The following is a 283,112-nucleotide window of genomic DNA, read 5'->3' on the forward strand; positions in this document are numbered from 1 at the left end:
ACCCCAAGCCTTGTCTCCCCAGGCCCTGCACCCTGAAAGGCAGGATCCCGTGGAGACGATTGATCCAGAGGACTTTACCGGGCCCCACCCACCTCCTCCGGTGCAGGAGACCTTATGTTGGTGTCAGCCGGTCACCCAGGAGGACGGCAAAGAGAGCCGCATCTCCGTGCAGGAGCGAGAATGAGGCTGCGGGCGCCCAGGGGCGTGGCAGCCTGGGCACATGGACACCAACCTGGGGCTGCTGCTGCAGGGGAGGGCGACAGCTGCCCTCTGCCTGCAGCCCAGAAAGACTTCACCTTGGGGCGCCTTTCACCCCGGCCCTGGAGCCCGTTCAATCTCCCAACCTGCTTTTAACGATGGTAACAAAACTTTGGGGAGGACACACAATAATATCCACCAGACCTTCCACCCAGCAAGCGGTTCAGCGCTGGCAGATGTCATTCGGTGGCTGCTCTGAGCCCAGGAGGCATGTACATGGATATGCATCACAGTATTGTTTGTGACAGTGAGCAACTGGAAACTGCTTAACTGTCCATCACCAGGGGACTGGCTAAATAAAATTGTAATATATTTATGCAACAGATCTTAAAAACACTGTTATGGTGGGGGGGGTGTAGGTTGCAGAATGGTGGGCACAGAAACTTTTTTTAAAAGCATGTAACCCAAACTAGGTGGCTCAGTGCTAAAGCATCCGCCTTCCAATGCAGGAGATGCAAGAGATGCGGGTTCAATCCCTGGGAAGAGCCCCTGAAGGAGGAAATGGCAACCCACTCACTCCAGTGTTCCTGCCTGGAGAACGCCAGGGACTGAGGAGCTTGGTGGGCTACAGTCTGGGGTTGCAAAGAATGGGACATGACTGAGCATGCACACACAACCCAAAACAATATGATCACCTGCTGCTGCTGCTGCTGCTGCTGCTGCTGCTGCTAAGTTGCTTCAGTCATATCTGACTCTGTGCGACCCCATAGACGGCAGCCCACCAGGCTCCCCCGTCCCTGGGATTCTCCAGGCAAGAACACTGGAGTGGGTTGCCCTTTCCTTCTCCAGTGCATGAAAGTGAAAAGTGAAAGTCAAGTTGCTCAGTCGTGCCTGACTCTTCGCGACCCCATGGACTGCAGCCTACCAGGCTCCTCCGTCCATGGGATTTTCCAGGCAAGAGTACTGGAGTGGGGTGCCATTGCCTTCTCCAGATATATCACCTACAGATACGTATATAAACATAGTGTGTTATATATGTGGGTATAAACGGGGGTCCCGGAAGGACACACAGAACTTGCACAGCTCAAAAAATTGTACTGTCTCAGTTAGGTAAGAAGGGTCCGGGGGAGGAAAGATTTGACTTTCCCATAATGCTTCATCCCCCCCCCCAAAGAAGAGTGAATTCACACACTGCTTATGTAATTAAAAAGTCATCAAACATGTAAAAAGAAAAGCGGGGGTGGACATGCTGGGTGACATGAGCTGCTTCACATGCTGTCAGGCTCTCAGAATTAGGGCGCTTTCTGAGCGTAAATGAGAAAAGTCCCCAGGCCGCGGCCTCTCCAGGGTGGGTTTCACGTGCCCTCACATTTGGCACCCTGTTTGCAAAGGGGTTTTCCCGTGTGGTTCACATTCTCGACAATAGCCTTTGGGGCAGGCAGGGCCAGCATCCCCCTACGTCTTTATCGGAGGGGAAATGGAGGCCCGGAGAGGTAATTTCTAGTCACACAGCAGTTCAGAGCGGTGCCCATCAGAGCGCCCCTTCCCGGTCCTGAGCTGCTTTTTCCAGCCCTGCCTGCTCTTTGGAGCCTACATCTGTGGCTCCTTCCCAGGGAGCTCCTGGGCTCCCCACCTTCTTTGACCTCCCAAGTGCCATAGGAGCCTCTGACGGCTTCTCGGTCAGATGGTGCCCCCTTCCCCCTAAGCAGTTATGGGGATAAAAATAAACCGTCCTGTTCTCTTTTCCTGCTGTGCCAACTGAGGGGGAGCCTAGCCAGGAGGAGCAGCAGATGGAGTGGGAGCAGAGGGGAGGGGAGGGGGGAGGTTGTAGGGCAAGAAGGAGAAGGAAGGGGATTGCAAAGCCCCAGCCCAAAGACTCCTGCTGAAGATAGGGCTGGGCTGGTTTAACCCAGGGACCTCACCCCTCCACCCCCACCATGAGAAGCTGCTTTGGATTTCCCAACCTGTCCTGCTGCCTGGAGGGTGGGGGTGGAGAGGGCTTGTTCCCATTGGAGGCTGTGAGGGCAGCTGGGAGCCGGGAGTAGGCACCTGGCTTGGCAACCTTCCCAGGAGAGAACCATTTGGAGGCACCAGGGGGAGCCGTCTGGTTCAGAAAGTAGGGCAAAGTGGTGGAGGTGGGGGGCGGGCAGAGGGGAGCCCTGGGCCCTCACCTCTATCCCCTGCTGAGAGTCCAGGGAAGCCTGGTGACTCAGTGGTAAAGAATCTGCCTGCCAAGCAGGAGACTAAACTTTGATCCCTGGGTCAGGAAGATACTGGAGAAGGAAATGTATTCTTGCCCTGGAAATCTTGTGGATGGAGGAGCCTGGAGGGTTACGCTCCATGGGGCTGAAAAGAGTTGGATACGGCTTAGTGACTAAACAACAACAGAGTCTAAAAGCTACTGCTACTTCTCTACAGGACAGTATGGCAGAAAGAGACTAAAGACCCAGGTCGGCCACTTATTGTCTGTGTGACCTCGGGTAGGTCATGCTCACTTTTTAGGGTCTCAGTTTGCCCATCTGGCAAATGGAGGCAATACAATGGGCAGATGCTATGGATGCCTCCTTTGATCTCTCCTAGTCATGGTTCTCAGTCTTGAGCATGTATCAGAACCACCTATAAGACCTGTCATTAATAAAAGACAGATTGCTGGGCTCCGCCACATGCGTTTCTGATTTAGTATCTTTGGGATGTGGCCCAAGACTGTGCGTTTCTACAGGTGTCCCAGGTGATGCTGCTGGTCCAGGGGTCACACTTTGAGAATGACCACCCTCGGCATTCACATTTCTTGCTGAGCAGTCAGTTTCCTATTGCAAGCACTTGGGGCTTTCCCTGGTTTTCAAAACAGGCTTGGTGCAGGTGTAGGGCAGGTAAGATGCAGCTGGGTGAGCAAATGTCCTGAATGTGTGCATACGTGCTCAGCCGCACCTGTTGTGTTTGACTCTTTGCGACCCCATGGACTGTAGCCCACCAGGCTCCTCTGTCCATGGGATTCTCCAGGCAAGAATACTACAGTGGGTTGCCGTGGCCCTCCTCCAGAAGATCTTCCTGACCCAGAGATCAAACCCACATCTCTTATATAATGCCCTGAATACTCTCAAATAGAAGTGAAAGTTGGAGGATAAATGCCCCAGCTTCCTTGCCCTTGGGAGCGACAAATCTGAGGTGTGTTCTGTACTGTCTCCTAGGTTCCCTAGAGGGCTCGATCCACACATGCCCTCTGCATGGGCTTCCTTTTCTTTTCTGTTTCATGTCCCACAGCCCCACTGGTGCCTCTTGGGCTCAACTCTCCAAAAAACTACCTGCATGCCTCCCTCGTTGCAGAGTCTGCTTTTGGAGAGGTCCCCTCATTGGCCAAGCAAGAGAAGGTACAGTTTTGTATATCATGCATCCCCAACAAAGAGAAGGGGTTGTTATTCTTGGCAGCTGTAGCAAGTTATGGGTTCTAAATGGATCTAAGCCAGGAAGTTTCTATGTGACCTTGAGAAAGTTGCTGTCTGGTTTTGAGGCTTCCCCTGCTCAGACGTGATGAAGGACTGGAGTTAGGTGAGTTGTAGTTCTCAGTCGCTTCAGCCGTGTTCAACTCTGCAGCCCGCCAGGCTCCTCTGTCCTTGGGGATTCTCCAGGCAAGAATACTGGAGTGGGTTGCCATGCCCTCCTCCAGGGGATCTACCCAATCCAGTAATCGAACCCATATCTCTGGCATCTCCTGCATTGTAGGCAGTTTCTTTACCCACTGAGCCACCTGGGAAGCCTATTATGAGTTCTAGGGAGCTTGCCAATTCTAAAAATAGAGACGATCAGCCCACACTGGAGGGTCCACTCTGACCTGTGGATCAATGGGTGGGTGTGAAGCTCCTATCAGCCAGAAGGTGGCGCCAAAGGAATGTCCGAAGACCCTGGCGGCTGGCTTTGGCCGGCTCTCCTCCTCCTGTCGTCCATCCGCCCGAGCCTCCTGCGACTTCCACTCTCCAACTTCATCGGTTCTTCGGGTCTCTCTCCACTGCTTCCTCTATTTAACAAGCATTCCTGCATTCCTCCTGTGGCCTCTCCCACAGCTAGGGTTGTGCGCGCGTGCTCAGACACTTCCGTCCTGTAGGGTTGTGCAGGACAGCGGTAAGAATGCGCAGGGCCGGAGTGCTCCGTCCGAGGCACAGGGCTGAGAACGTCACATGCTTGTCTAAAGTCCCTAGGACAACCCCGAATAAGGCACAGTCTCTTCGAACGCCCATTTTACAGATGGAGGCTCAGAGGCTAAATGGCTTGCTAAGGTCTGAAGAATTAGAGCTGGGATTTAAGCCTAACTGGTTGATCCAAAACCTCTAGCCAGTGAAAAACCAGGTGCATGTCATTAGGCTGTTAAAAGGCCATGTGACTGCCCAGGGCAAAAGAAAAGGCCCTGCAGGAGCAGGTTCCCTTTAGGGCTGGGATTGGAAGGAAGCTGGAGAGAGACAGGCAGGTTGGGGGAGTCAGGATGGAAGAGCCTCTGGGCAAACCAGCAGCAAGGCTCTGTCCATCTTGTGGGGTGGGGGGAGAGGTGGCATCAATGGATTCCATCCAGTGGTTGCCCTCTAAGAATGAGAGTTATATATTGCTGGGCACCCAGATTTCTATATTAAATCTCCCAGTGTTTAAATGCTACCAATCCCCCAAATTAAAACAAAACTGTGAGAGCTCAAGACAGCATATCACAGAGGGTTGAAATTAAAAGCAACTGGGAATTTCATTGTGTCCAGCACTTTTCTTTTTTAATTAAAAAAATTTTTGGCCACATTGTGTGGCACAGTTCTCTGCGCAGGGATTGAACCCACGCCGTGGAAGTGTGGAGTCTTAATCACTGGACCTCTAGGGAAGTCCTACTTTTGTTTTCTATGAGGGGAGACTGAGGCCCTGGGAGGGTCAAGTCAGGCCACATGTCCCAGGCAGATTGTCTCTTTTCTCTGCACCCCAGCTGGGAGGTTGGAGAGAGTTTCTGGGGCCTTAGGCTCCACCCCGCAACCCTGGTTAACTGGATCTAAAACATTGAAATTCTAGGACTGGGGGGCCAGGGCTGAGCTGGCTGTAACGCCCTCTTAATTTTATGACACCCCCCAACCCCCATCTAGACCACCAGGCCTGTGCTCACACACTCTCCCCTTAAGCCTTCAGGGCCTGGCAGTCGATTCCTTGGGCAGCAGAAGTTATTAAAGAGTCTGCCCCGAAGGATTTCTCTCCCCAAGAGTGATTCTAGCTCAGAAAATTACCAACCCACCTGCAGGGGTGGGGAGATACAGTTTTAATTTGTTTAAAACAAAAACCACCATGCTGTGGTCCTGGAGTCTGGGGGCTGGCGGGAAGCTCATTGGAGGGGGGGCCTCTGGGCTGTGCAACATTGCTACAGTGGGGGGGCGGTCAGTGATCAGTAAAATCAGTGCGCTGCTTTCGCTCAGACAGAAAGTGGGTGGCGGTGGAGGGACTGGGGGTGGAGGGGGCCCCCTGCTTCTCTGTTCCAGTTCCCTCTTCCAGTCCCTGGGGGCTCTCTGCCGACTGGCACATCCCGCTGGGCCCTGGCGCCCAGCTAGTTCGCCGCCTGCCCCTCCCTCCAGGATCTCTTCCCGCCCTCTGTAGTCTCTGCATCTCCCCCTCCCCACCTTTTGCCTGTCTCCCTGACCGATCACCTCCTTCCCTTCCTCCCAGCCCTCCCATCTCACCCCTGTTCTCTTTTGCACAAGAATTCTTGTTTTGGCAAATCACCAAACTCTGACCTGTGCGTCTCACCACCCCCCACCTCCGTCCAAGCAATGCACAGGAAAACCAGCCTGCCGCTGAGAGCTTTCCCCGCCCCCGCCGCCAACCCCCCCTCCCCCCAACAACCGCAAGTTACAGGTCCTTCCAGACTTGTTTTCTGTACCAAAAATATTTTTTCAACTCTGGCTATTATTGCATGCACTAAGAAGCAGCCTTCTTTGCTTAGCTGTGTACAGCAGACATCTCTTCATGCCAATAAATATAGATCTACAACAAGCTTTTTAATTGCCGCATAGGATTCCATTGTCTGGCTGGAGCCCGATTCAGGTAAGGGCTCCATATTAATGGACATTTAGATGGCTTCTCTCTTTCCCTCTTGAGTCCCTTCCTGCTTCTATGGCATCCCCCTCTCCACTTCCTCTTTTATTTCCCCCCTCCTCTCCAGCCTTCATCCTCAGCCTCCCACCCTCCCCATTCCCTCCAAGCCTTGGGGGGCCCCCTGTGGAGGAGTGGGGGGTCGCTGGTGTCTAACACTCGCTTCCCCGTGTCAGACATGTGCCATCTCATTAGTGAGCCTGTCCCCCCAAGTGAGGCAGGCAGGAGCCACAGTGGCAGCGAGAGGCCTAATTGAATGTAACTAATTATTCACTCCCTTAAATGGGCCTGGGAGGGACAGAATTACTCACTCTGAACTGGGGAGACAGGGAACTGGCCGGCTGGCAAACAAATCCTGGGGCCTGCGGAGCCAGCCCTCCTTGGAATACTAATTAGGCAGGAGGGCAGGATGAGATCAGGAACCGAGCCGAGCCGCCTGGCCTGTCCCCCTCCCAGCCGGGAAACCGGGGGTCTAGAGGAGAAATGAATCGCTGTGTGAAGCTGATTGCAGGCCTACCCCATCCTGGACCTGGGAAGGGTCTCTAAGGGAACAGGGGTTGGGGGACATGAAATGTTGAGCCTTCCTTTGGCTCCAGGAAGACAGGGGATTAGTGTTTCAGGTGGAGAGAGGCGAGAGGCAGGAGCACCTGGGGGGATGTGATAGGTGGGGGTGGATGGCAAGAAACCTCAGGCCCACCTGGAGCTGCCAGGACCCAGCTGGCTCCAAGGAGGGTCCCCTTTGCTCCTGAGCTGTCAGGGGCAGAGAGAAAGACTGATGACGTTCACGATCCTTATGGCAGCCCTCTGGAGTGGCAGGCTCCTTAGCTAAGCCAAGGAACACTGAGGTTGGGAGAAGGGATGTGGGTGATTCATCCCAGATCAGAGCCAGCATGGGCCAGAGCTGAGGCTCAGCCCTCTTTAGCTGCCAAGCTTGAGTTCCTAACCACCAAGAAGGACCCAAACCTCACTCCTGACAAATCAAAATGTCCTCAGTGTGGGGGTGGGATGGGAGTAGTCCAGGCATCAGTTTTTTTTTTTAAGAGCTTTCTGGTGATTCTAACATTCTGTTGTTGTTTGTTGTTTAGTCTTTAAGTCCTGTCCCACTCTGCAATCCCATAGACTGTAACCTGCCAGGTCCCTCCGTCCATGGGATCTCCCAGGCAAGAATACTGGAGTGGGTTGCCATTTCCTTCTCCAGGGGATCTTCCTGACCCAGGGATCGATCCCATGTCTCTTGCATTCGCAGGTGGGTTTACCCTGAGCTACCAGGGACTCCCTCTAACATTCTACCAGGTCTGAAAACCACTTGTTTAGATCTTAGTTCCCTATGAGTCTCTGCTCTGGGGCAGGGGCGGGGTGGCCTGGGCAGGGAGGTGAAGAAAGAAGACCTGAATGTGGCCCCAGGGGGCTCTATGCTGGGCAACTCCTGCAGGTCAGAGGTGAGGATATGGGGAGATGCAGAAAGGAGAGTGAAGGGGTGTGTGTGTGTGTGCACATGCGTGTGTAAGATAATCATAATCCCGCCATTTTATACAGGCACTCCTCACACAGGATCTCATTTGATTCTGACAACAGATGACAGCTCTTTGAGAGGGTATAGTTATCCTTGCAGCTGAAAAAGGTGAAGATCAGAGAGGTTGAATAAGTGGCCCAAGGAAACACAGCACAGCCAACATCCTGGCTCTCCTGGGTTCCAAACCCCACGCTCCTTTCTCCGCGGCGGTCCGATGCTGCTGTTGTGTTTGTGATGTCTTCTCCAGCAGGTGTTAGTGTGGGCGTGCAGCTATTCTGTGTGTGTGTGCGTACTTGTTAGATGGGTCTGTGTGAGCATGCCTTTCCCTCCTGAAAGGGGCTGGCTGTTCACCAGCCTCCCACTCCCGCCCAGCACAAAGCCTCCTGTTGACCAATGAGAGGAAGGGGGAGAGGGCAAAAGCCCCACTTCTTTCCCCCTTTTCCCAAAGCCAGCTCCAGTACCCACTCAAGAGGCAGCCTCCCCTCGATGCTGGGGGCTGGCGAGGGGCAGGGGAAGGCAGGTTACCCTGCCAGCCAAGTGCCGGTCAGCCTTGCTTGTAATGAATGTGGAGCAAGACCTCTCTGTAGTCCTAGGACAGGGAAGTTTTCCCTGCCCCCTGAATGCTCTGCCCCTGCTTCAGCCCCCAGCAAGGGTGGCAGGGAGAGGAGGATCACCCCCCTCTATCCACCCTTCCCAAGTGCAAAGGACTTCGTGGGGGCTTCACAGAGGGGCAGTAAATTTATGAGCCCAACACAGATCCCCTAATCACCTTGTTGGCCGATCCATCTTCCTGGAGTCAGGGATGACGTGAAATTATCATGAGATACATCTCCAGATGATGGAGGCGCTGGTGGGTTGGGGACCAGCAAGGGTGCCAGGGGCAGAGGAAGCTGGGGCTCAGGTGGGAGGGCTGTTGCCACCCCCTTCTCGACTGAGACCCAGAGAGGGGGACCCTGCTCACTTTCCAGAGTCTTTGGCTGGACTGGGGCAGCTGTGTTCCATCTCAGCCTCCAGCTTCCCTGCTCAATGAGACTCTTAACCCACCAGGCTGCATGTAGGACCTCAGCTCTGGTGGGGTCATGCTGCAGCTCTGCTAAGTCGCTTCAGTCGTGTCCGACTCTCTGCGACCCCCTAGATGGCAGCCCACCAGGCTCCCCGTGTTTCCAGGCTCCCAGAGTCAGAGAGACGGGCAGGGCGAGCTACGCAGGGCAGCTGGATTGGAGGAAGGGCTGGGTTCTGCATGAGTGGGTAGGGGCCGCAGAAACAGGGTCAGGATCATGGTCCTGGGTGATGCTCCACACCTTTGGTTGCCCACCTGTAATCATGGGCAGGGACCAACCAGAAGGCCTCTCAGAGGGATGGGGTCCTTGGAGGCTGCCTTGCTGTGCCTGGTATTAACTCTTCAATCTCTGGGAATTAGGAGAGAGTCACGGAAGGGACCAGTGTTCAGGGGGTGCTACTTGGAGAGCTTGGGGTAACACCTAGTTACTACTATGTTTGGAAGTGCAGCTGACCCTTGAACAACATGGGGGTTGGGAGCGCCCACCTTCTATGCAGTGGAAAATCGACGTGTAGCTACAGTTGGCCCTCCGTATTCACAATTCCACATTCAAAGATTCAACCACTTGTAGATCGTGTAGCACCATAGTATGCATTTATTGAAAAAGGTCTGCCTATAGATATTTTATATAAAATATCTGCATAGATATCTGTGCCGTTCAAACCTGTGTTTTTCAAGGGTCAAGTGTAGTTAGTATTTTCCCATGCCCTATAGCAGGATGGGGGGCTTCCCTGGTGCCTGCAGTGCAAGAGACCTGGGTTCAGTCCCTGGGTTGGGAAGACCCCCCTGGAGAAGGGCATGGCAACCCACTCCAGTATTCTGGTCTGGAGAATCCCATGGACAGAGGAGCCTGGTGGGCTAAAGTCCATGGGGTTGAAAAGAGTGGGAGACGACTAAGTGACTTACACTCACTCACTCATAGCAGGATGATGTGTTCCAGCTGAATGCCAGTCTTGGAGCCGGTCCCCAAAGTCCAGTGGTTCCTCCTTCTCCCTTCTTGCTGGCAGTGTCTGGGGACCCTCCCCAAAGACCCTGGTCTTGAGGCCACTGAGTCAGAGGATGAGCCCAGGGATGAAGGGCATACAGGGATCCCCAAATGCAGGGTGCCAGAGCCTTCCTGCCTCTCCTCACCCCCACTTCAGCCAGCTCTCAGGGGACCCCCGTCCCCCAACCCTGCACCCTGAGCACTGAGCTGGAAGCAGATGCAGCCAGCCAGCTGGGATGCGGTCTCTGGCCTCCTGAGCAAGGCCAGCTCTTGCTGTGGGAAACTGTGAGTTGAGGCTCTGTGGGGCTCCCTGGGCAGGATTGGCCGCCCCCGCCTGCCCTGATCTAGCCCTGGGACCCCTCCCCTGGGAAGGGGCACGGCGACTCTGGGGGATGGTAAAAGTCCAGACAGTCAGACCAGCCACACCTACTGGTGTTTCAGGCTGGGCGGGGGCCCTGGAGTGTGAGTGCAGCCCTGAGGCAGTGGGGTGGGGGGAGCCAGACGCAGCCGACTCTGGAAATGAGATTTGCGTTGTTATCTCTGCTTGCTCAGGCCGAGGGCCTTGGGCATTAGCTAACCTGTCTGAGGAGTTAAGAAGTGGGGAGGTGCCCGGAAGCAGAGGGGTGGTGGGAGATGAAACACAGGAGGGAGCACCTGCTGGAGTGTGTGTGTATGGGTCCCTTGAAGGGGTTTGTATTTGTGCCTTTTGGTTTTCCCAAAGTGTGTGTGTCTTTCCCTGGTTTATGTGGATGTCCTTTAAAGGGATACTGGGTGAGTACTTGGCTTCTTGCTCATGTATTGAGATTTTTCTTGTGTGTGTGTGTGAGTGTGTGTGTGTCTGTGTGTGTGTGTATGTACACAACCACACATTCCCGGCAGTTTGGTGTGCACATGCTCTATCATACCCCATCCCCTCAGCAGCCTGCAGGTCCAAACACAGTCTAAGGAATAGCGCAGGGGTTGGGGGGGCAGGGCACCCAGAGGGTGGTCCCGGGAGAGCTGGGCCCTGGAGGTGGCCCTGGCCTGGCAGGGAACAAAGGGCCAATCAGTGGAGAGGCCAGGAGAGCACTGGCTGATTGAGGAAGAGGAATTAGCCAGGAGCCTCTTGGGGCCCCACAGGGGGTGGCGGGGGGGCCTGGCATCCTGATTAGGGAGCGGGCGCAGCTGGGTTCACCTGAGCTGCAGGCAGGCAGGCGGCCTGGGGCAGGGGGAGTTTGGGCGTGGGCCAGGGATGAACCACAGCAGGGCCTGGACTGATGACCAGGGATGGCAGGAATGGACTACAAACAACAGATGTCACCATGACCCTAGCAGCTCCCAGCTACCCAGGGTTCTCAGCGTGCATGGTGATGGAAGTGGCATCTGCCACTCAATCCTCACAACGCAGGCTCAGCCATCCTTCAGGCTCCTGAATGAGGATGTGAGGCTGTCGTTGTTGTTCAGTCCCTTAGTCGTGTCTGGCTCTCTGCGACCCCATGGACTCAGGCTTCCCTGTCCATCATCATCTCCCGGAGCCTGCTCAAACTCATGTCCATTGAATCGATGATGCCATCCAACCATCTCATCCTTTGTCGTCCCCTTCTCCTCCTGCCCTCGATCTTTCCCAGCATCAGGGTCTTTTCTAACGAGTCGGCTCTTCGCCTCAATGAGGGGGTGCATAGCTCCTAATCTAGGTTGACTTGACTTCTGAGTCCTCTTTTTATCTTTATGCCACCATCCACAACAGGCCCCAGCCCTCCACTACATCACCAATGGGAAGAAGTTATAGGGGTACAGATTGCAGGGACAGGAAAAGAGGGATTTACCAATCAACCTGACCAGCAAGCGCTTCCCTTGTGGCTCAGCTGGGAAAGAATCTGCCTGCAATGTGGGAGACCTGGGCTCAATCCCTGGGTTGGGAAGATGCCTTGGAGAAGGGAAAGGCTACCCACTCCAGTATTCTGGCCTGGAGAATTCCAGGGACTAAGCCCATGGGGTCGCAGAGAGTCGGACACAACTGAGCGACTTTCACTTTCACTTTCTCGGCCAACAAAGCAGACTGACTTGGTAGGTGATGAGACACTCATCACTGGAGGTATGCAAGGAGTGGCCCACTGATGGAGGGCTTCCCTGAAGGATAGGAGGTTGGGTTCCATTTTCCTCCATCACTGTGATATGGTCTTGAGTCAGAGCCCCTGGGTTGGAATCCTCACTGTGTGACTTTGAGCAACTGGCTAGGCCTCTCTGTTTCAGTTGTCTCATCTGTGAAACAGAGGAGTTTAAGGATTGAATTCAGAGGACGGAATTTTTCCAGGAGTCATGTATGGATATGAGAGTTGGACTATAAAGAAAGCTGAGCGCCAAAGAATTGATGCTTTTGAACTGTGGTGTTGGAGAAGACTCTTGAGAGTTCCTTAGACTGCAAGGAGATCCAACCAGTCCATCCTAAAGGAAATCAGTCCTGAATATTCATTGGAAGGACTGATGCTGAAGCTCCAATACTTTGGCCACGTGATGCGAAGAACTGACTCATTGGGAAAGATCCTGATTCTGGGAAAGACTGAAGGCAGGAGCAGAAGGGGATGACAGGATGAGATGATTGGGTGGCATCACCAACTCAATGGACATGAGTTTGAGCAAGCTCCTGGAGTTGGTGGTGGACACAGAAGCCTAGCATGCTGCAGTCCATGGGGTCGCAAAGAGTTGGACACGACTAAACGACTGAACTGAATTGAACTGAAAGTACTCAGTATTCTAACACTGTGTTTTAGGTGGGGTCAGAGAGAGCTGGGGGAAGAGGGACTTGGGATAAACAGAAAGTAAAGTGGAAGGAAATGCAGGTGTAGGTTCTGAGGCTTGAGGGGTTATGCGGGTACTCAGGTAAGACCAGAAAAGTCCCCAGGCTGCTCTGCTCCAGCCTAGACCTCACCTCCGCTTTCAGGCTGTTACTCCTCTCTCCCTCCCTGCATTTCCTGCCCAGTTTCTCCTCTTCTATTTCACTCTTCATCCTCATTAATTTGACCACGTCACCGCCTCATCCATAGCCTTGGTTGACCCCCTTTGGCCCACAGAAGTGATTCTCCAAGTGCGCCAGGAGAACCCAGGGAGTTGGGGGACCACCTTAGGTTATCTGGAGTCTCTTACACAACCCTTACACGATCTGGAGTCCCTTAGGGAATTTTCAGCTCTCTACTAATGCCAAGGAGGACATCTCCATTTGATGGTATTTTGTCCTCCACACCTTTATCAAAATGAGGTGAGGCTCAGACTCAGAGCTATCAGCAAGAACTCAGTATCACTGATGTGTTCCAACCATTTCCTTCTCAAAGCACCTCTCCTCTTGGCTCCCCAACTGCACGCTTTCTTCTTTATATCCTCTTCCCTTCCTTTATACCCTCCTCCCTAGTCTCCAGGATTGTCCTCTGAGGCTGGCCCTCTAAGCTGGTGTGCCATTGGGCCCCCTCTTGTCTGGACTCTGTCCAGCCCCAAGGACTTCAGCACCACCAGTGAGTCCCCAGCACATCTCTCCAGACTCAGAGGAATGTCCAGCTGCCTTCGTGACATCACCACTGGATGTCCATCTTGACCTGAAAGTCCAAAATGGAGCTTGAGTTACCCCACACTTCTGCTTCTTCTCTTGCTCGCCCTGTTGCAGGAGATGCTTAAATACCTAGGGGTTTCCTTGGTTCCTTTCTCTTTCTCACCTGCCCCATCCAATCCATCAGCTATACACAATTACTTTACCTGCGAAACATATCCTGCTGCTACAGTCACTTCCCTCCATCACTTCTTGCTCTGGCCCAAGCCATCCTCGTCCCTCACCTACATGTTCAGTCACCTCTGCCCTGGTCCTGTAGCTCCCACCCTGCACCCCTACAGTCCACCATGCAGCAGCTGGAAAGGCTTTTAAAAACAATGCTCAGACGATCTCCCTCCACTGCTTAAAAGTTTCAAAGGGAATTCCCTTGTGCTTACAAAAAGTCAAGCCCTTTGCGCTGGTTTCTAAGGACCTGTGTGGCCGGGGTCCTCTTCGGTTGGTTTCTCCCGCTTCATCCCCTCGTGACTGACCCCCTTGTCCACTCTGTTCTGGCCCCACGAAGCTCAGTTCCACCTTATTCTGTCCGGGATTCGCTCGCCCTTGATCTTTGCATGTTCAGGATCTTTTCTTCCTTTTGCTGTCTGCAGGAGGGTCACCTCCACAGAGAGGACTTCCCTGACCATCCAATAACCAAGTCACTCCCAGGCATGACCAAATCGGCCTCTTCAGGCACAGCAGAGCATGGCACATCTACTTGTTCCCTTTGTTTGCTTTTTCCTTTTCCCCATGGAGCTATAAACGTCTTCCCTGGTGGTGCAGTGGTAAAGAATCCACCTGGCCATGCAGGAGACGCAAGAGTCATGGGTTTGATCCCTGGGTCGGGAAGATCCCCTGGAGAAGGAAATGGCAACCCACTCCAGTATTCCTGCCTGGGGAGTCTCACGGGCAGAGAAGCCTGGTGGGCTACAGTCCATGGGGTTGGAAAGAGTCGGACATGACTGAGCATGCATTCATGCACGCACGCACGTGTATAATTATGAACCAAGAACTTGAGTTAGTAAAATGTCCAGGAGGATCATTAGTGGGAACCTGTCTAGTTCACTGCTGTATCCCCAAAGCCAAGAATGGTGCCTGTGTCATTGGAGACAATTATTAAGTATTTGTTTCTTGAATTAATAAATTATATATATATTACAATCACCTTTGATTTATGATGGCTATCATGTGTTTTCCCACTGTAGACAGAGATTTAAACTTTCCCTTTAAGAATAAAGCAAAAAAAAAAAAAAGAAGTGAAAGGAGATCTTATAAGAGAATTGTATCCAGACTATTAAAGAACTCTTACAACTCAACAATAAAAAGACAACACGGTTAAAAATGGGCAAAGCGTTTGAATCGACATTTCTCCAAAGGTGACATGCAACTAGCCCATGAGCACATGGAAAGATGCTCAGTATCTTTAGTTACTGTGTGTGTGTGTTAGTGGCTCAGTTGTGTGTGACTTGTAACGATCCCATGGACTGTAGCTCACCAGGCTCCTCTGATAATGGAATCCTCCAGGCAAGAATACTGCAGCGGGTTACTATTCCCTTTGCCAGGGGATCTTCCTAACCCAGAGATCGAACCCATTACAGGCAGATTCTTTACTGTCTGAGTCTCCAGGGACGCCCCATTAGTCACTATGGAAATGCAAATCAAAACCGCAATCAGATGCCATTTTAAACCCATTGGAATTTAGCTACTAGGATGACTAAAAATGAAAAAAGACAGACAATAGTAAGTGTTAGCAAAGATGCGGAGAAGTTGGAATGCTCACATATTGCTGGGGGGATTGTGAAATGGCATAGCCACTTTGGCAACAGTCTGGCAGTTCTTCTTCCTCAAAAGGTAAACATGGAGTCATCATATAATTCAGCAATCCCACTCCTAGGTGTATACCCAGGAGAATTGGAAACATGCGTCCACACAAAAACTTCTGTGTGAGTTGATAGTGACATTATTCAAAATAGCCAAAAAACAGAAACAACTCAGATGTCCATCAACTGATGAATATGGTATATCTATCCAATGGAATACTATTCAGCAATAAAAAGGAATGAAGTGCTGCTATATGCTTCAACACATCTGAGTGGACCCTAACTCCAGGTTTCTAACTGAAAAAAGCCAGTCACAAAAGGCCACATCACATATTGTTTGATTCTATTCATCTGAAGTGTCCAGAATAGGCAAATTTGTAGAAACAGAAAATAGATTAGTGGTTACCAGGAGTTCTGGGGTGGTGGCGGGGGCAGCGGGGTGGGAAAATTGAAAATGACTGATAATAGTTGATGAAAATGTTCTGAAATTAGATAGTAATGCTGATTGTGCAATTATGAATATGCTAAAAAAAGCATGAATTGTTCACATTAAAATGGTAGATTTTATGGGAGTTATTTCTCAGTAAAGCCATTATTGAAAAATAAAGTTTAAAAATGATCATTGAAAGAAAAAAGCCAAGAAATGCATGAGTCTCCAGCACAGTCATGGAAGAGGAATGTGAACGATTTGAAGCTGGCTTCTGGTGACTTCCCTGGTGGTACAGCAGTTAAGACTTTGCACTTCTACTGCTAGGGCACAGGTTTGATTCCTGGTCGTGGAACTAAGATTCCACATGATGCATAGTGTATCCAGAAAAAAAAAATAGATGTTGGCTTATAGGCTTACAGGGATAAAGTCCAGACATCACAGTTTAACATTCAAAGCTTAACTCTGGTTTTGTATGCTGCTCTTCTCTTTAATCTGGTCACATTGGGCTGCTCCCTGTCTCTGAAACAGGAATCTTTGGTGCTGCCTTGTCCTTGCAAATCCTTGCCCCTGACTGGGGTGCTCACTCTCATTTTCTCTATCTGGTTTAATTTGGTCTGGTCAATATCTGCAGGACGGCTAGGTGCTGAGGCTTCTCAGGTGGTGCTAGTGGTAAAGAACCCACCTACCGATGCAGGAGACTGGAGTTCGATCCCTGGGTTGGGAAGATTCCCCCAGATGTGGGCACGGCAACCCGCTCCAGTATTCTTGCCCGGAGAATCCCATGGACAAAGGAGCCTGGCCGGCTGCGGTCCATAGAGTCACAAAGTGTCGGATGCGACTGAAGCGATTCAGCACGCATGCACACACGTGGTATACGCCGGGCTCTGTGCCAGGTGCTGGCGACACCCTGCGGCTTCTCTAGTGAGACGGACACGGTCTCGGCCCTGGGCTGGCTCCCAGGCAGGACGAGGGAGATGAAAGAGTACCTGGCAGCAAACTGGAAGGAGCATCTGGGATGCTGGGAGCACTGAGGCTGCAGAGGTGCAGAGGAAGGAGCGGACAGAGCCTGAGGGACCCAGAGGCGACAGAAGGGGGGATGTTCCAGCTGCGGAGTTTAGCCAGGCAAGGAACAGAGGGAAGCGTGTGACAGGCTGAGGGAACGGACTAGGCTAAAACCTCCGACAGAGCACAGCAGGGTGGAGGAGGCTTCAGAAGGTGGACTGACCGGAATGTAGCCTGGGAGGTGGGGAGTGGCAAGAAATGGTCCTAGAGGGAGAGTGATCAGACGATCGGTGCTCGGGGTCCTTGTTGGTCATGCCAAACATGCTGGATTTTTAATTCCAGAGCTCAGTTCAATTCCACAGAATATTAGCTTATTTTTCTTCAAATCACTGATCACCCCTGGCATTATACATCCATCTGTTTATTGCCTGCCCCCCTCCTAGAAAGGACGTGAACTTTGTGTTGTTGACTGCTGTGTACTCAACAGCCAGAACGGCTCATGTAGACGCTCCATAAATACTTATCAAATGCATGGATTTACACGCCTGTCTCCTCTGCTTCACAGTTATTTAAAGTCAAGGAATGGCGGGATTCATCATTATGTCCCCAGGGCCCAGCACAGAGCTTGGCACACACATGGTGCTTAATAAATATCCAGAGAATAGGTGGATGAATAATTGTCTCCTTCAATAGGCTACAAATTCCTAAAGGGCAGGGACTGCTTGATATATGTCCTCAGTGGCCCACACATTGTCTGGCAGACAGCAGACACTCAGCAAAGATTTGTTGTAGTCCCCTCTGGATGGGGCCACTGGCAGGCTTGCGTTGGGAGCTAAACCTTTCACACCTTCCAGGGTATTAGCTCCCAGGTAGGCAGGAAGGGGAGATCCCCAGTTGTCAAAGGGTCTCCGGAGCCGGGTCCACAGGTCTTGCCAACAGGATTAGCCTAGATGTGCCAGGTAGCCAGGGAGACTGGGAGCATCAAGGAGGGCTTCCTGGGGGTCAGAGACCACACCACTGCCCATCAGGCCCAGCCCCGCCCCTCTTTGGTGATTGGCAGGCGGCTCCACCAATGAGACGTGAGTGCAGCTGGGGGTGGAGGTGGTGGGATGGGACAGATGGTGGGTGACAAGGAAACCCCCATGTTCTCCTCCATCTGTTACATTTAATTGACTTCCCTCAGAAAGAAAAAAAAAAAAAAGATAAACCAGTTGCAAGGATGAAATTGCTAATTAAAAGGCCCTGTGATGAGATAGACAAATATTTACCAATTATGCCTGACCCTGCCTCTCTCCCTCATGTCTGCAAACTCCTCATCAGCATCATGGCTGCATGACACCCAGCTAGTGGGTCTTCCACCAATCCCTTTCCTGGGGCTCAGACTGGCTCCGCGTGAAGCCGGGTAAGAGAGAGGCAAATACAACAAATAGTCATTCAACAAACACCACGCCCAGGTCCAGGCTCAATGCTGGTCCCCAGAGAGCCGCATCAGGATTGCCAAGCTCAGTGCTATGGGTTGTGTGCTGTGCGAAGGTTCGGCCCAGGGAGAATGGGGCTCCACTTGTCAGCCTGAGACTCCTGGTGGCAGAAGAAGATTTTTTCTTTTCTTTTTTTTTTTTGCACAATGGGCCATTAGCTTGCCAACCCATGTTCAGAGGATCATGCCTGTATTTTTTTTTAATCCACACAGAATGGGCTAGTGACAGCTGAATAGAGATGACTGTGATTCAGTTCCTGAGCCATGGGCTCTTGGGAGAGTGGGGGAGAAAAATCTACCTATGATGAACAAACTGTCATTTAACATTTATTGAGCTCCTGACGTTTGCCAAGCACTGTGCTAAGTGCTGGGCTTCCCAGGTTGCACTAGTGGTAAAGGGCCGGCTGCCAATCCAGGAGACATAAGAGACGGGGGGTCGATCCCTGGGTCGGGAAGATCCCGTGGAGAAGGGAATGGCACCCCACTCCAGTATTGATTGGAGAATCCCATAGAGAGAGGAGCCAGGCTGGCTACTCTATGGGGTTGCACAGTTGGACTGGCTACAGTCCATGGGGTTGCACACAGTCAGACACGACTGAAGCGACTTAGCACACATGTGCTAAATGCTGGGGGAGAGAGAGGTGAGTAACACATATTTCCTGCCCTCCATGAGTCCCGTTCACTTGGAAGAGATGGGTACCCATACCTGGGTCTGCCCTTCCTATTTTCTTTTCCTTCCTTCATTCCAAATAATCTTTAGGAATAGCTGGGAGATAAGAATCATCGCTCTGGACTCACGGGGCCTGAATTTGAATTTTGGCTGTCCCCTGTTCTGGCTGTGTGACCTTGGGCAACTTAGCTCGCCTCTCTGTGCCGCAGGTTTCCTCTCTAAGTTGTAAATAACAGTGGTAGCAGCATCGTGGAGTTATTACAGATTAAATGAGTTAATGCATGTAACTCAAGCCTGACACATGGTAAGCGCTCAATAAAGGGTAGCTATTACTATTTTTTGAGTCTGTTCTGTGTCCCTCAGGAACACAGAGCTGCTCTAGAGTGATTTCCTCTCCCTTTGGAACTCACAGTGTGGCACACGCACAGAGGAGCCCAGTACCACACACAAGCTCACATACACTCAGGCTGGGCTGAAGGAAGTTGTGATGACTGGGTGCGGTTTTATTTATTTGTTTTCTAATTTTGACTGCACTGGATCTTCACTCTGATGCGCAGGCTTATTTGTCCCATGGCGTGTGGGATCTAGCTCCCTGACCAGGGATCAAATCCACGTCCCTTGCCTTGGCAGGCGAATTCTTAACCACAATGGACCACCAGGGAAGTCCCAGGGTGTGGCTTTAGGGTAAATGAGTTTTAGCTTAGAAGTCAGATGAGTTGAGGTTGTCTTACACCCAGGCTGGGGAAAATGGAACGATTGCCTAGTGAGATCATGAGCTCTCCATCACTAGAGGTATGCCGAAGAGTGAGGTTGCCACAGAAAGGATCCCAGCTGTGTGGGAGAAAAGAAGGTCAATTCCATCAGGCAGACTCTGGTTTGGGGTGTGACAGCCCCCCCCCCCCCCCCCAGGACAGTGGGATAAGTTTTCCAGGACCAGAGAATTCCCTTGCGACCTGGTGGTTAGAACTCTGTGCTTTCACTGCCAGGACTGAGTTTGATTTCTGCTGGGGAAACTAAGGTCCTGCAAGCTGTGCGGTACAGCCAAATTAAAAAAGAAAAAAAGAAGAAGAAACAAATACTAAAGTTCTCCAGGAACAGCTGGGTAGGCATGAAAGCCTGACATTGGGCAATGCACTGGGAGCCCATTCCACTAGCCAAGAGACAGCCAAGCTTCCTGCCGTGTATATTCATTTCCTGGCATGAGGCCCTGGTAGGTAGGAGTGCTACAGACAGAAGCAGGAAGATGTGGGACTTCAGTCCCTAAGGTGGCCCCATTGGGGGTGGGAGAGAGCTGGGATGATTCAGCCCTGCAGGGGTGACTTCGGAACCCCTCTGCCATGTGGCCACTGTCTACTTACTCCCCATCTCAGTTTCCCCACCTGTAAAATGGGAAGAGAGTGGACCAGATAAACGTCAGCGTCCAGCCCTTTTTTCCCCTCTCCCATTTCCAAATCACTGACAACACATAGTAAGTACTCACCACATGCCCAAATCAATCAGTCCTAAAGGAAATCAATCCCGAATATTCATTGGAAGGACTGATGCTGAAGCTCCAATAGTTTGGCCACATGATGCAAAGAGCCGATTCATTAGAAAAGACCCTAATGCTGGGAAAGTTTGAAGGCAAGAGGAGAAGGGGACGACAGAGGATGAGATGGTTGGATGGTATCACCTACTCAATGGACATGAGCTCGAGCAAACTCCAGGAGATGGTGAAGGACGGGGAAGCCGGGTGTGCTGCAGTCCATGGGGTCACAAAGAGTTGGACACAACGAAGCGGCTGAACAATAAGAACATGCCATGCACTGGATAAGAACAACAAAGCCTGTTGCATATAGCATCTCATTTATTTATTAAAGTTTTATTTTCTTTATTTTTTGGCTGTGCTGGGCCTTCATTGTGCCGCGTGGGCTCTTTGTTGCAGTGCACGGGCTTCCTCTGGTTGCACGCAGGCTCAGTAGTTGCAGCGTGGGAGCTTCTCTAGTTGCCCTGCAGGATGTGGGATCTTAGTTCCCCAACTGGGGATCAAACCCACATCCCCTCCCCTGAAAGGCGAATTCTTAACCCCTGGACCACCCACCCCTAGCATCTCATTTAAATTTCACCTCAACCCAGAAGGTAGGCACTCTTCTCGCCATGCCCGCTTTACAGATGAAGAAGCTGAGAAGTAAAGGAAGCTGTCCAAGTTCACCTAGCACGGAAATGACAGAGCCAGTTCACAAATTCAGGCCTGGCTGACACAGACGTGGGATGCCAGTACCTCTGTCCTCCTGCCTGCCAATCCTGCTAGGCTCCCCAGCAGGCCCCGCCCTGCGCCCCGTCCTAGGAGCACGCCTCCCCTCACCGTTCCCCTCCTGGGCTCATACCATGAAAGCCCCATGCAGAGCCTTCGACTCTAGAGGGATATATATTATCTAAATTTGATAAGACAACTTAATTTCACTCCGTGTCTGTTACCGGCGATAAAACCAGGAGACTTTTATGACCCAGCGTCCTCGGCAAGATTGTCAGGAACTTATTATACAAGGTCTAACTGGATTTCTCCCTGCAGATGGCTGGGAGCCACGGGCTGGAACGCAGTTCGGCATCACATTTGGGGGAATAAATGCAAAATGCCTGTTCCAGAGGCTTAGATAAGGCAGCAGGCCTCTGAGCTCCCCAAGAATCGGATCTGCCTTTCCCAGGCCCTGAAGGGTGATTCAGGAAGGATTTACTTAAACGCTGTTGGCGGAGGACGAGATGATGGGTTTTCTCTCCCCCTCACCCCTTGATCCTTCTCACCCAGGGAAGGAATGTGGAGGTGCCTGAGACTTGGGGTTCAGAAAAGAGGCTCCTGGAGAGTGAGAAGTTCAGGGCACAGATGGGGAGGGGGGAATGAGTGGGTGATGGAGGGTGAGACCAGAGATGTGAGGATAGTGGGCGGTGATAGAGGATAAGGGAAGAGCCAACAGAGGGGAGCTAGGTGCGTCTTCACTTGCTGCCCATGGATGCCCCCGAGACTCCTTCCTTACTGCCCTGAGATGCCTGTCTCCTTCCCCAGGCAACCCCCAGGGCTGGTGTGGACCCTCATACACAGGTCTCCTAAAATAGACAGCATCCCTCAGATGCGGGGTTCACATATTTGGGTTCACAGATGCCCCAATATATTCTTTTATTCCTGGCATCGTCTGAGCCATTTGCATGATCGGCACGGCCCAGAGTGTCATCCACAGACCATCGATACCCCAATATTTTAAGGTTCACTGTCAGCAAACCCCACATTCAGAGCTCACCTCAAAATCTGATAGCTACTAGGCTTGGGCCCACAGACAGACCTAGGATTCAGTTCAGTCTTAACACCCAGTGCAGAGCTCTAGCCTCCTAAACCAAGACCAGCCCCAAGCTGAGAGTTAACTCCCCAGACTGACATCCCCCAGGGGTGGGCTTCTACATGTATTTGGCACAACCCCAGATTCAGACATCTTCTCAAACTAGACTCTAACCCTTAGCTTGAGCATCCCCAGCCTTGGGCTGCCCCCAGAATCCGAGGGGTCACCCTCAGATTCAGGCATCCTCCCCCAAAGAAGCTCGGACCAAGCCTGAGGTCACTGCAGGCTAGGGCTCTCCCAGGGCCCACCCAGGGACAGAGAACCTGTTCACTGGTGGTGACTGAGGAAGCAATGACCTGGGAAGTTTCAGGTCTGCCCTTGCCCTTTCTACCGGGCCAGGAAGGCAGCGGAGACATTTTCATCTGTCACCCAGCTCCTGATGCATCATTTATCTCCCTTTCAGTGGACTTGGGACTCACTTAAGGGACGGCTTTTCTCATCTTCTCACCCTTCTGTTGCCTCCTCTTCCATCTAGAATCCCCCATCCTAGCTGGGCCTTTCACCCCTCCAGGTTTTAGAGGGGAGAGAGGAACATTTATTGAGCATCTTCTGTGTACCACGAGTGTGGGCTCATGGAACACTCGCCATAACTGTTCTTTTTTAAACAATTATTTTTATTTCTGGCTGTCCTGGGTCCTCGTTGCTGCGTGGGTTTTTCTCCAGTTGCAGCGCTCAGGCTTCTCACTGCAGGGATTTCTCTTGTGGCAGAGCACGGGCTCTAGGGTGCTCAGGCTTCAGTAGTTGCAGCCCAACTGTTGCACTACAACAGTAGATGCAGTGGGCCCGACAGTTGTGGCTCCCGGGCTCTGGAGCAGACTCAGTTTGGGGTGTGTGGGCTTAGTTGTGCTGAGGCTTGTGGGGTTTTCCCGGATCGGGGATCAAACATGTGTCTCCTGCCTTGGCAGGCAGATTCGTGACCACTGAGCCCCCTGGGAAGGCCCTCACCATAACCTTTTGAACTAGATTTTTATTATATCCACTCTTTTGATAAAGAAACAGAGGCACAGAGAGGTTAAGTCACTTGTCCAAAGCCACACAGCCCTGAAGTGTGGGAACTTTGCCTCTGCCCAGGTCCTGGCCCAGACCTTGTAAGGGCTTGGGCATGCCCAGGGTGGTGGGGCTCCAGGAGTGCTGTGGCCTTTGGAGAAGGCACAGTGGCAAGGCTGCTGTTGCTGCTGAGCCTAAGTTTGTATTGCTTCCACATCGGCAAATGCATTATTTCCAGTAGACAGGAGCATGGGGGGAACACGGGAGTGGAGGACACCGCGGTGAGATCAAGGATACCGGTTGCCAGGGCCAGTCACCGTGGTGGTGGCGGGGGCAGTAGCTGGCCTTTGCCAGAGACAGTGATGAATGGGTCGGGTCCCAGCGGCAAGGTGCTGAAGGGCAGAGACCCAGTTCCTGCGCGTGTGTGTGTGTGTGTGTGTGTTGGGGGTCAGAAAACACTGCCACCCTGGGACTACCCCATCTGAGTGAAGACCAAAGAGTCCATGGGACCTCTGGAAGACTCAGAACCCCTGGCAGGCCCGACAGGATGCAGAAGGCAGGCTGGAGCCCTGCCTGTGTCCCCCAGGCTCTGCAGTTTCCTGGGGGACCCAGGGGGGTTCGGGGCTTGAACCAGGATCTGGGGCTGAACCAGAGAAAGCCTGGCTGCACTGGGGAGCATGTGACTGTTGGAACCAGGCGGTATCCCTTCCCAGCTGGGTGACCTGGAGCAAATCATTTCACCCCTCTGAGCCTCAGTTACAAGTAAACAGGTGCAGTGAGGCTGATCTGCGGGGTGGTGAGGGTTGGAAGGTACATGCTAAGTGCTCGTTCAGGAAATGGTGCTTTATATTATAAAGGGGTTACCATGCCAGCACTCTAAATGGCTGGCCCTGAAAATTGCCTCTAAGGGGGATAGGGATGGAACCCAAATCCCTCAGCTGAGAGTGGCTTTTTTTTTTTTTAAAGAGAAACAAAAATCCTCAAAGAATTTTCCCTCTTGGCTCTAAAAAAATAAATAAAACAACTAATATCTTCATTTCCATCCTCCCTTTTAAGCTAATTTGTGGAAAATTAAAATGGGGAGCTCACGGTGGCTGGCATTATAATTGGATCTTGACTGGCATCCTCACTAGGATTCCCTCATTAGTGTCTGCAGTTAAGTCCTCTATGCTCCTTTTAGCTGAGTTTCTACCCTGGGCAGGGCCTGGGATAGGCAGGGTTGCCCAGGGCCCAGGTGACTTCCCATGCCAAGAAGAGGGCTTCAAGCTGGTACCCCAGATGCCCCAGGGGCTTCGGGGACAGAGTGACCCAGGTTGAAATTTTGGCTCTGTTACTTGATTCAGGGCCGGGGGGCGGGGGTGGGGGGTGGAGGTGCGGAAGTCTGTGCAAAGGGAATCTGTGTCCTCATCTGGGACTGGGACTCACCTGAATAAGTTTACCTGGCTCACAGAGATGAGCAACACATGGTGTCTCCTTCAGTCCACCTCCAAGATAGTTTGGGAGGGGGGCTTTCATAGGGCGGGAAGAATCACCACCCTTACCCTGCCCGTATGGCCCAAGGGCGGAGCTCTCTCCTGCATCCATCAGTCTCGCAGCTTCTTGTTTAAAAGGACAGTTTAGGGACTTCCCTGGCGGTCCAGTGGTTAAGAATCTGCCTGTCAATGCAGGGGACACAGGTTTGATCCCTGATCCAGGAAGATCTCACATGCTTTGGAGCCTCTAAGCCACCACTACGGATCCCACACGCAACTACTGAAGCCGGCACGTGAAGCATCGAAGATCCAGGGCAGCTGGGAAAAAAAAGTTCACTGCTTTTCCCACTTTCAGGATTTGGAAAATGATAATAATAGTATGTTTCTTGAGTGCTTGCTTCCTTTCAGACCTTATTTTGTCCTCATGAAACTCCTGGAGGAAGAGACAGTTGTCTTCCCATTTTATGGATGAAAAAACTCAGGCTCAGAGAGCTTGGCTTGCCCCACAGCTAGTGTAAGTGGCAGAGCCAGAAATAGAATTCACGTGTTTGCCCCTCCTCTCCCCATAGCTTCCTCAACCAGCCTCAGTTCCCCAGTGGTGGATTAAAGTGTGTTTCCCCAGCCCCAGGTTCCCAGGGGTGTTCCTCCAAGGCTTGGATTGTAGACCCCTGGGCTGGTGGGTGAGTGATGGGGTGAATGAGAGGAACCCCCAGCACCGCTGTGCCCCGACTCCCCCAGCCCACACGCCGGGCTGGGCTGTAGGCGGGGCTCCCTCCTCTGCCCCATGGGGGGCCCTGCAATCAGTGCTAATCAGCCCCGGATAATTACTCAGCCCTGGGGAGGTGAGCGCAGTGGTGCTGGGGGGCTCCAGCCCCGGCTCGCTCAGTGGGATGCTGGCACAACGCTCTCCTTCCTGGCTCTGGGTTTCCCTGGCTACACTTGGGCATCATTGAAGCCAGTAGGTCTTTAACTCTGAAATGCAAGACCTGCCCACTTCCAAGAAAACTAGGGGGGTCACAGAGCTCCTGACCAGAGGTGTGGGCTCAGCCCGGTTGTCAGGTTTATAACCTGGTCCTGTCCTGAGCGGCTGGGATAGCTCATTGAACCTGGGCAGCTTTCACTTTCCCCATCCATTAAATGGGGATAAAATTAAAGCACTGACCTCTGATTTAAGTGACTGTCAGGCGCATGCGTGCCCAGTCGCTAAGTCACATCCGAATATGCGACCCTATGGACTTTAGCCCGCCAGGCTCCTCTGTCCATGGGATTCTCCAGGCAAGAATACTGGAGTGGGTTGCCATGCCTTCCTCCAGGGGATCTTCCTGACCCAGGGATCAAACCTGTGTCTCCTGCACTGACAGGCAAATTCTTTACCACTGGTCCACCAGGGAAGCCCGACTATCATGAGAGGGCCAAATCCAAACCACTAGACCACCAGGATAAAAATGATTAAGAGGATTCAGTGTGGTACCTGGGACAGATCCTGAGACATGATGAGTGCTCAATTAATGGCAGCTAGGGTTAGGGAGCATTTTGTTTGCATCATCTTATTGAATTCTCTGAACAGCTTGGTGAGGGAGGCATTATTACAGATGAGGCTCAGAGATAAGAAACCCCTGTACTTGGGGGAGCTGACGTTCACTTGCACTGAGCATCCCCTGGGCACTTATCAGGCTTCACACTGACTGCAGAAACAGACTGCTCCCACCCTCTTGGGGCTCATATTTGAGGAATTTGAACCCCCCGCCCCCCTATCCTCGGCTTCCCTGGGAGGGACACCACCCCACCCTCTTGCAGTAGCTGGGGAGGAATTAAGCCGGAGGGTCCCAACCAATGGATGTCCTTGGGGTTTGGGTGCTTAATGATCCCCCTCCTCCTCATAACCATCTCATGTAAATTTCTTTTATAATTACACTGAAAGCTATCAAACTATCTAATTTAATTTCTTTGCGAAAATAAATAGCTAAAGTGGCCCTAGGTACTGGCATAAATACTTCAAGCAGAACCGTCCGGGATAGCTACTTATGCAGGCCTGACTGGCTGCAATACACACTTCATAAGTACATATTTATTGGGCCTGCCCCCCCCACCCCCACCAAGCCCTCTCCCCCCTGAGAAGAGGCAAAGATTCTGCTGACTCAGCTGGAAGGAGAGGAAAGTGATTGGGTCCATGGTAGTAGTGTGGAGGAGGGGCGAGGGAATGGAGGGGAAATATGCTGGGTAATTAATTATCCGTCTTTCTACATCCATAACTTTTTATTAAACAAATATGCAAATACTGCCTCTCCGCTGCCTTCGCCCGGGTCTGCCGTGGGGATGACTGTTAATTGGCGGCGGGGTCCGTGGGGAAGAGGGCTGTTTGAGAAGTGGGCCAGGGCTGGGCCAGCCTCCTCTCTCCCTCACTTGCCGTGGCTCCCCTGGCCCACTGGGCCAGCATCGTTACTCAGATGCGCTTACACAAGGCCAGCGAATTGTGCCTCCTCCATATCACCTCTTGGCATTTCTACCTTTCTTCCCGGCTGCCAGGGCTTAGGGTCAGGCAGAGAGCAAGAGTCCTCTCTTGTTCTGGCTTCTGTCTACTTCCTCAGCCTCATTTCCTGTCCTTCTCACTTTTGGATGGTGTATCTCAGCCGTCCTGGCCTCCGACCTAACCCGCTCTACCTCAGGACCTTTGCACTGGCTATTTCTCCGCCTGGAATGCTGGGTTCTCATGGCCAGCTGTTTCTTTTTGGGGTGAGGATTATGCCCCAAGGCATGTGCAATCTCAGTTCCCTGATTGGTGACTGAACCCACGCCGCCTACAGCGGGAGCCCAGAGCGGCCACTGAGCTACTGGCCAGCCAGGGAAGTTCCTGGCCAGCTCTTTCTTGAATTTCAGGTCTAAGGTCATTGTGACTTATGTGGCCACTTTTGTTTTTAAGCTACTTTGCTTTATGATTATTATTTTTCATCACACCTATCACCTTGGTAATTTTCGCTTTTATTTATTAGTTTTGTAAGTTTATTATTTCCTCCTGCTAGAATGTGACTTCCAATAGAAAAGAGCCTTGTGTTGTCGATGGCCAAATCTCCAGTGCCTGGAATAGTATATGTAGTTAGTTGGGCCTTGCTCAGTATTCATGACCTAAATGGAAGGAAAAACCTCCTCACTCCTCTCCTTGCCCCCAGGCACCCTCTTCCTTCTCCACACCTTTCAGGAGAGCCTTTTTAAAACACAAATCTTACCGTGGACAACCTTCCATGGATCCCTAGTTCTTCAGAATGATATCCAAGTTCCATTACCTGCCCCATTTCAATGGAGTCTCTGTTTACATCTCCAATTCCTTCTTTATCCTCCGATACACTCACTGGCCTTCACGCAATGCCTCGTTCTTCCATGTGAGCCTTGGCACAAATGTTTCCAGCTGCCAAATTCTCTTCCATACCGCTCAAGCTTGGCCAACCCCATCTTCTCTTCTGCTTCTCAGATCTGGTAGCGCCTCCTCCAGGAAGGCTTTCTGCTTAATCTGCTACCCTCCCTACCAATGCACCTTTCACCTCACTCTGGCTTTTCTGCTTTTCTCTCTATATATGGAGGTCTTTAGGAGGGTGGGGATGCTGTCTCCTTTCCCATCTTTCAGGCCACAATCGTGAAGCTGGGCGGGGTATTAATCAGGTTCTGGTTTGAGAACATAGATTCTGGTCCAGCCTCCCTGGATTCATACACCAGCACCTCGATTTACTGGCTGTGCTGGATACCCACCAAGATGGTGCCCAGTAGGGTGGGGGCATCTGTGTGGAGCCCCTTCCTCTTGAGTGTGGGCTGGGACCTAGTGACTTACTTCTAATAGATATGATACAGTAGAAGTGATGGAAAGTCACCTCTGAGAGTAGCTTATAAAAGGGTGAAAGCTCCCATCTTGACACTCTGCCCATTCTCTATGAGGGACAACAGACAGCTGCCCTGTTATGGACGGCCCTGTGGTCTATGGAAAGGCACACATGGCAAGAAGCTAATATCTCTAGTCAATAGTAGTGAGGGCCTGGGACACCAGGTAAACTGTGTTGGAGTCCTGACCTACAGAAAATGTGAGATGATCAATGTTTATTGTTTACAGCTGTTAAGTTTGGGGCTAATTTGCTACACAGTGATAGGGAACTAAATATTGACTAGGTGGTTGTGGGCAAGACCTTTCTGTGTCTCAGTTTCTAAATCTGTAGAGTGGGGACAATAATTACCCCCATCTTGTGGGTTGTTGTGGGGATTAAATGAGTTCCTTAGAACAGTGACTGGCATATAGTGAGTGCTGTGTGACTTTAGCCAGTCTCACATTCTTAGCACTTTGGAGGTGCTTAATAAGCCCTGAGCAGGAACAAACATGGTAAGAACAATAGTTCTTGTCTGTTCTAGCTTCTTGAGATGGCACTCAAGGCCTTTTATGATCCCTTAGACCCTTACCAGATTCATCGTTGTGGGGCTGGCCACTGTGTTCAACTTGCCACGTCTCAGCTCATCCTTACAATATCCTTGTAAAGTAGGGACTGTCTTACAAATGTGGAGCTTGGGTCCAGAGAGGTTAAGTAACTTGCCCAAGGTCACACAGCCAGAACAAGATTAAACTAAGTTTTGAACTCAGGAATGTCTGGCTTTGGGTTTGGTTTATTTGTGTGGCCTCAGTGCCTCCCATGGGCCTGGCATAAAGTAAGAAGCAGGTCCATGGTCACTGAACTGCCTGCCTGCTTGCCTGGATGAAGATTGCCCCTTCCTCCACCTCCCATTTGTCAGGTGAAAAAGCAACAAGAAGCTCACGCGGCCAAGAGACTTTAGAGAGCAATACTTAACCCAGAGGGTAGACTCACCAATGGGCCCCTGGGGCATCAGCCCAGTGACCCTGCTCAGTGGCTGGCTTTAATAGAGGAGGAGGAGGCAGTGGGAGCCAGCAGGGAGAGCTGCCCATTAGCCCTAATTAGCAGCCCGTCTGGAAAAGAGCTTGGGCTGAAATTAAGATGCTGTCAGTGGGTCCCAGCTGGGTCGTAGCAGAGTGGCAGCTGCAACATTTCCAGAGCCTGAGCTTGAAACACTCAACTGGGAAGGCCTCTCTGCCTGACTCCACCTGGACCCAGGGGCCCCCGGGAGGCAGCCAGACCTCTCCCCCAGCAAGACTGTGATTCACTGAGAACCCCTTGAGTGTCAGAGCTTCAGCCAAGCCCCCACCGGTCTGTTATCTCCATGGGTCCTCCCACAGCACCTCTACACCCATTTTGCAGGAAGAAACAGAGGCTTAGAGAGCTTTCATGGTGTGCCCAAGGCCGCACAGCTAGAAGTGGCAGAGTTTTGGGGGGGGCTCCCGAGCCAGTGCCCCGAATCCAAGGCTGCACAGGTAGGAGGCAGGGGGAGATCCTGAGCAGGGCTTGAGCGGCAGGAATCACCAAGAGGACAGGGGACAGCCTCTGGGCTCCAAGCCACCTTCTTTCACTCCATCCCTTCCTCCCATCCCCAGGGCAGGACAGAGGTCCCTGTGGGGAGGAAGTTATGTAGAAGAGGCGGGCTGGGTTTGGGGTGAAGTAGGGTGAAAGAGCAGGAAGACCAAGGGGCAGGAAGGATCCAGCCTGCCTCCGACTCTCCACTTCCTCTTTTAAGTTGCCAAGAATAAACCAGGATTTAAAATCAAACTTAAAAAAAAAAATCACAAAATCCCTAAAGCTGCTTTCCAAGAAATCAGTGGCAGTGATTTGCGCAGCAGATGAGCTTTGGCCAAGCCCTGCTGGACAGTGGGCGGGGCTGCAAGGCGGGAGGTGGGCCAGGAGGTGCCTGGGACCTAGGCTGCCCCCACCTTGGTTGTCGATGTTATTATTCATAATAATAATCAGCAGCCCGTTGAGGGCTAGGGATGAATGCGTGTGGAATAAATGGCAGGTGGACTGAGCGTTTCCCATCCCAGCATGGCCCTCTGGGATGTACTGGGAGGTCTGCCTTACCGGAGGTCGTGGCTGAGTCTACACAAAGCTGGTGTCCTCAGAGAGCCTGAGCTGCACACTCCCACCTCGGCCTTCCTGCCCATCCCGCCGCCAGGCTGAGTAGATGGTCATTTGCTCCCCAGCTGGCAGGCAGCTACTGATGTTTTTATGGGCAGATTGCAGGTAATGAGCTTTCCCTCCAGGACCTGGAGACAGTCTAGAAAATTGTGTTCAGGTTGGAGAGCGGAAAGGGGGAGAAGAGGGGCAGGAGGTGAGAGATTCTTCCTGCCTCTGCCATCTGCGTCCCCACAGCCAAGGAGGGAATCAGGTAAAGCCAACAGGGAGGGCCCAGACCCACCAGGGGTGGAGCAGAAGGCAGTGATTCCTTCTCTCTCGGGATAAATTTACGCTGAGTTCTGGTCATGGGGGCTGTATGTCTGGAATTACAAATGGCACTGACTGTGCTCCCAGGGTCACCCTTTCTTTATTCCATGCATGCACCCATCATCCATCCACCCATCTACTATCTACCCACTCACCCATCCATCCATCTATCCATTTATTAGCCCCCTGAGTCATCCATCCAATAGGTAGTTATGGAGCTCTCTCTTTGGCTAGGCAGTGGGTAAGCTCCTAAGAATAGGGAGTAAGGAGGTGAAGAGGGAAAAGACGTCTCTCTCCTTCCTAAGAACAGTCACTTACTTATTCATCTATTCAAATGATGTTATCGAGTTCCTATGATGTGCCAGTTTCTGTGGTTAGTGGAGATATGTGTGTGCATGCCTGCTAAGTCGCTTCAGTCGTGTCTAACTCTTTGCGACCCTATAGACTGCAGCCTGCCAGGCTCCTCTGTCCGTGGGATTCTCCAGGCAAGAATACTGGAGTGGGTTGCCATGCCCTCCTCCAGGGGATCTTCTCCACCCAGGGATTGAACCCTTATGCCTCCTGCACTGGCAGGCGGATTCTTTACCACGAACGAGCGCCACCTGGGAAGCCCAGTGGAGATACAGTGATGAACAAAAAGGACACAGTTCTGATGCTTGAGGGCATCAGTGAGGATACCAAGCAAGGACTTCAGGAACAGATACTGATGGGTACTCCTGAGAATACAGGTGATGGACCTGCAAGGGTACTGCTGGCAAACATCGATAATGCCACAAAGTCATCACTGGCGATCCTTGCTGGTGTCTGCGGGGGTGTTGGGGCTAAGCATTGAGTTCGTACTCCTGAGGATATTGGTAACGGACACTGATGGTGCTCCTTTGGCATCCAGGGTGGGCACTGGCCCTGAGCAGTAGTCATGCTCTCAAAGACATCAGTGATGGGCTCTGGGAGGAGCCAATCTGTCCTTCTCCTGCAGATCTCACTCACCCTCCGCGTTCAGTCTCCTTTTCCCCAACCAATTAAAGCTCCTGCAGGCAGACAGACCTCGGGATGACCCTGTGGCTCCCAGTGTGATGTGATGGTGGCCCTCTCTTGGCCTTCACCGAGCTGCAGAACCCGCCTCCCAACTGGTGGCCTATTGATCCCCTTGCCGGGAATTCTCTCTGTGGTTAGAATGTCATTTTCCACCCCAAACACCTCTTTCTTGCAATTACTGAGAATTACTTATGAGGAGAAAGAGAGAGAGAGGAGTGTGTGTGTGTATATTGATTACCACCTCTGAGAAGCTCAGGGATCATTTAGAGTAGATTAACCTAACTTTCTTTTGCCTTTTGGGAAGTTGGACTGCAAGTTATTTAAGGAGATTAATCAGCTCATCAGAGAACCAGACAGTCTTCCTACTTCTATCTCTTTTTAGGCTAGTTGGGACCGTGCCATTGTTACCCGTCCTTCAAAATACCCCTCCTTCAAAATATCTTTTGCCCACCAGTCTGCCTGTACATTCACCATGACTGCCCAGGTCACTTCAGCAGGGGCTCCTGCCAGCTCCTCTTTAGGGGAGAAGTGGGCACATCTCTGGCTGCTGTTCGTTTACTCAGATGGCCTTGTTGCCCAGATCCCAGTCTGGGCACAACCTCAGAAAGGGCTGGACCACCCCAGGCCAGTCTCCCCCATCCAAGTCCTGGCTCAACACAGCTGTCGCATAGGAAAGACCCAAATATTCCAGCCACTAAAAGGCAGTGACTTCCAGAGGCTTTTGCGCAAGCGAGGCTTGCTCATCGGTTCTGCAGATGTCAGTCCTGCCCATCCACTCCTCTGAATCTCCAGGTGCAGCTCCGACCTCCTCCGCCCTGCCAGGAAGCTGTCCCAGACCGTGCCATCCTTCCGGGGACACTCGTTCTGCTTAGAGAGGTGGAGAGAGGGGATGCGAGAGAAGAGGAAGGAAAGAGAGAGAGAGGAAGAGGAGGAGAAGGGAAAGAAGAGACAAGGAGAGGCAGTGCGAGGGCCTGGGGAGGATCCGCCGGCTTCCTGACTCAGCGGCACATCTTGCAAGTTCATCATGTGCAGCTGGGGAAAAGGCAGACAGATTGGGGTTCGAATCTCCATGCCAGTCTTCCCCAAAGGCTGTGTGACCTTGGGCAAGTCATGTCACCTCTCTGAGCTTCAGGTCCTCATCATTCAAATGGGAAGATGACAGTTCCTACCTCGCAAGGTTGTTAAGGTTGCAAATGAGGTCATGTATGTAATGTGCTTAGAACATGGCCTGGGGCTTTAGTACATGCTCCTTTGATGGCAGGTAGGTATAGCCAGGTCACTGTTGACGGCAGGACTCCTGGAAGAGCCTCTGTGAAGACGTGCTGGGTGATCCGGAACCTCGTCTCTGCTGTGGGGACCTCCGTCCCTCCTCCCCGTACCCCCGTCCACAGGCAGATGCAGAAGGGACAGCCAGTGGCCTGGGTCTCTGGGAGGAGGGGCCGGGGGTAAGCCCCTGGCATCTGGGCTAGGAAGCAGCCCCTTTCCGAGCATAGCAGGCCCTCGCTGCCCCCCTCTCTGCCATTTCTCTCCTCTTCCAGGAAAAAAGTTTGAAGTTGAATGGGTCCCGAGGTGGAATATTTTCCAAATGTCAGTGCAATCTGTGGTACATTACAGCTAAATGCGATCATCGCCGTGCTGGGCTCTGAATGTCAGCGCACTGGCCGCAATGGAGTGACAAACAGCAGGTTGACAGGTGGGGTCTTGGCCCCTCCACCTCCTGGGAAGTCAGCCTGGCAGGGGAGGGAAACAGGCCATCTCTGGGTTCAGCAGACGTGGACCATGGGCCTCTGAGGGACACACTGTGAGCTCGTGAGGTCCCGTGGGTTTTATGTGCGTGTGCATGAGAGGGTACATCTGTTCCTGTGTTTCTGTGCTACATACCTCTCTCTTTTTCTGGCTGCACTGTGTAGCATGTGGGATCTTAGTTCCCTAACCAGGGATTGAACCCGTGCCTCCTGCAGTGGAAGACCCCAGGAAGGTGTTCCCCGAGCCCCGTGGAGGTGTATGAACAGTGCTGTGTACGAGTCTTCCATCTCAAGGTATCCCCGTAGGTCAGTGTGTTCACACACATTAGTTCAGAGCTCCTGGAACGATGCACACACATTCACACTGCCCACCAGGAGACTGTGCATCTGTCGATACAGACATCATCCTTCTCGCGGTGACTTAATACCCGTTGCATCATCTATCTTCCTACGGCTCTTCTGATCTCCCTCAAATGTGCATAGTGTGTGCCTGCAGTTGTGTATTTCTGTGTATTCATGACTGTGTGTGTGGTGTATACAGGCTCAAGACTTTACCAGGTGTGTGTGCGCGTGCGCACGCACATGTCTAGGTTAGTAAATTGCATCTCAACCACAAAGGAGGGTGGAGAAACAGAAGTCAGGAGTGGCTCTCTGCCTCGCTGCCCCTGTGGCGGGGCATTCTGATGGCCGCGTGCTCTGTGGAGCCTGTGATTGGCTGAGCAGGAGGGAGCTTCAGTAGCCTCCAATTACCGGGGAGTGGATGGTGAGCCGTGAGGCCAGAGGGATGGAGTGTGCATGCCAGGATTAAAGTGTCCTGTGGATGCAGACGGGCCCTGTGTGCGTGCGTGCTGTCCTTGTGTTTTGTGATTTTTATGTGTGGCCACAAGGGCCCGTGAGAACGCATAGGCAGACCCGCGTCGTGTGGGACTGGAGGCCATCAATGTGTCTCTGGGCGTCCATAAGTGTTGCTATCACCATCCCTCTGTGAGTCTGCTAGTGCACACCTGGGGTGTATGTATGAGATGTGGTCTGTGTGCATCTGAGCATGTGTATATTCTTGTGTGACTCTGTGTGTGTGCGGGTTCTGCCCGACTGTCTTTGTATGTGCCTTCAGGTATATGAGAGGGTCTCTGGGGTTATCTCTGGGTAGAGTGTGTGAGCATGTGTTTTTGTTTTAGTCACTAAGTCGTGTCTGACTCTTTGTGACCCCCTGGACCACAAAGAGGTAACTTGTCAGGCTCCTCTGTCTACGGCTATCTACGAGCCAAGGAGAACAGCCTGGCTCTCACAGAAAACTGGAGAAGGTTGCCGTTTCCTCCTCCAGGGGATCTTCCAGATCCAGGGGTCGAACTTGTGTCTCCTGCATTGGTGGGCAGATTCTTTACCACTGAGACACCTGGGAAGCCCAAGTGTGCACATTCGTGTGTGCGTCTGTGTATGTTTATGGTTAAATGTGACGTTCCAAGTGAACTGATCCGTAAGAAGGAAGAGGAAGAGAGAAAACCGTGCCCCATCCTCACCCCGTCCCAGCTGACGGTCAGGATCCCAAGGTCTCCTCCCTCGGACTGTACAAGCGTCCACCCAAGGGCGGAGGTCCCACACACCCTCAGTTAAAGAGCTCGGTGAGTCTGGTGTCTCTGGTGACAGCTGGTGCTGAGCCTGGCCTGGGGGATGAATTGTGTCCCTACGGAATCCACATGTTGAACTCCTAACCTGCAGAACTTCAGCACGTCACCTCATTTGAAAAAAGAATCATTGCAGATGTGATTTGCGAAGAGGAGGTCATCCTGGAGTCAGGCGGACCCCCAATCCACATGACGTGTCCTTAGAGAAAGGAGGGGTTTGGACAGGGACAGACATGCAGTGGGGGGAGAGGACAGCCATCTACGAGCCAAGGAGAGCAGCCTGGCTGTCACAGACCCTCCTCTCCCAGAGCCTCACACATAAGCCTTACCTAGGCCCACATACCACACACTAGGGACCAACTCTGTGGACACCTGGATGTCTGACATCCGGCCTCTGGCACTGTGAGATAATAAATTTCTGTTGCTTAAACTGCTCAGCTTCTGGTACTTTGTTACGGCAGCCCTAGCAACCTGATCTGGGGATGTGAAGGCTTAAAAGTGCTTCTCTGAGCTCCTCTGCTTCCTGCAGACCCATCTCGCAGCCTCCCGTGCTGTGATCAGCAGGCAGCCCGCAACTTCGTGCTGCCCTAGGCTCTCCCAGCGCTAAGCACAGTGCCCTCAAGGTCTCAGGCCATCAGCCCCTCCCCTGGGCTAGACAACCCCACCTCTGCCCCTTTCCCCACGCCTCCCCTGTCCCCAGATCTCAGCTTCCTCCAGACTCACCGGATAAGCCTGGGCTTAATCACCTTTCTGAGCCCAAGTATATCTTTCTCCACCCACTTCCCGCTCCTCCCATCTGGCTCTGTGGTCTGCATACAGCAGGTGCCCACTGAAGGACTCAGCGAGGGGCCCCAGGCTTTCAGCCTCTTTCTGGGATGGGACTGGGAAAGAGACCTCTTCTGCACGCTCCTTCTCCCAGACCAATTGCCTGCGTCCGGGTCCTGCTCTTGAAAGTGAAGTCGCTCAGTCGTGTCTGACTGTTTGTGACCCCATCGACTGTAGCCCATATGTGAACTGTGAACTTCCAGATGTTCAAGCTGGTTTTAGAAAAGGCAGAGGAACCAGAGATCAAATTGACAACATCCGCTGGATCGTCGAAAAAGCAAGAGAGTTCCAGAAAAACATCTATTTCTGCTTTATTGACTATGCCAAAACCTTTGACTGTGTGTATCACAATAAACTGTGGGAAATTCTGAAAGAGATGGGACTACCAGACCACCTGACCTGCCTCTTGAGAAACCTATGTGCAGGTCAGGAAGCAACAGAACTGGACATGGAACAACAGACTGGATCCAAATAGGAAAAGGAGTATGTCAAGGCTGTATATTGTCACCCTGCTTATTTAATTTATATGCAGAGGACATCATGAGAAGCGCTGGGCTGGAAGAAGCACAAGCTGGAATCAAGATTGCCGGGAGAAATATCAATAATCTCAGATATGCAGATGACACCACCCTTATGGCAGAAAGTGAACAGGAACTAAAAAGCCTCTTGATGAAAGTGAAAGAGGAGAGTGAAAAAGTTGGCTGAAAGCTCAACATTCAGAAAACTAAGATCATGGCATCCAGTCCCATCACTTCATGGCAAATAGATGGGGAAACAGTGGAAACAGTGTCAGACTTTATTTTATGGGGGCTCCAAAGTTACTGCAGATGGTGATTGCAGCCATGAAATTAAAAGATGCTTACTCCTGGGAAGGAAAGTTATAACCAACCTAGATAGCATATTAAAAAGCAGGGACATTACTTTGCCAACAAAGGTCCGTCTATCAAGGCTATGGTTTTTCCAGTGGTCATATATGGATGTGAGAGTTGGACGGTGAAGAAAGCTGAGCACCGAAGAACTGATGCTTTTGAACTGTGGTGTTGGAGAAGACTCTTGAGCGTCCCTTGGACTTCAAGAAGATTCAACCAGTCCATTCTAAAGGAGATCAGTCCTGGGTGTTCATTGGAAGAACAGATGCTGAAGCTGAAACTCCAATACTTTGGCCACCTCATGTGAAGAGTTGACTCATTGGAAAAGACCCTGATGCTGGGAGGGATTGCAGGCGGGAGGAGAAGGGGACGACAGAGGGTGAGATGGCTGGATGGCATCACTGACTCGATGGACATGAGCTTGAGTAAACTCTGGGAGTTGGTGATGGACGGGGAGGCCTGGCGTGCTGTGGTCCATGGGGTCGCAAAGAGTCGGACACGACTGAGAGACTGAACTGACTGGACTGTAGCCCACCAGGCTCCTCCGTCCATGGAATTTTCCAGACAAGAGTACTGGAGTGGGTTGCCATTTCCTTCTCTGAGGATCTTCCCAACTCAGGGATCGAACCCTGGTCTCTCACATTGTAGGCAGACACTTTACCATCGTGCCACCAGGGAAGCTCTTGCTCTTACTCGGGCTGAACTAGGTGCAGGTCTGGGTCACCAGACCCTCCAAACAACCCCACAAGACAGGGACTATTTTAGCCCAGTTTTCCAGAGGGAAAACCAAACCCAGAGAGGAGAAATAAGTGGTCTAAGACGACGTGTTACTTCTTGAACATTAGATTAGGAAGAAACTTTGGTACCAGCTAGATCATCCCCCTCCCCTGCTCCCATTTTAGAGCTGGAGAAGCTGAGGTCCAAGTGGCTCCTCTCCCTCTCCCGACCTCTAATGCTTCCTCACTGCTCACCCTTGACCCTCTGAGCGCTCCCGTCTCTCTAGCTCTTGTGACTTAAGCGATTCTGCAGACGAGGGTGACCGCAGAGCTCTTGTCAGCCCCTCCTCTTTCCCAAGCTCCAGTCCGAAATTTCCCTGTCTTGCGCACGTGGCCCGCAGGGCTTTCAAACTCAACATGCCCGGAGCCAAACCGACTTTCTGTGATCCTTGATCCGGGGCGTCTCCTGGGTTCCCTGGCTCATTACCAGCTTCTCTGTCCTTGCCGCTCAAGCCTGAAGCCTTTGACCTGCTCTCTCCGCCGTGCCCACATCCAGTCAACTGCTGACTCCCACTGGGTCTTCCGCTTAAATATTTCTTGAATCCACTGTTGCTGACCCAGTTTAAGCTTCAACTTCTCTCTCTCTGAGATTCCTGTATTAGTTTTTATTTTAAAAATGTATTTATTTGTGTGGCTGTGTTGAGTCTTAGTTGCGGCATGTGGAATCTTTGGACACTAGCCGTGGTGCACGGACCCAGTAGTTGCAGTGTGTGGGCTTAATTGCTCCTTGGCATACGGCATGTGGGATCTTAGTTCCCTGACCAGGGATTGAACCCACGTCCTCTGCATTGCAAGGCGGATTCTTAACCACTGGACCACCAGAGAAGTCCCTGTATTAACTTCTTGTATCAGCTTAGAATTGAGCTTGGCTGCTTGGAACAGAAAACCAAAATAATAGTAACTTCAGCAAGTTGGACGTCTATTTCTCTCTCATGGAATCAAAGTGTGGATTGGGCAGTTCAGGGCTGGTATGGTGGCTCCATGAGGCTAAAAGGAACCTAAAAGTTTCTGTCCAGTCCACTGTCTGGCAACCATAGGGTCAGCATTTGTCTTCATGGTCCAAGATGACTGCTTGAGTGCCGGCCATCTCAGCTGTGTTCATCCAACAGAAAGGAGAAAGGAGCAGGAAAAAGGGGCTAAAGGTGTGGGTCAACAGTCTTTTAAGGAATTGCTCCCAGAAGCTTCCACTTAGCAGTTCTGCTTAGATCGTTGACTAGGACTCAGTCCATGTAATACATAGTTGTAATGGAGATTGGGAAATGTGGCCCCTGTATTAGGGGGCCAAATGCCTAAGCCCAAAATTGGGGTTTTCTGACTAAAGAAGAAGGTGAGAATGGGAGTTCCTCACCTCTTCACGGGTTTCCCTCTCTCTTCTCTCACCCTCTAATCTACCCTGGACACAGCAAGGTAGGGTAATCCTTATAAAATACAAATCCAGACATAGAGTTGCCAGATTTGGCAAAGAAAAATATAGGATTCCCAGTTAAAGATGTGAATTTCAGATAAATAATGACACATGTTTTAATATAAGTGTGGCCTAGGTGGTATTTAGGAGATACTAATGCTAAAACAACAATTTATTATTTATCTGAAATTCAAATACAACTGGACACCCTGCAGTTTATCTGTCAACTCTTTGCTTACACCTTTCACGGCTCTCCATTGTTTTTGAGAAAAGGCTCAAGCTCTTTGGAGGGATTTACTGGTACCTTTATAATCTGTCCTCCAACTGACCTGTCCGAGCCCAGTGTTTCCTGGACAAGCCAGGCACTGCCACTGTGTCTCCTAAGCTTCAAGCCTTTGTTTGAGTTGTTTTGTCAGCCTGGAATGCCCTTGTCTATCTGAGAAGCCCCATGCATCCGGGAGGGACCGTGGCCTCTGTCCATCTCTATATTCCTGGGACCTGTTTGGGGTGTGAGATTATTCGATGAATGAAATGACAAGTTCAAGGCCACCCAGCAAGTGAAGGGCAAGGTTACAGCGACTGCCTGGACCCATAAGTCACTCCCCAGTGCTCTCTGCACCCAGCTGGCTCATGCGGACCCGGCACTGGGTTCTCTGTCTCCTGGGTTGTCATACTTGAGGAGCCCACATCGGAATGCAATGCTCCCAGCACACAGTGGGTTAAGCCAGCCTTGGAGACGGGAGCTGGAGCCCACGGAGTCCTTTCTGACAATAAAGCTAATGAATCCCTCCTTGCCGTTTTCTCTTGCACAATAACATTTAATCATCATTTGCACAGCAGATGAGAAGTTTGAGGCAGATGCAATTCTGCGTGAGTGGCGATTTCTGTGTGTGGGCACCGCTCCTGCTGTCCCCAGCACACCTGACAATCTGGGGTTGGGATGGGCTCCTTCCCAGAGGGGCTGTGTGTGCACCCATGTGCCAGGGCTCTGACCCCACACCCATGTGGGAGGTGGGCTTTGGAGGCACACGTCTATCTGTGTGCATGCTTGGGTGTGGAGTCAGACACATGTGGCGTGGCTGTGGGTGAACTGTGGCGGGTCAGCCTGACGGCACACGTGGACAGAGGTGGTGAGGTGCCTGAGGACACGTGGTGTGGAAGTGGCGGTGCACACGTGTAGGCAGGCAGGCATATGGGGGTATATATCATTGCACATGTATGTGTCCTTGGTGTTGATCTGAGGCTTACTGGAGGATGCCTCTAAGTGTTTAGATGCTTGTAAGTGATCATGTATATTATGTACACGCAGGCCTATGTGCTCGTATGTGCATACACATCTCTGGGCATCATGGAGTTGAATTAGCTCCATGCGTGCACCCATGTGCCAGGGCTGACAGTTCCTGAGGCTATACATGCTTTCCTGTGCATGCACAAGCATTATGAATGTGTGCATGGACCTATGAGTTCATATGCCCGGGTGCATCTGAGGGGACATACATTCCTATACCACATACCTGCCTGGGAGTGTCTGGGGGACACACATATGTTCATGAACATGTATGCATGCATGCCTGAATGGGGAAATGTGTTGGTTCCTGAAAGGGTATCAGTGAACACACACACACACGCAAGCAAGAGAACACAGCTATGGAAGGCACACGTGTCTTGTGTGCAAATGTGAGTGCACACATGAGAGTGTGTCTCTAGTACATGCATGGTGTGTGGGCACACGGCCACATCTGCAGACCTGCAGGAGTTATGCTTTGTGTGTGTGGCTGGGAGCATCTGTATGTCTGCACTGTGCACCCAGCCAGGAACGTGTCTGAAGGTACACACGTGCCTGCACTGTACGCTGGCATGGGTATGTGGGCATGCTTGTGCCCCCCTGTGCACTCACTGAAGCGTGAACCCTCTCTTGCTTCCAAGTGAGGGCTGACAGGGTTACATTTTCCAAAGGCTCAGCGGCCAGTGACAGAGCTGGTCTGAGCGCACTGGCTGGCAGGAGGTAAGTGGAGCTGCTGATTCGTGACCCAGGGGTGGGCGGTCATGACGGCCGGCTGACGGATGCAGCTCTCAGCCGCCCCCTATGACAGCAGCCGGCTCTCTGAGCTGCCTGAAGCAGGAGGTGGGAGGTTAGTTCTTGACCTGTGCACTTGGTGTCGGCTTCCCACTTCTCTGGTGCATGCCCACATCCATGTGCAGACGCACACGCGTTGGGACATCCAGAGACGCAGACCCGGGCTTGGACCGTGGCCGCGGCCCCACCTCCACCTTGCTGCCCACCTCTGCCATCTGTCTGAAATGCCTCCCCTTCTCACCAACTGCTTCCCTCTCCTCCCCACACCTCCAGAAACTCCACTCGGAATCCGAGCTGTCCTTGTTCTGCACAGAATCAATGCTGGGGTGTGTGTGAAATGGTCCAGGCCCTTGTAAGTTCTACAGCCCGATCTAGCCTCCCCCTGCCCAACTGTGAGCACTGGGTTCCTTGTCTGTAAAATGGAGCTAATGAGGTACCTGCTTAAAGTAAACAAGGCCACTTAAATAAAGCACTAAACACAGTACACGTTGAGTCCACCCTCCATGGGTTTCACCTGAGCTAGTAATTATGTACAGAGCTTAGAACAGGGTCTGGCATGCGGCAAGAGCCATGTAGGGCGCTGTCATCATCTTTTACCATCATTGTCATTGTCATTAATATCCCTGGTTCTAAAATTCTTAGCCAATTATACATCAATTCTTGCTCATGACCCTGAATGCTCCTTTATCCCATGCTGCTGATGGTGACAGAGATGATGACAATAAAAGGGATTTTTTTTTTTCTTTTCGTTTTCCCTGTGCCTTGAAAGGGGGGCAGACATGGGAGAGGGAAGGCTCTTTGTTTTCTGAGCTCCCTGATAGAGTTGGGTGTGCCCAGTTAGAGCCTGGAGCTGGGGTGGCTGTGCTGTCTGCGTAATACAGGCAGGGGAAATGGAGCTTGTGGGGGAAGTTGGTGAGAATCAGTGAGGCCGATGGGCAAACACTGTGTCTGCCACGAGACCCTTGTCTGTGACCCCAGGCCCTCAGAGAAGGGTACAAATCTCACAAAATACATGACGTGACAGGCACCTTGTGGAACCCAGAGGAGGGACTGGGCTCACGTGTTTCACTCCTGGGCTGGCTCAGAGCTCAGTGGAGTAGGCGGGTGAGGGTGCGGGAGCTGGAAGCAGAGGGGATCGAGGGGGCATTCCCTAGCCCTCCAGCCCCACTCCTAGGATTATCAGAAGTCACAGGGAAACTTGAGGACTCCCACAGCCTGTAGAACATGGTGGTAAGTGGAGGAAAATCTCTCCCAGGGCAAGAAGGTGACATCAGATACACCCAGGTCACGTGTCCAGGACTTCCTGTGGGTCAGGCACCATACGTGCTACAGATGGTGTAGGTTCTGGGGGTCAGAGTGCCCCTGTTAAATCTTGGCATCTCCACTTCTTCGTTGTTTGATCTTGGGCAAGTTACTTAACCTCTCTGTGCCTCATTCTCTGACCAATAAAATGAGGGCTACTTCGCTGGGCTGATGAAGGATTAAAAGATGTAATTCACATGAAGGGCTTTGAGTAATGCCTGGCAGGTGGAAATGCTCAGTGCCAGGGGTTATTTCTGTATTTTATCCTAACTGCAACCCTATGGAGTAGGTGTTCTAGTGTGTGCACTTTATGGAGAAGAAAATAGGGGCACAGAGAGGGTAAAACATTTGTCCGAAGTCACACAGCTGGAAAACAGAAGAGCCAGAGGCTCAGAAGGTGAATCTGGATGAATAACATTTTTTATTTCTGGCAAGCTCTTTAACTCTGTGTGACCTCAAGAAAGTCATTCTCCACATATGGGGTTTGGACAAAATGTCCAAGGGTCTTTGTGACTCTGTCCCTCTGGACGTGCAACCTGTCTACAATCTTCTCGGCAGGGACAGAGTCTGTCAATGCAAGGGGCACATGTGGAAGGGACAGAGACTTGGAATCAGAGGTCTTGTGTTGTTTCAGCTCTGTCCTCACCAGCTGGGCGAACTTGAGCCGGTCACTTTACTTCTCTGGATTCGGATCTCAGTTATCCTCTCTACAATGGCGATGGCAGTACCAACCTGAGAACTGCTGGGATGCTGTAGGTGAGAACTGGGCACACAATTGGGTGAGGGAGAGGATCACGTCTTCTCAGGGGTCCGCAAGTTACCAGGGCTCCTACATGGATGAGAGTCCCAATGCCCCACATCCCTCAGTGGACTTTAGGAGACATGGTCAAGTTGACCAAAGCATCATTTCTTAGCCTGGCCTTCAAGGTCTTTTCCCAGCTGGCCTCTAGCCAACCTTCCCTGCTCACATCTCACTATTCCTCCACCTGGTGGTCCAGCCCTGGGGACCACACATCACTCCTGAAGCTGCCTCATGCTTCCTGCCACTCCCCCACCCCCAGTCTTTGAGGATGCTCTTCTCTCTGCCTGTAATGCTCTTGCTTGCTCGGCTATCTCATATATCTCAGACTCATTCTTCAAGAGCCAGTTGGAGGCACCTCCTCTGGGAACTATTCAATCTTTCTTCAGTGTTTCCAGCAACATTTTTTTTCTGTTAATTCTGCTACAATGCTTACCCAATGCATTGTTACTGGATGCTTCTGGCCCCCCGCACCCCCCTCCCCAAGTTGGAAGTTACTGGAAGGAAGGAACTACTTATGCTCTGTGTATTAATGACTTTGCATGGGTTACTACTCTCTGAGCCTCAGTTTTCTCATCTGTGAACTAGGCTGACAGTATCTAACTTAGATGAGATAATACAGGTAGGGCACTCAGGACAGAATGACTATCTCTGGATCTGTCACAGTGGACCTTGGCAAATGTGGAGGGAATGAATGAACGCTCCCTGGGAGGGCAAAAGAAAAAGGCAAGTGAGCATTTATTGAGCACTTTCAATGTGGAAGGAAGGCACTGAGATCAGAACTTAACATTCATTATTTCTTTAAGTCTCTTAACAATCCTTTAAGGAAGGGATTATCATTAGCCTCATTTTACAGGAAACTGAGGCTCCAGCAGTTGAGGACCCTGATGAAGGATGCCTACCTAGCAGGAGCTAGAATTCACAGCCAATCAATGTGGAATGAATCATTTGGGGACGAGAGTGTGAGGGCAAATTACCTGTATATTATAATCAAACGGTTTTAGAACTGGAGGCTCTTAGAGATGACTTAGCCCTGGGGTCCTTAACTTGGGGTCCATGGCTGGGGAAACTGCAGGGTCCCAGACCAAATAAATAAGGCCCTCAGGGACTTCCCTGTTAGTTTAGTGGGTTAAGACTCTTCGCTGCTGATTGAAAGGGAGTGGGTTTGATCCCTTGTCAGGGAACCAAGATCCCACATGCTGTGCAGTGTGGTCAAAAGGTAAAACGAAAATAAAATAAGGCCCTCATCACACCCAGTGGCTTTCAACTCCTCCATCTCCCAGCAACCCTTCCACTTGATCCAAGTCCGGGAGCTGTCCAGCTTGTCCTTGTCTCTTGGCACCCCTGCCCAGTGTCCTGTTTCAGCGTCGCCTGAAACTCCAGTCGCTGGGAATGTCCCTACATCCCCCATCCTCCATTCAGAGCAGGAGCACCTTTTCTCTTTCCTTAGAAACATAGAGAAAGTGGGGAGAAAGCTCAGACCTGGGAGACAGACACGCCTGGCTTCTAATAACGACAAAAAGAATAATAGTATCAAAGGCTAACATTTATTGAACACCTACTATGTGCCAGGCACTGTCCTGACCACTTGACACATACGAAACCTTTTTATCCTCAGGACTCTTCGAGGTAGGTTCTGCTAATTTGCCTCGTTTGACACAGGAGGAAACAGGCCCAGAGAAGGGAGGTAACCTGCCCAAGGCCAGGTAGCCAGTAAGGGCGTGGCTCCACCGCACACTGGCCAGGTGTCCTTGGACAGGTCCCAGACACTGCTCTGGGGGGGGGGGGGGGGCTTTCCCCATCTGTTACCTTTAGGGCTCCACCTCGCGGTTTCCATGACGACTAAGACGGTCTCTGCACAGTCCCAGTACACAGTAGGCGCTTAGTAAATGAACAGCCCTTCTTTCCTCTTAACTCTGATGGGGGATACCTGGGGAAGGGGGGGCACTTCGGCAGCATTCTCTCTCCGGCTTCTCCCCCAAGCCAGGAGGGAGCCACGCCCCACCCCACACCCCTCTCTCTGTGTAACCCCCGAGCCAAGCGGCGCCCGTTCTCGGGGCAGTTTCCGTGATGTTGATCCTAATTCCCGCACCTCTGGGCGAAAGCTGCCCACTCCCTCGGGGAGGGATGCCGTCGGAGGGTCCGCTCTCGAGGCCCCACTCCTGGCCGCCCTGGGAGGGTGGGAGGTTTGGGAACGGGGGTGAAGCAGGGGACGGACGTGCTTTGTCCTGGGGGTGCAGTCGGGTCCCGGGCGGCAGGGAGGGCCCGGCTAGGAGGCCGGGGCCTCGTCGTCCGGGCGGTGGCCGGCGTAGAGGGCGGCCAGGGGCCGGAAGCGGGGGCCCCAGCCGCTGAGATAGGCGAAGTCCTGCTCGGAGCCCGACGAGCCGCCGCTGTGCAGCGAGCTGAGCGAGGCGGCCGGCGAGTCCGCGCCCTCGAAGGCGTAGGTCTGGAAGGCGTCGTAGGGCGGCACCGACGGGTCCCCGTCCGCCAGCGCCACTTTGCGGCTGATGAAGTCCCTGAACACCGAGAAGTCCGGCTCGGGGCTCGGCGGCCCCTGCGGCAGCGAGTGGCGCTCCGAGGGCAGGCGCGCCTGCGGGGGGCTCCCCGCGCTCCCTGCGGGGCCCTCGCCGCCGCCGCCGCCGCCGCCGCCCTTGAGCTCGCCGAAGTCGTAGAGGCTCCGCAGCGCCGACATGTCGTAGGCCTCGGTGTCCTGCTCGCCGCCGCCCTCGTCGTTGTACTTGATGACGTTGTCGCGCATGTCCTCGTCCTCGTCCGGGCTGAGCTGGCTCTTGTGGTGGCGCCTGAGGGTGAGGATCAGCAGCACCAGCACTGCCCGGGAGAGAGCAGTGGGGGCCCGTGAGGGCCCGCCCTTCTCCTGATGCCCAGCAGGACCGGTTCAGCCTAAAAGCTCATGCAGGCTTCCTAGATTTCTGTGCAAAAATACCTTTCTCACAGTCTGAACAGAGCTGGCTATCTGGAGAGGTCGTGAGCTGCCCATCTTGGGAGGTGTGCAAATCAAGGCTATACCCCCACTGGCGGTGGAGACAGAGAGCTGGTGTTAAGAGATTTCGTGTGTGTTGTAGGGCTGGACCCAACCTCTGAGGTCTTCATCCTCAACTCTATGAAGATACATCCCTGTGAGGTCTCTGGGGGCTGGTGTGTGGAAAGAGGGCAGCTGAGGTTTGAGGGAATGAAATGCCCTTGACCCTGACGTCTCTCTCACCCTTGTCCTTCTCTGTCCACTCCAGAGGCCCTGATCACCCTGTTAGCTCTTTGGGTATGTCCTGCAGGAGCCCTTCACCTCCTGCAGGCCAGGTTCAGCACCATCACCTCCAAGCTTCCCTGATGAGGGTTCCTCTCTATCGCCCTGCTTGGGTCCCTGGATCAGCAGCATCGGCACCTCCTGGGAACTTGTTAGAAATGCAGGTTCTTAGGTTGTGCCCTAGATCTACTGGATCTGTTTCAGTAAGGCTCTGAAGTGATGCCCAGGCAGCTCAGGTCTGAAAGCCACCGCTCCTTCATAGCACAGACCCTGCCATATGTCGGTCTCAGCTCACCGCAAATCCACACTCTGAACTACCCTGGAGGACCCTGGGCCATGTTCCCCTGGCAGGGTGCCTGGCACACAGTAAGCATGAGAACTATGCTTATTGAATGAATGACTGAATGAAGAAATAGATGGAGACCTGGGTGTTGCAAGGCTGAGAGAATGAATGAATTGTCCCTTCTTGGCTTTCTTCACCTGCCAGAAAGGACTCCGCATGCCCTTCCTCCTCCCACCTCACTGATAACTCGTTTTCAACCTTCTAAGCAAGCTTCTCTTCTCCTCTACTCTCTGACTTCTTTTATTTGAAAATAATTTTTTTTTTTTTTGGCTATGCCTTATGTGGGATCCTAGTTCCCTGACCAGTGATTGAACTCGCACCCCCTGCCTTGGAAGCACGGAGTCCCAACCACTGGACCACCAGGGGCAGGAAGTCCCCTCTCTGACTTCTTAACATCAGATGTCCCAGGACTCAGTCCTTGGTCCTTTATCCACATCCTCTGTCATGGCACTTTCCTTGTCTTGTGGCTTTAAATTCCAATTAGAGGCTGACAGCTCCCATACTGCAGCCTCCAGCCTGGACTTCTCCCTTGAAACCTAGATTGTACATCCAGTTTCCGCCCCAACAAGTCCCAGGGGGTGACCGGAAGAATCACAAACTTAACCTGTTGAAATCTGAAATAATCATCTTTCCTCCTTCCCACCCTCCATCTCCCCGCCTCAGCAACAGCAACCCCAACTTCCCAGTGACTTGAGGCTTTTCGCCTCTTTCATTTACTGATGAATCCCAGTGCCTAGGATAATTGAGCACATGGGGGTGGGGCTCATGGATGGATAAATTGGGAACTGAGGAGCAGACAGAGAACTAGATGGATGGATGGGTAGATGAATGGACAGAGACGCGCTGGGTATCATGTCAGGCACTGGATTTTTCTTGCTGCTCCAAACAGCTCGGGCTAGGCCAGGGGCCAGAACCAGCTGTAAGGGCCATGGGGCAGGCTGCTGGCTCACGACCTAACAAGGTGGCCCATGACAGGGAAGGAGGGGAGGGAACCCAGGGACAGGTCGGGAGGGAGGAAAGGTGTCAGGAGAGAAGTGGGAAAGATGGATGGACGACTTCCGGAGCTGGAGGCCTGAGCTGCGGAGGGTGATGCCCGTGAGAGCAGATGGTGGGGAGCGTGGGCGGCGGGCGACAGATGTGCCAGGCCTGATCAGCGATTCCGCCCGTCACCTTTACAGCACTGATGTGCACTTTCTTCGTTTGTGGGCAATTAGGCAGAAATTTGTTTGCACTGCCTCGGAAAATGAAACCGCTGTAAAGTGCACCCTCTGGAAAAAGGGTTTCTGAGCCATGGGCTGAGGAGGGGAGAGAGCAGGGTGGGCGGAGGGAGCCTCCTAGCTAGGAGGGGCCTGCCCAGGGCCTCTGCAGGTCCCGGGGGTGAGCAGCGAGGTGTAGGATGCAGCTGAATCTCCCAGGGAACTGAGCAAACCTGGGATCTGCCATCTGGCCCTTCCTTGAGCTCCTCCAGCTTTGGGTGTTCTGTGAAGTCCAGAGGTCAGGGCTGAGGTGAAGCCCTTCTGCTTTGACAGCAAGAGGCGGCACTAGACCACTGTGGGTCTAGTTGAGCTCCTGAAACTGGACCTCTTCCTTGGGGACATTTTGGGGGTTCAAGTGGCTGCTGGTGCAACTGATGCCAGAGTAGATTTTGCCCCCTCCCCGAATACCTTAAGATTTTAAGCTAGCTGCCCCAAGATTTTGCCCCCGGTTTAAATTCCTAGCAGTGAAAAAAAGTGAAAGTATTAGTTGCTCAGTCGTGTCTGACTCTTTGTGACCCTGTGGACTGTAGCCCATCAAGCTTCTCTATCCATGGGATTCTCCAGGCAAGAATACTGGAGTGGGTAGCCATTCCCTTCTCCAGGGGATCTTCCCGACCTAGGGATCCAACCCCGGTTTCCTGCATTGTAGCCGGATTCTTTACCTTCTGAGCCATGGGGGAAGCCCAGATTTCCCAGCAGGTGGGGTAGTTAAAGGAACAGAAAACACAGGCTGAAAAGACCTGATTTCAAGGAAGACCCAGTTAGAAGACTAGTTGGGTCCCCTTCTGCAAGCCACTTAACCTCTCCAAGCCTTAGTTTTGTCATCTGAAAAATGGGGTTGATACATCTGGCTGCATGGTTGTAAGGTTCACAAGAGCCCTTTTTACTAAAAGTCCTACATAGAGAATAAAATAGGACGATAGACATGAGAGAACTTTAAAACATAGGCTTGGCTTTTAAAAATTAGGGAAGACTTCGGGCCATATAGAGCCAGCTGAACTTAGTCTCCACTGGGTGCTGACCACTTCTGAAGCTTGCAAAGCAGCTGCTCGGTACTTAGGAGACTTCTTATAAGAGCTGCAGGTTAGAGCTTGGAGCTCAGGCAATTGGTTCAAGATGGAAGAGTAGAAAGACAAGCCCCCATCTCCTACTGCGAGAGTATCAAAATCACAGCTAGCTACTGAACAACCATCGAATGGAGGATGCTGAAACCTACTAAAAATATCCAAAGACAAAGGAGAAGCTGCGGCCAGACGGCAGGAGGGGCGCAGTCACGATAAAATCAAATCCCATACCTGCCAGATGGACACTCCGCAAACTGGAGAACCAAAGAAGTTCTCCGCCTGTTGTGAAGGCTCCGAGTCCCACGTCAGGCCTCCCAGCCTGGGGATCCCGGAAAGAGCTTGGAACTCCATCAAGCCAGCCCTTCCTTGTGCGGACAGGGAAAGTCAGACCCCCACAGGGGCCGCTGGGGAAGGAAATCCGGGGCCCGAGGACCGGGGCCAATCAGGCGGGGTGGTGGGGCTGGCCCTTGGCCGACTCACCGACCAGGATGAGGACACAGACCAGGAGGGCGATGAGGGCGCCGGGGCTGAGGGAGGCGGCCATGACGAAGGCCGTGGTGTTGCAGGACTGGATGGCGCCTGAGCTGTCGCAGCCGCAGATGCGGATGGTCAGCGTCCCCGTGCTGCTCAGCGTGGGAGGCCCGCTGTCCACCACCAGGATGGGCAGGAAGAACACGTCCTGCTCCTGCCGATTGAAGCCCATGTGCTGCGTGTGCACCGCGGCCGTGTTGTCTGCTCCGGAGAAAGCGAGGGGCGAGTGACTCGGGGTCAGCCTTGCCTGTCCCAGCCCCTCCTGAGTCCACCTTGGGATGTGCCTCACTCTGCCCTCAGCTACCGCCTCCCAGCGGACCTGATCTCCCCCAATTCTGCCCCCCAGATCCCTGAAGGTTCTGTCCCCAGCCCTCGAGCCTTCGCTTCTGTCCTTAGCTGTTATAAGTTTCTCTTCCCAGCTGTCTCAAAGTTTTGCTTTCAGCTATTTCAAGACTCTGTCCCCAGCTGTGCCAAGGTCCTGTCCCCTGTTATTCCAAGACTCTGTCCCCAGCTGTGCCAAGGTCCTGTCCCCTGTTATTCCAAGATTCCGTCCCCAGCTGGGCCAAGGTCCTGTCTCTGGCTATGTCAATTTTTTTTTTTTTTTTTTTGCCATGTGCCTCAACAGCCTTTTGTTGTTGTTGTTCCAGATTCTACACCAGCTGTCAAATGCATCCTGACCCTGGGGTCCTGTGGTCTTGAGGTTGTGGCTTTCTGAGCTCCGACAAGTTCTGGGTCATCAGAGAAGACTGGAAACTCCGACTGGCACCCGCCCTTGGCTGAGGGAGCTTGCTGTCAGGGGTCTCTTTAAGAGCTGAGCCTGGAGTGCCAGGGCCATGCCTTTGGGGCCTGATAAGGATGCCTCAGGGCACCAAGGTCTCCTCACCCGTCTCTTTCCTTTGGATGCTGGCGGCCGGAGGAGACAGTGAACTCACATGAGTCATACTCGTACTGTTGCCGGCTGGCGCCGGGAGTGCGGGTGGAGAATGTGTAGACGTGCCCACTTCCCCTGGCCTCCTGACTCCTCTGCACCTCCCCTGTATGGGCCAGGCCATCACGGACCACCCCCTCCCCCGCCATCATTTTGGTGGAAGTACTCAGAGCCCACCTGGCTGCTGGCTGTTGCCCCCACCCTCGACAGCCAGCCCCACAAAAGGGGCCCCACTTCCCGCGAGGGGCTCAGGCTTCCTTCCTGAGTCCTTCTCTCTGCGTTCACAGACTTCAGGCAGGTCTCCCTGAGCTCAGATTTTGGCAGCCTGGGTCCCTTCCCCAGCTTCGAGTACCCAGTTAACTCAGCCTCTTCCGTGGCACCCATGCAGTGTGCCTGTCCTGACCTTCCCCATCACGGACATAAAGCAGGAACCAAGAGCCCTTGGAAGGGCCGACTTGTGGGCTTGGGCACCTCTGTGAAGTAGCCTGGAGATCCGGCTGAAACAAGACTGGTCATGGGTTGAAGGTCATGTGATGGCCACATAAGAGTTTGTTGTGTGATTCTACTTTTATACATATTGGAAATTTTTCATTAAAATGTTTCTAACTAAGGCTGAGTTGATCAGGTACTAGTTTGGGAAACTCATTTAGCTTTTCGGGACCTCAGTTTCCTCATCTGTAAACTGAGGAAAACAGCATCACGCAGGTGTGAGGATGAAATAGTATAGTTCATCCATGCCCCGTAGAATAGCTCCCCCAAAGCAGAAACTCTCCGTGAATGCTGGTTGTTAAATTTTTCGTGCTCCACCCCCACACACTGTACCCCGTGCCCACTCTCTGTTGAGGCTGCCCTGACTTTATTCACCAAGTTCCCGCTAGCTGGAACACCTTCTCCACCTTCTTGCCTGGGCAAATTCCTCATCCGTCATGCTCCAGCTAAATGTCACCTCCTTTCTGTGGCCGCCTTTCTCCGCTTCTCTGGGAAGGAAGGATTTATGGCTTCCCCCGCCCTGCTCTGACCATGCAGGTGCCATGCACACTTCTGTTACAGCACTTGTCATGCTGCCTTAAGGTGGCATTTGCCTGTCTCTTCCCTGGCAGTGAGCCAATCTGAAAGAATGATGCTTGAATGAGCCACATCTTCTAGGGTAACTGGTGGTCCTGGGTCAGCTCCTCAAGTTCTGGCTTTAGCCTCCTGTCAAAGGGCAGTCAAGCCAGCTGTGACAACATCTGCCTTCCCCTGAGGATGAAAGGCTGAAGAGCAAGCTAAGGGGTAAAAGGAATAGCGTGGGACTCCTTTGCATTGACTGCATATTTTTTAACACATCAATGACTGGGTGGAAATGCTTAATCCTCACAAACATCAAGAGTTGTAACATTATTTTAAATACATGGAATTTGAGGTTCAGAGAGAAGGGACTTGTCTGAATTTATTCTGTGAATTGGTGGCATAGCTATCTTTTCCATCCACCCATGTTATCATCAATCCATCCATCCAACTATCCATCTTCCATTCATCCGTCCACCCATCCTCCATCCATCCATCCATCCATCCATCCATCCATCCATCTATCCTTCAACAATCCATTCATCTATCCCTCCATCGATGCATCCAATAAATCTTTATTGAGTACCTACTGTGCGCTTGGCACCATGCTAGTCATAGGAAGGAAATAATGAAGATCTAAATCAACCGTAATCTTGGATCTGGTCTTACATGATAATATGAGAGACAAATATTAATCAAATAAACCCACAATTTAGTCTACAATTGCAAACCATAAGGAGTGCTAAGAAGGAAAAGTATAGGAAGAGCATTTAACAGAGGATCTGACCAAGTCTGGGAGGTCAGGGAGAACTCTCTGGGTGAAAGTATGATATTATTGCTGAACCCTGAACAATGAGTTCTAGGATAGGGAATAGCCCATGCAAAGGTCCTGTGGTTGGAAGAGGCACAGGAACTCAAGGAGCTGAGAGCAGTCTTTTGTGGCTGGAGGGATAGGGTAAGTCAAGAAGAGGCTGGAGAGGGAGGCAGAGGCTCATTATAGAAAATCTTAAAGGCCATGGTAAGGAATTGCATTATTTTCCTAAAGGCAATAGGAAGCCACTGATTGGTGGGCAAAGAAGCAACCTAGTGACATATCATCCCTCCGTTCAACAACAAATAAGAATTAAACACCCTCTATAAGTCAGGATAAGCCTTCCTTGGTGGCTCAGTGGTAAAGAATCCACCTGCCAATGCAGGAGATGCTGGTTTGATCCCTGAGACAGGAAGATCCCCTGGAGAAGGAAATGGCAACCCAGGCCAGTATTCTTGCCTGCGAAATCCCATGGACAGAGGAGCCTGGTGGGCTACAGTCCATGGGGGTCACAAAAGAGTTGGACATGACTTAGCAACTAAACAACAAGAAGTCAGGATTAGTCGAGCCCCTGAGGATAGAGCAGTGAATAAGACAGACATAATCCCCGCCTTCTCGGAGCCTACCTTCTAAGCAAGGGAGACTCTAATCTAAAACACAATTGTGGATGCAGAAGACCAGTTAGGAAGCTGTTGTATGTTTTAGATGTGAAATAATAGTGGTCGTGGAGGCACTGAGAAGTAGACAGATTTGAAAAATGAGTGGCTGGCTCTGGCTCAGCCTCAAATTCCCAAGTAAGAACAGAGGAGGAGAAAGGGGATATTTGTTTCTCAGTGCTGCTGTCTTTGACCACGGGAGCCATATGTTTCTGGAGCTCTGGTCCCTGCTACTGTTTCACTCCATAAGAGGAAATCCCCGAGCCTCATTCCCATCCCTCTTCACTCCTCTCCTGGCAGCAGCTGGCTTCATCTGGGGAAGCCACTGGCCACCCCAGACCCTGACCCCACCCTTCTAGGCGGGATCTGTGCCCAGCACTGCATCCATCCATCTGGCCTGACATACATCAGTGTCAATCCCTGGCTGCAAAAGCAATATTTATAAATCACGTTTCCAAACTGGCTACAAATTTGTACAAAGAAACAGATGGGTTGGGGTAGCCGTTTGTCAACTGGGATATTTATATGGTGAGGAGGAGGGGGCTTGGCACACCGCAGGGAGGGGCTGGGGGGCTGGAAGGAGGAGTCCTTGCCTGCCTGTGCTGACCTCAGCACGCTGCTGCCGCCCTGGCTCCCGGGGCTCGGGCCAGGCGGGTCACACCGGATGGGAACCGTGGTGGTAAACCCAGCCCCCGACCCCTCGATCACAGAGGGGTAGTTGGGGTATAACCTCAAGCCCCTTGGGTTGGAAAGATTTGTGAACCTGGCGAGGTCAAGAGGTCAAGCCAGGGCTCCCTGTGTCTCCTATGCCCAGCTCAGGATCCCACAGCAATGATGAGCAGGCAGGACAGTACTGGTGGTGAAAGTTGTTAAAATACCGAACGACTACGGTTTAAATAGCCGTGACTCTGAGTCCCCCAATTCCTGCCCTGTTGCCTCAGCCTCCCCCTTAGGCACACCCCCAACTTTTCTTTTAGAAAAAATTAATGTATTTATTTTGGCTGTGCTTGGGTCTCTGCTGCCGCCGGGCTTTTCTCTAGTTGCTGGGAGCGGGGGCTGCTCTCTAGTTGCAGTGCTCAGGCCTCTCACCGCAGTGGCTTCTTTTATCGCAGAGCACGGGCTCCAGGGCTTCAGCAGCTGCCGCTCATGGGCACAACAGTCGTGGTTCCTGGGTTCTAGAACACAGGTTCGACAGTTGTGGTGCACGGACCCAGTTGCTCCACGGCATGTGGGTTCCTTCTGGACCACGGATCAAACCCATGTCTCCTACCTTGGCAGGCAGATTCTTTACTGCTGAGCCACCAGCACACCCCCACTTCAACATAATCAAGTCATTGATGGGTTAAAGCCTGGCTCCGCAGAGGCCCCAGGGTCCTACTCCAGGTTTATGATCAGTGACCTGATTGGTTATCTGAGCTGCACTGGTTGTTAAATCCATTTAGGACTCCTGGAAATACACATGGGTCTGGCTTCAGAGGCCACTGAGGGAAGGGATGTCAAAGTCTTGGGTCGCGGGGGCGGGGGTGAACCCAGACCTGTTCCAGGTTCAAAAGGAACTCACATAATCTGACACTTAGCACCTCTGTGACTACATGTCCTCCAGTCCTGTCACTCATCCACCCCAACTATGAAGGTCTGAACATCGTAAGCCTGTTCCTGCCTCAGGGCCTTTGCGCTCACTGCCTCTTGGACTTGCATCATTCTCTGTGCAGTTACCTGCATGGCTCACCTAACTTCCTTTAGATCCCTCCTCACTGTTGACTCCTTCACAGAGGCCTTCCTAAGCCACCTCATTTAAAGTGGCTTCTACTCTCGTGCTGTGCTATGCGCAGTTGTTTCAGTCATGTCTGACTCTTGACGACCCCATGGACTATAGCCCGCCAGGCTCCTCTGTCTATGGCGATTCTCTAGGCAAGAATACTGGAGTGGGTTGCCATTCCCTCCTCCAGGGGATCTTCCAGACCCAGAGATCAAACGTGGGTCTCCTGCACTGGCAGGCAGGTTCTTTACCACTAGTGCTACCTGGGAAGCCCAGCTTCTACTCTTACCTGGCTTTATTTCCTCCTGTTTTGTCTAACACGTGCATGTGAATACCTGCTATGTGCCTGGCACCCAGGGTCCAGCACTGAATAGAACAAAGTTCAGACTTTGGTGAAGATTGCATTATTTCTCCCTGCTGGCCACTTACTACCCTCATCATATTATTTATCTGTTTAATTTCTGTTTTCCCTCCCTAGAATGTAAACTCCATGAAGGCAGGGATTTTGTCTCGTGTGCTGCTACATTTTTAGAACCTAGAACAGTGCCTGGCATAAAGACACTTTTCAATAAATGTTCAATAAATAGTTGTTGAATGAAGGAGATGCCATGTTCTAGGTGCTGACAATACACTTTGGTAGACCACATTTCATTGGGGCCACCTAGCTGCTTGGCAGGCATTTTCAGCCCCATTTTACAGGTGGTGAAACTGGGGCAGACCTCAGGGCTGCACAGGAAGCCATGAACTGAGGTTGAGCTGAGACCCAGGTCCCTCACTCCCAGTGTGTTGATCCTACCCCCGAGTCTACGCCTTAAAGATTCAGACTTCAGCTTCCCGATGAAGGGGGACTGCAGGGGTGGGTTTCACAATGGGATCAGCTCAGGCTGGGCGGGGCAGTTTACTTTCAAGGTAGGGAGAAGGAAGCACATTGGAACTGACACACGTGCGGGTTTGAATCCCAGCCTCATGTTGACTCCCTATGTGACCCTGAGTGAGTCCTTATCCTCTTAAAGTCTCAGTTTCATCACCTGCAAAATGAGGGGAGGGGTAAGAAAACCGCCTCTCAAGTGGCCATGAGGGTGCAAAGAGAAACGCGAGTGGGCTAAAGCACTTTTTTCCCAGCTGTGCTGTCTTCACTGAGGCACACTGGCTTTCTCTAGCTGCAGTGCGAAGGCTTCTCTCGTTGTGGCCCATGGGCTCAGTACTTGCAGCGCATGGGCTTAGCTGCCCCTCAGCATGTGGTATCTTGGATATCCGACCAGGGGCAGAACCTGTACCCCCTTAATCGGAAGGCAGGTTGTCAACCACTGGACAACCAGGGAGGTCCCAAGGGATAAAGCACTTTTAAAACAAAAGGGTAGGAGTTGTGTGTGTGTGTGTGTGTGTGTGTGCGTGCGTGTGTGAGTTGTTCAGTTGTGTCCGACTCTTTGTGACCCCATGGGCTGTAGCTCGCCAGGCTTCTCTGTCCATTGGATTCTCCAGGCAGGAATACTGGAGTGGGGTGCCATTCCTTTCTCCAGGGGATCTCCCTGACCCAAGATCAAACCCAGGTCTCCTGTATTTCAGGCAGATTCTTTACCGTCTGAGCCACCCAGGATCCCTGGCTTATTCCAGTCTTCACTTAGATCAGGGGCTCCTCCCACCCTGGAGCTGCACCCCCTCCCATTCTTCATGTATTCCCTCTCTGTGTCTTTCTATCTACCCTTGTTACCCTGGAGCTGTGCCCCCTTCACTCCACCAACCCACCTCTTGCTTGTTCTTCAGTCTGGCCAGCAGGCTTGCTAAGGGCTCCAGTGTGGCTCAGACGTCGTGTGTGATCTCGGACCCACCCCTCTAGGGGCCTCTGTAACATGGGAAGGGGACAGGGAGGCTAGGCTCCTCCCTCCACGAATGCTAGGATTTGGCGGTCCTTCAGAGGTCACTCACCTTGGATGTCTAGCAGGGAGAAATGGGGGTTGCTGGGAGCTTCAGGCACCAGGCGGAAATAGAAGCGATGCCCACTCTGGGGCTCGTCTCTGTCCACCACGCTGATGGTCTGGATGAGCTGAAGGGTGAGGAGGGGGCAGGGGACTGAGGCGAGGCCGAGCCCATGCTGGGCCTGAACAAAGGTTACCCCAGCAACCGACTTGGTAGCGACGACCCCCAGCCCCCAGACCCTCAGTGGTACCTGGCCTGGCTTGGCATCCTCACACACGGCTGCCTCGTAGGGTGTGGCCAGCTCCGGGGGATTGTCATTCACATCCAGGATTCGGATCCTCAGGGATGCCCGGGAGAGCTGGGCGTGATTGTCTGTAACAAGAGCACAAGTAACAAGAGGCTCCAAGTGTGAGATCTAGACAGCCCCCCATCTACTGCTAGGACACTAGGCAGTGGGGTCGCATTGAGAGATCTGTGTGTTGATCAAGCTGGACATCTGGCTAAATGGGTCACCATCACCATACCAGTCCTCACCACTATCAGTGTTGCTATCATCATCACCACCATTATCACTGTAACCATCACCATTACCATCACCATAATCACCAGTACCACCCCATCACCAACGCCATCACCATCTCCACCATCACTACTACTACCTTCACCATCACCATTACTAGTAGCACTGCCACCATTAGTTTTAGCTTTGCCACCTCTACCAGCATAACTACTGGTACCACCATCACCAAAGCCATCCCACCTCTGTCACTATCACCATTAGATGATCATCACCATCAGCATGAGAATTATCACCACCATCGTATCCACTAGTACTGCCGCCCTCATCTTCACCATCATCACAAACATTAAGGCCATCACTCACCACTCTTACCAACCCCAGCACCCCCCTGACACCACAATCACCAATATCACCACCACCATCATCTCCAGTCATTCACTTATCCACCATCTGGGTCACAGCCCCACCAACACTGCAATGACCCCGCCATCATCACCCACATCACTACCACAGCACCACCACCCCCCACTCCCACCTCCAACCACACTACAATCAACACTGCCACCCTACCCCTTCACCTCAGCGTGCTCAGAATGCTCCTGCAGCATCCATACCCATCTTTTCAGGTATCCTTGCAGAAATCCAGTAGTTTGGTATAATTTCTATCCCCATATTGCAGAAGAGAAACGAAAACACTGGAGAGTTTAAAGAATCGGTCAGCTGGCAACTGAAGTCCCAAACCTTTGCTCTTTTAAGACTCGATCCTGAGAGGGCAAGACAAGTCCGCCGGAGGTGAGTCTTCACCTCCAAAACCATGGAGTCCCCACCCCTCCATCTGTGATGTCTTTGAGGTCAAGGCTTCCGTTGCATTAGTTCCTGGGTCCCCAGCATTGTGGCATGTGGTACAGACTAGATTCTAACAGATCTGCTGAGTGAATGAGGGAAACCTGGAAACACTGAGACAGACAGAGGCTTGCATTTCAGGCATGGCTCTGTCCCTGACACTGTGTTTGATCTTGGGTAAAACTTTCCCCTCTCTGACATCAGTTTTCACACCTGGAAAACAGCACAGTGATTAAGAGCAAGGACTCAGGAACCAAGTGGCTCCAATCTCAGCGGTGTCACTTAGCAGGTCTGTGTTCCGTGCCAGGTCACTTGACCTCTCTGGGCCTTGATTTTCTTACCTTCACCAAAATGGGTCTGTTAGGAGAGAGTCGGTTAGGCGGACAGATTGAGTCAATATCTGCAAAGCACTTAAAGCTGTATATATAACACACAAGTGTTACATAAGGACTTGTTAAATAAACAGGCATCCTTGAAGGATCCTCTCAGCAGTGACTCAGTGACTCAGGGCTCTGGGACACCCCATCCCCTCCTGTCCTTTCTGAGAAGCACCCTGATCGTTGGCCCTTTATAGCCCCCAGACCTCTGAGTGCTCAGGGGTGCCGAGTCCTTGGCTATCTTAGCCATGAGTTCATTACTGACATGTTCCAGCCAACAGTGCAATCAAGGACAGGCAGCCAGGAACCCCATGATTTTTTGGGGGGGATGAGGGGGGTGGTCGACTACTCCTTTCTGTGAACTCAAGGGCCCCATCGGATGCCGACTGCAGCTGCTCCTGTGTTGATAAAGACAGAAATGGAGATTGGGAGGCAGGTGTGGCCACCGGGTCAGGGAAAGGAAGGGTGGGGGGTGGGGGGGCGTCCTTAATTAACTCAAACCCCGACTCCTCTCTGGAGCTCCCCTTAGCCAGGGGTGCCTTATCTTCTCAGCTCACCCAGATCTGCCGCTTCGGCGATTAGAGGGGGCTTTTCCGGGGGCGAGAGATAGGAGTCGTGACTGGGAATGCCGGGTGAGCTGTTATTTTTAAGAGCGTTTTGCCGGAGAACAGCCAGCCAGAGGGTGCTTTGTGGGGAGAGGAGGAGGGGAGGAGAGGAGGGTGAGGTCCATCGCCAGGAACGGGCACCTCTCTCCCCACTGAGGCAGAGGGAGGGTAGGGGCTGAGAGCGCAGCTTCCCCTTCAATGGGGGGCGGTTTAGGGCTGGAGGCAGAGGTAGGGTCCTGTGAGGCCATGCAGAAGGGGTGCTCGAAGTCAGATAAGATCCTCAGTGGGCAGACTGGAGGCTTGGGTCCACTGCTGGTGAGCACCCATTATTGTATCATTCCTCTGAGTTCTCCTGGGCCTCTCCCATCTCTTCATTGAGCTGTAATTCTATCTCGATTATCTCAATTTATTGAGATGTAATTGACATATATAACACTGTATAAGTTTAAGGCGTAAAATGCAGTGATTCAATACAGATAGATATTGTGAAATGCTAGTCAAAAAAGATTAGTTAGTACAGCCTTACTTTACAAAGCTACCGTATCGTTGTTGTCCTAGCTCCTCATTTCAAATGTTACAGGTCACTTCTTGGGAAAGTCCTGAGTCCTTTGGCAAGAGAGAGCATCTCAGATCTGAGAGGCTGGGCAGCCAAGAGGTGTCTCTGTGTTGCCAAAGTTGCCACCTACATAGCTTATCTCAGAGACCCCCTGAACTGGAGGCTGGCCTGGAACCCCAGAGCTCGTGGGCCAACCCAAAGGCAGCACTCCCATGCTCTCGACATCATGGCAGTCTCCAGCCTGGCTCACTAGAATCACTTGGGAAGGGACTTTCTTGGTGGTCCAGTGGTTAAGAATCCATCTTGAAATGTAGGGGACGTGGGTTCAATCCCTGGTCAGGGAGCTAAGAGCCGACATGCCATGGAGAAACTAAGCCTCCCTGCCTCAGAGAGTCTGTGCACCATACTATAGAGTCCATGCACCACGGTGAAAGACTGCATGATGCAATGAACTTCCCATGAGCTGCAGCTTAGACCTGATGCAGCCAAATAAATACGATTTTTTTTTTTTAATCCTGCTTTAAAATGAACTGATGCCCAAGACTTGGTCATTGTTTTTTTTTTTTTTAATAGCTCCAGGTGAATCTATATAATATGTATCCATAGCAAGTTTTGCAAACTCCGGGGGCGGGGGCGACTGGCAGGTGCTGGGGGAGGTCCAACTGGACATCTTGCCTCTGATTGGCTTCTCCAAACCCCTATGGATCACAGCATCATTTGTAATAATTGATAATAATGCATAATTTTACCACCTTAAATGTTTCTGGTATAACACAAGAAATCCATCAATAATTTCCTCTTCATGCAGAAAGTTTCAATTTATAACAAACTTTCTTATTTTTCATTGGATCTTCAAAACAACTCATAAAGTAGGTCTTAATTAAACCTGTTAAAAATTTTTTTTTTTTTGGCCGTGCCGTGCAACTTGCAGGATCTTAGTTCCCTGACCAGGGATCGAACTCAGGTGCATGCAGTAAAAGTGCCAAGTCCTAACCAGTGAACTGCCAGAGAATTCCCTAGACCTATTTTGCAGATGGAGAAACTGAGGCCCAGAAAGGGGTAAGACTTTGTCCAAAGCCACAGGAGAGTCAGTGGCAGAACTGGCGTTGGGTCCTAGGCCTCTGGACTCTGAGGCCAGTGCCTGGTCCAGATGCAATGCCAGTGGGCCCTTCCGCTGCCTGAATATTTGTCCATCCAGATGCAGCTACTGCTCGGACGGAGGCCCAGGCTGACCTCGCCCCACACCCAGCGGTAGGCGCCCTCTCCCAGGGCTGGATCCCCCAGGGGTCCCACCCACCCTCCCCTGGCATCTCAGTTCAGCTGACTGACATGCAAATTAGTTTAATTATTTCTTCTTCTAAAATAAATTATATTTTGCAGTAGCTGCAATATGTTGTGTCAGGCAAAATTACATTCAATATTTTTAAACTAATTGATGCAGCCTTGAGGAAGGCTGATTGACAGCCCAGAGCTGAGCAGGCCTGCAGTCTTAACCGATTCCTAAATTAAAATTAAACGTGCTTCGGCCGGGTGCTTCCTCTCTGAGCTGGCTCACCATTAATCCGAGGAGGTGGCAGGTGGAGCCCTGGGGGGCCAAGGGGCTGAGAAGCGTGGGCCACTCTGTGGGTGCCTTGGAAAGAGAGCAGGCTTGGGCAGGAGAGCCAGTGTGCAGTATTGGCAGGCCCCTTAGCTTCTCTGGGTCTCAGAGTCCCTTCTGTATAACAGATGGGGGACCGGACTGGGCAATTTGAAACTGAGACTTCTGTTTTTTGCTGACTATTACAGTTTGAGCGTCTCCTTTGTACCAAGGACACAATACTGAACAAGATCAACACTGCCTCTTGGTCTATGGCAGGGACAGACAGCATTCCAGACTGTGATAAGAATTGAGAGAAAAAAAGTCCAGGACTGTGAGAGGAGGAGGCAGGGGCTCCTACCCTGGTGGGACACAGGGACGTTTACCCTGAAGTAGGGGACGGTGGTGCCAGTGGTAAAGAACCTGCCTGCCAACGCAAGAGATGTAAGAGATGCAGGTTCGATCCCTGGGTTGCGAAGATCCCCTGGAGGAGGGCATGCCAACCCACTCCAGTATTCTTGCCTGCAGAAGCCCATGGACAGAGGAGCCTGGTGGGCTAAAGACCATAGGGTTGCAAAGAGTCAGACACGACTGAAGCTACTTAGCACTTAGCAGGGGACCTTTAAGCTGAGATCCAACTAGGAAGTGATCAGGTGAAGGGGATGGGAAGAAAGAGTTCTCCAGGCAGTAGTAACAGCATGTGCAAAGGTCCTGGGGTGGGAGGGGAGTCTGTAGATAGTAAAACTCTGGATTCCTTCTAAGGAAGATCCCATCCCCTGGCCGTTCCTAATATAGTGTCTGGACCAAACTGGACTTGGAGGGCTGTAGGCCACTAGGAAAGGCAGAGGGGGTAAGGCCTGGCCTGGTGTCCCTGTTAGGGAACTCCTAGGAATGTGTGCCTCCCAGAAGGCCACCAGCAAACACATACAGAGAACCTGCCAAGGGCCAGGGCTTGTTCTGCCTCATTTCATCCTGTCAGCCCCTGTGGGGGGTACTGATTTGAATTACTCCATTGTGTTGATGAGGACACTGGCTCAGAGAGGTAAAGAACTTGCCCAAAGTTTCACAGGGGACAATCAACGGAACCTGAGCCTAGTTCACAACAGGGACTTTCTACCCATCAAATGATGTGGCCTTTCTGACCACCTTTAGCTGCCTGAGGCCGGCTTGCCTTGAGGCCCCAAATGTCTCTGCCTCCTCCAGGAAGCTTTCCTTGACTGCCCTCAGTCCTGGACAATCAGACTATAGGTCCAAGACCTACATACCCATAAGGCCTGTGTGATCTTCCTCCCTGGCCTTGTCCCTCGCCCCTCTCTCCTTTTTCCTCCGGTCCAAGTTTCTTCTTTTCCCTCCTTCAGCTCTTTGCTCAGATGTCTTCTCAGAGAGATTTCCTCTGATGACTTTATTTTACTTTGCTCCTTGCAATTCCACCAGATATCCCATTTACTGCTCTCTCTCTGTAGTCTTTATCCAACATCCCTGTATTTTTGTTGTTGTTGTTCAGTTGCTAAGTTTTGTCCGACTCTTTGTGACCCCATGGACTGTAGCCTGCCAGGCTTCACTGTCCTTCACTGTCTCCAAGTTTGCTCAAACTCATGTCCATTGAGTGAGTGATGCTATCTAACTGTCTCATCCTCTCTCTATATTTTTACTTACTTAAATTCACCCATCATCTATCTCCCCCACTAGAAAGTAAGCAGATTTTTGGTCTCTTGTGCTTTCTGCTGTCTCCCCAGCCCCCCCTGCATGGCACACAGTAGGTGCTTAATAAAGATTTGTCGAATGAATGGGTTTCACTGTCTGTGGCATCTCTAACCGTGCTGGGCTGCTGGGGAGTGACAGGGAGAGATCGAGACCTCTGGAGGGACAAAGTTTGTGGGGGCCACATCCCCTCCTGAATCACATCACCGAGGGAGCAGTATAGTTGTCCGACCCTGTTCCTGCCTCTCTCTGTGGACCAAGGTTTTCTCATCCATAAAACAAATGGAGCTGGACCCCGAGGTTCTCCTTGATTGTCACAGAGAAAGAGAGAAGCCAGGGAGAGAGAGAGAAGTGAGGATGCAAGAGTGGGCATGGGAAGGAGAGTGAGAAGTGGGGACAGGGCGGAGGGAGGGGGCCACAGAGGTGGGGGGCTGCTGGAAGGTACCTCCTTCTCCCTCACCTGCAGTGGTGCAAGGGTAGCCTGGACCCTCTGCTCCACAGTTCCCTCAGCTCTGCCCGCCCCCACCACCTCCAGAGGGAATTAAATTGCATCCAAACACCAGGCTCTGATTAGCACTGCCCAGCTGGGCAGGAAGATTTATCATCCCAATTACGAGCTGGCCAAGACAAGCAGGCAGGATGGCAGGGTGGGGAGGGGGACTGGGTGAGCAGGTGGGGGTGCTGCAGAGAAGGGGTGTCAGAGCTGTCAGGGGCGGATGCCTTGCACTCCCAGCCCGGTCCCCACTTACCTCCAGTGGGAGCGTGAGGTTAAGGCGCCCTTCTCTGCTTTTTGATTATCTGTTTGGCTTCCACATGGAGACTGAAAGTTTGACCTTGTTGAGGTGGGGATGTTTCATCTGCCAAAGGGTAGGGGAGGACTTCTGGGTAAAATAGGGGCCCTGGAATCATTGGTGGCAGGAAGTTTTCCTTCTTAGGGCTGAGCTGGTCCTAATACTCTGGGCTTTCCTACAAAGACTCCATGGACCTCACAAAAGTCTTTGTTCCTGGTGGGGTCAGTTAAGTACCTAGGTGGCTCAGTATCCTGGCAGTTAGTTACCTGGTCCAAGTGGAACCCAGGCTTGATTTACACACCTCTGGTGATGGGGAGCTCACTGCCTTCTGAAGCAACTGCTTCCATGCAGGGCTGTGCTAAGCCTCTTCCCCAGACCACTACAGTCAGCCTCCCCAGCACATCCTCCTGCCTGCCCTCCACCCTCAGCACATGTCTCAGCTGAGTCTTCCTGACAGCCTCCCATCTGTTCCCTGCTCCAGGCTGCCCCCTTCCCGTCCCTCTTCCCCCATGAACCCAAGTGGCCGCAGGGGACTGCACATCTGACCATCTCCCTCTTCTGCTCAAAGACCTGCTCTGGCTCCCTGTTGTCTCCAGGAGACGTCCAGCTGCAGCCAGCTGCTCACAGGACACCCGAGGCCCTTCCTGTAGAGACCCCCACTGAGCTTCTGCGTGCTCAGCTCATCTCACCTGCCCCAGCCACCCTCGGCCACACCCGTTTCTCAGAACAGACAGTGGTCTTCCTGCCGGCCAAGCCTCCAGGCCTTGGCACGCAGGTGTTTTTCTGCTGGGAGCTCCCAACCCCACTCTCCTTAACCTTTGAGACCCAACTCAGACATCCCTCCTCTGGGAAAGCTTTCTTGCCTTCTTCCCCTGTCTGCACCTCCTAGGAGCCCCCGCCGCCTCCCCTCTGCCCTGTGTTGTCTAGTGCAAGTTCAAGCAGGATCAGACCTCCCGAGGTCACAGGCCAAGACCCTTCCCCCTAACCTCCAGACTCCAGTGCCCGGGCCCAGTGGGTGAGAAGAGGCCCCCAGCAGACACTTTACATAAAGCATTCAGCGCAACATCCAGCAGATTGTGAGCTTCAGATAAATAGAAGCCACTATGATGAATAGTTACGAACTTCTCAGGTGGCTCAGCGAGTAAAGAATCTGCCTGCAATGCAGGAGACACATGAGAGACAGGTTCGATCCCTGGGTTGGGAAGAAACCCTGGAGGCGGGCTTGGCCACCCACTCCAGTATTCTTGCCTGGATAATTCTATGGACAGAGGAGCCTGGAGGGCTATGGTCCATAAGGTTGCAAAGAGTTGGACATGACTGAAGCAACTGAGCATGCATGATTAAAAGTCAACAGTAACTGGTATTATCCTCATAGCTATCCCAAAGGGTGCCATTTCATAGGTGAGAAAATCAAGGCAAGAAGAGGGAAAATGACTGTCCATACTCTCAGCTGGGAGTCAGACCACTAGAAGCAGTGTTTCTTTATCACGCTGCCCTGCCTTCCTAACTGGGCAGGCAAGACCATTTACCGTCTATTCAGGAAGTATTGACTTGGCCAAAAGGGTCGTTTGGGATTTTCCATATGATGTTACGGAAAATCCCGAATGATCTTCTTGGCCACCCCAATATTTGTACACACCTTCTAAGTGCCAGGCCCGGTGTGAATGCTACAGATACGGAAGAGACCCTGCCTTCATGGAAGGTCCTTCTCCCAGGAGAAGAGAGATCAACAAAGTCGGCACACAATGCATACCTAAATCATAAAGCTTGCTCTGTGACAGAAAGGAAAAATCAGGAGCCTGTGAAATCGTGACTTGGCCTAGGGTGACCCAGATGGGGAAGCTCTAGCTAATCTAGTTAACTCTTTGCTGTCCAGCCGGAGACCACCCTTCCAGGCCAGTTTAGGGCCTGGAAGAGGGGGCTGGCTGCAGCCCCCTGGCACACCGCCCCCCTCTACCCCAGCGCCGGCTCTGCCAGCCCGCCCGCCACCCCTGTCTCTCTGAAGACTGTCCCTTTAGAACTGCCCTTTTTTCCACTGAAGGATTCAGACACAAATTGTACTTTAAATTCAATATCGGTCATTAATATTTCATGATTACAAAACGTTAAAGATAATGTCAGTGGAAGCAGCGTCTGCATGGGCAGAATGGATGACTCAGAAGTTCGGGGGAGAGGGGAGCCCGCATGCTAAGTGGCTGGGGAGTCTTTGAGGTAATCCGGCCTGACAGGCCACGGCTGTGCCTCAGTGCTGCGTGCTCAGAGGGGCTCACAAGCCTCTGCTGCTGTTTGTAAATATTTCCCCTCTGATTCTTGTCACCTCATGTTTGTTGCACCCGCAGCAGGCGGGGCACCATGACCCCGCCACCGGACCCCCGCCTCGGTCCCCTGTTTCTGAGAAGCCAAATAGAGGCTTTGGCAGAAGGGCACCAGGGGCGGGGGGGGGGGGGTGGGGGTGGGGAGACCCCAGGGCATTGTCCTTGAGGCTCCGGCCTGGCTGTGGGAGCCCTGCCCACCCCCACCCCCCAGTGACTGGCTCTGTGACTTCGGGGCCATCGCTGTTCCTTCCTGAGCCTCTACTTCCCAGTCTGTAAAGTGGGGATAACAATTTGTCCTCGTCTCATGGAGAGGGCAAGAAGCTGGAGCGGGTGGATCGCTGGCGCCGCTCCTGGCTTCGTGCCTGGCACCAAAGACATATGACTCGGGGGCTGCTGGGTGAACGCCGGACCATGCAGTCAGACTGGCTGGGGCCGGGAATTTGGACAAATGACTTCACCTCCCCGAGTCTTAGTTTCCTCATCCATACGTTGTGGGTGATGGCAGAATCGACGTCTGATAAGTGGGGAGCTTCAGCGAACACAGCACTGTAAAGCGCCTGGCACAGAGTGAGTGCTTAAGGCAAGTGCACCGAGTCCAGATGAATAGATATCATCAACTGAGCACTAAGTACCAGGCTAAGTTCTTTCTATCCTATTTAATCCTCCCACCAGCACAGTGAAGTGGGAACCACTCATTTTCTCATTGATTAATATCCCCGGTGAGACTTGGGCAGGAGTTGTGAATTGCAGCTCCGAGGGGAGTGGTCTCTAGCCCAGTCTTTTCCTTCCCCACGCTCAGTTACTGGGATGGTGTGGGGGCAATAGGGGTGGGGCCCAGAGAGCAGAGTACCAAGAAAAGGGAGGCCGTGGAGCAAAGCTGTGGAAGAAACCAGGAAGACTCAGCCCCAAATCCCGGCTCTGCCACTGCACATCCTTGGGCAAAGCCCTTAATAGTCTGAGCCTCGATTTTCCCATCAATAAAATGGGTGCTGACCTGTAACTGATCATGATTCAATAGAAGTATGTGCTAGAAAGGATCAAGCTCAGTATCTATTGGGCAAACACTGTAAAAATCTCTGCTGGGGAGAGTCCCCTGACACACTCTCTCTGTGAAATGGCAGCATTAGAGATTCTGTATGCTTCTCTAGCTGCTTTCTGGAAGAGATTCACAGGGCAGAAGCACAACGCTTAACCCAAGAAGGAACCGGCTAGTGGTGGGCCGTTGGGCGGTGTGACAGCCGGTGGGGAGATGCTCTGTGTAGGGAGAGGCGGCGTCTCTGCCCAGCAGCCCGACCAGGCCCCCTGGCTGCCCAGGAAGCAGGTTCAGGGAGGTAAGGAGGGGGAGCTGCCTTCCCACCAGTCCAGCCGCCACTTCCTCTCCAGCCACCTTTGTTATCTCCCTTTCATGCGGTGGAGAAGTGGATTCAAAGGCTCGGGAGCAGCAGGCACTGAGGTTTGAGCCAGCTTTGTATTTTCTTTTAAACCGAAGTTGAAAGAGACGAAGGGAACTTCAGCCTAGGGACTTCCTCGGCTGGAATGGGCTGCTGGGGCCAGGGAAGTGGGAGGCACCGGCCGGGGAAGGCGGAGGAGGAGCGCCTCCAGGAGGGCTTGAAGGGGCAGGAGGGCCTTGGGGCCCAGGTCTGCAGAGGGGAGGCTGAATGGCGCCCACTTCCACCGAGGCTGAGACTGAGTATCCCTGCTGTCACCATCGGTTACTGGAGGCTCTGCTGGCTGCTGAGGCCTGGAGAGCTGACAGGACGGGGAGCTTGCGGAGCCGGTCCGGCACCGGCACGGGCAGCGTGGCTCTGGTTGAGGAGGAGGCCTGCTGAACTGCCCTTTCCCCACTCCTGGGGTGCCATGAACCCCTATGCTCTTAGCTCCTCCCCTCCGTGGCCTGATTTGTCCAGACTCCATGTCCCAGGGCCTCCTCTTTCTTTCTCAGCTCACACGCCTCCCCAGCTGCACCAAACTGCCTGTGACATTCAAGCACACACACACACACACACACACTCTCTTCAACACAGGCCAAGCACCTCGGAGTCATTCCTGACCCTCCGTCTCTTTCCTCCATCTCACCCCATCAGCAGGTCCAGGGGGCTCTATTTTCAGTCTGCCTCCAAAAGCTGACCACTTCTCACCATTTCCATGGCTATCACCCTGGGCCAGGCCACTGTCGCATCTTCAGGGACCTGCTGCGTGCAAATCCCAGCTGAGCCCCTGCTCCTTCCCCCCACCCCGCCCCTGCCCTGCAGCCCCCAGACAATCTATTTTCAACGCGGCAGCCACAGGTATCATGTCAGGCAACCTCCCTCCTCTGCTCAAACCCCTCAGTAACTCCCGCCTCATTTGGAGTCAAGTCCAAAGACCCTGTAATGGCAGACACTCTGCCCCTCACCAGCCACACTGGCCTCCTTGCTATTTCTCCAATTATGACCCCAGGGCCTTTGCACTGGCTGTTCTCTCTCCTCAGAACTCTCTTCCCTCCAATGGCAGCATGACTCCCTCACTTTCTCGAGCTCTCCTTTGAATAGTCTCCTTCGCAGAGAGGCCTACCCTAAGAGAAACAATTCCCTCCTAATCCCTTTCCTCTGCTTTCTTCTTTTCCAGTTTCTTGTTAGCACTTAGCATCAGCTGACATGTGAACACCCTTTCTTGAAGTTTGCTGAAGGTCTAGCTCTAGCCCATGGAGAAAGAAGGTGTTTCTTTTTTTATCTTGTTAGGGGCTATAGCTCCAGCCTCTATAAAAAGGACTGGTGTATAGTAGGTGCTCAATAAAAGCTGAAGGAAGAAAGCCAAACTCAAGACTGGGCCCTGCCTTTTTGGCTTGGGATCCTTCCCAGGTCTGCGTTCCTGTGGGTCAGCCTTTGCCGACCACGCCCCCACCTCAGCTCTGCCCAGTTTCTAACTTTTTGCCTTGGCCCCCAGCCTTCGGCCCCTCCTCCCTGGGTTTTGCCTCGCCCATAGCCCCACCCTTCGGTCATCGCCCCTCCCTTCCGTATTCGCCCCGCCCCCTGGCTCACCAGCCTCCATGGCCAGCACTGTGATGTTGTGCCAGCCGGCCGTCTCTCGGTCCAGCCCCTTGCCGGTGACGATGGCACCCGTGTCCGCATCGATATCAAAGATCTGGTCCAAATCTGATTCGCGGTCGATGGCGTACCTAAGAGAAGCAGGTCAGGGCTGATTGAAGGTGTCCTGGCGCCGTTGGAACAGGTGCCCATGTCCCTCCAGCCTCCTCCTAAAGAGGAACCACCTGCCTGGGAGACACAGGAAGCAGAGACCCTTTCCGGCAGAGGAGGAGTGGAAATGGATCCGAGTTTGCATCTCAGCTGCACTGGGCTCCTGACGTGTGACCATGGGCAACGCTCAACCTTTCTGAGCCTCAGCTTCCTCAGCTGGATAACGGGGCTAATAATTTGCATCTCGGGGTCGTTGTGAAGGCGGGAAGAAGGTAAAGGGCCCAGCAGAGTTAGCACTCACGGGGTATTTGATTCTTATCTTTCCATAAGAGGTGACCCTAGAACTGGGCTTGAGAAAGGGACAGGGTGGCATTCCAGGCATGGGGAACAGAAGCTGCAAAGTGAGAACTGCGCTAATGAGACTCATTCAGGGGACGGCAAACGGTGCAGAAACGGCCAGAACTGGCAAGTGCGGAGGAGGAGGCTTGAGAACAAGCAGAGTGCAGAATTCAGGGCGTTGGGGGTCCTGGGGAGCCTAGAGGGATTTTGAGCAGGAGGGAGGGAGTTGGCTGTGCCGCTCCGAGGCTCTCCGGAGGCCCCAGACCTGGAACGCGGGCTGAGCCGGGAAGGGGTCTGAAGTCTGGCCGCCGGCCCCTCCCCGCCAGCGCAGCGCGCCCGTGCTAATCTGCGGCTTTTCACTTGCCGCGTGAAAAAGCCCTTTGTTCCGCCTCCTTCCCGGGCCTTTGTGCGGCGGCTCCAGGCCTGAAAGGCCCGTGTCCAACACATGTCTCGGGCGGCGGCGGCCCAGAGAGGCCCCGCCAGCTCTGTCCGCCGCTTCCCCGGGCTGATAACGCGGGCGGGGGCGCCGCCAGGCTGCGCGGCCTACAAAGGCCCCCGAATGCCAAGCAAGGGCTCTTTGTGCAGCGGGGACAATGGAGCCTGGTGGGGCGGGGCACCCCTTCCCCTTTCTCCAGCCGGAGGAAACAAGCCCTTCCTGCATCTTCCAGAGCCCGGACACTGAGGCCCACGGAGAGGACGACACCAGAACACCCCCTTCCCTCCCCACATTGAAACCCTGAGATGACCCTTCGGTGGGCCTTGGCTGCATTACCAAACCACTCCAGGCCTCAGTTTCCTCATCTGTTGAATGGGGATAATGATACCCAGTGCATGTGGGAGGGGTTTCCCAAGTAGCCGGTGGTAAAGAACATGCCTACCAATGCAGGAGATGCAAGAGACATGGGTTTGATCCCTGGGTCGGGAAGATCCCCTGGAGGAGGAAATGGCAACGTACTCCAGTATTCTTGTCTGGAAAAATCCCATGGACAGAGGAGCCTGGAGGGCTACAGTCCATGGGGTCGCCAAGAGTAGCAAACTACTGAACACAGCGGTAGCGGTAGCGGTAGTTCTACAGTGGGACTGCAGAACTCTGGGAGCAGGTGGAGCTGGCTTTGAATCCTCTGCTTATTTACACCTGGGTGACCTTGGACTAGGCACTGGACTTCACTGGCCTCTGTTTACTTGTCTGCAAAATAGGGTGATTCATACCTCACTGGTGTGGGTTAGAGGAGGTAATCCATGGAACTGGGCAATGGTGACAGCCCTTACTGTTTTCATATTCACTGTAGTAGTGGAGGTGGAAGCTTGTGGCAGGCTGCAAAGGGCTGGGCATGAGGGTAGAGTGGGCATTACAGCTAGTCTCCTGAGGCCCTAGGTTTTTTTCTTTTTCAGCCATGCCACACAGCATGTGGGATCTTAGTTCTTTGACCAGGGATTAAACCCACATCCCCTGCATTGGAAGTGAAGAGTCAACCACTGCACCACCAGGGAGGCCCCCCGAATCCCTGGTTTAATGCCACCTCCTCTCTCTAAATTGCTAAGCCCACATCCTCTTTGGCCCTGATCAGCCTGGGTCCTCCTGACCTGGGTGAAAGTGTATGGGTCAGATCTAAGATGATAATTCCTCCCATCAGGACAACACTTAACAGTCTGTAGCTTACTTTTCCGCCAGCCATCCCTCCCTTCGTTCCTGTATGCCTAAACATTACCTGAATGCCTTCTCCGTGCTGCTCTGTGCTAAAGTGAAAGTGAAAGTCAGTCAGTCTTTGAGACCCCGTGGACTATACAGTCCATGGAATTCTCTAGGCCAGAATACTGGAGTGGGTAGCCTTTCCCTTCTCCAGGGGATCTTCCTAACCAGAGATCAAACCGAGGTCTCCCACATTGCGGGCGGATTCTTTACCAGCGGAGCCACCAGGGAGGCCTAAGAATACTGGAGTGGGTAGCCTATCCCTTCTCCAGGGGATGTTCCCGACACAGGCATCGAACCAGGGTCTCCTGTATTGCAGGTGGATTCTTTACCAACTGAGCCACAGGGGAAGCCCACTCTGTGCTAAGCTCTGGGGGTAAAATGGCAAATGAGACAGATGAGGCCCCGCCCTGCCTGGCATCTTGTGAGGCTGATGTGTGGTCAACCCACTTTGCAGATGAGGACGAGAGAGGCAGCTTCCCAAGCTTAGGGCTGCCAAGTATGCTTGTGCAGGCTGTGTCCTGTGCAAAGTTACTAGGCTGAAGAGGGGTAGAGGGGATGAAGACCAGATGGTGTTCTTCTTGCCCAGCCACAAGTGCTAGCTCAGGGAGCATCTTCTCAAAGGAGGACCTTTTTCTTATTTACGAAACGTGCCACATGGGCTAGTGAAAACCCTGCCTAAGGTTGCACGGGGACTGTCAGAGAACTGGAATTTGTACCCCAATTTGGGACCCTACACCCAGAGTTCTTTCTAGCGCATTGAACCATCCAAAGCAGCAATGCATGGAGTCTTGGGTCACTGTGGACCCAAGCCTGAACTGCTGGATGTTTGGGTCCAAAGGAGGTAGAACCAGACTCAGTAGTGTCGGCTCAGTTGGAAGGAACCATGGAGACCTCCTCTTGATTTTACAGGTAGAAGTGAGTCCAAGAGGCCCCTGAGTGAGTCAGGGGTCCCTGATCACCTGGTCGGGGCTGGGCATGAGGCAGGGCTGATGGGAGGATGCCCACCGCCTTCTTCTTTCTCCTCTCTCTGCTCAGACCTCTGTCCTCTCTTCTCTTTCCTCCCAGTTACTCTTTTGTTTCCTCCTGGAGGGGAAGAGGGGGATGGATTCTAAGTGGAGGCAGCTGTTCCCAAGGCCATAGGGAGGGAGGGGGTGGTGTGGGGAGCCACCATCTTCCAGCTGAAGACTGGGGGCTGCAGGTCGGTGTGGCTGCCCAGACCAGGGGGCTTTGTTCCAGCTCAGGGAGCCAGCGAGCGAGAGAGAGGGGTGGGTGGAAGGCACGGCACGTGGCAAGGAGCGTGGCCTGGCAGGTGTGGGGGGCAGCGAGGGAGGCTTGAGGCCGTCACTTGGCGGCGCTCAAGTTGTGTGTCTGGTCTGTGTTGCAGGTGGTCAGTGCGTGTGTGTGATGCTGTGTTACAGCTGGAAGGTACAAGAGGTGGGCGCTCAGACTTGGAGCAGGATCCACAATGACCCCAGGCAAGCCACTTCCTCTTTGAGCCTTAATTTTAAGGAAAATGGAAAAGTGATTTTACTCCTATCTTGTAAGTAGTTGGGAGGATTATGTGCCTAGCTGGGGGACAGATGCCTAGTTGGGTTCCAGGAAAATGACTCTATGAGTGAGCACTATTGTTATTTTAATGACAATTCAGAAATGCCTGGTAAGACCAGAGACGAAGGAGCCCCCCAACCCAGTGTGTTGGTCTGCGGGCCTGGGGGTGGGAGGTACCATGTATGGTACATGGGAGCAAGGCATCTGTGGTCTAGAAGGTTCTGCTCAAATCTCACCTCTCATTTGGTCAGCCAGCACCTGGAGGGCAGGAAGGGAACAGGAGCAGGTGTGAGTGGAAGAGTGCAGTGAGAGAGCATAGGTGTGTGTCCACTAATGTGTGTGTGTGTGTGTGCACAAGTGCAAGAAAGCCTGGCAATGGTGGTCAGGAGTGGGATCTGGCGGCCATCTGCTGAGGTCTGCAACCTAGCTATGTGACCTTGAGTCAGTCACTTAAGCTCTTTGGTTCCCTCTTAAAAAGGGTGCTAATAATAACACCTACCTCAGACTGGTTGTGAGGATTAGACAAGTACCACCAATAAAACACCAATAAAACACTTTTAACAGCGCTGGGCCCCTGCCACATGACGTATGGATTCGCTCTCATTTTTATTTGCTCAGCAAGACTCTGTGCCAGGCCTGTGTAAGGGCTGCACACGCAGGAGCCCCTCCCAGCCTTGCAGATAACTGACATCACTGCTGCTGCCACTTTACACATGGGGAAACTGAGGCTCAGAGAAGCCAGGCGCCTTGACCTGGGGCAGAAGGGCTGATGGGTGCAAAGCCAGATTCCCAAGCCATGTTCGTCTGTGCAGAGTCCCACGTCTAACTAAGAGCAGCCGCCTAGGGCCAGCTGGGTACACCTGCGGGCGCTCCCACACCCTGGGAACAGCACAAAACACTGCTGCTGTCAAGGTCAGGGCGAGAGCAGTGGCGAGGGTGTGTCTTCCTGGCTTGAGGGCGCAGGTGGGTTTTCGACACTTAAATATGTGCATATATAGCTCACGCAGGCATGATAAATACGAAAGCGTGCAGACTGATGGGTGTCCAGGCTGCCCGGTGCTCCTGTATCCGGGCTCATGTACACACACATGCACACACAGCCCCCGCCTGAGCTCCTAGTGGGGGAGACTCCCCTGATCTGGGGATTCCTCTCTGCTCACTCCATCCTGCCTTTGACTCTTTCCCCTCCCCCACCCCTTTTAAAGCACACCCTCAAAGCCCACACACGATGCCTAGAAATCTGTTTGGGGTTAGTACTGGTTGCAGAATGAAGGGGAGTACTGGGTGTCCAGACCACTGAGAAAAATGGTAAGGTCCATTTCCTGAGGACCTACTATGTACCAAACACTTAATCCTTCCTCCAACCCTGGGACCACTGATCCTATGATCCTAAAACCTGGTCCATAGTAGACATTTAGTACTTTTTTTTAAAATAAATGAATGAGGCAAGAACTACCATGACACCCATTTTAGAGATGGGAAAACTGAGGGTTGGATTAGGTGCAGTGATTTTCCCATAATTTTGTGACTGAGCTAGGATTCATTCCAGGTTTTCTCTGACTCTAAAAACCCATGTGCTTTCTGTTGCACCCCATTGTGGAATTCTGGGAGGAAATGAAGTGTTTGCTCTCTCTCTGGTCCAGCGTGGGCTTTCCTGTTTTTGACACTCAAGGGAGACTCACAAGGGGGCTGGGGCTGGTAGGGCTGGGTATGGGCTGATAAATAGCCAGTCTGTCTGCAAGGCTGCCTTGCAGATCCAGAGATTGGCCCATCTGAGCCCTCTCCTCTTTCTCTTCAAAGCCTTCCAAGACTTCGCACTGCCTAAGGATAAAGTCCCACACCTTCACCTGACATTCAAGGTCCTTCACAGCTTGTCCCCAAGTGCCCCCACCCCGACCTCCTCTCTGGTCCCAACGCCCCCCGCTATGAGCTCATTCAGCTGACCTCACTGATCCTGAACTTGACCTCCTGGCTCCCTGACTCTGTTCCTGCCACCAGATTCTCACAACCACTCCACCCTGGATGCTGCCCTCCCATTCCAACCCCATCCTCTTTATCCTTGCTCCATCCTTCCTTGGTTCCCAGAGAATCCGCCCCTTCTTGGATCTCCTGAGCCCTGAAGCCCCTGCTCAGCCCATTGATCTTACGTCTGTCACTTGATTCACTCCAGGGCCCCAGCCCTCCCCTTCGCCCCCATCTGACTCTGTGCCTCACGCATGGGGCAAGGCACAGCATAAAGTTGGAAGCTGTTCAAACTACAAAGAGAATCAGAAAGAAGAAGTGTTAGTCGCTCAGTTGTGCCCGACTCTTTGCAACCCCATGGACTGCAGCCCACCAGGCTCCTCTGTCCATGGGATTCTCCAGGCAAGAATACTGTAGTGGGCTGCCATTTCCTTCTCCAGGGGATCTTCCTGACCCAGGGATTGAACCCTGGCCTCCTGCACTGCAGGCAGATTCTTTACCAACTGAGCTATGAGGGCAGCCCTAAGAGAATCAGAAGCAGGGGTGAAATGGCAGAAGGCTGGACTCAAGAATCAGACAATCATGGGTTAAATCCCATTCCCTCCCCCTTTCAGGCTGAGTGACATTGGGAGGGCCACTTCTCCTCTCTGCCCCTCAGTCTCTTCATCTATGAAATGAGTAAACTACATCCTGAGGGCCAAACACCACAGTGTGAGGCATCTTCCATGCTCTGCAGTACAGTGACTCAGAAAAATCACTCTGTACATCTGCATCTCTGGATTTCCCAGGTGCCACCATCCTAGGCAGAATCGCCTAGGATATCACATCATTTCCAGAAACACACTAAGCCTGTTCCTGCCTCAGGACCTTTGCACTTGCTATTCCTTCTACCCCTGATAGCTCAGTTGGTAAAGAATCCACCTGCAATGCAGGGGACCCTGGTTCAATTCCTGGGTTGGGAAGATCCACTGGAGGAGGGATAGGCTACCCACTCCAGTATTCTTGGGCTTCCCTTGTGGCTCAGCTGGTAAAGAATCTGCCTGCAATGCAGGAGACCTGGGTTTAATCCCTGGGTTGGGATGATCCTCTGGAGAAGGGAAAGGCTACCCACTCCAGTACTCTGGCCCATGGACTGTATAGTCCGCGGGGTTGCAGAGTCGGACACGACTGAGCGACTTTCACTTTCATTCCTTCTACCCAGAATGCATTTTGCCACATCTTGGTCTAGTTGGCTCTCTCTTGATCATTCTGATGTCAACTCACTTGTCAACTCCTTGATCACTTAATCCAGAGTAGCCCCCTTGTGGCCCCAGTTGGTCTTATCCTATTACCTTGTTTATTTTCTTCATAGCTCTTATCAGCAATGACCCCTTTTAACCATCTGTTGACTTGTGGTGACAAACATTCAACTACTTATTGGCTGTTTCCCTGCCTCCCCTGCCCCCCAGGAGAAGGCAAACTCCTTGAGTGGAGAGACTGGGTCTTACACCGCTGTTTCCCCATTGTCTGGAATAGTGCCGGATGTGACATGACTCACAACACCTAGGTGTTGACGGAGTCCAGCACCCTTGGAACTCAGGGAGCTGGAACATAAGCCAGGCTCTGGGCTGCCCGGGTGGTCTGCGAGGACCCCTTCTCTAGCCATCTGTCCCCTTACAGACTGGGCGCTCCTCCCCAGCTCTGCCCTTGGCTGAGTCATCTTGGGCCTGGCTCCAGGCCGGGCATGGAGGAGGAGGAGTCGGGTAAATGTTTGTGGTGTGAAACTGGACCTGTCTCAAGCTCCTCACCGCCTCCACATCTGAGGAGCCCCAGGGAAGGGGCGGCAGAGAGAGATAAAAGGAGGTGAGGAGCAGGTTTCAAAGTTGGCCCTTTCAGTGCAGATGAAAGCAGGGGGAAGGGAAGCCAACTGAGGGTGGAGGGGGAGGACTGAGGCGGGAGTGAGGAAAGCAATATTGGAGAGGAGGGGAGAAGGCAGAGGGGCGCGCTGGACCTGGGAGGCAAGGACGAGGCTCCTACTGCTGCCTGGTAACTCTTGTGAGCCCAGGGAACCTCCTCCCCTCCCTGGGTCTCAGTTTCTTGCCAAACAAGGGTGATAATGCCCTCCTGGGAAAGGTCTGGGGCTGAGCCAGAGGCTGATGGGGATGTTTAAAGACTGTATCTACTGTCAGCAGGGATGGAAGGGTGGTGGAGGAGTTCATAGGCAGTGGGGGGTGGTTTTGGCTATGGGAAGGGTGGAGGCAGCCTAGGAGGCATTCGGAACCTCTGGACTGAGTCTGAGCCCCTCAGCCTATCTTTGAGCCCTATCAGACTTCTCTTGTTGGTTCATTGCTCAGCTTCCTGTAGACATCACAGTCTATTAATCTCCAGACACACCTACCACTTCTTGCCTTCCTATGTCTGTGCCTGGAATAGCCTTCTCCTCATAGCTACACTGACCAGACTCAGGTACACAGCTCAGTATAATTCCTGCCTCCTCTAGGAAGTCTTTCTAGACCCCTGAGGGTAGCTTCCAGTCTGGGAGCCCATAGGTAGTTAAACATCTTTGTGTCCTCACCTTGGGGTTGCCATGTAAGGCTGCACAGGCTATGCACTGGACAAACTGGAGGGAGCCATTCACATGAATGATGGTGAGAATGTTACCCATATGGAGTTGAGTAATGCAGAGATCCTTAAAGTAACTTCCTTTCCCTCCTTCTCCAATGCTTGGCGCAGAGCTAGGCACACAGTTGGCTCAGGGATCATTCACTATGTACAAGGGTTTCAGGGAATAAACAGGAAGCTCCAGACGCTTAAATTCAGTCAGCAGTGGCCATTCACCCCACCCTGATCTCCTCCTCTGGATCACTTTCTATCTGATATCCTTTCAACTTGGGCCATGGTCAGGGACTCCCCAACCCCTGCAGATCGCAAACCCTTCCAGGGACACCAACAGAGCCACAGCATCCCGTCGCCTCTGCCCACTTGCCGCTGCCTCCCTTCCCCCCGCGCCGCACCCCCCGTGCCTCTGCCTCTGAGTCTGGCTTTCTCTCCAAGTCTCCTCTTTCTGTTCCTACAGTGCAGGTCAGTTCCTCTCTCCTTTAGTTACTCCTGCCCTCTTTCCACTGGCTTTTCTTCTCTGGTCACTTCCTCTCACTGTTGGTCTCACTACCTCTCCAGGAGCCTCTCTCTTTTCTGTCTTTCTCTGTTTTTCCATTTCATTCATTCACCATGCATCAGGGAACGTCCACCAAGTGCTAGGCAGTTGTGAGGTCCTGAGGATACAGCAGTGAACCTAGACACGCATCCTTATTCTCCTAAAGCTTATCCTTTAGGGAGAGGGACAAAGTCATCAGGAAAATGGGTAGCAGGTTAGATGGTGATGAAGGATGAAAGAACATGGATATGAAGTGTGGGGACACGTTGGGGTGGGGTTGACATTTTAGAAAGGGTGGTCAGGGAAGGTTGCACTGAGAAGGTGACTCTTGAGGAAAGTCTTGGAGAAAGTGAGAGAACCAACCATGGAGATGTTAAGCGGGAGAACATTCCACGCAGAGGGATCAGGAGGTGCAAAGGCCCTGGGGTAGAGGTGGGCTGGGTGTATCCCCGGAGCTGTGAGGAGGTCAGTGTGGCTGAGCAGAGTGAACCAGGGAGGAGGTGAGCAGGGGATGGGGTCTGAGAGGTTACAGTGAGGCCACATCCTATAGGGTCTGGGCTTTTGTCCTGAGCCCCAGAGGTGACTTTGGAGGGCTTTCAGCAGAGGAGGGCCAGTGGAGGGCGGTTTGGGCCATGAGAAAGGGTGGGGCGGGAGTCAATCTGGCTCCTGTGCCCATCCTAGATTGAAGAGGGGTGAGGACAAAAGCAGAGAGAGGCAGTAATCAGGCAAGAGAAACAGGTGGCCTGGACCAGGGCGGCAGCTGCGGAGGAGGTGAGAAATGGTCAGATTCTGGAGATGTTTTTAAAGCAGAGATGACAGGCTTTGCTGATGGATTGGAGGGAGGTGTGGGAGAAAAACATAAGTCGAGGATGTTTGCAACATTTTTGACCTGAAAAGCTGGAAGGATGAAATTATCTTTTTTTTTTTTTTTTTTTTTTACTTTTGGTGGAGGACCGAGGCTGAGCCCAGGTCACAGCTGCGTCTGTCACACCGGGTTCTCTCTCTTTATCCTGAGTTCCCCGACTCTCTGCCACTGTTCTCGAATCTGATTCCTCTGTCTCGTAGGCTCCCGGAGGCCCGGTGCACCGCTCTCTCCCCTCCTCCCTCACCGTCGCCGCCCCCGCGCCCTGCCCCGTCCCCACCCCCTCTGCCCGCCGTCTGTCCACAGGCGCTGGCGGGGGAGCAGGCAGCAGGCGTCGGCCCCGGGCGGGGGTCTCACCGGACGGGCCGGTTGGCGGCGTCGGGGTCCCGCGCCGTCACCACGCCGACCAGGGAGCCCACCTGCGCGTCCTCCTGTACCTCCAGGAGGCCGGAGGGCGGCCGGAACTCGGGGGGCTCGTCCACGTCGATCACGGCCACGCGCACGATCGCCTGGTCGCGGAACGTGCCCAGGTCGGCAAAGCGGGGGTCCACGAACTTGTTGAGGGCCTCCAGGACCACGGTGTGCACCGGCTGGGACTCGAAGTCCAGGCGCTGGAGGGTTGGGCAGAGGGAGCAGAGGGCCGGTGAGTGGGCTGGGGTCTACTCCACACCTCCAGGCGGACAGAGCCCAAGTCTGGGGGGCGGGGGGGCGCTGGCCTGGCCTCGGGGCGGGGAGCGGGGGGGGGGGGCGGCCCCGAGAGGGCAGGGCTGACCCGCGAGAGGGCGGGGCTGACCCCCGAGAGGGCGGGGCTGGCTTAAGGTCACAGTTCGCTGAGGCATCACTGACTCAATGGCGTCACTGACACTGTCGGGTTACAGGTAGAGAAAGTCAGGCCCTGCTGGTGACAGTCTTGCTCAGGGACACAGGGTCACAAACTGACGTCCAGCCTTCCTGCTACCCGGCACACGAGACTGGCTTTAATTTATTAATTTACAAAGCACTGTGTGCTAGTGTTCTAAATGTAGCGACTCATCTAATTTTACAGCATCCCAAAGAGGCTTGTATTATTATTATCATCCTATTTGACACGTGAGGACATCGAGGCCCAGCAGGCTCTGTAACTTGCCCTAGGTCACTTAGCAGTTAGTCCCTGGCAGAAGCGGGATTCACATCCCCGGCAGTGCAGCTGTCAAGTCCCAGGCCTTAACCCCACGGCAGGAAAGGCACTGGATCTGTGGCTGCCCAGCTGTGTGTCTGCGGGCAATCTCGGCCTCTCTGGGCCTTGGGCGGGAGGGTGAGAGAGACCTTCCTGGTGTATTATTGGTGGCAGCTGCTAATGTGAGTTGAGCCTGATAAGCTGGGCAGCCTTAGAGCTTCCCTCAGAGACCTGGCTAAAGCCATGCTGAGCCCTGGTCCTCATCAGGGAGTGCTGGTGGGTGACCCTCTGATGGACAAGCTGCATGGCTGCGTAGGCTCTGGCCTCCTAAGGACAACGCCTTTAGAGCAAAGAGAAAGGGCAGTGGTGGAACATGGGCACCACTGTTACATGCTGGGGGAGCCATCTGGGCAGCTAGGGCCACCTTCCTGGAGAACTGCTCTCCGTCTAGGGACCCTCCTTTCCTCTCAGAACCTCCCCTCCACACTCCCCCTTCTCTAACAGAAAAAAAAAAAGAACAAGAAAAGAAGGGCTACCTCCTCCCCCCGTCCTGTTGCCTGGGAAATCAGGATGCAGGGAGGCAGGCGCGGACCTGGCCTGGGAGTGAGCGATGGGCTCTGGAGCCAGGTCATCAATCAGGCGGGGGCTCTGCTCCCCGAGCCACCACTGACTCCACAGAGACACCTCAGGCGCCACTGCTGGAGCAGGCCGGGGGGCGGGGCGTTATGGGGCAAGAGGCAGGGGGGGTGGGGGAGTTACTACAGGGGCATCACCAGGGAGGAGAGCAAATGCTGTGCTGGGGTCCCCAGGCTGGGCCTGGGGCCTGATTCTACTGCTCTGTGATGCTGGGCCGCCCCAGGCCTCCAGTTCCCCCGTCTGTGAAATGGGCTCATCTTACAGTGAAGACAAGTGGAGGTCAGAAAGCCATGTAATGTTTAAAAGGGTGGATTCTGGAGACAGACTCCCTGGGGCCCTGTCCCTACAACTTCTCTGTAAGATGCTTGGCCTTGGATGCAAATGACTGAACTCAGGGCCTCAGATTCTCGCCTATGAAATGGGCAATAATAGTACTGAGAGGGTTGTTGTAGAGATTAAATGAGTTAATACATGGAAAGCATTGGAAAGGAGGCTGGCACACTATTAACAGTTCACTGTAAGTATTAGCCTCACATTCTTATCCTAGTTGAAGAAACAGAGTTTTCTCTATCCTCAAACCCTCACGGCCAGGGAGAGAGTTTGATTATCGAGTGAATAAAGGGCTGTCAGGGAAGATGTTTTTGTGGGTCCCAGGAGGTAGAGCCTGGGCTGACAGGAGCAAGATAGACTGTGGCTGAATGGGAGAAGGAGGAGCAGGACACTGGTAGGGAGTGAGCATCCCATCCCTGGGAGTATACAAAAGCTTATGACTGTTTGTAGGCCAGGGCAGGGGACTCAGACCTCCCGTGGAACAGCAGGGTTGGAATGGGCAGCGTCAAAGGCCTGTGCACCCCTGAGTTGCCAAGCCTGTGACCAAGCCCTGGAAGATGATTTTTGCTTTTATATCTGACCTCTGTCTGCTTTCCCTAGCGGGTGCTGAGTTTGCTGTTTGAACTTCTGGTTCCTGGGCTGGTCAGTAAGGAGGCTGTTAGACTCAGGAAGGAAAGAGCTTTGGGGTCACCAGACCTGGGTTCAAATCCTACTCTATCCCTTACAGGTATAATCTTGGGCAAGCCCTTTTACCTTTCTAACTCTAAACGGTCATATTATGTTTTCCTTCGGAGGGTAACATGAAGATGAAAGGAAACAATGAGTGTGAAGGGCCTGGTGTGAATTTAAAGTAGCACAGCATAGGTGTAAGAGCACAGATTCAAATCTGGATTGACTCCTGGCTCTTGACAGCTAGCTGTGCAACCTCGGACAAGTCACTTAATCTCTCTGTGCCTCATGTTCTCCTGTGTAAAACGGGAAGGACAGCATCAGCGTTTCCCCAAGTTGGTCCAGCATCTCTGGAGAGACTTCATCCCTGGAGTGAAGTGGGATAGGGTATTTGGCTGCTCAGTGACCCCCTTCCCGACCCTGCTGCCCTGGGGTTGCCTCCCCCATCGCTCCCAAGGCGGCCGCACCTTCTGCACTACGATGATGGCCTCCTGCGTGTCGCTGTCTGTGATGACCTTGAATACGTGCCCGCCGCTGCCGCTCTCCTCCCTGAGGTGGTAAGTCATGTCTGTGTTTTCGCCCACGTCTGAGTCCTCGGCCTTCACACGTCCCACGGCCGTGCCGATGGGGGCTGACTCCTGAATGCTGAACTGGTACATCTCTGTAGGGGATACAGCTGTGAGCGGGGATGGGAAGGCAGCCCCTCCCCCAGCTTCCACCAGCGCTAGGGGAGGAGAGGGGGAGGTCTCAGATGGGCTCCTTGGAGCTCCCTGCTTGGCCAGGACTGGTACTGGGAGAGGCGCTTCCTCTGCAGAAATGTGGGATGCAGTGCAAAGAGAAGGGTTCTAATTCTGACCTTGGCTTTATCCCCTGATTGATTTGAGAAAGTGCCAGCAGTTCTTTGGGACTCAAGTGTCCTCATCTGCCCAGTAAGGGGACAGAGAAGCACAGTGATAAAGGCTACGGCTCTGGAGTCAGTCCTGCATGTGTAATTCTGAGCTCTGGTTTTCCTCATCTGTAGAATGGGAAGAATAATAGTGCCTTCCTAATAGCACTGTCATTTCCCAACTAACTGAGATGATGATGCATGTCAATTACTTAGTATAGACACTAGTATCTGTTACCTACCCAATAAATGGGACACATTGCATTCATAGTAGGGCGGCACACTGACTTTTTTGTTGCTGTGGATGTTAATGATACTGGTTCCTTCATTTCCACATACTTATTGAGCAGCTGTACACACTGGGGTTCCAGCAACAAGCAAAACACACCCAAATCCCAGGGTTCACAGTGCTTTCCTCTTAATGGAAGGAGAAAGACACTAAACAATCACATCAGTAAAATAGGATGGAAAATGGTACTTGGGAGAGAAATAAAACTGGGGAGGGAAATGGGGAATGATGATGAGAGTGTGTGTGGAGTTTTAAATAGGGTAATTGGGACTTTCCTGGTATCCAGTGGTTGAGACTCTGTGCTTCCAATGCCGGGGGTGAGGGTTCAATCCCTGGTCGAGAAACTAAGATCCCACATGCTGCGGAATGCAGCCAAAAAAACTGTAAATGGGGTAATCGAGGAAAAGACAACATTTCTGCAAAAGTCTGAGGGAGGTGAGTCAGTGAGTCCAGCAGATATTTGGGAAAAACAGAGGGAACAGCAGGTGCAAAGGCCCTGAGGTGGGTGCAATGCCTGGCATGCTGGAAGAATAGCAAGATGACCACTGTTACCCGAGTGGGGAAGCGGAGGGGAAGCCAGAAGGAGCGATGGTCAAGTAGAACTCAAATGGCTCCCTGCTCTCCTCCCAGAGTGGAGATGAAGGTGAGGGTGATTTGCTAAGTGATGGGCCCGCCCAGGGGAAGCAGGGGCTGTGGCACTGGGGATGTGTCTCTCTTGGAGCCCCCACTGGTCTGGACACCCTTGTGTGGTGTGGCTGTCTCTGACTGACTCTCACATAAGTGTGTCGGGGTGACTCCTAACACAAGCTGACCATGCCTCCCCCCACTCTTTGCCATAGCTCCCCGCTGCACTTGGGGTGAAGTTGTACAAGCCCCTTGGCCCCTGCTGACTTCTGCAGCCTCATGCCTCCAACTCCCCACCTCAACGTGAGCCTCAGCCTGGCCGAAGTTCTTGGAATTCCTTCACGATGACTTGCTCTGTCCCACCTCTAGACATTTCCTCTCTTTATTCTCCTCTCTACCTTCACTTCCCCTGTTTCCCCTCCTTTTTAGTCTCACTGACTATTACCTCCTATAACGGGGAAGGTTCCCAGACCTCCAGGCTCTGATCCTGTGTGTCCAGGGCCCCCAAGCTTATTCTGTTGTAAGGATTACTGCATCTCCCTATTACTTCCTGTTATTCTCCCTCCCTCTCTCTTTTCCCTCCCTCCCTCCGGGCTGTGAGCTCCTGCAAGGCAGGCACCACATCTCTTATTCATCAGGCATTCATGGTGCCTGGCAGAACACCAGGCTGTCACATAAATGGAATGTTTGAGTGACTAGTGAGTGAATGAATGAAAAGCAGCATGAGTTACTAGTATACACTCACTAGATTAACACAAATGAAAGAAATCTGACAATACCAAGTATCAGTGAGGATATGCTATGATGGACACATGCATTTCTTCATGGGGGAAAACAACTTGGCTTCATTTAGTAAAGTTGAAGATGAGTTTATTCTGCTCCTCTGTAGACTAATGAAATTGCATGCAGAACAGCAGTAGGACACATACAACCATATTCAAAGTGGTGTCCTCGATAATAACCTCAGACCGGAAACAACCCAAATGTCCACTGGCAGGAGAATAGATAAATCATGGAATACTATACAGCACTAAAAATGAATAAATTCTAGCTAGAAGCAATAACATGTGATTTCACAAACATAATTTGGGGAGATAAAAAAACAAGACGAATCATTTCCATTTAGATAAGGTTAAAAAACTTATAAAATTAAACTATAATGTTAGATGATGCCTACATGGGTGAATCAACTCTAAAGGACTGGATAAAGGAGATGTGGTATATATGCATATTTATACATAATGAAATACTACTTAGCCATAAAAAAGTGAAATTTTACCACTTGCAGCAAGATGGATGGACTTGGAGGGCATTATGCTAAGTGAAATAAGTCAGACAAAGAAAGACATATACTGTATGGTATCACTTATATATATAATCTAAAGAATATTAAAAAAAAGAAACAGATTCACAGATACAGAGAACAAATTAATGGTTGCCAGCGGGAAGAGGGAAGCAGGCAGGGGCAATATAGGAGGAGGAGATTGAGAGGTACAAATTATTAGGTTTAAAATAAACTACAAGAATATATTGTACAACACAGGGAATATAGCAACTAATTTATAATTAGTTATAACTATAAATGGAGTAAACCTTTAAAAATTATGAATCACTGTATTGTACACCTATAATTTACATAATATTATACATCAAAGAAAGTGAAAGTGGTAGTCGCTCAGTTGTGTCCAACTCTTTGCGATCCCATGCATAGTAGCCCGCCAGGCTCCTCTGTCCACGGAATTCTCCAGGCAAGGATACTGGAGTGGGTTGCCATTCCCTTCTCCAGGGGATCTTCCCCACCCAGGGACTGAATCCGGGTCTCCTGCATTGCAGGCAGATTCTTTACCATCTGAGCCACCATGGAAGCCCCTATTATTCACCAACTATACTTCAATAAAAAAGAAAAAGAAAAGCAAAGAGATGATGATCATGAAAGTGGGCGGTGGTTAACTCTGGAGGAAGAGGTAGGGGGAGAAGTTATGATCAAGAAAGGACTTGTGGCAGCTTCTGGGTCCTGGTCAGTGGTTACAAGAATGTTTGTTTTGTAATTATGTGTTGAACTGGACATTTATATTTTATGCATTTCTGTCTCTGTGCTGTATTTCCCAATAAAGAAATAAAGAAAGAATAGATGAGCAACACGGCTATATTAAAAATGGATGACCAACAGGGTCCTACTGTCCAGCACAGGGAACTCTGCTCAATGTTATGTGGCAGCCTGGATGGGAGGGGAGTTGGGGGGAGAATGGATACACGTGTATGTATGGCTGAGTTCCTTTGCTGTCTGCCTGAAACTATCACAACACTGTTAATTGGCTATACTCCGATATAAAATGAAAAGGTTAAAAAAAAAAAGAAAGAATACATGAATGAATAAACAAGAGTCTTCCAGGGGCCCTGGCCCCTCTGCTGCCCCACCCCTTCCAGCTCAGGGCTGGCACACAGCCTGGCACACAGAAAACTGGGTGGCCCCCGCCCCTTCACAGGGGCTTTGAAGCTTCCCCATCAAGTGAGTGGGGCTGGGCTGGGGGAGTGGCGGAGGGCGGCTGCTGGACCGGTTCCCCGGCAACAGCAAAGACGGGGAGCTGGCTGGCGGGCTCTGCCCACCCCGCTCTGCGTCTGGACTGAGGCGCTTAGGCTGTGCTGTGCTCTCAGCTAAGGGATTGGATTCCCTTATCTCTCGGGGGTCAGTCCCCTGTGGCAGGGCCTAATGTGAGAGCAGCAGACCTCAAGTAATGACTCGCCTGATAGGAATCAGCCCAGCTCCCCACGGCATTTAGTCTCTGCCAGCTTCGTCGGCTTCCTGGGCACAGCTTTCTCGTCTGAAGCTGGGACGGAAGGGCTGGCTGGGCTGACAGGAGGTGTGGGACTGGGCCAGAGAAGTCACCCCACTCTGTTGTGCCTGGGGAGGCGGAGAGTGGAAAGCACTCTCCCCCAGTTCAGAAGCAGAGTCCTGCAGGCTCAGAGGAGAAGGGAAAGACCTGTCTCTCCAGACCCTAGCATTTCTATGCAAAATGATAGGTGCCCCTGGGCATGGCTGCAGCCTCTGTCTGCATGTCTAAAGGACCCCTGTGTCTGTCCCTCCATCCCCAGTGTACCTTTGTAAGCTCGGGTCAGTAGCAGATCACACATAATAAGCGTGACAGGGGTGTGTGCAAGGACCAGCTGGGGTGGGTGGACAGACGGGGGCTCACTCTTGACCAGAAGCAAGCTGCAGGGAGGGGTGGTAAGTGTGTTACATGGATGTGTGGAAAGTCAGACAACTTTGGGGCTGTCTCCTGCAAAAGGCAAGATTGGAGGGTGGAGGGGGCTAGTGGGTGACTTGGACAGATAGACAGATGGACAGATCAGGGAGTCCCTCTATGGTGAGAAGGCTGCGGGGCAACTTGGGGTCAGAGGGTGGCTGGGAGGGATGACCAGACAGACACACAGATGCACTCCTCCCTCCGGGAAGGCCTCACTCACTCTGCGGGAAGCGGGGTGGGTTGTCGTTGACATCAGTGACCACAATGGTGACGGTCGTGGAGCCGGAGAGGCCACCCAGCTGGCCCGCCATGTCTGTGGCCTGGATCACCACCTCGTAGCGCTCCTGGCTCTCGCGGTCAAGGTCGGGCACAGCCGTCCGGATCACACCTGTGGGTGGGGGGGTTGAGGCCAGGGATGCCCCTTGCCAGCTGCCAACCGATACGGAGACCCCTCCCCAAGAAGAGGCCATGCTCATTCAAGTTCAGGAGGGGAGTCACTGATGCAGAAGACACTGATATGACTACCATGCAGGTGTGGGGCTCAGCACACACACACACACACACACACACACACACACACACACACGTGCGTGGGTGCACACACATGCACGCACGCACACACACGCACACATGCGCGCGCGCTCGCACGCACACGCACATACACGCTTATACAGATAGGCTCACACATAACTCACACTCAGCACTCCACACACATACCCTCACACACACACTGCTCTCACACACATCAGATTCACGCATGCATGTGTCTTCAGTCGCTCAGTTCGTGTCTAACTCTTTGTGACCCCTGGACTGTAGCCCGCCAGGCTTTTCTGTCCATGGGGTTTTCCAGGCCAGAACACTGGAGTGGGTTGCCATTTCCTTCTCCAGGGGATCTTCCTAGACCAGGGATCAAACCCACGTTTTCTGCATTGTAGGTGGATTCTTTACCGCTGAGCCACTGGGGAAGCCCAGATACATGCACATATACTTTAAAACACACACCCTCCCACCCACTTATACACATAAACACACACGTTATATACAGACATATTAACATACATCCACACACTCACACACATACATGCACATTCACACACTCACAGGCAACACAAAAGTAATAGAATATGGACTGTTTAGTTTACCAGAAAGAGGCATCGGGCCTAGAATCAGGCACTGTGTGACCCCTCCTTGAGCCTCTGATCCCACTTTTGGGGTCTCAGTTTCCCCATGTGAGGGGGAATCCCGACATTTTCTGGGTGAGCCTGGCCTCTGTCTGATTCATCTCTGGGTCAGTGTCAGTCAGCCCAGAGCCAGCCCCAGTGTAGCAGCTTGGTGAATGTTTAACTGAGTGAACTTGCCTGACAGTCACCCTCAAACACACTCATGATGGAGTCACACTCACCTGCACATAAACACTGATATGTCTCACACACAAGGGTGAAACAGATCACCAGTCCAGGTTGGATGCATGAGACAAGTGCTCAGGGCTGGTGCACTGGGAAGATCCAGAGGGATGGGATGGGGAGGGAGGTGGGAGGGGGGATCAGGATGGGGAACACATGTAAATCCATGGCTGATTCATGTCAATGTATGGCAAAAACCACTACAATATTGTAAAGTAATTAGCCTCCAATTAATAAAAACAAATGGGAAAAAAAAGAGAACAAAAAAAAAAAAAAACACTGATATGTCTCACATACTTAGATGTACTATTAACACATTAATACATTAATACACAGGTAACACCTATGAGGTCACACGCACAGGCACACACATAGCTATTAGCACACACTTATTCTCACAGACACACACATACACCCTCCACGATTAAGTCATCCCCAGCCCTGGGGACCCCAGCCCCTTCCTCCGGGGCCCAGCCCTAGATTCTCTGTCCAGGCATCAGCTAATTGCTGATCAGACAATCCTTCAAACTGTTAATGGAAGCAGGCGGAGGGTCAGCAGGAGGGGGTGGCTGTGAGATGAATTCTGAGCAGGGGAAGGCTGGACTTCTGGTCTCCCTGCACACACGCTTATACAGTGGGAGATCAGGAGGGGGGGGGAGCTGATGCACCAGTCAGAGCCCCCCCACCCCTGACCCACTTCAACCTGTGAGCGCCAGGTGGTGGCAGGTGGTGCCCAGGGCCTGAGCGCCAGGTGGAGTCACGCACCAGCAGCCCCACGATGCGCCCCATAAAACACAACCTCTCCCTCCTGATGTCCCCAGACAGTCCCTAGACTCCAGTAAAGGCAACGGAACGGGAGAAGAGGCTATAGTGTGTGTGTGTGTGTAACTGGGGGAGCCAGAAGTGGTGCATCTAGAGGGGTGGGCCTGCTTTTGTGGGATCCCATGGAGATACGGAAAGTGCAGTCTGTCTAATCAGGGGTCATAGAGACCCTCTATCGGTGGCCTTCAAGACTCCTCAATAAGCTCCCTCCTGACTCCTCCTTGGCCTGGACTGATCTTTCCAAGGGCAGGAGAGACTCGGAAGCAGACGAACTTAGAATAAATCCCAGATCTGCCATTTGTTTACCAGGTGATCTTGAGCAAAAGCCCTCACCTTTCTGGACCTCAGTTCCCTCATTTATAAACTGGGACCATCACATACTTCCCCAAAGAGCAGGATTTCCCCAACTGGCACCGTGGACATCCCGGGCAGGATAATTCCTTCCACGAGATGCTGGTAGCAGCACCCTCCCCCTCCCAGCTACAGTTCCAGACATTGGAAAATGGTCCCTGGGGGTCAAAATTGGTTGAGAATCACTGGGGTAGAGTTTCATCTCATGAGAATTGCATGTGACAGTAACAACAATAACTGACATGGATGTGCATTTACCCTGTGCTTGCTGTGGTTCTAAGCACCTTAAGGGAACTGCCTCATTTAAATTTCTCCACAGCCTTATGAGGACAGTGCAGTGATTATACCCAGTTTACAGCTGAGGACATGGAGGCACAGATAGGTTAAGTACTGGCCCAAGGTCGCACATATAGAAAGCGCACAGTGAGGATTCCAGCAGACTCTCTGGGGCCAGAGCCCATGCTGTGGATGGCTCTGCTGGACCTCGGTAAGGATGGAGGGCCCCTGCCCAGCCAGCCTCGTATCCCCCGCCCCACCCAGCCTCAGGTACAAGGGGAGAGCGCAGGCCTCTGATAGACTGATGCTGCTTATGCGGTTCTCCGTCCTAATCAGGAAAGCCATGCTTCCAGTCATGCACTGGGCTCCTTGCCCATCTCCCCGGGGCTGGACCTCAACACTGGGGCTGTCAGAGGAATCCCTTCTGGGGACCAGGGCAGGACCCGAGGCTGGGATAGGGCAGGACCCGAGGCTGGGATAGCAGGGGCTGTACTGGGAAGGTGGCCTTGTGTGTCCTTTACCCTGAGGGGCTGAAGGAGGAAAGGAGCAGGAAGGGAAGAGAGAAGAGGGAGGATGGAGGTGGCCGAGAGAGGGAAGGAGAGAGAGACAGAGAGGAATCGGAGAGGTCAGAGCGGAAAGAGAGTGCCACGTATGCAGAGGCACAGAAGAAGGGGAAGGAGGGGAGGAGAGGGAAAGGGAGACCTCGGAGCGACAGAGGCCTGGAGAGAAAGCGAAAGAAAAGAGAAAGCAAGGCCAAGGACAGCAAGGGCAGCGTGGACAGACCTCCTCCGGGATGCCAGAGAGGCAGACGGACAGGGAGGGATGGAGAAAGAAGGTGGGAGGGCGGAAAGGAGAGCGCAGACAGATGGACCGACAGGGGCGTGACCATGGGCCAGAGACGTGGTGGGGGCCAGAGAGGCGGGCTGGGGGGGGCGGGCCAGTTGAGCACTTACAGTGGGCTAAAGAAAAAGTGAAAGTGAAGTTGCTCAGTTGTGTCCGACCCTTTGCAACCCCATGGACTGTATCCCACCAGGCTCCTCCGTCCATGGGATTTTCCAGGCAAGAATACGGGAGTGTCATTATCAGAGAAATGGAAATCAAAACCACAGTGAGGTACCATCCCACACTGGTCAGAATGGCTGCTATCAAAAAGTCTATAAACAATAAATGCTGGAGAGGGTGTGGAGAAAAAGGAACCCTCTTACACTGTTGGTGGGAATGCAAACTAGTACAGCCACTATGGAGAACAGTGTGGAGATTCCTTAAAAAACTGGAAATAGAACTGCCATATGACCCAGCAATCCCACTGCTGGGCATACACACTGAGGAAACCAGAATTGAAAGAGACACGTGTATCCAATGTCTATCGCAGCACTGTTTACAATAACCAGGACATGGAAGCAACCTAGATGCCCATCGGCAGACGAATGGATAAGAAAGCTGTGGCACATATACACAATGGAATATTACTCAGCCATTAAAAAGAATGCATTTGAATCAGTTCTAATGAGATGGATGAAACTGGAGCCTGTTATACAGAGTGAAGTAAGTCAGAAAGAAAAACACCAATATGGTATATTAACACATATATATAGAATTTAGAAAGATGGTAACGATGACCCTATATGTGAGACAGCAAAAGAGACACAGATGTAAAGAACAGACTTTTGGACTCTGTGGGAGAAGGCGAGGGTGGGATGATTTAAGAGAATAGCATTGAAACATGTATATTATCATATGTGAAACAGATCGCCAGTCCAGGTTCGATGCATGAGACTGGGTGCTCAGGGCTGGTGCACTGGGATGACCCTGAGGGATGGGAGGGGGAGGGATGGGGGAGGGAGGGTCAGGATGGGGAACACATGTGCCCATGGCTGATTCATATGAATGTACAGCAAAAACCACCACAATATTGTAAAGTAATTAGCCTCTAATTAAAAAAAAAAGAATACTGGAGTGGGTTGCCATTTCCTTCTCCAGGAGATCTTCCCTACCCAGGGATTGAACCCAGGTCTCCCACATTGTAGGCAGATGCTTTACCATCTGAGCCACCAAGGAAATCTATGGGCTGAGCTTTGTCATTTACATCTAGGCTCTCACTGATGCGGAGTCTGGTGATGGGGCCACTGTGCATGGATGAGCTTGTGGACCAAAACGTCAGTGACCCCGGCTCTGAGTGGGTCTGGGAGCAGGGGTCTGACTGAGATCTATGCCTGTGGGTGAGGTGCCACGCTTGTGTGACTGGCCTCCTTGCTGTCCCTGTCAGTTCTGACTCCAGAGGAACTGGGGACACTTAAGTCTTCATCCCTAGAAACAGGTCATGAAGCCGTGCTGAGTGTGTGAGCAGGTGCCCTCTCTGGACAATGAGGAGGTGCTGCCTCTGGACCCTGCCCCCAGGGCCACACTCAATGACAGGTTGCTATGGTGATAGCTCCCGATGAACCACGCCTGCTGGGATTCATGCCTTGGGTCAGCCCCTCCCACACTGACTCCAGCCTGGGCCGTGGGACTGGCTTTGGCCAGCAGGACATCAGCAAGTGCGACAGAAGCAGAGAGACTTGATAAACCCTTGTGTGCCAGGGCTTGTCTCCTTGGGACCCTGAGACCACCTGCGCCATGAAGAAATCCAAGATGAAAGGCCACAGCTGACCTGCCAGCTGACTGATGCTATGTGAGTGACCCTAGCAAAAGAACTGCCCAGCCAACCCACAGAATCGTGACAAATAATAAATTGTTGCTGTTTTAAGCCACTGTGTTGGGGGACAGTTTGTCACACAGCAGTAGATAGCTAACAGAGAAATCGAGATTCCCCAACCTGTTCCTCTTCTGGGCTCACTCCTGTAGCTGTGTTTCACTGGAGGGCCATCTGGCTGGAGGGTCCAAGATGGCCTCATGCATTGATACATGCTGGGCGGTTGATCCTGGCTGTTTACCAGGCCTTCTCTCATCCTCCCGTGGGCTGGGCTGGCTTCCTTAAACTGTGATCTCAGGACCATGTTCCAGGAGAGAAGCATGAAAGCTGCAAGGTCTCTTAAGACCTAATCCGGGAATCTGCAGAATATCACTTCTGCTGCATTCCATTGGCCAAGGCAAGTCGTAAGGTGGCAGCCCAGATTCAAGGGAAATAGACCCCTCCTCCCTGGCTCGATGGGAAGAGCTGAAGTCACTTTACTAGGAGGCCAATTCAGGGATGGGAGGATTTGATGGCATATTTTGTGATCTGCTCTATTCCATGCCCCATTCTACCCATGATGCTGGGAGAAGCGTCCTGGAGGCTGGTGTCCACCTGAGAGTCTGAGGGAAAATTCTCAAATCAGCTCTTAAACCATCTGGCTCTGGGTTTCCTTGGTGGCTTAGTGGTGAAGAATCTGCCTGCCAATGCAAGAGACACAGGTTCGATCCCTGGTCTGCAAAGATCCCACAGACTGAGGAGCAACTAAGCCTGTGAGCCACAACGACTGAGCCTGTGTGCCCTAGAGTCTGTGCTCAAAGAGAAACCACCGCAGTGAGAAGCCTGCACACCACAGTGAGAGGAGCCCCCACCCTCCGCAACTAGAGAAAAGCCCTGCACAGCAAGGAAGACCCCGCACAGCCAAAAATAAATGCAGAAATAAAATTATTTTTTAAAAAGCAAACATCTGACTCTGAAAATTCATTCACTGACTCACTTATCAGGGCCTTACTGAGGGGCTATCATGTGCCAGGGCTACACAGAGTCAGATAAGAAGTAGCACAAAAATGAGGGACTTTAGAGTCAGATAGATATGGGTTCAAGCCCTCTTTCCACTGCTTATATGTTACCTGACCTTGGGCAAGTTCTTAACTCTCTCTGGGCATCAGTTTCCGATTCTGTAAAATGGGACTACTCAGTGGAAAGGGCTCTTACGTGGTTAAATGAGGCAAAGCTTCAGTAGCAGGTCCCACATTTTGGAGATGCCTTGAGGATTCCCTCTCCTAAAGTCCTGGGTTGTGGACCCCATAAATCAGTTCCACAAGGGCCAAGATCCACATTATCTTGCTCATCATCTTATCTATACAATCCAGCACATAGTAGGTGTTCAGTAAACGTTCTGACTTATGGACCTACAACCATAGACCCTCTGCCTGCCTCTCCCAGCCTGAATAGTTGTCTATCTGGCTTCTCTGGTGAAACAAAAGCCCATGAAGGCAGAAACCAGAGCCAGTGCATCATCCTGACCCCCGGGATCTGGCACTTACAAGGGTGAGTTTCATTCCCTCTTCGGGAAGCCAACAATTCTGGCTCAGCTGAGAATGTTCAGCAGAGATCTTGAAGTCTCTGAGAGCCAGAGGCTTTCTGTTCTTGCTGGGATGGTGGCTGGGCGGGGGCTGGCAATGAGAACCTGGCCCTGGCTCCCCACAGCCTTGTCCGCCCCCAGTTCCAGCTGTTGTCCTCCCCACTCCCGCCGTCCCCTCCAAATGCTGCAGAAGGGGCCCAGGAGCCCGAGGGACGCCTCATTAGCCCCGCAAATGCCATCCCTGTTTTCCCAGCGGGGGGTCTGCTGGCAGGCCTGGCCTTTAAAACACACACGCTAATTCCTCCTCTGGCACGGGCTCGTGGCGCCCCGCCTCCTCCCTTCTCACACCTTCCTCTCAGGCCCGGTTCCGGCTCTGCTCCCTGCTATCTGCACAGCCAGAACAGACTGTACCTCAGCAGCTGCTAAATATAGACCCGCATCAGCGGCATATTCCTGGCTGGGGAAATGGAGCTGGGGCTGGAAATGGCACTGGGGCGGCTCCTACCGTGGGGCCGAAGGCTCGGGGAGGAAACATCAAGTCCTTCCTGGGCAACACCTCCACAAAGACCCTTTCAGGCTGTGGAAGTTGAAGGATCCTGAAAACAAGGACCCCGTTTGTGTTTCTCCACTTGCCTTGCCTGGTGCCCACTTTCGAGCTTCTTGGGAACAGTTTCTGCCCTCCCAGACTCCACGGCCTCCTACTTGCCACCTTCCTCCCAACTCTCTGCAGCGGGGGATGCTCTTTCTTAGAACCTGGCCATCCTCCTCACTCTCTTGGAGTCTGATGCTTCATCTGCCCACCCCTGTCACCTCCCAGACTCGGTCCTGGCCCTGCCCTTATTTCTCTGTCTTGTCTTTTCCTCCCCACCTTAAAGCTGATGAACTCTCAGGCTGAAGGCACCATCATCCCCAGGGATTGCCCTGAGCCCATCACACCCTCACTGTTCCCTGGCCTGCATCTTCTGTCCTAGATACTGGGTGGCCGACCCCCTCACTTTCATTCAGGGCTCAGCCCCAATGTCACCTCCCCAGAAAGGTCTGTCCTGATTCCTTCATCTCAGTCTACTGTCTCATCCTGCTTAGGTGTCTTCCAAGCACTCACTGCTACTCAATATTATGTTACATGTTTATGTGCTTCCTACCTAAAAGGTCTTCCTACCTATGTGTTTATGTACTTCCTACCTAAAAGCTCTGTGAGGGTAGGGTCTTGGGTTTGTCTGTTGCTGCATTCCTAGGGCCTGGAGACAGCAGGGCATGTATAGGCATTCAATAAAGAGTTGGTGAATGAATGAATGAATTCTCCTACTGGACCCTCCCAGCAGTCATGTGAGATGAGTATTATTATCTCTCTTGTGCACAGGGGGAAATCAAAGCTTAGAGTCCCAAGCATTCTTGGAGCTTTACACCCATATTTCAGATGGCCCATTCTAGATGATTCTTCCCTCCTCTCATCTAAAAGCCAACAGAGTTAAAATCAAATAGCTCTGCACCAGATCCTGAAGCATACTCAGTAATTTCTCTGCCGCTCGACAGTTTTCTTAAGCCAACCTCATCCTTCTGTTTTTGTAGATGGTGCCCCTTTCCATCCCAGGTTCTGACATTAGGAAACCCCAGATCCCTTCCTTAATCTAGTCCTGTACATTCACCCAGGTCTTCAAGGTTTGCCCTTTGCAGGATCTCACTGTCACCCCTCATTCTCCCTCCTCAGCATCTCAATGAATCTTCCCTAGCAATCCCGTATCATCTCTGGCCCCCAACAAGATGGAGCAAGTTAAGGAGTCTGGTGGGCACCAAGAAAGGGTGCAGGCTTTGACTTTTGTCCTTCGGGGCTCTCTGCTGGCACCCCAGGCTCCTGGGTGTCCCTGAATTCAGTGCTTGCTTCTGAGCCATGCTATACAGGGGCAGCCCGAGGGATCTTGTTAAAATGAAAACCTGAACATGTCACTTTCCTGCTTTAAAGTCATCAATGAACCCACAGGGTTGGTGAGGGGGAGGGGAACAGGCTCTCTCCTAGGCGGCTCTTCGTGAGTGTAATCTGGTACATTTCGGCATTATCTATCCTGATTCCAAACGCACATGCTCTTTGACCCAGCTTTTCCACTTCCTGAAAATTATCCTGCAGATACACTCACACAAGCACAAAATGATATATGTATGAGGTTATTCACTGTAGCATTGTTCGTTGTAGAAAAAGATTGGAAACAGCGTAAGTGTCCATCAAGAGGGGACTGGTGAAATAAATTTCAGTGTATCCACAACAGCTGTTAAATAAAAGAATGAGGAAGCTCTTTATGTGCTGATATGGGATAATCTACAAGATGTATTGTTAAGCGAAAAAGGCAAGCAGTGTGTATAGCGTGTGTTTATAGCTACCATTTGTGTAAAAAACAAGCAAACAAACAAATACATGTACCTACTTTCTTGTACATGCATAGAATAGCTCTGGAAAGATACACAAGAAAATTACATTGGTTGCTTTGGGGATACAGACCAGGTATCTGGGAGACTAGAAGGGGTGAAAATTTTCCATTAAATACAAATTTGGACTTTTTTTGGAGCTGTGCTGGGTCTTCGTTGCTGTGCGTGGGCTTTCTCTAGTTGTGGTAAGTGGGGGCTACTCTCTAGTGGGATGTGGGCTTCTCATTGCCGTGGCTTCTGTTGTCGCACAGCATGGGCTCTAGGCTCATGGGCTCAGTAGTTGTGGGTTGTGGTGCATGGGCTTAGTTGCTCCATGGCATGTGGGCTCTTCCCAGACCAGGGATCAAACCTGTGTCTCTTGCATTGGCAGGCAGATTCTTTACCTCTGAGCCACCAGGGAAGCTCCCAAATTTGGGCTTTTTGAATCTTGAAATGTATTATCTATTAAAAAAATTTTTTTAAACAATATTTTTCAAGTGAATGAGTTCAAGGTCTCATACGATATGTACACCACGTGGCTCCCTTTGGGGTTGCAACTTCTGAGGGTGAGACTGTTCTTCCTTCCTCTCTTTTTAAAAACATTTCTTTCATGTTTGAATGTTTTCTAAAATGTATTAGTTTTGCAAGGAGAAAAAGTAATGCAGATATTATGTGTAAGAGCATGTGATTATAGACTGGAACCCTCCCCCTAAACAAAACAAACTCACACACATACAATATCCCAATCTCAAATCTATCAAACACCCTCCCACCCCACTGCCCTTAGAATAAAATCCAAGCGCTTTGCTTGCCTTGCATGCGATGCAGCCAGGCCCCAGCCAGCCTCTCCAGGTCACCTCTCCACAAGCCTCTTCCTCAGTCCTGAGTTGTTTACAATTCCCCTTATGCCTCAGGCTGTTCTCTTCCTCCCAGTTTTGCCTGCACCATGCCCTCTGCCTGGAATGCCCTTCTTTGCATCTCGGTCTGGCCAGCACTTTATCCTTTGGAGATTGCTACCACTGCCTCAGAGAAACTGGCATCCTCATTGCCCATGCAGACGCCTGTCCCCCTGCCGCCACTGGACTAGGAGCCCCATGTTGACTTTCAATAAACATTTGGTGGTGTCTGATGTCACAACCCCTGCCTCCTTCAGTCCCAGGACCAGTGAGAGCACTGCTCTTGGCATCGGCAGCCTCAGCCAGCTGTGGGACCTCGAGTGAACCAGTTCACCTCTCTGAGCCTTCTCCTTCTGTCCTCTGTGCACCTCCGGCAAGCCACCGGAGTACATCCCCCACCCGGGGATGGACTCAGGTTCCAGCCTCAGAGCGAGTGAAGCAGTGGGCAGTGGGGAGGTGTGCCGCACCATTGCTTGGTGGTGGTGGGGAAAGCAGTAAGCCAAGACCTTCCCTAACGGTCTTGGCTTCTGTCTTCCCATCAGATCCTTAACAACTGTCACTTGAACAGAGGTTTCACAACTGCCAAAAATGTGCCCTGTACAGGCCCACTGCCGCCCCCTGCTACCTGACGGCCCCCAGCTACACTTATGACCATGGCCGACTCATACGGACTGTAGGTGCGTCTGCTCCAGTTTAGTTCTCAGGCCAAAGTGGGGGGCCACTGAGTTCAGATCTCTGGCGTCCTTTCAGGAGGCCTATAGTGGTTGCCTCCCGCCTTTTGGTTTTCGTGCCAGTCTTGCAGGTGCCCCCCACTCCATTTTCCCCCCTCCTGCTTTGTCCTCTCTTCCTGCCTGGCCGCCCTTCCTCTCCGAGACCCTGGGGTCTCCTGGATCCGACGAGATGCTTCGGTATCCTGTCCCACCCTCAGCACTGTTGGTAGGAAGGCTGAGAGCGGAGGTCCGCCCGCCTCTCTGGTCCCGCCCCTTATGCCACGCCTCCAGCCCCGCCCGGCCCCGCCCCTTTGGGCTGGCCCCGCCCCTCACCGGTCTTGGGGTCCACAGTGAAGTGATGCTCGCCATCCAGCACGCTGTACACCAGTCGAGCGCTGCTGCCATACGTGGGGTCATCCGCATCCGAGGCCATCACCTGCATCACCGATGTGCCTGGGCCCGGGGGACCAAGCGAGACAGAGGTCAGCTGGCGCTGCTGTGCTCGTCCTCTCCATCTCTCCCCACCCACGAGAAGCTGAGAAAGGAGACTGAGGCTGGAGGTCACTGAAGCCAGTCCTTTCACAGTCCCCTTGTCCACATTAAGCCCCAACCCGCTTCCAGATCTGGGGGCCTTCCCAGCAGCATGAGCAGGACCATGGAGCCAGATCTGGATTCAAAACTCCTTTCCCAGCCGCAGGACTCTGGCGCGAGAAGAAAGCCTCTCTGAATCTCAGTTTCCTCACCAGCAAAATGGGGACAATCCTAGTTCTTGTTCATGATGGAACACATTTTAAACTCCCAATCTACCGTGAATGGGCTCAGAGCCATCTCTCAGTGGTGGTGGAAATGGTTAATTTCACCAGTTAAGGTCATTACTGTCAGAGTTAGAGCTGAGACTGGAAACCACGCACTTTACTCCCAAAGCAGGGGTCTTTCTACCCATCCCAACCCATCCTGATTTCTCAAGGAAATTCTGCCTTCTTCCTCCCATCCTCCATACTCCCATCCCCACCATGGAGGGAGTGTGTGCGGAAGTCAATGCAGGACAACCAAGTTCACTGAGACTCAGCAGCCAGTGTCTCTTGGCCCCAGGCAGAACAGCAGCACCCAGCTCTTGCTTTGGGAAGTAGTTGGCTGTGGTCCTTGGTGTCCTCCTCGCCCCTCCCCCCGGGTGCCCAGACAGCCCCCAGCCCCAGCGCGCACACTTCTCCTCATGCTCCGCACGTAGGCTGCTGGGGAGAGTATAAATTGGATAAAAGTCCATCAAACAGCGGCAATTAAGTTATTGATTTTCGACGCTGCCTCATTAAACTGGGAGCTTCTCTCGGCCTGTCCCAGAGATGGCTCTAATTTGACATCATGTTCAATTTGACGAAAGCAGAGCTTGGGACGTGAGGCTGGACAGGGTGCGGATGATGGAAGGGGTGGGGGAGGGGTTGGATGGAGGGACGGGCTAAGCTGAGTGGTCCATCGGAATCTTTCCAGAGAGGAGGGGATAAGACCCAAGAGGGAGTCATGAAGGCTCGGGATGGGACCCAAGGGGGAAGAGACTCAGGCATCACTTCAAGGAGATGCCCCCTTCTGGGTGCCCTGCTAAGGTTCCAGATAGAACCCTTCTGGTGGGCTGGGCTCTCTGGGCCAGCGAGGTGACATGCTGGGGGGTACGGCCAGTTCACTGCCTGGCTAATGAGTGAGGCTCTGGAAGTGCTACTGCAGCAATTCTGCTGAGCCCAGACTGCCGCCCGCCTCTCCCTCCTCCAGCCTGGGGCCCTCGATCATTCCAGACAGACACATGTATTTATTTTTCACTCTTTTGCATTTCTCATTTCCCTCTCCGTGTCCCCCCCTCCCAGCCTCCTAAACCGGCCCTGCAATGCGCCTCTCTCTTGTGGCGGCTCCAGCTCCACATCAACCATGTCAGAGTTGCCTGGAGAAGCTGGGAGGAAGAGGTTTGGGCAAGCCCCCTCCCTCTTGATGCTAGGTAACCAGGGGTCTTCTATTCAGGGCCAGGGCATGAGCCCAGGCCCCTCCTCTTAAACAGGGAGAAGAGAGAGTAATAGACCCTACTGAGCACTCACTGCATGCCTAGCTTCACCAGCCACTTAAATTCATTATCTCTAATTCTCATAGCATCTCTGAGAGGCAGAGCGGACCTCTCTAAATTACAGGTGGGGGAAGCAGGGGGAAAGACCTGAATGGGGGCACAGAATGATGAAGTGGTGGGACTTGAACCCAGGACTGTCTAAGGTCAAAGTCCTCTGGCAGCCAGAGTCAGCACAGACACGCATGGTGACCCCGGATGGTGGCCTGGGGTACTGACTCCCGCCAGTGACTCTGCCACTTCTTAGCGGTTTGACCTTGGGCCCGTCATGAACCCCGCTTTTGCCTCAATTTCCTCCTTTGTGAAATGAGGGTGACAGTACCACCAGACTCCTGGGATCGATTTCAGAATTCAAATAGATTTCCGTATTCAGCACCAAGGACAGAGCCTACCCCACGCTAAGAACTCCGTAAGTGCAGGTGGTTGTTGTCTTCTCAGGAGGCACTGCATGCCTGTATACAATGGCACAATCAAGCCTCCCTCACAGACAGACTGAAATGAGAGGCGATACACACAGCATCAGGCTCATGGTGGGCGCTCGATAAATAGTGGCTGCCGTAACTGTTAGGAGAGAGGATCTCCCTGTCACTCTCCTCTGCATGTTGCCCCCACCCCCTGGGCAAGACACAATGCTGGTTTGAGTGACTCTCCAGGGACATGGCTGAGCTCTCTCTCTCTCCTCCTGGATGTATCCCAGGGACTCCTGCAGGGATGATGGAATCATTTCCCCAATCTGGGGTTCTTTATTGCAGCCATTACAGTTAATGCGGATGCATGGGGATGGTGAAGGGTCAGTGATTCAACCCTGGTTCCCCAGGCCCCACACTCCCGCCCACCTCCTTCACAAGTCAGCAGCTCCCCAGAATCAGCAGAAAAATGGGTGCCAGGCTTGTGGATGCTGTAGGACCACTTTGTGCCATCCCCCTAGGTTTAGCAGATTGCATTTTACAATGCACCATCACGGCTCTTCTCTCCTTCAGTCCTCATGCCAACTCGATGAGGTAGATGCAGTGACATGCTGGCAAATGTTTGACCATTGGATCTGGGGGACGGAGGGGTGGGGATAAATGCCCTGTTTTGTAGTGTTTGCTGATTTCTACGGTGTAAATACTCTCACCATGACTAATTTCAAACTACCAATGTGATATCAAGTGGCTTATGAAACTCCTGAAAATCAATATTTGGCTCTCATGAGCTGATATAAGCCAACTTCAGTATACTCCTGCATCATTTTCATTTTACAGATGAGGAAACTGTTATGCACAGTGAAGGATGACAATGTAAATTAATAATTAATAATAATGAAACCCATTATTACACAAATGTCTTCAATGATAATGATAGATTGTTTATTAAATAACTACCTTGCACTACATGTTATAAGCCCTTTATGCATAGTATCTTATGGAATTCATATAATAGAGTCTTGAAGTAAGCTCTATTAAGATTTCTACTTTGCAGGTAAGGTAATGGAGGCTGAGTGAAGTTTAATAAAGACCCCCTTTTGTCTCAATTTCATCATCTGTGAAATGGGGGTACTCAGGACCATTGTGAGAACTCAAATAGATTTCCTTGCTCAACAGCTGGGACAGTGCCTGGCTAAATTCATCCAGCAAGGAAATAGGAGAGGCAAGATTCAAACCCAGGTCGATCTGATGTCAAAACACACACGTATCTTGCCTTACAAGGTAGTAGGTTGGGGATCAATAGAAGTAGAAGTAGACGGGCAAGTGAGAGAAGAGTCGAAGAAAGGACAGAAAGGAAGAGCAAGAAGAGAGCAAGGAACTGGATTCAGGATTCTCCCTCCCTGGAATTTAGTTCAAGCCCAGACTTTCAGAAGCAGGGCTGGGATTGGCTAGAATGAGCCATTCGCTGTCCGTGGTGCTGCCCCCAGCCCTTCTGCTATTTGAGGTTGAGGGCCTAATTCCAGACTGTCGTAGGAAGGATTGCCCAAAGGATTCTTGCGTAAACAGGATATCAGAACTCCAGGGCTCCATGTAGAATGTTGGATATGGAAAGGCTGCTCCTTGGAAAGCACAGAAGCCAGTGGTTCTCAACCTGGCTGCACATTAGAACTCTTAGGAGCTTTAAAATAGAACTGATGTTGAGCCCCAACCCAGATTAATTTAATAAGCACTCCCTTGGGGGTGGAGCACAGGCAAGGGTATTTTAAAAGCTCCAACAGTGATTCAAAAGTGCATTCCAGACTGAGAACTGATGCCCTGAGATGCAACCCCTGATTGAACTGATGAGGAAACAGAGTCACAGAGAGACTCAGACCCTTTCCCCAGGTTAAGTCATTAGTAAGGGGTAGGAAAAGATTCCAACCCACATCTCTGTAGCCAGCATGTCACCCTCCTGGACTCACTGTGCCTGCACTGAGACTGACACACAAAAGGAAGCAGCAAGGATGGCACAAGGCGCCAAATCAGCATGAGAAGGTGGACACTCCTACAGACAGATGCCCCTTGCAGCTTCGTGGAGACGTGGGACTTTGGCATCAGAGAGTCCTGGGTTCAAATCCCACCACTTCCTCACTCTGGGCCCTCAATCAAGTCTTTCCCTTGTTTGGCCTTTTTCCTCATCGATAAGTTAGAGGGTCACACTCTGCCTCTCAGAGATGCTACGGGAGTTAGAGATGATGGATTTAAGAGGCTGGTAAAGCCAAGTATTTAGTAAGTGCTCAATAAGAGTTTATTCCTTTCTCTTCTCTCTATATGGTCAGAAGATCTCTGGGGCTGTGTCTTTGCCCCTGAGTGGGAGACTCCTGGGCACCAGATTCAGGAGGGCGGGGGCTTGCCCACCCTTCATTTCTAGTTTATCTGGGTGGCTCTGACATTGTTTATCCTGGGTCCAGAACTAGAATCCATGCTCTGGCTCCCAGGTCAGAACGCTTTCTCTTCTCCCTTTAACCCTTGCTGTTCATGAAATCCAACTGAGGCCCAAACATGGGCCCCAGAACCCCAAGCTGCTCAGGGAGAAGGTGGTGCCAGGTGGAGTGGAGGTCAGGGGTTGAAGACAAATTCTCATTCCAGCCCTGTCCTTGGCTCTCTGTATGGCTATGAGACAACTACCCCACCTGACTGGGCCTCAGTTCCCCTTCTGTAAAATGGAGATAACGCTTTACGCTTCCTGTATCCTGGATGAGGGAGACCCCTTGATGAGATGAAAGAGACGGAACGCTTTGGAAAAGAACAGAGTCCTCTACCGAGGTGACCAAGTGTCATTATTATGAAGATGTTAGTAATTATTATCATCCTATTTCTTCCCTACCTCCCTCTGCTGCCCTGCTGGGCCCGGGGAAACCCTTGGCTCACATTTAGCTTCTCAAACATTTTTGAAAAATGAGTCCCACCCCCTGCTGCTGCTAGAACTGCGTGGAATGCTTTCTATTAAAAATTAAAAACCACTTGTCGAGTCCCTGGGAACATTCAGATTACACAGGAAACAAGTCCCTTCTCAAACTCCCCCCCTTACCTCCGCCCCCCCGCCCCTGTCAACTCCCTCTTTGCTCATCACTTACTTACAATGCCAGCTCACTGCACGGGCCTCAACTCTGCTTCCGGCTGCCCAGTCAGGGCAGCCTAATGTAGACGAATGATACACAGGAGGTTCAGGAAAGTGGTTGCATGGAAGGGGGGTCAGAAGATAGAGCGAGAGGAAGCAAGTGACAGAGAAGGCGGCATACAGAGATGCGGTGAGAAAGTGGGTCAGAGACTGAGAAACAAGAAACAGAGATGCAGAGAGATGGACAGAGAGAAGTGACAGAAACAGAGGTACCCAGACACGTGGGGAGAAATTAGAATAGAGAGAGAGGTGAGGGCCAAAGAGGCAGATATACATGTATATACAATGAGAGAGAGAGACAGAGACAGGGACAGAAAGAGGTCGCCATGGACTCACCCAGGCAGGCAACACTTGAGTGTGTGTGTGTGTGTGTGTGTGGAGCTCATCTACCATCCTGAGAAAGGGGATTCTTCTTTTGTTCCAAATTGAGTCCCACTGACTCTTCCATCCTCTCCACATTCAAGTGGGACCCTCTGTGGAGTAGTCTGGTCACCTCGTTTATTCGGGGCAGCAACATTCTAAGTTTCTGCAGTAGCATCCCTTGGCCAGTTGCAGAAAGCAAACATTTTTGGCTTATGATCCAGTTCTATTCAGCCACCCAAGGTATACAGAGCACCTACTATGTGCTAGACCCTTGAGGGTAGGATGCCACATTTGTCACCTTTGTACTTACTGACACGTGGGCACAGGGCCTGGCAGAGGGGGGCTGCTTGTGTTTGCTGAGGGATTTGTTGATGGAAAAGACAGAGAATGAAGTGAAGTTGGGGCCTGTGCTCCTCTCTGCCACCTCTCTCCACCAGAAACCTCCTGCCCCTTTTCTCCCCATCCTGAGTGGTGAAAGCCAGTGCCGTTGCTAGGCAAGGAGATATTGCACATATAGATCTTCCTGGACTTTAATTAAAAACATCTTTAGAAGGTGTCTCTGCAGAGGCCAGCAATTGATTCCTGGCTTGGGCCTGAGGGCTGTTGAGCCACACTCTCTCCAGCAGCAGGTGGGACAGTCAGAGGCTCCTAGCCTTCCCTGCCCTCCCCAAACAGGAACTCTGGGAAGCACACTGCCCCCTGCCTTCCTCCTCTCCTCTCTGCCACCGTCCTCTCAAGCACAGGCCCTGGCAATCAGATAGTATGTCCTCCCGATTTTATCTCCCCCACCCCTCTCAGGCCTCAGTTTCCTCAGCTGTAAAATGAGGGTATCTACACTTAACCCAAGAGAGTTTCTGGGAGGATGAAATGAGATTAGGGGTGTGAAAGTGCTTTGTAAGCTGTAAAGTCCTGTGCACACTAAAGAGATTGTTGTGACTGTTTCTCATGCCCACTGAGGCAAGTAGCTTAGGTTCTGGATCCAGGCTCTGGGTCCAGTTCTGGCTCCAGCTCTTACTATGGAACCTCAGGCAAGTTACTTTATCTCTCTCCACATTTATCTCCTCATTGGTAAAATGAGGACAGTAATACCTGCCCTGCCTATCCCCCAGGATTGTGAGAATAAAGGGAAATAGCTTTGTGAAAACAGTGTTGGCTGATAGCTATTATTTAGTGGATGTCCCGAGAAGTGCAGACTGTACTACAAAAGAGTCTTTTTCCATCTATTATAGATGCTGCTCACAGAGGGATTGCAATACACGGGAAAGCGGCTGTGGCAGGGCCCCTGTCCATTTCCACAGTCTGTTGAGCCCTAATCTCAGGGTCCAGCAATGCCAATCCTATGGCATATGTGCCTCCATAGTCTCCTTCCTTTGCTCCCAGCAGACATCACTAATCGATTGTGGCATTTTTCTCTGCTAAGCCTGAATGAGACCTCAGACACCTTCTCAACACAGCCCTATGACCAGTTGACCAGAGTTGGCACCAGAGGTGAAACTGATCTGCTAACACTTTGAGGACAGTGGCAGTATCTTGCTTATCTTTGCATCCTCACATACCTAGCGAAGGACCACATACATAGTAGGTACTATTATGTATTTACTGAATTAAAGCAACTGCTTATTTTTCTATCCCATTTGGGCTATATATATATATATAAAGTAGGTACTAATAAATGTTTGCTTAGTTGGGTGACTCATCTTTGTAACCCCTACAGACCCAAGTACACTGAAGGCCTTGTATATAATGGGTGCTAATAAACATGTGTGGATTTAATTCAATTACTTATCTTTACATCCCCAGCAGTGCCCTGAATAAAGTAGTGGGTAATAGATGTGTGCTGGATTGAACTTCTCATTTCTGTATCCTCAACAGTGTCAAGGATTTTTGTCTCACACATAGTTGGCATTAACAAGTAGGTGGAGTTGAACTGGGCATGGGAGCCCTGTGAAATGCTCTTGCTGTCCACTGGTCAGGTTCTGCCAGCCTACATAAGGGATCTGGGCCCCCCAGCATCAGGAGATTGTCTAGTCTAACTCTTCCATACCAAAACTCACTCCCTTGTTGATTTCACCCAGCCTCAAGCTTTAAATTCTTGCTTTGCTGATGACTTCCAAAGTGGTAACTCTAGTCCTCATCTTGCTTCTGACCTCCCGACTTGGAGATCTAACTGTCCCCTTGACAACTCCACTTGGATTTCTAGTAGACATCTCAGTCTGCTGCTGCTGCTGCCTAAACATGTCCAATTAGGAACTCTTAATTTTGTGCTGCAAATTTGTTCATTGTGGAGCATTTCCCAGCTCAGCATTAGCAGTTTCATCCATCCATTTGCTCAGATCAAAAACTCAGCCTCATCCTTGTCTTCTCTCTCTCACTCCCCTCATCCAATCTCTTACAAACCCTGTTGGTCTGCATTCAATATACATCCAGAATTCAAGTCACCATCACCTCCTGCCCCAATTACAGATATCTCCTCACCAATCCCCCTACTTTCACCCTTAACCCCTATAGCTTAGTTTCAGCCAACAAATCATCTTTTTAAAATCTGTGTTGGATCATAGAACTCCTCTGCCCCACCCCGTCTTACTCAAAGCACAACCACAAAGCTTTCAGCAGCTACAAAAGTCCTATGTGGTCCAGCTTCTGGTATCTCTTTTGACCTCCTTGTACCCTCTCCCCTTCCTTTATTCCTCTTTTCAGCCACACTGACTTCTTTGCTATTCCTCAAACATGATAAAACACATTATGTCTCAGGACCTTTGCACTCACTGTTTCCTCTTCCTGGAACATTCTTCCTCTAGCTTAGTTTTTGCAGATCTTTTGTGCAAGAATTCTTCAGTTGTGGTGCAGGCTTAGTTGGTTCTTCAAGTGTCCCCTGAACCAGCAGCATTAGTATCGGCTTTGACAACATCTTTGTTAAAAATGCCAACATTTCTAATAGACCAGATGTGCTGGGCTTCCCTGGTGGCTCAGATGGTAAAGAATCTGCCTGCAATGTAGGAGACTCAGGTTCGATGCCTGAGTCAGGAAGGTCCCCTGGAGAAGGGAATGGCAACCCACTCCAGTATTCTTGCCTGGAGAATCCCATGGACAGAGGAGCCTGGCAAACTACAGTCCATGGGGTTGCAAAGAGTGGGACAAGACTGAGCAACTAACACTGAATCAGAAACCCTGGGGGTAGAGGGGAGCCTTCTGCGGTTTAACAAGTCCTCCAAGTAACTTGGATGTACAATAAACTTTGAAAACCACTGTTTCACATGAACCTCACCAAGATGGTGGAGTAGAAGGACATGTGCTCATCTTCTCATACGAGAACTCCAAAATCACAAGTTGCTGCTGAATAACCATTGACAGGAGAATGTTGGATCCCACCAAAAAAAGAGATACCCCATGTCCAACGGCAAAGGAGAAGCCCCAGCAAAACTGTAGGAGGGGCAAAAATCACATTTAGAATCAAACCCCATATCTGCCAGAGACACTCGGAGGGCTCAAACAAACCTTGTGCACACCAGGACCCAGAGACCCCACAGAGACTGAACCAGAGCTGCGTTTGAGTGTCTCCTGCAGAGGTACGGGTCAGCAGTGGCCTGCTGCAGGGGCAGGGGCTCTGGGTGCAGCAGACCTGGGTGTGGCAGAAGCCCTCTTGGAGGAGGTCGCCATTAACCCACCATAGAACTGCCAGAACTTACACTGGACTGGGAAACAGACTCTCAGAAGGCACCAAAAAACCTTGTGTGCACCAGCACCCAGGAGAAAGGAGCAATGACCTCATAAGAGACTGACCCAGACTTGCCTGTGAGTGACCACGATTCTCCGGCAGAGGCATGGGTCAGCAGTGGCCCGCTGCAGGGGTGGGGGCACTGAGTGCAGCAGTGCAAGCTGGGACCTTTTGAAGGAGGTCACCAGTATCCTCATTACCTCCACCATAGTTTGGCCTCAGGCCAAACAACAGGGAGGGAACACAGCACTGCCCATCAATGGAAAATTGGATTAAAGATTTACTGAGCATGGTCCCGCCCATCAGAACAAGACCCAGCTTCCCCCTCGGTCAGTCTCTCCCATCAGGAAGCTTCCACAAGCCTCTTATCATTTTCCATCAGAGGGAAGACAGAATGAAAACCACAATCACAGAAAACTAACCAGTCTGATGACAAGGACCTCAGGCTTGTCTAACTCAGTGAAACTATGAGCCATGCCACAGCCACCCAAGACAGACAGGTCATGGAGGTGAGTTCTGACAGAATGTGGCCCACTGGAGAAGGGAATAGCAAACCACTTCAGTATTCTTGCCTTGAGAACCCGATGAACAGTATGAAAAGGCAAAAAGGACACTGAAAGATGAACTCCCCAGGTTGGTCGGTGCCCAGTATGCTACTGGAGATCAGGGGAGAAATAACTCCAGAAAGAATAAGAGACAGAGCCAAAGCAAAAACAACACCCAGCTGTGGATGTGACGGTGATGGAAATAAAGTCTGATGCTGCAAAGAGCATTATTGCATAGGAACCTGGAATGTTAGGTCCATGAATCAAGGCAAATTGGAAGTGGTCAAGCAGGAGATGGCAACGTTGACATTCTAGGAATCAGTGAACTAAGATGGACTGGAATGGGTGAATTTAACTCAGATGGCCATTATATCTACTACTGTGGGCAAGAATCCCTTAGAAGAAATGGAGTAGCCATCATAGTCCAACAAAAGAGTCCAAAATGCAGTACTTGGATGTAATCTCAAAAATGACAGAATTATCTCTGTTCGTTTTCAAGGCAAGCCATTAAGTATCACAGTAATTCAAGTCTACGCCCCGACCAGTAATGCTGAAGAAGCTGAAGTTGAACGGTTCTATGAAGACCTACAACACCCAGAAAAGATGTCCTTTTCATTATAGGGGACTGGAACGCAAAAGTAGGAAGTCAAGAAGCAACAGTTAGAATTGGACATGGAACAAAAGACTAGTTCCAAATCGGGAAAGGAGTACGTCAAGGCTGTATATTGTCACCCTGCTTATTTAACTTATATGCAGAGTACATCATGAGAAATGGGGGGCTGGATGAAGCACAAGCCGGAATCAAGATTGTTGGGAGAAATATCAATATCAGATATGCACATGACACCACCCTTATGGCAGAAAGTGAAGAAGAACTAAAGAGCCTCTTGATGGAAGTGAAAGAAGAGAGTGAAAAAGTTGGCTTAAAACTCAACATGCAGAAAACTAAGATCACGGCATCTGGTCCCATCACTTCATGTCAAATAGATGGGGAAACAGTGGAAACAGTGACAGACTTTACTTTGGGGGGCACCAAAATCACTGCAGATGGTGATTGCAGCCATGAAATTAAAAGATGCTTACTCCTTGGAAGGAAAGTTATGACCAACCTAGACAGCATATTAAAAAGCAGAGACGTTACTTTGCCAACAAAGGTCTGTCTAGTAAAAGCTATGGTTTTTTCAGTAGTTATGTATGGATGTGAGAGTTGGACTATAAAGAAAGCTGAGCACCGAAGAATTGATGCTTTTGAACTGTGGTGTTGGAGAAGACTCTTGAGAGTCCCTTGGACTGTAAGGATATCCAACCAGTCCATCCTAACGGAAATCAGTCCTGAATATTCATTGGAAGGACTGATGCTGAAGCTGAAACTCCAATACTCTGGCCACCTGATGCGAAGAACTAATTCATTGGCAAAGACCCTGATGCTGGGAAAGATTGAAGGCAGGAGGAGAAGGGGACGACAGAGGATGAGATGGTTGGATGGCATCACTGACTCAATGGACATGAGTTTGAGCAAGCTCTGGGAGTTGGTGATGGACAGGGAGGCCTGGTGTGCTGCAGTCCATGGGGTCGCAAAGAGTCGGACACAGCTGAGCAACTGAACTGAGAACTGAGTTTCACATAGCTCTTTGGTCCACTCCCTTGGTTCCTTCAGACCTTGTTCAAATGTTCTCTTAAAAAAACGAAGGCTTACATCCCTACTTCCCTGGTGGTTCAGTGGTTAAGAATCCACCTTGCAATACAGAGGATGTGGATTCAATCCCTGGTGGGGGAACTAAGATCCCACAAGCCTTGGAGCAACTAAGCCTGTACCACAACTAAAGAAGCCTTGCGCTGCAACAAAATATCCGTGTGATACAGCAAAGATGCAGCCAAATAAGCAAATAAATACAGAAAAAGAAAGGTCTCTCCTGACCCCTCTGTCTAAAATAGCACTCCCCCAATATAAGTCCCAATTTCCCTCACACTTACACCACAGGGTGTATTTATATCTTGACTTGTTTCTTTCTTTCCTATCTCTCTCCCTGTCCTAGATGTAGGCTTTCTAAGAATCTCCGATGCCTGAAACAGTCTCTGGCATAGAGTAGGCACTCAGTAAACATCTGGGCATGAATGAGCCTGCCCTGTTCTCAGAAGGGAATATGGGGCCTAGAGAAGAGCAGGGACTTTCCCGAGGTCACACGGGGTGCCAGGCTTCCTGAGACCATCAGATGCAGGACCCGCGCTGCAGCGTTAGGCTCAGTGTGGCTGGCGTGCCCCTCCTTAGAAGCGTGGCTCATTGGAGGCCCCCGGCACACTTCCCTTCCCTTTTAAGCTGTGAGTGGTTTAATTTGTGAGCGCTGCTGCCTTTCATGTCCCAAGCTGTGTCCCGCTCCCTCTGATCTCCGAGGCCGCCCAGACCCCGGTGCCACTTGTCGGCCCCGCCCCCCTCAGCCCAGATCAGGAGGCTCAGTAATTGTGACTGATTTTCAAAGCTGCCTGGAGTCTCCGTAAGCACCCAAGTGTCGGATTTGCTTTTCCTTCAAAAAGTTGCTCAAATGAAATAAACTAATTTAATTTCTGCTTCTTCCTCCCCCTTCCTGGGTTCCCCTGGCTTGTCCGAGTTAAATCCCCACTATTTCCTGAGCGGAATGTCAGAGTCAGTGGACCGGGAAACCGGGGTGGGGTGGGGTGGGGTTCCTTGCGGCTGGGCTCATCAAGCTGGGGGCTGGCTCAGCCTCCCACTCTCTGGGTGACCTTGAGTGAGTCCTTGCATTTTTCTCGGTCTGACTTTCCCCATGAGGGACACAAGAACCTTGACACTCCAAAAGCCTGGGAGCCCAACCCAACGATCTGCTGGGTCATTGACTTGCTATGTGACTGTGGGTTACATCATCTCCTCTCTCTAAGCCTTGGTGTTTCCATCTGTTCAATGGGGATGCTGACATCAGTCCTGCCACCTCGCAGAGTCAAAGTGAGAGTGAATGGTGATGGGCAAGCCAGCATGGGGCATATGGGACTGTACCTTCCTCTGGGCCCTCATTCCCATCCACTCTCCACCTTGAGGCAGAGGGAGGCTTCCAAAACGCAAGTCTGCCCACTTGCTTTCTTGCTTAAGCTTTTCCCAGGCTACCTGCTTCCCTCAAGTCCTTTGCATGAGTCCAGCTTCCTCCTCTAGCCTCATCTCTCACCATCTTTCTGGCTTTTCCATGTGGAAACATGCAGTTCAGTTTTGGGTGAAGAGAGACAGGACTCTGTCTCTTTTGGCCAGAGTTTGAGTCCAGGAGTAAGGGCTGCCGGACTTGGGAAATCAGAGGCTTCATAAGCTACCTCTGACTTGCAGTGTGACCTGGGACCCGTCACGGCTCTTCTGAGCCTTAGTTTCCCCACTTGCAAAACTGATTTCTAAGTACTCCCTGGGTCTCTGCCATGGACAACCTCCAAATTTATCTCTCTACCTCAGTTGCCTCAGGTACCTTCAGCTACCTTGCAGCTGAAACTGGATACTGAACTGCCTTTTTCAAGATCTCTCCTCGGCTTTCTAATAAATACTTTCAACTTAGTTCATCTAACCAAACTCATGATTTCCCTCCATCCCCACAAATCTGTTTCTCCGACTGTTTCTCCCATCTCAGTAAATGGAGATTCCATCTATTTAATTGCCCAGGTCAAAATCTCAGTAGTCATCCTTGAATTTTCTTTCTCTCACACCCCACATCCAATCCATTAGCAAATGCTTTCAGCTCTACCTTCGAAATATACCTAGAAGCCGACCTCTTTTCAGTACCCTTACTGGTACCACCTTGTTCCAAGCTACCATCATTTCCTGCCTAGGTAATTGCAATATCCTTGTCAATGAGCTATCTGCTTCTGCCTTTCCCCCACCTCTCCATCTAATCTTCACAGAACAGTCACAGGATCCTGTTCAAATTAAGTCATATCATGTCACTCTTCTGAACAAGCCCCTCCACTGACTTCCCAGCTTGCTGAGCATAAAACGAAATACCTTGACTATGATCACACGGCTGCCTGATCTAGTCTCTTCTCTGCTTCCCCTCAGAGGGAATTCAGCCCTGAGACCTTTGCATATACTGTTCCCACTGCCTGGACTGCTGTTCCCTGGGCGCAGGTTCTCACTTCTTTCGAGTCTTTGCTTCAGTGTCTTCTTCCCAACCCCAGGATCAGTTTGTTAACTTGCTTCCTGCTTGTCTTCCTTGACCAGAATATCCCTTCCATGAGAGCAGAGAGGCTGGTCTGCCTTCTCCACGCTGTGTCCCAGGTGCCTATGCATATTTGTTAAAAGAATGAATGAATTCATTCAGCAGACACATAAGCTGTCAAATGCATGCACGGGTCTTAAAGGCCGTGCACATCTGTGCACGTGTGAGAATACGGTATGCACAGCAGACAACACCAACACACCTGTGTGTGTGTGTGAACACCAACCCACACCCACATTCACACCCTCGCCGTTCCCTGTTCTCCCACCATCCTTTGTGCTCACTGTCTTCTCTGGTTCACTCCCTTCTCTTCCATTACCGCCTGCTCGCTCATTACCTACAGATTTGCCCCATCTAGAGAAGCCAGGGGTGACTGTACTTTTCCCCAAGAAACCACGTTCCTCTGGCCTCTGATGAGCAGCTGCAGAGCTAGAAGGCCAAGAAGAGGTAGTGCCTTGGCCAAAGAGATGGAATGTGTTCTAGGACCCAGAGCCACTGTTCCCTGTCCAGCCTGGCTTGCAGGTGACTTAGGCTAATGTGGTGGGGAAGGTGGTAGTGGCCGGCTTGCTCCTCAGCCCACGACTCCAGTTTCTACCAGGGGCCCTGGGCTAAGTGATTGTCCAGGACTGTGCCTGGGCACCTGGGCTCACAGCTGTGCCCTGACTCCCCTCCCCCCAGCAGGCTCCCTCTCTCAACCCGGCTGCTCCCCTCCCCCTCTTGCTGGCTCATCCCACCCCCCGGAGCCCACTGCCCACCTGTGGGTGAGAGCTCGGCCACGCTGCCAATGTAGGGGCCATGCAGGAAGCGGGGCTCGCTGTCGTTGATGTCCTGCACCTTGATGATGAACTCCGACTCGGGCTCCAGCAGGCGGTTGGTGGCACGGTCCCGAGCCTGAGCCCGCAGTGTGTAGAAGGTCTTCTGTTCCCGGTCCAGGCGCTCCATGGCATGGATGTCACCCGTCAGCTCGTCGATCAGGAAGATGGTCCCAGCGCCCTCGCCCGAGATGGTGTACTTGATGGCCCCGTCACCCTCGTCTGAGTCCGAGTGGATCTGGGGAGGCAGGGAGGAAGGCAGAATGGGGGCCCGGGTGGGAGCTCCTTCTGGCGCCCCACTCCCCCACCAAGTCCCACTGGGGGCCTCTTCCTAAGCACATCTCTTCTTTGACATACCCATTCTTCAGTGAAGTCACTGAGGCTGGAGAAACCAAACGCCATCCCAGTCCCAGGCCTCACTGCTCTGGCACGTTTCACTGGCCCTCCTGCTCTTCCTGCTCCAGCCCTGCCCCTGTAATTGACCTTTCCCCCTGCGGCCAGAGATATCAGCCTCAGAGGCAGATCTGAACAGGTCCTCCTGTGCATGCAATCTTCTATGGCTCCCTGTCACCCTTACAAAGAAGTCACAGCCACCTCCACACCTCTCTGCTTCTTCTTTGCATGTCCTGCCTTATTTCTCTGTCTACTGAAAGTCTCCTCATCCTGCAAGGCTTGCCACATCTAGCAAGTTTAAATGCCACCTCTTCTCAAAAGCTTTTTTTTGGACCCACCCCCACCCCCACTCCCACTCCACCTCCAACTCTGCCATTCCGCTCCAAGATCTTTGCAAGACGTCAAGCCATCGTTATCACGTTCACTGTAGCCATGCTTCTTAAATCTTAATGTGCATGCAAATCACCCAAGATCTCGGTAAAAAGCAGATTCTGACCCAGGGAGTTTGGAGTGGGGCCTCAGAATTTGCATTTTTAGCAAATTTCCAAGCTGCTATCCATGACCCTCGCTGGACTGACAGGTCTAGGGTCCCTAGGCTCCAAGCCCTCAAAAGTATCTTCTTACCTCTCTGGAGTGCAGCCTCAGGGCTTGGCATATGGTGGGGGCAGGGATTGGAAGGACAGAGGGGAAAGAGGGATGCAAACTGGAGGAGCGCCTACCATGTGCCAGGCAGTGTGCTGAGCAATTTGCATATTTATTTGGTGCACAGTTCTTTAAAAAGAAAATCACTATTAGAGTAGGTTTTGCTATCTTCACTTTGCAGATTTTTTTTTTTTCATTTCTCTACTGAGGACTAGAGAAATGGGATGAATTGCTCAAGGTCAGACCGCTGGAGGAACTGGCCTGGTCCACAGCCTGGGATTTTTCACTCCATCCTCATGCCTCCTGGGAGGAGCCCATGGCGGAGGGAAGAAGCGGTACAGCTTGGTCCAGCCTTGGTGCCAGCATCACCTCCCTGTGAGTTCTCGAACAAGTCACTACCTCTTTGGGCCTCAGGTCCTTCCTCTGTAACATGCGGAGCATAATAGCACCTCCTCCTAGAGGTGCCGGAGGATGGCATGTCTGCGTGATAAGTGGTTTCAGTTGTGTCCGACTCTATGTGACCCCATGGACTGTAGCCCGCCAGGCTCCTCTGACCATGGGATTATCCTAGGCAAGAATACTGGAGTGGGTTGCCATTTCCTCCTCCAGGGGATCTTCCCAACTCAGGGATCGAACATGTGTCTCTTACATCTCCTGCATCGGCAGAGGGGTTCTTTGCCACTGGCACCACCTGGGGAGCCCAAATGGAGGGCTAATTGAGTCTAAAGTCCACATAAGGCCCTTAGCACTTGCCTGGCACCAGATGATGTTTACAATAGGTAACAGCCAGCCTGGCACTGGCACTGCCTATGGAGTGGCACCACAGCAGAGCCCCTGCTGGTCCGGGTGGGAACACTTTGAATGCTGGGTCACAGAGAGGCCCAAGGGGTGGAGGGAGCTGAGGGAAGTGAGAGGAAAGCAGACTATTTACCGCAGGTAGGGAGCCTCTTCACTATTTTAGCAACTGGTACAACTATCCTGGTAGGTACTAGTTGAAAATCAGTCCTGCCTGAGACATAGTAAATGTCCCATAAATGGTAGCTATCATTATTATTATATTATTATTAAATGTTAGCTATATATAACTGGGATTTAATCCAGGCACTGCTAAGCTCCAAAACCCAGGCTGTTTTCACTGCACCGAGATCTCCTGGGCAAGGAACCAGCAGAAAGACTGTTCTCCCACATAGAAACACCCAAGTCCTTATCCTACAACGTGCAAATCTCTCAGGCAGCTCTGAGCAGAAGAAAATGCATCCGAGGAAGTCAGTGACCTTGGGCGGCTCTCTGCTCCTCTTGAAGCTTCCTCCAAGATGGAGCATGAACAAGAGAAGCCGTTTTAAAGGCCCCTTTCAGGCCAGGACGCCATGTACCCCAGCCCACTCAGCACGATAACAGGTGCCAATGAAGTCATCACGAAGAGGAATAAAAGCCCACCCCCTGCCACGCAGGAGGAGCCCGGGTATAAATTCTGCTGGTGGAACTTTGTGTCTGAAAGGTGGATTATAGAAGTGCCATTTGGAAGATTGAATGGCCCATAAACATTTTCATATTTCATTAGCCGATTAATGGGCATCTCTCTCTTTTTGGCGAGTCTGCTGATTCTCAGCAGAAATTGCGGGGAGTAAATGGAGGCGTCGGGTGGAACCTTTCCGGGTCCCTGTCCTGTTATAGATTGCCCCAATTAATGCCCGTCCTGGGCTCCACTGAGAAGCCTTCTTCCTGTCCAGTTACTGTTAATAGATTTCTCATAAGTGGCTGGATTGTAAAAACCTCATAACTCAGTTTAATACCCCCAATAAAATTATCTCAAGACATCAGCCCTGAATCATCGGCAGTGCTGGAGATGAGGAGACCTGTCTCTCCTGTTTGCTGTTTATGCTGTTCCTCCACCTCTGCCCGGAGGAGGTGGGGACCACAGAGAGTGAATGGGTTCCCTTTTCAGATGACTTCACCCACTTCCCAGTCAGACCCGTTGCGGGTTTATTTAATCAGCACACACTCCTCCCCGGAAGTCTGGTGGAATAGATGCCATTTGGAGGAATGCATAACAGCTGTAATCTTATTAGTCTTCATCACCACCCTAATAAGAATGAAATGTCATTCTTAGTTCCATTTACCAGATGAGGAAACTGAGGAACACAGAGGGGAGGTCATTTGCTTGGTCACCCAGCTAAGTGCAGGAAGCCAATCTCCTGAACCCGTCACTCACGCACGTTGTGATCACACCATCTGTTATTTTTATCCCTCTGGGTCCGTTTTTCCACCTGAGAAATTGGATCAAGTCCTACCTGGCACAGACGCGGTGAAGACGAAACAGGAACATGACCTACACACTCTGTAGGGTTTCCCTAGAGGCTCGGTGGTAAAGAACCCTCCTACAAATTCAGGAGAAACAGGTTCAACCCCTGGGTTGGGAAGATCCCCTGGGGAAGGAAATGGCAACCCACTCCAGTATCCTCACCTGGGAAATCCCATGGAAAGATGGATCCTGGCGGGCTACAGTTCATGGGGTGGTAAAAGAGTCAGATATGACTCAGCGACTAAACAATAACACACTCTGTAAGTGATTGTCTCCTTCCCTTTCCGTCTCCTGGGTCTCCATCACACCCATGAAGCCCTTAACATTTTATCTCAGCCTCTGGCCAGGGATCACCTACCAGTGAGGAATAGAAAGGAGGGAGTGAAACCTAGTGATGATGTCACTGATATTCTTCCATGAAGTGTGACAGAGAGCTCATGCTGGGGCCCAGGGATTGCTCTCTGGGGACAGCAGAGTTGGACAGAGCCAGTCAGCCTGCGGAGGAGCTGAGAGCTCAGAGCTGCAGATTTGGGCTGGGTCGGGGCTGCTTCCCAACGTCACCCCCTGCCTGGGTCCTGGTTCTGGAGTGGAGAGGGAGTGGATAGAGGATCCTGGAGGGCTAGAGTCCACAGGGTCACAGAGTTGCACACGACTGAAGTGACTTAGCACGCACACACATGCCGCTCATTCTATCCCAGGATGGTATTTCTCAAGAATCTCAGCTATGAGGCTGGAGGATGGGGCTTTTATTTACTGAGCGCCTACTACATGCCAGATTGCAAACCTCTGCAGAAGTCTAATTTAACATTGTGGCAGGACTTCCCTGGTAGTCTAAGTGGTTAAGAATCTGCCTGCCAAGGCAGGGGACATGGGTTTGATCCCTGGTCCAGGAAGATCCCACATGCCATGGGGCAACTACCATGGCCCACAACTACTGAGCCCACACTCTATAGCCAGTGAGTTGAAACTACTGAGCCCACGTGCCCTGGAGCCTGTGCACCACAACAAGAGAAGCCACTGCAATGAGAAGCCCACACACCCCATCTAGAGAGTAGCTGCCACTTGCCACAAGTAGAGAAAGCCTGGCGCACAGCAGTGACGACCGAGCACAGCCAAAAATACATACATTTAAAAGAAAACTGTGGCCTATGTAAATGTCTCCCCACAGACTGAGATGGTCCCAGGTCTGTCTGACTCCAAAGCACAAGTTGGTCCCTCTGCAGCCTTTGGAATCTGGCTAGTCCACTTACAGGGCTTCCCTGTAGCTCAGTTGGTAAAGAATCCGCCTGCAATGCAGGAGACCCCGGTTTGATTCCAGTGTCGGGAAGATCCGCCGGAGAAGGGGTAGGTTACCCACTCCAGTTTTCTTGGGCTTCCCTTGTGGCTCAGCTGGTAAAGAATCGACTGCAATGCAGGAGACCTGGGTTCGATCCCTGGGTTGGGAAGATTCCCCTGGAAAAGGGAAAGGCCGAGCAGGTCCCAACTGACCTTCTCAGTCAGGCACAATGGAGCGACTTTCACTTGACTTCACTTAGTCCACTTACAACACTTCTGGTTAAGGAAGAGGGAGAAAGGAAGAGGGGGTGGGCTGGAGGGCATTCATGGGGCTGCATAGCTTCGACAGAGGCCTGTACCACCCTGTACCCGCAGGCCATGGTCATTGGTAGCCTTTTCAATCTGAGCCTCTGTCTCATCATTTGGAAAAGGACTTCAAAATCAGAAGAGGTGATGGGCTTTGGATACAGGAAGAGCCAGTTGCCAGCGTCTGCTCTGTCACCCACTTGTTGCCTGGCCCTGAGTGAGAGGCTACCTTCCTCCAAGCCTCAGTTTTCTCAACAGTAAATGAGACTGACAGGGCTTCCCCAGAGTCTAAAGATGCACTAGATAACATGTGGGAGCTCCAGGCACTTACTAAGTGCTCATTGAAGACAAGTTGCCTTTCGTCTTCTGGCACCTGGCCTCAAGAGAGGCTAAGGGTCAGCGAGTGCATCCATTCCCCCATCTCCTGACATAATAGCCACAGGCTCAAATCCTGACCCACTGGAGACATGGGGGCCATTATGCAACATCTTCTTGTCTTTTACTTATTTTTTAAGTATTTGTTTATTTTATTATTATAAGTATTATTACTATATTATACTAATTATATTATTATAAGTATTATATTACTATAAATATTATTTTAAGTATTATTTTATTTTATTATTCTTATTTTATCTATTTTTATTTCCTGACCCTGCCACGTGGTATGTGGGATCTTAGTTCCCTGACCAGGGATCGAACCTGCATCACCTGCATTGCAAGTGTGCTGTTTTCACCACTGGACCACCAGGGAAATCCGTCTTCTTGCCTTTTAGACTCAGCTCATTTCCTCCTGCAGGCACCCCTCCCAGAGGCCCTCCCATTTGCCCTCCTCCATGCACACTCCCCTCTGCTCCACATTCGCCTATAACACCTCTGTATTGCAGTCTGTCTCCCCACTTCTCATGGGGTTCAGGGGCAGGGACTAACTTTGATTCATCTTTGTCTGAATTCCCCATGCCAGGCACACAATAGGTGTCCTGACAGCGTATGCAGAGAAAATACAGGGGGAGTGGGAGAGTGAGTGTGTGTGTGTGTGTGTGTGTGAGAGAGAGATAGCAAGTGTGTATGTGAGATGATGAACTCTGATCAAGCATATGGCTGTTCATTTCCATTTCCCTTGTACCTAGGTTAGGCCACAGCACCAAACATTGAATACATTAGTGAAATATACAACTGTCATTGTGTGTGTGTGTGCTAAGTCACTTCAGTTGTGCCCAACTCTTTGTGATCCCATGGACTGTAGCCTGCCAGGTTCCTCTGTCCATGGGATTCTCCAGGCAAGAATACTGGAGTCGGGTGTCATGCCTTCCTCCAGGGGACCTCTCCAACCCAGGGATTGAACCCATATCTCTCATGTCTCCTGTATTGGCAGGAGGGTTCTTCAGCACTAGTGCTTACCTGGGAAGCCCTGCAACTGTCATTAGAATTTTGCAACTGTCTTCCAGGATTTCTGGAGGATCCAGTCACTCTGTTCAATCCCAGATATCAGTGAGCTAGACTAGGAAGGACAATCACTAGGCACACTTTTAGACCCTCTACTGTTACCTCCTTGATATTGCATAATGATCTTGTGGCTCAGAGTTCATCCTCTCCCCATTGTACAGATTGGCAAACTGAGGCTCACAGAGGGAACACATCCTACCTAAAGCCACACAGCTAACAAGAGGCAGCCCAAGGCCTGTCTGCCTCCACATCCTGGGCTCTTTTCACTGCAGCTATTGGAGGCAGCCCCGCAGGGGATTCCCCCTCCCTAAACCCCAGCCCAGGATCATAAACAACTTGAAAAACACCAGAGTGATGGCTTCTCATCCTGGAGTGGGGCGGGCGGGGGATGCTGAAAAATGGGACTTACGAGGCCATTAATTACTTCCTCCTAATTAAATCAAAATTAAATGCGAGCAGAGGTACGTTTTCCTTATTAAAGACAATTAAACGGACAGTGCAGCTACGCAAATAAAACGAGTCCAGGATTTAAACGGAAAGCAAATCAAATAAAAAGCGTCCCCCAGAATGAGGGATCTGTTCATGCCTGTGCTACTCGTAAACCAGGAGTTCATCAATTTTCTTTAAATATTAGCAACTTAATTAAATCTGCTCTCCTCCCCACTTTAATCCTGCCGTATATCTAAAATAGATCTCACCGCCCACAGGAGTTGGTCATAAGTGCTGACCCCATAATTCTCTTTAAAAAAAAAAAAGAAGAATTAAAAATCCTACAAAACCCACATCCAGCTGACAGAAGCCTCAGGGGAAATTACAGTTCGGAAAAGGGATTAGTCAAAGTACCCAGATTGTATGGAAATGTTGGGAGGCCACTCCGAGGGTGGGAGTTGTGAGAAGGTGTAGGGAAGAGGCAGCCCCCAAGCTCTTGGGGGGAGTCGGGGGCGGGGGGGGCAGGACAGCAGAGGGAATTGTTGGTGTGGGGCCCTGGTGACAACCACAGGGCCCAGTGGTTCCCGAAGGTGCCGACAGGAGCCTGGTGGTGAGTGATGGAGGAGGCGGCTGTAAAATAGGTTACCGTTGGGCGCCTGGGGTTCACTCCACGGATGGTGCTGTTGCTAAGCTACCTTTGGAATTCGACAAGGACGGATGCTCCCAGCGGCTCCCTGGGGCGGGGACCGGGAAGCAGTGAATTAACTGAAACTGTGGAGAAGTCCTTTCTCCCTGATGAGCGAGAGTGTGTAGTATGAATGTGTGTGTATGTGTGCGTGCATACACAACCACTTGTACAAAAGTGGGACTTGGCTGGAACGGGAACAGGTGGTTTTCAAGAGGACGAGCTCATCTTCCCAGAGTGAGGGGTGGGCTGGCGACCACCTCCCCCTACCTTGTGGTGAGAAACTAGCACATCAGGTTGCAAAGAAGGCTTTCGGGATTTGGGGCGTGGGTTCATAATACCGGTGTATACTCAAGGCAGGGGGAAAATCAGGCAAGATCCATCATAATAAAAGCTAATACTTACTGGGCACATAGAACGTGCTCTCTAGGTTCTTGGCATATGCTAACTCATTGAATCCTCACTGCAACTCTTTGAGAAGGTGCCAGGTACAGCCTTGCTCAGCAGATGAAGAAACTTAGGCAGAGAGAGGTTAAATAATGTGCCAAGGTCAGAAAAGGAATCACCAGCAGAACTGAGATTTGAGCCCTGGCAGTCTGACTCCAGTTGAACAGAAAAGTGAATCAGTTATACATGTACATAGTATACATAGACGTATACATATATCTCTGAACCACACACTATACCACCTTTCACAAGAAAGGGTGCTTTGGGCCCATGTTCGCAAAGAGATGGAAACTTCTCTCTTCTCCCTGCACAGAGTGCTTTTCTGGAGGTGGCCTTGAGAGTGAGGGAGGATGGGCTCTGGGTGAAGATGATGGAGGGGGAAGATAACGTAGTCATGACGGCAGTGGGGATGCTGGAAGAGGCTGCCAGGAGAAGGACCCCCGGGGCTGGGCACAGTGCGGGGCTCATAGAGGGTGTTTAATACAGGACTACTGGGCAGCACAGGGAACCATTCAGTGCTCTGTGATGACTTACACAGGAAGAGAATCTAAAAAAGAGTGGGCAGATGTATAACTGATTCACTTTGCTGAACACCTGAAACTATCACTACACTGTAAATCAACTATACTCCGATAAAAGTTTTAAAAAAAGGTTGCACTGGAGGAATTCCCTGGCGGGCCAGTGGTTAAGACTCCATGCTTCCACGGCAGGGGGTGTGGGTTCGATCCCCGGTCAGGGAACTAAGATCCCATATGCCCCATGGCCAAAAAGTTAAAATAAATAAATAGGGTCAAGATATTACAAAAAAAAAAAAAAACTATTAAAAAGTTGCACTGGGGCCAGACCTGGTGTCAGTAGAACCTCACCTCTTGGGGGTGGTTCCACCACCACTCACTCCATCTCTGCTGATCAAAAATCCCTGGAAAGCTGACTGGCTTCGGCATGATACTCTTCTGGCCTCAGTTTCCCCTTACCAGGAAGGTAGATACTAGTATGCCCCCCATCACCTAGAGACAGTGGTTCAACAAGACAAGGGTGGTGTTTGACTCATAACAATAACTGCTAGGTGGATGCAGATGGGAAATGGTGAATGAATCAGCAGCTGGTTTCTCTCATCTGCTCAGGATGTGGGTGGCTGAGGAGACCTTCTCAGAGCCCCAGCTGGCAGGCAGACAACATGGCCGAGGTGCCTGAGACCACCGTAGCTGACAATCAGGTAGACGTGTCAGTCACTCTCTGAGTTTCTGGGCTTTTCCTGGACCCAAATCTCTCTCCCAAGTTTGGAGGTCTTGTAGAGGTTTGGAGAATCAGCACACGGGTTTCAATCCTTGCTAAGCCACTTGCTCACTCTATGCCTCCCTGCTCTGCACCTTGAGTCCATTGCCTACAAAATGGAATGATTTCTACCTTGCAGTTTAAGAATTAAATGCTTCATATGGGAATAATGAGAAAACAACAATAAACAACTAGGGACTTCCCTGGTGGTCCAGCGGTTAAGAATCTGCCTTGGATCAAGCATATGGCTGTTCATTTCCATTTCCCCTGTACCTAGGTTAGGCCACAGCACCAAACATTGAATTATGAGTAATGAAATATACAACTGTCATTGCGTGTGTGCATGCTAAGTCGCTTCAGTTGTGCCCAACTCTTTGCGATCCCATGGACTATAACCAGCCAGGCTCCTCTCTCCATGGGATTCTCCAGGCAAGAATACTGGAGTGGGTTGCCACATCCTTCTCCAGGGGATCTTCCTGGCCCAGGGATCAAACCCACATCTCTTCTGTCTCCTGCATTGGCAGGTGGGTTCTTTACCACTAGTGCCACCTGGGAAGCCCACTTCACTTATGCACTATAAACATCTCAACTGTTGACAAGACTCTAAATAAGCCAAGTTCCGTAAGGACATCAAGTCTTTTTATAGGCTATGCCCTCTTCCCATCAGCCCAAACTCCTACTCATATATTAAAACCTAGCTCAGGCATTTAGAAAACACTTCCACAAAGCCAGCCAACAGATACCACTTAATGAATGCCTACTCAGTGCCAGGTGCTGACCTGTGAAGCTTTTTATGCACCAGGGTGTCTCTGCCTGTCCACCATCACACCCATGAGGGGCTTAGGGATTAAAGGGACGAACGAAAGTCCTTCTCAGTTCCATATACTCTTAAGGCATAGACCTTCAGTCACATTAACCAACGCTTCCTCAGTTTGAGAAAGTAGCTTTCATTCATTCATTCATTCAATGAACAATTTGTGTACAACGTCTGTGCTAGGCGCTATGGATTTTATGGTGAGCAAAACAAACATAAGCTAATAGGAAAGGCATGCATTAATTGCATAATCAAACAAAAACACATACATAATGGAGTGTTATGAAGGAAAGATATGGGGACCTCAAGGGCCACATGCACGGGGATCCATCCCAGATGGGTGTGATCACGGATGGCTTCTCTGAGGAAGTGGCATTTCAGTGGAGACCTGAGTATGAGATAAAGTCAGCAACAGAAGGAGCAGGATGGGGACTTCCCTGGTGGTCCAGTGGTTGGGAGTCCGTCTGCCAATGCAGGGGACATGGGTTCGATCCCTGGTCCAGGAGGATCCCACCTGCTGCGGGGCAACTGGGCCTGTGTGCCACAGCTATTGAGCCTGTGCTCAAGAGCCCAGGAGCTGCAACTACTGAAGCCCGCGCACGCTAGAGTGCGCTTCACAACCAGAGAAACCACCGCAACTTGAAAGTAGCCCCCACTCTGCAACTAGAGAAAACCCATGCACAGGAAGACCCAATGCAGTCAAAAATATAAATAAAAAGAAGGAGCAGGATGGAGCAGTTAGGGGAGGCAAGCAATCGAGGTAGGTAAGGGGGTGTGGGGCTGGCAGAAGCCTGTGGGGGCAGCAGAGGGACCAGGGAAAGGTATCAGAAGGGTGTTGTGGCCCAAAACTCGGAGTGTGGCAGGAGATGAGGTTGGAGAAGCCGGATCTTTGCAAGCAGTAGGGCAGAATTTGAACTTGACCCCAAGTGCATGGGAAGCTATGGACGAATTTTGAGCATAGCAGGGAGTCTGTGATATGATCAGATATGCAAACTCCTTTCTACATTCTGGCAACCCACTCCAGTATTCTTGCCTGGAGAATCCCATGGACAGAGGAGCCTGGCTGGCTACAGTCCATTGGGTCGCAAAGAGTCGGACACAACTGAAGAGATTTAGCATAGCATAGCATTCTGCACTCTAGCTGGGTCCAGTTACAAGACGGACTGACCTTCCGCCCTACTAGTCCTCTCTGCTCTAAGATGCGAAAGCAAGAGGGTCCAGAGAAGGATGCAGGGCGGGGATGCGAGCAGAGTGAGGATTCTGTGGTCCGCCCGCCCCATCGGGGCAGCTGGGAGGAGGCAGAAGGGGTTTGGGAGGGGGTGGGAGGGAACTGGAATCCCTCGAGTTTGCCAGCGGGTGTCTCTGGGGTCCTAGGAGCAGGATGGCGAGTGCTGGGTCCCCCTTTACCTTGCCCACGTACAGGGGCTCGGTGCCCGTGTACTCCTCCACCACGAAGAACTGGTTCCACACCCAGCCTCGCTTCACGCGGCCAGCGCCGGGCGCGCCGTCCTGCACCGACGGCGCAGGCGTGCCCGCCGCCCACAGGGCTCCCAGCAGCGGCGGCGGCGGCGGCGGCAGCAACAGCAGCAGCAGCAGCAGCAGCAGCGCGGGCGACAGCGCGGCTCCCGCCCGGAGCCCCCGGCCTTCAGGCCGCGGCCTCATGCTTGGCCTGCGAGGGGCCCGGGCCCAGGAGCATGGACGGGAGGCACCAGGGTGTCGCCGCTCGGTGGCCAGGACGGAGCGGCGCCGCGGTCACATGGTGGGCTCAGCGCGGCCGCCGGGGCGCCGCCCCAGACGGGGCACCCGGACAGGCCCGCGGCCCTGATCGCCGCCCAGCCGCGGGGGCGCCCGGCTGGAGGGGGAGGGGGCGCGACCGCACCCGGGGCATGGACGGCCCCCCAAGGTCCCCGCCCGCGCCCCCCTGGCGCCGGCGCGGCCGGGTCAGCAGGCAGCGCCTCGGCGGCTCCGGAATCTGGGATGCGCCATGGTTCCTGCGCGAAGGGGTGCTGGCCGGGGCCGGGCTGGTCCTTCGGGAACGAGGGGCCGTCCCGCCCAGGAGCCTGTGAGAGAAACAAGAAGACATCTGAGGAGGCGCTCTGCGGGGTCGGGGCGGGTTGGGTCTATCTTTTTGTCCTTTTAGGTACCAGTTAAACACCTGCTGTGTGCCTGGCACTGTGAGGCTGGGACAGAGGAAAGAGTAGTCCCAGCCTTCTTGGGCCCACGGTCTAGCAGTCTTGCCCCTCCCCCGCTCCCTCCGCTAGCCCCGCGTGCTTCCTTTGAACACCCACCGCTCACCTCTCCTACCCCAGCATCCCTTTTCCTCAGCCCCCCTGGTCCAGCCCTTTCTTACTGGTCCTGGGCCACCCTACGTGCCCACAGGGACCCCTTGACCTGCTTTTCCTGCCCGCCCCGCCCCCACAATCTCTGTAGCCCAGCCCCCCTGCCCCCATAACCCCGACCGAGAGGAAGCCAACCCTTCTAGAAACACTCGAGAGCTCCCAGGACCCAGCTTCCTGGGTGCACAGAGTCCAGCCTACCACCCCACCACCCCTCCGGCCCTCCCGCGGCAGCACAGGGGAGCCATTCCATCCAGAGCAAGAGCCCGGGGAAAGCCCTCCGCAACCCCCTTTCAGGAGTGGGGCACCTGAGTCCCAGAGGGCCTTGCTTGGAGGCATCCTGTGTGGCTTTGGCAGCGTCACACCCCCTCTGTGCTTGCCTTTGGTGTCTCCACCCGCCCCCTCTCTCCCCACCAGAAAACCTTCTTTTCCTGGAGACTGAGAGACACTCCCCCCACTACCCCGGACCAGCGCTGCCTCCCCAAATCAATCCATCTCTCCTTCCCGCCATGCGCTGCCCCCCCCCACCCCCCCCCCCCCCGCCCCTATCAGATCCTACTTTCAGCCAGAAAGGATCTGAGCGACTAACTCCTACTCAAGCCATAATGATGAATAATGGCTTCATGTGGGTGTTTACAGGGGACAGCGAAGCTGCTTCCATGGAGGAGTTTCGGCCTGAGAAGCATGAGCAGAGGTGAATCCTCAAGTTCCCTGCCCCCTCCCAGCCCCATTCAATTCAACCACTCCATTCTGCTGAGCTTCCACTCTGGTCCAGGTTTGGGCTGGATGCTAAGACAAAGATGAAATAAGCTCACAGTTTAGTGGGGGGGTAGACAAGACCCCCAGTAATGACTTAAATGCTGGGTGGCATGTAATCAGGGCTATAAAACGGGGTGCTACCTGACACCTGTCTGGAAGGTGCAGGTGTATGGAAGGATATCAGGGCTGCTGCTTGGAGGAGGGGGGCATCTGACTGGGTGAGAAGAAAGGGATGGGCATTCTGGTAGCTGAGTGTGCAGCCAGGCTGGGCGTGATCTGGCTAGTTTGGAGAGGCAGGTTGGAAACCATGAGGTATGTGGAGCTAAGCAGAGAATCTGCGAAAGTGCCTGGCCCCAGCCAGGTCCTCCTGTGGACAAAGGAAGTAGCTGGAATTTGGTGTGTGGGGGGCCGGGGAGTGGCAGAAGACATGGGCCTCATGTGACCCAGGACCCCAGTGGGCAATTTTCATATGTTTTTAGGGGTCCCCAACCTCTGGGATCTAATGTCTGATGATCTGAGGAGGAGCTGATGTAATAATCATAGAAATAAAGTGCACAATAAATGCAATGTGCTTGAATCATCTTGAAACCATCTCCCCCACCCCCGGTTCATGGAAAAATTGTCTTCCCTGAAACTGGTCCCTGGTGCCAAAAGTTGGGGGCCTGCTGCAATTTAACTCGCTAAGTCACATGAGTCACAACAGCTGTGAAAGTGGGTGTCTTATACCCATTTCACAGATGCTCAACTCCCCAGTGCTCTTTCCCCCTCTCAGCTCCAGAATTTCTTTATGGAAGGGGTTCTGGGGGAGGGAGTCATCTGCTGGGAGGTAGGGGCAGTAGTGAGGGGGTCAAAACTACATTTTAGGGCAGTGAAAACGGGAAAACCCCCACAGTCCGTAAGAGGAATGGAAGGGAAGCATCCTGAGCCAGCCCTCTTTCCCTTTAGGACCCACCCTGAACTGATGGACATCAGGAGGACCTGGGACCCTGATGAGAGCATCCCCAGGACCCCACCCCCTCCTCACCCCACTCTGGGGGGTCTAGGCTTGAAGATGTTGGCAGACCCTTCCCCACCCGGGTGGTCCCTGAGCTGTGCTGCTGCCTCTGGGCATCCAGCGTCGATTCCCCACGTTATGGCCAGGGCTAGTCCTAATGAGACTGGAGTTATGGGTGAGGAGGAGGCGCTGCTCCGAGGCCTTCATTTCCTGGAGCTTATGTCTTCCCTGCGCGTGGCAGGAACTGGTCCCCTGACTCCATCAGGCAGTTTCAGGGCTCATCACAGCCCTGCAGGGATGCAAAGGGGAGGGGCTGGTGGGAGGGAGGGTTTGGGGAAGTGGGGACCATCTCCGGGAGGGCTGTGGGGGGTGCAGGAAGTGGGAACAAGGGGTGATCCCTCAGTGTTTGCAAGCACCCCACTGTGGCTCTTTCTTCTTCCCCCATCCCCCTCTCTTCTTTATGTCTTTCTTTATAATACCTTTTACAAGACGGGGACACACTAAGATTCAATCATTCATCCATTCATTAAACATTAGTGTCTGCTACAAGTGGGGAGACAGAAATGCATTTCATTTATTCATTCAACACACTTTAAAGATCATCTCTTTGTGTAAGACAGCAAGATGCAATCAGCTCCTCAGCAATGTGACAGGAGAGAGGTGCATTTCTTCTGGTTATTCATAGACTCTTTCTACAAATATTTACCCATGCCTCCTTGATTCCAGTTCCTGCGCTAGGCACTGGGGACAAAGTAATAAAATAAAGTCCCAGCTCTCATGGAGCTGACCTTCTGGTAACAAAGGAATAAAATCTACAATGCAATTCCAGGGAGTGGTAGGTATTAAGAAGGAATATAAAGCAGGAAAGAGGAAGGAAGAGGATGATGAAAGAGTTAAGGTGCGTGTTATTATAGACAAGGTATCAGGGAGGACCTCTCAGAGGAGGTGACATTGGCTGATCTGGAGGAATGAGACGGAGCTGGGGACAGTATGGTTTGATGGAGCAGTATGTACAAAGGTCCAGAGGCTGGGAGAAGCTGAGGAAGAGGGGGGAGGCCACTGTGGTTGGCACAGAGCAGTACAGATGAAGATGAAGGAGAGAGGGGTACAGGCCATGATGGGCAGGACTGGAGGAAGAGAAGCAGTGTCCATTTAATTCTGAGCATGCAGAGAGAGGCTTGGAGGGACTTTATGCAGTAAAAAACCATGGTAGAACGAAATGGTACACGGCCATAAGGGACTTTCATGATGCAAGCCCGTCAACGTTGGAGGGCCAGGCCTAGTGAATCGCGGAGTAAGGACAGCATCTCAGAGAAGGTGGCAGTTGGAGTTGAGGCACAGGAAGGATTGTGGCGGGTGGCGTTTGGGGTGCTGGGGAGGAGAGGGTGTGCTCTATGGAAAGGCTGCAGGGGCCTACGGTCAGATCCCACTTTAGAAAAGGGTGGAGTCCAAGAGTGTGGTCCAAATTTGCACAGGATGTCTGATGATGGGGTGGAGCCTCGAACCCAGGACTTGGATTCCCCTTGGCAGAGGGCACCTTTAGGAGGATGGGAAAAGATGCCCCTCTGAGTGGATCAGCCCTAGGCCAGGAGGCACGCTTGGCAGGACAAGGGTGGCCGCCTCTCAGGCCCCACCTGCCCCAGGCCAGGTGCCCTTGTACAGTGCTGATCCTGCACTGTTGTTTGAGGGGCAAGGTCCTCACGACCCCATCTCTCCCTTCCTCCCTGGGCCTTCATACCCAGCCCACCGGGTCCGCCTTCGGGCGTGTTAGCCAGCTGCCCTGGCCGCCAGCTGACTCTACCGCGGCTGCTGCAGACACTCCAGCCTGTTCCCTCCCTCCCTTCCTTCCTCTTCTGTTCCAGCTGCTTGTCCTGTGGGGGATCAGCTACAGGGCCCCGTCCTGGCGTTTCGAGCCCTTCAGGGGAGGCAGCTGTAGTGCCGTGGGGTCACGTTTGGCTCCACCAGGCCTCCCGCTGAGATCTTGGGCGTGTGGGTGGCCTTCTCTGGGCCACACGTCTCATCCTACTGCGCAGTTGTTGAATCCCATGAAAAGTTGAGCCCCAGCCTGGCTCAGTTAGCGTTGGCTTCACCGTCCACTTCTCAGCCTCACCTCCTGTAAGCCATGTGCTCTCCGGCTCTCGAGTAAATGGGTGTGGATCCTACATGCCTGTGGACATGGGTCTGCAATCGTGCATGCTAGCATATGTGTGTGTGTCCATCTGGTGCATACTGGCTCATTCTTCAGATGTTTGTGAGTTTCCACCCTATGCTGTTCTCGGCACAATGAAAAGAAAGAGTCCTTGCCCTTGCACCTCCAGTGGGGGTCAGAAAATAAACAAACGACATGTCAGAAGCTGGTCAGCGCCGTGGAGGAAAACAACACTGGGGCCCAGGAAGTGTTGAGGGTGGGGATTTTCTCTCTCTCTCTCAATCATATAGTAATAAGTATTAATTAATAATAATAACAATAAGTAATAATAATAAGTAATAAGTAATAGTTTATACGTGGTGGTCAGGGAAGGCCCCGCGATGGCGATGACATGGGAACAGAGCTCTGAAGTGAGCAAAGAAGAGAGCTGTGCGCATGGGTAGAAGAAGAGCATTCCAGGCTAAGGGGACAGCAGTGCAAAGGTCCTGAGGTCAGGGCGTGTGTGGTGTGCAGGAGGAACAGCAAGGAGCCCGGTGTTGCTGAACTGGAGTGAGTGCAGAGGGGCAGCAGGAGATGAAGCCAGTGAGATGAGCTTGGTTGGCATCAGAGTCTGTAGGGTCTCCTTTGGGTATTTCTGTGAGTGAGATGGGACCCAATAGGAGGGTTTGAGCAGAGGAAAGACCCAATCTGACCTGCATTTTAAAAGATCCCTCTGGCTGGTGGATTCAAAACAGAGGGAAGCTGGGATAAGGGAGGGGGGTGGCGAGGGAGCTATTTCAATAATCCAGCCGAGGAGTAAAGGTGGCTTGGATCAAGTGGGAGCAGAGGAAGTGCTGAGAAGCAAGGCTCCTCCTGCACATATCTCCCCCACAAGATACGTTGTGGGTCAGAAACGGCGTGAAGGAAAGGGAGGAACTGAGCATAACCACACCTGCAGCCTAGGCAACAGAAATGTTGGGGCGCCCTTTCACAGAGCTGCAGACAGGCCTGAGCAGAGCAAACCTGGGGAGGCGGTCAGGGACTCATTTGGACGTATTACCATCAAGTCCTGGATGTGTTACGTTCACTGCCTACTGGATACCCAGCAGAGACTTAAGCAGGTGACTAGCATTTACAGACAGGAGTTCAGAGGCGAGGCCCTGCCTGCAGGTATGATTGTGGGAATTTGGATGGCATTCAGAGCTGAGGCTGCGTGAGCTTGTGAAGGAGAAGAGGCCCAACATCTCAGCACGTAGAGGCTGGGGAGATGAGCAAAGGAGCCTGAGAAAGAGGGGAGAGAGGGGAAGGGAGGCGAGGAGAGAGGAGGTATCCTGGAAACCAGCAGAAAAAGGAGGGAGGAGGCATTAACTGGTGACCCTCTGTCCACTTTGCCTGCGACAGTTCCACTTTACATCCGCTGTCCTGGCATAACTATGAATAGTGTCTTACCCCCTTTTACTCTCAGCTTGGATGATAAATTGTATGGTCATCCCACTGATAGGTCAAGTCAGATGCGGACTTTGAATTGACCATTGGATTTAGCAACACAGAGGTCATTAGTGGCCTTGACAAAAGCTATTTTGGTCGAGTGGTGGGTGTGCTGGTGCTACTGGAGTGGGTTCAGGAGAGGCTGGGAAGAGAATATGTGGAGACATGTGTGAGTGGGTGGCAGCCCCCCTAGGGATTTTTGAAGGTCCATTTTGCCTGCTCCCCCAGCTCCCGCCCCCTACCTCAGCAGTCTGGCTGGGTTTTATGATGTGTAAACAGAGTGATGGGAAATATAAAAGATGGGCTGGCTGATAAAAAGGAATTCATTCCCCCAACCTTCTTTCTTGTTTCAATTTTGTTTTAACATCCACCCTCCCACAGCTGGGCCATGTGCAGGGCTCCTCCCCTCTGAACAGTGATTAGTCTAAGCCAGTAAGAGCCATTCTCCCTTCTCCACCAGTGACTGGTCTACAAAGTATCATATGCACAATTCTGGTCAATGAAGTATAACTCCTGGAGAGCTTCTGGATATATATTTTTTTAGTCTTTAAAAAGAGATGTCTTGAGGAGAAACTTTTTGTTTTCTGCACATATGAGGTGATGGCCAGAGCACTAGCAGCCATTTTGGGACAATGAGGCCAAAGGGCCCTACTAAAAATGATGGAAAAGTCTGTATCCTTGATGATGTTGTTGAACCACCAAATATATATCCATTCTGGGCTTTCATGATCCAGTTCTGGCCCCTACTTCCTCCAGACTCTCCTTTTCTTTTTTCTTCTGAACCCCTTCAAACCTTTCTGGCTGGGTCTTCCTCTGAGGTTTGGTGTCAGCTGTGATGACAAGCTTCTGAATGGCAGAGATCATGCCTATTCCTTCTTCCACCCGTCCCTGCTCCCTCCTACATGCACCTGCCAGAGCCAAACAAGGAGTTGGGGCCTGGGAGGGACTCAGGAGAGTTTTGCCTGAGATAGGTTTTGGGAGCTGCTCAGGCAATATGTCTTTCCCTTTGACTGAGGAGCTGCCAGCCTCACTGATTTGTTGTGGCCCCATCTGTCCTGTGGGCATCACAGCAACTGTCCACAATGTATACTTTTAGAATCTGGGCTGAGTGACCAGCTTGTCCTTTCTTGATTTTTTAGTGCCCTAGTACCGGTGCTGCCAAGGCTGCAGCACTGCAAATTCAGTGGCTCCAGACTTCCTCTGTCATCTGGCTGTCTCCTTGGGGAGAGAGGAAGGGATTCTTATCCAACCCATCCCACATCTGTGTTTCAGCCTCTCACTCTGCCAAGACTAAGAAGAGGGGCAGGGCTCTGTAACCCCACAGGCAGGACAAAGGACGGGGGACTTCATCATGTAGCCTGGGGCTCCTCACCTGTGCCTCCTCGCCCAAACTTCTGATAATCTTCCTAGCCCCAATCTCTGGGACAGAATTTAACAATCAGGGGACTGCTTTACTGTATGTATGATCTTGGTAATGTTCTCCTTTTCTCTAGCATCTTAGTAAATGGATATAACAGTGCTTACCTCCTAAAGTCAGTGTAAGGAATAAATGAGATGATGCAAGTGAAGAGATCCACAGTGTTTGGCAATAAATGCAAGCTAATGTAATGATAATGGCTATTATTATTTCTGGTCACTTGAAAAACACCAGTGGAGGGACTTCCCTGGCAGTCCAGTGCTTAAGACTCCTCGCTTCCAATGCAGTGGGAAATGGGTTTGATCCCTGGTTGGGGACCTAAGATCCACATGCCAAGGGGTGAGGCCAAAAAAGAAAAAAAAAACTATAAAATTACTAATTAGCCTCCAATTAAAATAAATTAATTAATTTAAAAAATTTAAAAGTAAAATAAAATTACTAATGGACTCCTACTGTGTACAAAAGTATCCTGACCAGGTGAAAGGGGCTCATAGATATTTGTCCACTCAGTTATTCATTTATTCATTCGTGCATTTATTTAACAACTGCTAGAAGCCCATGAATGCACCTCCTTCTAAGAAGAGTGAAGTCTTGTACCAGGTTGTGGTGCTTCCTCTGGCTGCAGGGCTGTTCCCTGGAGGGGATGTGTAATGCAGGAAGAGGCAGTTCATTCATTTCCTCATCCATTCATTCCCTCTCTCTGCCCCACGCTGGCTTGACATGTATAAGTCCTCTTTCCATGCCCACCTGGCTCCCAGGTCTGCCAGTGGGAACTGTGCCTGGCAGCCTGGCTCCTGTCTGCCCTGTCCGAGTCCTGAGGGCTCTGTGCCCGCTGGATCCTGTGCCCAGAGCGCTCTGTGCTTGGCTGCTGCCTTCCCCTGGGGGAGAAATGATCCTTCTCAGCTCAGTACTCTCCCTCTGGGCCAGAATGGACCCCAGAGTAATGTAGGAACTGTTGAGGTGTGGAACGGTCTGGGGCAGAGTCACCTTGTGTCTGCCCACCTCTCACTGCCCGTTCCCACCCCCCTGCTCCATGGAAGGCACGGCAGAGTCACAAGCGAGAGACCAGACCAGTTACTGCCTCAGCCCTGCCTTGATGCGCGTGAGCATGGGTGTGCCTGAGCACATGTGTGCCTTTGCATCAGTGATGATGTGTGCAGGGGCAGCACGCATGCGCACAGTATCCCAGCAGCTAGAACAACTTCTGGCACGTGACAGATGCTCAGTAAGTGTGCCGGGATGACTGGATAGGGGCCTGCTCTGTGTGAGCTGAGCCTGTGGGCTGTTCCCGGGGCCCTGGGGGTGATGCGGGTGTCCTATAAACAGTGCTGTATTGCTGGATGGGGGGGACTATCTCTCTGAGTGTTTGTATGGCGGCTCAGGATATGCCAAAGCTTCTGGGCTTGGTAGCTGGACAGTTATCGAGGGAGGAAAGTGTGGGAGGTCAGGGGAGAGAGGGGACAAGAGGGGTCATATGTAACCCATATAAGGGATCACCCCATCTGCAGAGCTGGTCCAAGGGCTCCCAGTCTTGCCCCCAGTCTATCCTGGGCATGCTACCAGAGGCACCTTCATGCAGCCCAGCTCAGTCTGGAAGGCTCTGTTCAAAACTCTCCCCAGCTCCCTTTCACCTTCAAGATAAAGTGCAGACTCGGGCCTGGCATTCATTAGTTACCATTCAGAGTAACAGAGTTCTTCATATTCAGTGACTCTGCCTAGACGTAATCCTTTGAAGTGGGGACTGTTATTTGTCCTCATTTATCAAATGGGGAAACTGAGGTACAGAGAGTTCATGAACCTTGCCCCAGATTCATACAGAGGAGGTGGAACTGGGATTCGACCTCTGGGCTGTGGGCTCCAAAGCTTGTTCCTTTAGCCACTGCACACACAGCCACTCAAGGCCCTGGGAGATCTGGACCGGCCCACTCCATGTTACCGTCACCGCCTTGTTTTCAAAGATACTTTTTACATTCGTTGATTTGGCTGCATCGGGTCTTAGTGGCAGTATGCAGGCTCTCTAGTGCTGCCCATGGGTTCAGTAGTTGCAGCATGTGGGATGGGATCTTAGTTCTCGTGACCAGAGATCAAAGCCAAATCCCCTGTATTGTAAGGTGGATTCTTAATCACTGGACCACCAGGGAAGTTGCTGTCACGGCATCTCTCCACGCACTCATCGCTCTGGGCAGATGGGATCAGCCACTGTTTACTACTTTCATGCCTCTAGTTCTTTGCTCCTACTGTTGGTCCCTCTGCCAGGAATGCCCTTCTCCCACGTTGCCCCACATCTATCCCTGACCCCCCTCATGGGGCCCAGCCCGATTGCCCTCTCCTCCAGGCAGTCTCTCTGCCTCCCCTCCACCACCTCCCCAGTGAGCTCACTCACCTGAGCCATGGCTCAGAACCAGGCTCTCTCTTTTGCCTTGGTCTCAGCATCCGGCCAGCTGGCTTTGGGCACCTCCCTTACCGCTCTCTGCCCTTCAGTTCATACCTGTGTACATGCTCAGACTGGCTGCTGCTGAATGTGTGAGTGAACTGGATGAAAGAAGGCATGAATGGATGGAGGCATGGGTGGATGGAGGAATGGACAGGAGGGCATGCATTGTGGTTGCCTGGTTACTGCCACACCACCTCCCTGCAGACCGCCCGTCTATGGCATTGTTTCCTCTGTTTGTTCCATTCATTGACTCATTAAATATTTATTGAGCACCTACTCTATGCCAGGCACTGTGTTAGAGGCTGAGGATGTAGCTGTAGGCAAATCAAAGTCTCTGCCCCCCTGGAGTTTGTGTGTGTGTATGTGTGTGTGTAAGAAGACATTCATAATCCAATCATCTCACATGTAAATATACAATTACCAATGGGAGCAGATTCCACAGAGGGAAGGTAACGGGGATTACCACGTTTAACAGGAACCTCATTAGGGCTGGGTGGGCCAGGGAGGGGACTTCCCAGAGAAAGAGCTTTTGAGCTAAAAGGTAAAGGATGACAGAGGCATACTGGGGCCCAAGTAATAGAAGGTGCAAAGCCACATTCAGGGGCCTGAAAATTCACATAGCACATGAGGGGAAGGAGCGGCTCACCAAGGGTCTTAAGAAGTTTAGATTTTAGCTCCAGAGCAATGGGAGGGCATTGAAGGCTTTTTAGCAAGGAGATATGATCAAACTTGTGTTTTGAAGAAGATCATGGGCTTGAGACTTAAAGGACAAACTGCACAGGTGCAGGATCAGAAAAGGGGACCCAAGTGGACTTGGTGGTGGTATAGATCAGGGAGGCCGTTATGGGATGGAGGGGAAGCAACAGATCTGAATTATTTAAGAAATAAAGTAGACCAGGCTTGGTGATGGGTCAGACGTAAAGAATGAGGGGGGGGCAATATCAGGCATGACCCCTGGTTTTTAAGGGATGTTTATTGATCACTTACTGTTCCAGCACTTTATGGGCATTACCTTGCTTACTCCTCACAATAACCCCATAAGATATGTTACCATCATCCCCCTTCATAATCCCATTTCACTCTGATCACAATTGGGCAGGAAGGAGGGGGGTGACTGGACACAGTGGGGTTTGTCCCAAGCTTTGTTCCTTTGGGGAAACAGCCTTGGCAGATGAAAAGAATAGAGAAGGAAAAAGGGGAGGTAGGGTGCATGTACTGAGCTGATTCTGAGTCACCGAGAATAATGATAGATAACATTTTTAGCACTTTTACTGTGTGCCAGGCACGGTGCCATTCAATTAGCTAATAATAAGAGGCAACACTTAGTTCCAGGGCATTTTATATCAATGATCTGACTGAAATCTTACAGCAGCTCTCTTTAAAATTTCTATTACAGAAGAAGGGAAAGTGGTGAGGAGAGGCTGAGGGACTTGCCCAAGGTCACACAGCTAGCTAGTAGCAGATGTGGAATTCAAACAGACTGTGCAGAAAGCGGGGAAGGAGAATGAGCAAAGAGGGGCTTAGCGGCTGCTGGGAAGGAAGGAAAGGCCTGCATTTGGCTCTAAGGATGAGCTGTGTCCCTCTCCCAAACGCCTCCTGACACTGTTTACCCCAGGCCTGGCTGTCTACTTACAGCCTGACCTCCAGTGAAAGTTACGAACACACATGTGCATACGCACTGACAACTACCCACACCTACGCCCTCCCTGCCAGGGGCCCGGGGCCTGCACCTGGCTCCTGCCCTGCCCCCATCCTGCCTGCCTGCTGGTGCCGCAGGCAGAGCCCGCTGTACATCATGTTGACAGTAGAAATTACATCCGAGCTGCTGTTTTACACCTCGCCCTGTCAGAACTCACCGCAGCCCAGTGATCAGGACAAATTGAATACCATCCTGGCCGTGTCAATATTTATTCCATTTTACAAACGTGGCCGAATGGGGGGCAGGGCCCTGCCGAGAGGCCAGCTGAGCAGAGTCCCGGGAGGTCCTTCTCTCTCTCACTCCTGAGTGGTCCCCCTCCCCTTTCTTAACTTTGGTAACCAGTTAAAACTGTGAAATGCAACATTCATACTGAAAAGTGCACGAAACATAAATGAGGAATTTAACAAATAATTAGAAAATGAACCCTGTGGATCGCCCTTTGATCAAAACACTGAAAACGGTCCCCTCTTCAGAAGCCCCCAACTGTGCTCCTTTTTGACTATAATGCACTGCTTCCCTTCTCCCAGACTTTTGTGATAACCAGACCCTTGCCTTTTATACAGTTTACCACCTCATTATGCATTCCAATAGTCTTAGGTTTGTCTTTGAACCTGAGATAGATGGAATCATCCTGTATACACTCTTTTGTATCCTGTTAGCTTTGTTTTTAAGATTCATTTTTGTTCTTGCGTGTTTCTTTTCACTGCTGTATAGTACTCCATTGTGTGAATATCCATTCTAGTCATTCCCCCTTTCCCTCTGCTTTCCTCCTTTCTCCTGCTGTTTCTTATAGTCTGTCTCTTCTGACCCTTCTATCTTCTTCTCCCCATTTTGCCTCCTTGGTTGTCTGTCTCTCACTGTTCTGTCTGCTATATCTGTTCATATCACGCATCCCTGATCCCAGTTCCTCCATCCTACCAGGGGCCTGGATACTTCCTCTGGTATCAGTTCTTGGAATGTGCCTCCCCTGCTCAGTTCTTGGAATGTGTGGCTTAGGCCAGAGGGAAATTCCCACAGACCTGATTCTATTAAAGTTTATCTGTTGTAAAGGATATTCAGGAGCAGAGACTGAGACCCACAGCACCATCATTTGCCCTCTGTGCATCAGCTTTCCTTCTAGCAAACTTGGGGGAGGAGTTCTCACCCATCACCTTCACTCAGACAGTAAAACACTGCCATCTGGGCTGGGGTGAGAACTGAGGTGACGGGCAAGATGTACTAGTAAGATGTATAGGTGGGTTGGGAGGGGGGGATTGGAACCAGGGGAGTCAAGGGTGAAGCCCCACCCTCAGCCCTGTTCACTCAAGGCCTCTTGGGGCACACATACTGTGCCTAACATCGGCTCCCACCCAGACCAAAGCAGAGGAGAGCAGCAGGCTCTGGGGGGAGGTGTCCTCCTAGAGTGGAGGGCCCGCCAAGGAGTCATCAAAGAGCCTGCCTGGATACCCCAGGAGTGTGTGTGACACATCTCATTTCCATCCCTTCTCTGTCTTGGAGCTGCACTGATGATGCACATATTCAGGGTAGTTAATTTTTACTGCAGCCCGAGCAGATGACATTAAGGGATCTGTCCCTCTGCGGCGCAGGCAGGAGGAAGCCCTCCAGGATGGAAGGCAAGTGGACTGGGTTGGAGGCTGGCTATGCTCCCGCTGTGCTGGGTGACCTCGGGCGAGACCCCACCCTCTCCGGGTTTCGGTACAATGGAAGGTCAAACTGGTTCCCAGGGCTCATCCGATAACCTGTTGGAAGCAGGGTCATGTTGGCAGTATAATAAGAGGGACTTTTCAAAATCCATATCCCCAGGTCCCCAGGGCATCTGATTCACTAACAGGGACAATAATACTAATAGGCAACATTTATAGGGTGCTTTCTACATGCCAGGATGTGGGTATCTGATGAACTAAAAGTGAGAAGCTGTGCTTGTTGACTGCTGTACTAAGCACTTTACCTGAGTTACCCTGTTTAATTTGTGCCAGTCTGTTTTAGTTATTATCATCATTTTACAGATGATGACATTGGGGCACAGAAAGGTGAAGTAACTTGCCCAAACTCATAGCCAGGAGGTGGGGATCTAGGGCTTGATGTAGGAACTTCTGGGCCCAGAGTGTGTCCTAGGTCTGGGACAGCCCACTCTCAGATTCTGAAGCTGATTTTGGAGCCCCTGGACCATGTGGTCAGGATGTTGTGTAACAAAGCATCATGTACCTACTATGAGCGACATGTTTTCATAGTGGTTCATCAAGATGTGTGTGAAGGGCTCATCTAACACACAGCGAGAGCCAGCTCTTATTGTTACTTACACAAGCCTCACCCTATCCTCCTGAGTTGGGAACTGGTCCCTCTAGTTACTGATGAAAAATAGAAGCACTTAAGAAGAGGTGGTTTGCTCAAGATCATGTGGCTAGGATCCAGCTCCAAAGCTGTGAGCTTTCATCCTAGCACACTGCCTCCATGCCCTACTCTCTCCCCTGTACCTTGTAACTCTCTGGGCCTCAGTCTTCCCGTCTGTAAAATGGAGGAGCTGGGCTAGTGGGCTGGGAGTCTGGCGTTCCAGCTTTTGCCCCTAACACCAAATGTTCTTGAGTAAGTTTCCTGCTTCTTTGGGCCTCAGTCTCCCCATCTGGAAAAGGAGGCTCTGTGATCCTCTTCCAACACTACACACAAAAGCTGTTCTACAACAACCCTGCTGGTGAGAGAAAGCCTTAGGTCTGATTACCTGGAAATAGGCTCCAGGGTAGAGATGTGCCTGTGGGAGGTTTACTGGGGAGAGCTGAAGGGGACATGGGAGAAGGGGTGAGAGAGGCAAGCTGAGCAGAGGGAGAACTTGAACCATGAGGCTGTCTCAATAGAGGCCTCAGCTGCTTCCATGTGGTGCTCCGGAGCTGGGGTGCTCCGGAGCTGGGATGCTCCAGGTTGAGTCAAGGGGTCCTGCCTTTGAATCCATGCACCTATCAGATATTGGACATGAGTTGTGCCCTCCCCTCCAGCAGGCATGACCTTGAGCTGGACAGCTCCCTTTGGCTGAGGGCAATGCCAGAGAAGGCGCTCAGCTGAGTGCTGCTGGCAGCCACGGTCACAGCTGTCCTGGGCGGTACGTTCCGCTACATAAAATTGGCTGAAAAATCGGGGCCTGACCTCTGCTCTGGAGACGACAGCGGACAAGACGTGGCCTGAGCCCCGGGCTTAGCCGGCATGGCCGGCCCTGCTAGGAGCCCTGTGCCCCCTGGTCTGCCGCCCTCCTCTGTGATCACAGCAGGATCAGCGCCCCAGATCTCGCTTAAACCCTTGGCTGCCACCGCCTGCCTCGCGGCTCGTCTCCCGCGGCTCCCCGAGGTCCCAGCGATTATGCCACTGAAAATTCCGCTTTCATCTTGTCAACCTCGCAGTAAATTACAGGCCCGGAGAGGCGTGGGCCTCCTCCTTAAACAAGATTCAATTCCACTTAGCTGCCCCCCTTCCCACCCCACACACGGGTTCCCTCCCTCCTACCAACCCGGGCTCAGGATTTATGGCCTCCCCTTGCAGGCAGCTGGTAACCATGGCAAGCTCCTCAGGGAGGCTTCGGGCTGGAGCCTCGTCAGCCCCAGACTGTAGTGCGGCCGCTTCCTCCTAGGATGGGAGAGGAGAGGCCAAGACAGCAGAATGGGGCTTCTGGAGGCCAAGGCGGAGCAATAACAGGAGCACGTCCACACTATCCCATCTATCCTCACACTATCTGCGATGCGAGACGCAACCATCGCCCCCATTTGATAGCTGGGCAAACTGGGGCCAGAGAGCATGGGGTCACTCACTGTGGAAGCAGGTGACTCCAGGGCTGCGGCACTTACTTAAGCACCACGGTCACTGCCTCTTCCTGCAACGGCCGCTCCTGGAGGGCTGTAGCGTCTGAGAGGGTTTCATGCCCTCTAAGACCTTAGCCCACCCAGAGGGCTTCCTTGGTGGTCCAGTGGCTAAGACTCCTTGGTCCCAATGCAGGGGGCCTGGGTTCGATCCCTGGTCAGGGAGCTAGATCCGTCGTGCCACAACTAAAAGATTGTGCATGCTGCAATAAAGAGCGAAGATCCTGGGTGCCGCAACTAAGGCCTAGCGCAGCCAAATAAATAAATAAAAGAAGACAAGAAGACCTTAGCCCACCATCTGATGTCTGAGTCCTCTCTTAGATCGCAGCCTCTGCTCGCATTCCCCTGGTGATGGGGAGTTCGCTGCCTCTCTGAAGGACCCATTATCTCTTTAATGATTAGACACAGTCTCCAAATTATTGATCAAGCCCTGTCACCTCTCGAAAGCATTGCTTTGGCATTTGAGTTACTCTGTGATCCAGCTGCTCACTCCCTTCTCAATACTCACCTTTTGTGGCTCACCAATATGGTAGGCTTCCTGGGGGATGGGAGGGGTTTCTCACTGGGTCTTTCTATTCCCCCTGGCCCCTTATAATTACTATCCCCCTTTTATTCCTATCCTCACATATCGGAGCTAGAAATCTACTACTTTCCTAATTTTCCCGATGGAGAGAGGCTCAGAGAGAGTGAATTTCTCCTGTACACAGTGGGAGCTGATAATGGGCCCAAATCTTCTGCCAATGAAAATAATAAATAGTAATAAAATAGCCGACATCCACTGAGGGCCTGATACCACCATCCTAAGCACCTCGTGTGTAATGCACTTTCTCAAGCATCCCTCCGAGGCAGGCCCTATTTCTATTGTCATTTTGCGGAGGGGACAAGGCACAGAGCGGTCAGGTGACTTCCCCAAGGTCGCACAGGTGGTCTGCCATCAGAGCCATGCTTCTCACCAGGCGCTCCCCTGCTCCACTCCACCTGGCTTGTTTGCGAACAGTTAGCAGACAGAAGACGCCAAGAGGAGCCAGCATACCAAGGAGAAGTACAGGTGGCTTCTTTGTCAGGGAAAGTGACCTGTCACTTGCGCTATCAGGCCTGGGGCCTGAAATCAACACTCCGCCTGCTCCAGCCTGCCCATTCCGGTCGTCACTTCCCACCTCCTCTGCAGTTTCGCATTCACATCCCCAGGGACCTCCAGCCAAGCCGCTTCTTCCTACCAGACTGTCAACCTCAAGCCCCTGGAAGCAAGGCCACGATATGACACATCTCTGAGCCTAACCTGCGGACCACACATAGTAGGTGCTCAATAAAGGCTCGCTTTCCTCTAAGGAGGGCTTCCCTGGTGGCTCAGACCGTAAAGAATCTGCCTGCAATGCAGGACACCCGAGGTTCAATCCCTGGGTCGGGAAGATGCCCTGGAGAAGGGAATGGCTACCCACTCCAGTATTCTTGTCTGGAGAATCCCCTGGACAGAGGAGCCTGGAGGGCTGCAGTCTATGGGGGTCATAAAGAGCCTAACATGACTGAAAGACTAACAGTTTTCTCTAAGGAAGTCACATGGGACTTTTTGTTGCAGGTGACATTTGAATTGCTCCTGTAAGGATAAGAAGGGGTTCACCATATAGAACAAAGGAGAAGGGGAGTGCCTGGCAGAAGGAACTATTTGGGCAGTGTCCTAGAGGAAGGAACATTCAGGGTGTGGGGCAGGGGTGGGACTGTGAGGTGAAGAACAGGATAGAAAAGTAAGCTGTGGCCAGGCTGAGCATCTTGGCAAGGGATCAGGTCTTTTTAAAAATTTTCATTTATTTTTGGCTGCACTGGGCCCTCATCACTGTGCGTGGGCTTTCTCTATTTGGGGCAAGCAGGGGCTACTCTCTGATTGCGCTGCATGGGCTTCTCACTGCGGTGGCTTCTCCAGGGAGCACCAGGCTCAGTGGTCGTGGCACACAGGCTTAGCTGCCTCTCAGCATGTGGAATCTTCCCGGACCAGGGATCGAACCCGTGTCGCCACATTGAACCCACATTGGCAGGTGGGTTCTTAACCACTGAACCACCAGGGAAGTCCAAGTGGCTGGGTCTTAACTTAGAGGCACTCATTATGACCTCGTTGTGCCTGCAACAGATGGGAGAAGGGAACCGGGAAAGACTATTTCTCACAAAGGCTACATCCCCAGGTTGGGACGGCTGGGGCTGCAAGCTGCAAACCAGTTTGGCCAAATCACCCTCCTGACTGTGAGCAGGGCGTCCTCTGGGGTGACAGATAGGCAGCACCGATGCCAGGCCTTGAAGGAGGTTTCACTTTCTTCTCTCTCCTGACAAGTGATGGAGCTGGCAGATAGGGCATCGTCTTCCCTAATCTCCTGTCTCCGGCTGGAACAAGAAAGCAAGCCGAGCTCGGCACCTTGTTCAAAACTTAATCCTCTCTTTCCTGAGCTTAAAGCTGTAGATTCGAGCCATGGATTCCCCAGCCCTTTCTCTAGGGGACACTGCAACAACTGAGGAAAACAGAGCTCCCACAGAGGGCTGTATTGTAGAGGCTGCACAGGGGAGAGGCGAGACCTAAGTCTGAGTTCGTCTTGGTGGAGAAAGCAGCAGTTGGTGTAGGGGGAGTGGATTGGGGATTGGACCTGGCCTCCCAACTCTGTGGCTGCCAGCTTTGTGACCTTGGGCAGGTTTTTTCACTTCTCTGAGCCTCAGTGCTCTCCTTTGTAGAATGGGGAAAATAAATCCTCCCAGGTTTTGCTGTGAGACTCACATAGATGAATATCTAAGTAATCCTCCGGAAAGAGTTAAGTGCTATAACCAGGTGAGGTTTGATGATTATTATCCATACACGAGAGTGGATCAGAGCTTCGAGAGTGAAAGATAATAATAGTGGCTGCTATCTGTAGAGTTTTAACTACCTGCCATTACTACCCCAGGCTGAGCCCATTATAAGCATCCATTCATGGAATTCTCACCCCACTGGCCCCAGAGGAAGGCACTATTATTATCCCCATTTTATAGATGAGGGAACACATCTCCTCTCTCCTCTTTCCTGCTCTTTACAACAGAGAAAATGTCTCTCTTGTCTGAGGACAGGTCCCTTATCTGGGTTCTGAAGCCCACTCACATCTTCCTGGCATCTGAGAAAACTTACTCTGCAAATTCCCCCTTCTTCTGCCTATCTTCTCCGGTCTCTGATGGACTCCTGGCATTTACACGTGCTCAAGAAGATTCCTTTCTCAGTCATGTCCAACTCTTTGTGACCCCATGGACGGTAGCCTGCCAGGCTCCTCTGTCCATGAAATTCTCCAGACAGGGATACTGGAGTGGGTGGCCATGCCCTTCTCCAGGGGATCTTCCCAACCCAGGAACTGAACCTGGGTCTCCTGCCTTGCAGGCAGATTCTTTACCATCTGAGTCACCAGGGAACCCCCTTTCAAGAAGACCTCATCTTAAAATAAACAAACAAAAATAGGCACACCCCTCCTGACACCTCTCAGCCCCTTCCCTTAAGAGCAGCACTTCTCTGCGGGGGGGGGGGGGGGGGGGGGGGGTGCGTATCCTCACAATTCCTTTACTCACCTCCCACTCTACTCTTAAGCCACGGTCATCGGGCTTTTGTTTCCAGCACTGCATTGAGACAGCTCACAGAGGTCACCACTGACCTCCATCTTGTTAAATCCAATGGATGTTTTCCACGCCTCATTTTACTTGACTTTGCAACAGCATTTGAAACATGAAACTAAGCAATTGGGTTCCTTCCCACCTCTCTAACAATACTTTCTGCTTCTCCTTTGCAGGTTTATCATCCTTTATGCCACTTTCAAGCTCCTCAGTCTCTTCCTGGGTGATCTCAGCCATGCCAATGGCTCCAATTACCATCAATGCTATGATGACTCCAAAGCTTAGTTTTGCGCTCCCTCCTGAAGAAGTCCAGAGATAAAGATACAATAACTTCGCAATACTTCCACTTAGATGCCTCTGAGAGATCTCAAATCTAACATGTGAAAAGCCAAACATATGTTCTTCTTCCTCCATACTGGCCCGTCTCCTGGGTGCTCCATGTCAGTGAATGGCATCCATATCCGTCAAGTGGTCCAAGCCGGAAGGCTGGAAGTCATACTTAACAACTCTCATCTCTGCATCCAATCTATTATTAAGTCTGGTTCACTTTACTCCATAAATAACTCTCTACGTTGACACTTTGCATAATCTTTATCACCACCCTAATTCAAACCAGGGATTCTAGATGATTCTTAGATTCTTGGCCTAAAACTGGATGGTGTGACACCATGATTGAGCAAATGAAGGAAGGGTTGGCGGTAAGAAGCAAGAGTTTCTATTTAGGTATGTTATGTTTGAGACATTCACAAGATATGTTAGAGGAGATACACAGCAGACAGTTGGATGGAACAGTCTGGACTCCGAGGAGAAGGGATATAAATCTGAGGTTTATCAGCATGTAGGTGATATTTAATGCTGAGGAAATGAATGCAATGACCTGGGGTGAGATAGAGAGCAGACCCAGAAATGGTCCCTGAGGCCCGCCAACATTAGAGATAAAACAGAGGAGGAAAAGGAAGGAGAAAGTCTGAGAAGCTCCCAGTAAGGCTGGAGGCCATTCAAGAGACTGGTGTCATGGAAACCAAGAACTGTAACTAGAGGTCAACATGTGGAAAGCTGCTGAGAGGCAAAGTAAGCTGAGGAGGAGAAGTGACTCCAGTAGGCAATGGAGAGGTTGTTAGTGGCCTTGGTAAGAGTCTTGGTGTCTGTCTTCCTTGCTGGACTATAAGCCCTCTGGGACAGGGGGATGGTATTTGTTTGCTCACACTGTACCTCTAGTGCTTACTTAGCTTACTAGCATTGCTTTCTGGCATGTCTGGTTATCTTTGACTATGTGTTCGCCATTGTACTTGGAAAATTTTTTTTGGAAGAATTTTTAAGAGGAATTTTATGCCTCAGATGAAAGCATTTGCTTCTAAAAAGGATTAGCATTTGGCTGCAGTGCTACCATCCTGGGATTGCTTTAAACAAAATTCAGGGTTTGATGTTCCCTGGAATACCCTGGTAGTGTGGATGAGGCTACCAATCCATGATTCAAGGCTGGGTTACCTTTCAGTTCAGTTCAGTTCAGTCACTCAGTCGTATCCAACTATTTGAGACCCCATGGACTACAGCATGCCGGGCCTCCCTGTCCATCACCAACTCCTGGAGTTTACTCAAACTCGAGTTACCTTTGGTTCACCCTTAATGCAAGGGTGAAGCCCCCTGGAGTCTCAGCTTATTTTGGTGAGGGTCTCCTACTTGATTGCCCACTTTGTACAGGCTGCAGACTTCAGTTTCAAATCCCTTTATGCTGGGAGATACTCAAAAAACAAATTCAAAATTTTCAAGATCGGCAAACGCCCTCAGGACAAAAACAAATTTCTGTGCTCTCAAACTTCTCTGGGTTTCTGTCTTCCCCTCAGTTTTGACCTAATAATTCCTGGTAATTCCTTACAAAGAGCTTGCTTGTCAGCTCTTTGATGATGCTTTAATAAGATGCTTTTTCTATTTTATCCAGTATTCTTAGCTCTTTTCAGCTGAAGGATTGTTCCAAAAAACTAGCCTCCTGTTTCTAAACACAGAAATTGCCCACCCCTGGGACTTGGCAACAGGCACAGGCACATCGTGACGACTCGATGAATATTTGTTGATCGAATGGATGAAGTAAATCCAGCTCTCCGATGTCCCCATTCTTTCTAATGTGTTGGACATCACACTCCCAGCCAAGATATTAATATTACCAGAGTGCTGTGGTCAGAACAGAGGGCTGTGCGCTCAGAGGAGGGAAGATCTAAGTGGGATGGGGAGGGGCAGTTAGCAGGGGGTAGGGGACAGAGTGATAGGGAGCATAGAGATGGAAGCACATTTTAGCAGGTGAGGCATTGGACTGGGAAAGGAGGACTCACAGGAAGTGACATTTTAAGTAGAAGCCTGGAATGAAGTCTGGAAGGTGTAAGGGATCCAGGAGCTAAGAGTGAGCGGTGGGCAGAGAAGCAAGGACCAGTCAGGGAAAAGTTTCGGAGGCCAAGGGAGACTTCTGGCTTCACTGTGAATGTGAGGCCAAGGGAGACTTCTGGCTTCACTGTGAATGTGAGGCCAAGGGAGACTTCTGGCTTCACTGTGAATGTGGAACCCGAGCCCGGCAGAGTCAGCTCCCTGCAGCCGGCAGGAGGAGGGAGGAGAAACAGCTTTTGTTGAAATGCACACATAGTAATTGCTAAGAAGAGTATTTCCCCTAGTTTAAAAGGCTTTCTCCTCTGCATTTTCCTTGGTCTCAGTTTCAAAGGAATTTTAATTGCAAAGAAAATGTTGTCATCTCCCCGGGGGGGAGAGGGCTCGTGGCTCGAACAGTCACGTCCCAGTGTTGATTCTTCTCCATACTGGGGATTTTCACGGTTTGGCTGCGTGGAAGCTGTCTGGGGATTGGGTGGTGTGGAGGGAGGGGTAGGTATGAGACAGTCCTCCCGGTACCTTTCTGGGCCTGGTAAGGCTGGGTTTGCACCTAGGGAGGTCCCCTGGCCTCGGTCCTGCATGAGGGTCTTGCATGAGGGTCTTTGGTATCAGCCTGGTGACAGTCCTAATTTCTCTCTCCGCAGATGCAGTGGGTTTACTTACTTACTTATATTTATCAAACAGCTGGTCTTTCAGCTTCCACCCTTGATCCACTGTAGACTATTCTCCACATAGCAGCCCATATGGAAAACACTTTGAAAGCGAAAAGTCAAAGTGTCAGTCGCTTAGTCGTGTCCAACTCTGCATCACCCCATGGATTATAACCTGTCAGGTTCTTCTGTCCGTGCAATTCTCCAGGCAAGAATACTGGCGTGGGTGGCCATGCCCTTCTCCAGGGGAAACGTCCCAACCCAGGGACGGAACCCAGGTCTCCCGCATTGCAGGCAAATTCTTTACTGTCTGAACCACAAGAAAACATTTTGGGAGTTTCTCAAAAAATTAAACATAAGTTTGTTATATGATTCAGCAAGTCCACTCCTAGGTATCAACCCAAGAGAAGTGAAAACATACAGCCGCACAAAGGAATACTATTAAGCAATAAAAAGGAACACTCTGCTGATATATGCTATCATATGGAACACATCTCAAAAAATATTATGCTCAATGAAAGAAGCCAGATGGAAAACACACACACACACACACACACACACACACACATACTGTATGGTTTTGTTTATGTGAAATGTCCAGAAAAGGCAAATCTCTGGAGACAGAAAACAGATTAGTGGCCGCCTGGGAGTGGTGGTGAGAACAGGGATTGACTGCAGATAGGCACGAAGGATCTTCCTGGGATAAAAAAAAAATGTTCTAAAACTGGATAGTGATGTGAGTTGCACAAGTCTGTAATTTACTAAAAATCATCGAATTGTATGCTGACAATGAATGAATTTTATAGTATGTAAATTATACCTCAATAAAGCTGTCAAAAAAAAAAAGGCTCTCATTTCTCTCAGCATAAAAGCCCGAGTTTCTACAAGGCCCTGTGTGGTCTGTGATCACGGCCTGGTTGACTTCATTCTCCCTCCCATCCTGTCCCCCCTTCCCTCTGCTCCAGCCCCGCTGGCCTTCTGGGTTTTCCTTGAACACAGCAGACATGTTCCCATCTGACTGCCTTTGCGCTGGCTGTTCCCTCTGCCTGGAATATTTTTCCCCTAAATATCTGCAGGGCTCCCTCCCTTAACATTTTAATATCTTTGCTCAAATGTCACCTTTTCAGTGCAAAGCAACCCAACCACTCCATCTGAAATTACAGCCCCTGTCCAAGGCTCTCCCAACCACTTTCCCTCCTCTTGGTTTTTCAAAGTGTTTATCACCTTTTCACATACGATTTACTTCTTTATTGTGTTTAATGCTTGTTTCTCTCTCGACCCCATCATAGGTGCTTTCCTGAGATCAAAATTCATGTTGGTTTGATTCCCTGATGCACCCTTTCAGCAGAGAACAATACCTGACACAAAAGAGTTCAACAAATATTTGTTAAGTGGAAGAATTAGTAAGTGATTCACCAAACATTTTCTGAATGCTCTCTCTGTCAGGAGCTGAGCAGACAGCAGTGAATGGGTGAACAGATCTCACACCCCCAGATGGCATGCATTTCAGAAAAGTAGAAAGGCCATAGGCAAGAACAAATTTTAAACCAGTAATGGAGGGTGACCCTGAGTTCCATCACCAAGAAATCATGAGTGTGATAAACTTGACAAAAGGCTGGTATGGGTGCAGGATGGGTGGAGAGGATCTTCCTGGGAAGTGACCCGTTGAATAAGTAGGAATTGGCCAGGTGGGGTGGAGGGAAGAGAGTTTCAGGCCCGGGGAACAGCATGTGAGAAGGTCCAGAGCTCAGAGAGGGAGGGTGTTCTGTTTGGAGACATGTAAGATGTTTGTTCCAGTTAAACATGAACCTTAAAGGGAGTGGCATGAGAGATGGGGCTGGTGAGGTATGCAAGAGTCGGACGGTATAGGACCTGGGGCGCATCGAAAGATATAATGGTCAGTTCAGCAGGGCACCAACCAATTAGAAAAGACACTGTCCATACACAGATGGGATCCCCTGCTGAATCTCTGCTGTGCGCTAAGCCGTGGGAGAGACTGTGGAGTTAACACGTGTTGGTGATCATGGGAGGCTGTAATCAGGTTTATGGAAGGATCACTTAGGAGCAGAATGCATTGGAAGGAGGTTGGACGGGGGCTTTAAGCCAGTCTTCCTGGGAGAATGGACCATTGCAGGCGATGGATTGGATGTAGGTGGTCAGGAAAGGGAGGGGTCATGGGTAATATCCATAATCACAGCCAGCATTTCTAGGGCAGGTACTGTGCGCCAGGGAAGGCTCTGAGCACCTGGCGGGTCCCAGCTCTTAATCCACGCAGCACACCAGGAGCCGGAAACACAGGGAGGTTCCATGGTGGAAGTGGGACATCCAGGCTTCAGACGCAGGCTAGAGACAGTGTCAGGCTTTCAGGGGGTGACCTCAGGTAGCTGATTTGGGTGAGTGATGGGAAGATGGGGCTGGGAGTGGGCAGGAAGATGCTAAACCCACAAAAAGTGTGAGGTGCCACCCAAGTGGTGATGCCAACTACACAACTGAGTGTGTAGGTCTGGAACCCAGAGAAGAAATGAGAGCTGGCAACAGGTGACTTGGCATCATGCCCCACCACTCCACCCCAAGACACCACCCTGGGTCAAGAATGAGGAATGAGAAAAGGCCCAGGTCAGCCCCAAGATTTAAAGGGTGATAGAAACAGAACAGGGTGTTAGGATGATCCCTTCAGAGCACATAAAAATAACATAAAGACATAGGCGCTGGAGTATGAACAAAACATTTTTCTAGAAGAATTATGAGACAGGGTGATCAGGGTTTGCCTCTGGAGAGTGGCTGAGGGGGGGGGGGGCTCTCTGGACACAGCATATTCCTGGACGTGTGGTTCATGCGCCGCATCTATTTAAAAAAAAATATCAGCAGGGGAAAATAACTGGTGAGGTTTCAAATGATTTTCGTTCATTTTTTCTTCTGTATACTTTTTTGGTATATTTAGAAAAATGATTTTAAACAAATGGAGGGGCGGGTGGGGAGGAGATGGCAAAGGTGATGGAGAAGGAACGCTCAGAGAGGCAGGAAGGATCCAGGAGGGAAGGGGGATCTTGGAGGTCAGTGAAGGGAGATTTGGGAGGATGCTGTGGCCCTGGGTGTCCTGTGTCCATAAAGGACCAAGGGGATGACTGTGATGCAGGAATCGGAGGCCAGGAACAGAAGCACCGCAGTAGGGGAGGCATGGGGGCTGAGGGCAGAGACGGAGGGGCTGAGGGGAGAGACAGGGGCTGAGGGGAGAGATGGAGGGGCTGAGGGGAGAGACGGAGGGGCTGAGGGGCAGAGACAGGGGCTGAGGGGAGAGACGGAGGGGCTGAGGGGAGAGACAGGGGCTGAGGGGAGAGACAGAGGGGCTGAGGGGAGAGACGAGGGGCTGAGGGGGAGAGACAGGGGCTGAGGGGAGAGACGAGGGGCTGAGGGAGAGACGAGGGGCTGAGGGGAGAGACAGGGGCTGAGGGCAGAGACGGAGGGGCTGAGGGGAGAGACGGAGGGGCTGAGGGGAGAGACAGGGGCTGAGGGGAGAGACGGAGGGGCTGAGGGGAGAGACGGAGGGGCTGAGGGCAGAGACAGGGGCTGAGGGCAGAGACGGAGGGGCTGAGGGCAGAGACGGAGGGGCTGAGGGGAGAGACGGAGGGGCTGAGGGGAGAGACAGGGGCTGAGGGGAGAGACGGAGGGGCTGAGGGGAGAGACAGGGGCTGAGGGGAGAGACAGAGGAGCTGAGGGGAGAGACGGAGGGGCTGAGGGCAGAGACGGAGGGGCTGAGGGGAGAGACGGAGGGGCTGAGGGGAGAGACAGGGGCTGAGGGGAGAGACGGAGGAGCTGAGGGGAGAGACGGAGGGGCTGAGGGGAGAGACAGGGGCTGAGGGGAGAGACGGAGGGGCTGAGGGCAGAGACGGAGGGGCTGAGGGGAGAGACAGGGGCTGAGGGGAGAGACAGGGGCTGAGGGAAGAGATAGAGGGGCTGAGGGTAGAGACAGAGGGGCTGAGGGAAGAGACAGGGGCTGAGGGGAGAGACAGGGGCTGAGGGGAGAGACAGGGGCTGAGAGTGGAATCCAGAGGGCAAAAGCAGGAGCATGGAGCCAGGAGCACAGGCAGAGAGCAAGGCTTATCTGACCTAACTGGAGGAGAGAGGGTGGAGGGGGAACAGGGGCCGCCCCCAACTCTCCCCTGTGGCCCTGGGCTCCTGGGGACCCTGCTGACTCTGCACCTCTCCTTGACCCCTAATCCAGGCCCAGGCTTCCACGCCCCTTCTCTCGACTTCTGGGTCCACTGGACAGGGAGAGGGCAGCCTCCTCACCCTGCTCCTCCTCTGGATGGCCGTGTGGCCATCAGTGAGTCCTCCTCACCCCTTCCCCAGGCCTCAGTTTCTCCTCCCAGGTCCAGCTCCAGGAGTCTACCATTTCATGGTTCAGTGTCTCTGCCAGTCCACATCTCGACTGCTTCAGCCCCTAAGGAAAACTCATGGTGGGGGGAATCCTAAAGGAAATCAACCCTGAATACTCATCATTAGGACTGATGCTGAAGCTGAATCCAATATTTTGGCCACCTGATGTGAACAGCTGACTCACTGGAAAGGTCTCTGATACTGGAAAAGGTTGAAGGCAGAAGGAGAAGAGGCAAGAGAGGATGAGATGGTTGGATAGCATCACCACTCAATGGACATGAACTTGGGCAATCTCTAGGAGATGGTGAAGGACAGAGAGGCTTGGCATGCTGCAGTCCATGGGGTCTCAAAGAACTGGACACAAATTGGCTATTGAACAATGACAGCAAGTGGTGGAGGTGAGGAGCTGGTCCTCTCAGCTGACAAGCTGAGCCTCCTGTCCCGGAAATGACCTGGGCACCTTTCCTATCACCAGAGGACACCTGTCACTCGGGATTTTGTGGATTCTGGGCTCTGGGTGCAGACATGTCCAGTTGGTTTTTCCAGATGTTCTTGCTGTAAACCCCCACGAACAGAGGGGGAACACCACCGCTAGTGCAAGGTATGTGCTGGGCTGAGGAAAATCAGGGCCAGCTGTGTGACGAGGAGGAAATTCTGCATGTCTCTGGGCCTCAGTCTTCTCATCTGAAAACTGGACATGATCTTTGCTCACACATGACTTTCGGTGGGGGTTAAATGAGATAATGCGTGTGACGCTTTTAGAACACAGCGAACGCTCAGTACAGGACAACTATCATCATTATTCACAAGCCCTGCCCGGATCTATGACCACATCTGTGCCGGAGAAACCTCAGCACGTGCTCCAGGAGATGCGCACGTAACATTTACAGAAGGACTGCTAGAAATAAGGGGAAAAGAGAAAACATTCTACATGTCTATTGGTAAAAGAGGGAACACATAAAATGGGGTATATTCATACCATGGAACACAGCCACTTAAATGGAATGAACCAGATCCATCAACACGGATAGCTTTCAAACACATTGTTGGAGAGAAAAAAGCCAGTTGCCGGGCAATGATACATCTAGTAGAAATCCATTAACATGAAAATGATACAAAACAACGCTCCTTATTTTCTGGAGGTCCATGTCATGTATGCTCAAGTATAAAAATGGTGTGAAATGATACAAATCAAACTCATCACAGGAGTGATTTCTAAGGAAGTGGGGAAGAGACCAGATTGGAGGTGGCGATAAAGGGGACTTTATTTATCTGATGGTGCCCTGCGGCTTGTGGGATCTTAGTTCCCCAACCAGGGATGGAACCCATGACCCCTGCAATGGAAGCATGGAGTCCTAACCACTTGACCACCAGGGAATTCCCCCAAGGGGACATAAGTTTCATCAACAATGTCCTGATTTCTAAGAGAATGGATTCATGCATTTCTTATAGAATTAATTTTTTTTAAAGAAATTAACATAGGGACTTACTTCCCTTGTAGTCCAGTGGCTAAGATTCCCTGTTCCCAATGCATCAAGGGGACCCAGCTTTGATCCCTGGTCAGGGAGCTAGATTCCACATTCTGCAACTAAGACCTGACACAGTCAAAAAAAAAGAAAAGAAATTAAATTTAAAAAATTCTTGCCCTGTTCATTTCACGAAATTGTTTGGAGGACCAAATTATATGTGAATGTATAATTCATTTTCTAGTTGACAGAGCATTTTTTACCCATGTGACCTTACTCCATCCTCTCAACGAGACTTTCAGGGATGAATTGTAATTTCTGTTCTAGTGAGAAGGAAATCGGGGAGTAGAGAGGTGATGTGACTGTTTCCAGGTCACACGCGGGACGTGTAGGGACAGAACCGGGATTCCAGCCTGGGGCCGTCTGGCTGCCTAGCTTGGGCCCCTCTTTCTGTGGCTTCAGGCTCTGGAATGAGAATGCCTTTGTCACTGTTGTCACAGGATAATCTTGGTGGGGGCACCATCCGGACCAGACCCCGAGCTCCCTCTCAGGGGGGCCTACAGCCTCTACCCAGAAGGCCCACAGCTCTGCCGCACTGTCTGGCCCCAACGGCCGTGGACACCTGGCTTGGGAGTCGCCCCCTCTTCTCTTTCTCTTCTTTTTATCAAAGATTTGCTTATTTTCGGTTGTGCTCGGTCTTTGTTGCTGTGTGTGGGTTTTCTCTAGTTGTGGAGAGTGGGGGCTCGTCTTCATTGTGCTGCATGGCTTTAGTGTTGTGGTGGCTTCTTTTGTTGGGGAGCACCGGCTCTAGGCACCCTGGTTTCAGTAGTTGTGGTTCGTGGGCTTAATTGCTCCACAGCATGAGGACTCTATCCTACCAGGGATCGACCCCATGTCTGCTGCACCAGCAGGGGGATTCTCGACCACTGGACCACCAGGGAAGCCCCACCCTCTCGCTTGAGACCCTCACCCACTAGCTCCTGGGAGGCAGTGGCAAAAAAAAGTGGTGGGGAAACATACAGACACACACATGGATTAGACTCAGAGACACCTGGGTTTGAATCCCAGCTCCGACACTTAACCAGCCTGCAACCTCAAACAAGCCACTTCCTTGCTCTGCCACAATGATACCTAGTTTGCCGGTTGCTGAGGGCAAAAGGTACACAGGAGGTGATCCGTGAGTGTTGGTTCCTGTTCTTTCCCTCTTCTCACAGCTTCCCTGACTCTTAGAAGAAGCCTGACTTACCCCTGAACCCTGTGCCAGGCACAGTACCTGACATAAAGTAGGTCCCCAGGGAAGCTGTGGCTTGGTTTCTCATTAGATTACATTATTATTTTTAAAATTGTTTTATGTATTTATTTTTTTGACTGCACCACACAGCATGTGGGGTCTTAGTTCCCCAACCAGAGATGGAACCCGCACAGTGGATGTGTGGAGTCTCAAGCAATGCTCCACCAGAGAAGTCCCCAGGATTAAATTATTGATGACAAAGGAAAAAGTCTCCACCATCTAACTGGGGTGGCAGACCCCAGTCACAAGCAAGGGCCATCCTGAACTCTACTTTGTGGGCAGTGGGAGCAATGGAAAGATTAATCAAGAGAGTGATGGGGTTGGCTAAGTCTCAGAAAGAACGCACAGTGTGGAGTGTGGCTTTGGAAGGGACAAGCCCAAAGGCGAGGAGACCTGTGGCAAGGCTCTGGTGAACAGTTCAGGTGAGAGGTAGGGCCCAAGGTCCCTTTTAATCCTGATACCTGGTGGGCTGGCATAAGCCAGGGGAGAGAGGGACGGCTGGCTGGATTTTGACAGATGCTAGAATTTTATAGGAGCTTGAGATATAACACATGATGTATAGGAGAACATGTTTCATAAACTGAAAAAAAAAAGCGCATATCCCCACCCTGATGCTCTTAATGTCACAATCATAGGCTTTTTAAGGCATACAGCCTCCCAGCCCCTTTGTATTCAGAGAGCATTGACAAGGTCTCAAGTAAATTCCCAGCTCACCTGAATCACTTGGCAGAAACAAGTTTTTATGTCAACTCACAAACCGACCGGTGTAAGCCCTCCGACAAACACAGCACATTATTGGGAAAGCAGGTAGCCCACAAAAAGCAATGGCCTGCTTTTTTCTTCCTTGTTTGTCAGACACATCTGTCGACCTCCACCCGGCATTGAGGATAATATCACAAACACCAAGACTTCAGACTCAAGGGAGAAGCAGGGAGGGCAGGTGGGAACACGGGCAGCATTGAAAGAGAGAGAGAGAGAGAGATTGCAGTTTATAATAAAAATAGCAGCTGCCAGTTTTTGAATGCTTACTATGTGCTGGGTGTATGCACTAATTCTTGTATCAATCTCTGACGTGGGTGCTATTTTAATATATGCCTTTTACAGATGGGCGAGTGCAGACCTAAGGAACTGAAGTATTTCACCCACATTCACCAGCTGGTATGTGACAGGGCAGGGGTTTCGAGCTGGTTGAGTGCTAGGTCCATGGTGACAGCGAATTCTCATCACCAGACTTGGTGAATACCAATACTTTCCATTTTGTCCCCAAAGACAATGATACTGATTATTTTAATGATGTGGCTTTGTTTATTCAAAAAATAATTATTAGAGGACCTCCTCTAAGCTTGGCAACAAAGAAGAACGGCAAGACTTCCCTGATGGTCCAATGGCTAAGACTCCATGCTCCCAATGCAGGGGGCCAGAGTTTGATCCCTGGTTGGGGAATTAGATTCCATGTGCCACAAGTTAAGAGTTGGCATGCCTCAACTAAAGATCCTGCATGCTGCAACTAAGCTGGCATAGCCAAATAAATGAATATTTTTTTTTTTTGCAAAGAAAGATGGTAGGAAAGAGCATGGGCAGAGGTCAGGAAACAGAGATGTGTGTGTATGTGTGGGACACATCCAGATACCCTGGACATGGTGAGTTACATCCAGAGTAGCTTAGCCTGGATGGGTGGGGAGAAGATCAGGGTAAGGGGGGGGGCCATAAACAGTGGGTGTAGACAGAGGTGGAGTAGGAGTGTATGCCGAGGGCAGAGAGGGAATCCCGCTTCCTTATTTATTACCTCTGAGCTCTCAAATGCATGACTACTAGGCAGAAGTGACAAAATAAAAAGGGAAAGGAGAAAACGCCAGCTACAGCCAGAATAAAATCAGGGCAAATAGAATAAAACCTGACAGCCTAGTATAAATAAATATTCGTAAAAGAGTTAAAGGACAGATTAAAATAAAAACACCAAATGCAATTCTTACCCCTTGACAAATGCAGTGCGAATTGGGTTCTTTTAATCAAATGTTTGGCAGGTGTATGAATTATTTATAATTCAATATCAGGTGGTTAAATGGAAAATGGAAGATGTTCCCGTCATCTTCTCAGCTTATCCGCCTCCCCCAATGAGTTTTCCCCAGGAGAAGCGGTGGGTGAGGGCCCCTCCCCCACACCAGGTTCCAGGCTGGACACTGGAGCCCATAATCCCTGGCGCGCTGCTCTGGGTGTTCCCGTTTGTCGGTCTGTTTCCCGCTGCTCAGAGCCTTGTTTCAGAAGGCAGCCCCTCAATGCTGGGCACAGGAGTGGGGGCAGCTGACCAGGGGCAGGGCACCTGGGGGTCCAGACCCCTGGGTTTGTGTCCCCAGCTTCTGCCGACTCCAAGGATGCCCTAGTGTAGTCTTCCCTCTCCCTGAGTCCTCTGCCCTCAAATGAGCTGCTCCCTTGCCATCCTCCTCTCGGCTACCTCATGTTTCAGTTCACAGGGCAAGTTCCAACATGTGGGTCTCCCCCCACCTTTCAATGGTGGGAAGCATGATAACCACTCCCATTTCACAGAGGAGAAAACCGAGGCTCAGAGAGATGCCTGGAGTGCCTCTGGTCATCCCACTGGCATGAGCTCCAGATAGGGCTGGGGCCTAGGTCTTCAGACTCCATGTTCGCTGGGAGTGTGATTCTGAAGGTCTGACCTCCAGAAAGAAAGGGTAGGGAATGACTCCAGAATCAGACCCCAGTTCCACCTCTGGCTCTGAATTCGCTGTGTGACCTAGGATAGGTTCCCTAACCTCTCTGATCCTCTGTTTTCTTTTCTTCTCTGTACACTGCACTAATGACGATAGCTGTCCTTGGGTGGTATGGCGAGGATTAAGAGTGGGCAGGGTTGCCTGTGTAAGCCTGGTCTCCAGGAAAGCTTGACAGAAATGTTTCTGTAGCTATACGAAATTACTCTCATTTTACTTGTGGTTTTTTTTTTTTTTTTTTTTGCTGCTTGTGGGATCTTAGTTCCCCAACTAGGGATCAAACCTGAGCCCTTGACAGTGAAAGCTCAGAGTCCTAACCACTGGAGCACCAGGGAATTCCCTACCCTTATTTTACCAATGAGAAGACAGATGCCCAAAGACACAAAGTGACTTCTCAAAGCCTTTCAGTGAGTCAGTGGCTGGGAATTATGGTCCCTGGGGAGGCGCTAGTCAAGAACTTGTGTGGCAGGATCCAGCCTCCACCTCCCCCAGGAACCCATCCATCCCTGATTCTGAATATGGCACCACCCTCACCCTCATTCCTACCCATGGGGCATTCATTTGTCCCTCTATCTTACACACACACACACACACACACACACACACACACGCCCTGTGAGTGAATGCGGGAGCGGAGAATCCCATCGCAGCCAAATGTTGACGGCCTTCCCTGAGCAGCAGATGAATGAGTCCTTGCTGCTAACAAACGGCTGTCGGAAAGGTGGGAGAATGAAGGTAATTAGTCCCCTTAATGCCGATTTCAGACTAATCTTTCACACTTAAGGAAATTGTTCCAATGATTTTCTTATTTTCAGGGGAGCTCGTTAAGTAAGAATTAGAAAAATAGATATGGTAAGAGATAAGAAAATGGATTTCGTAATGACAAGCTGCCTAAACACACTGAGAGGGGGGCTGGCTGGGCCAGGATGGAGTGACAGCTCCAGGTCCTCCGGGGATGGGTGATGGAGAGGCTCCAGGGCCTTTGGGCAGGATGAAGACCGCTGGGGGCAAGGATGCAGGGCCCACAGTCTTAGCTCGCTGGTGGTAGTTGCTGTATCTGGACCCTGAACACCTCTCCAGACCCTGTGCTCCTGAGCCCTGGATGGGGTGGGCATGGGAGGGCTCGTTAGACAGCTTCCTCAACACCTGGAAAGAGAAGTCTTTGCTGAGATAGGGGTCCACTGCAGGGCATGCAAACCTCAGCACCTTCTGCATCTTCTGGGGAAGTGAAGGGGCATTTATTGATTGCAAGTTGCAGTGCTGGGCCCTCTCCCTCTATTTCATCCCACAGCCCCACAGGGGTAGATATGTCGCTATTCTATGGAGATGAAGGAGAGGCGCAGACGCAGGCCTGATGGTGTTCAGCCAGTCCTACTGGCCCTTTTTCCTTTCCAGGTGTCATCTGTTCTGACTGGTCAGGGCCTGTGCAGTTCCAGTTGTTAACTATTTCGAATGTCGGTCACCCTTGATCATGTGATGCAGCCAAGGCCACCCGGCTGTAAGTTCTACTGTGGCTGCAATTGAAACCCTTGGGGCCCAACATCAAAGCATCCACCTTTCCTGCCCCTCCAGGCCTCCTCTGGGTAATGAGTCCCAGTGGGAGAGAGGCTTGGAGGGAAGGACTTGGAGCCAGGAGGAGCTGTGTCCCCTGGGAAAAGGGGTGGCTTCCCCAGGTAGGACAGTGAGAGGCAGGGTCTGTGGGAGAAGAAAGGATGCCCTCATGTCTAACCTTCCGGAATGGGTACAGGCCATTTTACACAAGCTCATTCCTGCCTCATCTTTGCTGAAGTGGTACCTGCCCCCTGATCTGCCTATGACTCTCTCTTGTCTCTCCAAATCCTCCAGGGCCTCCCTGGAGACCAGGTCACGCCATTTCTAGCCTTCATCCCCAACAGCCTGAGATCTCACCTTCACCTCTGAACCTGAGAGGGACCCAGCAGCCCCCAGATTTCACTGCAACGCATTCTGGGAACTTCACCTTACACAAAAGGAAGTGACTTTCTGTGTGTGGACCAGGTTAGCATCATCAGCAGAAACTGCCAGGCAATTGGCTCTGGCAAGGAGAAGAGTTGTCCTCTAACAGGACAAATGGGAAAAGGTGACTCTGTGAAAATATCAACTTGATATTTCTCCTTGGGTCATGGTGGGGTCATGAGTTCAAGTGTTGTCTTCTCCCCAACCCCCGAGACCTCCACAACATAACACAGCTTGTGTGATGTTTCAAGGACGCTCCTAGAATAGTGGTTGTCAACCAGGGGCGATTTTGACCCCCAGGGACATTTGCAATGTCTGGAGACACTTTTGCAGGTCCCAGCTGGAGGGGTGCTACTGGGATCTAGTGGGTGGAGGCCAGGGACACTGTGAAACATCCTGTAGTGCACAGGGCAGCCCCCGACAACAGAGAATTATCCAACCCAAAGTGTCAGTAGGCTGAGAAACCACTCGTAGAGTCATCTGATCCAATGTCCCCATTATCTAACTTATCCAGGAGGTGGGGACAGCACCCAGCTCTTATGACTACCCCTGGGATTCAACGTGGAAAGGGCAATAGGCCTCCAAGTCAAAGATTCATGGTTCTGACAGCTTTTGTTTTCAATTCAACAATCATACATTGTACTTCTGTGACAGGCATTGTGCATAGAGCTGGGTACTCAGTAGTGGACATCCAATCTCTGCCCATTTGGAACTCACATCATACGGACTTTGAGCTGGGTCACCTTAGACTTATCTCTTTCTCCCTTCAGCCTCAGTTTTCCCACCTCTAAAACAGGCATGATACCGTCTCCCTGTGTGGTGCGGCCTTCAGAAATTTAAATGTCAAATTGCGACCACTGAAGTGGATTGACTGCTTCTCCTTCCTGGAGAGAACTGGACAGGTGGTGCAGACAGTTTCCCAAAAAGAAGGGAGAGAAAATGAAGACATTATTGAGCTTCATGTGCTTCTGCTGAATGCTCCTAACAACACTGCTATTTGGCTGCAGTTCTTTTACTCAAGTGCTTCCTGGAGGCTCAGCTGGTAAAGAATCCGCCTGCAATGTGGGACACCTGGGTTCGATCCCTGGGTTGGGAAGATCCCCTGGAGAAGGGAAAGGCTACCCACTCCAGTATTCTCGCCTGGAGAATTCCAGGAACTGTATAGTCCATGGGGTTGCAAAGAGTCAGAAGCGACTGAGCGACTTTCACTTTCTTTTACTCAAAGTGCAGAGGAGAAGACTGAGGCTGGAGGGAGCGGGGTGGGAAACAGACACGCCTAAGCTGATCAGGTGCAGGGGCTGTGATCTGAACCCTGCTCTCCTGGCTCTTTCAGCTCTTCTTTTTTGCCATCTCCAGGGCCTTTTAAGATGGTGCTGGGCAGCGAGTTGAGGTTTGAGGCTGGCCAGGCCTGGCCTTCAAGCCTTATCCCCCAGCAACCCCCAGGGTCTCGGTCTCACCCCATTAGCGCTGCTTTAAAAAGTACGGACCGACCCGGGTGCGTTATTGCCCACATAAATCAGGAGGTTCCAAGTACGGAACACCTTTAAACAAACAGCTGATGGGAGTGAAGTTCCAGGATCATTATTAATAGCTTTTCATTTCGGTGGCCGCTGTGCTGTGACATGCCTTCCCAGCAGAAGCCCCGCGCAGCCAGCCCCCGATCGGCTGATCCCCCGAGTCCGCCAGTCAGAATGAATGACTGTACCTTTGTGTTAATTGTGGAGCCCAAGCCGCAGGCGGAATGCTAATAGGGCCAAGTGGGAGGGGCCAGGTGCCAGTCTCGCCCGGCCGCTGGGCAGGAAAGGACGCTACCTCTGGCTGTCCTCCTCAACAGCCAGCAGCAGGATCTGGCTAACATATTCATCTGAGCTCCACCCTCCTCTGCTCGAGGAAGCCCCACGGTTCCCAGGGACCAGGGCCAAGTCCGGACCCCTGCGGCTGCCACACAGGGCCTTTCACGTCTCGTCCTGTCCATCACGCCAGCCTCCTTGCTTGCATTCCCACACCACGAACCTTGTACCGCTCAAACTCCTATTCATTTATTCATTCATTCATTCAACATTTATTGAGCCGTCTGAAAGGTGCAGGGGACGAAGCTGTGAACAAGACAGACACAGTCCCTCATATGGGTTTAACATCAAGCAGAAAAGACAGACGTTGGCAGGCTCTGGAGCCAGGCTGCCTGGGTCCATATCCCAGTTTGGCACTTTACTATTTGTTTCATCTTAAAAATTTTTTTTTTATTGGAGTATAGTTGATTTACAATGCTGTGTTAGTTTCTGCTACGCAGCAAAATGAATCAGTTATACGTACACCTATACCCACACTTTTTTAAAGATATCTGTGTCAGAAAAAAAAAAGATACCTGTGTGATCTTACAGCACAAATAACCTCTTCCTGGGCCTCAATTTCTTCTTCTGTATAATGGGAACATGAATAGTAGCTACCTCAGAGGGTTGTTTGAGCAATTAATTGACTAAAAACATGTGAAAACATGTAATACAGCATCATTTACTACTGAGCATGAAGTTCTCAATAATTGTTAGCTATTATTATCGTTATCAACTCCAGATAGCATTACAACAAATGGCGATGGGACTTGCCTAGTGGTCCAGCGGTTGAGACTCTGCGCTTCCCATTCAGGGGGTGGGAGTTCGATCCCTGATCGAGGCCAAAAACAAACGCACAAAAACAAATGATGATGATGATGATGATGATGAAATAAATTTACAAGGGAGCAAGCAGGGCATCAAACAGGGGAGCTGGTCCAGTCTGGAGCTGGGGAAGGGTTCCCTGAGGATGTCTGATTTTCTCAGACAGGAGGGCTGAGTGGGTGTTAACTGAAGCAGTGGAGGTGGGGAGGGAGAGAGCAGAGAAGTGGAGGGAACAGTACGGGTAAAGGCCCTGAGGCTGGATGAGTGACGAGTCGAGAAACATGAAAGGCAGCGGGAGGCTGGCACATCAGCAGTGATGGGGAAGCAGGGCTGAAAGAAACCTGGAGAAGCAGACTGGGGCCACACCACGCGGGGCCTCGTGGGTCTTGTTAAAGTGTCAATTCTGTCCTGAGAGTAAGGGGAAGTTGTTGAAAGCTTCTGAAACAGAGGATCGCCATGAACCTTATCCTGTTGTTAAACTCATTCAGGCTGCTGCATGTGGTTCACCCACCCTCCTTCTGCAGGGCCCCTCAAGGGGCGGCTGAGAAAGAAACGGTGAGCGGAGACGGGGAACAAGGGAGAAGTAACTGCTGTCCAGGTGAATGACAATGGGGAGCTGGTCTGGGGTCGGGGCAGGGAAGAGGAGAGGAGAGGGCTGTGTCTAGACATCTACAGGAGGCTGAACCCTCCGGACACAGAAGGAGCGAGGGTGAGGGACCTGTCGGGAGGACTCCAAGGTGGCCCCAGGGTGACTCTCCGAGGGGGAGTGAGCCTCGGGTTTGGAGGGTCAGGAACCAGGGACTCAGTTTGCGTGCCCTGGTGGTCGTAGGACTGTGAGCCTTCACACGTGCTTTTCCCCAATCTTGTCTAATGGGGGATCTTTACTAATTGCTCAAAGCCAGGCTCCAATGTCACCTCTGATATATGAAGCCTTCTTCCGCTGCCGTAAATTTGGTGTCTCCCTTCGTCCAGTATCAACTCCCTTCTCTGTTAGGAACTTCTCTGTGTTAACTCATGACTTCATTAAAAGGTGTGAGAGCAACTGCAAAAGAGAGGGACCGGGAGCAGAGGCAGCATCACTCGACCCCCCAGCATCCCGTACCTTGCCACTCTGTGCCTTGCACTGTTCCTTTTGCTGTTTCCACCTTGTTCCCCATCCCCCACCCCCCATATGCTGACGGGGCCCAGGGCTCAGTCCTTGGGCCACTCATCTTTTCTGTTTACACCTACTCACTACCTCACCACATGCAGTCCCACAATTTGAAGCCCCACGGATTTGCTGATGATGCCCACGTGTGTGTGTCCAACTCAGATTTCTCTCACGACCCCAACTCCTAAATCCACTTACCTGTTCAACATCTCCACTTGGAAGTCTAAAATGCATTTCAAACTCATCATGTTCAACGCAGAACTCCTGACTTCTATCTACCCATCGCCCGCCTCCACACACAAATAATAATAAAAGAAAACAAATGTAAAGCTGCTCCTCTTCCAGTGTTTCCATTTCAGTAACTGACAACTCCATGATCCCAGCTGCTTCTGCCAAAAGCCTTCGAGTCCTTCTTGACATCACTCTATCTCACACCCTACAGCCAATCCATCAGCAAATCCTGCCAGCTCTACCTTAAAATAGATCCAGAATCTGACTATTCTCACCACCTTCACTGTTTACAGCCTGGTCCAAGTCACCAGCATCTCTCACCTGGGTTATTGCAACAGCCTCCTCGCTGGTCTCCCTGTTTCTGCCAGTAACCCCCTACAGACTGCTCTTGGTTTTGGTGTTAAAACATAAATCAGATCATAACACTCCTTCTCTCCAAATTCCTTTCTCACCTTTCTCTGGGTAAAATAGTTCATAAGACCCAACAGGATACAGCCGCTGGTTATTTCTGAATGCCTCCTCCCATCACCACCCCTCCCCCACATTCCAGTCACACAGTTCTCTGAATCCAGTGGGCACATTCCCACCTCAGGGCCTTTGCATTTGCTGGTCCTCTTGCCAGAACACCTCTGCCCCTGTTACCTGCAGGGTTTACTCTCTCCCTTCCTTCAGATGTCTGTTTAAATGTAAGACTTTCCCGGACAACCTAAGAGAGAACAGCCCCTCCATTCTCAGGACCCCCCATCCTCTCGGCCTGTTTGCTCCCTGCCCCAGCCCCCACAGAACTCAGCACTGTCTGAAACAGCACTGATTTATCATCTGCCTCCTTGCCCTTTAATGGAAGCTTGCTAGGAGCTTTGTCTTTTGTGCTCAAGGCTGTATCGCCAGCACTTAGAAAGGCACTTGCCATATAATAGGTGCTCGGTGGTCATTTCTCGAATGACTCTGGAATCACTGTTTTGAACTAGCTGTCTGCTTGTTTGTCTGTTTCTTTCTCTCCCCCAATAGACAGTAGGCAGCAATGGATTCAATTCTTCACTGTTTTTCTAGTGTCCAATACAAAGCCTAGAGAGTGGATACTCATTAAATGTTTGAATAAACAGATGAATAAATAATAGAATTTCCAAATGGGTTGCCAGGAGTGGTGCAAGGGAGGGATTATGAGACAGTTGCCTTCTGGAGCCTCTAACTCCTGCAGCCCTTCCTGCCTCTCCCTGGAGACCTGAGGTTACCTTGGAGGGGAGGAGGCTAGAGCTTGACCTAAGAATCTCCAGAGGCCAGAAGGGACTGAGATCAGTATTAGGAGCTGGAAGGATCTGGAAATGTAGATTTCCTATTGGAGCTAAACTGTGGATTGACTGATTGATTTCTCTTTCTTTTGAAATCAAAGTAGATTACAATGTTGTGTTAGTTTCTGGTATACAGCAAAGTGATTCAGTTGTGTGTGTGTGTGTGTGTGTGTGTGTGTGTGTGTGCGCGCATGCACACGTGCATGCTGAGTCACTTCAGTTGTGTCTGACTCTCTGGGACCCTATGCCCTATAGCCCACCAGGCTCCTCTGTCCATGGGATTCTTCAGGCAAGAATACTGGAGTGGGTTGTCATGCCTTCCTCTAGTGGAGCTTCCCATCTCAGGGATGGAACCACCATCTCCCATGTCTGCTGAATTGGCAGGTGGGCTCTTTACCAGTAGCTCCACCTAGGAAGCCTATATATATACCAGTGCATGGATATAGAGGGGCTTCCCTCATGACTCAGATGGTAAAGAATCTGCCTGCAATGAAGGAGACCTGGGTTCAATCTCTGGGTCAGGAAAATCCCTGGAGAAGGAAATAGCAACCCACTCCAGTATTCTTGCCTGGGAAATCCATGAACAGAGGAACCTGGCAGGGGCTAAGAAATCTGAAGTTTTGGAACAGGTCAAGGGTTTAAAAATAGGATTTGAATTAAGGTGTGGGGTTTGGGAAACAGGTTGAAGTTTTAGATTTAAGGTTAAGATTCAGGGTTTGGGCAAATTCTGGTAAATTTTCTTTTCATTTTTATTCTATTACAAGTTTTTTCTAATTTTCCTTGTTATAGCTTCTTAGATTTACCCATCATTTAGAAGTGGACATTTAATTACCAAATACATGAGATTTTTTAAAGTAAAAAAGAAAAGATTCAGGGTCAGGGCGGAGAGTCTGGGAGTTGAAGCTGATGCTTGTGGCCAGTTGGTTTTGACTCTGGGTCAAAGGATCAGAATTTTGGTTGGAAAATGAGACAAAGTTGAGGGTGGCATCAGGGGCCCAATTTGAGGATGTTCATTAGGTCTTAGAAGCATCTCTGCCAAGATACTATCAGTTTAAGACAGAAACTCACATTTTATAAAAAGATTCTAACAGTGATTCTCCCACCAGGGGACATTTGGCAATGTCTGGGCTCATTTTTGGTTGTTGCAGCTGGAGAATGGTCTCTACGAAGGCAGAGACTGCTAAACATCCTCCAGTGCACTGAGAAGCCCTCCTCTACCAAGAACGATGCAGCTCTGAATGTCAGTCGTGCTGAGGCTGAGAAGCCCTGTGCTCAAGAATTTACCCATTCTCTGAAGGCTTAGCCAAGGGCTAGTCCTGGTGGGCCAGGACCCAGGATGTGAGTGTTCAGGCCTACGGGCTGCTGTGATGGGGCCTGAGTTATAGAGTGAGGTGCAGGTACCTTGTATCTCCCTCCCCGTGGGTTCAGCTTCTCACAGCTATCTCTGGCTCTGGCAGACTCAACAGGAGAGGAGGAGGGTGAGGGTGGAGATGGGATTCATGAAGCTATAGACAAGCAGGGTGGGAGTGATTGAGAGAGAGCAGCAGCGGCTGTGGCAGGTTTGCAGGGCCCCCAGGCTGGGTCCATGGGGGGCGGGGTCTTGGGTTGCAGGGAGGGACAGGCAGAAAGTTATAGAGAGATGGCATCTGGATAGGCCAGGGTCTGAGGCACCTTCTGCAACTTGTGTGGGTGCCTTGCTCCAGAGAGAATCCATATAATAATAATAAAAACAGCAATCACCACCATAACAACATTTGTAGCTAATATTTGCATAGCACTTACTCTGTGCCATTCTAAGGGCTTACCTCTGTTAATTCATTTTTAACCTTCCCCCCAAGCCTTTATGGTAGGTACTATTGTCATCCCCATTTTACAGGTGAGAAATTGAGGCACAGAGTGGTTAAGATGCCTAAGATCCCATTGCTCTGCATGGCAGAGCTGGCTCTGGAGTTGGAGCTGAAAGGCTCAGGGTTTGCGTCTGCAGCAGAGGGTTTTGGGGTGCCCCCCTCTGGAGGTGGGCCCCCCCCAACTTCCTGTGTTGCCAGCTTCCTCTGCCATCTGCATACATGATCTCATCACACCCTCTCAACAGTTTCCGGAGATAGGTGCTATTATTACTGCCTCTGTTTCACTGATGAAACGATGGAGGCTCAGAGAGGTTAAGTACTTCTCAACACAGCCAGGGCTGCCCGACATCAAGGCCACTTCGGATTCTCTGCGTTACAGCTTGGGGTGCATCTCTGCACAGCACTCGGTGCCCGCCCTGGTGGCCTCACTTGGTCTTCACCAGCAAGGCTCAGACTGCAGGGCCTCTCCTTCCTGGCTCTGTTGACATTTTGGACTGGATCGTTCTCTGTGGTGGGGGCTGTCCTCCATGTGTAGAGTGCTCAGAGGCATCCCTGGCCTCTACCCGCTAGATGCCAAGAGCACCGCCTGTCAAGCAGGCTGTTTCCAGACACTGCAACTCGTCCCCGGGGGGGGGGGTCCAAATCGTGTCCCATTCCCCCTCGCCATTGAGAACAACTGCCCCAGAGAGAAGGCAAGGAGGAGCATCCTATGATATAAATGATCGTGGAAACTGAGACCTGGAGGGAGGTAACGTCTTGCTCAAGGTCACCCAGAGAGTCGGGCAGGACAGCAAGTAGGACCAAGCTCACTCAAGCCAAGAGGAACCTCTTGCTTCCGAGCTTTCCTGCTGGAGTTGTGTTCCTCCTGTACAAGTATTCAGTGCCAATGATGCGACAGGAGCTGGCCCTGGCTGTCTACCCCACTCTACACACTGGTCCTACTGGGGCAACCAGAACTTGTCCCTGAGAGTGCATTCCGCTGCCAGCTTTGGTTTCATGAAAACAGTTCAGGCTTTGATAACAAACAGACCAGATTTCAAATCCTAGCTCTGCTGTATCCTTATTATGTAATCCCAAGCATAGTACTGAGCATCCCTGACCCTCTATTTTCCCATCTGAAAAATGGGCAGATTGGACTAGAGTCTTTCAAAGACCCAGCTAGCTCTGAAATTCTGGTTCTCTGAAAAACCAAGGTATTGTGTCTTAGCCCCAGCTCCGGGTGGCAATTTGGATAAGTCGTTGACCTTTTTCAGAACTCATTCTCTTCAAAGGCAACCAATACTTGAGCCACACAGAACTTCTTGTTGTCCTCTAAACTGAATACTCCTCTTTCTTTGTTTATGCTGCCCCTCTGAAATGCTATTTATTCCATTATCCACCTGAAGAACTCCAATTCGTCCTTCAAGACTGGGCCCAAGTCATTTCCCCCACGAAGGGTGTGTGTATGTGTGTGTATTCCCCAAAAGACTGAAAGAGTCCTTGAAGGTGGAGAAAACTGGTTATCCCTAGGTCTCACATCCTCATGGCCTGCATAGTGCCTGGCACAGAGTAGGTGCTCAATAAATGTTGAATAAGAAAGAATGAATGAATGGAGGGAGTAGATGGTTGCCAAGACCCTTAGCGGTTCCAGCACTCCAGAATCCAGGGAAGGAAGCCAACCTCTTGCGTTACCCAATCTCACATTCAGAGAACTGTCCCCACCCCCAGTCCCAGCAAGTGCCTGCTGCCCCAGCCACCCACACACTCTGCAGCCCCAGCAAGTACCTTGGACAGCGACCAGATATGCTTTTTTCTTCTTCTTAAAGCTTTTATCCTTAGTGGAGCTGCCACTACAGGGAGCTGTCTGCGCAGACCTGCATTCCCTACATGTGCACACAGACACTTACTAACAGAAGAGGCTTTGCTTCTTCCATTTTCCAATCCATCCCAAACCGAGGATTGAACAAGGATCTTCATTCCTCACGTTTATGCTTCTGAATACACAGCCTCTGACCAGGGGTGGATGGCAATGGTGGGGGCAGGGGGATTCAGTATTTCAGGAATGTCTCCCATTATCTCCTCCAGGAATCTGTCCTTCTCTTTCTCTAAAGCCACAAGTCCCCGAATCGCTCTCAACCCCCTTTTCTAAAAAGTCCTCTGAGTGAGGAAGCTAGATCTTAGTTCCTGGCTTGGGCAGGGGGTAGTGAAAAGAGAGAGAGAAGCGGTCTATTCTCTTTGAGATCCACCCATTCAACAAGTATTTTCTGAAAAGTTATTTAAAAAAACACACTCGTATTAAACTTAACTTCCCGTGTCCTCAGTTATTAACTTGAAAAATGGGGGTAGAGGTGGGTAAAGATTCAGACAAGTTCAAGTACTTAAAGTTTGTATAAGCTTGAGTCCCTCAGTGTAACACATCAAGTTCAACTTCCTCCAGTGAGCCAAACTGCCTATCTTAGTTCAGCTGTTTCCTTCCTCTGGGACCCTGATTAACCTCTGGTTTCCCCCTCTGCACCTCTGGTTGCAAAAGATCGGGGTGGGGGGGTGTGAATTCTGGTTTCTGAGTTCTAATTCAACTCTAGGGGCCTGGGTTTCCTGGGTTTTATAACAAATCTACCTCCTCCTGTTTCCTCCAACCCAAGGAAGGAGCTGGACTCTTGGAGAAGTGGGCAGGGACCAGAGCTTCCTAGGGTGGGCAGGAGGGTATCAGGCAAGGAAGATCTGTCCCAGTCCCGGTGTGAGAGACGAGTTAACAGCTCAATTGTTATTTCAATTACACGGATTATTTGAAAACAATGTTACGAGTTTCATCACTGACAACCCCAGGAAATGGCTGCTATGGCAACCAGGGAAAAGAATAGCCCTGACCAGCCAATCAGAAGTTCCAGTCATGCCCCCAGTTTGTACAAACTCCCTCTCCTCCCTGGGAGCCCCTCCCATCCTCCGCTTGGGGAGAAGCCTTGGGGGGAGGAGAAAAAGAGAGGGGCAGGTGGAGGGACCACTCTGTAAAAAGGAAGAGGACAAATGAGGAAACGGAGATCCCAGGGGAAGAGGGACTTTAGGAATGGGCTGTTTCTCCCAAATTTCCTCAAGGGCCAGGACCGTGCCTGGGTCACTGTACTTTCCCGGTGCTACAGAGAGCAGCGGGTTCTAGGACACACCCTTCACTCCCTGCTCAGCCAGACTGTGGGAGGGAATTCTCTGAGATGCCCTGACAGATGTCTTGGTCATAGGAACATAGCAATCACCTGTCATGGGCAGGGAGAGAACAGTCATGCCAGGAGACTCCCCTGGACCAGAGAAATGGGCAGGGGAGGCCCTCGGGGCTCAGAGGTGCCTCTGAGAAGCCTGGCTGCCTTTCCCTGCTGCCCTCTGCAGAGGCGCCTCCTTGCAGAGTGCCTGGGCCCATCGTCCCCTGAACAAAGCACTCCAGTGGTCTCCAGAAAAAGCCCTTTCACTTAGAGAACATCCTGCGCTCTCCTTCTTCAGGAAGAGGCCAGTCTGATGGGCAACTGGCTGGACTTTAGCTCTGCAAAAGCCCAATTCTGAAAGCCCGTTCCCTACCCCGCTTGAGCACCTGTGCTGTCCACGCCTGTGTCCCTGAATCTTTCATCAGTTTCATTTGACAAACCCTTTTCTAGAGCTCAGTAGGTACCAGGCACTGCTTTCTTTAAAAATATTAGTTCATTTAATTCTCACTACACCCTACGAAGCAGGTACTGTGATTATCTTATATCACAAATAATAAGAAGAATAAGAACAAAATTATTCTTATTTTAAGATGAGGAAACTGAGGCTCAGAAAGTCAAAGAGACTTGCCCAAAGCCACTCAGCCAGTATGTAACAGGCGAGGATGGGTGCCTAGATCCATTTGCCTGTCTGCCATTCGTAGAAGGCATCGGTCCTGTCCTTGTGTGTGCGTGTTCAGTCGCTTAAGTGGTGTCTGACTCTTTGGGACCCCATGGACTGTAGGCCGCCAGACTCCTCTGTCCATGGGATTCTCCAGATGAGAACACTGGAATGGGTAGCCATTGCCTTCTTCAGGGGATCTTCCCGACCCAGGGATCAAACTCGCATCCCCTGCATTGCAGGTGATTCTGTACTGCTGAGCCCCGGGGAAGCCCTTCCGTCCTTGAGGGACTGTCAGAGTCAAGATGGGTAACAATGGCTCACAAAGGGCCGGAAGAGGGCGCTTAGGCTGAGTAGGGGGAAGAGACCAGGCCAGGTGCACAAAGGCCTGCAGGTGAGGACGGACCTGGGAGCAATGGCTTAGCTGGGCCAGGTGGGCATTTGCACCCAGCCGGCGACCAGGTCAGATGACGCACTGGGGCCTCAAATGCCAAGCAGATGGTTTGGAGCCTACGGTTGAGGCCACAGGGAGTCAGTGCTGGCTTTGGGCTTTTTTCCCTCCGTTCTGGGGTGACCTCCCTCTCCCCCAGCAGAGCAATTTCCCAAAGCATTTTCTCTAATTTGTGGTCATTTTCCTAACCCAGAAGCAGTCAAGAGTCTCCAGCTTCTCCCAGCCCAAGAATGGAATCGAGCCGAGCTGCCAAACCTGCTGGTCTCCTCCCTGAGTCCGGCCCACTTGATGGACCCTCCCATCCCCAAAGCCCCCCAGGGTACTGCACAGGCTGCAGGGAGGATCTTGTGGGTTGGCTGGGTTGATGCAAAGCTCCAGGGATGGCTATAGAGCTGGAGTCAGTGCCTGCTGGCAGACAGAACCTGGAGTGTGTGGTCTGGTCCCTGAGATGGGGGTGGCAGGAAGGGCTCTATGAGGGAACTGCAGGGCACTCAGAGAGGAGAGGAGGGTTCAGAACAGGGACAGGGGTGCAGTTAGAGAACAAGGGAAATGCATGCAGAAAGTGGCCCGGAGCAAAGTGAAGTGGTACGTACTCTGCAAGGGACCTGGGTGTCCAGGAGGGGCTGGGGCTCAACGAGAGGCTCTGGGGCTCCAGGAGGCAGTGGAGGCTCCTCAGCGGGGGCAAGAGCTCTGCTGGGGAGTCTGGGGGCTCTCTGCCATGAGAGGAGAGGGCTCCCACAAAGAGACGGGCGCTCAGAGAAGAGGTGTGGGCTCTGAGAGCGGGGGTTTGTGAGGAGATTGGGGGTCTGGGGGAACAAAGGCTCAAAGAGGGAACAGGGGCTCAGGGAAGGGATCAAGGACTAAATGGGGGGCAGAGGCTTTGGGAAGAGGACAGGGCTGTGTAAGAGCTGGGGGGTCAGAGAGAGATGTTGGCTTGTGAAGGGAAGGAGGCTGAGTGAGAGGTTGTTTTCAAAACTAAGGGGCCCTACTGTGTCCTGGCTCATCCCAGCCACAGGTTTGTCTGCCTCCCCTCAAGTTCCCTTCGCCTTGGTCCTCCTCTCTTCCGCTCCCCTACTGTTCTTCAAGGCAAGTCCTGAGTCCTTCTCCTCCCACGTCTCCATCAATGCCCCAGTCTACGCTCATGCCCTCTAAGTCACCCCTATAGATTTCGTTTCCCCCTTTAGCCCAAACACATGATCAGGGAGGCACTTCAGAAACCTGTAATGATCACTGAGGCAGTCCTTCCTGCAAGCTAACCACAATCCCTCCAGCTGCAAGTGCAGCCAGTGTCCTCTATTCTATCCTGGGAATAGAACATAGCTGACCGGCAGGCCACCTGCTTTCAGGGCATCCCCTATAACTTTAGTGACAGATAGTGTCCTCTCAAAGTTCTTTTTTTTCAGGTAAAAGAATTCTGGTCCCTTTCATTGGCTTTTCTAATCACTATCTTAATTATCAAGTGAGCAAAATATTTTACCAGAGCCTGGCATATTGTAGGCTCACAGGAAATGTAAGTCGGATGAATGAATAAGTTGGAGGATTATGGATGGATGAGTGTGGACAAATGGACATCAGAAGATGGAAAGAATGGGAGTGGTGGTACCTGTGTGGTGGATGACGGGTGAATGGATGGAGGGGTGGAGGAAGGAGAAGGAAGGGGTGGACTTGGTGATTGAATGTTTAAATGGAGGCGGGTGGGCAGGAGGAAGATGGATGGGATGGTGGATGGATGGACAGCTTAGATGGGAGGCTGGATTGATGAATAATTTTAGCTGGCATCTCAGCTTTCCCCATATCACCCAAGTATAGTCCCCTAACGTGGTTGATGGCACCTCAGTTCTCCCAGACACCCAGGCCTGAGACCACATCATTTTTCATTTTTCCGTCTCCCTCATCTTCCATAAGCAGCAGCCCTGTTGACCCTGTTTTCCCGGTACCTTGGCCCCCCGGCCCCTGTTCCCCTCAGCATCGTTCACACCCCAAGCCCCCTTGTCTGGAATTGTCTTGGACAATTCCAGCTGGCCCTGCCCACCGCTTCCTTTCTCTTCCATTCAAGTTGATCCTAAAACAACGCCATCAGCCTGATCATCCTTAAAGCTCTCGTCAACAGCTCCCTATGGCCTGCGTTCCCCCGCCTAGAGGCCCACCCTTCTGAATTCTGCTAAACTCCCGCACCCTTTCTCAGCCTCTCTCAATGCCTCCCTTTATGGGCTTGGGGCTCTGGTCACAGCAGGCGAGGAGCTGTCTCCCAAATGTTCCTCAAGCTTCCCCGCTTCCTTCATGTTGTCCCACCACCCCCTCCCTGACCCCTCCCATGACCCTGCCTTCCTGGACCTCAACACACAGCTCCAAGGCTGCCTCCCGGACGAACTTCCCCCAATCCCTTCAACAGCATATAGTCCACGAGCCACGTCAAGACACATTCGTTGAGGACTGCCCTGGTGGCCCAGTGGTGAAGCATCTGTCTGCCAATGCAGGGGGCACAGGTTAGACCCCCTGTCTGGGAGGATCCCACACGCCACCGGACAAGTGAGCCCAAGTACCACAACTATTGCAGTCGTGGAGCTCTGCAACCAGAAGAGACAAGACGCCACTGCAGTCAGAACCCATGCACGGCACCCAGAGAGGAGCCCCCGTTTGCTGCAACCAGAGAACACCCAAGGGCCGCAACGCAGACCCAGTGCAACCAAAAATAAATAATAAGCTTTTGAGAGACACCTTTCGTCAGCACCTGCTGTGTACATGCCCAGTTGGCTAAGAGGGCCCTGGTGGCGAGAAGCAAAGATGAGAGACAGGACGAGAAAGACACAGTCTTTGCCGTCAAGGAGGATACAGCGTGCTTATGGGAGCGCCTGTGAGTGTGCACCCACCCACACAGAAGTCAAAGGAAAAATAAAGGCAAGACCGTGGCGTATAAGCAGTTAACATCAGGGAGTACCTCCCAGGGGCCGGGCACTCCGTAAGGGCTTCTTTATTTTTCTTTGTTTCCCTCTCGAGTCGTGGTGCATGGGCTTCTCTCGTCATGGAGCACAGGCTCCCGAGTGCGTGAACTCAGTAGTTGCGGTGTGCAGGCTTAGTATCCACCCCCCTCCCCCCTCCCCCGGGGATGCAATCTTAGTTCCCTGACCAGGGATCGAACCTGCATACTCTGCATTACAAAGCAGACTCTTAACCACTGGACAACCAGGGACGTCCCAGGGCTGTACTTCTATTCACTCGTGTAATCCTCTCAACAAATCTCTGAGGTAGGTACTGGAGGGAAACTGAGGCACAAGTGAGATGACCCAGAGGTCATCGAGGTAGTGACAGAGCTACGGCAGGAACTTTCTGTCTGGCTCCTGGGTCTGTGCTTTCAGAAGTACGCGGGAGGGCGGCAGAAAGAGAATGGTGGGAGGGGGACAGAAGGACAGACTCACAGCCAGGCTCACTCTGACCTCCCGGTTCCCCTCCGCTTCTAGGTCAGAGCCTCGCCCTCTGCCAGCCTGGTCCTCTTCCTTTCAAGCCCAATTGAGAGGCTCGTTTCAAAGAATGGAAATGAAAAACGACTAAATTAGAGGCAGAGGAACCAGTCTGTTGCCAAGACCCTGTAGGACCCTCAGCACGTTCCCTCCTCCCCTGGGTCTCAGTTCCCCATCTGTAGAGGAGGGTTGGGCCCATCCACACCTAAATATCCTTTCAACTCTGATGTGCTAAATCCTGAACGGCCACTTGGATGCTAGAAGAATTCCTAGGAGGATCTTGGCCTCGGACCCTGGCTGCATCTCCCAGAAACTCCCTGTTGTCCCTGAATACAGGATTTCAGCTCTTGGCTCCTGTGGGCTCCACTGTGAAGCTGCGGTCCTATGTCTGTGGTCCCCTGAATCTGTCCAGCCCATCACTGCCCATCATCTTGTCTGCCCACTGACCTGGATCCATCTGCCTCAGCTGCTCATCCATCAGCCTGTCCGGGCCTTTCCACCTTGTGTCCCACTGCCTGCCTGGTACCTGTCACTCTGCCCATCACACACACACACACACACACACACACATACACACACACAGAGTCCACCTCCCCACCCCTGGCACCTTTCTCTGCAAGCACCACAGTGACAGCAGAGAGAGAGGGTGGGGCTATTTCGCTCCTAGAGAAGCCCAGTGTTAACATCAGAACCTGCTTTCCAGGGGACGAAAACATTTCTTGGCCATCCGGCATCCTCTTCCTTCCCCTGGGGACCCCCAGCCCCTCCTTTCTGGGCCCCAGGGCTTCTGCTTGAGGAATCTGGTCAGGGCCACGTGCCTCCTGCCAAAAATGTCCGAGTGGTCCCGAAGGAAATCATCGGACAAGAGCATGAAGGCGTGTGTACAAGGATGTTCATGGCAGAATTGTTTGTAATCGCAAAGGACTGGCAACAACCCAAATGTCCGACAGTGGGGGCTGGTTAAACAAATGATGGTCCAGCCACACAGTGGAGAGTCATGTAGCTCTTAAGAAATGATGATGTAGATGTATATTTATCGAAATGGCAAGACATTCACAATATATTATAGAGGGGGGAAAAGCAGGTTACAAAGGCCTATGGATAAAGCAAGATGCCATTTTTATTTTTTAAAACTCCACATAAGTCAGGAAGATATGCACCAAAATGTTAGCCAAATGGTGGTGGGATGATGGCTAATTATAAATGTCTTTGTGTACAAAAAGACACATTTATATACATACATATAAATTTACACACACAGACACACACACACACATGCACAAGTTGTTGTTTAGTCACTAAGTCATGTCCAACTCTTTTGTGATCCCAAGGACTGTAGCCCACCAGGCTCCTCTGTCCATGGGATTTCCCAGGCAAGATTACTGGAGGGGGTTGACCATTTCCTCCTCCAGGTTATCTTCCTGTCCCAGGGATTGAACCCGGGTCTCCTGCATTGGCAAGCGGATTCTTTACCACTGACCCACCTGGGAAGCCCACACAGATGTGTAGTGACTCTGTATTGAAGACTTCCAAGAAGCCCAGCGCTGGGCTAAGCCCTTTGTCTTTATCACTTCACTACTCTTCTACAGTCCCACAAGGTGGGTTCATTAAAACCACCTTACAGACGAGGAGACAGAGGCTCACTCAGTAAGTGGCAAAGCCAGGATTTACATTTGGCTTCCTCTGGCTCCAGAGCCCTTGCTCTTAATCAGCGGGCTGTCGTGCTTCTCAGATTGTTTATCTGTAACTTGCCTGGTTAGAAAAAATAACATGTATTTACTCGGGTGATAAAGAAATGACAGAAGCTAACAAGACAAGGGAAAAACGAGGCTGGCAAAATATACACAGCAATATGCCCTCAGTCTCTGGGGTTTCTGGCAGCTTTTCAGCGGGTCTGTCCCATCGATTCATCCTTCCGTCCATCCTGTATCGTGGGCTGATCCAGCCTGCTGGAGATGGGCCGGGCAACCCTGGGTGAGGCTGGGTTGTAGGTATTGTAGGCTTCACTGCTGAATGAACTAAACCCCTGCACCCCCGCTCCTCAAACCCAAATTTGATTCAGCGGGGGTAGTTAGCTCTAAGTCACTTGCTATGCTGGATGCCAGGAGAAAAAATCAAACAACTCAGCCTGCCTTCAGGATCTTCTCACCCAGGGCAGGGTTTCTCGACCTCTGTACTATCAACATTCGAGGCTGCATGATTCTTTTCTGTGGAGCCTGTCCTGTGCATCGTAGGATGTTTAGCAGCAACCCTGGCTCCTCCCTACTGGATGCCAGGGGCAGTCCCTCACCTACCTGTGATAGCCAGAGAAGTCTTCTGTTGTTGTTTAGCCATTAAGTCATGTCCCACTCTTTTGCCACTCCATGGACTGTAGCCCACCAGGCTCCTCTGAGCATGGGATTTTCTAGGCAAGAATAGTGGAGGGGGTTGCCATTTCCTTCTCCAGAGGACCTGACTGACCCAGGGATGGAACTGGCATCTCCTGCACTGGCAGGTGGAGTCTTAACTACTGAGGCACCAAGGAAGCCCCAGAAAAGTCTCTAGACATTGCCAAATGTCTCCTGAGGTGGGGCGGGGGGGGTGGGTGCAAAATCACCCCTGATTAAGAACTGTGGATTCAGTTGATGATATATGGCAGATAGGAAAAACAAAACCAAACCTAATTACTGGGGGGCTCAGTACAGATGAAAGCCATTCCTGTGTATCTGGATGGATCAGAGAAACCTTCCTGGGGTGTCCCTGTCCTTGAAATTTGAGGGTCCCTCAAGGTTCTTTTCATTCTACACTTATCCTGGGTGATCGCATCCTTCCTTGCAGCTTCAAAGATCTATTTCTGGCCTAGAACTCTCAGGGTGGCCCAGTCCTTTCTGTACAACTATCCATCAGGCATCTCCACGGCCTGTCCCAACAGCACCTCACATAGGCTCTGTCCACAGCTGGTTTCTACCTCTTGAAAGCTTTGCTCCTTGCATGACCCACACAGCTTCCCAAGTTAGAAACAGGGACTCCTCCTGTCTGCCATGTCTACCCAATCTCCCAGCCCTGCCATCCTCCTCCTCCAACCTCACCATCTTCCTCTACTCCCCAGACCTGGCCACAGGCAGCACTCAACACCATCTTCCCCCTCAATCCATCCTCCATCTAGCAGCAAAGTGAGGTTTCTCAAGGCAGTGTCATCATGGAACTCCCCTGCCGAAAACCCTGAGTTGATCCCCAAGGCTTTCACGATGCAGTCTAAGCTGCTCTTCTTGGCTCTCACAGGACTGGGCTTCCACCCACCTCGCTGGCCTTGTTTCCTGGACCCCAAGCTCTCTGCATTCCATTTCAGTCAAATGAACTTGCAGCTCCTCCAATATTCTCTCTCACCTCTGGACCTGGGTACCCCTCACTCCCTGGACTGGCGCCTGTTCCCCTCTTTCCTCTGCCCCACCCCTTTTATTTCCTAGATAGCTGCTAATCGACCTGCAGGCCCCTGCTTAACCACTACTTCCTCCTGGAAGCCTCTGCTGAGGCTTGGCTCTTAGCATGGCTTATGAGAATTGTTTAATTGTCTGTCTCCTTCCCGGGACCATCAGATTCCGGTTGGCTGGGATCCTGTCTGCTTGTTCCCTGTTGTATCTCTAGCATTTAGCACAGTGCTTAGCACATAGTAAACATCTGACAAGGATGTGTAAATATATATTTTAAACTGGATAACGAAGGAATGGATAGTCAGACAGACGACTGGGTGGGTGCATGGGATGGGTACTATTTGAGTTGGGTCTTTAATGTGCTGAAAGATCTTCAGGGGAAGGGCATTCAGGTAGAAGGGCAGGTGTGGCTGAACGCGGGAGTGTCGGATTGGAGGCACAGTGGGAGATAAAGGAGGATGCAGACGGATTACAAGGACCTTGAATGTCACGGTGCGGAGTCTGGACTTAATTCAGTAGGCGATGGGGAGCCATGGAAGGGTTTTAATCAAGCAAGTGACACGATCCCACCTGCGTTAGAGAAAGATCATTCTGGCTGCAGCAGGGATTGCGGTGGGGAGAGGATCAGAGGCTGGGAGGCCAGGAAGGGGGCTGCCACAACAATTTAGGCAAAGCTGGTGAGGTCTGAGCCAGAGCAAAGGACCATGGGACAGATGGGAGAGGAGAAAAGAGGCAGAAATTGGGTGAAATGAACCTGTGGGAATCTCAAACGTGTTCTGATGCCCCGGGCACATTCAGGGACTAGCCTGTCCCTTGAAGGAGGTCAGAGACAGATCCCAGTGGTCCTGACTCATCAGGGGTGCAGGCGGTCAAAGGCATGTGAAAACTAAACAGAGGAATTGCTGCCTTCAGCCCTGTGAAAACCAAGGGACAGACAGAGGGATAATAGCAGTAACAACACTCTGCTAAGCACCCTACATACTCATGCACTTGTAATCTTCACAACTCAATAAGGCAGGTAGAACCTTTTCCCTCCCATTTCTCAAGGGAGGCAACTGAGACTCAGAGAGGCAAAGTAACTTCCCCGAAGTCACACAGCTAGCAAGTCACAAATTCAGGCTAGTGTGACTCCAAGGCCCACGTTCTTAATTAGCTGTTTATATTACACAAAAGAGGTTGCTAGCTCCAAGTAGATGGCTGAAGGCTCCGGGTCTGATGAGAAACCAAGAAGCTCCTCACTTAATCTCAGTGTGACCGCAGACAGGGGCCTGCTGATGGGGTATGGAAGGAGACTTAGGGGAGGAAGGGAACACCTCCAGCTCCCTGCACACCATGTGTTCAGACCCAGACTCACATATTCAGGAGGGTGTCCACAAGGTTGAAAAAACTGGGCTAAAGAGAAAGCAGCATGTATATCCCTATCCCCTAGGAGGGCTACTTTTGTGGGAATTAAAGAAATATCTCCCTCTGGGGGCCTGTTGCAACAGGCCCATGGCCAGAGGGTATATGAAAACTATTTTGTAAATTAGAGAACAGTGTCCCTTCTTCCAGAGGAAGGACATGGTTTACCATTAGGGCACCTGATTTGCTGAGTGGAGCTTAAGATGGATTTCCGGCCCTAGTCTCCTTTTGTACTGAGCCTCCTTAAACAGTCAACAACCTACCCAACTGTAGCTAACAGTCATGTCTCCATCCAACTTGTCCAGCAAGCCACTCTGCATCATTCTCAATGAGAAAAACATTCCCTCTGGCAGATACCTAGAGCTCAGCCAATCTTTCAAACAAGTTTCCTATTAGTCCTTGACACCTCCATGGGAGAAAAGACAAAATTCAATTATGCCCATTGCCCTGATGAAAAAGTTAAGGTCAGAGCCTGTCCTTGGTGGTTAGACTTTCTCTAGAGAGGCCTATATCGAAACACAAGCTTCTAGGAAGCAAAGGCCTCTAGTCAAGAGCTCCATCTTAAGGGCGCTTGGAGGAGTCCAGGGGTGGTGGAGGGTACATCCAACCCTCGCTGGGGGCATGAAACTTGACTCCCTAAGCTTAGCCTGAGGCCTGGGTCTCCTCAAGACTTCGCAGGGTGGATTCTCTGTCCCCAGCCCCTAGTGCCCTGTTTGGGTCACCCCAGGGCAGGATGGGGGAGCTCCCAGGCCTGAGGCCCCAGCCCAAGCCATCTCCTCAGGGGCTCTTCTTTTCCTGGAACCACACTGACTCCATTCTCAGCTCCCACCCCCTCCCAGGCTGAGCCGCACCGACTGCTGCCCGAGTTATATAAACAGGAATCATTCTCTCTCTCTCAGAATACCTGAGGCTGCATTTCCGAATGGAGCTTCCTGATGGAAGAAAAAAGGGGAGGAAAAAAAAAGAACAGAGAGCGGCAAGGAAATTTAATTGGCTGACTCCTATTGCCCATGTGGTAAATAAACTGGCTGCTCCAAACTTTGCTAACTCAGAGGAGACAGGCCCTCCTGGGGTCCCTGCCCAGCACCCCTCCCCGAGAGGGCCGAAGAGTGCAGAGTTTTGCCAAGGCCTCAGAGGCCTGGCAGACAGCTGGGGGATTGGAAATCCCGCCTCTAGGCACAATTATTCCAGACCAACCAAAACGCCGGAGATCACAGCACACACACTTTTCATAGAAGGGCTGGGATTTGCTGGGGGTCACATCGAACCTGTAGGGGCTGAACTGCAGCATCCTTAGGGTCTATTATGCAGGCTTCTCTGCAAAAGACGTTTCAACAGCTTTCCCTGGTACTGGCCGAGGTGCACAGTGAGAGTGGGAGTGGGGGTCTAATTTAAACACCTCTTGCATTTAAGCAGGCGTGTTCTTGTTCTGCTTGCAATGTGAAGGCAAGAAACAGCTTCGTTTCCCCCTAGACCTGCCCGGCATGTAAGGAGAATTGGTAAGGCCTGAAAGTCAGGACACCTGGCATCCCATTCTGTCTCTGGCTATCGCTTATCGTGTGACCTGGGATTCTCAAACAGGAAGGAGGGGACCAGGTGATCTCTAACGTCAGGAATAGGGGAGGGGGTTCTTCACCTCCGGGAGCCAGCTGAGAGGGCTGCTCCAGACAGACGGCTGCCCCTAGGCTGAGAGAGATTCAGCGGCTTTTGCAAAGTACCTGCGCCCTACAGGCCTGGCGGGGGTGGTCCCGGGAGGAAACATAGACACCCCGAGGAAGCAGGGTTAAAATGTCTACAATGGCCTTCCTTTCCAGGAAGAAAGGAAGAGGAGCCTCCCAGACAATGGAAGGTGGAGAGGCATAGGGGTGGGTGAAGTAGCTGGGCCAGGGAGAAACTGAGGCAGGCAGGATGGGTGATGGGTGGAGGAGAAATGGTCATAGACGGGTCAAGACCAAAGGATGGGTGTAGAGACAAAAATCCCCCAAAGGACTATAGAATAGGGGCAATTAAGGGGGGCAGAGTGGACACTGATGGACAAGTGTAGGGGTACCAAGGAGGGAGAGAGGGCCGAGGTGGTTAGGGAGGAGCCTGTGGGTTCCAAGGCAATGGTGATGCTGATGTCAAGCAGTGGCGCTGCCTAGCGGGAAAGGAAGAGGATAAGACCCAGAACCTCGCAGGAGGGGCTCCCTAAGAGGGCTGGCTGCAGGTAAAACCCTCAAATGTGCCGCTGCCCGTGCTGGGCTGGGGGGCACCTTGGCCAGACCCAGGGACCCGGAGAAAGCTGGAACTAGACCTAGAGAGCAGAGCTGGTTTGCGCAACCTTAGGCGAGGCAGCGAAGGGGTGGTAGAGAAGACAAGAGGGTTCCCCGGAGCGCGAACGTGGGAAGCCTCCAGCGGCTTTGAACGGCGGCTTCTCTGCCCGCCACCAGGGGGTGCCCCCTGCAGTTCGTGGAGACCCCGAGGGGCTCCGGTTTAGCTCTCTCCCGCTGCAGCCCCGCCTGGTGGTCTCCCGCCGCGCCAGGGCTGGGGCAGGGGCCTGACAGCGCCCCGGAAGAAGGAGAGGCGAGGTCAAGTCTGGAGGCCCTAGTAAGACGGGTTCCCGAGGGTGCCCTCCGCGGGCCGCCCAGCACCCAGCGCGACCGTGCAAACCACAACACCCCCACCAGCGCCCGGGACCCCTAGGGTCAGCCCCAGGAGGCGCTCCCTTTGGACGTGAGGCCATTGGCCCTGTCCTTCTTCCGTTGAAGGGACATTATTGCCGGAGCCGGATGCTTGGGAAGAGGGCAGCGCTGCCCAGCCCGCCGCCCCGCTCGACGGCCCCAGGGTAGCGGGGTCGCGCCGGTGGGCCCCACGGGGGCGGGGCAGGGGGTCCTCGCGGGCCAGCTCTCCCCCTCCCCCCGAGGTGGCCGCAGCCGCGCGTGTCGCCGCGGCTTAAGTCAGCCTCCGGGTGCCCCCGGACGCGGCACGACCTCGTGCGCGCACACACACATACACACACACACACACCCGTGCACACGCTCATACCGTGCGGTATTTCCCGGCTCGGACCCCGCCTCTGGGAGGGGCCCGGGAGTCAAAACCCCATAGCAGGGGGTGGCTGTGGGGGGGGGGGGGGGGAGGCGGTGCTCGCCGGGAACGCCGGGGTCCCGGCCCCCTGGGCTGAGGCTGTGTGCCCACTCCCCAGCCCCCTTTCGGCGCGCGGGCTCGGCCCCGGGCGCTGCCACCCGGCGACCCGCGGGGGTCCCGGCAGCTCCGCGGCGCGCGGCAGGCGGGGTTGGAGGGGGCTGGGTGGGCGAGCGGGTGGGGGCCGCGGGCTCCGGGCAGAGAGGCGGCGGCTCGGCTCTGCGCCGGGGAAAGTTTGGACGTGGGAAACTCCCTCCCCGCCCGCCCCGCCGAGAGGAGGGGGCACGCGGGGGCCGGGCGCGGGCATCCGGGCTCCCCCTGCGGTGGGAGGCTCGCGCGCCCCCACCTCGCGCCCCGCGCCGCCTGCCGGGCCACTCCCGCCGGCCGGGGGGGCTCCCTCCCGGCCGGGCAAGCCTCCCTTCGGCGGCGATCCGGCCACCCCTCACGCGGCACCCCGCGCTCTTACCTCGGGGAGCGGCCCGGGGCTCCCCCAGTCCTGCCGCCTCGGGACGCTGCGTGGGGCGGGAGCCCCGGCGCGGGCGGGCGGGCGAGTCCGGAGCCCGGCGGCCGCCCCGGAGGAGCCGGAGGGAGAGCGGGCGCGAGAGGGGGAGCCGCGGCGGCGTGTGCGCGCGTGTGTGTGAGCGAGAGAGCGAGGGAGAGCGAGGGAGTGAGCGAGCGGGAGCGAGGGAGTGTGCGTGTCTGACTAGGGGGGAAGTGTGCAAGGGACGGATCCCTTCCTTCCTCCCGCAGCCTCTGGTGGAGACTCGGAGAATGCAGCGCCCGCCGGGCAGGAGCGCCTCGCCGCGCCGAGCCGCAGGCGGTCGCCGGGCCGGGACCCCGAAGCCGGGGAGACCCGGCCCCCGCCCCCGAATCGCGCCCCTCCCCCGCCGCCCGGGGCCGGCCTCTCAGTCCCACCCTCGGCCGCGTCCCAGGAACCCCCGGGGGGCGGCGCCCCTCCTGCTTCCAACCGCAGATGCGCGCGAAGGGAGCGCCCCCCGGAGGGGTGCCGTCGCCCTCCCGGCTTGGTAGCTTTCCCCGGAGACCCCGAGTCTGAGATCTGACCCTTCACCACTTGACTTTACCGCGTCCAGGGTTCCACGTTTTCTTCGCACTACAGGGAAGCCCGGCTTCAGAGGAGGGGGGGCGCAGGAGAAGGTGGGGGTTAGGTTTCTCCAGCGGCCGCCCCTGGCTGGCTGCCAAGAAAGCACCTCCCAGCCCCCCGCCCCTGCACTGACCCTCTGGCTTCAGAAATAATCGCGGCCTGTTGAGGTAGGCAGAGGCCAGGGACCAGTCTCTAGGGAGGTGTGAGTTCAGGTATCCCGGGAGCTTCTCCCCGGGTTGGGGTGGGGTGATACTGGACAGAGTAGGTAGGCAAGCATCCCTCTCCTCAACTTAGCGCCACTTTGGCCCCCAGAGCCTCCCAATAAAATACCCGCCTCCATGTCCGGGTGCATGTTCCAAGCCCTTTAAAATCCAGCTAGTCCAAAGCCTGAGGTCTTTCTGCCTGGCCCGGTTTCTTTCTCCCCATTGCATGGCTCTCTTTAGTCCCATCTCTCTAGGATGAGGCCTAATGGAGGAGACCCCTGGCCCCTAGTTCTCAGTATGAGCTTGTTGATGGTGGACTAGGACCTCTGAGTTCCATAGATCCTTTTTTTCCTTGGGTTGGGTGTCCCCTTAGAAGCCTCCCCCCAGAGGGCTGTTGAATAGGGAGTGAAGGATGGCAGAAAGACAGGACCCCCATTTCTACCTCTATCCTGCCATGCTCTCACTGACCAGACACATAATGATGTATGAAGTTCAAGGCCAAGAGGAGCAGGTCATCCCAGGTCCCCTGGACTCTTGGGGGTCCTCAGGGACCCAGGCTCTACCTCAGCACCCCCCCCAACTTCCTCCTTTGTCTCCTTCCCTAATTTCCATCTGTCCCTATGTCCTGGTCCTTCTCTCCTTCTGGGTGGTTGGAATCACCTCTCCCTATGGCTACCCCTCTGGCCCCTCCCACTAAACTCCATCACTCTTTTATTTATTTTGAGATTTATTCTCCATCTCACCAGCCTATTCATTCCCCTAAGTCCTCCTCTCAGTTTATTCCCCTTCATTGATCTCTCCCAGCCCTGCCCCTCACCCCCTCCTCTCTCCTCTCTCTCTCCTCCCCTCTCCCCTCTATTCTTAGCCTCCATTCTTTCATGCTTTCGGAGACCAGAGGCCAACCCTTCCAGAGGCATCAGCGCGTGTTCTGTTCTCTCCCTTCCCTCCTACTCATTCTGGCTATCTGCTCTCACTGCCCCCCTCTCTATTTCAGTCCCTCCAGGCCTTGCAGTGTTCTGCTCATCTCATGAGTCACATCTGTTTAATTGTCCACAGGTAGTTCTGGCCCTGGGATACTGTTGCTGGCACCTGCATCCACCCAGTAGGTGCTCCATAAATGTTCATTGAAGGGACTACCTCTCGCATCTTTCCTTTGATCTCTTATCTCCCTGTGACTCTTGTTAGATCTGCATCTCCTCTTCTGAGGACTCTTCAGACTCCCTTTCACTATTTCTAATTCTTCCAACACACCTCCTTGGAACATCCACTCTGGGCCCGGCACTGCACTAGGCTGTGAACACACACTGAGATCACCCTCGGCCGTGATGGAGCATTGGCTGTATGCCATGATTTTCCTCTGAAGTCCTCCCAACAATCAGATGCTAACTAGTATGAGCCCCCATTGTACACCTGGGGAAATCGAGGCACAGAGGGCTGAAACGTCAAGATCACAGAGCCGGCAGCTTGTGAGGTCAGGTTGGTGCTTGACCCTTGGTTCTGATGTTGCCGTCTGGTCCTGGAGAAGGGAAGCCGTGTGACAGGGTAACGAGAGGCTGTGACAGAGGACTCACGGAGGGGACCTGGGCTGAGAGCCGGCTGTGTGGTGTCGGACAAGCCACTTCCTCAGGGTCCTTGTGCAGATGAAATGACGTGATAATAAGGAGAGTTAGCTTTTAGCAGGCATGTACCCTGTGTCAGGCCCCGGTGTTAATTGCTTTACATAGATCATTTCATTTGATTCTCATAAGTGTATCTAACTAACATATACACTTAGAGATGTAGAAACTGAGGCCCTGAGAAACTTGGCCCAGGTCACACTAGTAGTTTGTGGCAGAGCTGGGATTCAAACCATACCAGAGCCTGCATACTGAACTGGTAGGCCATACCTCTCCAGGCAAGCAAGGTGCCTCATGCATCGTAGGTCCTCAGTCAGAGGTCCAAACCTGTGCGGGATCACCTCAGAGCCTGGTGAGTGTACAAATAAGGGAGATACGGCTCTGCCAGGCACAGATGGAATAAGGAGGGGTGGGAGAGGGTGGGGCACAGGCTAGAACAAATCCGGAGAGAAGTTTGCAAAAGTCCTCTTTTCACTTCCATCAGATGCTTCCAACACTGTCCTGAGACAGGGCATGTTTTCCTTTGGAGCTGTCCCCTGGCCCCATGGTACTTCCCTCCCTCTAGCCCAGGGTTTCTCCACCATGGCACTATTGACGTTTGGGGTCAGATCATTCTTAGTTGTGCAGGGCTGTCCTGTATCTTGTAGGATATTTAGCAGCATCCCTGGCCTCTACTCACTGGGTGCCAGCACATCCCCCCATCCCCACCCTCCGTGTGACAACCAAAAATGTGTCCAGGCATTGCCAACCATCTCCTGAGAAACAGAATCGCCTCCCCTCCTCGACAGGGAACCACCGCTCCAGGCTGGGCGCCTGAATGTCAGGGTCTGCTCAAGAGTTTGCACAGGTGTCAAGGAAGCAGGCCGGCTGCTCTCAACTCCAGGCTCTGCCTTCCTCCCTGGCCCTCCTTTTCTGTATTTCTTTACTCAGCGGCCAGAACCCACAGGGCCTCACGTCTCTGTCCTCCCCCGCAGGCCTTCTCTCCCCTTCTGCCTCCTTGCTCAATTCTGTCTGTGGCCTTCTCACCCACTGTCTGATTGTCCCCCCTGCCCAGTCCCCCTCTGCCTTCTGTCCATCGGTGTTTCTGGTCTCCCTGGCCTCCCTGACTCTTTCTCTCTTAGTGCCTGTCCCCTTATTTGTCTCTTTCCAGCTGTCCTTCTAATTCTCTCTGTTTCCTCTCTCTCTCTCCCCCTAGCTGTGTCTCTGTGTCTGTCTTGCTCTGTCCACTTTCTACTCCGTCTGTCCACCCTCGCTCATTCATTCTGTCTGCCACCTCTCTGCCTCTTTCTCTCTGTGTCCCTCAGTCTCCCTCGGCCTTCCCTCCTCCTGCCTTATTGTGCCTCTCTGTCCCCATCTTCCTCCTCCCGCGGTTCACCCTCCTCTCCCGCTCGCAGTGCCTCCCTTTCCCCTTTCTACCTTCCTCTCCCCTTCCTTCTTTCCTTCTCATCCTCTCCTTCCTCCCTCCCTCCCTTCCCTCCCCATTTCCCCCCTCTCATCCTCCGTCCTCCCTTTATTTCCCCCCTCCTCCCCTCTCCTCCCGTTTTGTCTGTAGGAGCTGGAAGTTAAAAGCTTTTCCGAACTTGCTCTCCAGTCGCTGTTCCCGGCGCCTTTCATCTCCGCAGCACATTTGTAAAACTGCGCAGACTGAAGGGCCGTGACATGAACAACCAGAGAAATGTCAGCGCGGGGACTGGGGCCGCCAGCGCGCCGGGGGGCGTCGCGGGGGTAGTCAGGGAGCACCCCAGCCCCTCCCAGGAAGGGACCTGGGACCCGGACGAGGTTGTAAGGCCCCCCACGAGGAGCCCGCAGCCCTCTGAGCCTCTACAGACCCCCGGCTTCCTCCACCCTGGCGACCCGGAACGCAGGGGCGGGGCGGGGCGGAGGTCGGATGGGGCGAGGCCACCGGGGAGGGACCAGGCGCGCTGCGGGGAGCCACAGACGCCCAACGCCCCGCTGCGCACTTAAACACCACCCCACCGTGTTCATCCTGGGGCCAGACTGTCTAGGTTCAAAACCCATCACCCCACTTACCTGCAGTGTCATCCTCAGTAAATGACTTCATCTCTGCACGTCTCAGTTGCCTCATAGGTAAAACAGGCACGATGCTAACAGTGCCTACGTCAAAGGACTGGGTGAATGAGCGAATCCATGTCAACACTTAGAATAAATGTTTGCTGTAATTAATAAAGAGAACAGCGACCTGGAAAGGGAGGGTTATCAGCCCCATGCTCCAGATGGGGAAGGTTTAGAGGGGGGAAAGCGATGAGCCCGAGACTCAGAGCAAATCAAGGACAGAAAAGGAGTTAAAGCCAGGCTCCTTCCTCCTCTCTCCCCCTTTCCCCTCAAGGGAGGGAGTACAGGGATGGAAAACAAGCTCCAGGAGTTAAAAAACTGAGTCTGTTTTGTGGACTGCTGAATCCCGTGGATAATGCCTAGTAGATGCTCAATAAATATTGGTTGAACGAATGAGTTAAAGAAGAGAGGAAGGAAAATGGCTGAAAAGCTAGAACATGGAAAGCCTGCTCTGTTTGAGGATGTGGGTGGGTTGGGTTGATGTGGAAGAAGGAGCTCAGTGCCTGGGGAACTTCTGGGCAAGAGGAACTTGTGCAGGTTTCGGATGGCCACTGGGATCCAGGCTGAGGCAGCACCATGGACAGCAGACACATCCCCAGGCCCTGTGAGAAGCGCTCTCCCTTCATCTCTGCTTGCATCCCAGTCCCCGACCCAGCCCTTGGGCCCTCAGGCTGGGACTAGACCCCAGCCTTCTGCCTCCCCCCACGCCCCCACACATTCTGTCCCTTTTCTTCTCTTTGGATCCACATCCTAGCAGCCCACCGCCTCTCCCTTCTTCCCCTCCCTTCCCTTCAGCCTGACACAGCGTCTGTAGCCCTGAGGTCCCGCACTGCAGGTGGCTGCCTGGAGATGGGAAGAGGGTTCCCCTGGGCTTTCCTGAAAGGCCCTAAAGACACAGCGAGAGCAGAACAGCACCAGCATAGCACCTGGACCATCCCTCCCGGACCCCTTCCCTGGGGTGGGAGAGAGAGACAGCCCTGCCATATACCACCCCCCCCAACACTTCAAACACTCCACTCTCCCTGAATTATTCACCTGCCTCTCCCCAGGCTGCTGCAGGGCGCCCAGCCCAGGTGCTGAGGAAAAAAGCAGGAGGGCCCATTAAATTTAAACACCGCTGAGGATTGTCAGATGTGAGGTTCTATTCCTGGCCTGGAGAAGAGCAGCCAGCGGGAGGAGGGAGAAGAATCAGCAGGGGGCTGGGGGGAGAGACCCACCATGGGGTGACTTGCTCAGCTCCTGTGGCCCATTGCCGAAGCTGGGTTTTCCCTCCCTGGAGGCCCTCGGTCACAAGGAAGTGGCCCTTGCTATACCCCCTCACCCGCCTGGCTCTGATGAGGCAGGAGGACCCGTCTAAAAATAGCTTCTCTGCAGTGGCCTGAAAGTCCACCATCACTGCTCCAGCATCAGCACCTCTCCAGCTCTATCTCTTGCTGCTTCCTTCTCATCCCATACATCCTAGAAATGCCAAATACTTTTAGTATATATATATATATTTTTTTTTTTTTTAATTGCACTCTGAGCTTTTATAAAGCCACTCCTGCCCACTTTGGATATTTCTGTCTTCTCTTGTCTCTTTGGAAAACTCCTATTGAGCCTTCAAAACCCAGCTGCAGTGCCACCACACCAGACGTCACAAAGCTCACCCACCCCTGCCCTCCACTGGACCTGGAATACACATGCCCTGTATCTTCCCCCTTGGTGCCCCACGTGGATATCCTTGACTGTCAGGCTGAGGAGGCCATCACGAATCATGGTCCACTGAGAAAGAGCAGAGAAAGAGAAAACAAAGAAACAGCAGAGAGGGAGCTAGTCACCGCAGCCAGTCTGAGATCTCCCAGTCCTGGCTCTGGCCCCAATTCCCTGTGTGTCTTGGGACAGATCCCCGGCTCTCTCTCTTTCTTCCTTTGGCTGTGCGGGGTCTCCGTTGCTGTGTGGGCTTCCTCTAGCTGCAGCGAGCGGAGGCTAATCTCTGGCTGTGGTGTGCTGGTTTCTTATAGCGGGGGCTTCTCTGGTTGCAGTGAGCAGGCTCAGTAGCTGTGTTGCTCCGGCCTACTTACCCCACAGTATGTGGGATCTTCCTGGACCAGGGATCGAACCTGTGTCCCCGGCACTGGCAGGCGGAATCTTTACCACTGGACCACCAGGGAAGTCTGAGGGCAGGGATCTTATCTGTGTCTGGGTCACCGCTTCTAAATCAGTGCCTATTTCTACAGCAGATACACAGTCATTTCACTAGGTAAACAGCCGGGGCCTTGGGTAAGTCATGCTGCCTCCATGAGTTTCTGTTTCCCCACACCCAGTCTGGAAAATTATCATGAGGCATATATGCTAAGGGGGCCTGAGCTGCCTTAGAGGGGAGTTCAGGCCTGAGATCCTAGTCCTTGTTCCATCAACAGCCCACGGTGTCATCTCAGGCAAGCGAACCCCCGTCCCCATGCCTTGGTCTTGCCAGGGCATCTGGGTGAGACGACAGGTCAGATGGAGAAATCATTTCAGCCTTTGGGCCTCCTCTGCTCCTCCCACCCCTCCCATCGCCACCTCATTCATTCAATCAACAAATACTTACTGAACATCTACGATGTCCCAAGGCATGGAAGATACTGCAGTGAACATGGGGATGTCCTTCAAAGACTCCCATTCCAGCTGGGGAAGACAATACATGGACCAATCTGATCACATGGACCACAGCCTTGTCTAGCTCAATGAAACTATGAACCATGCCGTGTAGGGCCACCCAAGATGGACGGGTCATGATAGAGAGTTCTGACAAAATGTGGTCCACTGGAGAAGGGAATGGCAAACCACTTCAGTGTTCTTGCCTTGAGAACCCCATGAACAGAACCCCATGAACAATAAATGGGGTAAGCAGTAAAATACATGGTATGTTAGACAGTGCTAAGGAGCAGGATAGGGCACCAAGAGTGTCAAAGGCGGGGTTGGGGGGGGGGGTGGTTTCCATTTGGGGAATGGGGGTCTGGGAAATATCCCACTGCTAGATAAGACATATGAAGAAAGACAAGACACAAAGGAGGTGGCTTTTGAGGGAAAGAGCCTTCTGGGCAAGTGCAAAAGCCAGGAGCAGAGGCTGGTTGGGTGTGTTTGAGGAAGAGCCGGGGGCACGTGTGTCTGAAGCCCATCGAGCCGGGTGATGGAAGCCTATCTTCCCCAGTGATGGAAGAACAGAGGGTAATGATGGGTGATTCCCTCCCTCCCTCCATGGGGAGCTGGTCCCTAAGTTTGTGGCCCAGGAGGCTGGGGGCTCCCCTCCTTCCATCCCTCTCCCTCCCTGCCTGCCTGCCTAGGTCTCTCCCGGGCTGGTGGGGAGCCCAGCCTGGCTGCAGGTGCCCACGCTTCTGGATCGGTCATTTATCTCTCAGTGCCACGGGTTTCCTGGAGCCGGGCACTTCCTCCCCACTCGGCTCTGCTCCCCTGAGTGGCAGAGACAGGTGTGAGGAATTAGCTGTGGGGACTAATGCCGTGACAGGAACCGGCACAAAGGAAGAGGACAGAGTGTAATGTTTATTATGTTTGAAGCAAAGCAAACACGCGGCCTATTTATGTATCTATAGAGAATTAATTGGCGAGCGGCAGCAAGAAGCAGATTATAAATTAGAATCATTTTCGCCAACTGAAACCCATTCATCTTGCTTCAGAATGGGCCTGTCACCTTCTCCTGACTAATTCCTTTTAAATTCGTTGCTTTTGCTCACCGGGTCCCCCACAGCTCTCACCTTGAGACCTGCCCAAACCCTAGGAGGTTGTGGAGGCCTGGGGGGGATCAGCCTCTGTGCTTCTCGAAGGCCCACGCTCTCTCCTCACTCCAGCCTCCTGGAACCCCACCTGCAATCCCCCCCATCCTGGGTTTGAGTCCCTAGTGCCCTGACTTTACATTGTTGTCTCCTCTCCCCTGTGTCCCAGCGCCTCCCTCAGCTCGTATCCTGCTCTGCCTGATCTCCAAGAATCTGGCAGAAGGGGAGCCCTAGCAGCAGCCCAGGCCAAGCAGGTGGAAGGGGACAGCCCGAGGTGGCCATTCTGGGGACCCCGAGGCCCTGGCCACTGCTTGCCTGCTTTTGATTCTGGGCTTGGAGCAGGCAGCCTCCCAGGGAATCAAAGGAAAACCACACTGCTGGGTCCCTGGCAGGCCAGGCTTCAGCTTCTCTCACCTGGAGCCCGTGGAGATGAAAGTCTAGGGTAGGTGCCCCAGGTGCCGTGACCGTCACTAGTTAACCCTTCCCTGCCTCCCGCTTAAGCTGCCATCCTTCAAACTGGAGGTTGCAGCCGGGAGGCCTCTGTCAAAGCCTTTTGGGTAAAGAAAAATCTGCCAGAATGCAGAAGCTTGAAGCTTCATGATAAAAGGGACGTGCCCTGGACTCAGCCAGATGGATGTCTGAATTCAAGAGCACCTCCCACCTACAGGTGGCAAGGCCCCACACTTCTCTAAGCCTGGTTCCTTGACTATAAAGTGGAGATGATGATAAAATACCCATAACCTGAACTGATATTTAGCAGGGGTTGTTCAAATATAGCAATGCTTCCAGACCGGTCAGTAAACAGCTAATGGACCCAATGCTCTTCCTTGCTACCACCCCAGTTCCACCTAGGATGCCTCTCCTGCCCATGATCCAGAAGGTCAGCTCCTTTGGGTAGCTCAAGGACTTGCTCCAGCATCAATGGTGGATGTTCTGATGGATCCAGGCATGCTGTACTGGGTTGCCCTGCCTGCATCCCACAGATATCATGAGAATGAACTAAAATGATGGGAGGCCAGCACCTGGCCCCCAGAAGGTGCCCAATAGATCCTGGTTGACACTATTAATCTGGACTAGGGCTCTAGGCTTGGAATCCTGGTATCCCAGGTCTCCACTCTTTCTTCTTTCTCTCTACCTTAAAAAAAAAAAAAAACCCTTCCAGAGACTTCCCTCGTGGTCCAGTGGCTAAGAATCCACCTTCCAATGCAGGAGATGCAGGTTTCATCCCTGGTCAGGGAACTAAGATCTCAGTGCCAAGAGGAAACCAAGCTCACATACAACAACTCCTGAGCCCGTGCCCCGAAAAAATAATCCTGTGTGCCACAGCTAAGATCCGATGCAGCCAAATAAACAAATGTTTTTTTAAAAGCCTGCCAATATCTTCCATTCTCCACCAGGAATCCCCCACCCTTACCCCAACTGCTAGCTTCAGAGAATCTCTGTGTTCACTCCCTGTTGTTGTTGTTCAGTTGCTAAGTCGTGTCCCACTCTTTGCAACCCCATGGACTGCAGCACGCCAGGCTTCTCTGTCCTTTGCTCTCTCCCAGAGATTGCTCAAACTCATGTCCATCAACTTGGTGATGTCATCCAGCCATCTCATCCTCTGTCGCCCCCTTTTCCTCCTGCCTTCAATTTCTCTTAGCATCAGGGTCTTTTCCAATGAGTCGGCTCTTTGCATCAGGTGGCCAAAATATTGGAGCTTCAGCATCAGTCCTCCCAGTGAATATTCAGGGTTGATTTCCTTTGGGATTGACTGGTTTCATCACCTTGTTGTCCAAAGAACTCTCAAGAGTCTTCTCTAACACCACAGTTTGAAAGCATCAGTTCTTCGGTGCTCAGCCTTCTTTATGGTCCAATTCTCACATCCATACATGACTATTGGAAACATCATAGCTTTGACTAGATGGACCTTTGTTGGCAAAGTGATGTCTCTGCTTTTTGATACACTGACTCCCTTCAGACACCCTGAGCACACACCTCCTGGGACTAGAGAGTCTTTGCCTTTGGGAATGTTGAGTTTCAGAGGCAGAATTGGGGCCCCTTGAGGGAATGACCCCAGCTTGACTGAACTGTATGCACCTTCATCCCCCAGACCAACTGAAGCCTGGTTATCTACCAAGGGCCCGTCACTGAGACCAGGGAACAGACTTGGGCCCAGTTGCCGGCAGGACTTAGAACCGCAGGTAATCGTTTAGGCATTCAAAGGCACCCTTGATCTTCTTGTCGAGGGCCTACAGAAAAGTTAGAGACATGAAAGGAAAAAAGGAGAAAAAGGATTAGCTCCAAAACACAAAATGAAAACTGCAAAATCGAAATTAATGAGTGTTTAATTAAATGTCTACAATACCTAGCATTGTGCCAACTCGTCGACAGCAATTCAACTCACCTCTCCCATACTCATGCGAAAGAGATGCATGAGGTGGGGGTGGGTACGTTTTACTGCATGTAGTGTGGAGTGGGGACCCCTCAGAGGAGGGGTGTAATGGGCCCCATCTCCATCTGCAAACTCTCTTGGGTCCCGACTCTGCTCCTTGTCACTGCGTGACCCTGGGCAAGTCATTCCCACTTTCTGGGCCTCAGTTTCTTCATCTGTCAAGTGGGGAGAACCACTCCCTGGCTCTCAGGATAGCTGTGGGAATGATGCAAACATGCTTTGGGAGGCCATGGCCATCCCTAGAGTGCTCATCTTGTGCTCCAGTAACGGGAGGGGGCTTGCCAGACACTGGCTGGGGAGGACTAGAGCTTCAACCCCTGGGGCCCTTCTCAGGCTCTTTCTCTGACACGGGATGATGGACAAGGATGATATTCAAAATATATAACAGCTGTGAATGGACACTGGGAACTGGAACAGGACCCTGGAGGCCTTTTCTGGGTGAGGTGTAACACATTATTTGCTAGATCCTGGGGGAAGTCAGGAGCTCTGAGAGGAGCTGGAGGTCAAGGTGGGCTGAGCCCTTGGGAGACTTACAAGACAGGGAAGCAGCTGCTTAGTCACAAGGGTGGAAGGGTGTCAACTTCTAACACCTGGAATAGCCGTGTCTGTGCATCCTGGCTCTCTGTGGCCTGCTGTCCTCCAAGGTGGGCTGGGACACCCTTGTGAGTCACATGAGATTTAGAGATCCTTGATAATATGGTGATCTATGACCCAGGGGTTCCGCTCCTGGGTATACACCCCAGGGAAGTTCTCAGCATGTCCATGAGCGGCAAATCTGGGGGGTGCTCATCTCAAAACCATCTGTGGTGGAGGAGGGAGGTGCAGTGACCTGCACCTCTGCCCTCCCTGGGGCAGAGGTCAGGCACATGCTGAGATACAGAGCATGGAGATCTAGGCAGCTCTTCGTGCAACAGACTGTACACAGTGACAGACATGGATGGGTCTTTACAACATGAAATAAAAGGAGTAAGAAGCCAGTGGGGATCTGAAGATAATACCATTTATGTGAATTCAAAGTGTATTCAATTGGTGGTCACATGAATCTATGTGTGTTGAAATGTATAAAGCTGAACACCAAAAAAGAGTCAATGTTCCAGCATGATAAATAAAATAAAATAGGACAAGAGACCCCTTTCAGAGGTTTCAGTCTAGAAGGGGAGACACGCATAAAAAATTGCATTCATGCAAAATTGTTCTCATTTGCAAAAACACATGCAAACAGACGGATCCCTTGTCACCTCGCCCCTCCAGGAACTCCCAGGCTAATGCAGCAGACGGGGGGTGGGTGCGGGGGGGGAGAGCCAATTCACTCTAATATCATCAGGGTTATGCAAGCATACAGGGCACTCTGGCACCACAGATGAGGGAACAATTTATTCTGCCTGAGGGAACCCCAGAAAGCAGCCCCTGCAAAAAAGATGATGTGTGCCTTGTCTACGAGGCTGTGTAAGAGGAGTTCAAGGCATAATACCATCTCTCTATTGGAAAGCATGCAATGATCTAACCCAAGAGAATCAAGCTCAAATGGTGGCATTCAAGGTGCCGGAGGAGGAGATGTTAGTTGGCCGGGGGATCTTTCAGGCTTGGGTACATTTCTTTCTTATCAGCTGCTGGCGGCTGGGCCCCCCTACAGTCCAAGCTGGGCTGAAATCAGCTGGCTGTGCCCCCTTCCCCAAGAGGCCTGGCAGGGCTCCCCTGTACCAGGGGAGAACGGCGGTCTCCTCCTGTCTGCCTGGAATCTGTGGGTCCCACCTCCCTAACTCTCTCTTTTATCCTTCCTCCGGCTTGCAATCCATTGCTCACTCTGCCCTCTTTTACCTCCAAATCACTTACTGAATTTGTTTCCTCCTCCCCAATCCCAGCCAGCCCTTTCCTGGCCCATCACCAGTCTCCCTTGTGTCTCTCCCTACCATCTCCCTTCATCCTATAGCCAGAAGGGTCTTCCTGAAGTCAGCTCTTCTCTGCTGCTCTCCCTGCGTGGCTCCCTATCGCCCTTGGCATAGCATCCAGAGCCTCCAGTCTGCCCCGCTTGGTCTCCGACAGTTCCCCACCTCACCCCTTATCCTCAAACATCACTAGACCACTTGAATCCCGCCCTTTTTTATTTCCGTGCTTTGCTGACAATGCCCTCACCTTTTGGAATTCCTTGCCACCTCCAGTTCCCCTAGTGAATTCCCATGCACCCCTCGAGGCTCTCTCAAACCTCACCTCCTCCTGGAAGCCTTCACTGATTACCCAAGACTGCATGGCATGCTTCCTCCATGCTCCTGCAACCCCAAATGGACCCTATTCTAGTGTGGCTCATGCCGAATCAAAACTATTTTATGTCCCCGTTAGAGGTTTTGTGGTTAAACAGGTTGAGTTTGGACCCAGGCTCCCTGAATCCACTACTGGTTCTGCCTTATCATGACTGTGGATAAATTACTTGATCTTTCTGTGTTCAGGTTTCTCATCTGTAAAATGGAGATAAAAGGAGTATCTATCAAAAAACAAACAAACAAAATCAAACCTCAGCCCCCAAACCTACCTACCACAGGGGGTTGTTGGGAGGAATCAATGAATTTGCATATGTTCTTAGCACAGTGACTGGCATATAAAACTCCATAAATGTTGGCTGTTATTATCCACCTCCCCACTCCAAGCTCGGAGAAGGCAATGGCAACCCACTCCACTACCCTTGCCTGGAAAATCCCATGGATGGAGGAGCCTGGTGGGCTGCAGTCCATGGGGTCGCTAAGAGTTGGACACAACTGAGTGACTTCACTTTCACGTTTCACTTTCATGCATTGGAGAAGGAAATGGCAACCCACTCCAGTGTTATTGCCTAGAGAATTCCAGGGATGGAGGAGCCTAGTAGGCTGCCGTCTATGGGGTCGCACAGAGTCACACACAACTTAGCAGCGGCAGCAGCCACGCCAAGCTATGAGTTTCTGGAGATCAGGCGTCCAGCACCTCCCCAGGGTCTGCTTGTTCAGTGCTCATCTCCTGGAGACCCAGCTGCTGGTGTTAAGATTTGCCCCAGGTCTCAGAATTTATTCCCTTTTTTTTTTTTACTTGGGGTATAGTTGCTTTACAATGTTGTGTTGATTCTTTTTTAAAATCTTAAAATTTATTTTGGAGTATAGTTGATTAACAACGTTGTGTTAGTTTCAGGTCTGACAGCGAAGTGACTCAGTGATACATATAAATGCATCTATTCTTTTTCAAAGTCTTTTCTCACTTAGGTTATTACAGAATATTGAGCAGAGTTGCCCGCGCTATTCAGGAGATCTTTGTTGGTTACATGTTTTAAATATAGCAGTGTGTATGTGTCAATCCCAAACGCCCACTCTAATTCTCCCCGTCTCATCCCCCAGGTAATTCAATTGATTCTGAAACGCTTCTGACTCAGGGCCCTGAAGTGCCTGTGGCTGTGGTAAGGGGCCCTCCTCGCCAGATCTCTCTCTAAGCCTCCTGGCTGGGTCCCAGCCCCGCCTCAAGCCATCACCCCTAAAGGATGAAGCCGATGGAGCAGAGGATGGGGTCCTCTAGAGCAGGAGCTGTCTCTGGCCAGACCACCCTCGGTTGAGCGGGCTGACCCTCCTTGGGGCCCTACCCCTTGCCTGGGTCCCCAGCATAGCTCCAGTGTCCCCCAAGGCTGCCCCAACTTAAGCTCTCCTACCTGGGTGGTCCTCCGCTGGGTCACAAAGAAGTCTTTCTTGACGGTGTTACTAATTAGCAGTGAGAGATGATTAGTGTCATTAACGGCCTCAAAACATTTGTTTTCCAAGCTCCTTGCCAGCTTGCTGAGAAGCCCCAGACAGAGGTAGGGTGGGAGCCTTGGCGAGATCAGGTCTGCGAGGGAGCTGGCGGGAGAGGCAGGGCGGAAAGACATTGGCAAGAAAAAATGAAATTTAAAGTGGGTGAATTATTTACTGCAGGAAACAATCCCGAACTCACTCACTCTCACTCGGAACATCCCAAACTGTAATCCGTGGCATTTTTCACTTCTCCCTAGCGTGCTGAGTGATTTTCTTTATGACTAGATATCAGAGGCCAGGGTAATCTTGTGGGAGATTGGCTTAGTATTGATCATGTGTGTCTTCCTGGGCTCCAGGTTCTCATCCAGGCTTGATGCTGCCGCGCTCGGCTTGGGTCACACCCCGAGGCTGGACAGGGCTGAGGTCAGCCCCAGGTGGGAGCTGATGAGGTGGTCATCTCTGCGGCGAGCATCGGAGCTACCTGGCTGGACCCCTCTTGTCCACAAAGGAGCTGAACACCCCTGCCCGAGTCACCGCCGCTATCAGCTTTGGTCTTGCCCCAGGATGGTCCTAAATGAGCACCTGATATTTTGCCGTATGCTTTAGATCCATCATGTCATTACCTCCTCTCAAGAACCTTCAGGTAGACGTTATTAATCCCATTTTTCAGAAAACAATAGCCGCAACTTTTTATTGACCTCCCCCTACGTCCTAGGTACTGGGCTAATACCTTTCATTTATTCTCCAAATGCTTCCCTGTGACAGTTCTTTTACTGAAAAGCTCAGAGAGGTTACTTGGCTCACCTAGAGTCACACAGGAAGTGGCAGACTCTGGCCCCAAGCCTTGATCTGCTCCCTGCCAGCCCTGGGCACACACTGACTCGGTTTGAGAGTGATGGAACAGGAGTCTTTAAGATAAAGGATATTAAGCACACGATGAAATGGAGCAGGTGTTTGGGAGGACGTCGGTGCCCCTTTGGGGACTTCCTGAAGTGGGCAATGCTTAACCTGAAGGGCCATGCGGCTCCCAGCGACAGACAGGGTAGACAGCATCACTCACTCGGAGTCAGGGTTTGTTTTCAGAGCAGAGACAGAGAGGGAGTCTGGCTGGCTGGGTGGACACTGCTGGCCTGACATCCGACAAGCGTCTTCTTCTGCAAGGATGCTTATGGTCCTGGGGGAGGGATCTCCACGGAATCAAGGAGGAGGAGAGAGAAGCCGGGAGAGGAGGGCAGGGAGCCCCAGAACTCAGGCTCTGCAGCTGTCTCTGGCTTCTGCGTCCCGTTCAGGGAGAAAGAGGAGGAATTCAGGGACCAGAGTTCTAGTCCTAACTGGGGGGCTGGGGGACTTTACCTGAGTCCCTGCTTTTCTCTGGGCCTCTGACTTTCCATCTGTAAAATGACATCTTTGACTTAAGTCACATAAAAAGACTCCTTGAGTTCCCCTAGATTAGGTCAGCATATGCCCTTCTGCATGGGGTGGTCGGGGTGGGGGTGGGAGGGCAGGGAAGATGGTTGGTGCCAAATCTCCCCCTGCCACTCCTCCCTCCAAATGTTGGCTCATCAGCGTTAGAGTGACCTCTGATATCATTGGTGCCAACCCACCCATTTTACGGATAGGAAAACTGATGCCCAGAGGTGGGCACCAAGATCACACAGTCAGGGGCAGGGCTGGGCATCCTGACTCCCTAGCCAAGGTCTTCCTGGGTCTGCCCCATCCAGGCTGCAGAGGCGACTTGACTTTAGGGCCACTTTGCTTGGGACTGAGGGGCCACAGGACTAGGGCTGGGGGTGGGAGAGGGGGAGGGAGTGGGTCCCACCACAGGGGTCATAGCTCTGGCATTTGGCCAGCTTCTCCTGTGATTATAACTGTAAATAAGGCAGCTGGGAGGACTCCTAGCACGTTACCAGGTTTAACAAGCAGTAATGTGCGACCCACACTACAAATGGATCTTTTAATAATGAATAAGCATTTATTTAACAAGTTGTAACAGTTTTACCACTCTTGGGATCGTCAGAAGTCCAAAGCTCTGGCATCGACTCCTTAGACTGGTTTCCCTTGCTCATATCTTTTGTGCGCTATTTTTTCTGATTGTCTTTCCCTTATTGATTAGTAAATGTTCTTTGTATATTAAGGCTATTAACCCTTAACCTGCTGTGTGCAAACAGTTTCTCCTAAGTCTGTACATTTTTATTCCTTAGATTGTACAGACATTTAAACATTTTATGTAATAAAAACCTGTTTTCTATTAACTTCAAGGCTTCTGAGTTTTGAGAATTGCTTATGATGGATCCTCTGTTGGGGAATTGCAGGGTAAGACCAAGACACAGGCCAGGGTGAAGGTGGGGAGTGCGGGGGTGTGGGGGTTGATGCTCAGTCAAATTCAAAGACAAGAGCTCTGGCCTTGATTACAACCTTGGGTGAGTCCCTGTCTCTCTTGGTCTTCAGTTGTCCGGTCCATAAAACGAAAGTGCTGAAATAGACAAACTCTCCGCTGCCTCCCACCACGAATGCCCCAAGATTCTATAAGAAGAAGACCTTGTAGGGAAGATGCTGCGGAGCATTCTGGGAGGGGTCCCAGCCGTACTGTCTTCTATCTATGCATCTATCTCCCCCACCAGATCGCCAGCCCCTTTGAGAGCAGGAACTCTTTTTATTATGATGTCTTCAGCACCTTGCTGGAGGCTGCCTGCCCCACCTCTGGGGGAATTTCTCCCAACTGAGTTGTTGATCACACCCAGAAGTAGACCCTGGCTCCATTTCATGCATTTATCTAGTAAATAAGAGAGTGGGCTGCCTGAATTTGGATACTGACTCTCAGTTGCTGACTCTGTGACCTTGGGCAAGTGACTTCACCTCTCTGAGCATCTGTTTCCCCATCTGTAAAATGAGACAAAGCTTTCCAAGACGTCACTCAGTTAATGTGAAAAATTGATCCAGGAGTAAGAAACACACAGTCCCTGCACATAGTAGGCGTTCAATAAATGTCAAACCTCTCCCATGTCTCCATTGCTAACTACAGTGCTTCACATCTTGAGCTGCTAAGAAAGGTTTGATGAGTGTCTTAGTTTGGGTTCCTGCAGAAAGAGACCCAAAGAAAAGGATTCAAGGTCAAGTAGTTGGCTGGGATAGGTCATCTCAGAAAGCAGGAGCAGGAGGGTGGGAAGTGACGGGCGAGAAGGGAAAGAGCCAATGAGGGGGTGATGACCAAGCCCGTTACCACTGTGGGCGACTGGAGCTTAACTCCATTAGGGAATTCTGGGAGCCAGCATGTGGATACTTGGGCTTCCACCCCCACAAAGAGCAAGAGAGCTGAGGTACTTAAACTCCAGCTTCAAAGAGTCCGTAATTCAGAGCTACTGTGTGGACGTTATCCCATAGCTCTTCAGTCTGCAAACTAGCTCTGAAGGCCTGAGAGAAGGGGATCTCCCTGGTGGTCCAGTGGCTAAGACTCCTCGCTCTCAATGCAGGGGGCCCGGGTTTGATCTCTGTTCAGGGAACTAGGTCCCACATTCTGCAACCAAGAGTTTGCAGGCCACAAATAATTATCTCACATGCCACAGCTAAGATCTGGTGCAGCCAAATAAATAAATATTAAAAAATATGAACAAGACACATATCTTTAAAAAAAAAAAAGAAAGAGGTTCAGGTGTTGGCAGTTGAAAGTCAGGCAGGTGTACACGGAATTGCTGACAGCCAGGCGATAGTGGTGGGGTCCCAGTACTTCTTCTGGAAGGACAGGTGACAATATCTCAGGTGCGCTGGCCCCACAGGGGTTTAAGGGAAGGATGGGGTGGCTGAAGGTGGTTTAGCAGAACCTGGTTCTTCATCTCTCTCCACTCCAGGCGCTGCCTGAAATTGATAGCTGGTACCAAAGGGCAGAAGTGTCACCTCTCAATAAGATGAAATCTATGTCTCAGGTAGGTGGAGGCGACAGGAAGATTTATCAAGGCCCTGGCAAAATTAACATGTGGATGGGGACAAGGCAAGAGCAGCCTCCAGAGGGGGGTCTCTTTGCATTTATTTAGGCAGGTTCCTGCCAGCGGCTGGACAAAAGAGGGCTGCCAGGGTCAGCCTTCCAGCTGGCCTCCTACTGGAGGGAGGCCTGGATGGACAGAAGTGGACACACAGGGCAAAAGGAGACTGAAAAGAGGACTGACCCCCTGGCTGGAGCAGGGAGGCCACCAGGAGACCCAGGGCTGTGTCCCGGCCCTGACACCTGGGTCTCAGTTTCCCCATCTGAAATGTGAGGGCCTTACACGTGACACTTTCAGAACTGACGATCTTAGGCCGTGGAGCAGGCATGTGCTACCCCAATAGTCTCGGGAGGCTGGTGTGCGTTCATCCACAGAAGGGATGGCTGCCTTTGATCGGGCATCCACTATGTGCCGAGCACTGCTTTTCTAAATAGTTCTGCAATACACTCGCCTATTAAGGTAGGCTCTATTATTATCTCCATTTTACCATTGAACTCAGAGAAGTAAAGTATCACACAGTGAGTCTGGGGCCAAGTAGAGATGTCAGCCCAGGCCCCCTGGTTCCCAGCCCAGAGCTCCTTCCACTGGAGTCACTGGTTCCAGTGACTGGTTCCGGGCCCTGGATCCAGGGCCTCCTTCACTGGAATTTCTGTGTCCTGACTTTCCCCTGCCTGGGAAAGCCTACTATTAACAGCTCAGGGTCTGGAACTTCCCTGGTGGTTCAGTGGCTAGGACTTCACGCTCCCAGTGCAGGGGGGCCAGGTTTGATCCCTGGTTGGGGAACTAGATGCCACAAGGCACAACTACAAGTTTGCATGCTGCTGCTAAAGATCCCACATGCTGTGACTAAAGATCCTGCATGCTGCAAAGAAGAGTGAAGATCTCGCATGCCGCACCTAAATCCTGGCACAGCCAAATAAATATAATTTTAAAAAAGCTCAGGTTCTAGATTCAGGCAAACTTGGGTTTGAATCCCAGCTCAACCAAGTTCTTACTGGGAGACCTTGCACAAAGTGCTTCACAAGAGCCTCGTTTTTTTTTTGTCTGTGAAATGAGCATGTAAGCGGCATGGCTTATCTGTTGTTTTTCAGTCGCTCAGTCGTGTCCAGCTCTTTGCAACCCCATGGGCTGCAGCACACAGGCATCCCTGTCCCACTATCTCCCGGAGCTTGCGCAAACTCAGGTTCATTGAGTCGGTGATGCCATCCAATCATCTGGTCCTCTGTCGTCCCCTTCTCCTCCTGCCTTCATTCTTTCCCGGCATCAGGGTCTTCAAATCAGGTGGCCAGAGTATTGGGGCTTCAGCTTCAGCATCAGTCCTTCTAATGAATATACAGGATTGACTTCCTTTAGGACGGACTGGTTTTTATCTTCTTGCAGTCCAAGGGACTCTCAAGAGTCCTCTTATGGCTTATGGGGCTGGCTTATAGAGGAGATGAGGTAACTTATGCAAAGGACCTCATCCCAGGGTCTCTAGGAACAGGATCCAGTGCAGGTCAGGATCTTGAGCATCTCTGTGCTTAGGAGGTGTGGCTCGCCCTCCAGCTTAGCCCTCGTACAGGACGAAGGACCTCAGCAGGCCCAGAGGATACTAGGTTTGAGGTCTGAGCCCAAGCATGGAGGAAGGGCAGGTATTTGGCACATGGACCCCTGCCCTACCTCAGACACTAGCATCAAATACACCCTCTGAAAACCCAGCCTTCTGCCTTGGAAATGCCAGCCTGCAACCTCAGGAGGGAATAAAACGGAGGTTTCATAGGAGTGACATAATCCTTAAGTTGAAAGCAGGTATGGACAAGGCCTCCATTTCCCCATCTGCAAAGCGGGCATAGGGAGTGCCACCCCGACTCTGGCTTTAATTACGTGTAACTGGCTTCCCAGCGGCTCCAGTGGTAAAGAACCTGCCTGCCAATGCAGGAGATGTAAGAGATGCAGGTTCGATCCCTGGGTGGGGAAGAACCCCTGGATCTCTCTTGCCTGGAGAATCCCACGGACAGAGGAACCTGGCGGGCTACAGTCCATGGGGTCACAAAGAGTCAGACAGGATTGAAGCGACTTAGCACAGATGCATGAGATTTCAAACTTGGGACTCCAGACATGTGACAAACATAAAAAATTCATTGTGGGTGCCATCCAGGCTCTGAACAGATTATTGAATGCCTCCGTGCCTCAGTTTACTGTACATCATCTGTACAACGGCATATACTTAGCACATTGGGTTGCTGTTGAAATTAGAGGTGTGCTGTCATAGAGAACTTTGCACAGCACCTGGTACCCAGGAAATGCTGTGTAAGAGATGGTTGTTTTTATCATCTTCATCATCATCTAAGATGATGGATGCGAGGGTCCAGAGAGGGACAGAGGCTTGTTCAAGGCCACACAGCAGTCAGGATATAAACAGGGGGTCTGGACTCCGGGGGTCACAGCCACCCATACTGAGCCCAGGCCCAGCCCAGGTCCCCAGCATCCCTCCCCTAGTCGGGGCTTCCCCACCCCCACCCACCCCCTCCCTTGCCCAGGAGTGAGAGGAGACCCAAATCCAATTAGCCCGGGAGCCTCCTGCTGAGCGTCGCCCCTTTAATACAGCTGGAAAAGCTGCAGAGATAAATTGGAAATTAGAATTCTGCTGGGGTCCCTGAGACCCGTGGCCTGCCCTGAGCTGGGGTTGCAGCGCGTCTCCTAGGGACCAAGGGGCTGCCTGAGCCTTCATAGAGGGGCTGCCCCTGAGAGGCGCTGCTGAGGGCCTGGTTTGGCATCTCAGCTTCCCTGCCAGCATCTCTTGCCTCTGCCTTCCCATGGACCACCCACCTTCCCCACTGCCATTACCCCACTTCCCATCCCCCAGGCCTAGAAATCACCCCTCCCCAACTGATCGCCCCTCCCCTTCTCCTATTCAGCCCCCTCCCTTCTCAGGACCTAAGGGCAGTGTCGGGAGAGCTGGGGAGGGCATCAGGCCAGGGTCTGCCCCTCAGTTCCTGAGATGCCCTTCCCCTTCTCCCACTTCCTCAGCCCTAACCAAGCCCCATCCTTCCCTCCTTTCCATGATGCGGACCCCTGGAGGGAGGAGCTGGGGCCTGGGCCTCCACTGACTCTGGGGCTGAGTCCTCTGCTGGGCTGGGGGCTCAGCCACTTGTGGGGCTGGGGTCAGGCCTGCGGGGAGCGGGGATGGCTCTAGCTGCCTTCAAGAGCAGGTGGTCTGCAGCAGGGGCTCCCGAGGGTCCCACAAATGGGATACCTGCCGCCTCCCTCTCTAGAGGAGTGTGGGTTTTCACAAAAAGTCCCTGGTCATCACCGCTGTCTCCCATGGGCTTCTACAGCTCCAAGCCCTGTGCAGGCCTCAGTTTCTCCTTCTGTCCAGTGGGAAGGGGTTGACATTGAATGGAGACCTAGGATCAGCCTGGACACCCAGGGCCCAGATCCTGGGCGGCAAGCGGCCCCCCTACCATCAACCAGCTCCGCCCCTGCCTCCCCCACTCCCTCCCCCGAGGGACACATTTGCTGCTGGGAAAGTTAATCCATTACAGTTTAAAGGCTCCGTTCCTCGCTGGCAGTAAATTACCTACTTTGCATTTTGCAGCAACAACTTAACGGTATTAATTTATTGTGCTCTGTCTTTAACAAACATCATTATCATATTGCCAGCCAGGATTATGTAAATGGGAGGGACAAGGGAGAAAGAGGCCAATTCTCCTCCCCAAAGTCACCTTGATTTATTAACTCTGGGGCCCAGCAATTGGCCAGACCTGGGAGGCCCAGGTGAGCAGGGAGGCTAGCAGGACCGGGAAAGTCTGGGAAGAGAGTCTTGGGGCCAGTGGGGGACACCCAGGGGAGGTCCCCCTGCCAGGGAGGGACTGGCTGGGGTTAGAGGGATTTGCTTGCCATGTGACTCTGAACAAGTCTACTCCCTCCCTGGGCCTTGGTTTCCCCACCTGTAAAATGGGGCTTGAATTAAGAGGGGTCTGGAGTTGATACTTCGTGAACTTAAGATCCAACAACACATTCTGAATGACCCTAAAGAAGTGTGTGTGTGTGTGTGTGTGTGTGTGTGTGTGTTTGGGGAGGGAGGATGGGCTGGGCTGAGTGGGGAAAAGGTCTGGAGGACCACGTGATCCTGGACTGGGGTCCTCCCCCTGCTGGGTTCCCTGGCTCCTCACCAGACCAGTGATGGGTGGATACCTGGTGGAAGGGGAGATGGGTGAGCTGGGGAGAGAGGGATGTGAGGGAGGGACCACTGCCTGGCTGAAGGCCACGCTGCCAGAGAACGAGAGAATCCCCGACTTTGAGGTTCTGGATGGAGCGCGGCTGGGAAGGGGGAGCCAGGACCCATCAGCTCAGCAGCATGGAGCTTCTGGCTTGCCCTCGGGCCTGTCTATACCATGGGGGCTCTAGAGGGTTATGTACTGGGTCTCAGCCCTCCTGCCCAGACACCTGGAGTCCCTCTTGAGTTTCCTGGGCTCTGAGCTCCCATGGGATGCTCCAGGTCGGCCCGTCTGGGGAGCTGGAGGCAGCTGGGGCCAGGCCCTCACTCTCTTCACCTCACCTCCCACCCGGGGCTGGCTGTGGTGAGTGCCGCCTGATTACACAGCTGGCTGCCCCCAGCCGCCCGCTGCCCATTCCCCACCACCTGCAGCCAGGCTCTGCCAGGAACACACTCTGGCTGCTTCCAAGCACCCATGGGCTCCAGCCCAGGGTTCTGCCCTGGCCACCACGGCCCTGCCCTGGACCCTACAGGGGCGCCAAGGTGGAGGCTGGAGACGGGCCAGCAGGAAGAAGGTTCCCAACCCGCCCGCTGGGTGCAGGGCCAGGTGGAGAAGCAGCAGGGAGGGCGGCACCCTGCTGTGAGCTGAGGTGACACGTCACCCCCATCTTCTCTGTCTCTTCCCTGTCTCCACCTCTGCTGCGTGGCCCCCGGGGATGTGGGGCCCCTGCCTGCCCCACTCTTGTGTGTCTGTCTCTTGGTCTCTCCCCACAGGGCTTTCAGAGATGGGGGTTGGGGTGGGGGGGAAACTAGGAGCTGAGGGAGGGGAGGCAGGAGAGGGAGGCGGCAATTCAATTTCCAGAGTTGGTCCTGTCAATTCAGGTCGTGGAGTGATAAGAAAGTCATTTCTGTGATGGGTTTCTAATCCACACCCTCCTGCCTCTGCATCCAGGCATCCCGAGGCTACCTCCTCCCTCTGCCAGGGTCAGAGACTGAAAGGGACCCCTGTTCCCCAACACAGAGGGGCCGTGCTTGCTGCAAACAAGCCAGGCTGAGGAGTGTCTGCATGGCTGGGGAGAAAGCTTGGGGTGCCCTCGTGGGCCAAAGAAGCAAACCCAGAAGGCTCCGTGATTCCCAGCCACCTGGAATGAGCAACCCCTCAGCTCCTTGTAATTCACAAAGGTGTACACAGTTGTGACATAATTGCTTCTCGACAGCAGCCCTTGAGTTAGGGATCACGCCCATTCTGCAGATGGGGAGACTGAGGCTTGGAGAGATTTGAAGATCTGAACAGTGAGATGGGTAGAGAAGTGCAAGCTGAAGTGTACAGGGTAGGAGCTGAGCTGCTGAAGGGGTGGAGGACTCGGGGGAAGGAGGGGAAGGGGGGTGGGCAGGGGGTGGCAGCCTGCCCCTCCAGGCAAGGAGAAGAGCCCCTCCCTCACCCTGAGCCCCCTTCCAACTCACCTGGACCCACCTGGGCTGGCTAGGTAGACGGGGGTATGTGCCAAGGACTTGCTTTCCGCAGCCAGCAGGTGCCAACCTCAGACCTTAAAAGGAGCAGCCCAATGGCACCCAGCCAGCCCCAGGGTAGCGCGGGGCCATGGGAGTGGCCTCAGGATGGAGTCACTGCTGGCTGGGCGGGGAGCGGGTAGCCCGTGGGCTGGAGAACAGGGAGAGATGGGGACAAGGAGGAGGAGGGTTCCTGGGACTGTGGTCGGGGAGCCACTGCAGCTGGCAGCAGGAGCCCTGGGCAGGGTGGGCCCCGCCACACCCCTAACCCCTTCCTGAGATACCCACCAGAGTCCTGACACCAAAAACATCTCTCACCTCTCCCAGGGTCCTGCTTGGGGACCCAGTCTTTCCCTGGTTTCCGTCACAGACCCCTGCAAACTTCCTGGGGACTGGGGACAGGGACTCCAGCTGGATTAGGGCTGGGCGGTTGACCTGGGTCCTTCTCTTCCTTCCCCGACCAGGTGAGAGGCAGAGAGGCGCGGGGCGGGCCAGACCTTCTTGTTGCTTGATTCCTAGTGGCCCCGGGGAGTGGAGAGGGGAGTGGAGATAGACGGAGTGCAGCTGGGCTGTCCTCAGTCTGCTCGCTCCCCACGCCTGGCCCCCTTGACCCGCCCCACTCAGGGGTTTAAAGGGAGGAGAAGGGGCAAGGTGTACCTCCTCTTTGCTCCTCCCAGGAGGTTTGCTGGAGAACTGGCGAGGGATACAGAGCAAGGAAGGATCTTTAATTCTGTTTGTTTCCTTCTGCCTGCCCCCCTCCCCTGGCTGACTCCAGAAGGGCTGATGAGAGGGAGGAGGAGGCGTGGCAATGAAGTTGGGCACATCCTTTATCCTCTCTGACCTGGCCCTGGCTGGCCCCGAGTTCGATGGGGGTGGGGGATGGGGTGGCAGAAACCAGGCTGGGCCCAGCAGGCTGGGGGAGGCTCCCCAGAACAGCTGGGGCTGCACAGGGCCCGGGGGTGGCGGCGGCGAGTGGGGACTTGCTTTTGCAGGCAAGCTAATCTCATTTGGCTGCTGCAGCCTGCAGACCGGGGCCTGCATGCTAAGTGGCCGGAGGCAGCAGAGGGACTCAGGACAGGCCGGGGAGAGGGGTCCGGACACCAGGCACACCCAGGGGGATCTGGAGGCCAGCGCTGTCTCGGATGAGGGGCCACGCTGGGCAGTGGCCCAGGGGCAGTGAGCAGGACCACTCGTCCTACGCTGTCAGAGGCTACTCACTGCAGGGGGGACCCGAGTGAAGATGGGGGGACACCCAGGTCATCCGGCTCCTCTCTCAGTTCCGTCCTCCCCCTATCTAGCCCTCCTCCTGGGGGTCCCAGGCGTGGGGTTCCTGGCGATCTGTGAGTGAGCGCCCCCAGGGCAGCAGACATCTGGAGACTGAGCTGGTCCTGCTTGCCAGGAAGCTGATTGGAGGGAGGGACCTGAGGGCGGACGTGAAGGAGAGAAAGGGGAGGCGGGGTGCTGGGGAAGCCTGCGATCGAGGAGGAGGGGGGAGAGGAGACTGGGGTAGGCGAGAAGGCTTGAACTCATCGCCCTATTCATCATTCCACAGCCCTACACCTCCAGCAGCTTGTTTGGAGGGAGGGCCAGTGAGTCCAGAAAGAACTCCAGCTGCTAAAAGATGACCGAGGCTAGAACTCTGGTGAAATGCTCTGCACCCGTCTTTAGCTCAGATGGGGAGGGATGGAAATGCCAGAGATATGGGGGCCTGGGTTGGTGCTAGGCTGGGAGGCAGGGTCTCCGGACTGTAACCCACACCCCAGATCCTGGTCACCACCCCTTAGGCTTCCAGTACCTTCAGCCCCCTGAAAGAATCCGGGAGGCACAGAGGCAGCTTCAGTCTTGGGCAGAGATCTGTGGTGTACTGACTGCCTCTCGGCCAGAGACGGAGAGCTGTTGATGAACGCCCTGATGCTCGCCGTCTGTGAGCCTGGGGGGCCCTTCCGGGGGTGCTCTGTGACTCAGTTTCTCCATGTGGGCCCATGGGGCTGCTGACGGAACAAGACGATCCTGTCCAGCGTCTGGCCCCCGTTTCCAGGGTAAAGGAAGCCTTGTTATCACTTTCCGGCATCACAACCAGCATCCGGGAGGCGCCCCTCAAAGCCCCACCGTGGGAGCCGGATGGGCCGCAAGAGAATGGCTTTGGGGTCCCTTGTGGCTCAGTGGTAAAGAATCTTCTTGGCAACGCAGGAGACGCAGGTTTGATCCCTGATCTTGGAAGAACCCACGTGTCGCAAAGCAGCTAACCCTTTGTGACACAGCGATTGAGCCTGTGCTCTAGAGCCCAGGAGTTGTAACTACTGAGTCCATGAGCTGCAGCTACTGAAGCCCTCGCACCCTGGAGCCCGTGCTCCACAACCAGAGAAGCCACTGCAATGAGAAGCTTGTGTACCGCGCTAGAGAGCAGGTTCGCAGCAATGAAGATCCAGTACAGCGCAAAATAATACAACCATTTTTTTTCTTTTAAAAAAAGAAAGAAATGGCTTTGCCCTCCCTTACTCTGTGGCTGTGGGCGAATATCTTTACCTCCCTGAAGCTCAGATTCTCTATCTATAAAGAGGGAAAAGATTCCTTACCTCACAGAAACATTATGCTTAGTTGCTCAGTCGTGTCCGACTCTTTGTGACCCCAAGGACTGTAGCCCACCAGGCTCCTCTGTCTATGGGATTCTCCAGGCAGGAATACTGGAGTGGGTTGCTATGCTCTCCAGGGGATCTTCCCAACCCAGGGATCAAACCTAAGTCTCTTGCATTGCAGGTGGATTCTTTACCATCTGAGCCACCAGGGAAGCCTGAAACATTGCAAAGAGCTAAATAAGACTATAAAGATAAACATGAATAAGGGACAGATATAAACAATATCCGGCATGCCACAGGTGCTTGAAATATCTGTTCCTTCCTATAGAAGTTCCGTGTCCAACGCTAACTCTCACGGGTTACATGGAGGTCCAGGTGGGGGTAAAGGCTCACTCAGAACCCAGGGCTGGAACAAAGATCTCTGACACCTGAGGAACACAAGAGACAGAATCTCTGGCCTTCAGATCTGCAGCTGTAAGAAGAGAGGGTTGAATTGATCTCTGGTTTCCAGCTTGTCTCTGGGCTCTTAGGGGCCACAGTTGGGGTTGATGTCAAGTCCATAGGTCTCCAGGCCCATCTTTCCTAATTCACCCAGACCACCTCCCTTTCACTCCCTGGGGTTTGACAGAAGACTCTTCGAAAGAGTCGTAGGGGCTGTTAAGCCTCAAATGTATGAAAGCCTCTGCCTTGCTCATCTTCAAAGGTCCTGGCAGCTCGGGCCCTCTGGGATGGACATCCCTCGCCACACCCCTGCCTGGCAAACCCTCCTCATCCCTGCCTGGCTCCGGGTTGACTCACCTGCGGGGCAGGAGATGAGTGATCCGACCCCAACCCCAGCCAGCTGGAGCCCGGGGCCTTGGACGCCGGCTCCGTTGGCAGTTTAAAGTCCCCCTGGTTGTCTAATTTAATCACAGCTGTGTGCACGGCGACTCTATAAATAATTTTTAGTGCGACATAACCATTATTTCACTAATTGCTTCACGCACACCCCTGGCCTGTGAGATAAATTAAAGTTTGCTGAGTCAGCACCTTTGGGGCTTGGGTAGCTCAGCCCAGTAATGGCTGTTCCCATATCGGCTTCAGCTCGCACCCTAAGGGGACAGTTCAGCTCCCGTGAAGGGGACAAGGGTGTAAGGAGAGAGGAGGACGAAGGAGAAAAAGGCTAGTAAGGGTTGCCATGTACAGTTGCACAGGTTGCAACCTGTACAAGGATACTTGGCCAAGGAAGCTAGTGGGGGCTAAAATTCAGCCCATGCGATGCTTTATCCATCTGTGTGCCATCATATGATATTTTGTGGATTCAAGAGAAAGAGGCACCTTTCTGTAATCTATGTAAAAGCACTTGCTTAGTCTAGTAGTTTCCAATCATACCCACCCAGCCAGTTGTCTGAACCGCCCCTGTCCGACGGGAAGCAAAGTAACATGCCCTAAGGACACATTATCAACAGAGTAGAGACCTGGGTTCAAGGTCAGATGCTGAGTGACCTTGGGCAAGTCACTTCCCCTCTTCTGGGTTTTTATGTTTCCACAGTTTACCAAGCACTAATCATATCTAAGGCTGGGCTTCAGGCCACCTCACTGGCTCCAGAACCCCGTGCTCTTTCCCACTGCCTGCATAGTCCCAGATTAGTGGGTATGACGTGGTTAAGCATGTCTGGTTAGCATCAAGTTAAATAGGGTTCCTTTCTGCAGGACTTTTCAGGGACGTGGAGTCCGATACAGAGCAGGGTGACCCAAGAGAGGGTGAGAGACGTGCAGCTTTTCCTGAAGGCCTCTGGCCACGGAACCCTTTATTTTAGGACTCCTGTTGATGCTGAGATCCTGGTGCAAATCTCTGGGCTTGTTAACAAGTGAATTTCAACCCAGAAGGCAGAGAAGACTTCCGTTCCTGCTCACTGCCCAAGGTGGGCACACAATGCCATGACTCTGGACTCAGAGCGCTTCCGCGTCTGTCATCCGTGAGCAGACCCGGGTCTTCCCTGGGATTGGTGCAGCCTCGGAAGAGATCTCTGTGTCCTCTGCCACCAGGGTCCAAGTTCCTCAAGGGCGGAAGTCCTGTCTGCTCCTTTATTGCCGTATGTTTGGGGGCTTAGCTCAGGGAGTCTCCGTTGAGCGGCTGTGCCTAGGCGGCTGAGCCGAAAAGAGACGCAGGCTGAGATACCTGGCTTTGTGTCCAGCCCGAAGTCTCACTGGCTGTGTGACCTTTGAGCAGATTGTTTCCCTGAATCCATCACCACGTGAGCTCTTGTGCCCCCGTTTGTCAAATGAGGGTCAAACTCTCAGTCCTGTTCCTCGTGAGGGGAGAAAGTGAGTCTCCAGTGAAATGATGGGGGTGAAAGAGTGCTCTGAAAGTGTGGACCTCTGGAAACAAGCGGGGGATTATCCCTCTCGTTTCTGCCCCTCCTCGCCCAGCACGGGGCTGGGGCCATGATCACGTATTCACGGGCTCGCTGCGACATCCTTTGTATCCAGCACTCCTCACCGCACTAGGAAGGTTCCAGCCTTGTTTTCTGATGACAAAATTGATGTTCAGTGGATTTTAACTCAGATCTGCCTAACTCCTGAACTTGAGTTTTCTCTCCACCAAGGACTCGTTTCCTCTGGTACCTGCCTCCCATCATCCAACCATCCCACCCCTCACCCCCATTTGTGGGCTGGACGATAAAGTGGATCGTTCAGGAAAGCGAGCAGTGAGGGACTAGGGTCCATTGTCCTATCATTTGCTACGTGTTGGCAGTGCCAGTGGTTTGTGAGCGTCAGTCACGCACCTGGAATGGAGCTGGCTGCTTTAGATCCATCACCTTCCCCACTGAATCCTCAATCCCCTCTCCCCATTTTCAAGATGCGGAGACAGAGGTGTAGAATGTTTATGTGACCTGTTCAACCGCGTGCAATTAAGGAGCAAGAGGCTGAAGGCAGGCTGATTCCAGAAGTTTGTCCTTTCCCGGGATTCTCAAGTTGCTAGGAAACCCCTGGTTCTGAATAGCCAGCTGCTGTCTGGGAGGCGTGACCCTTCAACAACTCCAGGGTCTGACACACCAGCGCGCCCCTCTGAAGACGCTGCCTTAGAGTCTCTTCCCACCTGTCCAGCCTCGCACCTGCCTCCCTAGCTCCATGGGCCCAGTCCTGTTGCCTGGTATGGCTTTCCTTTTTCAGTTGGTGAAAGGTCTTGCTTGTGACACGTGGGATCTAATGCCCTGACCAGGGGCTGAAACTGGGCCCCCTGAATTGGGAGTGTGGAGTCTTAGCCAATGGACCGCCAAGTAGAAGCATCCCTGATGTGTCTTTATTGCCCAGGAAACATGGAGGAACTGATCGCTTTTTCAAAGTTCCTGTTTAATATCTGGGTGGGTGGGGCCAAAGGAGGAGCCGGGAGGTAGGGAGTGAAGTGGCTGCTGACATTCACCACTGATGCCGCGCCTCTCTCACAAAGCTGCCTCAGGAATGCAGCGTGGGCCATCTCTCATCTCCCCAGTTTGCATCCTTCCTTCCAGGGTGAGTCCATCACCGCCGGTCACAGCCATGCCTGAGTGTGGCCTTCAAGGTCCCTCAGCTCTGCCTCCAGCATCCCAGTCTCTCTAGCCTCATCCCCTGCTTGTTTTATTTTAAAAATACATAGGTATTGATCCCTTATGTGCCTGGCAGTGCTCTACATCCTGGAGATACAGTAGTAGAACAGATAAAACCCCTGCCCTCCTGGACAGACCTGACAGTCAGCAAGTTATTAATAAATAAATATGTAGTGTCAGACAGAGAAAAGGGCTTTCAAGAAAACCAAAATCAAAACAAACCAGACTCTTCCAAGGGAGCTGCAGACAGAATTCAGAGGGTCAGTGAAATCAAAAGGGGGAAATTTACATTTTTATTTCACTCGTTTCATGAAATATAGCATTTCTCCTCAATTATAAGTGTGGGCAGTACATCGTGTAGTACTGGCAATGCTGTGACTTTGTCACTAGCAGAAATCAGATATATCCTATCACATTACAGCGGTTGCAGACATTTTAAAATATCATTGACACTCATCAGCACTTCAAAATTGTGGGAGTTAATAGAGGTGTCACTAGATCTTGTTATCTAGTGCGTTAATAGAGAAGCACCTATAGGGCTGTATCACACATTTGTAAATATTTTGAAAACTCTATTTCAGTTTGCTACGTCGCTTCAGTTGTGTTTGACTCTGCGACCCTCTGGACTGTAGCTCACCAGGTTCCTCTGCCCATGGGATTCTCCAGGCAAGAATACTGGAGTTTGCCATGCCCTCCTCCAGGGGATCTCTCCAACTGAGGGTTTGAACCTGCATCTCTTATGTCTCCTGCATTTGCAGGTGGGTTCTTTACCACGAGCACCTCCCTATTTCAGTAATTGGCTTCTTTCATAATTCTATGTATCTTTTATGTATTTAAAAAGGCTATTCTGGGAAGGAGTCCATAGGCTTCACCAGAGGCCCAGAGGTCTGTGGTCCCAAATGGGTGAAGTCCTGCAGTGGAGAGTGATAAGAGGAAAGTGCCTCCTCCCTGTTCATTTTTCCCAACTCTGGTATCATTGAGGGCTCTATCAAACTCGTCAAACTCTGGTATCATTGAGGGCTCTATCAAACTCGTCAAACTCTGGTATCATTGAGGGCTGAATCCCTATCAAACTCGTCAAAGAAAAAGAAAACCTTCATGGACTCAAGCCATTGTAGTTAGATCTCTGTTATTAGCAGTCAAATAAGACGCCAACTGATACAGCCACAATCCAACTACCTATTAAATGTCTCCATCTGAACACAGGCCAATGGGTCTGATGCTGGGTCTCCATGTTTCTCTCAAGGAACTCCTGGTCAGGGAACTCAGATATCTGGGGGAAAAGGGAACTAACAGTACAAGAGCTACACCCACCCATCCAACTATCCATCCATCCATTCATCCATCTAATCATCCATCCATCCATCCGCCCAACCATCCATCCAATTATCCATCAGTCTATCCCTCTATCCATCCAGTCATCCATCAGTCCATCCATCTATCCACCCACCCACCCATCCATCCATCCACCAACCATCCATCCATACATGCAATACCCAACCCTCCCTCCCTCCATCCATCCATCCATTTGTATGTCCAGCTATCTGACATACTTTTATCAAGCATCTATGTATTCTGGGTCTTGTGCTAGACACAGGAGCTAGAGATGTGACTAATATATTTTATGTGATGCCCATTTGCCTCTATATGAGTAGGATCTCTCTGGAAGGAAACATCATAAGAAAACCATGGCTGTCACCATAGAGGGAGACAGGGCAGCAGGAGACATGGGTATTCATTCCTTTTGAACTTTGAATTTTGCATTGTATGTATGTATTCACTATCTAAACAGTTTTAATTAAAAATATGTGTTTGTCTCATCTAAATTGTCAGAATTTGCCTTGCTCCTGAAAGGATTTGAGGCAGCTTACAAGAATTCACAGAGATGAATAGATGCGGCTATGCTGTCAGGGAGTTGACAGTCTCATGGGGAAGAGAGACGCGTAAACAATTCCAAAACAGTGTCACTCAAAGGGTAGAGGGGCATGGGGCTACACTCAGCCCTGGCTCCTGAGCAATGACCTGGCACAAGAGTCACCTTGGTCTTGCCCAGGCTGAGCCTGAGAACTGAGATGCCCACCTCTGGGTTATATGGCCGGGACTTCTCCCGCCCCCACCCCACCAAGTTCAGGCACCTCTGTGAGCTGACTCCTGAGTCACAGAGTCAAACTCATGTCCGTATCGCAGGTCGGGTGGCTGGAAAAACAGCCCGTGGAGTTGAGGGGCAGGGATCCTCCTTGCTGGCCTGGTACTTGTGTGTTTATTCCACACGACGCCCCTGGGCCGGGGGGTGAACACACGGGGGACAGGAGGGAATTGTCTCCCGGGCCCTGATGTCCAGCATGGCCAGGACCCCTCCCACAGCCCCCAGTTGGGAACACAGGGCTGGGGGCTGACGGAGGATAGGAGCCAGGATTGCATGGCCGGCCGGGTCAGGGGCGAGAGAGGAAGAAAGAGAGAGAGAGGACCAACCTGGCTGCTTGGAGGATTCCGGTCTTTTCAGAACAACTCTTTGAAATCGAGCAAGAATAACTTTAAACAATAAGATGCTTCTCTCTCCCCCTAGGCTGTTGCCCAGGCAACGCCAGAGTGCTCAACAACTGTTTAGTTTTTTAAGAAACCAAATCTCCCTCCCTTTGGTCAGCCACCGCCAGGAAGATGAAGAGGCGGCGAAGGCGGCCCTCATGGCCCATTGTTTGGGGACCTGGGTCAGCTGCCTGCAGCAGTGACATTTAAATCTGACGCCACATATTATAGATGAACCTGGAGCCGCACTCGTCAAGCTCCTGCCCGGACTCCTTGCCTGTGTGTGTGGCTCTGGCAGTTTGGAGGCGGGCTCACAGAAGAGAGGCTGACCTTCGCCTGCAAGGCAATTCGTGGCCTGAGTGGGTTTCAGAAGGCCACCTGTTCCCAACCCTCTGTGTCACTAGTCCCAGGAGAATCCTCATCAGGCCAGGCATCTGTGGGGTTTTAACCTCGAGTGTTTAACCTCGGCATGCATGCTCGGGCCTCAGCAGTGCCCGACTCTTTGTGACCTCCTGGACTGTAGCCCACCAGGTTCCTCTGTCCGTGGAATTTTTCAGGCAAGCCTACTGGAGTGGGTTGCAATTTCCTCTCCCAGGGGATCTTCCTGATCCAGGGATCAAGCCTGCATCTCCTGTGTCTCCTGCAATGGCAGGTGGATTCTTTACCACCTAGCTACCTGGGAAGCCTGTTTAACCTCGGAGGCTCTCCAAAACTCTCCGCCTTTGAGCAGAGAACACCAGTAGCTTGCCTCTTGCACAGTTTCCTTGAAGGCAGTTGGATGCCATCATCTCCATGAGGGCCTCCAACGACCTCGGGAGGGAGGTTTTTTTGTGAGCCCAAGGTGCAGGCAGCTCTCGGAGAAGGCTACGGGGCATCAGGCACTTTTAAGCAGAAATCCTTATGACCGTGCAAGGAGGTAGGTGATACCAGGATCCCATTTTGCCCAAAGTGAAAGCTGGGGCTGCAGGGATGGACGTGACAGCCAGTGGGTGTGCCAGGATTTGAACCCAAGCTGGCGCAGCAACAGCGTCTGTGCTCCTGTGTCTCAGCCCAGACCGCCTTGGCAGGGCTCTGCGTCACAGGCAGGGACACATCTTTCCTGGCTGCTGGGACTTGGCCAGTGTGCCTTTCTGGAGGAGAGACTGACACCTAGCTTGGCCTCCACAGAAGGGAAGTGATGAGTGTTGGCCACATGAAGTTCTGGGTCCAGCATCCTCAAACAGATCAAAACAAAGATTTAAAACCTCACTTGGCTCATCTGTAAAATGGCAGCGCAGTTGTAGAGATAATAATAATAGCTGCCCCTTAGAGAGAACTTACTATATATTCAGCAGTATTCAAAGTATTTTACATCTATTACTTCATTTAATCATCAGGGTAACTCCAGGCGCAGGCAGTGTTATGATCTCCATTTTCACATGAAGAAATGGAGACCCAGGGAAGCACAGTCACTGACCCCAAGGCACTGCTGAACCTGAGAACGAATCCGACAGAAACCAGGGCGGGCGGGGCCCCTCCTGGCACGTAGTAGGTTCAAAGCAGAGGCTGGCTATCATTTTCCAGGAAGATAAACAGAGGGGCTTCTGTCTCTGGGGTAACAAAGCATGTGAGAAAGTTAAATTTAGAAAAGCGAAACCAGGTTAGCACGAGCCCCTTCTCCAGCTCAGCCGCAAAATCAGGGGGGGAAATTGGCTTCAGCCACAACAAAAACCCAGCCGGGGAAGCCTGACACGGCTGAAATGAGAAAGACTGCGTGGGGGAGGGAGTCGGCGGCTCTCAGGCGGATGCCAGAGACCTGCTTCTCCCGGCCTGGGACAGGGGGCCCTGCCCCGGGCCGGAGTCCCTGGGGGCCCTCGCCGAGTCCCTCGCAGCGACAAGGAACACAGGCCGATGACAGGCGCCAGCGCGTTACATCGACAGGTCTCGCCACACCCAGCCCAGGCCCTTCCACCGAGGAAACCGGGGTGAGTTCATCCGCTGCTTCCCACCTCCACCCGGAGAAGGTCCCCCCGCACCTCGCCCGCCCCCGTCGTTTAGCGCTGCTAAATGGCCAGCCAGGGGGTGCGGCGACAGAGGGGGTAATGAACACCCATTGGCTTCTTTCACGAGATCACTGCCTTAATTTAAGAGGCCGGAGTGAGCCTCATTTCCCCAGTGCGCATTGAGTAATTAACTATTAATAAAAGCATTACTGAGTTAACCACGGGGGCATGTTTAATTCATGGGGCAGCCCTGGAACAGGACGGAGGCTTTGGCTCAGTGGGGGATTCCTCCCAGAGCAAAACATGGACAGCAGAATGCGGTTGCCCCCAGGCCATTGGTCCCCCTGCGGCGGGCAATCCTTCCTGTCGCTAACCAGAAGGGCGGAATCCCAGGAGGCTGGCAAGACTCCTGGCATCCTAGTAGAGAGCTGCAGAGCAGAGATGTGTGGAAAGCCCTGCCGTGAGGGCTCCTGGCTTCGCTTGGGGGCGAGGGAGGGGAGTGATCTTGGGCGAGTAACTTGGTCCCGGGAGCCTGTTTCTCCTCTGCAAAGTGGGGCGACTGGTAACACTGACCTCCCAGGCATGGACTGCAGAGGCGAAAAAAGATGGGAAAAGATGGGGTAAATGACCAGATGCCCTTCGCTTGGGTGGGGTTATCTTTAGGACCTCCCCTACCCTCCCACCTGGAGATAAAGTGTTGGCAGCATGGAGGAGAAGAGATACTTGCCTGTTGAAGAACAACCTGAGCAATTCCTATCAAGACACCTCCTTGGAACCTGGGGGCTTTTCAAAGGAGAAGACCCCCCCCTTACCCGTGTGCACCTGTGACCTCCCACAGAGAGCTAATTCCCGTGGTGGTGAAACGCACCATCCCCCGTTCGCTCACACCTGGGCCTGCGTCTGCTCTCCCCCCAGCCTGTCTCCTTTCGTCTGCTTGGCAACTCCTATCCAGTCTTCAAGGCTCACTTCAAAAGGGACAGCTGCTCCTGGGGATCTTTGCTCTCCTCCTGCCCCAGGCAGAATTGGTCGCTCCTTTTTCTCTACCTTCCACACCATCTTGTTATGGCATCTATCCATCCGCCCATTTATCCATCCACCCATCCATCATCCATCCACTCGTATTCACTGAGCACTAATAGTGAGCATCTCTGATGATGTTTTGAAGTTTTGGATAAGTCTGGCTTTCCTTGGACTAGTGGTTCTTAATCTTTGCGGGGGGGGGGGGGGGAGGTAAGAAACCCTCCCCCAAGAAAATGAAGGAACATGTCAGATGTTGCTTTCCTCTTCAGGAATCCATGGTCATCGGCAGAGCAGACAAGCGGAAGGCGGGCACTGCGAGGTGTGAGCCCCGCCACGAGGGCTCCTGGCCGTGCTTGGGGTCGAGGGAGGTGAGTGACCTTGGGCTAGACATGTGGTGGATGCTGTGATAGGCTGCAGGTCACCCTTTGGGAATGAAAGACTTACTCCACGAGCCCCTGGGAGTGTGGCTGGAGGGATGGTCAGCCCTCTTTGGAGGGCTGCCTTGATTGGAAGAAAACTGCCTCATCCAAGGCTATGCCACCTTCCAGGGTAGACTCAATTCCAGCAACAGACCAGTGTGGAAGCGCAAAGGCCTGAACCTCTCTCACCCTGGCTTGGGACAGCTCTGCAGGGTCATCCCAGCTCCAAAGCTCCCCACGGGGTTGACTGAGGCCTTTGTCACACATGCCTTGAAGCTTGACTTCTTCCTCCGCTGAAACCTGCCTCCAGTTGCCTCCCTTCCGCAGGTGTTTTTCCAAGCCCCCTCTCTAAATAACATCTTGGACTTCAATCTTTACCTCTGGGTATACTTCCCAGGGAACCCATTAGATTTAAAAGCCCTGCAGAAGTTTCTTGAGGACAGCAACAGCATCTATAACGCCTTGTGTATCTCCAGCAGCTCTCACTGGGCAGGGCATGGGGGGACTAGCTCCAGAAACAGTTACTGAATGCATTTGAATGCATTTCCTCCTGCTTCTCTGTTCTGTCCCTCTGTTGGCCCAGCAGGAGAGTTCTCATCAGATATCCAGGAGAAAAAGATGAACCCATCAGCAGGATGCCAGCCGGACTAGGGCTTGTGGGCCTGTTTCTGGGGAAATGTACTAGTTGCCAACGAAACTGTGCATAACCATGGGAACAGAAGTCAAGCTAATTGGTTACTATGAAACAAGGTCAAAGGGGCCCGGCTGATGTCAAGGCTGTGTGGTTAGGATGGAGGCTCAAGGGGATGGCTGGGAGGCCAGCAGGGATGGGTGATGGTGAGGGCACAGACTTTTCTTGTTCAGCAGATTATCTAGAAGCTAGACTAGTCCTCGGAACCTGGGGAAAACCTCACTTCAGTTTCCACTGTTGGAAATTCCTTCATGAAACAAACATCTGTCAAGTGTCTCCATTGTCCCAGGCATAGCAGCAGGGACAGTGACCTCGAAAGGCCAGGACCTCAATGTTTGCTCTGCCACTCACTTGCTTTGTCATCCAGGCAAGTTATGTGTCGCATCCCCATGGCTGACGTTTGCTGAATGGTTATTACTGTGTCCCCCGTATGTGTTAACTGCTTTACATACACGAGTTCATCTTCACAACATCTTCATCATCACAAACATCATCTCTCGCTAAGAGATATATATTATTATTCCATCTTTACAGAAAAGGACATGGGCTCAGAGGGGATCAGCGGCATGCCCGAGACACACAGCTGATCCCAGGGCCAAGGGGGGATGTGAACCCAGGTCTGGTGGAGTCCTGAGGCTGCCTTCTTAGGCACTATCATGCTCGATGTCTATGAGCTCAGTTTCCACAGCAATGAAAATAGGTACAATCAATTTTGACTGTATTGGGGTTGTTAGCGATTTAATGACGGATGTGAGGCTTAGAAGGTGCCTGGTGAATGTCCACTGTGTTCTCCTCCCCGTTTCCTTCAGCCACTGCGCCTCAACACTTCCCTGGACAGGAGAAATGATGGCCCCATCTGCCGTCTCTCCAAGGACACACGTCTCTGTCCCAGGTCCAGCAGTGTCCAGCATGTGGCCAGTGCTCACCAAATGCTGTCGGCCCCAATAGATGATCTGGGGGTCCCCACTCTCAGCTCTCTGGATTTCAAATAGGGGACCCCACTCAGTCTTAGTCCATGATGCAGCAAGCTGTGGCAAGTTCCACAAAGACAATTCTCTTGGTGCCGTGGAACTCACTGTCAAGCCACTGGAATTTCTCGGTTTTTCTCAGCAGAATGGACTGTTAACGGGTAAGACGTGATCCCCTGAGCTCTCCTGGCAGAGAAGGCACCAGAAGGAAGATGAGGGTATTCCCGGTCCAGCCTGATATCTCAGCTTTCTCCCACAGGCAAACTCCAGCTTGTTCTCATCCTTACCACGCCCCCAACTGCAGACAGGCTCATATATTGGGGGCATTAACCTTCCTCCCACTGTAGGCCCCTGGAGAGGCAGTGGGCATGTAAGCACTTAAAACTCGAACCTGTGGGTCAGCCCTCCTCCCCTCCCCCTTCCTCAGCAGAAGCACTGGAGCTGGAGGCTTCATGGGGACAGACGCCACAGCCTTGGAGACAAGTCACATCCTCAGCTTCCTTCAACCTGTGTGCGCAATGGAGTTACCATGGCGACACTGCAGCCCTGAGATGCAATAGCTGCAGACAGCATGGGTGCTCCCAGGGCTCAGAGCTGAGGGGGACGCTGTCTGACCTGGGAGGCCAGGCGACTGGGTGGGCCCGGTAGGGGGAGGAGGAGAGGGGAGCCCTCCTCTAGGCTTGGCTGGTAATTGCTGCTAAGTGAGGGGCTGCCACTGAACCCAACGTGCTGATAGTGGGGCCCCCCGCTCTGCACCCTGTAATTACTGCACCAGATAGCACTTGCTCCCTGTGCGGGGAGAGGGAGATGGAGCGGGGAGCAGACAGGAAGCTCTCATCCACCTGAGCCAGCGGGGCTCTGGCAGCCTCTCCCCACTGCCCAAGCATCCTGCATCCCAAGCAGGTTCTCCCAGCAGGGGCCCCGGCCCCTCCTGTCTGCTGGCTTTCCCCACGTCAGTGGTGTGGAGCATGAGCTTCCTTTAATCCTACCTTCTGAGCCCACAGAATCCGAGGGCGGGGGGTGGAGGTGCAGCAACCAGATAAGACACCACCTCAGGGGAGCCCTGGGTGTCACACCTCCACTTGCGGGAGAAGTCTGCGTTGTGAAGCTGAGCTGGCGGCAGGAGACCTCGATTCTAATTCCTCCTGGGCCCAGAAGCTCTGGGGGCCTCAGGCTACGCACTGCCCCCTCCTGGGCCTCAGTTTCCCTAGTCGTAAGACTGAGTGTGGGACTTACGTCGTTCTTAAGGCATCTTCTACAGCAGGGGCTGGCAAACTGCAGCATGCAGGTGGAATCCTGGTTTTGCAGGAAGCGTTCCCTGGAATGTGGCCCCGCCCTTTTGCTTCTGTATCTGTCTGTGGTTGCTTTCCTGCCACAAAGGCAGACTTGAGGAGCTGCGACAGGGACCATATGGCCCCTGAACGGAGTACATTTACTATCTGGTCCTTCACGGAGAAAGTCTGTCGACCTGTTTCTAAAATATTAACGTTCTCCTGGGCTTGGCGGGTGGGGCTGTTGTGGCTCTGATCTGATTAGACCAACTCCTAACAAGTCCCTCTACCTGGAGGCACCGAGGTGGGTCCTCCTCCCGACTCTGCCTGGGTTTGGACGTGCCTGGCGATGGGCGGGGAGCTGAAGTCTGGTGTGGTGGCGCCACCTGCTGTGAGTGCTGGGCGCACTGGGGCCCGAAGGAGCACCCGCCTGCCCGCGCCCAGGGAGGGCAGCCATGCAGAGGAGAGGCCGCATCTCACCTCCTCCCTATCTTGTAAAGAAGACGGCAGACTAGTGGGCAGGCGGGACCTGTTCAAGGCAGGTGGGCGTAAGGCCCAGGTCCCAGAGGCCCATACCCTTCCATACATGTCTGCAGACACACAGCACTGGCCGTGAATTTTAGCACGCCTGCCTACTTAGTCTTAGCCCCATGGTTGTCAAAGATCTTTCAGAATATGTGCGTAAATAACATTTGATCTGCTACCAACATTGACTCAGTCCTCAGAACAACTCCGAGAAAACCATAATCCCCATTCCACAGACGGAAAGACTGCGGTTCAGAGAGGTTAGGTAATTTGCTTAAGGTCACACAGTGAATGACGAGTCAATATTTAAATCAGGCTGTGAAAACACTGGAGTCTCCAGAATATGAAACTCAGTACCTGTTCTTTGCTGCCTGCAGATGCAGCAGGGCCCCAAGAGAGGGCCCTGGGGCTCTGACTGGAGAAGAGAGACCCAGATGGCCTGGAGTAAGGGCGAGTCTGCTGAAGGAGGCGGAGGAGGAGAGGCCGGGCCCCCGCCCCCACACCTCCAGGCAACACAAGGTGGCCAGTGGACAGGAAACCCTTTATTTCCAAGCTATAAATAGGTCTGCTTGCAGAGAAATGACACTCTCCAGGTGAGGGGGGCCCCAGCGTCCTCAACTCCCGTCCCTAACTGCACTACAGTTCAAGCCCAGGCCCCCGGAAACCTGTCTTCTCTCTAAAATCACCATCCTGGCTCTCAGAGCCCAGCAAGTGGCTGAGACAGCCCACCCCCTGCTCCTGTCGCGACACCAGTGCCGCTGGGCCCCCGCTCCAGCCAGGCCCGAGGCTGGCCTGGTGCCAACCCAGCGCACCAGCTTTCTGCCCCGGCCCCACCACCGGTCACGTGCCCTCCGAGGCCCGGCCCGGGAGACGCCGGGCCTGCTGCTGCCTGACGGCCGGGAGGAACCACCCAGGTCCCCGAGCCGCCGACTGGTCCCCTGGCTGCTCACTGCTGCCCCTGGGCCACGAAGTATTCCTCCTCCTCGTTGTCCTCATCCTCTGGCTGGCTGCTCCGGAGCAGCAGCTCCAGGTCGGGGTTGGAGCCCAGCCCTTTCAGGGGCTTAGGGGCGCCGTCGCCTGGGGACAGAGACAGCCACGTCACATACCCAGCAAGGGTCTGTCTGCCCCGGCCTGAAGGGAGAGCCTGCCGAGGGACCTAGGCCCCCACCCGCTCCCTGGAGATGACCCCCATGACTTCTCAGAGTGGCGGTGGCCGAATCACCAAGCAAACTCCCTAAATCAGAGGACTGGCCAGGGCGTGGGGCAGCTGAACGGAGCAGACCAGACTGCAAATGCCCTGGCAGGGGAGTTGGGGAGGGGTGTCGAGAGCCACCTGCCTCCTCCCAGCAGGGATGGGTAGAGGGGAAATCCAGGGGGAGAGGGTCATCAGAAGACAGAACTCCAAAAGGGGGCTCCGGGTACCTCTGGCGTGCAGGGCTTTCAGGGCGATGTGCAGAGAGATTCCTGAGAGGCAGAGGGCGAAGCCCAGCCAGTTCAGGAGGCTGATCTGGTCACCGAGCAGATGTGCTGCCAACAGCAAAGTGCAGACTTCCTGCAGGAAGAGAGGCAGGAAGGGGGCGTGCTCAGGGCCGGGGGGCGGGGAGGGTGTGTGTGTGTGGAGCTCCTTGGCAAGGAAGGTGGGGCTGGGGGGCACCGTCACACTGCAGGGGAGAGCCTGACCTGCCCAACTCCCTGCAGCACAAAGGGGGAAGCCTCCCTGAGCTCGGGGCCAGCCTGAGGCCTGCCCTGCTCTGTTACTGTGGGCAGAGGGGAGCTGCTCTTCACAGAATTCTGTCTGGGCTGGAAGAGGCAGGCCGAATCCAGGCTGGGGACATGGTATCGAGTCCGCGGCCACATCCACAGGCAGGAAGGACAGCTGCCCTTCCAGAAGCACCTGTGCTCGGAGAGCCTCTGCTGCTGGGGCGGGGGTGGGGTGCAGTCACACTGGTCACGGGGTTCTTCATAAGCACTGGGTGCAAAGGGCACTGATCAGATGACTCATCCTGAGAAACACGGCTCACAAGTCATCACTGGGTGGGCGAGACCCTGGGGGAGCCCTGTCTGGCTGGTTTCAGGGAACAGTGCTCCAGGATCAGGGTCTGCCTGTCCACGGCCCGAGCAGGAAGCAGTGAGTGATGATGGGGGGAGGAAGGGGAGAAGTGATGCAAGGAGACGGCTAGGGGCTGCTAGACAGCGGTAAAGGCAGGATCAGCAGCCACAGGGCCTTCGTGATAGAACCATCCCTCACTGTGCTCCTGGCAGACACTGTCAATCAATCACTGCCAAGCACAGAACCCTATGCTGATAAGTCTGACTGGGGGCTTCTCAATCCTGACTCCAGGCTGCTGCCTAATGACCAGAGTTGGCTTTCTTGGTAAGATGTAAACATATCCCAGGCCTAGTGGAGTCAGCTCAGCCACCTGCTAGCCGTATATCCCTGGGTGAGGGCAGCTCTTCATGTCTGTTTCCCCGTGTGTGAAGCAGGGCTGCCCCCGCCCCCACCCCCACTCCAGGCCGTGGTGATGATGGGCTGCCAGGTGAGACAGGCACTTCCATCTCTTCCCCGCAGGGCTCTGGGAAGCAGGACCTAGGACACACGTCGGAGAGGAACTCCCCTCTAAGACAGGACTGGGGTGGCCTCCAAGACTGTACCTTAAAAATGCCGGCGATGGAGAGAGTGAGGCTGGAGGTCCTGGAGACCAGGAGGAACTCAGAGAAGCCCAAACCAAAGGCGAGAATCCCGCCAAGGAAGAGGCTCCCGAGCACCCGCAGGAGCAGCCCTGTGTCCTGGAAACGGAAGATTTTCTCAGATGTGGACAAATGGAGACCTGGAAGCAACGGGGGGGAGAGAGCGCGGCGCCACGTCCTGGGTGTGCCTGCCTGGGCGGCCTCACCCCACCCAGCCGTCGGGTGCGATTTGCCACGGCTGCACCCCACCCTCCCTGCACCTGTCGCCTGTCTGAGGCCCCGAGTTCTAGGACAGGAGGCATCAGAGAATCCCACGCAGATGGCCGGGGACTTGGGGAAACGGGAAGCAGGGCCGGCGGCCAGGGAGCCCGGGGGTGATACAAGCCGGGGATCCTAACAGGGAGTGATGGAGGCTTCTGAGCCTCTGGAGGCTGGGGGCTGGTATTGCAGGGGCATCAGGTGGGAGCGCCTTGCTCCTTCACACCCCATGTACCACCTGCCTCTGGGGAGGAGGCGGCGGGGGGTGGGGGGTGACTTCCTGTGGCTTTGGCAGCTGTGAGACCCCATGGGCCAAAGAGAGACGGGGCACCCGCTACATGAGGACTGTCAGTGCCCGGGGCCACTGGAGGAGGCCCTCTACTTCAGGTGGGTCCAGGGACAAAACTCCATCCACACAAACCTCCATTTCACTACAGAGCTGTGGGGTTTGGCCGAGACATGCACCCTTTTCTGGACCACCGTTTCCCCACTGACAAAACGACAGGGACTAGACCGGGCAGTATAGTTTGCTGAACAGTTCTCAAAAAGTAAACACACGTTCAAAGACACGACAAAACCATGGCCCCTTGTTCCAGAGACACCCTCACAGGCCTCGACACACCAAGTTGTGCCCAGACTTTTGGAAGACCCTTGGCCCTCCAGCACTGCCCACCCGAGAGAATAGGAAAGGCTCCTGGAGGGTAGAAGCCGGTGGGAAGGTGAGCCCCAGACTTGGCAAATGGACACTCGTGGGAGCAGGAGGCTGGCCGAGCCCTGTGAGGGTTCTGGAGGGAAACACCAAGGAGATGCAGAATATCAGAGCCCCCTGGGCACAGAGCCTTCCGACGCAGGACATCTTGTTTGGCGCTAGGCTCAGCAGCACTGCAAAGGCGTTGGCAAATTGAAGGGAATTCGGGGAAGAGCAACATAAGTAATGAAGGCGCTTGGGGGATTAATTTACCAGAAAAGATTAAAGAAGCTAAATCCATGCAGCTTTGCTAAGTGATGACTACCAGGGGCTCTCGGGTGAGGGTTTGCAGAGATGGGGAAATGGTGTAAACACCCGGGAAGGGAGGGAGAGTGTGGTGCTTGGTGAGGGGCATAAGGAAAGGATGGAGAGAGATTTTAAAAGGGGAAGAAAAAAAAAGGAGGTTGCAGAACACAAGTTTCCTGGACAACGGGGCTGCAGAATAATCTTCTCCGAGAGGTCTGAGACGCTTCACTGCTTGAAACTTAAATGGATGTGGGACAGAATTCTCTGTAATGACCCTGAGAGCAGAAGGGACCCTGGGAGGAAGGATAAACAGACAGGGGACGAAGACCAATTCCAAAGCATCAGGGAGAGGAACATGGTGGCCCTCCCCCACCCCCCCGCCCTGGCCTAGCCTAGGCTATACACATCCTTCTAACTCTTCCCTGGGAGGGGAGGGGGAAAGGGGGGAAGGAAATGCCCACCCACCCCTTCCTCACTCCCCCACTGCCTGCCTGACTGAGAAACAGCCAAGGCCAATCCCACACACCTCTCCACGTCTGAACCTCTTGTTCCCACTTCCAGGGGTGCCCGCCCCCACCAGGGGGGTCAAAATCCCACTCATTCTCCAAAAATGCACTGTCTGGGAAGCTCAACCTGCCTTTCTGCCCCACCGTTCTGGAATCACTCATGACTCTGTGTTCAAAACTAACAGAAAGAGGGCATCGTGGTTAAGAGAGGGACGCCAGGGCCAGGGGCTGGCTTGTATATGAGCTATGGGACCTTGGGCAAGGCTATCTTGACTTCTCTCTGCCGCAGTTTCTTTTATCTGCAAGATGAAGCAGTCCTAGTACTGGCACGTGGGGTTTTGGGGGACTATTAAAGGAATTAATGTGTTTAGAACCATCAGAACAGCCCTGGTATACCTTAGGGCTGTGTGCATTCACCATCAATATTGCCTGGTGTGTTTTACATGTGATTTCTCGGTAACATTTATCCTGCGAAATTCTAGCCCCATTGGTTTAAGGGTCTGTCCAGCCCCCAGCCCAGGCACTGCCAGGGTCGGGACGACCATCACTGATCTCTGGAACCTCCGCAGCGACCACAGTGCTGGGCTCTGAGCAGAGACCAGAGGTCTGTGCCGAGGTCCCCCGAGGTAGATGCCCCCACGTACCTTCAAACACGGCAAAGAGAGGGAAGAGTCCCAGGAACATGAGTGGCTGCAGGTGGAACATGGTGTCGATGGGATTCTGGAGTCCTGCACAAGTGACATGAGTGAGCCTTCGAGCCCGGCCCGGCCGGCCTCCACCCTGCCTGGCGGCCTGGGCCCTGGCTCACCAAGTTCCGCCTTCTGCAGGAGCATCTGCGTGAGGGTCCAGCGAATGCCGCCGATGAACGAGGCGCCCAGCACCAAGGCGAAGCCCTCGATGTTGAACTGCGTGGACTTGTAGGTGAACATGAAGAGGCCCCCGGCGATGAGCAGGACCACCAAGACTAGCGCCGCGCGCTGAAAGCAGAGGCGGGGAGAGGCGGGTCTCGAGTTCATCACACTTGGGAGTCTGGGGGTCACTGACCATCTTGGCTGCCCCTGGAGTAAGGCATCCTTCTACCTGCCCCACCCTGGGGTCCTGGCTGGTCCCTTCCCCTCAGGGTTACGAGGGCTGACACCCGGCTGGCACAGACCCCAGACCCTGACTCATGGCAGTAGTGCTGTCCCGCAGCGGTCTGAGGGCCCCACATGGCCCCACCGCCCCCCTGGACCCAGCAAACAAAGGGCTCCAGCTGCACAGCAGGGAGCCCCAGGGACCCACTGCCCCAGCCCCGTGTCCTTGAACCCCGTCTCCCGCGGTCACTGCTCCTGCCACACCGGTTCCTAAATCTTCTCCAGCAGTGCCCCAGATCTGTTCCCAGGGATGGAGCGCCACTGAGCTGGGCTTGCCTCCTTGGTCACAGGCAGGGACAAGCCACCGCACAGCTCCCTCTTTCTATTCTTAGCATCGGTGGGGGCTGGCAGGACGCAAGGAAAGCTGGGGCCTCACCAGCTCCTCCAGCTTGAAGATCAGAGAGAAGATGAGGATGAAGAGGACGGCTGAGGACTTGGTCATTGTGTACCTGCAAGGGCAGAAGTCCCCGTGATGCACTGCTGGAGCCGGCAATGCCGACTTACTGCCAGGAAAGGAGCCCACGCGGCACCACCAGGGGGTGGGAGGAGGCCAGGGGAGACCCCGACCTCCCTGAGGGCTGCAGGCCCCGCGGGATACAAAAGACCAAAGGAAGGCAGCCCGAGTCTTCTGGGTTGACAAGCGACCTTTAGTCGGAAGGAATCTCCGACTCGGAGGCCTCTGATTATCACCAGGGGAAAAAGTAACTGAGCTTCCCGAGTCCTGTGATTTACCTGCTGTTTAGTGGAGATTAGGACTAAGGAGGGAAGAGAGAAATGGAGAAAGAGGGGGCAGTCACACGGGGCTCGCTGAAGTGCAGAATCTGAGACAAGCGATAGCTGCTCCCTCTGCCCTCCGTGCCTCCTTCCCCACTGGCAGGGGGTCCTGGCAGGGAGGTGCAGCCCCGCCCCCCGCCCGCCCCCGCCTGCTGGACAGACGGCCAGAGGGGCCCGGGACTCACAGCGAGACGGTGATGTAGAGGAAGCTCCAATTGGACAGGCCCACATCCAGCGCTGTGGCCAGTGCTGCGGAGACACGGGGCATCCGTGGGACACCCCGCCCTGGTAGGAGCCCTCCTGGAGCTGTCTTTTCCACCCAGCAACAGAAGGGTTAACTCCTGGCCCCACCCCGCTAAAGGGGAGGGGGGCTGCTCCAGCATTAGTTCAACAGTCCACTGTCTAACTTCCCACTTGTTGGATATTAGGAATGCCGCGCCCCTACCATGAGGGAGCAGGTGTTCATCGGATCCTGAGGACCCACTACTGGAAACCCTGCAGACTGGCTCCCGCCTCCCTCAGAATGAACCACACTGTCCCCCACCCCCGGCCCCAGGACTTGGTCCTCCAGGATCTGAGCCGGCTGCCTTCTCAGTTCCGCTTCCTCTCCCGGCTACGGCTACGAAGCCGAGTCCTCAGCTTCTGAAGACACTTTCAGTTCCCTCGCAGACCTGCCCACGCACCAAGCCTCTCCCGGGCACAGAGGAGCCTCGCCTCTGAGGGGACCCGCGCCCCCCCAGGTCTCAGCCCCCAGCCCCCCGCGCCCGGAAGCCTTCACGTGCGGCCCCCAGCTGGCGCCCTCCCCTGGGCTCCATGGGCTCCCGTGCCCGGGCGTGGGGCCGGCCGTGATGCGCCCTCTGACCACTGTCTCCAGGCCATGATGCACGTGTTCAAGGGTGGGGAAGGCTGAGTCACGGCATCCCACCCACGAGGCAGCAGCGGGGGTGAGGAGGACGAGGAGAGGAGGGACCCCAGACAGGCCCAGCTTCCCACCTTCCTTCCCCTCCGAGCGGCCCCCTCCCTCCGGCCCACAGGCAGGCGCGCACCTGTGGGAGCCACTCTTCTGAGGTAGTCGGGCCAGCTCAGCACCACGCGGGCCCTGTGGCTGGAGCACTGAACCAGGGCCCTGGACAGGGCGGAGAACAGGAAGATCACGGCCAAGTGCAGCATCGTCATGAAGAGGGGGAAGTGGAAGCTCTGGGGAGCCCAAGCACAGAGCGGGGTGCCTCCGTGAGCGCCCACCCCGGCCCCCGGCCCCCACCTCCCTGCTGGCCTGGCTGCAGGTTCAGGGGCCTCTGGGGGCTCTGCAGCGTTTGAGGGGCCCTCTGACACCCAAGTTTGCCCGGCTCACTCCCCAGTCTCCCCCTTTCCTGATGCCCCTCCATCCCGGTATTTCAGGGGACTCCCCGGCGAGGCCCTGTCCCACCAAGGGTGTGGACTGGCTCCCAGGCTGGCTGGCTGAAGCCCGTGCCTCCCTGCTGCTAAATATCAGGGGGCGCCGCGGCCCCCGCGCACCTTGGTCAGCCACTTGTTGTAGAAGGTGATGCCGATGGAGAAGCAGTAGTAGAGCAGCACCAGCCCCAGGGTCAGCAGCGCCCTCCACACGAAGGCCACGTCGGGGGCGCACCTCCCCATCCGCGGACGCTGGCCGGTGGGGGCGGCAACCACCTCTCGGGAAGAAGCCCCGCGGGAAGGGCCGGTCGGGGCTGGGCCGGCGACTTTCAGCAAGCACGCCTCCTGGCTGCCGTTTCCATGATCTGCAATCCTCCGGGGAGCCCCAGGTGCCGTCCTCTTGTCCTCACCTTCGGGGCTGGTGGCCCAGGCCGACCCTCTCCATGATCAATGGCAGATGCAGCTTGCCGGACCCCAGGGCTGAGACTAGAAAGAGGAAAAGGGTCGCACCCGTTGGCGGTGGCAGGGGCTGGGTGACCCGACGCAGCCACCCCAGCCCTGGCCTGCACGGAGCAGGGGTTGACCAGGCCGCGGGACTCCCCGCAACCTGTCACCTCCACTCTCCTGTCACCCCGAGCTCTTTTCCATGAATTTGCACCAAAGTGACCTTTTAAAAATGCAAATGTGATCATGTCAGAGCAGCTGCCGGGGCTCTCACAGAGACCGCGACCCTCCCTGGCCAAGGAGGCCTGCCCCGTGGCGGGGCTCTGGGTGCCCTGTCTCACCCAGGGCCTTCCTCTCCCCGGACACGCAGGGCTCTTCCCTGCTGCCCCAGGGAGCCGAACGCTCTGCACACCCTGCGTTCCTTCCTCCGAGGGTCCTACTGATCATCAGCTCGGATGGCCCTTCCCGGGGGAGTGCTGCCCCCACGAACCCCCCGAGACTCGGCTGCTCCCCTACTCCTCCGTCATCACTTGTGTGCCAGGCCTGAGAGCCGGCTGTGGGGCACACAGCAGGCGTGGTGTTCACGACAGCTTATGGCCACCTGGCACCCTGTGCTCCCTATGTGGTTTGATTAGAGAGGGCACGTGATTTTCAGGGGATGATCTGGTCTTGGAGGCATTGAAAAGGAACCAGAAAACTAATGCCTCCTGTGCCTTAGCCTCTAACAACCACTTCCAAAAAGGCGGTGCCTGCCTTCAAGTCTCTGCCAAAGAAAACCAGTGAAACCAAGCCCTGCCTCCTTATCAATCCAGCCAAGCCTAATGAGCATCCAGAGCAGGTAGGCTGGGGTGGGGGGGGATACCAGGCGGACCCAGGTCCAGTGTGACCCACCTGCGGCCCCATCCATGTGTCTCTCCTTCTCCATGCTCCTCCCCGCTGAAATACCACCTCCTTCTGGAAGCCTTCCTATCAGACATATCTTACCTCCCCCACCCCCAGTCCTTTCTGAAAGGAAAGCACTCAGTTCTGTACTCTGGAACCTGGCTTACCAGGTCCCCTCCCCCTTGTGGGAGCTGGCTCAAGGCCTGGCCTGAAGGACACCCGAGGCTGTGGTTCTCTTCGGGAAATTCTGGAAACCTGTGCTCCCCACGTCAGACTCCTTCACATGACCAGAGAGTGGAGCATGCGGGCACCAAACCCACCTCTAACAGAACTCCAGGCCCACGCTCCTTCCTCTATACCAAGGCTTCCCAACTGTGGCATTAGTGCTATTTGGGGCCAGATAATTCTTTGCTGGGAGAAGCCCTGTCTGTGCATGGGAGGATGTTTAGCTGCATCCCTGGTTGTTGTGCACTAGGGGTCTGAAGCACCTCTTCCCCGCAAGTTGGGATGACCAAAAATGTCTCCAGATGTTGCCAACTGTTAACGTGGCAGGGGTGGGGGGGTGGGGGTGGGGCAAAACCACTCCCGCTTGAGACTGACTGCTAAGTCCCACAGGCAACCCGGCCTGCTGGCACTAGGCATTCCCTCTCCATGGTTCGCACGCCCCCCGCCCCCATCACCACCACACCAGGGCCATCTGCACCCTGCTGGGAATCGACTTCCTGCATCTTCTTGCTTCTGTAGTGGTTTCGGCCCAACACTGCCGTGCACACGATCCCTCCACTGTTAAAATCCTGCCTCTCTTTCAAGGAGCCAGCCCAGGCCCGCCACCTTTGGGAAGTCCCCATGAGGACCCCAGCCCACAGGGAGCACCTTTTCGAAAGTTAACGAGGCTCCTCACTGGTGTCCCTGCTTCCAATTCCTCCTACAGCCTGGAGGCCGCCATCCAGCCGCAGAGGTGGCCTGAGCATAGAAAGCAGACCAGGCCCTCACAGGGTTAATCCCAACTCCTCAGCAGACCCGAGGGGAAGGCCTCCCATCCTCTGCCCGCTTCTGCAACCTCATCTTCCCCTCCCCACCCCCAAGCCGCCACGCCGGCCCCTGGCCACTCGTCCAACACATCAGGCCTGTGTCCTTTGTATTCGCGGCCGCAGATCTTTGCTCAGCTGAACATCTTGGGGCCTGGGACGGGGTAGGGGTGTGAGGAGGGGGGCGTCTAATCCTGGTGGCACCTCCCACTACCTGACGTTTCCTTGTTTGTCCACGTGTTTACCACCCACCCCCGACTCCCAACCCACGGCGGGATGCGGCCTCTCCAAGTGCAGGGCCCGGTCTGCGTGATGCCCGCCTGGGTCACGCAGCGGGGAGCGAGCGCGGAGCCCGGGCCCCTCCACGACCGCGATACCGAGGCCCGAGAGGAGGAGGACCCCGGCGGGACCCGCGGCCGTGGCGCGCGGCGCCGAGCCTGGACCCCGCTCGCAGCCCCGCCCGGGTCCCCCTCCAACCCCGGGAGCGCGCGGAAGGCCCGCCGCGCGCCCACTCACCTCGCCCAGCCGGCGCTGCAGGCCTGGATCCTCTTGCCGGAAGTGAGAGGCCGACCGCCGCCACTGGGGGGCGCTTCTGCCGGAAGCCAATGGGGGCGGGGCCGGGTCAGGGGCGGAGCGTGTCGGGGCCGGGGGCGGGGCCGGGGGCGGGGCCGGGGGCGGGGCCGGGTCCCCCCCGTGAGGTCTGTGAAACCGCGTGCTGCACGCCTTGTCTCCCCAGGAGCCCGGCCTGAGCATCCCCCTTGGTTGTGTTTCCTGTGATCAACCAAGGTCCTGGTCAACCAAGGTGCCTGCTGCAAGAGCCCTGCCCACCACTGGCAGCCAGGAAAAGGTCACCTACTTACAAATTTAAGCATTTACCTTATTCCAACCCAGTGCTGGGCAACCATGGAAACACAGGTCTCTCCTGGGCTTTTTCCTATGGAAGCTCAAGCCAGCTAGGGAGTGATGTCGGAGGCATCAGGTTTCAGGACTTAGAAGATCCGTGGGAGGGAATAAATAGTAAACATTGGTGAAACATTTTGAGTGCCTGAAAATTTTATGAGCATGGTCTCAACTTCAGGAAGTTGAGTAAGCGGAGAACATCCCAGGCAGGAGAAAGAAGGCGGCGAGGAGAAGGCTGGAGTCTGGCTAGGAGCACACTTGTTTACACGAAGTTGACAAAAACCATGCGTTAGAAAAGTAGGCAAAAGGCAGGTTGTGGTAGGCCCCAAAACGCCAACTGGGGAGTTGAGATCTTACCCACTTTTCAGAATTCAGGGAAAGCATTAAGACCATGCTGAGAGAGAGAACCATTTGGAGGCCAGAACTGGCTAGGGTACATAGTGGGGTTCAGTTTGGAACTTTCTGCCCTCCCTCTCCAGCCACTTCTGGATGGCTCACAGGCTGGCTGCAAACAGGAGTCCTTGCAAGTGACCCAGCTGGGCTCCCTGGCCTCTCTGAACAGAAGGCTCAAGGCCAGAGTGTAAGCAGTTCTTTATGCAAATCACTGCTGCCCTGCCCCCGCCAGCTGGCATCACCAGGCATTCGTTCATTCAGCACTTACACCAACACCTACAATGGCACCGAGGCTCTTGGCTTTATTCAGTCAAGGCTGCATACACTTTCTGAGCCTTTTGAAAGCACTCGTCCTCACTCACTTCTTCCACAGAAGCAAGATGAAGTATCTATTTCATCACGGCCCTCAGTCAAGCCTCCAAGCCACCAAGGCTGAGGTTTGGAGGACAGTATGGAACACCAGCTGGCAGGCTGGGCACCGAGCACCGGCAGCACACAGAGTGAAGAACATGTCTTCCTTGTAAGGCACAAGTATCGAGCTGTTTCCTGGCCGTGTCCCTGGCAGGGGGAGGAGGGAGGCCATGTCCTCAGGGCTGTACCTGGCAGGCCTGAGCAGAAAGCACTTTGTCCCGGTGGGAGAGCCTGTGAGCGTCCTTAGCCAGCAGGCAGGTCTGTGTGTGTGTGTGCAGTCCCGCGTGTGGTGGGGCACAGTGGCTGAAGAGGAGGCGGCGGCGGCTCTAGGAAGGTGGCTGAGGACTCCAGCTGGAGCTCTCCAGCGTCTCCCAGACACAATGAAATGAAGGCTTGTCAAGGTGAAAGCTCCCCGGGGCAGGGAGCCAGTACAGAGAAACAGCTGTTAGTGGGAACCGGTGTGTACATGAAAGAGTATTTATTGAAAACATGGTTACTGACAGGAAGCTCCTGGCCACTCTCAGGTTACAATCTTGGCTTGCAACTGCAAGTGCTGACTTTTGGTTTGTGTTTTTTTTTTTGGCCTCCCATTTTATTTTCCCTCCAACACTCCACCCTAGGATAGGTAGATCTTATATAAATATATATACATGTCTGTAGAAGTATGGCCTATAGTAAAGAAAATATACAGTACACTCTTCACTGGGCAGTCCCCACCATGCTAGGCTACCAATACTGAAAGCCACGGTGCCCGCGCGTGTGGTTTACGAGTGCTGCAGCACCAGGGAAGCCTCATGGGCACAGCGGGGGCCTCTGCGGGCCCCAGCCGGCTCCCTGAAATCATGGCCAATGGCAGAGACCACAGCGCTGGGGGAGGAGGGCAGGGGAGGCAAACCTCCCGAGGCCAGGAAGGCCGAAGGAGTGCAAACTGGAAGGGCGGCTGTTCAGGTTAGGTGGGAGTTTTATCCCCAAGCAAGGACATGATATAAATGTGGAGGGGAGAGAAGTGGACTCTAGTGACCGCACCACAGTCTAGGCCCAGGTCTCCTCTCGGCTCTGCCTCGAGGCTCTGAGGGTGGGACTCAGTCTGCGTGTCTCTGACTTGCCAGGATGAGAGACTGCGAGCTTGCACGGAGACATGTCCCTCTGCCCAGGCAAATGCGTGGGCAAGAGGACCTGGTGGCCCTGGAGAACAGAGACATCAGAGCAGCAGCAGCAGCAGCAGCACGTTGGCCCTGGGCAAGGCCGGGTGAGCCCTCACGAAGACCGCAAAAGCAAGGGCAAGGCATCTACTGAGCAAAGGCCGAGGCTTCCACTTAGATCTGAGACACAGGCCTGGATCCCTTGAGGCTCTCAAACCACCCAACTTGTCTGTCCTCTGCGGACAGCCTTTCCTGGGCCAGCTCTCGCCCCCTTGGGGGATCCAGGCGACCGGTGAGCAGGCTCAGGGAGAAAAGGTGAGCGGCTGTGGTTGACTCTGGCTCCAGGAGCAGTTTCTTGGCCTGGAAGGCAAGGGTGTCTGCTGTCCGTCCCTCATGGCCCGTCCCCAGGCTCCACGGTGATGGCGAGGGCAGAGCACCCCGCCTTCACGACTCAGAGTGGATGGGGACCGAGAGGAGGCTCAGGGTGGCCCGAGGTGAGTCTGAGGTGTGACTGGCGCTGACTGGCCCCCACGGTCACTACGGATTCTGTACAAGCAAAGACAAGGCACCAGACTGCGAGTGTTCCTCCTGGGCCCCAAGTCCCTTGCGGGGTACTGTCTGCTCCGGCTCCAGGCTCAGCCGTAGTGGTAGACGAAGTCGTAGCTGCTGGGCTCCTTGGGCACCGGCGGTGGGGCCTCGGGGATCTGGATGTTCTCCAGGTCCAGCAGCCGCAGCTTCATCTCCATGCTCAGCAGGGTGTCCAGGTCACTCTTGGTCAGCTCGCTGGACATGTCCTTCCCCAGGAGGGCACTGAGGCCATCGATCCAGATGCAGTACTGTGGGAAGCAAGTTGCAAATGTCACCCGGGGGCCCCTGGTCAGCGGAGGGCCTGCTGCGGTCCCTTTGCTGAGAGGGCTCAGAGAGTCTCTCTGGGGCCCTGCAGGACAGGCAGCACGGATCCGAGATAATGGCGAAGGTAAGCTGGGAGATGCTTGCTGGGAGGTGCTTGCTGGGAGGTCACTTGCTCAAAAGACCTTTTGATTTTTATAAGGGATTTACATTTAAACTCCCTAAGATAATATGAAGTGTGATTTAAAAAAAAATACTATTAAGGAAAACAGCAAAATGGGATCTAAGAACAGGGACATCAGCTACCTGAGATCGCCCCCAAATCTGGAATAGTGGGAAGGAAAGACATATCTGGTGAAAAAGGCAGGAAAGGAATCCCTGTAAAAATCAACTTTTTTTCAAGAGAAGTAAATTTAAAAAAAAATCAATAAATGTTAAAAATAAGTACTAGAAAAGCTGAACTTGATGGTTTCAGGATAAGAGGGAACAACAGAGAATTCTCAACCCATTCCTCCCTAATTCCTCTTGTTCCATCTTTTTCATACCTTTGCTCACCTGTCTCCCACCTGCAAGTTCTTCATTTCTTCCCAATAAACTCCACTGGCAGCTCAGGCCCCCTGCCTTAGGGTCTCCTCTTCCAGAAGCCCCACCTCCAGTTCCCTCCAGTGGCTCCCAGAGCTCACCAGACACGTATGCTGTTAACCACAGTTGCTCTTTAATATCTAGCATCTTCTGGTGGTACAGATGAAACTGCAGGCCCCGTGTCAGGAGCGCAAGATCCACCTGGCTTCAAAGCCCAGGTCAGATGCACTACAACATGTGCCCCATAAACACAAGGAGGGAGGACTGGTCAGGTTCTCTTGGGTGGGTGGCCATGCAGAAACTGCAAAGAGGAGACTTTTCCTAGTTCCAGGCAAATAAGTTACCCCTAGTGGACCTTGTCCTTCTAAAGACAACCTACTGCTGCTGGAAGGACCCCCGGCATGGCAGATCTTTGGTGTCACAGTCTTCGAGACACTCTGGAAGCCCCTGCCTTTAGAAAGATGTGCCTGTTCTGCTCACTCCTCCCCTCCAGCTGCAGAGTCACAGAGAAGGCTCGGCTGTCCAAGACAGGGCCACATCGCTCACCTCGTACTTATTAGGTGCAATGAAGTTTAAGGTCTCATCAGGGTCATACAGAATGGAGAAAGCCAATTCCAGCACCTCCTAAAGGAGAAAGGGTTCCAGTTATCTGGAGCAATGTAATGGCCTGAGCTCTACACACCAAGATCTTGGCCAGAGTCCTAGCAATTTGGCACCATCACCAAATGCGCCTATTCACATGTGACGGCATCAAGGTCCTCAGGCTCATGCACAAGTGGGGCTGGAGATGAGGCCAGCAGTCATCAACCTTCACTTACCCACTCCCCACCCAAGTCATGCCTGGGATGTGATGACACTTTTAAGGTTATAGAGAACTCATTTCTCAATACTCTGAACCTTTGAATGTCAGAGTTCATGACTGTGTATTATCTCAAATATATATATATATATATATGGGTAATTAAACAGAAAGTCTTAACAGTTTAAAAAAAAACCCACCACAACAAAAACAAATTGTGGCCACAGATGGAACAACTTGAGCATCAACAACACAACTGTAATGAAAGAAATATAACAGGCTTAAATCCATGAGTTTATAATAATACTAAAAAACAAAACACATGCACAAAATAAGTCACTGTTGGACGATACCAGAGACCTAACTCCTTGTTTTAAAAGTAGGTACTTAAAAGGGAAGAATCAAGCGTTTAGCCTCCCTTCTTATATAAACTGTACCACTGGGAAACCAGTCAATGACGGCAAGTTTCTCTTTAGAGAAGCAGTTCAGTTAATACATGAAAAGGGATGACTGCACTGGAATCTCACTAGTTTGCAAACCTTAATGTACTAATGAAACAAGGCACTGAGCGTCCAGAGTCTGCTAACATCACAAAGAGAGAGACATTATGTGCCTCTTGATAGAATATGATACCATCTAGGAAGGAGTCTGGCCACAATAAAAAAGGTCAGGCCTGGACTGGATCAAGCCTCAAGGTCTCGCTACCAATTACAGATCTGGGACAGAGGAACAGACTCAACTACACCATGGGGAGACAATCAGCAGATTTTAGACTCTGGAAAACTACCAAACAAGCAACCTGGTTTCCTCAACTAATGAACTGCAAAGAGAGAGGGGGAAAAAGATGGAGGGGGAACTTATGAATTAAGAAATTAAAAGAGGGAATTCTCTGGCAGTCCAGTGGTCAGGACTCTTGTGTTTTCACTGCTGAGGGCCTGGGTTCAATCCCTGATCAGGGAACTAAGATCCCACAAATAAATAATAAAAAATAAAATTCTTTAAATTAAAAACATTTTTTTTAAGAATTAAAAAAAACCTTAAAGACTAATCACAATGTGTGTCTGTGTCTCTCGCACACTCGGTCATGTCTTATTCTTTGTGACCCAGTGGATGGTAGCCCACCAGGCTCCTCTGTCCATGGAATTTTCCAGGTAAGAATATTGGACTTTGTTGCCATTTGCTCCTCCAGGGGATTTTCCCGATCCAGGGATCAAACCCACGTCTTCTGCATCGCCTGCACTGCAGGAAGATTCTTTACCGCTGAGCCACCAGGGAAGCCCCATCACAATGTGTAGACCCTATCTGGATCCTGATTCGGCAGACAAACTGGGTTTGAGTGTGTGTGTATGTGCGTGCAAATGCTTATAAACATTTATGTATTTTTATGTGGAGAAAGTGGGATTTTTTAAGACAGTGGAAAAATCAAGTATCAGTGGAATATTTGATTCTAAATAACAACTTTTTATCTCCTTTTAGATGTGAAAACAGTATTGTGATTATGTTAAACAGAGTCCTTATAATTCAGAAATACAATCTAAATGTTTACAGGTAAAATGAAATAACACTTGAGATTTTCTTCAAAGTAATAAGTGAAGAGGGACAAGTGGACGTGGACATTGCCATGGTGGATGAGGCTGGGCAAGGCCTATATGAGGGTTCTTTCTATTTTGGTGTCTGTTCAGACTGTTCTTAATAAAACAGTCAGGGTCAGTTTAAAGAGAGAGAATGGGAGGCCATGCATCCAGAAAGCAGCCACCACCGACTATGCCCAGGATCACTGGGACAGCAGCTCAGACTCAGCTCAGACTTCTCCACTCACCTTGTTCTGTTTTAGAGCACTTTTCTCTTTCATGTGGGGACAATCCTTCCCAGTGACAATGGCCTTAATGTCTGCAACAGGAACTGAAAAACGAAGAGAATTAGTTTCCGGAAGCTTTATGCTGTAGGTTGGTCCCTGCATCCAATCTGGTGCTGAAAGGGACGCCCTAGCCCCCAGCCCCACAGTGCTGTGAGCTCAGGGAGGGTGGCCTACGTCATTCCCTCCTCTGTGGCCCCTTGGCCTGGACCCTGGCCTGCTGGGGTCAGTGCCAGACCTCTGCATGGTCTCCCGAACGAACGGGGCCTCAGACACCTCACTTCCACTTCACAGTAATAAGGATGACAACGTTGGCCATAGCAACTGGCAACTAATGATTACTCTTCCTCCCTGCCAGCCACTGTTCTAAGTGCTTTACAGATAGGACTCATTCAATCCTCTGAAGGGGGCAATGTGGCTATTATTCCCATTTTATAGAAGAATCTAAGGCAGAGAGGAGAAGTAACTTGTAATTAATTAGAATTAACAGCAAAGCCAGGATCTGAATCCAGGCAGTCAGGCTTCAGAGCTTCTGCTCTTAACCACTGCCTTTCAACTCAGTATTGCATCATCCTTTCCAATCTGCAAAACCCATTCCTATCTGTGATCTTACTGAATCTCCAAACAGCTCCTTGATGTCAACCAGATAGAGAGAACCACTGACCACCTGGGAAACAGGTTCAGATGAAATAACGGGCCTGAGGCCAGATAACCAGTTTGCAGCAGCCAAAAGCAGAACTCAGATCTGCTGACAGGAGTCCGGCTACACGACAGCCCACGGGGACCTGAACTTACTCTTCTCCTGCAGGGACTCAAACGTCACCTCCCCTTGAGGGCTGTCATCCAAGTCCCCGTAGTGCAGGACTTTGTGGTTCAGGGCCAGACGGCAGTACCAGAAACGCTCTGGAACACACGGGAAGCCAGGCAGGTGAACGAGGACAGTTCTAGGAAAGGCCGGGCACACGAGGGGCCAAGAGAGGACTCGCTCCCTGCCCGCTCCCCCCAGGGACGCCGCAGGCCCGCGAGCGGCGGCGCCAGGCAGGAGGGACGGACATCCAGGAACGCGCCCTCAGGTCACCTTGCCTCCGGCGGTTCCCAATCTTCCGGAAGCTGCTCCCCTCACAGAGCCGGTTCAGTCGCTGCTGCTTGATCAGCTCCAGGATCTCGGGCTGGATCTTCTCCCTCAGCTCCCTGGGGTGGACGAGCACCTGAATCAGGGGAGGTCACGGGGACTGGGGGTGTGGGGGGGGTGGGGAAGGGAAGGTGCTGGCAGCACCCCCAGCACCGCCCCCGGCCGGGCACTTACACGATCGGCGGAGACTGGAAGTCATCCTGACTCATCCTCTCCGACTGGCGCAGCCGCAGGATCTCGGAATAGCTCAGGCTCCGCAGTTTGCTCTTGAACTGGTCCAGAGAGTTGGGTTTGGAGGGCAAAGCTCGAGTGATCTGCTCTCGGACCACCTGCATGACCTGAGAGAGGAGGAGGCGCAGCCTCAGCACAGCCCCAGGAAACGGACCCCGGGCTCTGTCCTCTGGGTCCTGGGCAGAGCAGGCACCACGGGCATCTGCTGGGCGAGGAAGAACACTGGCTCTCAAGGCACACTGCCTTAGACGGTTATGGAGGACCGCGATGCTGACAAACGCTTCATTTCTGGTACCTCTCAACAGGTCAACGGTGGGGGAGAATGAGAGGAGGTGGCTGGACCAGAGAGACAGGGGTTTAAGGCTTGACTGTGCACCTTAATCTGTTCCTCGAGCAACTCACTCAACATCCTTAGGACCCACCTACTGGTCTTTAAAGTGAGAGAAAGGAAGACACATCTTCGATGGAGGCCACCACGAGGAGTAGGAGACCCCCAGTCTCTGGATGCACCATGCCTGGCCCATTGGTGTGAGTACAAAATACCTGTTCCCTTAGAATAACAGCTACAGTAGAAAGCAGGACACCATCTGCATGTCCCATCAGCTCCCTACCAATGAAGGAAAAATACACAGAAAAAAAAAATACTAGAGGGAAACATCATCAGGGTCGTGGTCACTGGGCAGGGGAGTTAGATGTTCCCCTTCTTTATATTTTACAGTTTTTACAGTGAGGTGAGCAGCTTCAAAAGAGCCAACTCCTAGATGATGAGCTTTTGAGGGCCTGGCAGTGCCGTCAGAGAGGCAGGTACTCAGAAAGCATCGAGGAGTGGCTCCTACTGCTAAGTAGCCCTGACGTGAACTCACACTGGTCACTCGGACTCTAACACTGCCGCGGTGCCTGCGCAGCCTGTGTGCTCTGTCACCCCTGCTGTCCCGGCCAGCTTCCCTCCTGTCCCCAAAGGAAGGCGGGAGGGGCTGGTACTGGTCCACCGGGCGGAACAGCGGTCCAGCGGGGAGACCCCTGCTCAGGGTTCTGGGGCTGCTGATACTCTCAACACCTCTGTCCTGTGACTCAGCGCTGCCAACCACGCCGTCTTCCAGCTCAGAGGGGGCCAGGCTTGGGCCAGCTGCCCCAGGCTGCCCTGGGGTGGCCTTGCCCAGGCCTCGGAGCTCTGCGACCCTGACCTTGTTGAAGTCCTCGGCTGTCGCCCTCATCTCCTTCCAGGTCTTGTTCAGCAGCTGGATGCAGATGCCAAAGAGCTCCTCGAACGCGCGGTCGTGGGTGAAGAACATCGGGTGGTAGTCGTTGCGTCCCTCATTTGCTGTGGAAGGAGAAGCGGGCAAAGGATGACGCTGGGGGCCCGTGTCCAGAAGCCTGGGCTCCTCTGCAGTCCGGAGGAACAGAATCAGACTCAGAACTGGGAGGGTAAGTGGGTGGTGGCGAAGCTGCCAAACGTTCTCAGATCACCAGCTCAAACAAGCCACAGCCACGACTCCCGTGATAAACAAGGGTAGACGGGTTACAGCTCACTCAGTGATTAAAAAAAAATAAAGCCCAAGAAGGCTGTCCAGGTGCACGGACGCCTAACGCCGCACCTTCGGGTCTCACCGGGCTTCCGAGCCCAGGGAATGGGCGTGCAGGGAGCCACGCACTTACGCAGTTCCCCGACCTGCAGGATCTCACACAGCATCTTGGTGAGCTCGATCGCACTGCGGCCAAAGGGGCACTCGTGCTTGTCTTCTCTGCTGCTGTTCTCCAGGACGATCTGCAGGCGAGGAGAGGGCGTGAGGGAGGGAGGGGGCGGGCAGGCAGGTGACGGGGCGTCCGTGGGCGGCAGCTGGCCCCAGCCTTTACCCGGATGTAGGTGTCCTGGTGGAATTTCGCCAAGTACAGCATGTTGTCCAAGGCCAGCATCCCGGGCGGAGTCTGGGTGAAGTCCATCGCGGGGTTGATGTGGTTCTGGGGAAAGAAAGACATCTGACTTAAGCCCCGACGGTCTCCCCTTGTGGGGGCTCACTCGGGGGGACGTCCGATCGCCCCTGCACTATGCCTGCCCCTGCTGAAGCCCCTGTTACGTGCCATCTCTACTGCGAGGGCTTGGGTTCCTGGCCACTGGACTGAGGCTGACTTGTCTGGCATCCCCAGGGCCTAGAATACTGCTGGTTGCTGAGTAGATGCCCAGTAAGTATTTAATTAACTCCATCCTCAAGCTGTCTCCTATCACAATACACACTCCAGCTTTTCATGGAACCAGCTGCTTTGATGAGCGGTCCCCTCTCCACTCATCTGGCCCACTTCCTGGGCCCTCCTACAGATGGGTTTGTTTCAAGGGGCCAAATGTTGCACATAAACTTGTGAACCTGCCACGGCCAAAGTGGACCAAGCGCTGAGGGCCCGCCAGCTTCCCCTGACGTTACGAGATGTTACGAGGGAGGGCTGTCAGGGTTCTGTCTGGGGCTGGGGGGGGGGGCTCTGACTCCCTGTCAGGGGAGAAGGTCTACAGTGTTAGTACTCTGGGAAACTTACAGTGAACCCCAGCATTTTGTAGTCCTTGGTGTACATGGCTTTGCGTTTCTCAGTCCCACTCCCGGGGGCGTTGCTGGGGTCAGACTCTGCATCAAATGCAATCCTCCTCAGTTCAAATATAATGTCTCTTTGAGCCTGGGAGGTGAAACAGACTGTCAGCAGATGAGTCAGCTGATCAAAGGAAGCAAGGAAAAGAGTGGGTTGAGCTTTTGCGGGCAGAACCCTGGCCCCGATCAATCCCTGAGGAGGCATCACACAGAAGGATACAGATGGGCTTGGCCCAGGATCACCAGCAGGAAGGGATCACGGTGAGGCACAGAGCTGACAAAACCGTTTTTGCAGACACAACGAAGCACAGTTCCTAGCACAAAGCAGGTGCTCCAAACACAGGGCAGAGGGCACCAGGTCACAAGGCACACAATGCCAGCCGGGACAGCCCGGTCCCACTGGCAGCCTACCTGGTCGTTGGGGTCCATCTTGGTCATCATCCTCTCTTCCAGAAGGTTAAAGGTCAGGACTTGCAGGACATACAGCTGATGGGCCATCTCGGTTTTGATTGGGCGATTCCCTCGGATCACATGCTGGAAAGAACAAGGGCAGAGGGTTGAAGTGATTTCTGCTGGAGGGTTGCATCCATGCTGGTGAAAAAGACAGAGCATGGGCAGGGGACAGGGTTTCCTCCCCCTCAGAGAGCCTGCACGCTCCAGAAGGGGGGGATATGAACGGGCCTGACTCGGGCAGGGCTGATGCACTGCAAGCCCCAAGGGCACCATCTTTTTTTTCTGCCCAGCCCTGGGCAGGGAAGTAGGACAAAGGGTAAGGTTATGATGTGGTAGGTGGGTGGCTGGGCCTCATTCCAGTTGATCCCAACAACAGAGAGTGTGTCTCAAGAGTCATTGGCAGAACTGGACGGCACGCTTTTCTCAGGAAAATGTTCAGGATGGCCTCATCGAGGAGAGAGGTTTCAAAAAGATCCTTTTCTTTCAGTCGTCTTGAGACATGTACACCAAGGTGGGGGGCATCTAATGCTCCCTGTAGGGCCCCCACTCACCCCTTCTGTCTCCCCTTCCCCCTGCTCACTCTGGGTACGGCCCCCTCCCTGTGCCCCCACCCCAGTCCCTCTTCTCTCCCTGACTATCCCCCCTGCCCCGAGCTCACCGCCTCCTCCCGACACCCGCTCGCCCCAGCCGCTCAGGCCTCCTCCGCCGCCCACGCTGCATCTCTGCCCTGCCCTACTCGCCCCGCTGTCCTCCGGGCTGACCACGCCGGCCCACCCCGCCTCCCGCCCACGGCAGCCTCCTGCCCTTTCCCACGTGCTCCCTGCACGCCGTGCTCCCTCCATCTCACCCGCCGTCCTTAGGCCCCGGCGCTCTTGGTCTTCTCTTATCAAATGAAACTCCTGCCTGGTTCCCCACACGTACCACCGCCTGTCCCTTTCGAGTTCTCTTCCTCCGTCCAGCTCGTCTCGAGAGCTGTGCTGGCCAGCATGCAAGCCCCTGTCGTATGTGGCCACGTGCCTCTCCGTCAGTTAGAATTAACTCAAGTTACGAGGCCTCACTTAAGCTGAGGCACTGGCCTCACGTTCAGCTCAGGAGGCACCTGCGGCTGGTGGCTACCGTCCAGCGACAGAGCTGGTGTGGAACATGTCCATCCGCAGAAAGTCCTGCTGTGTCTAAAGTACTCTAGCGTTCCCTCACTTGAGATCAGTCCTTCTCCAGAGCTTGCACACTCTCTTCAGATCTGTGCAGCCCAATCTGGTAGCCACTGGCCACCCGTGTCTGCTGAACACGGGAAATGTGGCAGGGCCAGACCAAGATGTGCTGCGAATGTAAACTGCACACTGGATATCAGGGTCTTGGCGTGAAAAAAAAAATGTAAAATATCTTAATCATTTTTCTATTGATTACATGGTGATATCATAGGGTTTCAGACATACTGGGTTAAATGTAGTATGCTATCAAAATTAATTTTCCCTATGTACTATGCTATTAAAAAAAATTAATTTTCCTCCCTCTTTTGATGCTGCTACTAGAACACTGATGATGAAACCAGCAGCTCACATCATATTCCCACTGGCCCGCACTGCCCTAGGCTTCCTCTCCCCACCTGTGACTCCAGAGCTCTTCCTTTCTCTTCCTTTCCCTGGACTGCAAGGCCCATCACAGGATCCACAAGTCACAGGTGGGTACTGAAATTAAACTGAAACTGTCCAGAACGACAAGTCCAGTTCTCCAGGTGCACCTGGCGCATCTCGAGCGCCCCATAGCCGCCCGTGGCAGGCTCTGCGCTGCCCCTGCCTGGCCCGCGGTGCGCATGCTCCGCCCTCATCTCCCACCCCAGCCCTCTTCGGCCGCCTCCGCCGTGGGTCTGGGTGTCCGTCTGTCTCTCCAGCCTCCTTTTCACGGTCTGCCCACACCAGTCCCTCTCCTCCGCCTTGGCCGCTTCGGGCCCTTCCGCTTCCGCCCGAGTCTCTTCCTTTCTCCGGGTCCTGCTGCCACCCTGGTTCCTCCCCACCTGTCTGCCCCTGTTCCTCCCTCCTCGCCTCGCTCCATTTCATAAAGCCACTCTGAAGACAGCCTGGTTTTCATTCACTGTAATCCCCCTTCCTCACACTGAGCGACGTCGGAGCGGGGGGAGGGTGGTGACTCCAGCCCTCAGAGGCTTAAGGAGGGACAGCTCCAGTCTGATGGAGTCTCATTCGACTGTCAAGCTCGAGGCCTCCGCTCTCTGACTCGACTCCGCTAAAGCCAGACGGAAGTGAGCGCGCATTAACCTTTTCTGAGCGGACCGTTTGGGTCCCGAGTCCTGACGCCAAACTGTCTTCTCTAGTGGACGGAAGCCTTGCTTGTTCGCCAGGTTTGTCCAGGAACAAGCTGACATTCTAAACCCACTGATGAAAAGGACGAGCCCCGGAATTCATTCAAATTCTCTCGGGAGGGCACCCACTCCCACACACGCAGAGGACGGCGCCTGACAGCTGCCCGGGCATGGGGACGGGCCCCGGTGCGGCAGGCGGGGGCAGCAGCGTCTGCTCCTGTCCATCCTGCCGCCCCGGCAGGGGGGCTCTGAGCGGGGAGACAGCCCCAAGGCGGGGGCTGGTTCTGCGGGGTGGCGTCTGGCTCTGCCTGTTCACAGCAGCTGACCCACTTCTCAGGCGCCCACGGGGACGTCTTGAATCGTGCCCCCCCATGCGTCTCGTTCACGGTGAAGGAACTGCCCCTGTGAGCAGAGCGCTCACGGAGCGCCAGGCCTCCCGCTAAGTCCTGAGTACAGTGTACATCAGCTCCTTCGGTCCCCACGTCCGGGTGAGCAGATCGAAGCCCACAGAAGGGGAGCAGATTGCTCAAGATCAAGGACCGGTTAATGGGGGGGTGGGGAGTGGCAGCCAACTCCAAAGTTCATGTTCAGAATTCTGAAGGCTTCACACTTGACTCTTTGATTTCTCATTTTGTTTCCTTCACTGAAGTCTCCCAGTTTTGCCTTGTTTTTGACAACCAATACAATGGCCTCCTTTTAACCAAGCTCCTTGGTCTCTTCCTCAGGCCTCACCGCCCGCCTCAGCTCTCTCCCCACCGCTGCCCCTCAGAAAACACAGTCCTTGAAGTGTGATCTTTCTAAAAGGCAGCAGGGTTATTTACCCTCAATTGCTTTTTGAAAAAAAACAAAAACAAAAACTAAGGTCCTCTTTGCTACCTCACCAGCTGGTCATGGGCTTCCCTGGTGGCTCAGATGGTAAATAATCTGCCTGCAATGCGGAAGACCTGGGTTTGATCCCTGGGTCAGGAAGATCCGCTGGAGGAGGGCATGGCAACCCACTCCAGTGTTCTTGCCTGGAGAATCCCGTGGACAGAGAAGCCTGGAAAGCTACAGTCTGTGGGGTCGCAGAGTTGGACACGACTGAGCGACTAAGCACAGCGCACAGCCAATCACAAATCCTTGCTCCACCCTTCACAGGACCACTCACTCCTCCTGGGCGTCCCCCTTCCCCACGCAGGAATTCCTCTTCTGATTGGACTGCTCCTGTATCCCCAGCCTCACCTACAGCCTCCTACACCCCTCCTTCACGGCGGGACTGCCGGGTCCTCCCTTGGAACCCACAGGCCAGGCATCCCTCCCAGGGCCCCATACAACTCGGGGTTATGACTAGTGTCAGTTGAATGAACTGCTCTTTCTGTGTCTATTTTAACACAGTCCTTCTGGATAAACTTTTTTTGGAGTTGTGGGGCAAAACAGTTGGCAGCAAACAGCCAGCCAGTATTAGCTGGCTAAGGACCTCTGGAGGCTCTGCAGTTCCCGGTGGGCCAGCCTCCTCGAGACAACCCTGATTACAGGATCACAAAACACAGCTTTCCAACTGAGGAAGGGTTAAGTACCTACCAGTAAGTTTCCTGAGTGCCCACCTTGCTCCATAGTAATTTCACTAATAATAGTACAACTATAAGAATCGTAGGGGCTTCCCTGGTGGCTTGGTAGTAAAGAATCCACCTGCCAATGCAGGAGACACAGGTTCGGTCCCTGATCTGGGAGGATCCCATGTGCTGCGGAACAGCTGTCGGGCCTGTGCTCTAGACCCAGGGAGCCACAACTACTGAGCTCACGTGCTGCAGCTACTGAAGCCCACACACCCTAGAGCCGGTGCTCCATGCCTAGGGAAGCCACTGCAAGGACGCACCTGTGCACCGCCGCTAGAGAGAAGCCCCCGCTGCAAAGGCCCAGCACAGCCAAAAATAAATAAATAACTTTTTAAAAAACAATAATAGTTGCAGTTAACTGTAACAAAACAGTAACAGTAACAAAATACAGCTTGTCTGGGAACTTACATTGAGGATTATGGACCGAAGGTGCTTCTGTGCAAATGCGTTGGCCATGTCCTGTTGAGAAGAAGAGGCAAACCTGAGCCGGTGGCAGGCATGCAGTTGTGACAACAATCCAAAGGAAGGGATGTCACAGCTCTTAGGTTTTTTCCCTTGATTTTTTTCTTCTTTTCAAATGAAAAGTGGGCACATGGGGTAAAAATTCACAGACCTTCAACTATGTATTTTATACTCTGAAAAATTCCTACACATTTTCTTTTCAGAGTACAAATGAAGGCAAACAGGGCTTCCTTTCTCAATGGCACAATCAACTGAGTCATCTTCAGAGAGGGACAAAGACTGCTTTAGGACGAGACGTTACAAGGACGCTGGGCAATGGACAATGAGCACAGGGCACAGAGCGGCGTGATGGTTCCCAGGCCACATGCACGGTCCCCGGCTGGAATCACTGCCAAGGCTGCAAGGGGCTCTGGTGAAACGCTGACTCCAAACCAGGGAAAGGCCTTGGCCCCAGCATCCCCCCAGCCCCCAGCACCACGCCAGCAGGAACTCGGGCGGGATGCTCTGAAACAGTAAGTGGTCCATGACTCACTTCTGGCTGGTTTTAGAGAACAATCTGTTGTGTGCTTTGGGGTAATTTTTCACAACAGGGTCACCTTTTTTATTATGTTGGGTTCAGATTTTGACAGTAACTATTTAGCACACTCAGGAAATACAGTGTCTTAAGTGAATCTTCCAGGGAATGAAGCCTTAAGGGTCCTCTCAGAACCATTACTTTGACCATTCTTGTGCTAATCTTATCAAAATATATAACTTCTTTATTTCTGAAGAGACTATAACGATTCTAATTTAATCACTACCAAGGATTTGGTTCCATCAGTAAAACCCACATCAGTTATTATTCTGTGTTGTGACACTGTTAAGGGGCTTCTGAAATGTGAAGCTATTTTCCCCTAAACAAAATGCGTCTAGATTACTATGCTTTTAATTTTTTGGACAGCTTTTCATAATTCTTCTCTCTCTTCCTTCCAGTGTCAGCCATCACTTCTTATAATGTTAATTCATATGACTTCACTTTCTAAGCTGCCTTCATTTAATTCCACAGATAATCATCTTTCTGAGCTGGAAGGCCTCTCTCTCGCTTCTAGATTTCTGGCCTCACTCTGGACGGCTGACGCTGCCAGGAACATCAAGTTTTACTTTGAGTCCCCCGAGCACACACTGGCTGGCAGAGGAAGAAGGTGGACTAGAAACTTCTTCAGTAGCTATGGAAGCCTGGTTATGGAGCTTAAACCTTGCTGTTGACAACTCACAGAGTGGGTAACTGCCAGTGGTCTGCTAGTGGAGCAAAAAGGCCTTCAACCAAAGACTTCTCTGTGGTGCTGGCACGGGAAGGTGGGAGAAAGCACTCACTCTTTCATATCCTTGTAGAGCTGACCTCTCTGGGCTCCCTCTAACCAAGAAGCAAGCATCTGAACCCCCTCTGAGAGCTGTCTAAAGCTTCTCCATCCCTGTGGTCCAGTAAGCATCCAGAAGGGCACACGGCTCCCTTTACTGCCGCAGCAAGCAGGAAGGCGATGCATCTGGCATCATCTAGATGAATGTCACAAGATATTTCTGAATCTGATCTTCTCCAGCTGAACCACAGACCCACGTGGAGGCAGGTTACAAAGCACAGACTGGGCCTGTTCCCCAGGGCAGGCAGCCCCCTAATCCTTGCAGTGACTCTGATCCTCGGTGCTTCCCTCAGTGTCCTGACAAATGAGATTTACAGCACACAACCTTTTCCTGTGTCTTGGAGCTCCTTGAACAGCCTGATCAGATCAGGAGATTTTTGCCTGGCTTTGACCTCCCCACCTGGAAGACAGCAGGCCCCTTTCCACACGGCAGTGCTACTTACAGTGACAGGCAGGTCTAGAGGATTAAGGTGCTTGTCCTGCCGGCAGAAAGCAAAAAGCACAGAGAGAAGCAGATGGAAGAATGAGCTTTCGGCTTACATTCACAACAGGACTAGGAAGGAAGAGATGAACAGAGCAAGCCATCCAAGACAAGGACAGACAGAACCACAGATGCTCCAGGTCCTCCCACCAGAACCTTCCAAGAACTCGGTACATGATCCCACGGGAATTACAACTTACTGAGCCCAGGGTGTTGACCGAGAATTACACAGCCTTTCTTATGTACCTCTCTTGGGCTTTGACCAGAGAAATCTAGAATGGTAGTGTTGGAAGGGCACTTACAGATCCTTTAACCTGGCCCTTGCATTTTACAGAAAGAGAAGTGGAGACCCAGAGGGGTCAGAGCGCTTGCCTGGCAGTGGTGAGAAAAGCTTGGCCTTGGGCTCTGGCCTCTGAGGCCAGTGTTGGCTCCACTGGTCTGCTCATCCCTAGTTTCCTCCCTGGGAAAGCAGGGCTCTGTGTTTTCTCGTGACATCCTTATGAATGAATGGGGCAGACGCTGCTCCCATGTTATAGGTGAGGACACTGGGGCTCAGAGAAGTAGAGCAATTTGCATCATGTCACATAGCTAACTAATAGGGAAAAGTTTACAACCCGGATGAGAGGATCTTTATACATGAAACTTCGAGCCACATGTCTCCGCTGTTGCTTCCTTCAGCAAGGATGGCATCCGTTTCTGTCTCCTAGGGCCTGGCAGGGCTGCCTAGGGAGTCTCCTCTCCCTGCTTCTTGATCCTCTAACCCAGGGGTAGCCACACCAAGGCCAAATGAGATGTCAAGGTCTTATGCAAAGACAGTCACCACACCCACCTGCTGTCTACTGTCTGAGGCTGCCTTTGGCTATAGCAGGAAGGCTGAAGAGCTGCCACATAGACCATAAGGCCCACCAAAGAAAAAAATACTTATTCGGCCTTGAGGGGAAAAAGTCTGCAGGTCCCTGCCCTGAACTAGGACCCGACTGGTCTCCCCCTCTTGGCCTTCCCAGGGTCTTCCTTATTAGCAAAGCCACTGTGATGGGCTCTTGCTACAGAGGGACAGGATGAAGGACTCTCCCAAGAGTCCCTGACTGGCTGGGTGAGGTCTTCTCTCGGAAAAGCCCAGATGGAAAGCTTAAAAAGGCTGCCACAGACCTGTCGCTTGTCCTCAGGGGCCTTCAGAAAAAGTGCATTAATCAGTGCAATGGCGTAGGTCTGAATCTCCTGGTTGGAGCTGTGTCAACGGAGAGAGAAGGCAGAGGGAGATTAGAAGATTGACCAGCAAGAAATGGTTTACAGCAATCACTCGCAGACTGTCATACAATAATCAGAGGCCAAGGATCAAAAGCCTTAAAACAGGGCAGAGCCCCTGACCCAGCAATTCAACTAGGAGGAATTTATCCAAAGACAGCCATCAGAGAACTGTGTGTGAGTCACTGGCAAAGTGTTTTATCAAAGTACTACTAAAAAGAAGAACAGTAAATAATGCAAATGTCCACAGAAGCAACTCTGTCCATGTACATTAAAATCCTAAGCAGTCACTGTTTTAGCACAAAGGTTCTTCATTTGGGGTTAGGGATGGGCTTAGGGTATCTATACACCCTAGAAACGGTATAGCCATTATTCCATTTATCCGGTTGACTATGTGACAGTTCTTCCATGGAGGTGAGAGTTCATAACCATTACTGGATTTTCAAAGGCATCTGGAATGCAAAAAAAAATTAAGAACTACCCTTTTAGAAGGTTCTTTGACATGGGAAATGTTCAAGAGCTATTACTCTGTTTAAAAAAAAAAAAAGTCAAGGTACACAAAGTATGTATAGTAAGATTCCAACTTTTTCACAAGTATTCATAGAAGGAAAAAAAAAAAAAGACCAGTGAGACAGTCAATTTAATGTTAGGGACGTCCCTGACAGTCCAGTGGTTAAGACTGTGCGCTGCCAATGCAGGGGGCGTGGGTCTGATCCCTGGTCAGGGAACTAAGCTCTCACATGCCTCAGGGGTGGGGTGGCAAAAAAACAAAACAAAACAATGTTAACAGTGGTTATGTCCAGAGGTGGGATAATGGGCAAATGATTTCCTTATTGTGCTTCTCTGTTTTTACGAAGTCTTCTTCAACTGTGAACATATTTTATTTTAAATAAACGGTAACTACCACTTTTCTCTGGAATCTCATACTCCCAGCAATTGATGAGAACTCTCCACCTGCTGTGTCACGGCTGCATTCTGGGGCTCTCTCCAGAGGGGCTGTGGGGCTCCCAGGTCGGGCGGAGGCATCTTGGAAGTCTGATTGAGGGCACTAGGGGTCCCTCAGCCAAGCAGCAGTGGACATGACTTCTGGGGACAGCAATGGGTTGAAAATATTCGCAGACTGACCCCTAAGAAACGCCTAGCTCCTCTCGCCTCCCTAAGGACGTGCCTGGGTCATTCCAATTCAGAAACAAAGAAACAGAGGTAACTCTGAGGTCAGGAAATCAGAACTCTCCATCTGGGGTTGATCATGTCCTCTCACTTCAATCAACCTTCGTGGCTTTGGGGGCATGAAAACAGACTGAAGAATCCCCCAGAGAAGTGCCAAGGAGGAAGGAGTCAGAGCTGCAGATTTCCTGGTGCTTTTCTTCACTTGGGCTCGTGGGAAGGTTTGGGCTGAGAGCACAGCTGAGTGAAGAAAAGGCTGCTAAAAACAACCGAGTCTGGGAATTCTGGCTTCCCCGGGAACCGGCAGCATATTCAGTCAACCACCCACACGCTGGAAGGGGGCAGGAGGTAGGAAGGTGTCAGCACTATCACCATCCTTGGTTTTGGAGAGTCCAGGCCCCTTAAATTGCGTGGAATGGCTGAAAGGGAAGAAAAAAGAATGGGGAAGGGAGAACAGGCTCCAAAGGGTTCATCTGTCTTTAGCTTCTGTTTACTATCTATCAATTATCTTAGGATGGGATAAACTTCTTAAAAAAACAAAGACCAACAACAAAAAAACCCTCTCCTGAACGAATACCTATCCCGTGTGGGTCCCTGCACTAGACCTCTTCTCTCCTTTGATCCTCACAAGCCTGAGAGGTGGGAAGGATTAACCCCAGGGTAGAGGCGTGGAAACTGAAGCCAGAAGAGAGGAGGCAGCTTGTGAGCGCTGAGACCTCGTCTGCAGTAGAGCCTGAATTAGAACTCATGCTCTGCAAGATACTTCCTGCTACCCTCGACCGCATGCTGCTAGTTCAGCAAGGGTTCATTCAACAAATACTAACAGAGCTTCTACTTAAAATAAGGGATACAAAACTGGTCCCTGTTCCCAACTCAACGTTTAAAATGCGAGACAATAAAAAATACAGTATTTCATATGATTGTCATAGGTGCAAACAGGGACTATTGGGCTCATAGAGGAGAAAGCGTCTAATTCTGTCTGGCACCATGGTGATACACGGATGGATTGGGAACAGCTTCATGCTATCCTAAGAGGTGAAGAGAGTTACAGAGGGTTTCAGGCGGGAGCGTGACATGACCAGGTCTGAATTATGGGAGGAGTTCCAGCAGTGAGTAGAAGGGAAGAGGTGATGAGTGACAAGCGGACCAGCATCTGGGAACACAGCTGCGGCAGAAGTAGGGCGGAGGGCAGGGGAGGCCGGGCCGGGCGGGGTGGCACTTACACCTGCAGGTGCGAGATGAGCTGCCCCACGGTGATCTCCTCCGCGACCTTCTGGTACAGGCTCTGGCTGTTCAAGACCATGCTCTCCAGGATGGCCAGGGACCTCTGCAGGATGGACACGTCCACCATGGGCTGGCTCACGTACCCCGCGATCTAGAGCCAGAGAGGGCAAGGCGGTCAGGAAGCCCGCGAGGGCTGAAGGCTTAGGTTTCGGGTGCCCGCCCCCTGCCCAGGACTCTCCCCGCTTAGGTGTGCTGCCCACTTCTGGACAGCTGCCCCCAGGCGACAATGGTGTCTGCTGTGTTGGCCAGGGTGCCAGGGAGTCCCCGGGCATGGATAATGCATAACTCAATTTCAAATGACAGTATCCACTCAACTGTGTTTCCTTAAACCAAAGGGCTTAATCCCCTGTTTTTAAAAACAAGGTTTGGGCCTGGAAGGGCTGAGGGTGAGGAGCAGAGGCTCTTCCTGTTGCTGGGACCTCGTGTGCTCGCCACGTGCAGTTCCCCTGACGTACACTTGCCCCTGTACACGCAGACTCGGGGACACGGAAAGGACCTGAGTCTCGTAATCTAGTCTCTGCTCAGTGGCATGGAGAATATCCTTGACACACGGTCATTGCCCTTGTGCCTAAGTGTCTCTAGCATCAGGAAGTTCTCAATGTCCCAAGCCAATGACAGGTGCAATCTAGATCAGCTGAGATTAGCATTTATTGGTTTTCAGTTCAGTTTTTGGAGGTGACACTGCCTCTTCTTCTAGAAGAGGGAAAAAACTAGAAGTCTCTCCTCTCCACAGTGAGTTCATCTGACAAACAGGCTCGCCTGCAGATTCGTAAACAGAAGGCACACTAGTAAATGTAAGAGAATATAAGGCAAATGAAATGAACATTTTTTTTTTTAATCCCAAGAGGAGGGAGGGCTCAGGAAGCAGTCAAGAGACTTAGGGATGGGGCTGGTGGGCTGGCTGGCGCTACCGCAGGTCTCACGGACAATCCAATCCCACTTTGGCCACACTGGGTTCTGGGAGTCCAGTCCCACCTTCTCAGCGCAGGCCCTGTGAGTATAACAAAGTCTCGGTACGTCTTCCAGGAGCCACAGGAAGGCCAGAGCCTGCGGATGAAAAACCTGGCCTTGGGGCTACAAGGCCGACCCTCCCTGGAGCAGCTGTGTAGCCTGCATCTCCCCTTGAGCCTAGCGAACACCTGGTGACGAACGGAGGAGAGACGGAAGTTTGGAAGCCTCACCTGCTTAATAAAGGTGATGGAAACCATGTCCCAGGAGACAATGCCATGGTCCATGAGCTCTAAGAAGGCAGTCAGGGTGAATGCCAGCATCTCACTGTAGCTGAGACATGTGCAAAACACACACAAAACGATACGAAGGTTCAGCACCAGGGAACACAGGCGAGAAGGGAGCTACAGCAGGCACGGGTTTCAGCGGAAGCGCCATGCAAGAAATCCGCGGACGCCACGGGGCCCGGCGCCTGGCTGATGCCTACACCAGGCGGGGAGCGGATTCCTCCCCAGGTCTCTAGTATCACAGAGGGGAAGGCGGCTGGGCGACCAGGCTTCCTCATCTCAGGGAAACTGTCCCTCAGCCATCTCCCGTCCACCAAACCCTCCTCAAACCACAACACCTGGTGGGGGTGCCCAAGGGAGCTTGCATCCCAGGTCCGCCTTTAGGCCAGGAGGCAGCAGAACATAGGAGAAAGAAGGTGAACTTTGGCCCATGGTTTCAGCTCTTGTCCAAACACTTACTAGCTGTGCAAATCTTATCTTTTCAGACTTCTATTTCTCTCTCTGCAAAATGGAGTTCCTCTCGCAGTGTTAACCTCACGGGGTTGCGGTGAGGACAGGATGATGAGGCATGAGAAACCTGACCAGAGTGCTGACGGACAGGAAGGATTTAAATGGTTCCTCCCCCTTTTCTGCTCTGTATACACTGTATCCGTTACACACCCGTACGTGCGTGTGCGGGCTCAGTCCCTTCAATCGTGTCCGACTCTGTGATACCACGGACTGTGGCACACCAGTGGTCTATGATTTATAGACCATGTTTCCATTTACAAAGCACGTTCTAACCCATCTCACCCACGATCCTCCTCAGGACAGGGCAGCCAGCTGGGTATCACCTCCATTTTAAAGAGGAGGGAACCACAGCCAGTCTAACCCTGCACTCCTGGGAGACTGGGAACCCCCGGGTCAGTGCTGACAGCAGCCACAGGCTTCAGGATTTCCATGCAGCTGGTGAACCCATGGCTTAAAACAAATACCCAAGATGAGTAGCTCAGTTTGGCTAAGAAACTTCAGCAGCTGATCCATCAACTGAGAGATTTCTGACTCCCTCTCTGCTGGCTTAGGTTCCATGGGCTTAGAAGACAAACTAAACATGTTTATTCACTGCTGATATCAACAGGGCACTTTCCCACCACGTTCCCCTTGGCACTCGAGTAGCACAAAGACATTTCCGGTGCATCACAAAGTTCTGGATGCCCCGTCAAACCCCACCCACTGTGAAAACGGGTGACAGGGAGACAGTGAAGGGGTGAGGGAGAGCTATTACAGAGGAGGGCCACACATGTCTGTGTATCAGGAGCTTGTGTATGGGGGGCAGGGGAGGTGACTGGAGAGGGAGGGAGGTGGGATGTGGTTAAGAATAGACAGACAGTATCTATTCTAGTTGATAACGGACAGTCCGCTCACTAACCTGCATCACGTCACATCTACTTTCCAGAAATGATTGCAGCTGCGAGCTGACCTCTCTCTTTCCAACATCCTCAGCCCTGAGTTTTACTTCTCACTTAGCACAGAGCTGCTTTGCCCCGTCTCTGAATTTGTGAGAGCCCAACTAGACTAGGAGAGTTAGGGCCACAACAAGTTATGCCCCTCTGTGTGGACCTCAGTGCTTGGCACGCTGCTCCATATGCAGGTGGAGCTCAGTAAGTGCATCTGACTCAATGGAAAAGAGACTGGGATGCCCTGAGGAATGTCGCAGATCTCTGAGAGCCCCTGTGGAGACCCTGGAAACACTCACTGGGACAAGAGCTTGGTTCCGCTTTCCACGAGCCGCGTCAGTACAACGATGCCGTCCATGTTGATGAACTCGGTGGCGAAGGTCACGTCGGCAGAGAGCTTGGCCAGCTCCTTCATGGCATCCAGCCGGGTCTCCATGCTGGAGGACTGGGTCCTCTCCATCAGCTGGCGTGCGGCCCGGGACTACAGGACCAAGGAGAAGATACAGGACATCTGCTCCCCGTGGCGGGTCGCTGCTCTGGGAATAGCTCACAGGGGCCCCTGTGGACTCTCAAGCCCGAGGCAGAAAGCGCTTTTCTCACTGCTTAATATTTGCTAAATAAATGTTTACTGGATCCATCAGGGAATCACCAGTAGGTCAAGAGAGATCTGTAGCCAAGTGTATCCTTTCTATATCACTCTGGTCTATGTATTAAAAAGAGTCCCACAGAGAGAATATAAGAGATCTGAGGGATGACAATCCACTACCTACGGCAGGTCACAAAGAGACAGACTAATGCTGTTGTTAAGTTGCTAAGTCGTGTCCAACTCTGCGACCCCATGAACTGCAGCACGCAGGCTTCCTTGTCCTCTACTATCTCTTGGAATTTACTCAAATTCATGTCCATTGAGCCAGTGATGCTATCAAACCACCTCACCCTCTGCCATCCCCTTATCCTTTTGCCTTCAGTCTTTCCCAGCATCAGGGTTTTTTCCAATGAATCAACAGATAATGGTTCAATCAATATTGGAGAGTTTTTCTTTTTTTAAACTGACTTTCAGTTGATTTAGAACGTTGTGTTAGTTTCTAGTGTACATTGAACTGTTACATGTTTTCCATACATATGTTCTTTATTGTATTCTTTGCCATCATTGTTTATTATAGGATACTGAATCTAGTTCCCTGTGCTATGCAGTAGGACCTTGTTAACCTATTTTATATATGGTAGTTCGTGCCTGCTAATCCCAACTCCTGATTTACCCCCCACCCCCTTTCCCCATTTGGTACCTGTAAGAGTTCTCTATTAACTAAAGCCATCAGACAGTGGAAGAGGCTGTCTCTTGAAGTACTGGGCTTGGTCACTGGAAGCAATCAAGGAAAATCTGGATGACATCTGTCAAAAGTGCTATGGGAGGGATTCCTGCATTGGGTGGAGAATTCAATCTGATGACCTCTAAGGTCTCTTTTTCAATCTGAAACTGGTAAGCCCGATACATATATATTTTTTTACTTTCTTTCAAAAGTCCATATTGTTGTTCCTCAAAGTGCTAGCCCTGGAGAAACTTTAAGAATACCAAGCAGCAGCTAATTTCGAGACAGCTTTTAGAAAAGGATGGCAGGAGCCAGAGCCTCCCCCGAGCAGGTGACCCTTACCCTTTTGGAGCACCTGCCTCCTTCCTGCAAACGCGGCTGCGACCCCTCCTCTCGTGTTCACGGGTCCTTCCTGCTGCTGAACTTCTTAACCTTACAGCCAGAGCCTCACATCTTACTGGTTCCATTAACCCACTCTATTTTTTGTGGGTTAATTTCATGGTCTTGGTTGGAATGGAAGTCTGGAGAGCAAACCCGCTCCTGGGGTTTTAATTTTTCTTTACAGTGCTAAAGTAAGTGACAGGAGGTCCCGTTCTCAGCTGTCAAGGAGTCAGGCTGCCCGTGTTTCGCCCTTCCAACCGCACATGCCTCGAGGACATGGACATCCTGTTACCGCCTCGGTGGAGAACGTGAGGGCCCGAGAAAGGGCCACAGGACAGGACGATTCCAAGAGCATTGGCCCGCATCACACTTAGAACCTTCCAACTCCAAATGTTCACTTTCCTCCTGAGACGGTGTTTCTGGGCGGCCACCTCCCGCAGCACCCTGCTCCAGGGAAAGTCACCTGCTCTGCACAGGGGCCCGGAAAACACTTGGGCACTTCTGTGAAGGACACAGCTCCCAGGCTGTCACATTAAACTGGCAGAGCATCTGGGGACGGAGATGGGGTCCTTAGGACAAGGACAGCTGAGGAGAGAGGGAAGCAGGAGGCAGAGGTGCCGCGAACACTGGCCCCGAGGCTCCCGGACTTGGGTCTGAAAGGCGGCTCTGACCTGTCCTGACTGTCGACAACCGGCGACTTGTTGAACGGGAGTCTCAGTTTCCTGGTCTGAAAAATGGGGCTATCGAGAGTACTCATCTCATGATACCATATGTGAAAGGATTCAGCTAAACCCAGGCATTCAGCAGAAAGCAGCTGCTGGTATGGTGCGGACAGAGCAGCTTCTCATGTTACCAAGGGAACAGTGGCTGGCAACACCCTCCATTACGTGTCCGTAACAGGACACACGAGGAGCTGCCACAGACGCTGCAGATGCGCCGAGGCCTCCCCCGTGTCACCGGCCCCGCTCCGGCCGAGCAGTCAGGGCGAGCCCCTCGCTGGGCGGTGGGCCCTCCTGTCCCGCGGGCACCAAGGTCCCGCCTGCCCAGTCGCTCGCCCCCTCTTTCCCGCACTGCAACCTCCGTCTCTTCCATCTGAAAACATTCTCAAGGACACAGAAAAACCGCCAGAGAAGGGAACAACCCTGACAGGTTGGAGGAGGCGGGGAGCTAGGCAGAGGAGACCTTTTGCTGGCTCTCTGTCAAACCTTTTTGATTCTAAAATACACAAATGTTTCACCTTTTTTTAAGAAAGTGTATCTTTTCAACTCTGTATCCTGGAGCTAGTACCTTCTGTATCTACTTCCTCTTAAACCCAGCTTCCTGATAATGCGGTGAATTCAAGGTCCTCACCTTGGAAAGTTGACATACTGCCACCTGGCTGCCAGCGGCCGTGAACCGGTCTCCCAGATCATCAGACGGCTCTTCTGTCCTCAGTTTCCCTTCCTTCTGCTCACCGTGGACCACGCCGCCCTCCATCCTGACGCTGCCCCTGCCCTCAGCTCCTAAGCCACTTCAAGCTCCTGCTTCCTTCCCACCTTCTGGATGCCTCCTCAGCTACCTGGCAGGGCTGCCCTGGCAGAAATCAGGGGGCCAGCGTGGACTGCCTCGCTCCTTCCAGTTTCTTCACCAAGCTCCCCTCCACTTTTCCTCACCCACCCTTTCATCTCCACGGCCACTGCCTTCATGGGCTGTTAACACTGCTCACCGGCTTCTTGAAGATGCCTTCCACCATCTTCCATACTGTCATTAAAGTCATCTTTCAAAATACAAATCTAAATAAAATATTGCTTCCCGCTTAAAATCTTTCAGTGTCCTCCATATCCCCTTCTGGATCAAGTCCAACCTGCATGAAGGCCACCGAGGAACTTTCCTCTGGCTTCTGACTGATCGCTACTGGCCCTCGGCCACCCAGCACTCCGGACCCTCCTAAACAAAGCATGTCTCTCTGCCTGGAGTACATTTCCTTTTCCTCTTTCTTCAGCTGATTTCTGCTTACCCTTCAACACGGGAGCCATGTGTCCCCTCCTCTGGAAGCGCTTCCCCGGACTCCTCAGGCTGAGTCCGGTGCGCCCTTTTCTGAGTTCTCACGGCTCCCTGAACAACGTTCTCTCCAGACCCCGGAGGGAGGCCTTATACTGTATCTGTTTACTCCCCACTAGGTTGTGAGAGTGAAGACGGGCATTTTTCACCTCCAGGTCTTCCTTTCTAGAACAGAGTCTGGCCCACGGCAGGGACTCACGTACACTTGACAGATAAAAGAATTCCTGAGGAAAGCAGAATACCTACCGGGGAGATAGCCAGCTGTAAGATCGTCCCGTTCTTAATGTCGCTGCGAGTCTGGGCGGCAAGAGAAACAAAGAGCAGCTAAGATAAAATATAACACTGGGCAAGCAAGCTGGGTCAGCACGAACTTGCTGTCCTTTCTAAAGGAGGTGTAACTGACACTCTCCAGTCAGGCTCTCTCCTCCTGCTTGTTTCTTGGCCATGAATTTCTGAGATGCTTTTCGAGCACCTCTCAGGAGGCAGAAGCCACATTCCCCAGCCACTAGAGGAGAGTAAGGGCTGACGTGCCCTGACCTGCCCAGGCAGCAGCTCTCGCCCCAGGAGGTGGAGGCTCCTGAGGGCCACGGCACCACCGCCTCGGGCGGCCCACGCGAGAGCAGTCCCTGTAACTGACCTGCTCGGTGATGTAGAGCTGGGGGCCATCCGCGTAACGGAGGGTGTAATACTCCGGGTTTGGCAACGACCACCTGTGTAAGAGAGAAACAGTACAGCCTCTGGCCATACATACCTGGAGGCCTGTCTAGAAGCTGCAGGTAAAGAACGTTCAGTAGAGCTGCTGAAGGGATTGGGTGGTCACTGTGATGTATGGGGGGCGGGGGGCGGGGGGAGGCGTGCGGAGTGGGTGGAAACAAAGCTTTAAGTTGAGATATTCAACAGTAACCTCCTTTGCCTTCTGCAGAGACTGGCACCACAAAGGTGGCACATATAATTCAACACGGGTCTCAGACCCCACCAGGACCTCAGGTGGGGCATTCCTACAGACTGACAGCAGATCTTGGGGACATCCCCACCAGCGATCCTTCCATCATGGGACAATGATCCATAAAAGCCCCAGACTGGGGATCTGCCTAACTGCAGGTCCTCGGGCAGAATTCCTTTCAGGGTCTGGGAGTGCTCCTCTGTCTTTAGCCTGTCTAAAACAGGGGGCAATTTCAACTTACCCATCACAAACTTCCTTGATGATGGACGCCAGGGGCCGTTTCTGAAAGAGAGGGGGGTGGTGGGGATGAGGGGAGAGATCCTTCGCCAGCTGCCACATCCTGCTACTGCCAGGGTCCTAATGAGAGGGTCTGCCAGGCAGAGAACATAGACTTCTTCCCTGAGAGCTTTTCTCGAAGAGGAAGCCTCTTGCCGGCCGTGGTGACCAGCCTTCCAGAGCAGGGGACAGGCCTTGACTGACTCCTACTTCTGAAGCCAGTGGTCCCTACCCTGAAAGATGCCTCCTGCCCCGCGCTCCCTGACTCCTCACTTCCAGAGCTTACCTGGTCAATTTCGAGGAGCTGCGCATTAGCACCTGGCCATTCAATAGCCACTTTGACAATGTCTGATGGTGGTGGCATCGTTCCCAACGGGGCCTGCCTCTCCAAGATAGACACACAGACACAGCTGCCTAGGGAGAAAGAATGGGAAAGATTGAGTTTGCCTTCGTTTTTAGTTTTGTTACATATTTTGAAAAATCGGAAGGTAGTGTCCAAAGAAACATATAGAACTACTTGCTTTGAGCTTTCTGAGATCAACCACGACCTTTCCTTGGGCCTTTTGTCTCTTTAGATCAGATTGGCTAGTAGAAAAGGGACAAACCTATCTATCCACTGCAGATAAGCCAGCGGCAAGATTTGCAATGTGACGCTTCATCTGGAGGGCCAGGAAGGCCCCATGGTAAATGAGCATATTGACTGCAAAGCCCTGTCCTGGGACCCTGAGAGGGAGAAACATATGCCCGAAGACCAGTAAGAACAGACACAGGCTGCTCCTGGCTGGGTGGTTAAAGGAGTCCTGCCAGCTCTGTGGTCAGCCCAGACCCCAGAGTCAGCAGGGCCCGGCCACAGCTCTCTCACTTCCTCCCTGCTTACTGCTGCCACTCCTTCCCCCTCAAGCCTCCCCCGTGTGGGATGACACAGGGTTCAGAAAATGGGGAAGAGCAGCGGGACAGGAAATGCTATTTTCATCCCAACTGCCCAGGGCAAGGGCCAACAAAACAGAAGTGGAGGGAAGTGAGGACACCTCCACAAAGGCCCCACTATCGGAGGACAAGGCTTCGGAAGTACTTCTGACCCCACTCCCCCACTGCCCTACAACATAAAGGAAACTAAATCATTTTGAACAAGTCTGGAAGATGGGCCCATGTGACCAGTCTCCTAGGCAACTGAGAGCTTAGTGGCGTTCCAGGCAGCAGCTAAAGCATTCTCTCTCCAAGGTCTGAGGAGGGAAGTCACCCCACTGATGGATGATTTCAATGTGTGTTTACACTCCATGCCCGCAGCTTTAGGGGAGGCCTTGCTCTTCATCAAAAAGACCTTTTTCCTGTACCCTCCTGGTTTAACCACTCGCCCGCAATTTCTGCTTCCGAATGGATACTGCCTGCCTCTCCTGGAACAAGCAGCATAGCTGTTGCTAAGCTGGTATTCATGGATGCCATCACTTTTTCAACCCAAGCACAGATGTCAGTTCTCACAGTACTTATAAGTGCAAACCTCTTTGGTGACGGGGTACAAGTCCCTTGGACTTCCCAGGTGACACTAATGGTAAAGAACCCACCTACCAATGCAGGAGACTTAAAGAGACGTGAGTTCAAGCCCTGGTTTGGGAAGATGCCCTGGAGGAGGACATGGAAACCCACTCTAGCATTCCTGCCTGGAGAATCCAATGGACAAAGGAGCCTGGTGGGCTACAGTTCATGGAGTCACAAAGAGTCAGACACGACTGAAGCAACTTGGCATGTACAAGTCCCTTACCCTACCAACCCACAGGTCTCAGACAGAGGGAAGCTTTCCTGACCATTTCCTGACCAGGGTGGGCTGCTTCAGAAGTCGACTGTCAAAAATAACAGCACTTGGACTTCCCTGGTGGCCCAGGGGTTAAGAACCCGCCTGCCGAGGCAGGGGACACATGTTTGATCACTGGCCCAGGCAGATCCCACATGCCACGGGCAGCCAAGCCCGAGAGCTGCAAGTACTGAAGCCCACACACCCGAGAACCCCAGGACCCGTGCTCCACGACAAGAGTAGCCTCTGCTCACCACGACTAGAGAAAGCCAGCAAACAAAGACCCAGCCCGGCCAACACATACACACACGGCATGTTTATATCACCAGCACTGTCAGAGCACCGCAGCGCAGAAGCGATGGCTTTTGACGTGCTATCACTTACTTCGTTGAGTTCTGCCAGCAGCCTTATGACGTAGGCAGAACAGGATTATTTGAAGACATCTCCATTTGAAGGTGACAAAACTGAAGCTCAGTGGGTTAAGCTATGCGAGTTCACCCAGCATAAAAGCAGTGAAGGGGACAGACGTGGAGCTGACTTTGGCCAGCGCGCCCCCTGCGCCCCCACCCCCCTTCCCCCACTGAGCTGGCCTAAATTTCTGCTCGCGGCAACTGAATCAAGCCTAGAGGTGAAGTGGGCTGGCCTCATGGCCCAGAGAGCTTTCACAGCTTCTGCAGCTCCAGGTAGAACCTCTCATGTGTGATTTCTAGACACAACAAATCTCTGAAAAGAGGCCCAAGTCCTGGTGGAGATGCTCTGCTCAGGTGACAGAGCAAAGCAGGCATGGTACCATGAATCTCTGGATCCCCAGGACACCCTTATCCTTTTCTAAGGGTATCCTTGTCATATCATTTTAATCTCGATACGAATTACACATAATAAAATGCAGAGCTTATGTAAATATGTGTGTAACATATGTAAATAACTATGTGTATATATATATATACATACATACACACAAAACAGAAACACACACACGCAGCTTCCTGTAACCACCCACCTAAAACAAGACACTAAACATTTCACGCCCCCCAAATTTCCCTCCTATCGCTTTCTGGTCAGCCCCTCACCCACCAGCCCTCCAAGAGGCAACTTCTTTCTGACTTCTATCACCATGGATTTGTCCTGCTGGCTTTTGTATTAATATAATACTTCATACATGTGGAAATGCATAACATGGCCTCTAAGATCATTTGCTATTTAGTTCAGTTTCTCTTTTTCTTTTTTTTTTACTTTTTGGCCAGAGTGAGGCATATGGGATCTTAGTTCCCGGACCAGGAATCGAACCCACATCACCTTCAGTGGAAGCACAGAGTCTTAACCACTGGACCTCCAGGGAAGACCCTGGTTTCTTCTTCTTTTTAAAATCAGTAGGCTGTGTAGGTGCAAGAGGAAGAGCGCTGGGCTGGGATGCCCGTCCCCGCTGAAGAAAGCACCTGGGTTCAGAGCCAGAGGACTCGGGACCTCGTCACAGCTCCATCACTGAGTGTCTGGGAGATAAGCATGTGTCCCTTCACCCAAGTCTCAGTTTTCTTCTCACCTGTGAGGCGAGACTGTGGAGCTAAAACACGTGTGATGTGCCTTTTAAGTCTAAGATTCTAAACTAGAGCTTAAAATTCCAAATGAAGACTGCCCATTTCAAAGTTCTCTGCATAAGAAGCTTTACCCTTACTTCAGTGGTACTGTTAAGAAACAAATCATCTATTTTGGAACTTCTAAACAAAGCTAACGTTCATTATTGTATTTTACAGTTACACTTCACTTTGGCCCCATATGGCATTTCCTAGGCTGATTATCTCTTTATTAAAGTCAGTCCTGAGTGATTCTTGTCTGCTCCAAAAATTCACATCCATGTGAAAGCGCGGGGATTTGAACCACCGGGACTATTCCAGAGACACTGTAAGCCCCTGTTCTCTGCAATTCTGCCCTTTGCCCAAATGTCCAGGCAGCCCACGTGTGTTGGCACTCTCTCCACCCACACCACGGCCTGTGGGACCAAGGTGAACACCCACCCTTCGCAGACTAATCCAATCCGCTCTCTTGAGCTTAAAAGACACAAGCCAAGGGAGTTGGATGTTGACGGGCTCTGGAGCAGAAGGCCACAGTCAGCTTCAGAGTGGGGACCACGGCAGGCCAAAGGTGCGAAGATGCAAAAATCATGCGCCTTACAGAGGAAGGAGATGAACAGACGGCAGCCTAACACGCACAGGATGACGGCACGGAGCAGGCCCTTAAGGAACAGTGGCCTCAACACTGAAGAGCAAAACTCGCTTACACAAGTCGAGTCTGTTTACAGCAGTTAGGTTACGTGGTGGCTTCGTGGCACTCATCCCGTGTGTAACAATAACATGCAGATGGCCTCTTACACTTCATCACACACGTCTGTGGTGTTACTACTGCTAATGCTCACCTAAACCCTGAACACCATCCCCAGTAGACAGATGAGGCAAAGTTCACACGCGATAAGAAACGGGTCTTCCACATGCCTCCTTCCCGTCTCTTCCCCACAAAAACAAAAAACAAAAAAACAAAGAAACCACATCAGATCAGATCTCAAGACCGGCTCTTAGGGGGACCTTCCCTGGTGGTCCAGTGGTTAGGAGTTCACCTTCCAATGTAGGGGATATGGGTTCGATCCCTGGCCGGGGAACTAAGATCCTCCACGCCTCGGGGCAACTAAGTTCTCGAGCCACAGTGGAGACCCAGAGCAGCCAAAAAAAAAGAAAGAAGATCAGGCCTTGGGATTTCACAGCTGGCTCTCTTCTGTCGCAGCCCTGTGTGATGTCACTCCATTTTACGGACAAGAAATAGAGGCAGAAAAATTAAGTTCCATGCTCAGCCTCACGCAGCTAGTAAGCAGCACCACCAGGATCTGACCCCAGCCACATGAAAGCAGGGGGCACTGTACCCACAGCAGGTCCTCCGGGGAGGATGTGGGTGAGCTGGACTTGAAACTGAAGCACGCCAAGGCTGCACCAACAAGAGCTCACCACGGTGACAGAAAACGGAGTCCACTGTCTAAAGAAGGTGACCTTCACTCTCCTGCATGGGGCTCAGCCCTTCAGGGTCCAGCTGGACCTTCCTGGACTACTTGTTACTTCCACAAGTAACAAGGGCATATTCCTCCTCCTCCATGTCTTTGCACATTTCCTTCCTTCCTTGGACTGTCAGGAGAGCCCGTATGCAAGCTTCAGAGCCCTGCTCAAATGTCATTTCATCTCTGCACCAGTCTTGGCGAAGCGAAATAGGACAGGACCCCGTGCTCTCATGGCCTTCTGTCCACAGCTCTGCAAAGATTCCCAGGTTACCCCATTACAGCTTTATATTCAAACAGCTCCCTTCTCCACTCTCTCCTCCTGGGGTCAGGTTCAACCCTGCAGCTTCATCACCAAGCACAGCACTGTGAGCATCCATATCTGCTCAAATCCAACAGCTCCGACTTCCTCAACTCCTACAAGCCAGGGCCGGCGCCACACGGAAGGGGGTGGCCCCCGGAGCTCCGGCTGTGTGTTCCCTCCATGACCCAGCACCTTCCAACTCCACAGCATTTCCAGTGTTTTCACATCTAACATCAGGATGTGTCTCAATGGAGAATCAGATTTAGCACATCTGACTCCAGTTAAAAGATGGAGGGAAAACATCCTTCTGCTTTCCTCCCTTGGAAATATTAGGAGACAGGAGACTAGAAGAGTGATATTCTCCAGGTGACAGCCCCAAGGGCAGAGGAGCCTGGAGGGCTACAGTCCGAAGGGGTCACAGAGTCGGACTCGACTTAGTGACTCAACAACAATAACAAACAGCCCGAGGATAGAGGACCTCCTTGTGGGGAACCCTTTCAGGGCTCCTTTGCTCACTCTTTTCATTTTCACTTTAGAAAGGAAGCGAAAATTAGGTCGAAGCAATTCAATAACATTGCAAAATTCTCAGGGTTATAAATAGCCTCTTGCTCTTCCCGCTCAGCAGTCCCATAGAGTTCAACAGCAAACAGCCAGGATGAGGGAGCTTTGGGTCCACATCCAGGACCAGAGGGCAAAGAAGTCATCAACCTCTTTGAATTAAATGACTCTCCACCCCACCCCAACCCCACCCCCTTTCAAGTACTACAGACACAAAGATGACTGGGAAAACTCTAAATGCCACCAAACTAGAGATGCACAGCGATGTGGGGAAGATAATTCTACTCTAAGGCTTGAGAATGAAAGCCCAGGTTTTCCAAGGCGAAGCCAGGGAAAACAAGAGGAAAACAGGACATTCTGGGTCTCCAGTGAGCCCTCTTTAAGTGGCTTCTGGAAGGTGTGCTTATAAAATCAGCACAGTTACAGAAGGCCCCACGGAGCTCCACCAATTAACCACGCCTGCGTGGGGGTGGGCGTGGGGGCAAGGACCACTCCTGGGAGCGGGATGCCCAGAGCCTAGAAGAACGGAAGTGAAAGCCGATCCCTGGCCATTAGTAAGGAATTCAGATTGAAGAAGGAAGGCCAGAAGGTTCCAGCTCTCCACCCTCCCCCTCATTCCTTTAAGGATCAGGGCTGACTGTGCTTTTTGTTCCATTCTTTTGCTTTTGATTCAGTGGGGGAGGCATGCGGGAGGTTGGTTTCTGTTTCCTGTGACAGAACCCACCGCACCAGAAAGGGGACCAGAGGTCACACCCTCTTTCTAATCGAAAGCACAATCTCCACAGAGGCTTCTCCCTCCGACAGCTTCTCAAGTGAAAAGTGACTCAACTTCCCTGGGGTCAGACCCCTGAATAAAGGCGAGACTGGGGGGTACGGGGAGGGTAAGCTGGGTTTGCAGGCTCGGATTCTGCCAATTACTGCTAGAAGCGCCTAGAAGGACCATCGCATCAAGGGCAGCTGAGGTTTCTCCTCAGTTTTTTGTCGGACACCAAACTCACCCAAACGCTTAGTTAAAAGCCACTGACTTAGAGCCACAAGAGCGGTGAGGAAGGGTGTGGGAAGCCGGTAACTGTCTGGGTTTCTTGTCACATAACACCTGCTCTAAGAACCACCCAGGTCTCTGGCTTAGAAAACTTCTGCAGGGCCCCATGCTTACAGAATCAAGCTTAGACTCCTCAGCAGGGCACCCGGCTCCTTCCAGTCCCACCATGGACCCTCCTCGTGGATACTCCAAATGTGTCGGCGGACCACCCTGTTCCCCCAACTGCCGACGCTTCCAAGTCGTACTTCGGTCTCAGCCATTACTGCTTCCCTCTGGTCTGGCTGCCAAACTTCTCCTCGAGCTTCGGGGCCCAACAGTCCCTCTTCCGTGTGGCCTTCCTGGTGCTCTGACCTCAGGCAAAGTGAACTGTGCTCTCCTTTGCACTCGCATCTTTTACACACGGTCACAATCCAGCTGATTCAAAACTGCAGCCTTTTCTCTTGCTCTTCAGACTGTGACCTGCCCTCCAGCACCACCACCGTTGCTGGGGAGCCCGGGATGACGCAGAATCACTCACTCCAGCCCTGACCCACTGAACCAGAAGCTGCTTTCAAACAAGATCCGCAGCTGGTTGGCACGCACATGACAGCCTGAGAAGCCAGACTCGAGACCGGTGGTTCTCCACTCTGGTTGTGCCTCATCCAGGCCCACCCTGGGAGGCCGCAACATCTACCTCCCCACCCCCAGCAGGTGACTGTGATGGGCGGCCAGGGCCAGGAGCCACAGCTCCAGGCTGCCAGCTGAGGGCAGGGACTCATCAAGTTCACATCTACTCCCCTGCCCACCTTTCCCTAAAGCTGGCGGCACAGGGGCTGGCACACAGCTGTGCCCACAGGATTCCACGCCAAAAATACTCTCGAGGATGCCCCTGGACCTGACTGCCTTTAAAAGAGAAACAAAAACTCTATAAAGACAGAGGACTAGCTGTTGCCTGCTGCTGCTGCTAAGTTACTTCAGTCGTGTCCGACTCTGTATGACCCCATAGACGGCAGCCCACCAGGCTCCCCCATCCCTGGGATTCTCCAGGCAAGAACACTGGAGTGGGTTGCCATTTCCTTCTCCAATGTGTGAAAGTGAAGTTGCTCAGTCGTGTCCAACTCTTAGCGACTCCATGGACCGCAGCCTACCAGGCTCCTCCATCCATGGGATTTTCCAGGCAAGAGTACTGGAGTGGGGTGCCATTGCCTTCTCCGAGCTGTTGCCTAGAACTATGCAAATCCCTATAGTCATCGAGATGGATGTAGAAGGGGTCAGTGCTTCCAGATCACTTGCCTCAATTTCCAGAAATGAAACAGACACTGAAGTGGACAAGAAGGATGAATCGGAAGTCCTGCCGGCCTTCACGGGGCTGTGGCGGCTGCAGCAGGGAGGCAGAGCCTGTGCAGGGAGCGGGTGTGCTGCGCTGGGAAGCCCTGGGGGATGACTGGAATCCCAGGCTGGGGGCCCGACTCCTTCAATCCTGACCCCAACAACACAGCACTGCTCTCGCTGGCAAGCTGGGCCAAGCCTCTTGTTTTATGAATACAGGAACTGAGGTCCAGAGAAGCTGGCAAGGCCCCATCGCCAGTCAGGGACAAGAGAGGGCCTTGCCCCTCGCTTCTGGGTCAGTCCTCCCCCTGAGCACAGGAGGCCTGGCCGACAGCTCTGCCACGAGCCCGAGCCTCTGGGCCTTCGGTCCTGATCAACATGAGGAGACTGGACTAGATGTAAGTGAGGTCCCTTCTAAGCTTGACCTTCTAGCATGGCAGAGTAACTTACTGAGGTTAGGAGCGCGCGTTCTGGGGTGGGACAGACTTGGACTTGGATCCCAGCTCTAAGAATTTCTTTATCTGTAAAATAGGGATTTGAATCAACTGACCCTACCCTATAAAGTTGGTGTGAACACGGGGGTGGGATAATACATGTAAATCATTTAAGCGTAGTACCTGACCCACAGTAAGCGGAATTCCAACAGTGTGAACTTGACAAAGTTGCAAAAACACAGTAACTGTGTTTCCCTGGCATAACAAAGCCCTACCTGCTGGGCTTTAACATACTGATGACAGAATGAAAGAATATACGTTAAGACAATCAGGGAGCGAAAATATAAAAATAATGATAATAAATATAGTAATCAGATAATAAACATCGTAACAATTGTATAATATAGTATAATGCTTATATGATATGTAATACTTAATATTCCTTTCCTAGCAGAAGAACCTTGGAGAGCTTCAGAGTTCCAGAGCAGTGGCCAATACAATGCCTAGCACAGAGCAGGTGCTCAATAAACCTTTTCTACTGGCTCAGTTAAAACTAGTGTGTCTAATGGGTTCACAAATTTTGGCTGCTTAAGCCAGGCAGCATCTACATGGGAACTGTAGGAAACTGCAAAGTAACCCACCCCCCCAGCCTAGAGGATTTCAAACCCAGCACTTGAAACACATTATGCAGCCGCTGCAGCCTCTGCACACCACTGCTGCTGGTCCTCCATTACACTGCACAGTGTCCAGCCACTCATCCAATCATTCCGTGATCTGGCCTTGTCTTTCTGTGTACCCAGCTGGCATCCTGAAGCTGAGGGCTGTGGCCACACTCCCCAGTCTCCCCAGATGCTGGTCTCACAGTGATGGGGACCTCACTCAGCGAGCAGCTGTTGAACTGAACAGCCGGACAGTTAATTGGCACCTTGTATGAGATGCTACGGGCTGGGTACATTTTTCGACCCAAGGGCCAGGCTGGGTTGGTGAAGGCGCTGAGCTGCGGTGACTGGACCCAGAAGCACTGGTTTTGCAGATTTTTCCTTCAACTGCATCAAACCTGCCTGTTTCTGAGCCACCTTCATAGGTGGTACTGATGCACCCAGACACACTGACTCTACATGGACAAGGCAGAATAAGCATAGACCCACAGGTGCCATTTTTTGGGGGAAGAAGTTTAGCCCCCACTTGTGGCACCCCCAAACTCCCCTGGCACCTCCTGGAAGTGGCATAGGATACAGAAGGACCCAATTCCAGATGAAGAGATTGGGGTCCTCGGCCCCATCTTGCTTCCTCCACTCACAAACCTTCAGGACGATTGCTGGCAGGCAACATGACTTCTAGGAGCTTCATTATGTTTATTAGTGAAATGCACGTAACAATAATTACCTCAAACGGTTTAAGGCGATTAAATGCCACAGGTATATAAAGCTTCTAACACTGCACACCCCTGTGAGTGGCTATTGAGCAGCTGATAGGTGGTTATCACAAGCTGAGATGGGCCCTAGGTATCAAACACACATCAGATTTCAAATGCTTATTGTTCTTGTTTAGTCTCTAAGTTATGTCCAATTCTTTTGCAACTCCATGGACTGTAGCCCATCAGGCTCCTCTGTCCATGGGATTTGCCAGGAAGAATACTGGAGCGGTTGCCATTTCCTTCTCCAGGGGATCCTCCTAACCCAAGGATCGAACCCATGACTCCTGCATTAGCTGGTGGATTCTTCACTAGTGAGCCACCAGGGAAGCCCTTCACAGGCTTAATAACACAAAAAAATGTTAATACCTCACTAGTAATGTTTCTCTATTGATTATATGTCAAAAGAATATTATTTGAGAATATACTAGGTTCAGTAAGATGACAAAAAGTAATTTCACTTTTTTCCCTTCTTTTTTTTTTGGCTGCTCCGGGACTTAGATGCAGCAGGCAGGATCTAATTCCCTGACCAGGGATCCAACCCAGGCCCCCCCCTACACTGGGAGTGCAGAACCTCAGTCACTGAATCACAACGGAAGTAATTTGCTTTTTTAGTGTGGCTATTAAAATTTTTTTAACCACAAATATTGCATTATATTTCCATGGGACAGCAATGCTTGAGCACAGAGCCTGGCAGTTTGTGGAGGACATTAGAGACAGAACTCACACCCTATACCTCTGGCCAAAGCCAAGTCCTCCATTCATTTGTTTAATACATACTCACAGTGCCTGGCTCTGGGCAAGATGCAGGAAATACAAGGAGCAGGGGCGGACCCTTTCTTTCCCCTTGTGGATCTTATTACCTGGGGAGGTTGGGATAGACCGACAGGAATATGTTCATAAATATATGTCAAACTGCTGCTGTTCAAGTGGTGTGAAGGAGAAGTACAGAGGGTGATGAAAGTGGGGAATTCACTTACTGGGTGAGTCAGGGACCAGGGATGCCTCTAGAGGAACTGATACTTCAGTGGAGATTTGAAAGATAAAGAGGACTTGACTGGAAGAAGGCAGGAGGGGAAGGTACTTCCTGGGGAGTAGGAAAGAAGGTTAAGGGTGCAGACCCTGCTCTGGCCCAGGGCTTGGTATGTAGAAGGAACAAGAAAAGGCCAGTGTGACCAGAGTATTGAGCAAGAAGGGTTAGTAGACTGAGACTAGGGAGGAAAGGTGGGCGGCATCCCATCTCCAGAGTTTGGGTGAGGATCTGAAGGTGGTCCTGCAAAGAGGTGGAAACCGGCCAGTTACAAAGCAAGCTAGCGAAGGGACCTGGACAGAATTTTGAAAAGATCCCTCGGGCCACGGTGCGAGGCCCACTGGAGAGCGGCCCCAGCGCCTGTGTGGGTAGATGGGTTAGAACACTGCATCAGTCCAGGTAAGAGGCGAGAGAGGTCTGCACTGAGGGGGAAGAGGCAGAACGCAAGTAAATAAACGGCCTGGGGGACTCCAGGGCCGGCCCGGTAGCCGAGGCGGGGTGATGAGCAGGGTCTGTTTGTGCAGGAGAGGGTGGCGATGTCAAGGGAGACTCCCCAGGCTTCCGATGGGTGCCACCCAGCCCCACATACTCCCGGGCTCCGATCGAGTCCTCAGCCAGTCGCTTCCCCTCCGGTCACCCCCTCCCTGCCCCCAGCATCTCGTCTCGCCCCCGGGTTCCATTCTCCCACCCTCTTCCTTCCCGACCTCGCGTCCCCTACCCGGCCTAGTCGCCGCTCTTCAAGGCCTGGTCCGCCCTCTTCCTCACCAGCCGGCCCTTCCGGCTAGGGGACCCGGTGCCCTCAGGTCCCAGCGGGCCCACCTGGGGCCTGCTGACCCCTTCGGGGCTCGTCGAGTCAGCACGGGGCGGCCCAGGCCCGCCCTCTCCAGCCCCCAGGCCCTGGGCTGAAGCAGGCCGCAGCCCTCCGCCCGCTCCCCGGCCCGGCCCCTCTGCCCTCCGCCCCTCGGGCCAGGCCCCGCTCCGCTGCCCAGCGCGCCCGGGCACCAGGAGCGCCCCACACTCACCAGGGCGCCGACCAAGGCCCAGCTCCGGCACCGAGGTCCCCCAGCCGCCGCTCCGCTAGCCTCCCGCCAGCCCGGCCCTCTCGGGACCCCGCCCCGCGCAAGCCGACCCGGGCTCCTATTGCTCCGTTTCGCCGTCACGCTGAAATCTCTTTCTTCAACTGGGCGGACTGCCTGTCACTCAAAACAGGGCGGGCCCAACCGGGGCGGGGCAGAGGGAGCCGCCGGTCCCCGCCCGGCTGCCGGAGGCCTCTTAAAGGCGCAGGCTGCCTAGCCCGCCTCGGGCTATGAATTTGGGAGAAATGGGATTGCCACCCCCCCTCGGCCCCCTCAAATGCAAGAGGCAGCCTTTCCTCCCCACATTCCCCTGCTCCCTGAAACTTTTCTTTTGGCACAGCCTGGGTCCCTGGTGATAAATCAGAGGTTTTGAGGGCTCAGATGTCCTCTAATGGCACTCGGCCGGGTGCCCAGCAGGCATGGAACGCACTCAGCAGTGGGATAACTGTGGTTTGGAGAACTGTGTGGGAGGTGACAGTCGTGTCAGAGGCTGTGAGCAGCCGCGGCTGCTCACCACCGCGCTGGAGCTAATTATACCCGCACCCAGGGCTGACCGTGGGCGCGGAGCAGAGGCAGAGGGGTGCAGCTCAGCCGTGCTGCTGGCACGGACCCGTGGGAGGCGGTATTTGTCACTGCACCTGCAGATCGGAGCCGGCCCTGCGCCAGGGCCTCGCTCGTGCTGCCTCCCTTTTACACGCACGGCAACTCGATGTAGGTATTAAATGGATCCCCTGACCGTGCAGCTAGTGATGGGCAGAGCAAGACGCCAGCCTGTGCCTGACTGATTCTAAAGTCAATGCTTTAACCGTCTTCTCTCACAGATCCTTACAACCCCCTGAGGGGTGGGTATTTTGTTGTCCCTTTTACAGATGCTCAAGAAAGAGGGGAAATAATGAATTGATACTCAGCAAAGAGACTAAATAAGGACTCCCATTTATATGGCACTTTACACTCTGCAAAGCGTCTGAAAATCAGTATTACATATGTTGTTTCATTTGAGCCTCAAAACATCTTGGAATTGAAGATGACTTTTATTTGTCCCCTTTTACTGGTGAATACAATGATGCTCATGGAGGTTGTGGCTTAGTAATAGCTAAGGTAGCTATAGCCCTTGCAGAAGTCATCAGCAAACTTTCCATAAATATCCAGATAGTAAATGCTTTTGGCTATACAGCCTCTGTCAAAACTATTCAACTGTGCTGTTGTGCTGTGAAAGCATCCACAGACAATATGTAAACCAGTGAGGGTGGCTGTATTCCAATGCAACTTTATTTACAAAAAAATAGGTGTTGATCTGTGGCTGTACTTTGCCCAACCCTTGCCTACCAAAGCTTTTAGTAGACCATTGCTTTGTGAGATCTTCGCAGAAGACTGTTATTATCCAGGCTGTTCTTTTTAATTATTAATGAATTACTGTTGACGTTATCATCCTCATCATTTTACAGAGGAGAAACTGAAGGTTTAGCAAGGTTAAGGATTATATTTGAGGTCATCTCAGGAACTAGAACTCAGATCCAGCTTTCCTCATTCCCAATTTCATCTTCTGTCTACAGAACTGGTTGGAGGAGCTCATAAGAGTTCCACCTTGGTCTCAGTTCAGTTCAGTAGCTCAGTTGTCCTGACTCTTTGCGACCCCATGGACTGCTGCACACCAGCCTTCCCTGTCCATCCCCACCTCCTGGAGCTTGCTCAAACTCATGTCCATTGAGTCGGTGATGCCATCCAACCATCTCATCCTCTGTCGTCCCCTTCTGCTTCTGCCTTCAATCTTTCCCAGCATCAGGGTCTTTACCAATAAGTCGGTTCTTCACATCAGGTGGCCAAAGTATTGGAGCTTCAGCATCAGTCCTTCCAGTGAATATTCAGGACTGATTTCCTTTAGGACTGACTGGTTGAATCTCCTTGGTCTAGCAGACCTTTCTTCCTGCCCCATTGCATGATGACAGGCCAAGTTCACTTTCCCTCCCCAGCCTCAGGTGGTAATAACTCCTGCAGTTCCCGTCTTCAGGAACATTCTCCCACCTCTTCCTGCCTATTCATTTGCTGTAGCCCATAAACACCTCTCCCTCCCTGAGCCCCTACACCAAGCAGTTTTTTATTTTTATCACTTTTTAAAAACTTTTAATTTTATATTGAAATATAAGTAATTAACAATGTCATGCTAGTTTCAGGTGTACACCAAAATGATCAGTTATACATATGAGTATTGATATCTATTCTTTTTCAAATTCTTTTCCCATTTAGATTGTTACATAACATTGAGCAGAGTTCCCTGTGCTATACCTTAGGTCCTTGGTTATGGATTTTAAATATATCAGTGTGGACATGTCCATCCCAAACTCCCTCACTATCCCCTTTCACTCTTTCCCCCTGGTAACCATAAGTATGTTCTCTAAGTCTGTGAGTCTGTTTCCCTAGTACCTTTGGTTACTGAGAATAGACTGCTGGGAAATAGACTCCATGTGGGCAATGGCTTTGGTGGAGTCTGCTAGCTAGTTGTCTGCAAAAACCCCTTCTCCCAGCCTTTCACAGTAACAGGGCTGCCTAGCTAAGCCTCCCTTCCCAGCCTCACTTACAGTTAAGAACAACTGGGTAGGGGCTTTCCTGGTGGCCCAGTGGTTAAGATTCCCCGCTTCCAATGTAGGTGGCCTGGGGATAATCTCTGGTCAGGGAACTAGATGCCACGTGCCACTCAACTATGACCTGGCGCAGCCAATAAATTTTAAAAAACAAAACAAAAAAAGACTGGGGAAGTTTTTGCCAGTGGAAGTGATATATGAAACTTCAGGCAAGGCCTTTAGTCAATAGGCCTGGCTCCTCCCTACTCTTTAGTCTCTCTCTAGCTGGGTCCAGTCTTGACCTTGTGATGATTATAACATGCTAGGGGATGAAAGGACCATCACATAGAAAGTTCTGAGGTCCCTGAATAGATCACATGGAGAGAAAGCTATGTGCAGACCTGGAATAATTCTAGGTCATCTTATGCTCTTATGTGAAAGAAAAGTAATCTTTGTTCTTTAAACCATTGACTTTTGGGGGGTGGGAGAGTAGGTATCTGTTGCCAGAACCAGCCCTGCACTTACACAACCCCGAGAGTGAAAGCTTCCTTAAATCTTGTGCCCTGGGTATCTCACTTGCCTCACCCTAGTCTTAGCCCTGTTCAGTACACATTTAGCCAAGGGATGAGTCATTCCCTTTAGCTTTACAATACTTGGTCTCCTCACCCTGCCACCCACCCCCGAGCACAGGTTCTTTAATTGCAAGTCTCAGGAACCAACTCTGGCTAACTTTAGCAGAAAATGAGTTTCTTGGCAGGCTAGTGGCAATTCACAGAGGTGACAGGAAGCTGGAGAACTAGGCTTAGAAAAGGACAGAGCCTGGAGATGCTTTGGGTGTTTAGGTAGCCAAAATGAATTCATTCCACCCTCTTCTCCCCTTTCTTGATCAGGTCTTTCTTTGATCAGAGTCAAGGTCCCTGGAGCAAGAGTCTAGCTGGCTGGGCTCAGGTAGCATGCCCAGCTAAGGAAACATCTCTTGGCTAAGGAAGGCAGGCACCCTGACTGACAGCTCCACCAAGGCTACTACACAAGGCAAGAATTCTCCAGATCCCTCCAGCTCCACTCCCAGCTGAGACCCCGGCATTTCAGACCAGGCGCCCTGTTTTCAGACTGAAATCAACTAGCATTACCTGAAGCTGAATGTCATCATTATACGAGCCCAACACAATGTCTGTATGGCAGCCAATACGGCATGATAGTTATGGTCCCTGGGCCTTGTAATTATACAAGAGCCCTTTGTAACTGTTGGCCTGCACCTCACAGACCTGCAAGACCAAAGAAAGAGCCCAGAGACAGAGACATCAAAGGTTTATTGTCTCTTACACAAGGGCTTTCCTGGTGGCTCAGGGGTAAAGAATCCACCTGCCAAGCAGGAGACTTGGGTTTGATACCTGGGCCTGAAAGATCTCCTGGAGAAGGAAACGGCAACCCACTCCAGTATGCTTGCCTGGGACAAGTGGAGCCTGGCAGGCTATGGTCCATGGGGTCACAAAGGAGTCAGACTCGACTTAGCAACTAAACAATAACAACTCTCACACAAAGGATCCTGGAGCGACACCTTGTCATGTGTGGCAGACGGTGGGCATGGCAGCAGTCCTCACTACTTGGGTGGAGGAGGAGGTGACCATTTATAGGGGGAATTGATGCTAAGTGGGAGCATTAGTTACTAGGGTATAATTGAGCCCTATAATTAAGAGAATTGGATATTCATGTGAGTGAAGCAGGGCCAGGTTGAGCGGGGGATGTACAGAGAGCAAGAGAGAAGCAGTCTTGAATGGCCTAACCATACAGGCCAAGCTGTGCATTCTCAGGTACATTACTAGCTCTTTCTGAAGCTCAGTCTCCTCATCTGTACAATGGGGATGATAACAGTATCGACCTCGGTGGATTGTCGTGAGAATTAAATGAAATACAGTTAATGTCCAACACTTAGCAGGGTGCCAGCCATGTGATATGGAGAAGGAAATGGCAACCCACTCCAGTATCCTTGCCTGGAGAATCCTGTGGACAGAGGAACCTGGTGGGCTACATACAGTCCATGGGGTCGCAAAGAGTCAGGCACGACTGAGCGACTAAACAGCAACAGCAGGCACATAATAAATGCTCATTAAGTTGTATGTAGTCTTCAAAATTATAGTAAGCCCTCAGTAAGTATTCACTGTATTCTTTTAGTTCCTCTAAAGTCACATCTGAAACTGGAGCATATGGAAATACTTCTCCCAGTTCTCTAATCCTTTGGCCTCCCACATTTGTGTAGTCTGTCACTCACTTTGGGGCCTCACTTCCCTCCTTACCCGGCTTACCCACCTTACCCTGATCTTCACTATAATCATGCCCTTGTTTTCGCCTTCAACTCCTGTACCCCCATCTCTATCTACTCACCTAGAGAATCCCAACTCTGCTTAAACCTAAGTCACCATCTGCCACACCTGTGCCCAGCAATGGACTGGAGCCAGAGAAAAATACAGACCCTCACATCAGTCCTCCAGAGGAGACAATTCCTTATTCTTAATTGATGACCTTATCTCTCTGACAAAAGAGAAAAAAAAAAAAAGGAAAATAAACAACAAGAAGAAAACAATCTCATCTTCTCACTGTAAATCCATCCATCTATCTGCATCAGAGCCTGAATGATCTGCATCCTTCTCAGATTCTCCATGAGGGAGATCCTGGAGGTGCAGCTGTATTTCATCTCCTCTCACCTACTCAGAAATGTTACTTCTGTAGTTCTCTCCTCTCCCTTGCAGACCAATGCTTTGGTTATTCCCAACAGCATCCACCTATGCCATACTATGGTCTATCTCTAGAGTGCTGGGGATGCTTAGACAAAATCTTCACCATCATCTTCAAGACCTCAGATGATCTGGCATTTGATTTCTTTCCACTCTCCTCCTAGCTCACTCTACTTGAGTCTCATAGGTCTACTTTCCCGTTCCTTGATCAGTTTTTTCCTACCTCTCTGCCTTTGCACGTGCTGTTCCCTCTCCTGGAATGCTCTTCCCCCATCATCACTTGGCTTACCTTTTTATTTTATTGAGATCAGACTCTAATACCTCCTCAGGCAAGTCTTCCCTGACCGCACTATCATCTGTAATCCCACTCCTCCAACCCCACTATGTTTCCTTATCCTGCTCCAATCTCTTTTATAGCACTTGATGTCATATTGCTGTTTTGTTTTATGACTTTCAGTTTGGTTGTGGACTCCACGATAGCAGGGATATTGACAATCTTGCTCCCCAGGACCTAGAGCATGTGTGTGCATGCTAAGTCACTCAATTGTGTCCGACTCTTTGTGACCTGTGGGCTATAGACAGCCGACCTCTTCTGTCCCCAGGATTCTTCAGGCAAGCATATTGGAGTGGGCTGCCGTGTCTTTCTCCAGGGGATCTTCCCGACTCAGGGATCAAACCCACATCTCTGATGTCTCCTGCGTTGGCAGGTGGGTTCTTTATTACTAGTGCCACCTGGGAAGCCCACCTAAAGCATATCTACTGCATAATACACAGTCAGAATTTTACGTATTGCATCATCAAAGAAACAAAAAGAAATCATGGGTAACTGGTCTCTATGAGCTTGACTCACGCTATGTTTGAATCTTCCTAAACACTCAGAAGTTAAGCATGTTCCTTCTCACAAACAATTATTGTTGAAATATGATTCCTGCCACCATATCAGAAGGGTTTCTGATATGATGGCTCATAATCAAAACCAACATTTATCTGCTAAAAGAAATAGAACTCATACTTATTATGGGTCTACATGCGCTAAGACTTGTGTTGGGGGCTGTTATGCACATGATCTCATTTTAAACGGCCAACTTTCTATGAAGCACTAGGGTGCCCATTTTACACATGAGGAAGACTGAGGTTTAGAGATGCAAAGAAACTTGCCACACAGCTTGTTTGGTACCCAAGTCAGTCTGACTTCAAAGCACATGACCTTCCCTTTATTCTCACCACTAAAAATAATACACCTGGGCATTTCACTCTTTGTCAAACACTTGTTAGGCTTGGATAGAAAAGAGATTTTTGTGCCAAGGTCTTTACATGATTTGTCTCACTTGATGCTCACACTCCCATGAGGTATGGACTCATTACCTTTATTAGACAAATGACGAAACTGAAGCGCAGAGAGGTTCAGGCATTTGCCCAGGGTTAATTGGTGGAGTGGTTAAGCCAGTCTTCAAATACAGGTCGAATTTCAAGGCCTGGATCTCTTCTGCGATATTGTACCATCTCCTTTAAGACAACTCTCTGCCTCAGAAAGAGGAGAAAAATGACTAAAACAGGCGAATAAAGCATCATTAAGAAAATTCATGGTGACTTGGTTTTTAAGTGGGAAGCAAAGGGCAGGAGGCAGACAGCCAGTCTAGCCTCAGCTCTTGCAGGTTGGGGGTTCACATAACTCATGATAACTTCATTTGCGAAGATCGCTCTTCCAGGAACTGGGGCTTATCTTGTGTTTGTGCGAGTGGAAGCGGAGCCAGGGGTGGGAGGTGAAGACCCTGGTGAGCAGTCAGTTGTCAGCCCCGGCAGGGACAGACTCCAGCTGCTTGTGTGAGACTAGCGCCTTCTGCTGCCACAGGAAGTCATCTACCAACATCTACAGCTCTGTGGGTGGGTGGGCGTGTGTGTGTGTGTGTGTGTGTGTGTGTGTGTGTGTGTGTGTGTGTGTTGGGGCTGGAGGGCATAATGGGAATGAGATATTCAATGAGATTTGCAAAATGACTAGCATACCTAGTAGATAAAAATAATGGTTACCACTTACCAGGGTGACGTTAGGAGCAGGCACTGTTTTAAGGACTTGGGGCTGTGCTTAGTCGTTCCGACTCTTTGCAACCCCATGGACTGTAGCCCACCAGGCTCCTCAGTCTATGGGGATTCTCCAGGCAAGGACACTGGAGTGGGTTGCCATGCCCTTCTTCAGCGGATCTTTCTAACCCAGGGATCAAACCCAGATCTCCCACATTGCAGGTGGATTCTTTACTGCCTGAGCCACCAGGGAAGCTACATTAATTTTATTTGCTCCTAGAGACTTTTACATACTTTATCTAATTGAACCTTCACCCCTACCTGCTGAAGTCAGAATTCTGATTATTATTGCCCCCATTTTTCACAAGAGGAAACCGAAGCACAAAGAGGTTAAGTCATTTGCTGTATGGCTATTAAGTGGCGAGTCTGGGGCTTGAACAAGCAGACTCTCAGCCTTGGCGTCCATGCTCTGGAAACCACTGCTTGGCCATTCTTTGTGTCCCGAGCGCCCCCTGGCAAGTCCCTGTAAACAGCTTCACCAAGGGCGCACACACCGTAATGGCTCAACAATTTCTTGGGAAATGGTGAGCCTGCTAGGATTTGCTGCTTTCTGGACCCGAGCCGGGGGGGGGTGGGGGGGGGAGGTTGTAGGTTCCTCCTGAGGACTAGCCTCACAACCCACTGCATCCCTCTGAACCAGAGATAAGCCCCTGGCCGACGCTAAGCTTGGCCCCATGGATCTGCTTCTCCTCCAGGAAGATTTTACTTACAAGAGAAGCCGAGAATCCTAAATAATAATGTGAAATATTTAACAACCAGTGAGGCATGAAGACTGACAGATCAGAACCGACAGCTCCTGGAGAAGATTCCTAAGAGCTCTGTCTCTCCCCCCTTCCCATATGGCCATCGCTGCTTTAGCCCTTTAGTAACTGGATTGTGGGGAGGTGGAGGGGTCAGAGGTAGAGGGGTCAGAGGTGGAGCGAGAGCTCAGAGAGGCTAGTGCTGTGGAGGAAACACTGAGGGGTTTGAGGCATCTACTATTTATCAACTAACGTGGGGGAATTTTACTACTTGAATGGTTGCTATGGCTACGCAGGCTGAGTGATGCTGTCTTTACTGTGGGTCCTCAGGCTGGTTGCTTGACCTCTCTGAAATGTATTGTCCTCGTCTCTAAAATAGGGATAAGAGTGGAAATTGACTCATGGGGCTGGTGAGGGAGTTATATGAGGTGAAACCAAGTAAAGGTCCTGCTTGTAGCTCTGAGTAGGCGTTTAGTCAATGGGGGTTGTTATTCATGGCTAAACAGACATGTGTATGTGTGTGTGTGTGTGTGTGTGTGTGTGTGTGTGTGTGTGTTTCTGTGTGGCTGTTAGGTGTGTGAGGAGAGTGAGGTAGCCTTGTTGACCCAGGACCCTTCTGTCTCACCATCCCTTGCCTTCTTCACTTTAAGTGTAAACCCAGCCCTGGAGATCAGAGCTTGGGTGTGGGGCATAGGTTCCTTTATTGGCTGACGCTTCTTTTGCTCCTGGAGACACCTTCATGAGTGTTCCTGAACTGTCTTGGTTTGTCTGGAGCAGCTTCTTGGTTGTTGAGAGGCTGGAGTGGCCGTGAGAGAAGTGAAGACCCACTCTTAGGACTTCCCTGGCAGTAGAGTGGTTAAGGCTCTGTGCTTGGTCCTGGGTTCAATCTCTGATCCCTGGTCAGGGATATACAGCATCCAGTAGCCTGTATGCCTCCTGGCATGGCCAAAAGACTTAAAAAACAAAGCAAAACCCACCCTTGCCAGAGAACCTGGCCTTAGGGATTTGGCTGGGGGAGGAGCCCGGCTGGAGGGGCTCCTGTTTATTGTAGAGTTTATCTATTCCTTCCACATATATTTGTCAAGTGCTCAGTATATACCTTTCACGGGTTATATAGAGTGAGCAAGACTAACGTGGTCTCTGCCCTCAGAGCATTCACAGTCCCGCGGTGGAGATAGAGAGCAAACAAACAAGCAACTAACTAACTTAATTAATTAATTAAAAAACATTATTATAAACAGGGATAAATGTTCTAGGAGAATGATTAGGCTCAGTTCAGTTCAGTCGCTCAGTCGTGTCTGACTCTTTGCGACCCCATGGACTGCAGCACGCCAGGTTTCCCTGTCCATCACCAACTCCCAGAGCTTGCTCAAACTCATGTCCATTGAGTCGGTGATGCCATCCAACTATGTCATCCTCTGTCGTCCCCTTCTCCTTCTGCCTTCAATCTTTCCCAACATCAGGGTCTTTTCCAAGGAGTCAGTTCCGTGCATCAGGTGGTCAAAGTACTGCAGTTTCAGCTTTAGCATCAGTCCTTCCAATGAATATTCAGGACTGATTTCCTTTAGGATAGACTGGTTGGATCTCCTTGCTGTTCAAGTGACTCTCATGAGTCTTCTCTAACACCACAGTTCAAAAGCATCATCACATCAATTCTTCAGCACTCAGCTTTCTTTGTAGTCCAACTCTCACATCCATACCTGGCTACTGGAAAAACCATAGACCTTTATTGGTAAAGTAATGGCTGTGCTTTTTAATATGCTGTCTAGGTTTGTCATAGCTTTTCTTTCAAGGAGCAAGCATCCTTTAATTTCATGGCTGCAATCACCATCTGCAGTGATTTTGGAGCCCAAGAAAATAAAGTCTCTCACTGTTTCCATTGTTTCTTCATCTATTTGCCACGAAGTGATGCGACTGGATGCCATGATCTTAATTTTCTGAATGTTGAGTTTTAAGGCAACTTTTTCACTCTCCTCTTTCACTTTCATCAAGAGGCTCTTTAGTTTTTTCTTCTCTTTCTGCCATAAGGGTGGTGTCATCTGCATATCTGAGGTTATTGATATTTCTCCCGTCAATCTTAATTCCAGCTTGTGCTTCATCCAGCCCAGCATTTCTCATGATGTACTCTGCATATAAGTTAAATAAGCAGGGTGACAGTATACAGCCTTGACGTATTCCTTTCCTGATTTGGAACCAGTCTGTTGTTTCAAGTCCAGTTCTAA

The 283,112-nt window shown here is 52.3% G+C and overlaps 5 protein-coding genes and 2 long non-coding RNA genes across 18 annotated transcripts in view; 4 read left to right on the forward strand and 3 right to left on the reverse strand.

Annotated features, from left to right (window-relative positions):
• CD40 (CD40 molecule) overlaps nt 1-270 on the forward strand; it is a 10,379-nt gene extending 10,109 nt beyond the window's left edge. For 3 of the 5 annotated variants that reach the window (XM_070472711.1, XM_070472712.1, XM_070472713.1), the window contains one exon: nt 1-114. This exon is cut by the window's left edge and continues 470 nt beyond it. Coding sequence is in view for 2 of the 5 variants with exons in the window: in XM_070472714.1 (XP_070328815.1) it covers nt 23-184 (162 nt within the window). In the remaining 3 variants the exon portion in view is untranslated. The other 2 variants (XM_070472714.1, XM_020887188.2) reach the window with 1 other exon arrangement.
• A 44,670-nt stretch (nt 271-44,940) lies between these two features.
• Nucleotides 44,941-182,533, reverse strand: CDH22 (cadherin 22). Of its 4 annotated transcripts, none has more exons than XM_070472715.1 (12): nt 182,120-182,529; nt 124,659-125,311; nt 113,181-113,475; nt 98,266-98,385; nt 87,042-87,209; nt 82,245-82,438; nt 79,344-79,597; nt 69,294-69,430; nt 57,240-57,361; nt 56,999-57,116; nt 49,821-50,072; nt 44,941-46,244 (listed from the first exon to the last, which is right to left on the reverse strand). In XM_070472715.1, the coding sequence occupies exons 2-12, from the start codon at nt 124,911-124,913 to the stop codon at nt 45,685-45,687; spliced, it is 2,475 nt and encodes an 824-aa protein (XP_070328816.1). In that variant the 5' UTR covers nt 124,914-125,311; nt 182,120-182,529; the 3' UTR covers nt 44,941-45,684. The 4 variants fall into 4 exon arrangements, with proteins under 4 accessions (XP_070328816.1, XP_070328817.1, XP_070328818.1 ...); XM_070472716.1 differs by lacking the exon at nt 182,120-182,529 and adding an exon at nt 125,896-125,913; XM_070472717.1 differs by lacking the exon at nt 49,821-50,072 and having other exon boundaries at nt 182,120-182,531.
• On the forward strand, nt 82,245-84,271 carry LOC110133349 (uncharacterized). Its single transcript, XR_002312745.2, has 2 exons — nt 82,245-82,334; nt 83,792-84,271. It is a non-coding gene; the product is annotated as an uncharacterized lncRNA (long non-coding RNA).
• LOC139036457 (collagen alpha-1(I) chain-like) lies at nt 178,323-182,714 on the forward strand. The gene is made up of 4 exons (XM_070471829.1): nt 178,323-178,408; nt 181,278-181,465; nt 181,715-182,320; nt 182,404-182,714. The coding sequence occupies exons 1-4, from the start codon at nt 178,323-178,325 to the stop codon at nt 182,712-182,714; spliced, it is 1,191 nt and encodes a 396-aa protein (XP_070327930.1).
• Nucleotides 182,715-211,760: 29,046 nt separating this feature from the next.
• LOC139036792 (uncharacterized) lies at nt 211,761-214,222 on the forward strand. The gene is made up of 2 exons (XR_011489652.1): nt 211,761-211,969; nt 212,984-214,222. It is a non-coding gene; the product is annotated as an uncharacterized lncRNA (long non-coding RNA).
• Nucleotides 214,223-222,326: 8,104 nt separating this feature from the next.
• Nucleotides 222,327-229,995, reverse strand: SLC35C2 (solute carrier family 35 member C2). The gene is made up of 9 exons (XM_020887193.2): nt 229,673-229,995; nt 229,204-229,354; nt 228,343-228,406; nt 227,760-227,832; nt 227,059-227,227; nt 226,895-226,978; nt 224,457-224,632; nt 223,227-223,356; nt 222,327-222,881 (listed from the first exon to the last, which is right to left on the reverse strand). The coding sequence occupies exons 1-9, from the start codon at nt 229,790-229,792 to the stop codon at nt 222,751-222,753; spliced, it is 1,098 nt and encodes a 365-aa protein (XP_020742852.1). The 5' UTR covers nt 229,793-229,995; the 3' UTR covers nt 222,327-222,750.
• A 4,073-nt stretch (nt 229,996-234,068) lies between these two features.
• ELMO2 (engulfment and cell motility 2) lies at nt 234,069-272,834 on the reverse strand. 5 transcript variants are annotated; one of them, XM_020887198.2, is made up of 22 exons: nt 272,728-272,834; nt 261,079-261,206; nt 260,758-260,798; nt 260,211-260,283; nt 259,820-259,870; nt 256,142-256,323; nt 254,353-254,452; nt 253,111-253,262; nt 250,625-250,703; nt 249,438-249,473; nt 247,544-247,594; nt 243,182-243,304; nt 242,724-242,858; nt 242,052-242,156; nt 241,854-241,962; nt 241,382-241,518; nt 240,141-240,304; nt 239,913-240,025; nt 239,630-239,737; nt 238,799-238,881; nt 236,727-236,804; nt 234,069-235,585 (listed from the first exon to the last, which is right to left on the reverse strand). In XM_020887198.2, exons 2-22 carry the CDS (start codon nt 261,154-261,156, stop codon nt 235,385-235,387), a joined length of 2,199 nt encoding a protein of 732 aa, XP_020742857.1. In that variant the 5' UTR covers nt 261,157-261,206; nt 272,728-272,834; the 3' UTR covers nt 234,069-235,384. The 5 variants fall into 5 exon arrangements, with proteins under 5 accessions (XP_020742857.1, XP_020742853.1, XP_070328820.1 ...); XM_020887194.2 differs by lacking the exon at nt 249,438-249,473 and having other exon boundaries at nt 272,728-272,833; XM_070472719.1 differs by lacking the exons at nt 259,820-259,870; nt 260,211-260,283; nt 260,758-260,798; nt 261,079-261,206; nt 272,728-272,834 and adding an exon at nt 257,129-259,813.
• Nucleotides 272,835-283,112: the final 10,278 nt, after the last annotated feature.

The sequence above is a fragment of the Odocoileus virginianus genome, chromosome 9 (genome assembly GCF_023699985.2).
Source record: "Odocoileus virginianus isolate 20LAN1187 ecotype Illinois chromosome 9, Ovbor_1.2, whole genome shotgun sequence".
Classification (NCBI taxonomy): domain Eukaryota; kingdom Metazoa; phylum Chordata; class Mammalia; order Artiodactyla; family Cervidae; genus Odocoileus; species Odocoileus virginianus.

Excerpts from the sequence above, each read along its gene's own strand:
- CDH22 (XM_070472715.1), bottom strand. The coding sequence starts at position 124,913 with ATGAGGCCGCGGCCTGAAGGCCGGGGGCTCCGGGCGGGAGCCGCGCTG. Across the intron at positions 98,386-113,180 it reads GGCCGAGCTCTCACCCACAG|GCACATCGGTGATGCAGGTG; the intron begins GTGGGCAGTGGG and ends CCCCGGGCCCAG. Across the intron at positions 50,073-56,998 it reads CTCCCTGCTAGACATCCAAG|ACAACACGGCCGCGGTGCAC; the intron begins GTGAGTGACCTC and ends TCTCCGGAGCAG.
- LOC139036457 (XM_070471829.1), top strand. The coding sequence starts at position 178,323 with ATGGCTGAAGGCTCCGGGTCTGATGAGAAACCAAGAAGCTCCTCACTT. Across the intron at positions 178,409-181,277 it reads GACAGGGGCCTGCTGATGGG|GGACATTATTGCCGGAGCCG; the intron begins GTATGGAAGGAG and ends CTTCCGTTGAAG. Across the intron at positions 181,466-181,714 it reads CGCGTGTCGCCGCGGCTTAA|CCCCCTTTCGGCGCGCGGGC; the intron begins GTCAGCCTCCGG and ends CCCACTCCCCAG.
- SLC35C2 (XM_020887193.2), bottom strand. The coding sequence starts at position 229,792 with ATGGGGAGGTGCGCCCCCGACGTGGCCTTCGTGTGGAGGGCGCTGCTG. Across the intron at positions 227,833-228,342 it reads CTCTACATCACCGTCTCGCT|GTACACAATGACCAAGTCCT; the intron begins GTGAGTCCCGGG and ends CTGCCCTTGCAG. Across the intron at positions 227,228-227,759 it reads TCTTCAAGCTGGAGGAGCTG|CGCGCGGCGCTAGTCTTGGT; the intron begins GTGAGGCCCCAG and ends CTCTGCTTTCAG.
- ELMO2 (XM_020887198.2), bottom strand. The coding sequence starts at position 261,156 with ATGCCACCACCATCAGACATTGTCAAAGTGGCTATTGAATGGCCAGGT. Across the intron at positions 242,157-242,723 it reads ACAAAATGCTGGGGTTCACT|AACCACATCAACCCCGCGAT; the intron begins GTAAGTTTCCCA and ends TTCTTTCCCCAG. Across the intron at positions 239,738-239,912 it reads TGGGAACCGCCGGAGGCAAG|AGCGTTTCTGGTACTGCCGT; the intron begins GTGACCTGAGGG and ends CGTGTGTTCCAG.